Below are 286,111 nucleotides of genomic sequence, written 5' to 3'. Positions count from 1 at the left end.
TTAAGATAAGGAGGATAATAGGTGCTGTTAAAGCAGAACAGATACTTCTGGTTTACACCCATTTCACAGTGGTGTGACAGCCTAGCTTGCTGGATAAAGGTGCCTGTGTGCCTTATACCAAAGCATTCTTGAGTTCTGCTCCCCACTGTTTTAAATTCTTGAGTGTAGACTCCTTTGTCACTGCAATGTGATAGAAACTTCATTAGCTTAACTAAAAGATGTTTAATAATGATGGGGGGGGGGGGGGGTGTAACATGGGAGTGTTTATGGAGTCTTGGACTGGTCATGTTATTACTGATCATCAATTTTTTTTTTAATTTGCACTTGAAAAAAATATGCGTATGTAGAGCTTGCACTCCTAACTCATTTACTTGAAAGGTGCATCCAGCCGGTGTGTGTACTTGGATTTAAAAAAAAAAAAAAAGTCCTCTAAGCAGTTTGAGAAAAAGATTCTATTACTGGCTTGCTGAGAGAGGATTAATTAGGAAATGTCTTCCCTTATCTGGATTTCTAGAAGTTACAGTGGTTTACTTCCTTTTAGCAGACAATTATTATATAGAATAATAGTAGGTACTGCATTAAATCGTTATCTTATTATCTGTTTATTCTCTGGGGTTTGATATTTTGGTTAAATTTGAAGCTATTTGCTAGACAGATGTTCACTTACCACATGAAGGGATTAGCTTGAAATACCTTGTAACAGAGGGCAGTATGTTTGAATAACTAAAAGTCAGGGAGAATTTTGGATTCGGGGAGATCACCAGGAGGATCTTTTTACATAAATACTAGCCTTACTCTGCATACCTTTTGTTCCCCCCCCCCCCCTCTTCTCCAGTACTGATACTCGAAAAGGTGGAAAACGGAGATCTGAGCAACAAGATACTGAAGATCACGGATTTCGGCTTGGCCAGGGAATGGCATAAAACTACCAAAATGAGCGCAGCTGGGACGTATGCCTGGATGGCTCCTGAAGTCATTCGCTCCTCCATGTTCTCCAAAGGCAGCGACGTGTGGAGGTATTGATTTGGTGTTAAGTGACTGGATACTGAACAGTAACTAGATCTGCCATGGAACCTATTTTATGTTTAAGAATGAGTAACAGTGAACCATATATTAAAATCATGGGTTTAAGAAAACTTTATCCACTGGCTTTCCATCCACCTAACTCTGAGACTACTTTGGTATTAATTGTAAACACTTTTTCTGTAGGAAGTGGTAGACCAGCTCCTGCATGCCTATAAATTTTTGTTCTTCCTTACATTTGCATTCAGATTATTTTAGGATTCAGAGCCTCCCTTCAGCTATTGGCTGACATAACCAAAGGCCATAAAACGAAGCTATGAAATCCTTGAAGTTGCTACTTATTTAATGTTTTACCAAGAGTAAGATCATTTTGTTTTGATAGTAATCTGTCACTGATGCTTATGTACACGAGCACACTGTACCTCATGAAATTCTCTCTGCAGTTTCAGCCTGAATGCAATGTTTTCCACATTGATAAGAAGTTTGAATTAATTCTACCCTCCCAGACTTTTGCATAAAGTGATACATCTCTTCTGTAGGTCAGTCTGAGTATGTAGTTCATAAGTAGTAATTTGAATGCGTGTGTTGTCTTCTCCATTCAGGCAATGAGATTTTGAGAATAAGAGCTATTTTGGTAGGGAAGAGCATAAGGATTGCCCCTGTAGACTTGCAAAAATAGAGTTCGAATGTAGCTCTAAGTGAATTGGTAAATCCAGAATTCTGTAAATAACTCATTATTGTTGTCCTAGGATACTGACTTTTCTGGATGCTGTGAAATACAGAATTAGTACTGAACATTGGAAACAAAGTAGTTGAATATTTTTTCCTGTGAGGGGAGAGGTATAGAAATGTCAAGCTGACTGGGTCTTTAGGGTAATAAGAATTTGTCATTGGCCAGCAGTGCTCACACGCAGTGTGTGCATGATGTGAAATCTGTCAGGCTAAAGAAATATCCCAGCTGGAAGAATTGTCTGGCTGTTATGGAAGAGATTTGTGGTGATTTTCATTCTCCTTACCAAGTTGTGCAGAATAGATAACATATTGCCTTGTGGATGAATGTGTGAACTTAATTTGCATGCTAATCGTATGGATTAAATTCTGACTATCATTAAATGTGGTAGCCCATGTAGTTAATTTGAGAAGAATTGTGCAAGAACCAGGCTTTTACTCTGAGTGAAGACTGGCAGAAATGAAAACCTGACAATACTGATTTGTATTTAGCTTTCCAAACTCAAACCTCAGTTTGCACCTCTGAAAAACAGTGCTAGGAATGGCATTTAAGGGAGGAGGGAAGAAGGGAGAAGGAAGGGGAAGGAAGTTACAATCACAACTCCTCTGTGATTGTAACTTTACTAATCCAGGCATGCTGAACAGGTCAGTAGATATTCTGTACCAACATGACCTAATTTTTAAAAAGATAAGTAATATTAGGGTCTATTGATGACTTCTGTCATGATAGTTTAAGAGCCTCTATACCCATGCAAATATTAGTTTGGTCATTGACTTAGGTCGTAAATCACTTAAATATTTTTTAGCTTTTCAGAAGAATATTTTCAAGATTCATTCATTGCTTTATTTATGTATAGTTACCAGTCTTTCCCTCAAAATAGGGAAAGTGTTCTTTAAACTTCTCAGTGTTCTTCCTTAAACAGAGGGTCATCACCATTAAGAGAGCTATAATATATTGTCTCTGAAAAAGAGATCTCTCTCCAAGGTGGCCAAAACCTTGAATCATGGTTAAATTTGCTGGAAAGAACGTGGCATTTGAGGCATGTATGCAGAGGACAGATTCTTGCCAGTGCAGTCACTACTAGCTCGTCAATGACTATGAGTATTGGATTTTATAAAGGCAGCAATGGACATGTATAACAAATCCTGCCCCCCCCCCCCCCCCCCCCCCCCCCCACCCCCAGGATGCAACTTGAAATTCTTAACAGGATGAACTTTTATATCCTATTAGGCTTGCCCTTCCTCTTGTCTCCTTCAACCTCTTGGTTAATTACTGGCGTCGAGAGAGCTTTTTGCCTGATAACCAACCTTCTAAGTTAGCGTGTATACCATCAACAGAAATGGATATTTCTGCCTCTAACATTGACAGACCATTTTATTTCAACACCTTTTCTGAAAAGCTCATTAGAATAATACAGCTGGCTGAACTGTTGCCTAGCCTTTCAACAAGAATCTTGTTCTGCCTGTGTTCTTGCTGCACAAATGCAAATAGCTGCTGGTGAAGATGCTTGCCAGGACTGAAATTTCCTGAGTCAGTCTTTTATTCCATCATAAATAACTGCTTCATGCAATTCCTTTCAATACTGTATCAAGCTCTGTTTTAAAAAAAAGATCAGGTTTTTGTCCCAGTCTACAGGAGGGTTGGCAAAAATCTTAACAAAGAAGAGGAATACTCTGTGCTGGTGTTTATCACCACGGTTTTGGCCACTGTAAAGCTTGTTGGTAATAGCACTTTGTATATCTTGCTAGTGAAAATCTATATTGCTATGAATTTTTTTTTTGTGCTGCATTCACAAATTTTAGGTGTATAGCAGAACCCTTGTGCTTATATTGCACAGAGAACAAAGAAACTACCTTTTTATTTATATGCAATTTCACATACAATTTCTGTGAGTCTAGTGATGTGTTTGAGAGGAGAGTTAGGAATTTTTGAATTTATAGGGGTTAAACTGAAGGACAGATATCGCAGCTTATTCAGTGTTGCACCGCAAACTAATGTTAGTAGGCATATGATTTGAATTTCCATGTCATTTTAAATGCTTAAATACATTTCTTGTTTACAGCCCACTTCATTTTTGACTTATGCAGCTTAAAAAAAAAAACCAAACACAAAACATATCAATATGATTGGTATGAAGAAGGTAAGGCCACCATACAACCTTCATCTGCGTTCCCTGTGTTCTTCAGTTCAGACGCTTACAAGATGAGCCTGCTCTGAGACCAATGAAAAAACTAAGAATTAAATTTTCATTTAGGAATTGAATACTAGAACTACTTCAAAAAGACCTGATTAGCAGATGATGATGTTTCAAGCATTCAGTGGTGTAGAAATTTTGGTCATTAGAATATTTCGTAAGTATAGAAGCATACACAGCAGACTGCTGTGATGTAAGTAATGTCATCTCTGGAACTACCAGTTGAATAACATACAAAAATACTAACTGTTAATTGCTGTTAAAAATATAACAAAGTTAATTTTTTTTCATAACAAAAGTAATATTCTGGTTGCTGTTATTGCTGGGATCTCCTTGTTGTGCTGATAGTCTCTTTCTTATGGAAAGTGCTGGACCTGGGACACTGCAGAAGAGGAACCTATGGTACAAATACCATTGAATAATAACGTTGTGAGGAAATTAGTAGTTTTTCTAAGTTCACACATTTGCAAGAGAGGTGGGAAAATCACATGTGAAATCCTGCCGACCTCCAGCCTCCTTCTCCCTGAAAATCCAGTGTATAGGATTGAACCCAGTGTTAAATGGCTTAAGGGATTACTGGATCGCTGGTAGATGGTTAATTATTCATACAAGTGTCAGTTGACTTGAACACGTGGTTTGTATCATATGGTTCTTTTTGTAATCGAAGTCCAAAAATTACTAGAGAGTGCCAGAAGAATAAATTAGCTTGATCAGTTTTTTCTTCCCGGCTGAGAATGAGTAGAGCTCCTTGATTCTTTCTTCCCAGACCTCTTTTTTTTGTATAAATCTCCTCTGTCTCTGTTCTTTTACTTTATTATTCCCAATCCCTTACTTGAGAATTAATGGAAAGCCCTCTTTTCAGCAGCTGCTCTCTCACTGCTTAATCAGTTGGGGTGTTTTTTGTTAAAATGCCACTAATTTTGTGGAAGTGGCATTCTCAACCTTGAACTGCACATGTGGAAGAGATGGCATTAAGTTCTGCTAGAAATGAAGTAAGCTTTCCTGCCATACGTATGTCTAGTGTCATATTAGAAGAATCCGGATGTTTCTGTATCTTTTAAAAATTACCCTGCAGAAGAAATGTTTTGAACACATCAACAGCACTTTCCTAAATATTCCATTAACAAAAGTAGCTAATATGTACTTATTACTTTACCACCAGTTCTGGATAAACACAACTCTTTGGTGGTTTGGCCTATCTTATGATGCTTTAGTTATACTAAATGATAGAAACAGCACTTTGAGGGCAGGGAACTGGTGGACATACGAGTACATTTGGGAGCATTCAGCTTTTGTAGAGGAAATCATGTCTTGTGAATCTGTGAAATTTCTTGAATGAATTGCCGAGTATGTGGGCAAGTGATAAGATTGCTTATATTGTGTTTGGATTTCTAAAAACTTTCTAAAACCTTTTATCAAAAGCTTTTAAAGAAAGTAAATGTGTTCAATGTAATCAAAAGTGATTTTAAAAAGTGATAAATGGTTAGGTAAAAACATACACTAATACCAAGTTATTCGGGATAAAAAAAATAATGTACTGCAGATAGCTGAGGAAAAATTTTACTATACTGAATGATAAAACAGATGAAAGTAATAAATGCAGAATAGTACGTGTGGGAGAATTTCACGTGTACAACAATGGGCTCTAAATTATTCTATTAAGATTCAATAAAAAGATGTTGGAGTTGTTGTGGATAACCTAGCTCATCTTGTAAGAACTCGGAAAGGTAAGGGGCAAGTTAAAATTTAATAGGGAAGAATGAGAGAACTAAACAGGAAATACTATGCCTCTCCCCAAATCAGTCAAACTGTGGTTTTGTCATTCCTACAAAAAGGTTAACATGGAATTAATATACAAAAGACATCAATGTCAAAAAAAAGATGAAATGGCTTCTGTTTGAGAATAACTAGATTCGGATTTAGCTAGATCAGGATTTGAGGGGCTGGAAAGAAGATTTGGATGGAGTGGGAGCCTTTGAAATTGTGGCATGGAAGGAGCTAGTAGGGAACATACGCTCACTGTTTCTGGCATTGAGAGACCTACAGGGAAACATATGAAGTTATCAAATGGCAAGCTCAAAACAAATAAGCAACTATTTTTTAGCAATGCATCCTTAAATTGTGGAACTCGTTGCCACAGAAATTAGAGAAGAGTAAATGGGTTCAAAAGAGTAGGACAGGTCAATGGAAGAAACGCTTGTCAGTCCTCTGTGAAGGAGCTGTCTCTGGCTAGGGTTTCCTAGAAGCGGAGAGAATGTTGTGGGGTTGGGTTGTTTGAGGGAAGGAGCTTGAGCCACCTGTGACAGGATAGCCAGTCAGTCAATGTATTTACAGTTAACCTGAAGCATGTGCCATCCAGAAGCACAGCCAGATCTCAGCGGTATCTCTCTGCTAGCACACAAGGGAGAAGGCCATGCTTGTCTTGGTTTCTGCCAGGATTCACCAGGTTTTATGAAGCATATGCACACCTGCAACCTGGTACTTGAGATGCTCTCTGTCAGGCTGCCGCAGGGGTTATGCTATTACAGAGCCTTGAAGATTTGGTTCTGTGGTGCAGAAGGGATGGTAAGTTCCTCTTGCTTTACAAACAATAGCACAGCATGTTGCAGGGGTAGAATTAACTAAACAAACCCCTGAACAACAAGGGCTGTTTGGTATTTAAGGTCTCATGAAATAAATTGCTGAAGAAATTAACATTACACTCTAGGAATTTGTAGTGATCTGATGTTATCTTCAGCTCTTGAAAACTTTGCCTTAAGAGCAATCATTTTTAATACGTAATTGCTTTTTTGACTTTGGCAGCTTAATTTGTAATGATCTTTAAAAATTTATATTTCTGGAGAACATCCTTCTTTTAGGATCCAGATGACGTAAAAGTGTTGGAATTAATATATTAATGTTTGGCACAGAAATGCATGACTACTAACTGGAGAAAGAGGATAGAAAGTTTAAGATGTACAGGTCCATACAGATGATTTTCTTTTTCTTTTTTTTTTTTTGAAGAATTGTTTGAGAAGATAAAACCCTTGCAGTGATTTTTTATTAAAATATGTTAAGCAGATTTACTTTTTAAAATTAACGTATTACTGGCTGACTGGCAATGCCCATTTTCACTTAAGTGTTTTACAGTATCGTATCCTGAATTCAGGAGCATGAAATTACCCAATTTTATGGAGAAAAAAAATGTCCAGTTTTGCAAAGTTTCCTAAACATTGTGACTGCTATAGGAACAGTTTTGGATTGCTCAGAGAAACAGTTACAATGCATGTCTATGCATTAATTCATCTGAGGTTGTATACATATGAAGACATTCAGAGAATATATTTTTTTAAAGACAAGAAGTTTTTACGTAAGTCTCATTTGCTTTGTTTTTAAACCTAAGCAAAGTTAGAAACTGCAGAAGCATACTGTGCAACTCCTGGGTTTAAGAGTGACTGATTTTGAAGAGGGGAGATGCTAAGAATGAATTCTTCCTTCATGACCACAGGATTCCAGAGGAAGAATCTGCTATGTAATCTTACTATCAACCTCCGTTATAATTGTTATCATAATAAAATCAGCAAAAATCCTGCTTCTGTTGCTTGATATTCACCTCATAAATTCAGAATTAGGAATGTAGAGGTGGGGATTGTTGGATTACCGTCTGACAATTTCACAGGAGTTTTTTTGAAAATGTGCTAGCAATTACAAAAAGGAAAGCTAACACACAGCTTTTTACAAATACAAATAAATACACTTCAGGTGACCTTTTATTATTCGCCCCCGCTTCCAAATTTTTTTTCAACTAAACACTGAAGCTATCTTAAACTCTCTTATTATTAAAAGGAGGTAAAATAAGGCAATTTACCAGCTTGACAACCACCATGAGCTTATCCAGAAAACTGCAAATTCTTCAGCGTACCAGAATCACTCTGATAGGTTTGTGTGCTGTCTTGCTGCTTAACGAAGAATACCTTAAAGTCAAGCATTTACTCTCTTTTATCTTTTCTTGATAGCTACGGTGTGCTGCTTTGGGAGCTGCTAACAGGGGAAGTACCATTCCGAGGAATTGATGGACTTGCAGTAGCATACGGTGTTGCCATGAATAAACTTGCCCTTCCGATCCCTTCCACGTGTCCAGAGCCTTTTGCCAAACTCATGGAAGGTAAGCCAGCTCTAGTGTGAGTATGGTTAGTATGATTTGTGCTGTTGAGTATTGCCTCCTGGTTTTGGTTTGATACCTAAGAGCACAGATTTCTCACATGGCTTTATTCAATGCTTCAAGTTATTGTGGGACCCTGGCTTGGTTGTTAGCATGCTGTGATGGTGAATCTTTTACAACAGTAGTATGTGAAAGAAATTCCCTTGCCACTTTTTTTATCAGCAGGCTTAACTGTGAAAATGGGAGCTATTGTTATCATCATCTAGCTTGTTGTTTTCTAGTAGTGAAAATGCAATGACACCAAAGCTTCACATAGTTGGCACTAGTTTGAAACCTTCAACTTGTTTTGAAATTCATAGCTTGAACACTTTGCTAGGCATTGTCAGGTTGATTTGGAATGAAACCGTACCCTACTGACATTTCAGGGAGAGGTTTTAAATGTGGCTTTGACAACTGAAAATAACCCAGATTTTCAGTCAGAATGGTGTCTTTCTGCCATGCGTGTGGAGATGGTTCATGCCCAAAGAGGCCCATGTATGAATGAAAGAAATCAAATGTCAGCAGAGCTTCTGTAGTTCTTGAAAAGGATTCAGTGAGGTAGCTTTTGGGGTGCACCTTTGTGACCTGGTGTTCTGGAGATTGCAGCTGCTTGTGTATCTCCCAATCTATATGCTTCTGTCTGTCTTCCCTTCCTCATCCTCCCTCCCTCTCTCTCTCTCTGAGTAGAAAGAACCTTTAGTCTTTTGTTTTTTTCCATCCGTCTAGTCCCAAGGGTTTCAAATGGTTATATATAAGCATTTTTATCTTTAGTTCGCAGACAAAAAGCGGAGTTAGAGAAATCAAGCACGTTCTATAGCCTTAGTGAGCAAAGAGTGAGATCGAACGTAGAATTTGTATTCTGGGGCCTCTGGTGGTGTTTTAACCCCAAGAAAGGATTTTTTCATGTAAGAAAATGTTTCTGATGGATTTCTCTGCGTTGGGAATAGTTTTCCATTTCTCTGATCTTTTCTGTATCTGACAAGCTTCAGATAAATAAAGTAGAACATCACACTTACAGTTTTGCTGTAAAGGTATCCTTCCGGACAGTAGACAGCAGCAGAGCTGCAGGTGCAGTAGCTCAAAAGGAATGCAAAGCAAGAAATTGTATCTGAAACAACTGATGGAATCAACAACATAGTGTTTTGCCAGGGTAGTTTATTTTGGCATGGCTCCCTAAAACAAGGACCCTCAATTTCTTAAACATAAGTAAAGTATCTGCTGATGGGGTTAAAAATAATGCCCTCTATTGGGAAAGTCAGGTAGAGGCGTATGGCCCGTGCTTGAACCCAGCAGCGCAGGGGTAAGCGCACATTTGGCTCTGGAATGCTCAGCTTCTCCATGTGCAGGGAGAAAAGGAGAACAAGAAAACAATTACCTTCTGCCCCTTCACCAAAACTGTTTTTCAGACTGGCTGTTTCTCGTCTGGGTGAACTCTTGTTCCCCTAATGCTGCTTTTGCTTTTGAATTACTGCTCTGGTGGTCTTCACTGAGACAACAAAGCTGAACTTTCCCTCTTCACAGAAAAGATTTGTATGTTACAACTGTCCTCATTAGTGCAAATAATGGCAGATCCAGGCCTGGGAAAATAAAAGCCACGGGCCACCTGCATAGTTATCCTGTTCACTCATTCATGCATTTGGCTGGCTGCAGCATTTTGTTTTACTTTGGGTCATCTTTGCTTTGCCATGCTTAAAACCTGGGCTAAAGGGGCAGGGATTATGCCACTGACAGTCCAGCTGTATCACCCATTGCTGCTAATTGGTCAGCAGCAGGGGACCTTGGGAGCACTCTTAATGTCCTCAATTCTCTATTTTGATAAGAGAAGCAATTTGAAATCCATAAACACAAATGTGTTCCAGCTTGTGCCTCCTGGAACTTGACCAGATACTTAAATACCAGCATCTTGATACCAGCAGTTTCAAAAACAAAGCTCCCAAATGTCAGTAACACTAAAATCAAAGCAGAGAAGATCTGCAAAACCAGGCCTCAGCAGTTGCACAGATTTTGTGAAATGTTATTTTTTTTAATTACAGCCGCTCCTTGTTGTGTTTCAGTCCATAAAAATGATGAGTGCATGCTTTTTAGGACATCGCCAGAAATTAAGAATAATGCCACCTTTTTTCCAACAGTAAAGCCTAGGAAACCTTAGAACAACTTTATAATTCTTGCTTCCGAATGCAGCAATGTATGTCTCGAATCCAGTGACCATTTAGAGCACTGATAGTATAGTATGAGCATACTGAGAGAGATCCATGTACTAGTTACTTCAACTCATACAGCTGTTGTCCCTAGCTGTGCGAGAAGTGTTTGAATGTTAAGTTTTTCTGTTTACTTGTTGTCAAACTTTGGCATATAGGAATCTTGCAGTACTAAAGTGAATTAAGGATATATGTTGAACAAGAACCTGTGTTAAGTGTCAACATGGGACAATATAGAATGAGGGAGTGATATTTGCTACGGGAGTTGAAATAAGGCTGAAGTCAGAAGGAAGACTGAATGAATACACATCTCCTACTCAAAAGTGTTGCAAAGTCACACATTTTGACCTAGTAGCTTTTAAAAACATGATCTTAATGATTTCATAGATGGAGATGTTACTCCACACCATTTTCTATTTCCATATCTGTTTTCAGTGTTCAATTCAAATGGGTAACCAAAATTCTGTATTTCTAGAGGTCTGTAATTGAGTAAGTCATTGATTGCATTAGATTGTAAATAAAACAAGCTTTTTTTTTAATTTATGGTTTCTCTTAAAAGCAAAAGAAAAAATCCCAATCAAACAATTTCCTCTGAATAGTTAAAAGAATCATAAATGTACTATTTGGTGTCATTATTTACTTGAATCTCCTATTTTCACTCAATTTGCCCAGCATTTTCACTCAAGTATGCCCCGGATGCTTTGCAGGAGAGTTTTGCAGTTCTGTGGAAGATTCATAATGACTCAGCTTAGCATTAGAAAGAGCTCTGATAGATATCCTTTTACAATATGGCTGTTAACTTTGCAGTGGAAGGGTGCTAAAAGAACTGTGTACGAGAGTCTTGCATATCGTCTTTACTCAGCACATATAAATTAAAGCCAAATATTTAAGGAAATTATTTGTCAATTTTTATACAAAATTGAAAATGTAACTGTAGAATTGGTAAACCTCTATTTTAATTGAGGTTTTATTGCAATACAACCTAGTAACCAGGTAGTTCAAAATTTTAAGTGATGTTGGATATAGTATAAGCATGGAAGCATGAATTCCGTACTTGATTTATGATCAGTGAATAGTCAGTGAAAGTGAGAAATAGGAAAGACAGGGTAACACAGTGTGCATGCCATTGTCAGCCACTGGGGATCAGTAAAGTACTACTCATAGTCTCAAACCTTCTTACTAAGAGATGCTTAATAGTTGCTTGTCTTTGTCCTGTTCTAGATTGTTGGAACCCTGACCCACACTCACGACCTTCCTTTACCAGTATCCTAGGCCATCTCACTGCCATAGAAGAGTCTGGTTTCTTTGAAATGCCCAAAGATTCCTTCCACTCCCTGCAGGAAGACTGGAAACAAGAGATTCAAGAGATGTTTGATCAGCTCAGAGCCAAAGAAAAGGTAAGTGAGGAAAAAAAAAACGTCCTTGCTTATGTTCTCTGGATTATAGTTCTCCTATGTCATCATTCAAACAGGGATCACCATTTAGTGCATCTCAGCACTAGATTTGTCTGTGCTTTACTGCAACTTGTAATAAGTCCTTATGTCAATAGCAGGTTATGATGCACACTAGTGCAGAATCATAAGTCAAATACATGTCTGCATCTTTAAATACACGTCTGCATCCTTAGCTGCTGCTCAATACTGTGGTGAGTATTGTGTCCATTATACACTGTGCAAATTGCTGTGATGAGTTGTCTTCATTGTTTAATACATCTGATAACTATTTCACTACAGTATCTTAACGAAGAGCTCCAATAATAATTGTTAATAAAAATAGGAGGAATAATTCCAGATTACATACTCCAGCAAACATTGCAGCTTTGATTCTGTCAGGTTTGTGTTTTCTAGGTTGTGAGCACAGCCAAAGTGGATTAACTATAATAAACACGAGTGCTAACAGGGGAATGGTCCAACAACTGTTGTAACTGAAATCCATCTGGGTAAATAGCAGGGAATGAAGGTCCTAGCAGGAATAAAAGGAACTGTGATCATCAATCTCAAGGAGTGGAAGTTAAGCAAAAAGGATGAAGTTCTGTTCTTCAAACGCAGTCAGAAAGAAAGTGCAGCTTGCTGCATCAGTCTGTAAGGACCTTAACACAGTACAGTGTTGGAATGAAGTACTGCAGTGGAATTGTTACTGAAATAGTAGCATTTCACTGCCTCTCACCTGAAAACATTCATAATAAACACCCAACTTGATTTGGGCTCAGAAGTTGAGTTTAGGAGGTATGTGTGTGAGGAGGATGATCTTGAGTTTAGGGGAGAGAAGCCCCAAAACAGTTCTTAAAACATTTCTATGCACATACTGTAGTAGCTTTTGGAGGAAAAAGAAAAGCTGATAGGTATTTCCCTGCTGCACAATGTGGTTCCTTAGCATAAATGTGTTGGAACAGTTCTTGAAAACCAGAAACTTCAACAGAGAAACAGATGACAAAAACACATCTAGACTGCTCTCATATTTTGAGTACTGTGTTCCTCTACAGCAGTGGGGAAAGAGATTTAATATCCTATTCACCTCATGAGTAAAATGAACTAAACCTCTGTGATGATTGCACAGGTAACAATTACATTATTAAGAAAAAAAAAAGCATCTATCTGATGAAGAGTTCAAATTGAACTTCATCTTATTTTTTTACCTTCTGTGGTGGATGTAGCCAGCTGGAGATAATTATTCTGAGTGCTGAATTCTTTTGTGCTTGTGGTGAGAGGAGTGCAGTGAGAAGAGCAAAATATTTTGAGATCTCAAGGACCATTTCAGTTGATTCATTTCCTCAACAAAGGAGAGGTCAAAAACTTTGCAATATGATTCTTTATGCTTGAGAAGCAACCATGCTTAGTGGAAACTGATGGGAATGGCCTCTTCACGATGTTTTCTTTATTGATTTTTATGTTAGAGTTGGGCTTTGTGCTATTTTATGATGCATGACTTGGAAAGGTTATTTTTAAACAGTTTAAGTCAATACTGAAGCTAACATACGTACTTACTGAACACGAAAGTAAGGATTAGTTCTTTTCAAAACTAAAAATAAATATTGCAAAATGGGTTCCCATGTACATGGTACTCTCCAGTGGTGCTTGAAAACATGTGCATGTCAGGATATCCAGCATCTTTTCTCATGACCTTGAATTTAGGATTTAGTACCTTTTCACAAAGTCACAGAATGTTTGAGGTTGGGAGGGAGCTCTGGAGGTCATCTGGTCCAGCCCTGCTGCTAAGGCAGGGCCACCTACAGCAGGTTGCCCAGGACCATGTCCAGGCAGCTTCTGAATACTGTGTGTTTTTTGAATAACGTGTGCATGCCCATTGCTTCTTGTACTGTCACTGGGCGCCACTGAGCAGAGTCTGTCGTCTTTACACTCTCCCTTCAGGTAATTATACCCATTGGTGAGATCCCCCTGAGCCTTCTCTTCTCCAGGCTGAACAGTCCCAGCTCTCTCAACCTTTCCGCATAGGAGAGGTGCTCCAATCCCTTCAGCATCTTGGTGGCCCTTGGACTCTCTCAAGTATGTCCATGCCTCTCTTGTACTGAGGAGCCCAGAATAAGGGATGGTACTCCAGGTGTGGCCTCACCACAGAGTAGAGAATTTGGACATATATTTCTAAAGAAATTTTAATGCAAAATGTTAATACTGATCAGAAGGGCCTTGAATGGCAAGTGCTGAAGTTCTTTAGCATTATTTTTAGGTTTTTGGCTTTCAGCTGAGCCTTTAAACAGTGGTGCTAGCAGTGCAGTGAACATAAGTCACTGCTGCTGTACCTTCAGAGTGGGTAGTAGTAGCCTAAATGCCCAGATCATGAGGTAGCTTTTCTTTTCTCCTTTCTGATCGCCCTGCAGGAGCTTCGCACATGGGAAGAAGAGCTGACTCGTGCTGCTGTTGAACAGAAGAACCATGAGGAGTTGCTCCGAAGGCGGGAACAGGAGCTGGCAGAGCGTGAGATTGATATCCTGGAAAGGGAGCTCAACATCATCATCCACCAGCTGTGTCAGGAGAAGCCCCGGGTGAAGAAACGCATGGGGAAGTTCAAGAAGAATCGGCTCAAGTTAAAAGATGGCAATAATATCAGCCTGCCTTCAGGTTGGTGAGGCGGGCAGTGTCAGGCGAAATGGGAGGAACAGGTGAACCTGTAGCTTTGGTGCCTCCTTTGTGCTGACACTTATGCATTAGAAAGTATTGGATGTACTTTGGGAGAAAAAATAGCTCTGGCATCAAGAAACTAAGTTTGATGGTCTTATGGCTAGCATTCCCCACAGGCAACAGTTCAAAGTGTACAGGAAAAAAAGTGAGTTTGAGATGTTACACTGTTAGTTGAAAGACTGTATATGGCTCATAGCAAAAATTTTGGTGTTGCAGTTTAGCATGTTACTGCTCAAAATGATCAGTTTAATAAAGATTGTACCTTTTTAAAAAAAAAAATGTTGCTGCTCTGGGAATATTTTACAAAATGCAGCAGAAACCGTAAGCTACTGGATTTTTTGCTGCAGGAATCTGAAAAAAAAGTCAAAAGAACATGTTGATAGCTGTGAGACCACAGCACTACGCAGCTAGTTCATATGTGAACTCAAGTTAACACAAAAGTGATCTCTAATACAACCCTGAAAGAAGTGTTAACTACTGGTGAGGTGTCTGGGATATCAGAGTGTCTTCATGAATATGAGCATGTCTTTGTCCCGAAGGAATTGTGTAAAAAATGGGCAGCAATTAGCTGTAAAAGTTTAGTTTTACATGGGTCCTGTAAATTTCATGCTTTGAAGGTTATGATAAATGATTAATTCTTTTTTCTTATATTTAAAAAAATGTAACTGTCTTTCTGCTTATGTTTTGATTTTTTTTTTTCTTTTGATAAACAGATTTCCAGCATAAATTCACTGTGCAGGCTTCTCCAACGATGGATAAAAGGAAAAGCTTGATCAGTAGCTGCTCCAGCCCTCCTGCAAGTCCTACCATTATTCCCAGACTCAGGGCCATACAGTGTAAGGAGCTCAATGTAGTATTGAATTTTGGAAATGTGCAGTCTGTCAGCGTGGTAAGATGCCAAGATTCCATATCTAGGACAGGACTGTAAAAAATGTTCCTAAAATGTTGGCCTTGTGCCCTGCATGTATGAATTTAGAGAGAAAAATAGCGTGTGTTGGCAAGTGGGAGTGGGGAGTTGGGTTTTGTATTCTTTGGAGTCTAAGGCTCACCTATCTTCTTGAAAGATTGCTGCTGCGCTGTACAGAAAATACATTCCTTGGGTGTACAGGCTGATCTTTAAAAGACTAATTTGCAGAGTAGATCTGTGAAACATAAGTGAAGATGATTAAGTTAGTGATGGAAGGACAGAAAAACAAGGATGGTTGTCATGAAAGTGGTGTTCCCATAATAACAGAATTAGGGAGATAAGTGTGTACTAGAAGTATGAAAGGAATGTTAGCTAATGTGCAGTGTTTGTATCGGCTATCACGACACTTGTGTTTCTGGTATCAAACTGGTATTTCTAAAAAAGAAACCAGTGGAGAAATAAAGCCATAAAGCGTGTCTGCAGCTATTTGAACGGATCTGGTTGTTAGATTAGTGTTGATACATGCTGAGAATTATGTGAAAGAACCCCAAATGGACACTTCCGCTACTATTCTTCTGGCTTGTGTTCTTTGCGTTGTTTTGGGACCAACCTGTTTATCTGTTTTTTCCCATTTTCCCACCATTTTTCCAACTTGTTTAGTGACTCCTGCTGAAAGCAGTAAAACATGGGGACGAAACTCAGTCCTTCCAAAGGAGGAAGGAGAGGAAGAAGAGAAGAGAGGCCAGAAGAAAAAAGGGCGCACATGGGGACCAAGCTCACTTTGTCACAAGGAGCTAGGTGCAGGAGAAGATGGGTAAGAAGAGAGGGCCTGGAATCAGACTGGTGTCCAGGTTCTGAAACTGGTTATGAGCTGGCTCACAGGAGTTTTGCCTGTCTTCTTGCAAGCAGTTTTCTGCTTACAGATTTGCTGTACCTGAGGTATTAGAGATCCAAAACAGAGACCCATGTTGCATTCAGTCCCTTGCTAGAGGTCCAGTACAGACCTGATGCTTTTGCTGTCCGCTATTACCTTATGTCTATTTTTAAGCAGTAGAACTTCCTTTTACGCAGCTCCTTAGCTGTGTAAAACTATTTCTTTTCTGGTTTTTCTTTATTTTCAGGCTCAACTTACTGTAATTTCATATCATGTCTGCAAATATTTATTTTACAGTTCTCAACTATAATTTTTAAAAAGATTTTCCATGATGCTGTTTAAAAAGTATCTGTAGAGCCAGTCAAACATTGTCTTTTCCAGCTTTTTTAAAGGACACATGTACCTTGAGTGAATACATATCTGCAGAAAATCACTTTTAGGACATGAGTTGCACCTGGCCCTTTTCTGTAGATTCTTGTTCTGTGGCACCGTTTTTTTCTGTGAATTATTTCTACCCGTACTCAGATTATTGCTGAAATGCTGCTTAAAACAGAGGAATATTTTAATGATCTAAGACCCATGAGAGGTTTGAATGCCTCATGATTTTTAGCAGAACTTGAAGCTTTCTCCACTGCTAAATTGATAGTTTGACTTTTTCCATACTTTTAGCAGGGATAATAAGATAACTAAGAAGATATCTTTTCTTTAATATTGTGTGTTCAGGTGTGAAACTCCTAGCAAACAGATGTTTATATAATGTATCACCACTGCAGTATTCTTCAGGAGGGCCTAAATCTAAGCATTCAGTGCTCAAGAGACATTAGGATAATGCCCTCAATAATAGGCTTTAACTTTTGGTTAGCCCTGAAGTGGTCATGCAGTTGGACTAGAGGATCTTTGAAGGTCCCTTCTAACTGAACTGCTTTATTCTATTCCAGTGACATTAAACCACATTCTTCATTCTAAGCACTCTTGACAATATGTGTTAACAGGGCAATGTGGAGGAAGCTTCTTTGGCTGCTGCCTGTACTTTATCTGTACTGTAGACAGAGCATTGCATTCTTCAGAATTAAAACATGCCATATTTTACAGTCATTAATTATTCAAAAAAATATAAAAGGTCAGGAGACTACTGAAGCTGATAGAGAAACACTTCAGCCTTGAAGTGTTTTAGGAATTAGGGTAATAAATCTTTTATTCTGTTTTTCTGTTCCTTTCTGTGCAGTCTGAAGAACTGAATTGTTTTCGAGCACAGACAGCTGAAAAGGAGTTACATGCTAACTACGGCTGCTCTTAAAATTATCCTGTTCTCTTGAAAACTGTGGTGATCTGTACTATTCACCACCTTTTCCAGGAAGGCATTGTAAGACCATTGCATTTTGCAAAGTATCTGAAATATGATAGCGTTACTGAGAGGGCAGTGTGGTTAACATACAATGAACTACAACTTCTCACTGAGAACACGCCAGACTGCAGATTATTGAAAAGGAATAGGGTTGCAGTAAATATTAGTACCTTGGTTGATAGAGTGTTTGCTATTCTTATTTTTTTTTTTTAAGTCTGATTTGGGAGAACAGGGATTAAAAAAAAAAAGTTAATTGAAGAGCTAAACTTAGCATAGAAAAGTCCAGTGTAAGCTTTCCCCATGACACTGCTGGTAACAGCAGTGCTGCTGTTCCATCTGCTTATGCAACTCTGATGAAGCCAACGTGAATCTTCATCTTTAGCATCCCTTTCAATGTATTTTCCATAGGATGTAATCAAAAGTTTAGGCAGGAATTACACTATAGCAATTGCTGTGAAATTCTCTAGCATGAGTTAATTTACCTATAATTAAGCAAAGCTAGTCACGAATTGATTACAGTCATTATTCACCCTTCTGCGTTTATCTTTGAGCATAAGAAATATATACAGCAGCAGAAAGTTGTAGCATATTCTCAAGGATATCCTCTGCACAGGTCTTCAGGGTCTCCTGGTAGTGTTTTATCACATAGCTGAGTGTAGTGTGGAGGGAATAAATTGCAAAATTGTAAAATCATGTGGCTTGTCTTTCTCAACAAGTAGGATTCTGTGTACTGTGCTGCCTGGGTTCAAGTTCATAGCAGGGTACTACATACGCCAGAATGATTAATGTTGGGAAAATGATGAACTTTTGAGACAGGTGAGAACTGTATGGGCTGCTTTTTGTGTAATCTAAAACTATTCCGGAATATTGGAAACAGCGAGAACCTTTGAAAAGTAATGTCTATAGAACGGTGATCAACCAGCTGAACATGTGCTGAATCAAGCTTGAACCTTGTGACCTTGCTATAGTAATATGGTTTGTCTGATGACAAGCATGGCTTCCCAGTTAGGTAGAGAATAGAGGAAAAAATACATACCGAGTATGTATAACCTTGAAATCCTGGCACAGAAGTCGTCTTAGACATGCAGAATGATTCGTGTGAAAAATGAGAATCATGAGAGAGTTCATTACAGTCCTTCCCTTACAGAAAAAGGAGGATATGAGCATATACAAGCTGTCTCTTTTCAAAGAACAACACAAGTTAGTCATGCGGCTAGAAGAGGTCTCTCCTACTAATTTTTCAGTTCTTTCAGTAACAAAGAGATGCTATGGTATGTCCAGTTGGGATCATTCAGACTATCCATAGATATTTTTGTCTCCTTTCACTTCAAGTTCTGACTGCCCAAAGTGCTTTTTAGGCTTTTTGCCAACACTGACGTGTTTCACGTTGGAGTTTGTAGAAAGGCACCATAGATATCCCAGTTCAGAGAACATTAATAACCAAAGAATAAAATGTTGTTGACTTGTTGATGTGTCAAAAAATTGTGCAATTTACTGTGTTTTTTTCTGATGTCATGAAGGTATTGCAGGGAACGAATAGGATGGTGATAATGAAGATCTATGAATAGGGACTACTAATAAGCTCAGGTGCAAAGTAAAATTCCTCTAAACTCGGATGACTTGAAAGCAGGGATTTATTTTGTGTTTTTTTTTTGTTTTGGTTTGATTTTTTGGTCTATAACTAAAAAGCAATGGCATGATATATGGTGTTTATTTACCTATTTTTCCATAATCTGCAGCTTATGCTTTTAACTGCCTGTACTTCAATGCAGTGTTTCCTTTAAAGGAAAAGTGTTGAGTCTTATAATATAGAGGCATCTAACTCTTCTGTTTTACTGACTTCAGTGTATTGCATTCCCATTAAGTTATCTTTGATTTTCGTTGTTTATTTGTGTTTCACATGGGAAAGTTTTTGTAGATATTTTTTCCCTCCTCCTGCTGAGCACTTTTTGTACCTGCCATGGTAGGTTTGCCTTGATTTAAAATGAAAATATCTAATTTCTGTAGTGGTGGTTTTTATTATTCTTAATTCGTAGCCGTTGTTTAGCATAGCAACCAAAAGATCTCTGCTGATATTACAAATGAGGGAGGTGTTGTAAAATGTCTTGCTATGGGAGGACCTTAAATCTATGTAATTAAGGTAGATACATGCATGACCGAAGTAGAGCAGTAGAGAATATGGAAGGAAGGAATGAAAGGTTATTGTCAGCATTATACATTTTATCCTGTCTTTCTGTTATTTCAGTCTAAAAGCTCTGGTAGAAGGATACAAACAGTGGTCATCCAGTGCACCAAACCTAGGGAAAATCCAGAGAACTGCACCTGCTTTTCCAGGATTCACCAGCTTAGCGGAGATGGGTAAAGGATTTCCCTGGACTTGTCATTCTCATCTCCACTTCCGTTCACATTTGAATGAACTTTCCATTTCCTGACCTTTACCTGATATCTTACAGCAGTATTTTCATTTTGGTGGCATCTAGCTTTTCTTTATTCTGTGTGAAATAACTTTCTCCTTCTGGATTTTCTGTTTGTTCATCTCTGTTCTTGCATTTCTTATCTGTCAAGCTAACAAGCTTCTCTTAATTCCCTCTTAACTCCATGTTACCTTTCAACTCCTTTCCTGTTAATATTTAGGTGAGCAGTATGGTTACACCTTTACTTGCTGGGAGAGATCCTTATCATTTTCCTACCTGTTCACTCCTGACTCCCAAACATATAAACTTTAGAAATAACTGAAATGTAGATTTCTTCTCGTATGCTGTTCCATAATTGATCCTGAACAGATCAGCATGCCAGTAACTTCCACTATGATAGCGTTTTCCAGCTACTTGTCTCTGCTTACCTGTTTGGAGAGAGTAGTTTGTGTTTGGCAGTTGGTGAATGATGCTTGTGATGAGAAGGATAGTTGCATCTTCTGGAAAGAAGTTTCTCATATGTATTTGTAAGACGGGGAATTTTGCCTGTGAATCTTATATCAATGCGAAGTATTTCTTGTGTTTGCTTTTCAGATGATGAAGACAGCGAATGTCTTAATGGGGAGGGCAAAGTGCACCCTTCACCTGGGCACAACCAGTCATACCTCTGCATCCCATTTCAGAAGAATGAAGACTGGGATGGGCCTTCTAGTGATGCCAATGATGAGTCCACCCCTGTGAACTCTGCTACTAGCACCCCACAGCTGACACCCACCAACAGCCTCAAACGTAGTGGCTCCCACCACAAACGGTGCGAGATTGCCTTGCTTGGCTGTGGAGCGGTGCTGGCTGCTGCAGGCCTGGGGTTTGATCTGCTAGAAGCAGGGAAGTGTCAGCTGCTGATTGAAGAGGAGCCAGAGCCACCCAAGGAGGAGAAGAAAAAGCGTGATAGCATTTTCCAGCGAGCTGGACGCCCGCGCAGGAGCACTAGCCCACCTTCCCGAAAAATCTTCAAAAAAGATGAGCCCATGTTGTTGCTAGGCGAGCCATCCACATCCCTCACCCTTCTTTCCCTGTCTTCCATTTCCGAATGTAATTCCACCCGGTCCCTGCTGCGCTCAGACAGTGATGAGATTGTGGTGTATGAAATGCCTGTCAGCCCTGTGACGGTCAAGGCTCCCTTGCCAGCCATTAACAACCCATTAGTCAATGTCCAGATTGAGAGGTTCAAACAAGACCCCAACCAGTCCCTGACTCCCACGCATGTGACGGTCTCTTCCCACACCCAGCAAGGCGGGCACAGGCGCACACCTTCTGATGGGGCCATCAAAGGGACTGGACTAGTTGTCAATGGGTGCCCAACCAGTGGATGCCCTTCCAGTAGCTGTTTAACTGGAGCACTGGGAGCAGGTAGGTTTTCAGCCATCTTCCTTTTCCTCTTCAGAAGAAGGGCCCAAACAGTATAATTACAAGTTAGGAAGTAAACGTGTTGCTTATACAGCATCTGTGGTGATGGCCAGTCCACAAGAAGGGCTTGTGGATGCTGTCTTTACACAAATAATGAATGGAGTAATGCAGTAACAATCTGTTCCATTATCTCTACACCAAGGAACTCTGCTTCACAATGCTGTGAGGTAGAGTATGTTGTTTCTTAGACAAAGATGATATCAAGGTACAACTGCTGTTCATTTTCAGAAGTTCCTCAGAATTCCATCTGTTGCCTTTATACACTTGTTTGTATTGGTGTTACTATTTCAAAGCAAATTCTAATCCTTACGGCAGTGAAGACTGAGTCTCTTAAAGTAGTGTGGGGCTGAGCCACTGTTGCTCTTACTGCTTTGCAAGCAAGAGGGATTTTCCTAGGTAGGTAGTGTTCTGCTTGTTGCAGTCTTTAGGAGTGGCTGTGACTTGATAAGTTAATAAATGCTTTCCTGTTTTTCTGCCCTAGTAATTTAGGGAAAAGGAGGACTAGAATATGAAATTAAAGCCTGATTTAATTAGACTTTTCCCAATGGTAGAACAAAATATGAGGTTGTCTGTTGAAAGGCAGTCTGCAGTAAAATGTGGGTTAATGCAGCTGAGAACACTTACTAAAATACTAATGAAAGTATATCTTGTGTTTTAAAAACAACCAAACAAAACCAGGAAGTGTCCACAGTAGATTTTGTTAAATGACTCTTCCAGGGAATTTGTCCAGCTCACTGCAAACAGGTGTCACACATCCTGCTGTGCAAGTGTCTCCCTGATCCATTCAAGCCATTAATGGTAATGTACCCTCCAAAGGATTTGGAGAGTCCTCACCTCTGATAGGAGGCCAAATCCATGCTCTCCAGTCTGAGGATGAAGAAAACAAATCAGGAACGAACAAAATACTTTGCCTATGCTAGGCAAATGAAACGGGTGTTCCACAATGTGTTGAGAATGATGTAGGAATAAAGAAACCAGTTATTCGCTTCAATCTTGAAGATGTGGAGGTTGTAGATTCTGAATGGAGGCTTTCTGCTTTCAGAATATTTTCACAGTGTACATACAATAAGATCTGTTGGAACCTTTTAGCAGTGACATCTAACATGTTTCCCTCTTCTTTCACCTTCTCCGTTTTGGATAGGTGTATTAAAAACACCTAGTCCAAGTAGAGATCCAAATGAGGTCCCTCGCCTGCCAGACCCCAACCTTGTTTTTCCTCCAACCCCGAGACGATGGAATGCACAGCAGGACCCCACACTGGAAAGACCCAAGACGTTGGAGTTCCTGCCTCGGCCTCGTCCCGCAGCCAGCCGACAGCGGCTTGATCCCTGGTGGTTTGTGTCACCCAGCAATGCCAAGGGTGAATCTTCTGCCAACAGTTCAAGTACTGACACTCCGAGCAATCTGGACTCTTGTTTTGCGAGTAGCAGCAGCACTGTGGAAGAGAGACCCGGACTTCCTGCACTGCTTCCTTTCCAGGTGGGTCTTCCTGTAGAGGAGCGGACACTGTTGGACATAGATGCTGAGGGGCAGAGCCAGGACAGCACCATTCCGCTATGCAGAAGTGAACTTAACACACACAAAGCTGCAGCATATGAACTCAAGCAAGAATTCTGGTCTTAGTATGAAATCCACTGGGGACAGTAAGCCTCTCTAAATTCACTCCTACTTTTTGCACTGAGAATGCACTTTGAAGACAGATGAGATGGAGGGATGCTACAGAGATCATATGGTGCTGCCTCTGCTGAAGATGTTGTTCGACTGCCTGATTGTTGTCTGCAGTTGGATGTAACTTAGCAACTCGAAGCTGCTGACCTTTGCTGTGGGGTTTTTCTGTAGTCTTCCCTGTCCTCTTACTGCAGTTTGTATCTGCAGTAAGCTAAAATTATCATATCAAAGTCTTTGTTACTGACCTTATAGGATTTGGCACTTGCAGTAAGTATACTGGTATCTATCCTGGTATTAATCAGTATTTTCAAAACTCAAGTACTATACTACAGCAGACACCAGTGTTTATTTTCCCAAAGATTCCAGGACAGAAACAAGTTGTTATCTGGAGACTACCTTCTCTAAAATGTATCATTAGAAAGGCCTGGAAATCGTGGTGTCCCCACTGAAGGAGCAGAAATAACTATCTTACACTTGCTTGCCCCGTTTTGCTCATGTGCTAGTGCAAGGTGGAACAGATTGCTGAGGAAGGGCATGGCATCTCCATTGATGGAGGTCTTTGAGAACAGTCTAGGCTGTTGGGAATGAGTAGATAAGTTGATCCTGGCTTCAAGGTGGGGTGGGTGGACTTTGATCTCTTGAGGTCCCTCTCAGCCCTATTTTTCCATGACCCTTTGCTGTCAAAATGATGAAGGGGAATAGTATGACCACTCACTCTAGCTTGCTTTTTTGTTTTGAGCTTTAGTTCCATCAGCCTCCTTTTTTTTCCCCCCTATATTGCAGGCTCATAGTCAAGCTGCCTCAGCTTTGGGAAGGGAATTGGCAGGAACTCTTTCTTTAAAGCTGTGTTGGCTTGCAGAAGTAAATTATGTCCCCTTGTTCTTTTTTTCTTCCTCTTCTTCTTTCTTACTCTTTTTAAGGAGTGGCCCTTGAAACCCAAGACTGCTCTTGTGCACACTGATATTTGTTGAAGGCTCTTTTGAAATTGAGACTTGTGTTGTTAGTAGTTGGATTGTGCAAATAGGAATCAGAACATCTGGATTCTGTCTTATTTAGTCGCTGACTCACTGTGTGACCTTGGGCAAATAATGTAACCTCTCCGTGCCTGAATTTCCCCATCTGTAAATAATAGGGTTAATACCTACCTCACGGGGGGGGATGGGACCTATGTAATTTGTATAAAGTCCTTTGACATCTTTGCGTGGAAGGCATTATAGACATGTAAAACATTTTTGTTTAAATCTGTAAAAACTCCTAACTCTGGACAAGGAACAGACCCCTCTCTTGCAGGAGGAAGTCACACAACTAAGGTGTGCCTATGATCACAGTTTTCTTTAGAGACTGCAAGTGTGTCTGTGCCCAACAAGTCTATCTTACAGCTTTAATGAGAGCTTCACTCTTGCCCAGTTTCAGCATTATACATTAGGGATGTGGCCTTTACGTGAGATTATTAGGGTAGTCTGCTTTATTGCAGGGTACAGCATATCTGTTTAGTTTTTTGTACAGATCTCTGCTCATTCTGCTAATCTGCTAACCATTTGGGTGCAAATGACTGACTTCATGGTGCTGCCAGTGCTGCACTCACCCAGTTAGGGAAGTCTAGCCCTGTAGCGCAGGCAGTGTAGCTGAAGGCTTTCTTGCAGCAGCACAGACAACATGATTGTTCAGATGTTTGCAACCTTATGTTAAAAACCAGCATGTGTGGGGAAATACTGTCTTTAGTTGTTTTTTTAATTCTGAGGGCTAAACCCAGCATGTTGCCATTGGTCAAGTGCACCCTTTTATCAAGCAAATACAGTATCTTACCACAGAGAAAAGTCACATTTCTTTGCTCATCTCATTCCATGAAACTTATTTAATGGCAGAATTACTCTTTGCCTATTCGATTGAATGATCCAGAGTTAGCCTAGATAATGTTACAATGGCAGCTGAAGCTGGATGGACTGCTGACTGTGTAGGCAAGGTACTCTGGTGTGGGGCTAAGAAACTTTAAAAAGAAAACTTACGTTTCTGGCACTTGTGTTAAACGTTGGCCTTTAGCATTTTGGGTTTCTTAAAACATGAGGGCGGGGAACCCCATAAACAGATGATTAATTTCCATTGTGCTATAGAAACAAACTCAAGGAAAGAAGCCTGGTCAGAAGTTGGGTCAGAGGGACTTAAAGCAAGAGATTAAAACTACTGAGTTCTCATGGTCTCCCTTATCCTTCTAGAAAGTCTGAAACAAAACTGGATCAGCTGTTCTGAAGAGTTATGCTTTCTGTGCAAAAAGTGTCACTACAAAAGTCATAGGAAGCAGCATCTGCTCTCCAAAGACATCATCCGGAATAGCTCTTTTGTGTAGGAAAGTTAAAGAAGAAACAAAATCCTTTCCTTCTCTCTCACTTCTAGATAATCACTTGGTGAAGGTGGTGTGTAGCTAACCTGTTAGAAGTATTTTGTTCCAAAGAGCATCTTCCCTAACACCAAACGGACAGCAAAGGAACTGAGTGGACAAGGTGACATAGAATTTAAGGATCCAGATTAGGGTTTCCAGTTTAGATATTCCATATTACAGAGCTGCCAGAAAGATTGGGTAGGACCATAATGCTTTCCAAATGTTCCTTGGATGCAATTATCTTAATTGAATCTAGCATGTGAAATAAAACAAGGTAGTCTCTTCGAGCATCGACCCATAAATGAGTCTTCCACCTGTGATCGGTCCCTGGACTAGCCTGAGGTATCAGGCACGAGGTGTCTGTTGTAAAACAAAGCTGTAGTCTTTAGCAAGTGGTGGGATATTCTCTGACAGGCAGAGGGCTCTCAAGGCAAAGAGTTGTCAGGTATTTACTGTATGCATCCTGAAAGCTGAGGCCGTGTGCATGTTAAAGCCAGGCAGAACCTTTCCCTATATCCATCTTGGCATGACATCCTGGCTTGATTTCTCTCCTGCCTTAATCTGTTTATTTTTCCATCCCAGCTGTGGGTGCCGAGGTTCCCCAAATCCCCAAAAGAGTGCTTCACTATAGTCCACTAGGTACTGAGAAGAAACGAGCCAGTCAGGAAGCTCAGATCTCTTTTTTACTGGTTATTAGTATTCCCGTTTCTCAGTGAGACAAAAGTTTCATTATTGACATACCTTTCTAGCAGTGTTCTTGAGAAAGATGGTGAAAATCTTGCTATAAAAATAAATGTATTTTTTCCTTAAATACCTGAATAAGTTGCACTTTTTGGCTAAGAACCAGAAAAAGAGAACGCAAGATCATGAAACCACTGAGCAGTTTAAAACAATGAGAAAAGAATGGAATAAAATATGTTAAAGTAATTACAGGGCTCACAAAGAGGAAATGACATTTTGTAACTGATGCTAAGAGTAGTAAGATTGTTGCTGTGAAAAAAATTAAGTTTGGAAATACATATGTATTTTCTTTAAAATAGTTGGCTGGCAATATATGTCACTAATTTATGTAACTGATTTAGGAATTTAGAATATTTTTGCCAACCCTTCAAAATACGCTATCCCTGTGTTCTGTTTTTCTTGTAAAATTGAGGGGAAAGCACAGATGTAGCGACAATGCAAAAAAATACAGTTTTTTACTAAATTTCTACTGGTTTCACAGAAATTGAATGTGGGACATGTAGAGAGAAGAAAGCTTTTGTGTCAAAACTAAGGCGGTAATAGTTATGGATTTTTTGTAATATTGTTGCTTCCTATGGACTGCACAATGCTCTGTTTTGCCATCAAGGAGGTCTCATCTCCTTTGATCCTTTTCAGAGGTGCAAATGTAACTTTTTATAGGTATCTTTTTTCCTTCAGATTATTATTGCAGTGGGTTGATATTCAGTATGGGGCAGGGAACCTCAATGAAAATATTCTTTTTGTAATGGTTTTCTAACAAAATGAGTATTTTCAAAGTGAATTTTTCATTATTGATGTGGAAAGACCTGTTCTGGTTTGGTATGCTTTTATGATGAAGTATTTTTCTGTACCTCTAGGAACGGGAGTAGTTGCCTTCCTCTTCATAGCATGCTGTTATCTTAAGACTTTATGGACAATACTGCGTAGAGATGTTACTTCGATTGTCATGAAACTGGATACCTCTCATTCTGTTGAAGGTGAGGCAGTAATGATTGAGTAGAGAAAGGTCTTTACCATCTGGAGTGTTTTATTAAGGAGAAAATGACAGGAAACCTCCTAACATGAGCCACCTTTCTATCTTTTACCTAACTTTTATTTGAAACTTAATTCATCTCTGTGGGATGAATATGGGAACTGGAGACCCATTAGCTGTATAGAACCAAACTTAATACAATATCCCCAAATTCAGTGTTAGCTTGTTACTTTTGTAAGTAATTTTAAGCTAGTATCAATGTTGGGTTTTTTTCTTTGGGTTTTTTTGAAACCTTTCCTCTTGGAAAATGATGCTTATTGCTTTCTAAGCTTTTCCATTCATTTTGGAACTACTCTTAAGAACTCTTCAACTCCTTGGCAAATAGGAAGTTATATCTTGCAGTGATATAGGTCCTCCTTTCAGCTTCAGTTTTTTCAGCATGAAATAAGGAAACCTGTATTTGGAAATGAAGATATCTGATCCTTGTTGCTACAGGATAGTTGCTTTGCTTCAGTATTTATAACTCGCTTAAGGCTATAATTTGGGTAAAACGGGATACTAACTGTGAAGGGAGAGGCATGTGTTAAAATACAGTTGCAAACCAGCAATAAGTACAGCGTGTATGTTCAAACAGAACCAAAACACACTCATGCTGTCATAGAGGATAACGTTAAGGTTTCCTAAACCTTTGGTTCATTATATAATTAAGATATCTTTAAGAAATAATGTCTTCCTGTGTTTTTCTGTTATGTTTACTATGGTAAGATTAGAATAAGGTGGTTGGCACAGCCAGTGGTCTTGTATCTAGCTGGAGAGAAGGTATTTTTAATCAGATGTTTATCATTTTTCTATTTTTGTATCCAGTATTGTGGTTTAGATTTTCCTTTTTTATTGTGGTTAGCAAACAAAAGAGTCTTAAGAAGAACTTGTGTTTGTTTCCTTAGCTCTGCTTTCACAGTTTCACAAAACAATACTGAAATGCATTTATAGCTTATTTTGCTGCTCCCTCTTATGAACACACTAGTAGAATGTCACATGCTGCAGTGTTAATGTGCATTTGCTTTTGTTTTTTCTCTTGCTCAGCTTTTTTAAGCAGCTTTGCCATTGGTCATAGATGAATACAGCTTCTGAAATCGCCTACATCAGCTTTATTTTTGTATTTTAAAAACATTCATTCCCAAGCTAAGAAGCATGTGCTTGATTATAAGGTAATTTCCCACTGGTGACTGGGTGGTGGATCTCATGTAGCTACCAGACGACTTCTTGTTCCTTCCTAACAAGTATCTTTTTTTTTTCACTAGAAAATCTTCAGCACTTCATCAGTGTTGTATACAAGAAACATGTTTCATCTCTTTCTGCACATGAATTAAAAAAAACAACAAAACTTTTTCTGTTGGTTCCAAATGACCAGGAACATCATTTTCCTACTGAGTGTGGCTTTTTGGGCTGGTCTTTTTTAAGCCTGCGAATCACCTATGTGTATTTTAGGTGCATCTGCATTCCTAGGTGCCTTCTGTTTCACATGCATCCTTGCTAGGGCCTTAGGTTGTTTTTTTGGAGGGAACTCTTGGAATGATGTAGCTTTCAGTACTGTAGTGTTATCATACGTCAGGCCAAACACCAGCACTGCAAACATTTTGTGTCCTCCCATTTGCTGACTTGTGTATACCCCTGTGGAAACAAGTGCGCTATAATTAGCTCTCCTTATCTCTTGGTTAGAATTCTAAATACATTATTTCAGTGGCTGTCCCTATCCCGTCTTAATCAGTTATTAATTCTTGATACTGTAATATTATGGGGCCCAAGACAGAAAGCAACACTTGTTTTAGGTGTTCTTTGACCTGAAACATTTTCAAGGTAGAAGCATAAAACTCAGCTGGGGGAAGTGAAGGTGGAAGTTGACAGAAAATAGCCAATATATGGGTAAAATTATTATTCTTTTGTAGTAAAACAGTCAGGATAGAGGATACTAGGTGCTTGGTAATCTCTGGGCATCATAGGTAAGTTGGGTCCTAAAGAAGAATTTGAGGATTGTGTAGTGACTTTGTTTCTGGTTGGCTTTATTTTACCCTGAGCTACCTCATTTGTAGAGATGGAGTGTGAAGAAAGGATAAGGGTGTTGGTTTTTTTTGGTTTTTTTTTTGGCAGGAATTGTTCTAGGTAGGCAGTTGAGGCTGGAATGATGAGAGGACAGAGGAAAACATTTGTATTTGGCTCTCTGACGCTCAGATTCCTGATGGAAAAATAAAACCAGCAGTTCAGTTTGATAAGTTAAGGTTATGCTTGCTTTTACTATGTAGGTCTCCAAAATAAACAGTAAATGACAAGGCAGAGGGCATGTTTCCTGGTGGTTTTCAACCCATGGAAGAGCTGAACGTCTGCAGTGCGGAAAGGTGGTAGTTTCATATTGGTCACTGCTGCTGTTAAAGGTGAAAGTATGTTTTTTGAAACAGATCTTTTTATACTCTCGTATTCTTTAAGTGAACCTGTATGCAGTCTTGTTTCCCTGTATTCGCTGTTGTTTTCCTAATATATTTGATTTTAATACAGTTCTCATGTCTGAATGCTAATAATGTGCAGACAGTCCAATATAGCTAATACTAAGAAACCATGACACATTTTTAGTGTGTAATATAGTGGATTTATAAGCTTGAAGTGGGCACCTGTTGGGTCTGTAGCTTATGGGTCAGTCAGATGCTAGCCCAGCTAGCAAATGGAGGCTTAGACCAACCAGATCTGCAGGAGGAATGCCAAAGTTGTATTTGCTTAGAATAAGTTACTTGAAAAATAATAATGCTGGGGAAAAATGTTCCTTCATTACTCAGAAGTACTTTTCTAGGATCTTGTCCATGCTTGGAGTTTAGCTTCCAGCTAGTGAGAGCCCACATTGTTTTTAAAAGTAGTTAGCTGAAGCCCCAGCATAAGACCAGGATAAAGTATTTATTTATGCTATTTAGGAGTGATTAGCACTGTCTCTTTGTCCTACCTTGATTGTTCCGATGTAGCATTTTCTTGAGAACAGATGCTGAGGTTGGGTAAAACTAACCTTCTTGCCTTGAAGCAGGAGAGGGGAGAGACACGGGTCGGAGAAAGAAGAAACATTGCTCTAGCCATGTCCTAATGCTTTTCCCTCTCTTAGTAGCAGAGGTTATAATGGAGCAGAAAGACATACCAGTGCTTTTTCAGGCTTCATTGATAAGAATGCTGCTAACATGAGATTTCAGTATATAAACAAGTTCTTTGGGAACCCTTGTAATTGGTTTCTTGTCATTGAGTTTCAAAACAAATGGGGTCCCTGATTACTGTTTGGCTTAGCTCAGTTGCACACTGATCTTCTTGAGTTTAACTGCAGTTGGAGGAGAACTGAGCTTTTTCCTTGGGTTCTTCTGGAATTTCATAGATGTGGCCGCTTCTCAACTTGGGGGTAAGGTATTGGGATGTTTCTTCCCAGGCACAGTTTGTGTCACAAAATGAGTTCTCTTGACTGATTGCCCAGATGTTCATAGTAGGCTTGTATTTCTGTCTTGCATGCTTTAGTGAGCAGCTCTTAAAATGTCAACATGGTTAGTACTCGTATCTGAATAGGGCAGCTAATACCTCTGAGCTGATTTTTCACTCTGCATCTAAAGCAGATGTTACTGCATCAGTTCTGCCATTGCTCTGTTTTCAAGGTTATCTTGGCAACCGTAACATCCAGAAATCCTAGGCTGTAAAGAACAACTCAGCAGCAAAAAAATAAAAAAATAGAAAGCATACCAGTGTTTGCCGGTTGAGCAGTTGAGTTTGGCGAGTGCTCTTTACAGGGAGTAAAAGCCATTTTTGTGCAGCATAAGTCTGTCTGAGAGACAGCTGAATTCCAAGTGGAGAGTATACCTAGGTCTGCTTAAAATCAGTGCCCCTCATAGTTGTCAGCTTTAATAAGAAACCATGTAAAGCTAAGAACATCTAGTAGTAAAAATTTGTATTTGGGGCACTGTCTTTTAACTAGAAGGGCAAGAGGCTTCAGTTCAAGGAAGCTATTCATCTCATAATTAACCATCACTGGAATCAATGGAATGTATCTGGGTCCAAATACACAAGACCCCAAGTCAGCAAAGCTATTCTAATCTGAACCGGGGTGTCTGTAGAGATTAATGGTGAAGGACCAGCCTCTATACTTAGTCAGAGGAAGTTCCTTCACAACTTTCTGGGTTTGATTGCTCTGACTTGTGTGGCCTTTCTACGCCTGCATTTGCCATGCCTGTTTGACTGCTAATTCTTACCATAAACAAGGGAAGCTTTGAGAGAATGTTCTGACACAGGAGGGAAAGAGCAATGACTTTTGCACTAGCAGATTGCTAGCTGCAAAGGGGCAATAAGTGGTGTGTGGAGGTTGTATGTACAAATGCTGGTGTTAAACCTGAGGCCTCTTCTCAGTTTTGTTTTTCCATTTCAAAAACGCATCCTTCCAAGCTGGTGGACAGACCTGACAAGTTCGATAGTGATCAACATCCACCACCATTGTTAGGTTCTTGGGTTCTTGTTTGTCAGCTGTTGGCCCAGCATTTTGTGCTGGTGTGTATGATTTCTTTGCTATAAATGCAGAACAAGCTGGGGATTTCAGAGATAATTTGCGTGACTTAAGTTGAGAGGCTTATATGGAGTGGGGAGGGCAACAGTGGTAGAAAAATCAGGGAAACTACCTGTGCTTTTAACAATGTCTCTTCTGTGGCTTTGAAAGTCCAAGAATTTCTAAGCCAGAGAATGTATTTCCTCCCTCTTTTTATAAGCTATGTCTTTCTTTTGCCTTATTAATTATGGATCTGCTCCTGCTTCTGTTTAAATCCAGCTGCAAAAATCAGTGACCTGACTTCCTAGGTACAATGTTGTAAATCTGAAGAACCAGGTGAGTAGATTACTCCCAGTGTAAGATCATGCCCACATGTCCATTCATTTGAGGTATGGGATAGTTCCTGCTTGTGTTGAAATTCCTTTGTGGAGCGTGTTAGGTACTTCGTAAGAAACTCCAAACTCTGCAGGACTGGGATTCATCTTACGACACTAAGTATTTCAGTCCATTTGTGGAGACCTCCTGTATGTCTTCTCTTCTGTTCATGGTGTTCAAAAGTCTGTTGCTATGGAAGTAGCACCTGAGGGTGTGTTTTGCCTGAAGAACCTGCAATGAAGCAGTTGCGTTAGCAAGTGGTAACGTACCCCAGAGTTGAGTAAACTAATGGAAGCCACCGAGTTTTTCTTGTTTGTGTGATGAAATATTGTCAAATGAAGTGATTTGTTGGAGCCTTCCTTTAACCTCTGTACAGCAGTAAGCTTAGGGGAAAATAAGATTGCATTATTTTTTAAAAAGCTTTATTTGTGACCCGGCCTTGTTGCCTCTGACCCTCTTGGGCTTAAATAGTTAAATTATATTAATGTCCAGTTTGTTTCACTGTAGGTAACACATCAACTGAATACTCTTGTGCATAATCTACTGTATCTTTCCTCTGTTCTGTGTCAATGTATTATGTGTATTTGGATTACAGTTCTTTTTTTGTATTAAATTATTTTATGTTATAGAACAATATTTAAGCAAAGCAAAGAGCTAATGAAAGTTGTTGGCGTTCTGAGATTTTTTTTCTCTTAGCTTTTTTTTGGATGTACTGTAAATTGTAAACCAAGGATGCCAAGCAGGCTTGGTTCAATGGCTAAAATTATTGTATTACAGTGTAATGCTGATCTAGGCCTTGTCTCAACACTAGAGCACACAGACTTGAATAAAACTGTTATAAAAGTGATCATCTTTAGGTCTGGAGTTCTTGTCTTTGTACTTCAGATAATTTTGAACGGGTATTTAGAAAAATGGTGTCATGACCTTGCTATGAGGAACTCGTATTCTTGTCCCAGTGCCAGCACAGGCTTATTTTTTTGCTAGTCATCTTGGTTCTGATCGGCTGTTCCAGCCCTGTTTGTGCTAAACCCCACACAGTCTAATATCAGACTTGGCACACAGTGCCTGTCTGCTAACACACTTCTAGCTCTGAACAGGGTAATTAATTGCATACCATTTTAATTAAGGTTAATATTTCTGTTCTGTTAGCTTAAGATTTTTGTACTCTGTATTTAGCATCACAGCCAGAAGATGTATCTGAATGCCTGGATCTGGGGCGAATGCAGTAACACATTTTTTGCATGATGACATTTAACAGATGGTTTAGATTCACTTCTGATGCAATGCCTTTGTCGCTGCCACCTTACTGAATAAGGGTCTGTTGCTGGAACCAGCATCCCTTCAAGATCTTTCATTTACTGCCAGTGTGAAAGACTACATGGTTTTGATTCCTAGGTTGTGTGTTTGAGTCGTGGACTATGTGCTGTTGTCTGATATAAAACCGTCATTTAACTTTCTCTTTTTTAAGGAATGCACCGATGAAGGGCTATGCACTACAAGAGCCTGTGTTCCATAATTTCCTTTGAGAAAAGATTTTTCTCTAATGTGATTATGTGCAAGAAATCCGACAACCTTCCAGCAGGTATGGAGACTGGAACAATGCATAGATAGTATCACTGACTATATTCTATTCAAACTGCTATAGTGGTGTTTTTTGTGATAGGCTGAGAAGAGAGTGGACAGGCTGTCAATTAAGTTTAGTTGAAAATAATGACACGCACAATTAGTTGCCTTTTCACTCATTTTAACAAGGGTGTCTTGCAATGGATTGTTTCAAGCATCCCCTCCTTCCCTCCAATTCCTGGATGCCTCAGTCTAAGACAGGTTTTTCTACTTTACTTCTGTAATGTTTTGCACAATACATTTCTGTTGTAAAAGAATCAGATTTTCTAGCTGGATTTGCTTGCCTGTCACAACCATGAGGTTACTGTAATGTTCAGGCTGACCTCATCAAGAACAAAAATCTAGATGCATCATGGCAGATAAATTTCTGCTAGTGAATGCAGCTTTTGTAGAAAATGGCAGGAACACAAAGCAGTGCAGCAGAACATAAAAATAAAGTTTTCTCAGTAGAGGAATCTAAACACTTCTTGCAGAAAGTGAGGATCCTAAATGAAAGCTGCCAGGGTCAGCACAGATGCAAAATAAACATGCCAACAGATGTTTTAGGCTGAGTAACTTAGTTTTTCTTTTGATGATATGTAGGCAAGGGTTGGGTATACAGATTCTATGGCACAGATTTTAGTTGGCCTTTAGCTGTGTATGTATATATATATATATATATATACACACCCAAGTGAGCAAATCATCACGTTGTGTTACAATATTCCTTGATGACGTGCTGGGAGTAGCACATGTAAGTGGTGCTTTGGAAGCCCACCACATACCTTGATGATACTTCCAGCAGCCTTCCGAGACCATGCGCTTTAATAGGTGTGGAGGCTCTGCAGCTGGGGCTGCTGGAGCAGTGCTCACAGCCCCTGCTCCCCCTGCCTGCCACAACCAGGTGCCTGCTCCCTCTGGGTGTCTGGACTGCCCAGCCTGGGCCTGAGTTCTCAGCAGGACAGTGACATGACTCTGGGAAACGACTCTGAGGCTGGTGGCTAGGTCCATGCAGGTGTGCAGGGGGATGGCTGCCTAGCCACAGGTGAATCAAATGTGCAAATTCCCCTTGGTGGCCTTCCTGGGTCTCACACCTAGCTCATATCCCTCAAAGATCCCCTCCATCTGCAATTACAGGTGTGTCCCTGCCTTTGATTTTTAATACAGATCAGTGACACTGCTACTTATTTGCCCTGTGCAAGGAGTGAACAAGGGTTTAATCTGCATCCTGACATCAGGCTAGAGTTGTAGGTATGTGCATTAAGCGTTTTATAGCTAGAGGGACAGACAAAATACATTGTTTTGAACATGCAAGGTGTACAGGATTCATCATCTGTGATAAAATCCGGATTAATTTCATGCCCATGACGCGCTAGGAAAGAGTCAGCACTAGATCTCCCTGAAATTCATCATCCTGCCTCCATAGTTTTCTTCCTTTGTAGTAAGAAGGTGAACATAATGTTGCTGCAGCTAGGAACAGGGCTTAAAATAACACTGAGGCTCTGGCTTGGATTGGTAGCCTCTGGCAGCTGTAGATTGCCAGGAAGAAATTGTTTGCATCCTCAAACTGTAGGGTTCAAACTTTAGGGAACTGATGTTCCTACTGGTGCAGAAATATTATTAATTGCTTTGTGCTGTGGCAGGCTTGTAAGGAGGTGGATTTTCTGTGGAAAAAGACAACCCAGGGGACAGGCAGCAGGTGTGTGCTGCTGTGAGGCTGGATGACTCAGGCTGTGATGGTCTGTGTCCTGACTAAGAACTTGAAGGACAAAATTTGCTGCAATGACTCTTTTCATTTTGTCACTTTAATGCTGGAGAAAATTTACCACATCAACGTTTCAGCACTATGCTCTGTCAGTGACAGGCCAAAAATAAACCAGTTTATTTTATTGCATGGGCATTAGACAATGTGAACAGAAGCCTCACTCAGACAGGTCATTGGTTTTAATTTGCTTAAGGGCATCTGGTAACCAGCCATCCTTCTTAGGCACCGAGCACTGGGGGGCTGTGTGCTGCGCTCATTTGGTTTCGACACACAGAATCACAGTGGTTTGGGTTGGAAGCAACCCTAGAGACCATCTAGTTCCAAGTCCCTGCCATGGGCAGGGACACCTCCCACCAGACCAGGTTGCTCCTAGCCCCATCCAGCCTGGCCTTGAACACCTCCAGGGATGGGGCATCCACAGCTTCTCTGGGCAACCTGTGCCAGGGCCTCATCACCCTCTAAGAATTTCTTCCAAATATCTAACTTAAATCTACCCTTTTTTAAAGCCATTATCCCTTGTCCTGTTGCTACATTTCCTGACAAAGAGTCACTCCCCAGCTCTCCTACAGGCCCCCTTCATGTACTGGAAGGCCACAATAAGGTCTCGCCGGAGCCTTCTCTTCTCCAGGCTGCACAACCCCAACTCTCTTAGCCTCTCTGCATTGGAGAGGTGCTCCAGCCCTCTGAGCATCAGTCACAACACAGAAGCAACTACCTGTTTCAGGTGTAATTGATAGACCAGTCTATCAATTTTTCTCCCTGGAAAAAAAAAAAGAGGGGGGGATGGGAGGAGGAGTCCTGCTCCCTCCCAGGAGATGCATGAGGATGAAGAGCTCTCTGTGGAAGCAAGGCATATCTTGTCTCTCAATCCTTTCCCCTTGCTGGTAGGTGTGATGGTGGGTTGTAACTACAGCAGGTTGCATGCTCTTTTTACTGCAAATTGCCTTGCTCCTGGGCAGTGCTGAAGCAGGCTGCCTGGACAGGGCTGAAGACGTCTGTCCCAGGGCTGAAAACTCTAGGACTGTGCACCACCTCTGAACACCAGGAGAATGGATGTGAACACTCCATCTTGTGCAACCTCTGTGGGGCTTGTCTTGGAAGACCCTGGGAAAGCGTGTGTGTGTTGTCTCGCAGCAGATCTGGGCAGTTCCCTGACTCTCACCCCGGACATGGCACGTGGAGGGGGTGTTCCTCAGTGAGGGGACGACTCAGGCTCTTCAAAGGGTCACCCAGCTGCATGCGGGCAGATAAGGGCTGGAAACAGGAGTGAGGCTCACACATGCCTGTGTCCCTGATGTCTGTGGCTGATAAAGAGACTTGCTGATTGTCTTCCTGTCAGCATCCCTGTGCATCTTTGGCAGCTGAAAGATGAAAGGGCTTCTGTGTGTAGGAAGGGAAATATCCAGAGCTCCCATCTGGGTTCTGCAGCCTGAATCATGCTGGAGCTGGTCTCTACAGAGAAAGCTGATGTTATAAAGGATCCTAGGGAGAAATCAGCTCTGGTCCAACCTGTGTCACCCTAGCAAGGTGGTCAGAAAAGGAGTGTGCACTCCGTCTCTGCAGTGGGATTCAGCACTTGCAGCCTTCTCACCACTGGGCGTACAACTTGTGTGGAAATTGCATTTCACAGAAGGCTTCAATTTTTACAGCAGGCATTCGGCAGCTTGCCAGCACACAGCTACTGCCTTCAAAGAGCTGCCAAGTGCCAGCTTTCTTGGGTTCCACTGAGCTTTAGGTGCTTCTTGTTCTTGCATCCAAAGCAGCCTTACACGTAGGTCAGGAGTGAATGGTCCCATCGCAGTCTGGTGCCTGGACATCACACAGCCCTATGTCCCATCACCAACATCAGCAGCTATAAGCTCCCCACGTGTTCCTTGTACGCCCTTCCTTTCCTCCTCTTGCTTCCATGAGAGCGTACTCATTTTCCTGATTCCCACCTGACCTTGTGTATACCTTCTCAAGTGCATTTCCAGGGCATCATCTGCTGTCATTCAGTTTTGCAGCTTGTGTAGCTGTACTTTTTCCTTTATTTTCTAGTGGATGAGATACTAATTGCTATAGACCACATCTATTTCCAGCTGAGCTTACTCCTTGTACTTATAGGAGCCAATCACAGGCTGGTAACTAGGTACCAAATGATAATCCAGGTGAGCATATGACCACCGCAGAACCGTGCTTTCCTCTGGCACCTGCTTAAATTTTGATTCTGTAATGGCTTTTCCTCTCTGATTTTCTAAATTACCTTGATGAGCTATTAATTGTATTTAGGCTACCATTGCACATCTTTGAGATGGTAAAGCCATAACACATCTCCAAACCAAGAACTTCTGTTTTCTCTAGATTCAAGGAGAGAGGCAGCTAAGTGCAGATCATCGAAACAAGTTGCCTTCCTTCAAGAAAGGGGGCTGTGCTCATGCCTTTAAAGAAAGACAGCACCCTGACTCAGCAAGGCCTTGAAGCACATCCTTGTTTCTGGCCTCGGAAATAGGAGCTGGTGGAGGCAAAGCAAAGCTGTGTGCAAGAAGGGCAAGAGGTATCTGGCACGCTGCAGATGTGATGATGGAGAGACACCAGCAAAGCATTGCTACCAGTATTCCACTACATGGAAACATGGGAGTGCGCTGCCCTCGGCTCCTTCCCAGCCGTGGGGCTAGGTGATCAGAAGTACCTGGCAACTACACAGAGTAAGTGCATGGCAGGCATTTCTAGGTGCTAATTTCCTTTCCTTTAAATATGTGTTGGGGAAAACAATCATCACCTCACTGTCTTCACAGCTGGAATAGTTTTCTTGAGCATCCGTCACAGATGTCTTTGGCTACCTCTTAAATAAGTGCAAGTAATGACCAAAAAAGGAGGAAAAGCTCATGAGAATTAAAATTGGGGGAAGGAAGATAAGTGAAGGAAATGGTTAAAATGGCCATTTTGGAATAAAAGTATTGTGATTAAGGGGCGTAAGAAGTGCAGGCCTACTCTACTGGGTGTGCATGCACTTAGCACCTTAAATCCAGGATCTTTGCAAACACGGTTTATTATTCTGAATAAGCCTCTTAAGTGGGTCATTCTACAATTCAGAAACTGAGGCAAAAGGAAGGTAAAAACCTTTCCAAAGGTGCAAGTGCTAAGCAGAACTGAAGGTAGTGCTTTGGAGTATTGCCTCTTAATTCTCTTCTCTGACCGCAGCCCTCTTCTTAGATCTTCTGCAAGTGTTTTTTTGGTTGAGGTATACGTTAGGCTTAGACAATTATATTCAGTTGTTAGCAAGGATAATTATATTAAAACAAAGCAGCTGGGTATCTCTAGAGGTCTACAAGGAAGCATGTGATGCTCCAGTAAAACCAGCACTACCAGGAAAGTGATGAATGCCATGGCTAGGTATGCAGTAATAGAGCACAAGAACCAGCCTCTTAATGGCCCATTAAGGAGAAAAATTAAGTACAGAAGTTGACGCTGTTTTTGATAATAGTTTCCTAAGAAAATGTTGCATTCTACCCATGGGATCAGTTGAGCAGTTTGTTTTGACTTTCGTGGTCTCTAGCTAATAAAACAGAGCTTACTGACAGGTGTGTGAGTACAGGATGATAGAACATTTCCCTTGGTCAAAGCTTAAAAATCTCCAGCCAGTGCCAGCATCCCTCAGAGGTCCTGTATGTTTCAAGTAGCATCTCTGATCCAGAGGCTGCCTGTTTGCTTTTCATCCTCTTCCAGCTCTGGTTTGGCCGTCTGCCTGATGTTACTGGCATGGGAGGGCTACCTTCTGGGGGCAGGTACTGGTCCTTCAGTGGATGATACCCACGCTGCTTATAGTAGCACATCACACACTTTAGTACCGATATCCAAGGGTCAGTGCTCAAGAACCCCTTATGATTGAAAAATACTTCAGATAAATTAGGTGGAACTAATAAGTTTGGATATACTGGGAAGCAAAGAGCTACCTAGCTGGGCATCTCAAAGGCCTGTTGCAAGCAGAGGCTGGCCACGTATTTTGATTAAGTGCATCTTCCTTTCTCAGCATTTCATGTGAGTGTAATCAGACCTGCTAAGGGTCAAAGCTGGTAACGCCACTGTTCAAGGGGAGAGAAGAAGTATGCAGATATAAAATCTATGAGCTGCAGAAAAGATATGGAATCAATAACATGAGGTTTGGTGAAACAAATATTGAGGTGGTCAAATGTATTCCCTCTGTACTATATTTACCTCTTGCAGCAGTTTGTCCTAGATACAGGCCATGGTCTGGAGTTATTTGCAGGCGTTTGAGGATGCAGTTTCTATGAAAGATGCCATCCTAAATAAAACTGTATTGATTCAAAGGGAAGGAGTAAGCTTTACAGACATTAGAGGGCAGGGAAATGCTGGTTGAGAAGCAGAACCTCTGAAAGGGATCTGAGGCTGGAAATAGAGTTGCCCATGGATTAGCAAATAATACTAACACAAAAGTGGAAATGGCAAAATACCATTTGGTGGAGAAAGGAGCGTAACCTGAGGAAGAAAATTCCATTCTGTTCTACAGCTCAACACTCAGCTGCTAAAGGAGGTGAGTGATCCAGGAGAGGGGGACTGAAGTTGCAAGCTGCAGTTGAACATTGCCTGCCACCGACAGGGAAATGGGTGAGGGGACAGGAGTCCAGGGAATGAAAGTGGCTTTTGCCTTTGCACATGGTGTACCCTGGAAGTGCCCATATCCCAGGAGCTGGTCCTTGATGCTCTTCTGCACGTTGGGAGATGGGCTTTACTTTGTGAAGAACCAAATGTTCCTAAAAGCTACCCTTAGCTGAGGGTATTATTTGAGGAAAATAATTTCTCACCTTCCCTAGCAGGTAGGTGGTGGTTGTGCTAGGTAGCATCCTCTTTTCCCACTGCAGCTGTAGATAGGTAAGGGGGAAGCAAGTCAAGACCCTGGCACAACTTTAAAGGAGAGAAAAGAAACATCTCGTTTTGAATGGTAAGGGGAAGAAGAGATTCCGTCTTCCTGAGCATGCTCTCTTCTGCCTATGCCCTCGCCTTCTCTTCCCCATGTACCTAAAATAAAGACTTCTCTGCTGAGACAGATGATATTCTGAGCCTCGCTCCAATACGTCAGGCTCATACCAAAGAACAGCAAAATGCAGGTTTGGCACTCCAGTAACATTGCCTGGGGTATGAGTGAGGGCAGAGTGGAAATAACTGAACTGGTGAAAAATTGGCCAAGGAGATACCTGCTGCTTCGGGACGTACAGGAAAACAGGGACCTATTGGTGTTGCTGTGACATCCAAGTCAACATGAAAATTGATGCACTTGATCTGCATTTGACTTTCCCTCATGTAGAATTAAGATCAGCTTAAGTGAGGGAGCAAACGTCTAAGGAAAGTCTGGGATAGCTGCACACTGAGCTGCAGAGGCAGGATTCAACACTTTCCTTTTGCAGACAGAATAGGGTTGAGGGATATATAAAATACCATGGAAGTGTGCACGTGCTTGTGCATTCATGTCCTTTCCTACATATGCACACCAGTGTGTGTGTGTTGGGGAGGCATCTGCACCTAGCTCAGAGCATAAATTCTGTGTGGCTTCCAAGAGAGTGTTGTAGCCGGTGTCACAGCAGCTGCTAGAAAACAGCCCACAACCACTGCGCTATGCTTTTCAAAAGATCACACATCAAAAAATCATGAATTAAAACAAAATTCCTCATTCCTAATAATGTTAGCACTCTTAGTAACTCCTGTTATAGAATATAATTCTAAAAAGGCAGCTTACTTTTGCTGATTTTTCTACATTTCTAGGGAATGTCTGTTTTCAGGCTGTAAGACTTCATTTACATTAAATGTGATGACAAAAAGAAAAAAAAAAAACAAACAAGGATGTAGCAGCTTTCTGGATCGTGCTTCAGGAGTTTGCTTCCATAAAATGGTGGGTCTTCCTACAGCTAGAAAGGGGCAGTGCAGAGACTGGGCCAATGGAGATGAATTCACCGTGTATCCCCCACTCCTGCAAAGTCAGTAGGGCTCAGACCGAACTCTGGAAGCCAAAAATATCATCTATTTTTGCTAGTGACTGTCTGGGAGGAGCTCACAAACCTGATAGAAAGCCCAAGGCACCCCTTTAAGAAGTGCTCTGGCGGTGGAAGGAGAGCTTGAAAACCTTTGCCTTAGGACAGAAAGGACTCTGGCACTGCAGGCAAAACATGCAAGAGGATCAGAAGGGTTCTGTGTGAGCGAGGGTGCTCTGGGAAGGAAGTTGTCAGCCTTTCAGCGGGCTGCAGCATTTCAGGAAGCACAACCACATTGTGATCAAACATTCTTTTCATTGCAACAGATGACAAGACAGTTTTTCAGCAGACATTCAATTATTGTTCAAAATAGATGGTTGAGTATAAGGGGAAAGTTCTCTTTTTAGATGAAGCTGCTTTTCCCTTGGGACTTCTGCAATCAGAAAATACATTTGTAGCAGCTGGATCCTCCTGCCTCTGAGCTTTCTGGATCTACATCCGAATTTCAAAAGTACAGGCTGCTTAAAATATCTGAGATGCTGGACTGTAATGTCAGCCTGAAGTATGTAACATACTGCAGCGTAGGTAAATAATAAATAACATCTTTCCAATGCTGTCACCTTCTTAATAGGAACAGTAGAAAAAAAAATAGTGCTCCTTTTCTGCTAAATTTATCACCCTTCACTGACGCCTGGATGAAATCCACCGGTTATACAAGGAGCAAGAATTTACACTCCTCCTGCCTGCTCCGGGGCTCACACGGCAGGCTGGGCCGAGCAGGCTGCAGGCTTGCTGGTCGCTTTCAGGCTGCTTGGAAAGTTTCACAGGGGCTCTTCTTGCCGTGCTGAGGTTGCCTCTGATTCACAGAGCAGAGTGCCCATAAGCCTGCCCTTGGAAGACCATGTTTGGATGTCCTGTATGAGCTATTCCAAGCAGATACCCTGCTTCACCTTTGGGAAGGAGGGTCTCAACTGCCACAAAATGAAGGGATTAACCCCTTCTTGGTCACTTGGGTTTGTCCAGCTTCCTTTTCTCATGTCCATGTTTGTGAGATATGGGATATCCCAATCCTCCAGGCCATCGTCATCTCCAACATGCCATCGTCATCTCTGCAAATCTGCCAGGGCAATGGCAAACCCACGGCAACGTGCAAGCATGGGTTGGGGTGAGCAAGCACAGCAGCAGAGCTGGTCAAGGTAGGTCACAATCCAAGGTAGTAAAGCTACCTGCAAGCTTCCTATATTACATGGTGAGAGGCTTTAAGTAAAAAGTCTCCCAAAAGAAGTACATGAAAGAAAAATGATGACAAACCTTTCCAGTGATGGTAAATGCAGAGGTTCCTGGATTCCTTCAGTTGTTTGTGGGATTCAGCAATAGAAACTGGTGCAGAGGTTTGGAGTTCAATATTTGCCTGGAAGTGGATTAGCTGTTTAAGGTATCTCCTGCCAGCCAAATCAAAACAGATTATTCATCAAGCATATGCGTGCCTATTCCATAATACACTCAATTTCTGAGATTTTAACAGAAAAATGCTCACTGAAAAGTCACTGTTTGTGTTCAGCCTGAAATATTTTTCTATCTTCTGGCGAGGCCAGCCTCTGTGCTGTAGCAGCACGACCTGAGGAGTGCCACAGCACAGGTAAAAGCCAGCCACGTCCTCCGTACCACCCTGAAAGACGGATCAGGGAGTTACGGCTTCGGGAGACAAGGAGATGAAACCATCTCCCTCCGTGTTTCTTGAACAGGCATTACAGGCAACAGGGTGATGAGCTCATTTTCTGTTGTCTCGAATGTAGCTGTAAAAATGCCATCCAAGGGTTTCTTGTTTATTCTTTCTCAGCGCCGTTTCCCCATCAAATGTGTTCAGCTTGCAAGTAAACATTGCCTTGGATCTGAGCAGAAAGGCAACTCAGAAAGTGAAAACCTGTTCAGTCTGCCTCTGACTGTTACCTGCAATAAGATTTCTAATGTTCAGGCTTAGGTGACCAGATTACAGAGCTAAATCAGGATGTTGAAAAGCTAAGAGCAGTTTTGCTGCATTGCTGAGGCTACCTCTGTTTATTGCTGCTGTATTAGCTCCTGCAGGCAGAATCTCGCGGGGAGTTGTTTGGATTCCTTCCCGTTTAAATGCGTGTACGGGTGAGAGTAAATGGATGGATTTTCATCCTGCAGAGCAAACCCATGCTTGCTGAAGGGCCTTTTCTTTCTCTGATATCTAATCCTTTCCTTTGGCAATGTAAATAATGAGACACTTCTGCAGATCTGATTAAGCTCCCGGTCCCTTTCTAAATGACAGAAGATCAATACTATTACTAAATCCATTAAACAGTTCTTCACACTTCAGTTGTGCTCTCTCTATGATATATGAGAAAGAACAGAGGGATATTTTGGCTATTATACGGAAAATGCATGCTAGAGCCTCTTCTCGTGTTCCACTTTCTCTCCCTGGCTCAAAGCCACTCGCATCCTGCAGGCTGCCCAGCCCTCGTGCTCAGCCTCGCCGGCCAGAAGTCACCAGGGAACTGGGATGTGGGAGGGACTTCTGCCTTTCCATCTCCTAAGGCAGGCTGGGATCCATCGGTGGTATCTGGAAGCTCTGTCTTCCAGTTACTTTGTGATGACAAGTGAGCTGAAGTAGGTCTCCATTTAGGTTTTTGTTTTAATGCCTGTTTTCTGCTGCTACACTGATAACTTCCATGGTCCTCACATGAGAATTGGGGCATCACAGCTCTGTGCCCGTAAATGACACGGTGTCTGCAGTGGTGTCCCCAATGTGGTGTGTTTGTTGGGAATGATGTGCTCTCCCCATTTCTCCCATCGAGAAAGCCAATATTGATGGGACAGGACAGTACCTCCCCGGCAGTACCAGTCTTCTACAGTCTTACAACAGAGATCAGGTACCAAAAATGCTGGGGATACTGAATCCCCTTTCTCCACCTGGGATGGTCTCTCCAAGCCAGGCAGTGCTTGAGAGAAGAATGTGACTTTCTGTTGCCAATGGATGTGCCACTGTTACCTTAACTGTTCTGAGATCAAATGTATTAACTTTGCAACAATATAAAGATATAACTGCAATGTGACAGGTCTACTTTAAGAACGTGAACAGAGGTAGATAGAGATAGAGACTGAGGCAGCCAGGAAAAGCAGTTTGGGGATGACTGTAATTGGCCTGTGTGTTGTAAGGCGTGGAGAAGGAAAGCAAAGCAGCTCAGTGCTTAACAATGCCCTGAAATCCTAAAATGTACCGTAAGGAGGGACAGTGAGTAGGAACAGGCTCAGGTTCTTAGGGCAGGAGCCAGAGAGCCAGGGCTTGATATTTCTTTTCTGCGCTGTAACTCTCTCTACCACCACATGCATTGGGTTTTTGGACCTTGGCTTTGCTCGTTTGTGAAGCAGAACTGAAAACCTGCAGGGGTGCTGTGAGGATGTAATCGGTCTGTTACACGCGTTGAGATCTCCGAGGTTAACGGCGAAGTGTTACAATAAATCTGAGAATGAGGTAGGCAACCCGACATGCATTCATTCCTGGCTGTGGCGTGACAGCACCGCCAGCCAACCTGAGAGCTCCATCTGCATCCCGCTCCCCGGAACCGCGTTGTAATTATGCCTCATTGTGCTGCTTTTTTGTTCAACAACTTGCTGGCTGTTTCTCACGTCAAATGAATTATTCAGCAGCAGACTGTGTTCTTGTTTTTAACAACAGCAGCAACAATACTTCATGCTCATGGAGTCCCTTCAAAAGTGTGCTGGAAACATTAATTCCATAACCAGCGATGTGAGATGGGGTTAGCTCAGTGCACTGAGAAATGAGACTCAGCTCTGTGACATGGGCCAAGTAACACTGGGAGCTGCAGATCTAGGAGAAAAGTCCAGCTTCTACTGCTCTGCACAATTTTTCTTCCCCTCTGAGCTACTTTTCAGCAATGTTGTCACAAGCCGGATCCTCAGCTGCTACAATCAGCATTATTGCCTTCAACGCCACAGGGAAATGGCAGCTTTTGTCTGGATCCATCCAGCCCACATTTTCAGGCTGAAGTCCCATGGACTTCCCATGGATAACCTGACATTTTTTAGATGTCATTAGCTCACTGCTGCCATCAAGAGTGGTGAGTGTTTGGATTAGTTCCTCTCTGGGCAGAAGCTGAACCCCAACAAGCTGGCATATGAGGACAGGCTGAGTTTGCACGTGCAGCAGGTTGTTCAGTGAAGATGAATGATGCATGCTTGTGCCTGGCCACTTTACCTGCACTTCAGAGGTACTCTTAGGTCTCATGCTTGCCTGAAGATCTGACATAGTGGGCTTTATAGCATCACCGATAGTCTTGGAAAGTCAGGGACTTAACTACCCTACAAACAGTGATCTGGACTCAGCAATTAACGCCTTTAAGCATGAACCCAGGCACAGAGCCTGCAGTAGGTAGGGAGTTCTGGCTACATCCTACGGCACAGTTCAATGTAGCCAAGCAGCTACAGGTTTGAGTCTGTTCTTGCCATGGGTCTCCTATAGAGTATCAGATCCAATTCAAAGCTGGCTTTTCCCTGGGCTTAAGATACTCAATGATATTAGATCACTAAGATCACATCAGAGTCCTCAGAAACCTCACATTGCTTATGACTTGTGCATGGCACGTTTCTTTGGTGTTTTTAAAGAAGGAAACACTGGAATGTGTGTATTCACATCCTACAGAGTACCAAGCCCAGTCTTCAGCTGCACACACTTGATGTTGTTGAGAAAGAGCAAACGGCAAGCAAATGTCTGTGGTACCTACTACCTGTGAGTGTGGAATAAAAATCTGTGAAGAAAAAAAAAGAGGATGCAGAGCATAATCTTCACTGGAATCTGCACAAATGTTGATTAATGTTTTCCCATTTTTCCACTTTTTACCCTTAATCATCACTTTTATCAAGCACCTTCTGGTTTTCTGTTGGTGGTCAGGAGCACGAGCTGCTGACAAAACAAGACACCCAAAAGAGCTGGGGGTTCAAACCTGTGGGTCTCACTGCCTGTGCCTTCAACTGAGAAGTTTTTTGAACAAAATATCTATCTTTTGTCTGACTGGGAGATGCTGGGGAAAGAACTTGCAGAACACCACACTACCTCTGGATTTTGTACTGTTCTTAAATGCTCACATTTTGCTCGGACTTTATTAATCCTGCTTGTTCTGGATGATCTGAATGCGACTGGCTCTGTAGGTGATCTAAAAGAGCAGTAGGAGTTGCTTTGCCTGGTGTAAGACAACTGCAAATGATGTTCCCAACAGACTGTGACTCTCAGCCATCAAACAGTGTTTTTCTTAAATGCTGAAGGACTGCAGAGACCTTTTAAGTGCAGATCTTGTTAGCAACACTGCAAAAGTGGAACAGATATATTGATTCTCCCCACCCTGCCCAAAAGCTGGTACTTTATGACAGAATCTCACTTTTGCTTTGTCTTAAACTTTAACTATGTGTATCCTTTAAAAACAGAGAGATACAGATCTGTTCATTGTGTAGAAAAAGAATTGTGATTTCTCATTTCCTGGAATGTAATTGTTTCTCAGTCAAATAGGATGCAACTCAGTAAGGAGTATTAAAGACAGAATTAAACCTGGATAAGAAAAGCAGTTTGGGGTGAGACTTGAATGTGAGCCAAAGTTGTCTTGCTACTGCAAGGAATGCAAAACTTCTTACTGGAATGTATAAGGAGGCCAATCGTATACAGGACATCTGAAATAATGTTTCTGCTCTGTCTTGTGCTGGAAGACCCCACCTGGAGGACTGTCCTGTTCTCAGCACCGCACTCCAGTAAAGATGGAAACCACCTGGAAGAAATCCAGAGGTGAGCCAGGAGAACAACCAGAGAGCCAGAAAACTTGCTCAGTTGAAGAAATGTTGAGAAAAACTGCAAGATCAGAGTTCTAGAGAAGAGTCTTTCACAAATATCAGAGATTTCTGCAAAGAGAAAATATACATTTGTTGTATTTGCTGTAGCTAAAACAGGAATTAATTGGGTTAAGTCACTGCAAAGGAGACTTATTTTAAGCTTTAGTAAAAAGTCTCTTAACTTTCCATCTCTGAAGGCTGTGGTATTCTGTCACGGGAGGCTTGTAAGAACAGGTTAGACAAACATCTCTCAGGAGCAGATTAACTTAATCTGACCTAATTGCCTTAAGGCAATGGGGTGATGTAGATGCTCTCTTGAGGATCTTTTCCAGTCCTATTTTCGGAGTTAGTATTGCCTCAGCTTTATGGTGTGAGATGACATGGCTTGGCTGGCACATCATCAACAGAGCTGTGGTATTCCTGCAGGGAATCTGTATTACACTGCTGATGAGTGAAAGGAGAGATTCCATCTTTTATTAGAGAGACCTCCTTTATTAACTAAGTCCATCTGACATTGGATCACAGAGATGTAAAAATTTGGGATCCCTAGAGCTCCAAGTCAGTCTCTAGACAAATAACAGTTGGAATAGGAAATGGTGCCCCAGATCACTGAAAATAAGAGAGAGCCCTTACTACTCAAATTTAAGGAGCTTCTCTAAACAGGGACCTACCCCTACCCCAGGATGGCTGTGTAGTCCCAATGACTGTGAGAGTCACAAACTGGGAGTCAGCAATGGGGATATGGCAGTCAGAGGTCACCCCGACTTTCTCAGCCACCCCTCCAGCTTGTGGGGCTGGTGTCAGACACCGGCTTCTGGATCCGTTTTGTAAGCATCCTGATCTCACCGGAGATCTAAAGAACCCTGTGAAAGGGCTTGCAGCTTGGTTTGCTACGGTTATTTCAGGGAGCAGGCTTATGAGTTCTCCCTGAGTCAATGCTCAGAACTTGCCAACAGGCAGCCAAGCCTCAGAGATAACCTACTGAAGTCGGCAAGCTGTTGGTTGGATCTAATTCAGCCCCAGCAAGATGCAGGAGACCAGCTCTGAGTGAGGGAATATGCCATTTACATGTGGCCATTTTTCTAAGCAGGAGTTTGTAGGAGGCAGTATGAGACAGCTGGGTTTTATCTGATGCCAAAAGATTTGCTGTAGCACAGTACTGCTACTGTGTGAGGAGAAGGGAAGATGCAGTCTGCAGCTCTGTCAGCCCTTTTCGGAGAGATTGTGCCACAGTCCCTTCAGCCTGTGACTATCCCCTGAGCCCACTCCAGGCTATGCTAAGCTGCCTTCTCTGGGTTGCCATCAATGAATGAGAATAACTCTGGCAGCAAGGCTGGCTACAAACCACCCATTGTTGCTTAAAGGAAGTGAAAATCCTCATGTTCCCAGCTGTAAATCCCCCATCTGTCTTTGATAAGCACAATCAAAGGAACGCTTAGTCCATATGTGTCATTCTGGGTAATCTGAACGTGTACTTTTCCTAGCAACCACTAAAATACATTTTAATTGAGTATGATAAGCACAGCAACAGCTTCTGTCTAGTTCAAGAGTTGAAGACACTGCTGCAGAAGAGGAATGAGGTGGGACTGAATCTGAGTTTGAATCACTGCTGAAACGAATGACAGCAAAATTTTCTCCCCAATGAATTGGAACAGCAGCCAGCTTTATGGACAACTTTGGCAAAAGGGCTGCAATCTGAAGTGATCAAGGGAATCACACTCCTTGTCAGCCTTGAAAAACAAAGCTCTCATTTGGTTTGTTTCAGGTCCCCAAATGGTTCTGCCCTCAAAGCAGATAGCAAAGGTGGGTTACCACTTCCAGACGATACAGGTTTTAAAATAACAGCCTTTTGCGTATCTCCTCACCCCAGTGCTGCTGCAATGTGTTTAAAAATATAATAAGACAAGGCAAGTTGGTCTGTCTCTTGGTTCACCATGTGAAAAGCAATACAAAGGCAAATGAAAGGGTTCAGCATGTAAAGATCCGGCAGACAGCTGCTGCCTGAGGTCTCCTACTCACGTCCTCAGGAAGATGTCAGTCTGCCTCACTCCAGGGTCTCAGCTATGGTAGGGTCTGGTCACCCAGATGACCAAGTCCTACTTGGTGGGTAAGTTTGTCACAGATGGGAAGACTTGCTGCCAGCTCCATCTTTGCATTTTTTCTACCATGTTTTGCTTCCCTATTTCCTCTCTCTCTTGTGTTTTACTCCCTGTTGTCTTCCGTTCCAAAATTCCCCTTGTCTGGGAGAGAGGATGAGGCTAAGGCTATTCACATTGAATTGTCCGGTTTAGAACTCAATAGGCCTTTGGGACATGAAAAAGCAGTTACTGTGGGGAAACGTCAGTGACTGGATATTAACGTCTAACAATGACCCCCCATGGGAAAGGCTTTCAAAAAACAAAGCAACAATAAAACTTCCTGCACTTCAAGACTTTGCAAGGATGGCATTTCAGCTCGAGATTTTTGTTGCTTCTCCGTTTGCCTGAAAAATACTCCTCTTATTTTACAACGTGACCTTATCTGCTTGCAGTGACTGCTGGGCTCAGCCCTCCCTACAGAGCGGAGGGTCTGTGATGCTGCCACCCCTCAGCAAGAGATGTCTCCTGCTGCCTGGTGTCCGCTCAGTGCTTGTGAGACAAAAAGTTGTAGGAGACACAGAAGAGTCAAGGCCACATTTCTGGCTGTCAAGCTGGTTCAGCTTGCTTAGGAAATGCCGTGTGGTGGGATGGGCCGGGCAGCCTCGCAAGGCCTGGTCCCGCTCTGTTGTGTGCAGCTCTTCCCTCAGGGCTGAGCCCACAGCCACCTTGTGCCCCCACACACATAGGCTGGGGAATGCCTCCATAAATGATGGAAACAACGTAGTTGGGCGAGATGTGTTCATATTAAACCTAGTTTCAGTTACACGCAACCAGGTCTTTTTCCTTTCCCTCATAAGGCTTTTTGTTTTGTTTTGTTTTTTCTTGGCAGAGTTTATGTAAAGCTTTTCTCCCATCTTCAGTGCCCATAGTTTGCATTATGGATGTCAGCATTTCACAGCAGTCAACAACAAGCCTTTGACAGCACTGAGGTAAGCTGGGGCCTGGTACAGAAAATGTACAGTTTCATATGAATCACAGTTTTGATTTGTAGACCTGACAATAGACAAGAGAACATATGCTCAGATGCTTCTGTTAGCCCAGCTCTGAGGAGAAAACAGCGTAATGAGGAGAGCACAGTGGTGATTCACCCTTCCTTCAGCTCATCTTCCCTCACTGCTGCAGGCTGTGGTGGGCACCAGGGAGCTCTTGTCAGGGCGTGTGACACCCTCGAGTCCCAGCCAAGTGTGGGACAAAGGCCTGTGTGTGACAGGACTCTGAGCACGGGCAATCACGGAAAATCTGGTGGCATGAATCATATGAGGATTCACGTGGGCTCCACAGTCCCAGCCAAGTTCACCTTCTTCTCCCCGAATCCCCTCGCCAGCTCCAGCTGGCTGCGCTCCGGGTTGTTTCCTCACCAGCGACGGACCGCTACCAGCTGGCAGGGGTTCACAGGCCCCGGCAGGCAGAGGGAGCGAAGGGGAGCCCTCTGGAAGGAAGCAGAAGTTGTGGAAGTTAGTTACGGCAGGACTGCAGCTATTTATAAAACTTGGCTGGCGATGAAGGAAGGAGAAAGGCTGTGGGTAGGGCCTGTGAAGCCAGCTTCTCTGGCAGCACGTCTTCCTTCTCCCCTGCCATGGCTGGATAGCATAGCACGTGGGGCTCACAGCTACAGCCACGGCATTTTTCCCCACCTAATACCACTAGTAATTTTTCTACCTAAGCCTGGCAGAGTCAGCCCCGGCATGTGCTGCTCATTGCACAGTAGAGGGGGAAGTTCGGAAGGGCTTTCTTCTGCTCCCCATTTCTGGTGGCAGGGACAATTTGTTAAACCAGTCCCTGTATTAGCAGGTGAGAAAGATTTGGGAATTCATTCAGTGAGTTTGCTGCTATACAGTTGTCCTAAGAATAAGGAGAAAAAGGCGTATTGTGTTTCTTTCCAGCCTGCCTCATTTCCTCTCCTCCCCCTTGCTCTCTTATCTGTCCATGTAACGCAACAGATGTTTTCCATAGGATAATGAGTGGACATGAAGCGAGGGTAGCAAGGCAATTTCCTGGGCACCACGCAATCTATTTGTTTCCTGATTCCCCACCATAACCACTGCTGGAAACAGTTGCTGCAGGCACAGCTTTCCGAGCTGAATGAGTTTGAGCTGGTCCCTCGCTGTGACAAAGGGAGATCGGTCTCTGAGATACAAAAAAAAGAGTCTTATCCCCTCCCTACACCTGTGGGACCACTTACATCCCCTTCCGCCTCACAGGCTGCTAACTGCCTCAAAGTCGTGTGTTGACACAGGTTTCCTCTCATGTTCTTATCTGCTACCCATGAATTTACCTTCCCTAAACTGTAGCTGGGAGAGGACTCGTGCAGCCAGGAGGGTGGCTTGCCTTTTCGTCACCTTCACTGAGGCAGCAGGGAGGCTGCTGGTGTGGCAGCACGGCCTGCAGCATTTAGCAGCTGAGGAGCTCATCAAAGATCCGCTTAGAACAACCTCTGGAAACCTTCTCATACCAGTTGCAGTGATACAAAGTCCTAGTAATTGGTTATGCAAATCCATGAATAGTATTAAGGAACCTTATAATTAACTGCACCCTCCCAAGCATCCCATCTGGGTGGCGTACTGGCCTACCATTGTGCCTCTTTATTTAAATAACTCCTGCCCAAGCATCTCAACCACTGCATGGAGCTTCACAGAAGCAGCTCGGGAGGAACATCAGTGTGCTTCAGGATGCAGAAGCAAAGCTGAGTAAACAGGCAGAGAAGCAGGGTAGTCAGCAGGTCCTGTGTGGATTTGGTGTGAATTCCCATTGCCCACACATACCCATCCCCTTCCCTTCTCCTGCTCTCAGAAATAGAAAAGAGAGGGTACAATCAAGGGATTAAGCATAAAGAAAACAAAGCAGACAAAGCCTCTGGAGATCTCACATAAACTGCCACAAGAACACAACTGCTTTGTAGTCAGCTGGGCTGAATTTTGGGGACATCATTCACACAGATGAAACTTGCAGAGAAATTCTAGTAAAGTGAAATGGAGATATGCTGCTCAAGATCTTCATTTTCATTTTACAGGTACCTGGGTTCTCCAGCAAGCCAGAACAGCCAGACCTTTGCCTTCCCATCAATCCTGAAAACCAGTCATATCCTCTTAATTTAAACAAAGGTTTCTGCCCTGTCCAGGCCACTTTTTCCAACTGCAGTGGTTAACACATATTTGGAAAAATTCTGCAGCCAGCATGTTTGTCTTCTCACAGTTTCAAAAATGATTTTTGCTGGAGGAAGGAAGCCTCCCCCTTCATTGCCCCCTCCAGCTGGAAAATCACCTCTAATCTTACTGTCCTTTTTCCTGCTATGTATCCTGCCAATTAAATCTGGGTCTTGTTATTAACTGCAAATAATGTGGCTAAGCCTTTGGTAGGTTTTTTTTTTCTTTTTTTTTTTTTTTTCATAGTTTAATTCTCATTCTGCCCATGAACCTGGGTTTGGCTTGTAGTTTGCATCTCATGATCAGCTCAGCCTTCTCTCATTTCAGCCTCAGCTCTTGCTTGGTCTCAGCTTTCGTCCTGCTCAGCCAGGCATCTGCCATGTCGTTTTGTTCCTGCTGTTTTCACATGTGATGGGTGTATGGACTCATTTCCCATCGCACCGGACACATTTTAATCCTGCTGGGTACTTGGAGGGGCCTGTGTTCATTCCCCCATGTACTGCATGTTGAGGACATATGCATATGCCACCTGGCTGAGCTGGAGCATTGTTTGCTTGTTTTGGCTTTTGGGATTTTTATTCCTACGTTGCCATTTGACTGTTCAACATAAAAATACCATTGACTTGTAGTAGACATTGCCACCTTCAACAGAGGTTGTCTGTTCATGGTGTCACCAACTCCCTACAGCTGTGGGTGGGAAACTTGGGTGGGGTTGGGTGGCCCCTGCCCATACATCAACAGCTGGCTGGTAAGGACTGCTCACTGGAAAAAACTCTACAAGGCAGAGCCGGCTGCTGCGGGGAGAGTGCAGTCCACAGAAGCTCTGTGCCCTTGGTGGCATTGCTGCTCTCTCCCTCCTGGACATGCACAGGGCCACCACATGGAGTGTTGTGCACGTTTCTCTCAAGCTCTGTGTTACTGTGGAAGCACACAGATGCTACGTAGCTGGCAAAACAGTCCCTGACTCTGTTTTCTTTCTGTTGACTTCCTTCTTTTAGCTTCTGGTGTGAGTGTGCACTGGTTGGAGGTACCAAGTGTCAAGGTACATAGGGACAACCATTTCCTGAAGAAAGTAGCTTCTTGTGTAGCACCTGGAGACTTGTGGAGATCTTTTTCATATGCACGTCCACAAATTTCCTACTTTCTCACATACTTTGTGATAGTCCTGGAGAAAAAGTGGCTGAGAACTGAGGAGTCTGTACTTTGGTGTGCTGTGCCCCCTTTATACTACCATAAGCTTGGGACTGATGTGGTGACAGTATGCCATTGAAGCTAATGCAAGGGCTAAAACTGTTTCCAGACAATGTGACAGGGCCATGGACCTCCATCTCCAGTGACTGGAAAATGCCTTTCCTCTTGTATTACGGCCATGAGTGATAAGCCTGCCTCTGCTCGCCTGCATTTTCCTGGGGCAGAGACTGTGTAGGTGGTGTCCTCTCCCCTTACATGGCCTGCAGGATGAATCCTCAGGTCAATCCTAGTGGAGAGAGACCTGCAGCTGTGGGATGATCTGTTGTGAGCAATGTGACGTAACGGGGAGCCACCTCTGTTTGAATTCGCTGCATGCCATGGTGTCTGTAGGATATGGAGAACTTCATGCACCTGAGAATCAGAATCTTTTTATCTCTGTGTTTTACACAGTACTATATACGCCTTGCAGGCACCCAAACACACCACTGCCTAAACTTTTTTTTCTAGTTAACAATCATTTACAGAATTTCCCTCATTGTCCTTTGTCTTTAAACTAACTGTTGTCCCAGCAGCAGCTGCAGGCTCATTTATAGCTTAGACATGGGTAGCGGTGGGCAGAGGCACTTGTTCCTGGCAGAAGTGTTATGAACCATGGGCTATCTAAAGAGGGTGCTGGTGCTGCCCCCAGTACACAGTCCTGTCCTTCACAGTAGCTGCACACAGCACTCCCAGTTTTGGGAAGCAGCTGCTTTCCACCACCCACCTGAGAAACGTGAACTTCTGGTGCCATCCTAGGTAGTACATTGCACACAACTGAGGTAGGTCCACCTTACCTCAGAGACTTAGATATCACTCGATGGTCCCTTCCCCACCTCTGGTGTGGACTGGATGTGTCCCTGAGCTAAATAATACAAATTCACTTTTTTTTTTTCAGAGACAAGGGTAAAGATTTGCCTTTTCCCTTGATGTTTCTCGATCAACTCTTTCAAATTTTGGCTGGAAAAAATTGTGGCAAGGTACCACAGCAGGAATGTGGATGCCATAGCTGCTGGGACCAGAGCACGCAGCACTCAGCTGAACTTTGCATGTTCAGCTTTCTGTGTTTCAGTCTGCACGTCTCATCCAAAAGGGCTGATTGAACTATGGGTACAATGAACTTCACATTGACCACTGATGAGAGCACGCATGTTCACCCTGCAGCTGGGAGCAGTTCCCTGTGGGCCACTCACGGGGCAGTCACACTGGAGATGTGTTCGTGGCACTTACTGATCCCATTACTGACAGTTCCAGAAAAGGATCCTTGAGCCAAGGAGCCTGAGCTCTCAGAATTGATTAGACTGCTGCAGTAGATCTAAAAGGCCGTATGGGCTGCTGAAATAGCCTCCAAAGCTGTTGGTCCTGCCCTGTTTGTCAGCACCATGGTCTGTTAAAAAAGAGAAGAAAACAGGACACAGGAAGCACCAACACGAGGTGGGAGAATCGAGACCTCAATCCAATGTACTAATACTTTGCACTGTACATCACTGTACTGTTACTTACAGACATTAACTGGTAAATCCTCACAACACCCCTGCGAGGTAGGGAAGTATTATTATCCCCAGTGTACAGATGGGGAAACCGAGGCACAGAGAGGCTAAGTGACTTGCCCAAGAGCACACAGCAAGGCATGGCAGAGCCGATACACGAATGGAGACGTCTCTGTTCCCCACCCTATGCTGCCCCCGCTAGACAATGTTGCCTGTCTGGATACGGGGAACCCACAGGTCCCTTCTAAAAGCAATGGCTGGACTTGTTGCCTATTAATAATTTTTATTTGCCTTTAATGAATTATTTCACAGTTTTTCCCTCATACTGTACACCACGCTTTCACAGTCTGTTCAGCCTTCTGTGGTACCCCACAGCCTTCTCCTCCGGTACTGGGACAGCTTCGGGGGTACTGTAGGGTGCTCTGTGCTTTCGTTAAGAGGATGTTTAGAAACAGTTTCACTGGCATTGGATTGGGAGCATGTGAGCTCTCACTGGAGACTGGTAGCACACACTGGAGAAGCAGGCAGGGGGAGCTGATGTTGAAAAGGCATTTGCTATCCCCTGTGAAATGACCAGTGGCTCTCTTGGTTTCTTGGCTCTTCTAAGCTCCAGTGATCACCCGGAGTAGAAACTGCTTGTCTCCAGCTTGCCTGGCCAGGAAGTAGTTGCCTGGGGGTTGCTTCCCTACGGGTAGTAAGCAGGCAGCTCAGGACCAGAGAGGTCCCCCAGCGTTGCCTGCTCCGGGTGTGTGACGCTGCCTTGGAACAAGGCTGGCTGTAGCCATTGTGCTCTCCTGCCATGGGGAAGGGGGATTACCATGGTTGGCAATGGTAATTGCCGCAGCCATATCCAGTGTCTGAGTCTTTTTTTTTCAAAACCAGGATTCGATGAAGAACAAGGGAGAGTGGATGGATGAGGAGATGGGGATGAGGCAGAGCAAACAGGAAAATCCACCAAATGGGCTTCTAGGAAGGAAATGTTCCCCTTTGGGCACTTCAGCTGAAGCAGCTTCATTTTCACAAGGCTTCCTTCTCTCTCTGGGAACATCTGCTGAGCTTCATCTCTGTCAGCTGGATATATCGTATGACATTGGTATCTGCAGGGAAAGAGCACACACATGCACAGTGGTTACAACTCCCTGTGAAAGATGGACACACCGCACCTTTCATCCGTGGTGCACCTCCGGTTCCTGCCTGCAGGAACAGCTCCAGTGGGAGGCGGCTCTGAACCAAACCCTGCTGCTTTGGTTTTGGTGAACCTGCTCTGATTTGGGCTCACCGTCCCTGTTGCTCATGATCCTGCCTCAGCCAGTTTTTACCTTCTCTTTGGCTACTCTTGGTTGCCACAATTGAATTCACACAGGTGAAGCCATCCCGGTCATCCCTGCCTGTTCCTGTGGAACAGCATCTCCACTGGCTTCCCTGCCCTCCGTGCTTGGACACAAGACTCCAAAGGCACCTTGTTTACAGTTATGTCCTGCTTCTTCACCCTCCTATTCATTTTACAGCCTATTTCACTCTTCTCACAATTTTCCATGATGAGCTGATGTGGGAAGAGCACTGTTCTTTTAGTAACCTTGCTCTCCTTAAATTTCATGTTTGGGAGTCTTTCCACCATGACGCTGTATCTGCATTTTTGTCATACACTGTATGCTGCACACTGCCTTATCCATCCTAGCGAAGTTCCTGGGGGCAGAGAACCACGTTTCATCTCTGTACAGAGCTGTGAGACCCCAATACTGTGCAGGCTGTAAGCTCAGCCCTCTTTTTCCTTCCAGTATTCCAGTGCACTAGCACAGTGCACACACAACACGTGAATTTTGCTTTACCTCTGGGCCCTTGCAGGGAGGGAGCCCGTTCACCCTGCGGCACAGGCTGATGTGCAGGATGAGCGTGTGTCTCCAGACAGACCCCATGCTTCCGCAGCCATGGCCACCCCTTTCTCGATCGTGTTGATTTACTTTCACAAGGGCAACTTCCCACCAGCACGGCATCCACATGGTGGAAAACGCCATGTGGTATCAGAAGCAAGCAAGCATAAAAAATAACTGCTTTCACTTTTGTATTAATTTTAAAATGGTTCTTTGCTCACAGCCTTACTCAGAAGGCCAACCAGGGCCAGCTTTGTCCATTATAAGTTATTAGAGCTTCAAAAATCAATCTGATGCACACAGCAATCCGTTCTGCCCACAGTCAGGGAGCAATTTCACCTCCTCCTCATCCAAATTTCCCCACACCAGCTATTAAGTAAGTGCTTGAGCTTCCAAAAAGATGAGTGCGTTACTGGTCACATGCCCACTGCTAGCAAGCACAGCTATTGCCCCCACCAGAGGAGTTGTGGGTGCAGAGTTTCCTGTAAAAATGAGAAGGGGATGCCTCTGTTGTGCCATCAGCTGGAGCGGAGGCAATGGAAGATGGTTCAGCTTCCCTTCACACAGAGCTCTGCACAAACATGTTGTAGCAATGTTGCTGTCACTTCCCAAACTGTCCCTGGTGAGGTAGGTCTCCCTGCTAAGTCTTCTGCAGGTTCAGTGGCATCCTCCTACTCCCTTCAGAGGGTGGCAGTCAGTGATTAAGATACTTGCCCCATTTGGGGGATTTTCAGTGAATCGAGGAGTTCTGCTCTCACTTGTGTTAGACAAGGAGCACCAGCATCCTGAGCTGGTGAGGCACTAGCACTTCACACCAGCTTAATGAATTTTGAAGGAGCCTTTCTTAACAGAAATGGTTTCACCTGTGCAGCCTCCAGGAGTGGAGCAACTCAGCTGAGGGGTTGGCCCTGAATTTTTGACCTCCCTGCTCCGTACCCTCCAAGCACCTGATGGGCTGCAGCACAGGTGAATGTCCTTGCAGCCGTGTTTCGCATGTCGGAGGCCTGCCCCGTGCAGGTGACAAGCAGTAACTGAGGAGGCATGGTAGGAAATTGCACCTGCCCAGGCCTGCAGGGACTCTGTGCACAGGGACAGAGAAGGAGGAGGTGGGTCTTGGTGTGGAGTGGGGCAGCAAGCAGGAGGCTGCCAGCTGCCTTTGGCCTGAGGGTGAGGCAGCTCGCTGCTGATGGCACGGCTTCACTCACCTCGGAGATTGCCACATGCACGGGCAGCCAGGGGCAAAACAAGGTGCAGCTGACAGGGGGCGGGAGAAACTCTGATTGCAAGTTAGCAAAAAATCTCCCGGCAGGTTTGGGCATGTGTTATTTCCTCTTTGAGGGCTGCTGCTTTACCAGAGAGGAGTGGTGAGCAGCACTTCGCTTGTGGAAGGAGCCCTATTTTTTCCAAGTCTTTTCCATAAAATGACGCTGTGCCACCACAGCTCTGTCTGCAGAAGTATTTCAAAGCTAAATGTTAATGAGCAGAAGGCTCTGGTCTCTCAGTGAGGAAGTGCTGATGTGGGAATGGCAGGTAAGGACAGCTCAGTAAGTGATGCTGGCAGTGCTGCAAAGGGAATGTGTCTCCTAGCTCTTTTGAGTGTTCCTGTGCCCTCCTGCTGTATTGAAGGCTGTTCCTGCTTCTCCCAGTGGCTTCAGAGCCTGGTTGTTTATCTGCTGGGCAGGCACCATGGTCTGGGTCTTATTCCTGGGGACTAGGAGTCTGGGAGGCCAGCTCCTTCCATGCAGCATGGGAAGCTTAACAGTGACTTTTCTCTCCCTGTCCAAGATGCTGCTCAGTAAGGAGTGCTATACAGTTACCTTGTATTCTTTCCACCTGCTTTTGTGATTTTCTGTTGTTTTTGTTTGGAGGTAGCATAAGAAATGGGGCCAGACCCTGCCCTTGCTGCTGACAGTCAGTAAATAGCCATAAGGAATTTCCTGTGATGACAGAGCTGTAAGCCCCTTTGCTAACTAATTCCTCTTTACCACTTAAAATTCCCCCCAGCAAAGAGACTGCCAGTGATTTGAGCCAAAAACATTCCTTATTAGAGGAGGGGAAAGAAAGGCAGAACATGACTGTGATAGTAACCTACTGCTTTACCAGTGAGCCTAGCAAAACCTCAGATAACAGAAAACAATTGCATTTTGCAGATGGAGACACTGACTTATTCCTGGTCACATAGTAATTCTTGCTAGTGTCACCTGATTCCTACTGCTGCGTTTTAACAGCCGCATCCTTTCTTGCTGTATGCATTCAATTCTTTCCCTAAGTTCTCAATAATCATAAATAAAACAGTGCAACAATGGCCTTGGATGGTCTAACAATAACAGAGAGGAGTCTCTGATGCAGAGCTGAAGGCCAGAATTGTTTTTTGTATACGTTAAGGGCCTTTGGGGACAGTTTCTGGTATGTCTTTGCAGTAAGCAGCAGTATTTGAAGCTTTTGCTGTTGAATACATTAGTATTTATTTCAGGAAGGAATGAGAGATACCAAATAAATAGTATCACTGAGGGAGAGGGGGGGAAAAAGCATAAAAATACATTTTAAAAATAGAAGCAAAGTGGTTCAGCTAAAAGGACTTTTTAGCATCTGAGCCTCATCAGAACCCCAAGGTTAAGATAGCTTCTCATTTTCCTCCGACTATTTTTCTCTGCATAGGTCTCCCCATTCCCTGGTTCTGGCGTAGGCTGAAAGCAGAAGGGCGCGCTGTAAACTAAACAGGCTAAACTGAGCTTTTAAGCACATTTGCTCAGCGAGTGCGGGGTGTGCAGCTGTGCTGTCAGACTGCCCGGAGCCTGGGGCCGAGCACAGCAGATGGGACCGGGTGCCTGTACGGGAGGTGGGAGCGGAGTGCGATCCCGGTGCTCCTCCAGGACGCCATCACCGCAGGAGCCCAGTGCCTACAGGACGCCACGAACTCTGGCCACCTCCCTCACCTCCTCTAGCTTGAGGCATGCCAACCCCACTGTGTTTGCTCCTGTTTCGTGCCCAGCTTTCTCTCTCCCTGCACACACAGATGCAGGTGGAAGAGCTGCTCTGTGGGGTTCCCCCTGCGTGTGACTTCTGTTTGGCTTTCTCATGGTCCTTTAATTTTTCTGCATGTATTGCAAAGTTCCTTTAACAGAAATTGGTTGAACAATTGTGTGGTTTTATCTCATCAGGCAGTTTTCTACAAAAAATCAAAGCACTGTCTCTGCTTTGTGGCCTTCTACCTGCCCTCTGAGTTTGGGTGGGTTAGCATAAAGGTGGTTGCTCTGACCAGGCTAAGTTGTTTGCAAACAGGATTTCTTTGCTGCCTGAAATGAATTATTTTTGTTTTGGACATATGGATGGCAAGTACTTGAACAAGGCATGTGACTGCCTTCGTGGCACAAGTTGAAGCATCCTGTTGAGAGCTTTGTGAGTACATGTCTGTCTCCTTTTATCGGAGAAATATACTATTCCTTTACTGAGGTGGTGGAAAGCATGGCTGTTGGGGACTACAAACAGTCTACTCGTTTTGTTAAGCGGAAAAAGTATCTCAGATTCAGAAAATATAATGGTTGGGATGCGCTCTTCCTCATCCTGCTTCCTTCTTGAAAAATAAGACGGGAAGGGAAAGAGGTAGGATCCCTTCCCCACAGACAGGATTCCAGCAGTACTGGTACCACCCAGCTCGTGCTGCAGCCTCTGCAATACTTAGTTAACAGATAATGTCTTAAGGCAACGTCACTGCGAGCTTGCTGCCCTAGGGGTGAGTCCTTGACAGGGAGCAGGGCTAAGGGTGCAGTCATACTCATCCCTGTGGAAACCCATGAAAACAAATCAGGGACAAAGTCTTGTGTAAAGAAATGCCCAAGCACTCAACGCCAAGTCAGGTTCCTGCTCCCCATACCTGTTGGCTGGCGGGATCTTGCCTCTTTCAAGTAGTAGAGTGCCTTGTTGTAGTCACCCAGGTGGTAAAACGCGACGCCCGACCGGTAGAGTGCCTTGAAGTTCTCTCCTTCTTTCTGAAGCACCTTGAGGCAGTACTCCTTGACGCGCTCGTAGTTCACCAGCTCGGCCTGGAGCAGGCAGGCTGCAGGGGAGAGAGACAGAGCAGGGAACGTTACTGCTGCCTTTCTGCTCCGGCATCTGCGCGGGTGAGGAGAGCAGCCTAGGTGAGGGAAGTGACTCAGACTCATGATTCAGAAAGGGTGCAGTCCTATAGATTGTTTGCCAAATCTGATTGTTCACAATTTAAATACCCATGCTTCTATTTCTGGCATTTAAGCTGATGGGATTGTGTTTGTTCTGGGGGGCTGGGGGGAGAGAGCAAGAACACAAACATCCCTCTGGAGCTGGAGCTCCACGTGATCCTGTGGTAGTGACTGTCGTAAAATCACCTCTCAGCTGAGGACTAGAGCTCAGAAAAGTACAAAAAGGTGGTCACAGAATAGTTATCAGGGGGAATTAAATTAGCCCAAATTTTGTATTGGGGTTAATGATCCAAAGGTGCTGGATTTACAAACATAATGTATTGCCGTTTATGCAGGAGCTCCTATGTGGTGTTTTGCTGTAGGAAGCACCAAGGGTCTCTGCTCTGTTGGAATGCACTGTTAGTAAACCAGAGGCACCTGGAGCTAAAACACGGGGTAAAAAAATGTGCTAGGCTGCAGGCTTTTTGCAAAGTATTGCAGCAAAAGTTCAGCACCAGGTCAGTTCTGCTGACTTCCCAAAGGAAAAGGTAAACAGCAGTGAAGAAACAGCCTGCTGAGGGCTCTGTGCCCAAGGACGATTGCTGCATAAATGTCAAGGAGCTGACAAAAATCCCCAAAGTCAGTTTCCCACAGATAGGTGTGGAGTAAGGGGGAGATCCCTGAGACATGCTTTACAGCCACACTTGCCTTCACTAGGAACCAGAAACACCCTTGCTGGCAGTGAGCTTGAATGGGAGGCAGGAATCCCTGGGCTAGGGAGGACTGCATGCTGGACATGCCTCTGGGGCTCACTGTAGTGTGCACTCTGGGCTAATTTTTTTTATGCTTACTGGCTGTTAAGAAAGATTTTGGGGAACACTGATGAGAAAAGGACACACTGCAGCCAGTCTTAAGGGAAATGAAGAAAGCTGTTCTATTCACAAGCTCTTCTGGTGCTACAATCCAAGGCAACTTTGGGAATGACATGATTTGGGGCGGAGGGAAGGGGAAGGAAGGCAGGATGCTATGCAAGGATCTGTTCAGGGGCTGGCAGTGTCAAGTGCCAGGGCATGGAGAGAAATTTCCCATGGCAGGTGGTGTTACTCAGTGTGTCTCTGGCAAGGAGGAGACTTGCTGCTCCTGGAAACCCAAGCCGTCACAGTTCAGATGTCACCAATGAACAGCCAGACTTCATTTTTTGCATGGTAACTGTTGCTGGGAGGATATGATGCTGGGTCAGGAATATGATAGTTCTCAGTCCCCTTCCCCTGCACCCCTAAAGGGAGCTCTGCACCCTCTCTGTAGCTCGCTTTACATTTCATGGGCAGGAGGGCAGCTTAGATGACCTCCAGAGATTCCTTCCAACCTAAATTAGTCCGAGCCTTTGATCAGTTAACATGGACAGAATGCATCCCTAACCCAGGCATGCATTCACAGCTTAAATAGCTAACTGGAACCAACCGCAAACAGCCTTCTGCCAGTAAAGAATGCACGGTACAGATGTGTTGGGCGAGGACTGCAGAACTAGCCCCGCTGCTGCCGAGTTCGGTTAAGTGACACAGCACTTACAAATCAGATCTTTGTCCCATTTACTTTAATGAGGGACTTCCTAAGTATTTTAACAGATTCTGACACTGAAGTGCATAGGTATTACAAAGGCATCTGGCTGCTCACTGTTTGATTGCCAGTTAAAAAACGTGTTTCTAAAAGCTTCGTAGCCTTTCCTCATCCAGAATTTGTCCCCTCCTATTTGTCAAACATTGATTTTTCTCGCTCTATTTCTAATGGAGCTTGAAATGACTGTGCTTTTGTTTTCCTTTATTTTTCAAAGCTATTAAAAAGATGGCTGTGTAAATTTACTGCTGGCTTCACAGCCCTGGAAACTGGATTGCTTTGTTTGTCTGCTGACCAGCAGCAGGTACAGCCGTGGCAGTAGCTTTCTGCACGCTGCCAATCTGCTCCGGCCTTTCACGTTCTGGGGAACTGCCTTGCAGAGCAACTAGATGGGGGATTTTGGTCTCTGTTTGTTTACTACTTGGTATTTCCAGCTATAGTCACAGAAATTACCCTGAAAATGACAGGCCGTCAGACCGTGCATATTAACTCAATAATTCCATATTGGACTTGCTTCATGGATTGGTTATAAAATATCCCAAATCCTGCTAATTCATAAGCCCAAATGGGCTTCCAGATATCCAGCTGGGTTCTTTCTGTGACTCATTTTCACAGTAAAGGCTCTGCAAGGCACTGCTGTAACTCTGCACGTGGCAGAGAGAAGTCAGTACCACACAGCTAGCAGGAGAGATGCGTTTATCTGAACAAAACGAGCAAATGGATGTGCAGGAAACAGTTACGCTGGAAGAGCTGGCCATTTGGAGAGCCAGTGTTGGAAGTGGCTGCTGCAAATGAACCTGGAGGGAGAACCTCACCTATAAATATTTAGAGGTGTGTGCTTTCAGTTCTTCGTGCACTGAAATGACCTTAATGGACTGTGATTCACTGTGAATGTAGAGGCAGTTAGTAATTCAGCTCTCAAAAATGGAAGATACATGGCACCCTTGTACTTCCTAGCCAGTTCAGTCAGAAGAATTGTTTTGAAAATGTGTCACTTTCCTAAACAGACACGTATCTCTGGCTGGTAGTGTTTGTTTAGCACATCAAACACTTCATCACCCTCCTTATCAGTTCATAATAGGCCCCCAGTGAATCCTTCTGAGGAGCAGAGCTAACTCAAAGACCAAACCAAGAGAGGCTAATCCAGCTTCTGCTTTCTTCAAAGAGAATGGCCTTGATCCCACACAGCACCATCTCTAATGGCTCTTTGGCAATTAGGAGGGTGAGGAGGGTGCCCTTCACAAGCAGATGCAGACCTCCAGTCACCCAGTCCCTGCAGGTTTTATCCTTGTAACGCAGCATCCATCCAGCAGCTACATCTCTCCAGCTCAGAACTCAGGGTGTCCTGTTGCCTCTCAGCATGTGGTTAGTCCATCGTACTTGGTTATTGTTCTCAGTTTGGTGAATGATTTACTGTGTCAGCTTGAGCAATAATTAATTCCTAATTTTTAAAACTATGTTGCATAGTGATGAGGAGCCCCCATTTGCTGTAAAAACAAGCAGTTTTGAAACTGCGTGAAATGTGCTATGGGGAGAAGAAAAGGCTATTCCTTTTAGCTCCAGTGGAGGATCCCTGTCCATCTCACTTCCCAGCTGACTGCTGATGTTTAAGCAAGGAAATAGGTAGTCTGGCTGCTTTTCTTCTTCCTCAGAGTACTAAATCCAGGTTTCTAAATTTTAATTCCTGGACTGAATCTATGCCAGCCAGCTCTGAGTTGCAACTATTTGAGAGATGCAGCACAGATCTGTTATCAGCAGAAAATGGTACCATAAGAGCTAACTTGCGTGACCCTGTTTAGCACCAGGTTAGACAAAACAAAGATTAAAACATCTGTAGAGCCAAAATACATCTATTCCTTTAACCCTTAGCTGTGGATAGCAGTGGTGGGAAGTTTTTAATGGAATTCTTGACAGTTCAGAGGTTTGGATACTAGTTTGTTTTACCCTGAATTAATTCTGAATTCCAGTATATCTTTTAGGGAGGTAACTCTTAAATAGCCTGCATGAAGAAGTGCCTGGAGCTGCTAACTAAAAACCTCACGTTTCTCAGCTTTCATCACTTGTATAGCTGTTGTGTGAACCTTCAAAATGAAATTCAACTGAAAATGCTGTTGGTTAGCATCTTGCCAGGGAAACCTCTCCTGTGTGCGAACCTCTCCAGGTTATGAAAATAGCTCAGTTTGGCCCAAACTTTTGGCTTCTAATTTTGGCTGGACCAAGATCTAAGTCTGGAAGTAGGGTGTACAGATTTTAATGTGGAATTTCAAACAATATGAGAAGCCTTGCCTACCTGGAAACTTTTGCCAAAAGGTAAATCTGCATGCCGGAACATTCCTCCAGGCACGGTTTTATACCAGTGGCCAAAGTCCTACTGTAGGCAAGGCTCAAGACCTATCCATGCTACAGAAAGCCAAGCCAAATTACCATGCAGGCAGTGTTAGCGCGTTCCTTCCCAGCGGCACGTTGGTCTGGTTCAGCACATGGTGTTAGTTGTAACAGGAATTCCATTCACAGCTTTTCTGGGGGATGAGCATGCCCTGGCCCTTCAGGAATGTCTTGGGTTGCAAGTTTGTATTTCACAAAGTCCAGTCTCGTTTGCAGTTAGTTGTCCCCCAGGTAAGCTGGTAGCACTGCCTGTTCTTATGATTGCCTTGTCCCTTCTGTTTTAGGGGAGAATCAACTGCTTATAACTTCAGTCTTCTAAGTTTTTGGACTAAAATATTCCATATGCGACGTCTGCTTTTGATGTCTGCTTTTAGAAAATGTCAGCCAAAACTGTTCAGGTATTTTTGAAAAGCAGGCTAGGGAAATGTATCTTATTTTTCCCTTGTTAAAGATCTCTGGTGACTGTCTCTTTGGATTTGTCTCATGTCCTCTCAACGTTTGGCTTTGCAAACTGAAATCTGGCAGATATCATTTGTGTCAAGCAGGTGCCTTCTGTTATCCCTGGGCTAATCGAGAGCTGGCCAACTGATAACTTTCTGGAATTAAAACCAATATAGTGCTGCGTATAGTACTCAGAAGAGGTGCCTTAGAATTTGCTACCCAAATCCACTGAATATTCTGTCTACCTTGGGCACAACCCACTCTAGGAAAAGTGGGAATTTGAGCCAACAGGAGAAATTTCCTGCTCTTTCCTCTCAAGAAAGAGGAGCGGGAAAGTGGAAATCAATGTGAGAGGAGCTGTTTTACCTATGACAGAAAGACAAGGAGACTGATGCTGGCAAGGCGAGGAGATTGGGGCTGAGAGCTGTGTGGGGATGAAGACGCAGAACGGCTGCGGTGGTGAGAGGGGTGTATGAGTAGGGGGCTGAGGTCTATCAGGAGGCAAAGTCTGAGGGCAGGAGTGGAGTTAAGAATTTCGGACAAGGTGCTGAGGATACAGAGGTTCAGGGTAGCTAGCCTGAGGACCAGCAACAGCATCTTTAATGGTGAAATTCAAGCACAGGAGACTAGTCTCGCTAGGCGTGTGTGACAGCAGCTCCTCTAGCAGATGACTTACCCACCCTTGCACTCCTGTTCAGAATTCTTTCTCTGTTGATTACACAAAACTGAGGGATACTTATCTGCAATGCCTAAAGCTGGCCTTTGCCAATATCCCCTGGAGACTGGAGCAGGTGTCCTGTGCAAGAGCTAATAGTAAGTCTTGCGGTTGAACCACTCATATACCCACGCAAGAGCCTGAATCCAAATGATCTTCGTTTTCCACTCCTTAATATGAAAATTTAGGGAATACTAGATTTGTCTTTCAAAAAAATGTGTGAGTGCATTTGACCTACTTTGAGGAGTTTACCATTAAGTGAGCAGGGCAAATGATTCTTCTACAACAATCACTGATTCAAAAAAAACCAAAACAAACAAAAAAAAAAACAACTTGTATTGATTTGTTTGGTTTCAAAGCAGGGAGAAGGAGCTAAACCCATTGGTGCTCAAACCTGATGTATTTATTCCTTCTTTGTTGTATTTATTTTTGATTCTAACATTGGTGTTTAACAGCTTATGTGTGGATTATTACTCCTTAACAAGTGCTAGGTACTCCAACCACTATAAACTCAACGTGTATTTCACAAACTGACAGTGTCATTCCCAGAAATAGCCATGATTAAACTCTGCAAAATACTTTGCTTTCCGATATGATCTCACCCTAAGTATAGCAGCCAACAGCTCACTTAAAATCTGTTTAAATCACAGGAAGATGGAACATATTCTTGTTCTAGTTCTATTTTGGAAAACACATGATTGATGCTTTGATATAACTACTTCAGGGTTTTATTCAGACATATGATTAAGACCTTGATGTATCATTGAGCAGGCTTCGTCCTCTTACTTCTTTAGGACTCAAAATAATAGGGCAGACTACAAGAGTTTCACAATACTTCTTTTATTTCAGAAGGCTTGGCATCCTTCATAGTGATGCTCTTTCTCAGAAGAAAAAACATGATAGTGATAAATCTTGGTTTAAGTGTTTCGGAAGAAAAATTGTTGAGACATAACTAAAAAATCAGGGATTTTTTTTTTAAAAAAAAAGGCTTGCTTTGGAATAGACAGCAGTCTTCTAATCATGCCCCTGACGGATGTACCATTAATCTGCGTGCTGGAGTCTCTGTAACCAGTGTTTATAAAAGCATGTGGAGTATATGGTGTCCACTGGAGGAATTAAAGGGGATACCATTACTAAATGACATTGAAAATTTCAGCCATGTGTTAGTAATTTAAATTATAATTAACTTCTAATATCAGGTAACATGTCCATCATAAGATGATGCTGAAGATGTAAAGGTTTACCTGAGATTAAAAGTCACCTTGGAATTAAGCTACTTTAATTTTAATGTACAGCATAAAAAGATGTAGTCTATTGGAATACTTCAATCCAAATTTCTCTGATGTTGAAGTTACTGATCTAGAGGGTGCAGACTGCACAGGTAAGGTGGATGGCACAGCAGTTTTTAGCCTGTGTTAAATTTCCCTAATTGGCACTGAAAGGAGCTGTATAATGTGAGGGAATGCAGGAAGCCTAAACCAAGGAACAGAACAGGTTGTAAACCATCCATATCTGCACCGAGCCCCCTGTGGGCTGTGCCTTTCAAGAATGCAACCCAGTGTTCCTCCAAAGGGGATGTTTGGAAGCATCTTTTTTTCAGAGAAATGCCGCGTACAGTTTCACTACAGGGCTGAGACACTAATTAGGATCTGCAGTTTCCAAACAATCTCTTCCATGAAATATTTCTTTTTTCTCTATGGTCCAAGCTTGCAAACAAAGAGGATTTTCTGGCTTCTCACCAATAAGAAGCTAATTATAGACAGCTTGATAATGTCTGGCAATAATCTGATCAGCTGACTCCCAGTTCCTGGACAACCTTAATGGGATGAAAAGGGAATATCAGAATGACAGCACAACTTTACAGTCAGTGGCCCTCATTTATTCCTCTCCAGGTACGAAAAAGACCTAAATATGCCTGTATGTTTCTGCTTGCAGGGAAATATGTGGAAAATTAAAAGCTAAACTGTATGACAGGCTGCCTCTCTCTGTAGGGAGGGATTAATGCTAAATGAGGTGTGGATCCACAAATGTTTGGAGAGCCCAAAGCATCACCTCTTCCAAGCAGCCTTCCCCTTCTTCTCAGCCTGACTCCCAATCCGTAGACAGGTGCCAACCTTTCCTCCCCTTTCTGCCGCCTTGGCCATGCTTTCCTTTCAATACACAGCATGGTCTCCTTCAGTTCTCTGCTGCCCCTGTCCTTCACACCTTTTCCAGGAGAAGGACCCCGACTTCACAGCACAAATTCTGTCTTCTAGGACAGAGACACTGGTAGTGACTATGCTGATGCTTCCACTACCATGCGCGTTAAGAGGCATCTAGCAGCTTTTAGGGGAGCTGCTAAGCCTCTGTGAGGCCTCTTGTGGCTGACAGCCCACCCTGGGACCCTTCCTGTTGCCACCCCTTTAGAGGCTTGGAGAGCACAGGGCTGACAACAAGGAGATACCTAACAGATAATGTGAGCTGTCAGAACAAATCAGTTTAATTTCAGACTGATGGGGCAATCAATCTTGAAGATAAAGGTGAAACAGTAGACGTTACATATCTTGGCTTTTACACTAGTCAAATGACAAATTCTAGTGACATTTTCTTAAGCAAATTGAGGGAGAACAGTCTAAATGAATAGACTTAACTCTGTTATCAAAGCAGAAGGCAATACTAAGTAGGGTTCTGCACTGATCTGTCCTAGGTCCCATGGTATTTGGTGTCCTCAATAAAGACCTCAATGACTGTGACTGCAGGCTGCCTGTCAATTGGCAGATAACACCAAGATGCGAGGAGTGGCTGGGATATGCTGGAAGGCAGGGCTGGAATTCCAAGGGGTCCTCACGGACTGGAGCAGTGTCCTGACAAAAACAGGATGTAATCTGGCAGGGGCAAGTGAAAGGTACTAAAATTAGGCAGGAAACAAACAAAGGAACAAATACCACTGATAGACAGCAGGAATGTTTGGCTGAAATAATTCTGCAGAAGATGATCTGTGTTACAACGTAGATCACCAGATAAAGTTAGCAAGGCTATATTGTTAATGAAGAAAAATGCAAACTAGCACGTATGATGAGAAATTTGCAGGAAGTGTGAGTACTATGTCTGATTTTTGGATACCAGTCTTGAAAGAAAATGTGGATGGATGCCAGGAGGACCCTGACAATAACGAGCAGAATGGAGAACACAGACTGTAAGCCCTAAAGAAGACGGTGATGGAAGGCAGGCTTACAATGTTCACATGTAAAAAAGAAAAAAACTGTCATGCAAAGTAGGGCATAACCAGAATGCAATCTGTTCTTGTACTCAGGAAACCAGAAGAGGGCTTAAATTTCATCAGGGAAGAATCTTACTGGGAAGAACTTTCTAATAGTGACAAGGCAGAAGCATTGATGTAGACTCTTTGGGGAAGCTGTGGAGGATCCTAGCTTTGGAAGTGTGTAAGAACAGCCTGAATAAATGTTAGCTGGGATATACATTATCTATACCCTTGTACCATGCAGTGGTATGGATAGAAGACTCCTGAATTCCTGTCCAGCTCTGCAGTCCCGTTACTGATTGTGCTGTAACACCCGGGGCATGAACGGTCCTTGGTTCTCCCTGACAGCCACCATTTACTGCAAATTCCCGTCAGAAGGTCCTGTTGAAGGATGTTGCTGTGACATCCCCCAGGCTAGGCATTTGAATACATAAGCACTTAAGTAACAGCAGGCATGAATGATTTCTGCCTTTGCTGTGTTTATGTTCTCATATCTCACTCTTTTCTAATTTTCTAGAGTGCAGTTCTTTAGAAGTGTTCATTATTTCTAAATGATTCTTAAGCTACTTTAAGGCAAATTAGCGGTGATTTATGCTTTTTTTGGTCACAAATCCAGTGATATAATACTGAAGTTTCCCTTCAAAGGGACAAACCTTTGGGAAGCAAAGAACTGCAGACAATTTTTCATCTGATCATCATAGCTTCTGTTTTGAAAGAGTATTTTGACCTACTAGTTCCTGTAGTTCTTCAAATTAATACCAGAGTCTTGCTGAAAATTCTTAGCAATGGTAAAATTAAAGTAGTTAAAGCCTAGATGTCAAGCAAACAAGAAGTGTTTTCTGAAGCTAGAATCCATCCTCAGCTGTGGATCAGCAAATCTTTACTCAACTGAAATACAGAGATCTCCATATCTCACCTTCTGATCTCCATGCCTTTGATTTTCCCAGCCAGAAGACGTAAGAGCAAAGTCCTAGCAAACCATTGGTGGAACAAGAGCTTCAGTCAGCTTTTAATGCCTAGATCGTTTTGATTCTGCAATCTCCATAAATGCTTGCTCCTGCTGCAGCCGCATTAGGAGAGCTGGGAATCTGTTCCATTTGTTTTTGCCAAGGCTGTTATTGTTGATCTGCCAGGTTAAATCCCCTGGAGGTTTCCTCTGCTCTGACTTTGTATTTATCTAGTGGTCTTTGACCTGCCTTTATCTCTTAGAATCAGTACTCAACTGGCCCAGTCTGGTCCAGTCAATGTGCCTTTAGATGTCTGACCTTCAGATCTGCTGTTCCAGTTGCTATTTATTCCACCGCCCCTTCCTTGCTGTTTGCTTTTGTCGTGCCTTTCACCTTGCATTGCTTTACCCTCACGCTGCCGTGCCCTCTCCACGTCGGATCTTTCCTCCTCTGGCCTTCTGTTGCTATCAACACCCACCAGAGGAGGAATCTGGTCTCTTGGGTCGTTTGCATGGGGGAAAAGTACACGCAAGTGTCTCAGAGATCAGCAATATGGGATGCTACGCAGTGAAATTCAGGTCTTAGTGGAAAGGTGTCTTCTGTAACCCTGGCCGTGACCAGGAAGGTATTTCTGTGAGTAGGGAGAAGCTTTGAAGGAAGTGCTGGATCTCAAGCTGCTTCTCTGCTGAGGGGTGAAGCCTCTGCTCGGGGAGGCTCACCGAATAAACAACTGACAGCGGGAGCATGAAATGCAGCTGGAGCAGCTTGGAGGCTCTCAGACGAAGTCACTGACAGTCGTGCATGCCACGATTGCCTCCAGCCTGGCTTACTGCAGTGTGCTCAGTTCGGGATGAAAGCTAGTGCTTCATCCTGTGCCACGGCAGGGCCAGCTGACGTGGCTGCCTAACATCTGTGTGCTGTGCCCTGCGGTGCTGAGCCACAGCTCGCCTCCCGGGACACGTGGAAGAGCTGACAGCTGCGGAGTCCGCTATGGGGCGGGGAGCCGGCTGAGGCCACCACCTCGCATCCTCACACCATGTATAATTGATAGGGACTGAAATGGTTTTTGTATTTTTCTTTTCCTGAGCTCTCCCTAGCTGAAGACTCTTACTGGCAAGAAGGAGAGGTTGAACAGGGAGGAACATTTCCTTCATTACTATAATAACCCCATCAGGTGTTTTATCCAGGTCCCGCGTAGCCCAAAGCCCTTCCATTTTAATGATGTTTTGAAACAGAAAGCAGCCTTTATGGCCTCTGAGGGAGGGATGGAGAGAACGAGAACGGGCAGAGGCAGAGGATGCCAAAGTCACTGTTTTCTAACTAACTGAGGAGTGAGAGGTATTAATCAAAGCTCTCAAAACTTTAGTGCATTTTTAAGGAAAATAAGGAAGAGTGATTTGTCAGCTACAGAGCCGAATGATCCTGGCTATGTCAGGCTTTGTCACCTGGCTGAGCTCTGATTGCCAATGCAAGCTGGGCTTAAGCTTTGCCCTTTTGTGTGGTTGGGCTTCTGGTGTCCTTGCCTCTTCCCTGCCCTCTGGTTACACTGTGTGAACTTGGTACCTTTGAGACATCTGCCTCTCCATCAAATCCAGCTAGTCAACAGGTTTGAAAGTTACCGAGAGTGGACTGACAGTCTGACTACAGGAAAACATACTTGCTTATGACTCATTTCCTTTGGAAATCAGGCTGAAAACGAATAAACTGAAGACCTGAGTAATGATTCAGTGTATTATTTGCTTGAGAAGGCCAGGGTTTGAAATGTGCAGGAGCATAAGCTGGTCCTCTAATAAGATGCCTGCTCTTTAATACAAGTTGTGGCAAAGTGCTTCAGGTAAAGTTCTCAGATCGTTCCCAACCCTTCCATAAACCAGGTCAGTGCAATGCACTGCTGGGTGGAAGAATGAGGTAGGACTTTGTGTCTGATTTTAAGTATACGGAGGGGAACCTCTACCCCAGGTAACGAGCTTGTTTTCAGACACCAGGAGCATGAGAATCATTGTAATGGATCAGGCTAATGATACAGTTCCTTGTCTCGACTGTGCCTTTTCAATTAAGCTAGAGGATATGAAGATATACTAAGAATTATGTGATGGCTAAAGAATTTGTAGTGGGTTCTGCTGACATGCATATCAGTTAGAGACCACTAGAAGAATACTGCAAGAATTAATTTCAGAATTGAACTTGTCTAATGCTTCTATTAATTGCCCTGATGTAAAAGAAAGAGCGCCTACTTGCACTGTGAAGTTGGAAGGCATCCTCAAAAAGGATAAGGATGGCAATGTCGTATAAAAAGAGCTACATCACCTGGTGGACAGCGTTAAATTTATTTGGGATGGAAGTCAGTAACGCAAAACTTACAATCACGCTCTTTGGGATTTAAAGCAAGAATTTCTGCTAGAATTTATGAGCTCATGAGCTGGAAATAGCCAAAGAGGAAAAGAATCTGAATATGCTAGTTGGTCACAGGATGACTGAGTCATTTATGTGACATGGCCGTGGACAGGGAAATTAAAATCTCTGAGAAGTTTATTCATAAATCCAAACCAGTTAGCAGTGGTTCTCAAGCATGAAAATGTAATATTTGCTTTACAGTTTTTATCCTATCTAATATAGCAGTGAATGTGCTGATTAGTTATGTGTCTAAGCCTTCTTTTCTAACCTTATTAGGGTCTTTAACTCCATGATACCTTCTGGCACTGTGCTCCAAGTTAATCAGCCCTGGGTTTTAAAAATTATTTTGTATTCATCTACTAATTTAATTTACCCTCCATCCCATGAGCAAAGCTCCTGAGCTGCCTCAGTTTGAGCTCCATCACGGTTGTTAGAGAACATACAAAGGAAAGTGAGCATATTTACTTTGTACTTGCAGAATAGGTGAGGATCTTGTGCTGCTCTGGTTTCTTTGCAACATGAAAGCACTACTGCGTCTTGAGCAATTAATCACTGCAAATCATTTAAGAGGCTAGTAATCTAGGATTTGAATTATGCTAGTATTAAAACATATGGTGACTGAAGAAAGCGCTGAGGCTTTATTTTGCACTGTGCTGTCTGATGAGAGAATCATTGCTAGTGGCACAGGGCAGAAGCTCTGATTTTTATTTTTTTTAGAAATATAAGTGGGGAAAAAAAAAATAGGTGCTATTGCAGAGCAATAGCTAGTCCAGACTTACAACGATCATCCAGGAATAACAGACTCCTTCCCTCGTGCTTCTGCTTTTGCAAGGTTAACTGGTGGCCTCCACAGGTAGCTCCTGTTTGGGAGAGGCTATGGCTGTTGCATGGAGCCCACCTGTTCTCTCAAAGAGTGGAAGAAATGTAGGTCTTTGACCCTCCCCCTCTCTGGGAGCAGGAGCAGGGCAAAAGAATATGAATTCTCACAGCTTCTTCCCTGCAGTTGATTGAAAGATTGTTCTTTATATCATAAAGATGCTGTTCACACGGGGTTAGATGGTGACTGTAGGGATGGCACTGCACGCTGGAGGTAGAAGTTGGTTAGTCACACCAGCCCAGGAATAGCCAAAGGAAGTGCTAAGGGTCTAACATAAATTTTCAAGTCCCAGACACCTCCTCTGCTTTTAATTTGCTTTCGGGAGTAAGTTTGTTCTCCCACACACCATACTGGGGAGTGTGCAGGACAAAGATACACTAATGCATGTCTTCTATTCTCCCCTCCATCTGCTTCAGGTAGCAGTAAACAATTCTGCTGCCTGGAGTCGAGACTGAAGCCTTTCGAGTTGGAAAAGACCTAGGGCTGGGCCGACCTGAGATCAGTCTGTGCATGTTAGGCTGAGCCTCACAGACAGGTCAGATGGGTAGCGAATCTCCACCGCTGCATGATGAGGCTCTACCACGAGGGCCCTCAACGCTCCTACTTTACAGGGCAAGGAGACTTGCAGCAAGGTAGATACCTCACTTGAGTTTCCTCAAGTATGAAATGAGCCATTTAGTCCCTGATGTCCCCAGGCCAGACTAACACCAGAAACATGAAGACTGACAGCTGTAATCAGGGCATCAGAGGAGATTTGGAATCAAAATTTGAGGAAAACAAGTTTGGTGGCTGCTTGCTGGCTGACCCAGCTGCTCCTTTCCAGCAGCTCCTAGGAAACCAGATCGACGGCTAGATTAGCGGAGTTTTGCTGCCTGCCACTCCGATATGAAAGGAGGTGCTGCTGCCGTTGATGCAGAACGATCTACATGACAGTCCCCTAAACTGGCAGCAAGGAGATGCAACAGACAGTGCTCCCACTAAAGCAGGAACGGGAATGCTGAGCAGTGGCTAGGAAAGTATTTGCTGTAGTAAGGCAGAGGTTTTTACCTGTCAAAAATGGATGTACTGGAGAAGGTGTCACAGCAGAGATGGGTCTTAAGGAGAGCCAGGGAGGAGAAAAGGTCCAGCCTAAACAACTGATATACAATAGGTAATAAAATCAGCTCCAATGAATCAGGTGCACTGCGATGCTGTGGGGCAGAGCCTGAGAACACGGGGGATGAGAGGGCAATGCTGGCAGAAGAGACGCGGCGTGGAAAGGGCCATGACTTTGCCTGGGAGGTCAAAAAGTCTGCCACAGCTGCAGCGCAACTGGGGGAGCGAGCAGAGGAACTCGAGCAGAAAAGGCACTGAGTGCGTAAGCAGCCCCGGCTCCTGAGCTGAGAAACACGATGGGGGAACTGGGTACATAGGACAAAGCCAAGGAGAAGCAGATGGTGCTGTGCAGCCCTATGAGCCTCAGGGTGATGGTGTGTCAAGAATTTTGGAGAGTGGGGAGAACAGAGTGGATTTTGAAGTAAAGATCATGACATTAGCTATTGCCTATGGACAGTAACAGATGAGCTCTGGCGCGTCAAACTATGACGGATAAAATCATCGCTCCCAGCTGTCCCTCCTGCCATGGGTTACTGCAGAGAGTAAACGTGACTGTGCCGAATTCGCTCCATGAGTTGTCCTAGTATGGTTTCCAGCATGGTCCTAGGCTCAGAATGGCTGTAGCGAGATGTGACCCCAGCTTCCACGGCTGCCAAGTGGCCACTGAGGCAAGTGTACAAGAACAGGACCAGCCACAGTGCCTTCCTGCTACCTCCCAGCCTCACACGACTCGAGCGTGCCCCAACTGAAGGTACCACCAGCAATTCCAGCCAGGCTTCCAGAAACCACACCAACCCTACAGTCTTGGTTAAAGAAAGAGGAACACTAACACTCTGAGCCACCACAAGATTTACCTGTATCCATCTATCAATGTCTTATGTTTACTGTTTCCCATCCAAGATGCAGTGCAGAAATGAACAAAAGGAGACAGATTCCTGAGCAGCCGCGAGTAACAGCTTCCTGGTTAATGATGGTTCACAGTGACTCTTTTTCAAAACATTTTTAACCCTCAGGATTAGTCACTGGCATGGTTACCTGAGTAAGCTGAAATCAAGACTAATAAACAGTTGTCTTCCTTCTACATCAGTTTCTTACCCATGAAGTAAGAGAAGACAAAAAAAAAAAAAGCCAATAAATTTCCTCAAAACCTCATTATGTAGTTCCTCCCTATCTTAATTGTTTCCTCAGTTTCATACTCTGTCATACGCTATTTTCTGTAAGATGGCACAATGTCAAGAAGAAACTAGGATCTGGCAACATTTAGACCTCCCCTTTTATTTATACCCCTTTGTTTTGCTGTTTCTTTCCTTACAGCAATCTCCTTTAGTGGGTGTGCAAAAGATCTCCTCCTAAAATCCTAATGTGAAATCTTCTGATGGCCTTCCATACTTGCAGCATCAATCCCACTGCCCACAGGACACTGAGGGGGAAACTAGGGATGCGCTGCTGAATTGATAGGCAGCTCTAGGAGAAGGGCTGGAGAAGCAGGTCTGGAGTCAGGTTAGTAATTTCTGGGTCTGAACCCAAGTGAACGGGAGGAAGAGAAGGATGCTCCACCTGCTGAACCATGGAAAGGTGGCAGAGCTCACAGGAAAAAAAAAAAAGGTAACCACGGAGCTCATGGGTGTATTTAGCAATAGATCGGGAACCAGCTGTGATTGTCACACAAGGCATTATGGAAGCACCTGAACCATCTCCAGCACAGCACTGATGGGAACCTGGGGAGGTGTAAGAGGCTGTGTTTCTCTGTGGGACTCTTCCTGGAGGGAACTCCAGGACAGCAGATCAGAAGGGGATGGAGTAAAGCTAGCAGGAGGTGCTACTACAGACCTCTCAGAAAGCGTATCAGTGCAAATCTCAAGGTGGAGAACAATCAGTACTCTTTAGGTAAACAAATTAACCACTACTCTGTGTTCTTGAAAAAGCTTTCTGATTTTTCATACCTCCTGCTTCACCTCCAGCGACGCACCTTCTTCTCCAAATGATGAACTTTGTTCCCCAAAATAAAAGGGAACAGGCAAATACAGAGTATTTCACAGACTAATTCATTGCAATGGCAATGCGAGTGAGGGTTGGGCCTATTGCTAAAATGCTTCGGTCACCTGCATTCACTCTCTGCACCTACGTGGAGCATCAGGCCTGTAAAGCATATTCCCATGCACTGTGGCTGGGCAGATGCATCTAAAACAAGAGTGTCAGGAAGCTCCCACCCCAGCTAGTAAAAACGAAGGCCACATCCTGCCGTCATCTGCTGCTGTCTCTCTTTCCCATTGCATGGCATCCTTACAGAGCGTGTTTTTTGTTGATGCAGCACATAAAAAAAACCAACAACTTCACATCAAGCAACAATCCAAGCCTGCTTTAACACCCACAGCACCATGTGCCCTGGTAGAGTGTGTACTTGTTAACTGCTATATGCTGGGATGGGATTTTAGAAACTCCTTTTGAGGAGTCCTAGTGGGTGGTCAGCGGAGACGAGTTTTAGCAGCTTTTCTGCTATTTAGTCATATTTTCACTTGGATTAAGGCTCCTTGCCTCAGTGGGACTACTCACCGAAGTCTGTACAACTGGTGACTGTTGGGAGCAGTACCGACAACCCCGTCCAGAGCCCGAGGGTGCTAGCAAGCTCGAGTGCTGCGTTTGGTGGGGCTGTGGCTGTGACCTTTGCATAGTTTTGAACGGCCACCTTCTGCCAGGGCAGGCGGCCAACCTGTGCTGCCCAGGCTGAGACCTACCTCGGACAGCTACGTTTTGTAAGGCTCTGCAGGTACGTGTGCCCTCCTGCCGAGGCTCCTGTACAAAACCATGCGCGTTTGAATGGGGGTATAAACATGTTGCGTTTAATTGACGTTCGTGTAATTAACAAAGCCTTCCAGCACTCCCAAGAGGTCAGAAACACAGATGGATAAACTGAGGTTCAAAGGATGAAAGATTTGGTGAAGACAATACAGTTGGTCAGCACAGAGAGGCAGGATGAAAAATCTCAATCTCCCAGCATCGCTCCTCATCCCCGGTTCTGTCTCCGGCTCTGTTTTTCCTGCCAGGATTAGCTCTACTATTTCTGCGTGCTTAGGAAAACTGACAAAGGTTTGCTTATCGCACTGCAACATTCCCTCATAAAAAATAAAAAAAACCTTGAAACTCTGCTTACCCTTGGCATTTTGCTGCTTTGGAAGGACCAGGACTTGTTTCTCTGCAGAGCAGACACAGTCCTTTGATCCTGTAAACTTTTAGGCAGTAATGCTGGAATAAAATGATGATTGCATTTAATGAGGGTAGTGGTTGCGTTAGTAGCAGGTGGATGATCCCTACCTGCTTGCAGTTCATAAGGCATTTAAGTTTCATCTAGATACAAGATGTTACATGAGTGGAAAGGAGACGTAGACATGAGTGGTATTTGGTCAGCTTGTTTTTCTGCAGGCATTGTTCCTATGTTCATCTTTATTTTCTAAGAATACAAACCACCGACTTGGGAAAACTCGGTTGAATGCACCATCGGGATCAGATCGTGGTTCCTGTTCTTTATTTTTCAATTGGGCTGAGAGAGGCAAAAAGAGGTCAAGTGACTTCCTCAAGGTCAGAGCCCGTCAGTGAGTCATAAAGAAATGACTGTTTGCCTCACAGCCCTGCATTCATTCTGCGAGGCTCTGTGCTGCTGGTAGGATTTTTCTCTGCCCACCCCAGCGATTTCTGGGGGCCCAGACCACGCTGCTGCCCTTGTATCTGGTGACATTTATCAAAAGGACTTATGGCAAAACGAAGGGCTATCGGCGCGCCCGTGCAAGAACACAGCAGCGATGGATTTTGCAGATGTGAGGGTGAGTGCCTTTAAGGCAAAACTCGTGGAGCTTACACAGCAGCCCAGCTAGTGGCTTAGCGAAAAAAAATGTGAACAACACTGCCAATGGCAAGCGGAGAAAATCCTACGCCAATTTAAAATATATAAAAAAAAATCACAAGAATTTTAAAACCAGCACGTTTTGGAATCCTTTGCAATGGGCTAAGGATAGTTTAGGTCATGGGGGTGCCACACGGTTCACTTCAGAAAATACACCGAACATTGCGGGGCTCTGAGTAAATACAAGCGTTAGCCACCCTGCTTCGTGGTATGAGAATTGCCTGTTGAAGGTGCTCCACAGAAGAAGCAGAACTAAAAAACAATCTGTGTTGTAATTTACGTTCTGCAAGGCAGTAAATGTACTGACAACAGATTTGTGTTTGTCCACATGTTCTTACTCATGTAATCAGTCAGGTTAAAACAAAAACCAACCCCGGTTGTACTCCGCGTGTGCACAGCCTTCACCCGTAAGACTGCCCCAAATTCCCTTTGGGTGTGTATTTCTTACCTGCTTATTTGGCTAAGTGCATAGCTAACTAGAGTTGATGCGCTCCTCTGACTGGATCTAAATAAGTAACTGTGTGTGTGCTTCTGTCTTTGCCATGCGAAACACCTCTGACAGGTGAGTGTGTGGTGGCCACGTGAGAACGACAGCGCAAAACCAAGGTGGGCTTCCGAAATGCTAAGCTTAGGCAGTACGCGGAGGTGCTAAAAGAACTCGGTAATAAGGACACTCAGATGACAGCTGCTAATGCTATCGGGTATAAATCAGAGCTCAGTGAAAAACTGCCTTCTCTAGAATTAACATGCATGGCTGTTATGCTCTCTGCACTAGGCAATGCAGATTTATTTATTTTAAAGACAGCTCTAGGCATCCAGTCAGTGCTCGGAAGCGAAACGCCCTGCATCTCCTCTCTTCCCCAGTCAAATACCGCTGACTTCTGCTCCCACAACAGGCACTGGTGCCTGCGCTAGAGCCCACCACGTAGAGAAGCTGGTGGCTTCTGCTGCACCATGCTGTTACGAAATAGTCTCACTGCTGCACCCCTTGAAGTTCCTATTAGAAAGGCGTACTAATTATTGTGACAGTTGTGGAGAAGCTCCCTCCCATCTCTTTCCTCTCCTTCAGATGCTAATTCACAGATCCTCCCGCTAGAATGGGAGCTCTGGAGCTGGGCTAGGAGGAGCAACGCTGCGGTTTGTTTAACTGCACGCTCCCCTCTTCAACAAGCAGGGCATTGCTTTAAAATTGCTCGCAGACAGAGCAGCAGACACACACAAAGCTCAGCGTTTCCAAGACCAATCCTGTTCTCCGCTCTGTGCCTGCCCATCTACTGAAAACACACAACAACTGAGTGCAGAATGACACCTTGACCTGCCTTGAGGTTATCTCAGGAGAAGCACTGCTCGCATCTCCAGGGTTAATTACACTCATCTCCTCTTGTGTTCACACCAGTTAAATTTAGGTGAAATCTGCTCGCATCTAGGTTGAAGATGGAGCAGGTTTCTCACGCTGTCTGACTGCTACTGCTGGCAAGATCAAATACAATCAACAGTGAAAAAAGCTCCCTGCTCAAAGCAGCAGCAGTAAATAAACACGGTGGACAACGGCCATTATGCAGGACAGCTCTGTCCGCACGGGTGTAAACATTTCCAGCGAGTGGAACTTGTGTACGCAGCAGGAAGAGCCACAGAAGCAGAGCCCATCCCTCCCTCCCACCTCATTTACCTTCTACCACGTCCCATTTGTACCTCAGCACCGGGGGCTGGCAGAGACATTTCCTGCGAGTGCTTGTGCAAACCCAGAACCACTCTACGCTGTATTGTTCATAGTATTGCGGGCTCTTTGTATAACCCTGCCAATCTAAATGAGCCTTGCCAGATACAATGGATTTTAATAAACCTGCGAACAGAAATTTTGAGAGAGACAAAATTACAGCTGTGCAATTATGCTATCACTCTGGGATCTCACCTGCCTCTCCCTCCACAGGATTTCGACAGGCTTCTGAAGGAAGAATAGTTGAAAACGTGATAAAATCGTGCTCTCCATTACATCCCAAAAGCCACATTGAGGTTGGCATGGATTAAGCCAAGGGAAGATCCTGGCTTGGCGTTTCAAACCCCATTTGCTTTATTCTGCATCCCTTTTTAGCCCCAGACAGCAGGAAGCAAAGCTAGCCAAGTGTCTCGAAAGCCAAAAGCCAAGCGATGGTGACAGCTGACACACCAGCGTCCTGATTTTTGCCATTTTCCCCCCTCAAGGATATAAAGGGTAGCGAGTGACCCTTCATCCTTGTGGAAAGCAGCGGAGCTGTATTAACGTGTCATTTTGTGCACCTTCTCCAGGTTATGAACCCTCGCTACCCCCTGCAAACCCTCCCTACCCTCTACGTACGTAGGCACAAGTTTTTGTTTCGGAGCTGTGTTCGGGCTCGGAAAGAAAAAAAAAAAAAAAAAACAACGCTTGGGACCCAAAATAACCCCCGGTCCCGCAGTTCTCGCCTGGGCAGCGCTCCTCCGAGTCAGCAGCAGTCCTGCCTCGGCACCGGGGCGCCTCAGCCCTACCCCTCCATCTTCCCCAACGGATGGGAACAGGGAGGGATGCCCAAACGCCCACCGGCGCCTAGCCCAGAGCCAGCGCTCCGTCCGCTGGCAACTTTCGCAGCCAGGAGGCCGAGAACACCTTTTAATGCCGGGTACCAGCCGGGGCCGTCGCCCAGCCCCTTCCTTCCCTCGGGCGGCGGCACACGGAGCCCGCGCCCGTGCCCACGGCGAGGGGACCGGGGGCTGAGGGGGAAGCACCCGGGCCTCCCGGGAAGGGCAGGGCAGGGATGGGAAGGGAAGGACCGGGGGGCGCCGCCGGGCCCTGCCGCCGGGCTCCAGCCGCGCTCGGGTGCCGGAGCCGGCGGCGAGAAGATGGAAGGCGCTGCGGGAGGGGAAGGGAGGCGCGCGGCCGGGGGTCCCCGCTGACCTGCCAGGCTGTTGTAGCAGTCGACCTCGATGGCCTCCACCGCCTGCCGCTGCTCCTCGCTCAGCCCGGCGCTGGCAGGGCGCTGCCCGCCCGGCTCCTGGCTCAGCAGCAGCAGCAGCGCCTTGAGCTCCAGCAGGGCGCGGTGGTACTTGCCGATGGCCTCGCGGAATTTCTTGTCCTTGTAGCACTGCGCCCCTTCGCTCTTGAAATCCAGCGCCCGCCCGATCAGCTCGCCCGGCTCCGCGCCTCCCGCCGCCGCCGCCGCCGCCGCCGCCCGGGGCTGGCTGCCCCCCGCGGGGCCGTGCCCATCGCCCGCCCCGCGGCCGCCGGCGTTCAGCTTCCCCGCCGCCGGGCTCGCCCTCTCCATGGCCGCGGCGCCGCCCGCCTCCCGCGCCGCCCTACGCGGGCGCTGCCGCCGCGCCGCCGCCCGTGCCCCCGCGCCGCGCCCCGGCTCCGCCGCCCGCTCCCATCCTCCGCCGCCCCGCCGCCCTCCGCCGCCCGCCGCCGCCGCCGCTCCTCCTCCTCCTCCCCCGCGGCCGCGGGGCGACCGCCCCCGCCCGCCCCCGCCGCCCGCAGCGGGCGTCGCCGCCCCCCGGCAGCCTCACACGAGGGGCGCAGCCCCGCGAGGCCTGGGGGCCGCGTCCTCCCTCACGGTGCCTGGCGCTCGGGGCCTCGGGGTGCCTGCCTGGTCCCCTGTGCCCCTACCAGGCCCCCTGTGCCCCTACCGGGCCTCCTGTGCCCCCCAGGCCCCCTCAGCCCCTGGGACCCCGTCCTGCTACACCCCTCAACCCCACTGCCGCCTCAGCCTTGCTGCCCCCTCAGCCTCACTGCCAACCTCCCTCCCCTCACCCAGGTCCCAGCGGGGTGTTTTGGGGTACATACCCTGCGTCGTTGTGTCATGAGGGTGGTGAGAGCCTGGGCCCAGCAACTCGGCAGCCCCCTGGCACCTGCTGCTCAGGGACTTCGCTTTTCCCCGAATCCGTTTTTCCCATGTGCTTCAGAAAAATGGGTTGGTGCTTACTGGTGCCTGGGACATTTCTAGGTTTTGGGGAGGCAGTGGGGAGCGGCCCTCCTCTGGCAGAATAACAGAGGGAACGCTGCTTTGGCAGGCTGAACACTGCTTGCAGCACATATAAGAGAGGTTCGATGGAGGTTGGTGCGCCAAGATGCTTTGTAGGTCACACCTCACGCCTAAAAGTCAATGGACAGATGAAAATACAGTGAGATTTTGTTCCCTAATAATGTATTGGGAGGCGTCTTTTCATTAGCCATGTAACTTTCACGTGTTAAAGCTGCAGATGAGGTACAGTGTGCTTGTTCAAGTTGCCCTTCACAGCCTTGAGGACATTTTAAAATGGAGACCTGAGCTTCTCTTTGACATATGCCCAGCCAGGTGTGGTGGCTGGTGGTGCAGTTCTGGCTAAACAGCTCCGTGTAGAGGCACTCCGTGCCCTGGAACTGGTGTCTGGATAATTCCTCGTTAGCAGGGCTAATAAGTCACGCTTTATGCCTCGGTGTTGTGAGTCTGCTGCTGCTAGGCTTCTGGGCCTCACCAAAGCTGTGGATGCTGTGGGGTACAGACATCTACTTGAATCCAAGAGCTAGAGCCTCAAGGAGAAGCAAACAGCGCCATACTTGTGGTAAAAGCATAATCTTGAAAATACTTGCATGAGAGAAATAAGATATTCAGACATGATTAAATGATTTCAAGTGTTTTGATTTTCAGGTGCCCTACTAGACACATCTTCGTGAAGCCTCCCTTTCGGAAAATGGATGCTCAGCATTTTCAGGTACCTCAAGGCAAGAATAAGATAAGTCATTTACAAATCTTGCTCGAAGTACGTGTGGTCTAGAAATCAGGAAATCCTGGGAGGCAGGGAGGAGGGATGTTAAGTCACGGAAGCTAGAGTGGAATTTATGTGTGGAACCCAAAAATGCAGGAAGGAAAATTCCTGCTGGGTAATTTTTGTGTGTGTCTGCTAGACATATTGCACAATGTGAGTTTGAGTAACTGCAGAGGTTTCATCTTACCGATATTGATTCCTGTTCAGGAGGATTCACAAGGACAATGTGTGTCTTGTGCTGGAACTCTGACTTTGCCAGAGGAAAGGGGAATGGTACAGACATTTGGTTCCTCAGATCTGAGAAGCTGTAGAAGCAGAGAAGGGACTTGTCTCTCGGTGGGTGTGTGGCAAAGAGGGGTTGGGAGTTGATGTTGGTGCCTTCTTTCAGAGTTGGCCTGAACTCATGGACATATGCAGTCTAGGGGCACTGAGACATGGGTGACTGTTCCTTCTCTTCCTCCCTACGCATTAGTCTTTAAGGAAATCTTTGTGATTTCTTCCATTGCTAATCAGCAGATGACTGAAGCAAGCTATACAAAGCTGAATCGTTTCTTACATAAAAGTCTGGTGGCGGTCACTGCCACTATGGGTGCGGGTGTGATTGGCAAAGCTCACAAAATGTCGATGAAATGGGGTGCCCCTCTCATTATGATCTGTACTGGGTATCCTGAGCTGTGGCTTAGTCCCGAATGTTGCCTAAGCACCCAAACGAGTTTTCCATCTTGTAGTTCTTCCAGAAATGTCCAAGCTCTCTTCCTGACAGATTGCTGGTGAATATGAAGAGGAATGTCATAACTGTGTAAATCCCAAAATAGACAGTGACAGAAGTGTCTGAATGATTGCTATTTGTTGTCCAACTTAGACTCTGTGTTGATACCAAACAGTATCCCTCAGCTGAGAGCTGGATCTCTCAGCCAGATAATTTAAAGCTGCCGTAAGATTTGTGTAGGATGACTGGCAAAGGTCATTGTAGCCCATCAGCTCTTTCCGCCCAGAGAGGAACTAAGTAATGCACTGGCTGCACTAAAATATCTGAGAAACACCGTGGTGTCAGTCAGAGGGTCACCACACAGACCGTTCTTGTGAGGGACTGTTTTTGTGTGTTTCTATTTCAAGGGCAATGTGGTCCTCAAGGGAAAACACAAGAAGTTATCACCTTCCCAAATCAGGCATGATTTGTGCATGAGAGATGCCTCACATTTCATTTAATATAGGCTGTGATGTCCAGATCCCGATTTCAGCTGCCTGGATCCCATTAGACTCCTCGTACAGCCTCGGGGATGGTCAACACCTCTACTGATAATCAGCTTGCAAGTCTGACAGGGGCCTGAGAGTGCCAGGAAGAGTGGCTTTACGTGTCACCTAGATGCACTGCACTGTGAAATGAGGCATACTTTCAGATAAAATGGAGCCGGTTCGTAGTCATTAGCGGTGTGCCATGAGACGAGGTCATGGCACTGGTCAGCATCCGCTCCTGTGCCTGTCTTTTGTCCGTCGGTGGGGTTTTTGGTAGGAGCAGAACGTGCTTATCTGTCTCGTGCTGTGAGCTGGGGCGTGCCTGTCTGCCTGGATGCCCCTAGGTGCCGCGAGTGTCTGCGACTGCCTGGGTGTGCCTGTCTCTCCTCCTCCACACCGTGGAGGATTTCCTTAGCACATTCCAAAAGCGTACACTCGCATTGCTCTATTATTATTATTATTATGCAGCAGTCACATGCTTCATAGTGATATTTTAGGATCTCTGACTCACTAAACCGTAATTTCCTGCTCACAGCTCACCTGAAGAAAATTGTCTTCGTGGGGTCCCGTTCGCAGCGGGGAGATGTGTTCTTGGGTGAAACTGTAAATACCGAGAAAGGAACTGGACACATAGCCACGAGATCTTCAGACCTTCCTCTAGCTGTGATAGTTTGTCTCTGGCCAATTGGATGGTTAATTTACAGGCAGATGTAGGACAGATCCCTCACATTTCAGGACAGAGCTATAAAGAACCAGGAGGGCTTCTGAGGAGAGCTATGCAGGCAGAGCACCTGGGCTTTGTGGAGGCGTTATTCTAGCTGGATGTGAATTTGCCATATCGTTTCTGGTGTTGGGTTAGATTTTTACCGATTACAACTTTTAAGGGCCGCTACGAGGGCTCAAGTCTATATACGTTTGAAAACAGATATCAATTTGGAGAGTAGTACAGGCTGTACGGCCTCAGTCCAGCTCTCCTTGTGCATTCACTGACTTTGATGGGACTGTTGGCTGTGCAAGGATTGTTTCATCAAGTCCTTTATGAATAGTTACAGAGGCAAACCAGAAGCTTCGCCCCTTTCCAAATGGGCCAAAACCAGATTGCGCTGAAAATGGTGTCAAGCCCTTGTGCAAGGGAGAAGAGATTCCTGACTGCCTCCATTCAGCTGGAAAGAGAATTCCCAAGCTGCAGCTAGCTTCCAGCACACACAGCTGCTGCTGCTGCAGTCTGTCACCAGCTTAGTCAATCATCCATTATTTATTTCCAAATCGTATGTAAAGCTCTACACCATAGCCTTCAGTCCATCTATGGGGAAAAGAAGAGACAGAGCTTTTGAAAGAACTGGGAAAACAAAAGCAGAGAAGCCTCTGAAATCGCTTGCTTGGGAGATTGTCACATGTAGTTACATCTAAGGAAGAGAGGAAAGGGAAATAAAATCATATGCAAGAAAAGGTTGCCACCTTCGTACGTATTCCTTTGATCTCTCCAAGTCATTTGTGGTAGTCAATTTCTTTTAGCACAAGAGATCCTTTGTTTACAAGTGCTCATCAGATGCAAGGCACTTCACTCAGAGTCTATTTATTGTGCATGTGTTTTCTTCCACAGCCTGGGCTGTGTGGTTGGTCAGTTGATCCTGCCGGGCTGTTTGATGCCTGCTGATTGCCTGCTCGAGAACAGTTCATCAGGACGACAGCAAATTTCCCAGCAATAGCATACAATCAGGGAAGAATAGTGAACAGCAATGTTTGCAGGCAAACAGGAGCATCTCTGTGACAAGCCATTCCTTAGGCGTGTGTATGAGCAGCATCTTTGTCACAGAAATGTTTGCTGATAAAAAATATTAAGAGGTAGATGGTTAAACCGAACAGCTGTTCAGAGTGAAGATGAGCGTTCCAAATTCTGCTTTAACATACTGGATTCTTTCTTTCTTTTTCATAAAGGCGATGGCAAAGTGCTAACTAAGAGCCTTAGCTATGGAGGCTAACGGGCCAAATCAAACTCTGTATCATCATTCCAAGTGTTTTATTTTGCACTTTAATTATAAATGAGTACTCTGATTTGTAGAACTGTTCAGTTGCACGGGAAGAGAGGGGAATGTTGCTGACAAAGTTTGAGGAAGGCTTTTAATCTCTTAAAAACTGTTGTTGACAGCCCATCTGCAGGCTGCAGTTATAACCTGCCAAGCTGGCCCCCGTGTTCTGGGAAAGCTCTTGCACTGTACTCAGACTGGACTGAAGAGTGGCGGGGTTGATTCCTCTGTTGTGTGTAAAAAGTGTAGATTTGGGGGAAAAAAAACACACACACATCTGTCTTACCAGGCAGATATTGAGAATTACAGAGTAGGCACTCCTATCTCTTTCAGCCCTCATTTTTCCTTCACCTTATCTAGCAGCATCCAAGACTGTCCTAATTCTGAATGTATATCCACGCCAGACAAAAGAGCACGGTGTGAGGTTTTTGAACTGGCAGTGACCTAGATCTGAGTTAAGAACAAAGGTTTACTGAGACCCTAAGGAAGCAGACCCTCTCTCTGACAGCTATTACCGCCCCAGGAAGACCTGCAGAACTGCTGGATGTTATGCCACGGAGTATGGATGCACGTCACCATGCATCAGCTTCTCCGCCACAACTGGTGGGGTGCCTGCTTGGCCCTTCACAAAGACGAAGTTGCTCACCCCTTGTTCCTGCAATGTTGAAAGACTGCGTATTGTGCAGCATTAATGGGGAATAAGAGGCTGCACAGAAGCCATTCCTGCAGGGCTGCTCTTGCCAGGCATCCTCTGACTGCCCAGGTAGATAAATGGTGGTTCAATGCTGGTAAAGATCACGTCACTGTAAGAGGTGGACCAGGTGACACTTGGCATTCAAATCTGTACAGGAGTGAGGAGTAAGGTACTTGAGTGCATCCCACTCGGACAGTATGTGAGTATAACTGGCGTTTGAATACTGAACAACACAAAACGCATTTTAAAATTTACTCACACCCCATAAATCTTGACCTGCTGGCACTCAGAAGAGAGATGCCATCCCGTGGCCACCAGCAGTAAAGCTGACTCAGTTTACACATCTGTGTTGGGACTGTCTCCTGGTCTTCACATTGTGCTCACACCTTCAGGATGAAACAGTGATTGCAACTGCACTCTAGGATATGCGCGTATTTTTCATTACTTGCCTGTTACTAACATAACTAACACCAGAACCACTGGGCTTAATGCGTAAGTCTGGCTGTAACTCTCATTCAGCTGAATTCTTCCACAGTTAACATACAGGCAGGAATCAAGTGTACATCAAACTACCCCTAAGCTTGAAGAAGGTCCCTCTCACTTTTGTGGCTCAATCCTATCTCTGTTTATGAGGTTGAAAATGAAGCGTGGGAGCAAATGGGGACGTTTGTGCTTCTAATTGCTTGCTTTGTGCGGCAGCCAGATAGTGCGAGGCACAGCTATTCAGAGCTGATCTTACAGCTGAACTGCAAGGGGAAAACTGTGAGTGCTAATTTTATGGAGCAAGCAGACCTGCTAGGGAAGCGACTGCCTTTTTAATATCAGTCCCAGCAACATGCGAAGGAGTTAAGATCTCACAACAAGCAGAGTTGTCTGGAAAGTTCCTAGTTTGGCTAAGTCTTTAAAAAAATGGGGTTTACGTGAATTGTCTCACACATGGCCTCTGTTTTTATTGTTTTATGCCGTGGGGTGATCCTTGCTAAGGTGAAGCTGCAGTAGCTAGCCACTTCGTCGTGCCCGACTGCAAGCAAAGCAGTGGCCTCCGGGAAGGCTGTTACTGTGCTAACCGTAGCTGGCTGGACTGATGGCACCAGGAGGGACTCCACTGCTTCCCTGTCTGTTCTCAGAAGTCCCTGCAGGTCGGAGATGGTGATCAAACGAGCAGCCTCCAAGGAAACACAGGCTATTTCAGGAAGTGTGGCTGACGATGCAGTAAATGGTACTCTCCCGTAAGTGAGTGCTTAGCCAGTCTATCAGCAGATCAGGAGGCCCTGCAGTTCAGTTAGCTATGCTATCTTTGGGAGAGAGGTGAGATTAAGGTGTTTTATGCTCCCTACCTTTAATGCACTTGTGCTGTTATTGAGTTTGAAGTGTAGGCTGCAGGGCCTGGGTCAAATTTCCGTGTAAATGCATTCCCATTTGCTTTTCCAGTTGGATACAGTTAGCCTGCTTGCTTTCCTCTCTATCCTAACATGCTGCGGGTGCTGCAGTGCACAGCTAAGCAGATGGCTCACTTCAGCCTAGAGACAGATCCATTTCTGAGCATGGAGATTCTTGTATCTAAAGAAGTGCTTGAGTGAAACCACTTGAGTGTAAGCTGCAGTGTAAACTGGAGATCTTTAAGGTCATTTTCCACATCACATGTATGGGTGATCTGTTCACAGGAAAGCAGCAGAGATAGGGAGATAGGTTCCAAAAAAAATCATTCATCATCCTGCATCAGCATCTGGGGTCTTCCTGAGGACATACAGATTTGCTAGTAACAAATTTGTGAGGTCTGGGGAGCACAAAGCCCCAGACAGCATGGTGACAAGCTTACCATCTCTGCAGTTCACAGGTGAGGTTCTCAGCTTTGTTCTTCTGTTGCAAAAACGGTTCTGTTCCCCACCCAGGCAGCTTTCCAGGCCAGACCCCATCTCCCAGGACACTGCAGTGATGGAAGGTGGCCAGTACAGTGTGGTATCAGTTTAATTCTACGCACAGCAGGAGCTTAAGTGAACATTAAGTGAGGTAAGATCATTGCTTCATCTTGCAAAGAGGATAGAAGTTTTAATGGGCCTTGGTCTATGAAAGGCTTTCAAACTCATTTAGAGGGGCCACGTGATACTGCAGATGTAAGGTCCCAGTTGTGGGCATGTAGAGATTAGCACTCTCACTACCTAAGCAAAGCTCACCGAGGATTTCACTGCAGAAAATTAGTGTTTATTTCGTGATTCCTGCAACATGCTGTTGTTGCATTGTTATACTGATGTTAAAGGTATTTCTCCTCCCATTAGCTACTGGGCACAGTTTATATACGCAGGAACGCCCTGAGGAGAGTCAGAAGAGCAGCCTTTATGGCCCTACTTGATTGAGCCTTGCTGTCACAAGAACTTCTTAGCCCTGAGCAGGAATGTCCTGGCAGCTCAGAAAAGGAAGGCTTCCTGTTGTTGAGAAGATTTTGGCTGCTGTCTTGGCTTTTGCACTTTCACTAGTGTTTTGAGATTTTTCCTTGTTGCTGCCTGCCTTGGGACTATCATCTATGATTTCCTCAGCTATTCCGTGTTTCCCAGACTTCCTGATTTTCCTCTGCCTTGCCTCACAATTCCCCAGTCCCATCCATTTCTGAATTGCTTGTTAGCTAAATTCCTGATGACAGACACTAGTCCTCCTCTTCTCAGTCCTTTCAGTGGTCCATGGATCCTCACATCTGCATTTTCTAGGACACTGAAATGATCCTTGGCCTGATGGTTTGGCTCCCAGATGTCACTCACAGGCAACATGCAAAGACTTTGGTGGTATGTCTTTGGTGAATGTAGAAAAACAAGTCTGCATACATACAAGTGTATGTGTGCATACACACACAGGAATTAAGAGTCCTTAGCTAAACTGCTCGCAATAGGATTACAGTCCAAAAACTTTGGTTCCTAATATAAATGGTTGCCATTATAAAGTGTCATTTTTCAGCGTTACTCTCATGCAGCTCTATCCGGGCTGTTTCTGAAGTATGGAGCATAGAAAAGTCATGTAAAATGTGGGCAAACTGTAGCAAGAGTCAGTTTTGCTCTAGAGAAACTATTTTGTACTTACTTTAAGAAAGTATCTTAATATCTCAGATATTAAAAGGTTAAATGGCACAAGCTTTGGAATACTGTATGATTGCTAGGGCAGTATAAAAATATTTGATTGGAATATGCCAGGTAGAACAAGGTAATTTCAATTCAGTGTTTCCAAATTTCTCAAAAAAAAAAATGACCATTGTGAGCTATATTCACGATCCTCTTTCCCTACCCTGCACTTGCCTTGGAGTATGAAAATCCTTAAAAATGTAGCACATGCTGTCAGAGGACTCTGGGAAGTTGTTGCTATGAGCATCTCAAGCTGGAAATTCCTTTGTCTTGGACTGCAGCTATAAGCTTCCTGTCTCAAAACATCAATAACATGTTTCCTCCTTCATAATGTCACATTTTAAAACTTTAATATATACAACTTCTACTAGAAACAGAGATACAGTTCTGATATATGTTGGATGTAGAGGATGGAAGTAATTTTTTATTCCAAGCTTCCAATGTTTGTTTAAAATACTGCATGGTATCAAGGCAGATAGCCTTCCCTAGCTAGGGAAAGGAGCAAATATATTTCCAGCAGGGATTTTAAAAACAGGAAATCAATGGTCTTGAGAGCATCAGATGTGCCAGTGAAGGAGCTGAACAGGTGCTCTGAAATCAGAGGCAGTGAGAATAGGGAAGAACAAAGATAGAGTGGAAAAAGGAAAAGAAGAAGCAAAAGGATGTCCTGGATGAGGAAATGAAAGGAAAATTCTACAATAAAAACAGTACCTGTTCACTTCAGGGAGGAAGCAATGGATGTTTGAAGATGGAGATGGTGCAACTTCTTGAAAGACAAGCTGGTGACTGGATCCCTTGTGCAAACTTTGGTATCTAGAGCAGGGCCACAGCAGCACAGGTGCAAGGAAGCAAAGCTGAGCATCAGTGGCAGTGAAAAATCCACGTTGAGCCATAAATGGGCAAAATGTGCAAAACTCTTTTATCTGTCATTATTCTACAGGTAGCATTTGGTATCTAGACAACTGTTATCTGGAGAAGCCAATTTAATCCTAAATTAATTTAAAAAAAAAGGCCAGCCTTTTTTAGTAATCCTTGTGATAGGAATAGCGAGCAGAATTTCTGAGCCCTGACTCACTGTTTTCTTCAGACAAATCTGTGAAATTGCGTTCAGTGATTGTTTTCCAGATTGTACCAGAAGTGAATTGTAGTCAAGACTCCAAAGGCATGGATAACTGAAAAAAAAAAAAAAAAGTAGATACTATTCCCAAATAAGTAGCCAAATTTACCAAGATGGGTACAGTGCAGAGAGGTGGTTAAGGAGAAAACCCATTTTCCAAATGGGGACAAAGAGCTTCAGGGACCGAAAGGATCTTTGATTGCCTTTTTGGAAAACCACGAATACATGTAAGCAGAAGTACAGAATACCTATTTTTCTTCTACTGCATATGTTCTGAAGTAGCAGAATAACAAAAGCACAGTAATAGCAGTCCTCTAGTTCCACCACATCTGGTCCTGACCACATGTAGAGCATGGAGTAGCATGCAGCCTGATTGTTCATTACTGTGGCTTCATCTGCTCCAGCTAAAGTCAGTAAGACACTACTTCTGCAAAAAATGGACCTGCAAAATCCTTCCTGCATACATTCAGAGGTCTGTACGTATGACAGTGAAGTATGTGGGCATATGGGACAGACTTTCTGGGAGCCTGTCTGCAAACCTGCCAAATCTACAGCAGATAACAGACTTTGCAGCTTTCTAGGATTTTCTCATGCCGAGGTCAGGCGCAGCTTATGAGGAATTCATCTAAAATCAGACTGTAAGCCAAGAACAGGCCTGACATTAAAACGTGACCTTTTCTTGTTCTCATTATTCCCCAAACTTATATTAACCAAATAGACATTGACTGAAGAGAGAAAAAATGGACACTTATCTGCTAAAATTAATATATATATGTTAATGTAGATTATAAAATTGCGTGTATGACCTCCTCAAAATTTGTAATGCAGAGTCTTTGGGTTGATTTGGCACTTGTCAAATCTTGGAGATCAAAAGGAAATGATGTCACTAAATCACCCCAGACAATAAGCAATGGGTAAAGGGTAAACAATGGGTAAATAAGCAATGTATTCCCCATTTTTCAGCACACAACTGAAACTTTGTTTGCAAGTGGTAATATTACTCAATGTACTGCATTTCATATTCACAGTTATATAAGAGAGAATACACTATTGTGGTCATCTGCTCTGATTTCCTTTGTAACACAGGTAATATAATCTTAACTGGTGATCTGTGATTACAGTTTCTTACTTTCATTTGAGCTCTGACATATATTTATGAAGACATTGGGTCCTGACAAAATCTTCAAGGAATGGAAAGTCTTCAGGGGTTCTTGATGGCTTATTCTAGTTGCTGATTACCATCATTTTATTTTACCTAGTTTGTCTCCTTTGAGCTTCTAATCATCAGATCTTGATGTATTTTTTTCTGCTAGATTGCACAGTCAACTACTGTAACAAAAAATCTTTTGTCTTAACAGCTATTTGTTGATTTATTGTGGTATACTTGTGGCTTCTTTTGGTTAAACTGAATAGACCAAGTTACTCTTGCTGAATCCCTTGCTGAAAATGGAGGTTTTCTAAATTACTGATCAGTTCTGTAGCTCTTTTCTGAACTCCTTTCTCAAACACCCTTTAAGTGCAAACACTCCAACTAAGCTCAGTTTTCACCTATGATCTCATTATTCCCCAATTCTTCCCAACAATCCTTGCTTCAAAATCAGGTATTACACTCACATTTTTTTCTTTTAATGATCCTGGACAGAACTGCTTTTTGCATAGTGTTTTGTTTGTTTGTTTGTTTATTGTTGTTGTTATTTTTATTACAATTTCATAAAGGACAAACATAAATGCCGCACCAGAATATACAGGTGGTAAATAACACTGATCTCATTTCTCAGCCAATTTTGCAGCTTCTTTAAGAATCATACCAAGTTTGTCTGGAGAGATTTCTTTTGCAACAAACCAAGTTGACTGGTATTGACCATGCCTCTGTTTGTTTCTCTGATTTTGTCTCCTGTCAGCTAGCCGCTGATTCCACTGGGACCAGGGTCAATCTAACTAGTCTAGAGTCACTCTGATACTTATGTCTGTCCTTTTTAAGAACAGACAAAACAGGACTATTCTTCAATATCTAAACACTGTGGAAATTCAAAAAGATCTCAAAAGGAAAAAAAAGGAAAAAAAAAAGAAAAAAGGAAAAAATCAATAGTAGTAGCGCTACTAGCTCTTAAGTCAACTCATATAATAATCACTTTTGATACCTTGGAGAGTAACGAAATCAGACAGAAAGCAATACAAGCTTATGCCATAAAATACCTTGTTAGGACTCACCACTGTGACAATGAGTCGAGTTGCTATAATCAAAGGTGTGACTTGGAAACACATCCGTTTTCATTTTTGATTCTTAGACTGGTGGCATCCACTGAAATCTCAAGGATTTCCACAATTCCAGTCATTTGTGTGTGTTTCAGCTATGTGGTACCAAAGCTTGAAAATGAAAAGAAAGGTCATTTCAGTGACTTCAGAGAGTTTCTGCAATATGTGGAAGTATATATTAATTTAGGAGCATAGGACAGGGAGGATCAGTATGAGAAATGGCTTCGGTGTCCAGATTTCATTTAATTCTTAATCCATTGGTTTTCAATTAAGGACTGTTTGCACATGAAGACCAGCCTAGGAAAATCTCTCACTGGGCTGTTGCCTTTCTTTACGAAATTGTATAATTATTTAAGAGCGTTGTCATCACAATGCTAAGCTGAGAAACACCAGTACTGAAAAATGTAGAGCCATTAGAAAAATAAGCTATGCTTAACCTTATTAGCAATATCACTCATTCTGTAGTGCAGGGCTTTGGGGATGGTGGGAATTGGGCCAGTCTGCCGGGAGTCACGGGATGTGCTGCAACTGTCTTCTGGTTGTTTACTTGCTATGCCACTTAATACTTAGTACTTAGTTTATTGATTATTCTTTTTTTCTTTCTGTTTAAGTGTTCTTCCTACAGTAACTCATCTACTTATCTATCTAAATATATATATATATATATATATTTGGGAATGTGATCTAGGTCAGGTGACAGAGGCACAAGATTAAAGTCCAACCTCTTAGCAACACCCCTGTGTTTTGCAACCAAATTATCTTCTCCACTTCTCTCCCCTGACTCCCACTTTTCCCAGCAGACCCAACCCCTCTTGCATATCCCGTAGCACCACCTACTGGGATGAGGATTCCCAGATGAATCTGGTTCAGGAGGCTGGGGATAAGGTCCACTATCAGCGGACATACGAAGCTACCTTATAAATGTATAATGTGTTTTTAGCATTTTACTAGTGAGCGATGGAATGAAGAGATGACAGGCACAGACAAAGTACTTAGAAACTTGCCTCTAACTATTTACCGTATGCATTAAGAGTGCTTTATAGTTATGATGGATGCTGAAATGAGATATTTGAGCTGCATTAAGGGTATAGGAATTGATACAATCACTCAGTGTCATGCTCACATTACAAATCAGATCATTGTGAAGCACAGTCTTCTACAGATAGAAAGCGAGCAGGCCACTTTTATATCGCAGCAAATATTTTATGAAATAGTTGATTTGTGTAGACTGGATAAGCAGCAATGACTGTGTAGCTTTGTAGATGATTTTTTTTTTCTTTTATTTGATGGGTGATATTATGACATGCCCTTGTACTAACAAATACGGTGCTTATCTTCCCACCTGACTGAGTTCTCAGGGTTATAGAAAAGAGAAACACAGCTCCCAGAAAGGACTAGATTCTGGTTGTCACCGAGACAAAAGACAAACATCGAAAATTGTTATGGGAGATGATACAGTTATTGTCTGGAAAACAAGTGCCCTATGTAGTCACTTCCACTGAAGGTAGTCAGGCTTCAGAAAAGTAGTACTCACAAATGCGAAAGTCAACATTTCCTAGCTTGAAAAATCTGATATCTTTGGGGTGAAAAACAAGAATTTACATAATTTAACATATTCTCTATTTTTCCTGTAGACAAACTGAAAGAGATTTTAAAATATGTTGATAAATCTGACAAACAATGACCATGAAAGATAGATAGACATGACTTTTAACAAGTAAGACTCACAGAGAGAGAGAAATGTGTGATGAAGACAGCTTTCCATGTCTACTTTTGTAAATGTTCAAAGACAGAGGAGACATTTGATCTGCCATAAAAGCCACTGTGGATGAGAAAGTAAAAAAACCATGAGCAATACAAAAATTCAGTCTACAGCTTCTGTATCCTTGATTCTCGCCTGAGATACAGTTTGAAAATATTGGTTAGTCTACCGAGAACAGAGTCCAAAGTTTCATCTCAGAGGCTAGTAAGTCTTAAGCCACAAAATGTTTCTCTCTTCCCACAAAATGTTTCGCCCTTCCCTTTTAGGAAAGAACAACCATATTGAGTTGCATAGGTGGATAATGCACATAGAAAAGATACTCCAGTCAACCTGGAGCTTAAGTCCAATATTGCTTTCACCACAGCTCTGATATGGATTTAAAAAGGGAAAGAAACTCATTTAGCTCAACCTTAAATCCAAATCCTGTTATAACATAGAATCAAAAAAGCCATATAACACAATTGAGAGATATGATAAAGAGGTGGAGAGCGGACAAGGATTAATTATATATTTTGGGAATGGGTGGAGAAGACAGTATGGCTTGGTAAGGTTCATAGTGCCATTTTTCAGAGCCCAGGTTGATTATGCTCAATATGTGAATGAAACACTTTGCTGCAGATTTATCCTATAATGGGGAAAGCTGTCCTGGAGAAACAGCCGTATTGATGGAGGGTGCTCATTGCCCTGCTCTACCTTCTGTTCCCTCAGACAACAGTCTGCACTTCATGGCACTGAATCAAGCTATGAAGGTCAGTCATGTGCTGTATTTCTGATGGTAAATGTTAATTTTGGACAGATTTGTAGGATGTATAACATGTCTGCATTCGTCTCCTGATGTTCCTATTATTATTTATCACTGGATCATGATAGCTTTAGAGTCCCAGTGGAGCCCCACTGTGCTAAGTACTATAGAAACACATGCCCAGCTTTCTCGTTTTGGCTTCACTCCAGTAGATCAGCTCTATTTGTGTATCTCCTGCCTTGCTATCTTGTTTTTTTTTTTTCTTCTTCAACAAAGAGGATATTTAAAACACTGGGGAGAGGGGAGCATGGGGAAACGATCACTTAAGATCTTTTTCTTGTTAATCTGTAAGCGCCCTAGCTCTATTCTCCATTGCACTGACAGAAAAATGGGACTAGTTCTTTGCTAGATGTGCAAGTCTCACAGCATATTCTGTAAGTTGCCACATACCTACTGACGCTAATACGATGTGCAAGGCAGGGAGGTGCTGTGGTGCTTTCAATTATACAGGTGAAGCTCTGATATAAAACAGGTTTGTCATTTGCTTGGAGCACATGGTGAATCTCTACAATGTGAGCTTAATTAATTTAACCCACTCTTTCCTATCAAAGTCTTATACAAAATACTCACAACTGGACCACTCTTGGCTGACCTGGTCAAGAAAATATCCCCAGATGGAGGTTTCTCTTATGTGCAGAATGTACTGGAAAGTGTCCTCTTGGCAAGCTAGATGGTTTCCATAACTGAATATTGTGGGGGTAGGGTCACACCTACAGCCTCCTAAGGTGCTGTGACGTGGCAGAGCAAGGCTAATATCTCGTTCTCTGGTGATGGGGAGTGCAGCACCAGTATTTGATATTTTTCTGATTTTGAGGTTTGATATTTTTCTGATACCCAAGGGACCAACCTTGCTTCTGTGGGAACATACTGAAGCCAAGATGAAATTATCTGTATTTGAGAAGGAAAACCCATCATTTTTTAAACACAGCTGATGATAGGAAGTATGTTACTCGTGCAGGAGAAGGGATGGATGCTCCTGAGAATGCAATTCCTCTGCAAATTGCAGTGCAGAACATTTGAACTGACTTCTTGAGCATCTGTAATAGTTCCAAGAGCCCACGCTGAGCACTGATTCATCAGTAGTTCCCCACCACATCGAGGACTTCTAACTTAGAGCTCAGAGGGCAATAAGGCGAGTCTGACAGCGATGCTCTCTGCAGCACCTTCTGAATGGAAAGGACGAGGAATCCGCACTTTCTCAGACACACCTGTAGCAACCAGGTGAATCCCCTCTCTGAAACCACCTTGTACAAACTAAGCAGCCAAAGGTCCTGTTTTGCTGTCAAGCTGAAAGGCTCCCATAAACTCGTGCCCTGTTGTGCCACCTGTATACTGACCTGGAACTTTCCTCTGTGCAGAGCAGTATCCAGTTAGCTGACAAACAAATCTTTGATGATCCAGTATTACCTGACTGAGGGGAACACTTTGCTGTAGTGCCCTCGTGCAGAGACCTGCGGCCCGGGAGTTGGAGCTGACTGGGCGGTAGTGACCAGGTCAAGTCATCTGCTCAACCTGCTGTGCCAACCTTTGTTCATCCTCACAGAAAAGATTGTGGGCAAGGATCCTAATCCAACTCGGGCACTACAAAATTAGCCTGGGACCAACGTCTGGGCGACTTGTCCGTCTTCGGTATTGTGTGGTGTGAAAGCACTGATGAAGGAGCAACATACCGGTCAGGACAGAAATAATGTTTTTTATCGCTACCTGCAGGGGGAAATGTGTAAAAATACTGGGAAGGAAGCACAGGTGTTAGGGTTTCCAGGCAACCAACACCAGTAAAAAATAACGTGAAAGGAGAGCGGGGAAGAAGCGATCCAATCAAAGACCTGCCCGGCCAATTAGGTGCCCGAGACAGTGATGAAGTGAGCACATTAAGATTTCATAGCAGGTGAAGAAATCTGCTCTAGGTGGACAGAAGGTGCAGAAAAAATTGTATGTGACTAAACAGACACAGCGGAGATGAAAACCATATCGCTGGAATAAAATCCTTTATTTTAATTATTATAAAACCTGGAGTTGTTCAAGCAGAGAGATTATTAGCGGTTTCATTTATATTCTGCCCCCGATGTTGCTTGTTTGCTTTTGCAGATCTTTTGGAACAATGAAATTAAGCTTTTCTTTTTCGCTTCCTGATCTGGTCAGCCCCTCCGTGTTTTGCTTCCTCCCACCGGGCTGCAATAAGCGTTGCCACTGTGCAACCCAGGGCTCACTGCCAAACCAGAGCCCTGTTTTTAGCAGAAAATACAGTTAACCAGGAAAGCAAATCCTGATTTTGTTCATCAGACGAGAGAGACTCTATTTTTCTAAAAACCTTCTTTCAGATCAGCCAAATGCCTAAGGGCATAAAAATCGAGGACTTCACAATTTGGCCATATTATGTTTATAAACCACTGCAAAACATTGGTATTCAAGCCTCCTGAATGATATTCCGTGTCTGTGTCTGTCTCCAAACCTGTGCGTTTCTCAGGACGTGGGGCAACTTCTGTTTTGTACACCTGTCCCGTCTGCCCCGCGAGGTGACCCCACACCTGCAGATCGTGTCTGTTGCTTTCTTCTCTGTCATAGGCTCCCGTGCAGACAATCTCAGTGCAGCAGCAGAGACATACTGACATTCTAGATGTCTGCAGAAACAAGAGGGCCAGCATCCTGAGATTCAGTGATGCTTTAATAGGAGATCATGAGCTAGAGGACATTGCTGGTGCTTCTTTGCTTAGGATCTCATTTCCTCTCCTGCCTGCAGTTGTCGGCAGCCATGTGACATCCTGACATTTCTTCTTTATTAACTTCTTGACAGATAGCCTTCTGGGGTTTATTATGAGACTAATTGTTTTCAAGAAGCCTTTAGGATGTTAGCAAGGTTTTATCTTTATTTTTTTTCCTGTGCCTTTGAACACGTGACTCTATAAAGCACTATGAGATGTGTTAAAATGCTCTGAGGATGCCAGCAGTAGTACTCGCACCATCCCTCCGCTTCCATGCTGTTTGCAGCAAAGAGCTGATAGCGATGAGGGGGACCCAGTTTTGAAGAGGGCACCAGCTGCACCCATCATTGCAGACACTTCAATTAGATCTTCCCTGTGGCATTTTTCCAGTAGAAAAAAAAAAAAAAAGAGCACACAAGCCTGGCTATTTTTTTCTACAGTCAATGCATGTGATTAGCAGTATTTATAAAAACTGTGCATAAAACAGTAGCTCAGGAAAAGGAAATGTACAGGCAGATGTGCTGAACAAAAGGAGAAATTAACAGACTTTGAAGTCAGCAGAAGTGCCTGATTAAGGATGTAAAGAACAGATTCTGCAGTTTGCCCATGTTATGTGTTTCTAAAGCATCATTCCACAATGCATTTTGAGGCCTGTGGGAAGCTATGCCATAAAGGACTACATGAGTAGTATCATCTAAAGATACTGTGGACATTGTCACTGTTTTCAGGGCGGAAGCAAGGAAGTCTCACCAGCAAAAATGTTAAAGCAAAATAAAGGGAACAAATTCAGTCACTTAAACCTTCCCCTTCTCCCTTTAAAATTCTGTGTTTTCAGCATTTTCTTTGCATTACCCATAATTTTCTAGTACAGTTTTTTTTTTCCCAAAACAAAGATAAAAGCATTTAAAATAATGTTTTCCTATTCCTATTTACTGTAAAATCGGTAGCAACTCACTCATTTCATATGTAATTCAAGCCCTGCAATTTTGCATTAGCATAGGAATTTAAATTTCCCTTGCAATTCACATGAGAGCTAGGTTTGCACAGAACAGTTAATGGGACTTGGAGCTTGTTACTATCAAACTGTGAATTCAAACATAGGCTGGCAGAATCCAAAATGCTGTGATGATCTCGCTGTTCAGCAGCCTCTAATATGTTTTGGAAACTACCCAGAGTATAATGACAAGGATACAGAGACAGTGCTTTTTACCTGATGGCATATAGCTAGTTTGTTTTTTCTGCCACTGCGGTCTGCTAGAGATGTGCAGAGAGACAGCTTTCCTTCCATTTGTAGATGCAGTTCTCTCAATTTAGCTGCGTTTATTTGTGACAATAAAGGGAGTCCTTGCTAGTGTCCCTGCTGTACCCATAATGTGATCGGAGCGTTCAGCACTACCAATCCTGCATCCACTGGAGATACAGCAAATTGTAAATTAGGAGCAGTCTCTTTTGTTGTATGTATTCTATGTATAGATATGCCTAGCAGAGAGGGTCACATTAGGACATGATTCCTCATTAGCTCTGATGGGAGAAGTACATAGAAATAATTCTGCTGGGGGGAGGATGATATTAAATGACATCCAAACAGTGGGGCATGAAAGGATGCCAATTTTTATCCAAGTATTTTATGCATTTTTAAAACACACAGATAAATCCCTTGTGATTACGTCTAGATATCCATTCCTTAAGGTGCCTTTCTTTGACATTAAAAGCAGCGTGCATAAATTCCTCATTTTACCCACAGCATTCATCAGATCTCCATCCGTAATCCACACCTCCTGCTAACAAAGACAGAACAGAAATACTCATTAGGAGTCCCGCTTCAAAGAAAGCTGAGAGAAAAAAAAATCCTAGACTTTTATCCTGCGGTAGAAGGTGAAAATGTTACCAGATGAACAATTCTTTCCAGCAGCGCTTCAGCTAGTCTCACCATGTAATGGAAGATTTATTGTAAGCCATCAAACACCATTATTTCCAATACAGGAGTCTTTGCTTTTCAGCCCCTCATGCATCCGAAGACATACTTGCTCAGGAGAGGTGCAGAGTCAGCAGGAAAGATGGACAACGTGAATAATTTAAGTGGAAGTCAAGTTCCCATTTTCTACTTCAGAGAAATGGTTTGCACAAAAATGTAACGAGTCAGGGCGCCACACACACTCCAGAAAGTTGGCTATTATTTGGCATTTATACTCTCAAGGAGGATTGGTCACAACAGGGATATTTAAGTATGCGGTTTAGAATGGCAACCTATCATAATATTGTTTGGAAACACTCTGCTGTGGATAACTTTGGAGGGAAGTGTTTGACCAAGACAAGAAACTGCTAACAATTAGCAGCTGACTGAGGAATGGGGGTCTGCAGTGCATGTGCACATGTGAATTACATGGTGGGAAAATATGTCTACAAAATATTATCTCAGTAACAAGGACTCAGAAATGACAAAGCTGAAAAGATTAGCTTTGATTTTTAATGCAATTAAAGACTATCATGTGCCATTAAAGACTGTATCATGTGCCAGGTTTTCATGGTTTCCTTCTGCATTCAGAGTTCAGGATAGATGGTGCTTTTCTGTTCAATACTTTGTTTTCTGCCACTGTTTAATCATGTTTATTTATGCACATTATTTTTTGCACATTAAGCAAATCCTGCTTTGAAGAGGGAATTATTAATTTCCTCGTGACGCTCGCCACCCCAGCATCATTATGGTTTTTTGAGACGTTAATACATTTATTTTCACAAACCACTCCGAGTTAAGGGACCTGATATCACCCCCCCCATTTCAGACATGCAGCCTCGAGGCACAGAGATTATAAATATCTCATTTGGGGATTTAAAATGAGATGGATTTCAGAGAACTCAACTTCTGAGTACAGAGAATTATAAAACATGCAAAGTATGACAACTATAACTTTATTTGCAGTGGGTGCTCAGCACATCTATAAGTCAGTTCCCTGGTGTGTGTCTCCAACAGATGATGAATGCGATTACTGGACAACTGTAAAAGTTAGAGCTTTGTTAATAGAAGGTAAGACTATATCACTGGTAAGAATAGAGTCTAGCTCTCTAAGGCAGCATTATTTTGCCTTACCTATTTATCTTGTCACTTTCTGTAATGTTCACTTAGTACTTTGACATCTTGCAACTTTGGAAATTGGTAAAACAAATGATCTGCAGGCAGCTCTCCTTCACAGAAAACAATTTCAGTATATTTGCAAGTCATACATCAACTCCAACATATTGAACAAGACAGAAATCTTGAGGGGGGGAGGAATGTTTGTGTGATTCAGTCCATCTCATAATGCATCTGTACAAGAGGATCAGATAAAGAGCAAATAGGCAGCCTCAGTTCTGGTTTGTCCTAACTGTGTTCAGTTTTGGGCCCCTCAGTACAAAAAGGACATCGAGGCCCTGGAGCGTGGGCTACAAAGGGCTACAAAGCTGGTGAAGGGCCTGAAACACAAGTCCTGTGAGGAATGGCTGAGGGAACTGGCGGTGTTTAGTCTGGAGAAAAGAAGGCTCAGGGGAGACCTCATTGCTCTCTACAGCTACCTGAAAGGAAGCTGTGGGGAGCTGGGGGTCGGCCTCTTCTCGCAGATAACCAGTGATAGGACTAGAGGGAATGGCCTCAAGCTGTGCCAGGGGAGGTTCAGGTTGGAAATGAGGAGACATTTCTTCTCAGAAAGAGCAGTCAGGCATTGGGATGGGTTGCCCAGGGAGGCGGTGGAGTCACCGTCCCTGGGGGTGTTCAAGGAAAGGTTGAACGTGGTGCTTAGGGACATGGTTTAGTGGGTGACATTGGTAGTAGGGGATGGTTGATGACCAGAGGATCTTGAAGGTCTTTTCCAACCTTTTCTATGATTCTATGATATTCTTCCACCCGCTGAATTTCGCTCTTCGCCCTGTAACCCCTCAGTAACAGCCCTTAGGGTGGAAATGCCAGGCACCAGAACGCAAGGCAGGAGCTATTCCAGTGCGGTCACCTCCAGACAACACCACCCTGACACCCTCAGCAGCGAACCCCGCCGGCAGTGCCGCGACACCCCTTGGGCAGCCGCGGGCCGCGTCCCCTCCCCGTGGCGGCCTCCAGCCCCACCCGGGGCCACGGCCGGGCCGCCCGCCGCCACCACCGCCATCACCGCCCGGCCTGGCGGGGCGCTCGTCCCGCGGCCGCTGCCCGGCGCCGCTCTGCGCCGCTTCCGGGCCTCGCTGGGGGGCGGCGCCATGGCGGCCGTGGATGTGCGAGGTGCGGAGGGGACGGGGGGATCGGGGGGAGGCCGGGGGGATCGGGGGGGAAAGCCGCGGAACCCTTGCGGAACGGGAAGGGTGTGGGTGTGGGTTCCGGCATGGGGACACAAAGAGAGCGCTCTGGAGAAGGGGAGGTTGAAATGTAAAAGAAGGGTTTCGTCCTAGGCAAAGCGCGGGTAAATTGCTGAGGAGTTGGGAATGCGGGGGGGGAAAAGGGGTGCGAGGGCATCGGAAAGGTGAAACGGGCTTCTCCGTAAGACCGTCACGTTCACCGCCACCATCTCCGTGAGACCATTTTGGGGTCACTCCAAAAGCCTGCGCGTGGTGAAGTTTGGAGAAGGACCAGGAGCAGACATCTAGGGAAAGCTTGTGAGAGGTTAAATTTGATAATGCTGCGGAGGTTTCCTGCTTTTTTTTTTTTTTTCCTTCAAATTCCTACTTAATAACTTGTGCGGACCTGTTTGCTGCTCTGACTGCCGCGTGTGGGAGCTGCTGGCAGCCGTGTAGGCAGTCAGCGGCTGGAGCTCTGCAGTGAGCCCCTGGCTGGTTTGAGGACCTGCTCTTACAGTTCCTGTGTTTTAAGGTCCCCCAAAGTCGTTTATTTTATATAAGTCTGTACATTTAGTAGAGCCTGCAGCATACTTTTTCAAACTAGCAAGCTATTTTACCGTTCCTGTCAATTTGTCAAAGCCAATTGGTGGGCAGCCCAACCAAGACCGGTCTTGCTGGGTCTGAGAGCGGTTATGAGTTTTGGCATCGAGCAGGTGTGGTGTTGGAGCCTTAGAGCCCACCTGTATATTCAGTTTTACAACACGTTGATTGGTCTGTATCTGTCATTGTGAGCTCAACTGAGATCCCCTTTGAGAGCAATCCACACAAGCAAGAAAAGTATTTGAAATGTAGTATGAGAATTTATCATGGCAGGAATGTAAGTGCTTAAGGTTTTGATTTTGTTCGGAAGGAGAGTTTGCCGTCTCGTTTTAAATTGTATTTAGGATAATCAGCACTACTGTGACTTAAGTGCTTAATAAAGGGCCTTAATGCTATGTACTGAGATTCCTTTTTTTTTTTTTTAAATAGCGAGGAGAGGTAATGGTGTATGTGAAAAAAAAACATAAATGCCCCCTGTTCAATGAAGTAGTTAGACTGGCAGTTCAGAGATTGGCAAGGCAAAATGATGTATTAGTGATTATTTATATTGCGTTTTTTCCTGGTTCGCGGGGCAGGTAATGTTACTTTAATAGCTGCTCCTCAGAGGAGCTGCCAGTAGTATATGAGCTGACATTTTGGAACTGATCTGGCCGTCCTTGAATGTGCAGAGTTCTTGCAGAAGTAAAATATTCACAGTGGAGGGTTGAGTAGGGTGTTAGGATTGGCAGATAATGCATGAAAGTGAAGGAGTGGTTCCTGTGAGAAGGGGGTTTCCATTCGTTATTCAGTCTGTGGTGGCCTCTAATCGCCTCTCATCACTTGTTTGGTTGTTTTTTAATTCTAAGCAATGCATGCCTTTGTTGCCTGCTTTCTCATGTCTTGTGAATTGCTTGCTGTTACCAGAATTTAAATAGCTGAATTTCAGGGTGTCTCTCAGGGTGCCTTTCAGGGTGCCTCGTGGATCTTCAGTGTTAGCAAATTTGTTGACTATAGAACCAGTTGTTGACTCTGGTTTCTTTGGTCTGTCTTTAACTTTGCCAATTCAAGTGCTGAGGAACATAACTCTGCTGCAGTGTGATCGTAAAATTCAAGGACTTAAATTCAGGTGTCCCCGCATGTGTAGAAACTTACCTGGCATGTAACGATTTCCATGTTACAGAGTATATTTCATTTATAAAGCTTGCTTTTTCTAAATGATTGTGAATACCTGCGTAGTTAGATTTCTGTAAACCCCACTGAGATATGGAGTAAGTAATTTGACACGGCGTATTTGGCAAATTACTGTAGAATCTGTTGTTTGTGAATGCTGGGAAACATGGGACCAAAGTTAGCATCTTTTTTTCTGTTGCGTTGTTTCTTTGGTTTATTATAGATTCCACCAGCATCAAATATAATCATTCTTGAAACATAATGGTATCAGATGCTGTGATATCGCAGAGATTTATTTTAATAGCATAACATTGTAGAAATGTTAACAACACCACTATTTTGTTTCATTATATAGATCTCTGTAATGTTTTACTTTTCAGTACCATGGTTTAGGGCTTGGAAACTATTTTTTCTCAGAAATAAACTGTTTTAAATGTTACCAGGCTCAGATTTAGTGTAATGTTTCTCACTTTTTTCCCACAGTAACAGATTCTAGCTGAGTTCAGTAAATTCAGCTTACCAAAGATTTAGGTTTCATCACTGCCTTTATTATTCTCTTTACTCAGCAAATGCTGTGGTTCCTAAAATAAACTTATGTGACACTACTAAGTAGGTTTAGTGTGATATTATATGCAATATATGTTAACCAACTCCTACCAACATATGCATGCACGTGTTCACATGGATGTGTGCACACACCTTGCTCCCATTTTTGAGACATCAAAGGCATACCAGCAGCTAGTAGTGAAGGAAAGCAAAATGCAATAATTAAACGACTATATTTCTGTTGTATACGTAGAGCAGAACTGCAGAAGGCATAAAGGATACCAGTTGTGATTTGAACTCTGAAATGTATTTTTAATTAGAAGTGGCTTGTGTGGGGCTGTGTTCCATCTGCTGTAATCATCAGCTGGTGGCAATTTACTCTTGGAGATGTTTGCTGTGTTCCTGGCTGCTTTGGTACTCATTGTAGGTTTCTCTTTCCAGATAACCTCTTGGGAATTTCCTGGGTGGACAGTTCCTGGATTCCAATCCTAAACAATGGGAGCGTGTTGGACTACTTCTCGGAGCGAAGTAACCCATTCTACGACCGAACGTGTAATAATGAAGTTGTCAAAATGCAGCGAATGACCTTGGACCATCTGAAGTAAGTTGCAGTTTGGAACTGCTTCCCACTAGTGTCCTTTGTCCCTCCATCCAGAGGCTTTGATAGTTGAATGGAAGCATGCTGGAAACCTCCTGTTCTGTGCTTTGTAGTCCCACTGCTTGCCAGGGAGCCCAGCTTCTTTTTTAATTAGAGTACTTAGATGCCTTCTACTTCCTCTCATGCCATCATGCCATTTCAAGGAGTATTGGGTGTGAAGGATTCTAGCTATATCCTGAGATTCTAGTAAATCACCTTTTAGAAATTTCTAATTAGGAAAGCTGTCTTCTTTCATTGTCCCAGCTCAACAGAAACTGGGCAATGGTAATGTCTTTAAGCGTTTTTTCTACGGTCAATAGGGTTTATGTTAGGGGATACTTTGCATTCATAAGTAGTTTGTGATTCCATGTCCCACTGGCTCCGTGCCATACTTAGTACAGAATTCCTCCAAGGAGCTGGCTTTTTAGTACGGATAATAAAAGTATTGAGCGTTGTAAATAAACTGATCACAGATGGTTGTGTAATGGGATTGCAGCATGTGCAAGTTAACTTTCTTTGCAGTTTCCCATCTGCTACGCTGAGCACAAGTGAGATATTTGCGAACTATTTAAAGACTACAATGTGATAAGGAGTGTGCAAGCTGAGCTAAAAGTTCATTGGTAAAGCCACTTGTGTTTGGATGTGCTTGCAGAGAGGCTTTCAAGTGAGAGACACAGATGGTCACATCAAACACTGGTCCTTCGTTTCTGTGTTTTAAATGACATCTTTGTGTTAATAGATTGTGTCATCTTTCTTGCTCTTTATTTGTCTGCTAATGTGTTCAGCTCGGATGTGTCAGGTGTTGCAATTCCCTTTTTATATGCAGGTAGGTTTTAATAGCTAGCTCAGGAAATCCTGTGCCTTTATTTACCGAGCATTATCAATAAGCTTCCAAAGCATGACAGCTTTATCCCTGTACTGCCAGGCCCTTGATAGCTCTTCACATCCCACAGATTTTGCTTTGAGAAAGATTTTTATTCTGGTTGTTTCTATTTCAGCCAGATGGTTGGAGTGGAGTATATTCTTCTTCATGCTCAAGAGCCTATTCTCTTCATTATCCGAAAGCAGCAAAGGCAATCTCCAACGCAAGGTAAGGTCACTCGCTTCTTGCCACCCTTGAGAAGGCCAGTCAGTTAATCCCTTTTATCTGTTTCTAATTTGTTTGAGCACTTCTGGCTCCTCTTTTCTGTCGTTATCTTAAATCTAAGTAGAAGGTTAGGAAGCTTTGTATCGGAGGTGGGGTAGAGGTATTATGTCTGGCAGGGTGACCTCTGGTGTGTTCAGAGCAGGGATTGCCATCTTGTGGTGAAATCTGAAGAGTGCACTGAGAAGGGCTGCCCTGCGGTGTATGTGTTCATACCATGTCTTATTTACATATTTGGCTAGCCAGGATTTTTTTGTTTTATTTAAATATAAGGCTAATTATATTATTAGTTTAATTAGAGCTAATCATCTGAAGTGGCTAGTATGTGGTTTTTTAATTTATTTTTTATTTTTGCGGGGGAAGAGCTGTGATTTCCATTGGTTAGGAAGAGGGATCATTAATGCTTCTGTTTGTGTCATTTTTTCATTCTGCACTATTTCCGCCTTCAGCTGTAGTTTGGGTAGGCTGCTGAGTAGGATCTTGTCAGTGGAAGATGACCTTTCTGAAAAATGACCATGAGATGCTCCAGATACTTGTTGTTGTGATTGTGCTTCTGAGGCCTGAGTATTTTTGAAATCATTAGACCTTCCCAAGTTCTGAATGAAATACCTTTGGTTTTTCTCCCCTTTGCAGGCAGCTGGATTCAGTATTTCTTTTTAACCTTAAATTTGTTAGTTGTGCATGTGCAATTAATTAAAGAAGCAAACACATTTCAATGGTTTTTGAAATGTCTTCTCTGTTTACTCCATATACATGTAAAATACTTCAGGTTATTTCAGAGTAAACCTTACAGAAAAGAAGAGCAGGGTTAATGCTAGTTATTTTCTAACTTTCTTTTTAGTGACTTAGACTCTAAACTTGCATTTTGTTCTTGTATAGGACTTTGAGTTATCTAGCAATGCTTCTTATTTGCGTGTATCAGATAACGACTTCTTAACATTGTAATTCTGTACTGAAAAAAAACATACGTGTCCTCCTGCAGTGGATTTTCCCGTTGTTTCTTTAATAAAGGTTTTGAATCTAGCTTTCAAAAGGTGCATATGGAAATGTCACGCACCGCTTAATTTCCTGTTTAGACACTTCTTAAATCGAGAGTAGATTTGTGGCTTCCACAACAGGGGTGTTCAGACTTCTGCTGTAGTACTAATGTGCATATGGTGGAACTTAACTGGGACTTCAGTAATGTTTTTCCCATTGTGATTGTACAGTTTGTGCTAGACACCTTGTTTGAATCGCATAGTTCCCTGGCTCAAATGTTACCCATATGTTTTATCGTGGTAGAAATAGTAGTGGATTTGAGACATGGGAAACTAAATTGTAATGAGTTCACAGCTAGTGTTGAGTAATCAGGGAGGACTAGTGCAGGTCTGTCTTAGGATTTCTCCGTGTTTAAATAAAATACTTTTTTCAAATTCTTTGAGCCAAGACTTTGCCCATTTGAAGTGGTTAAAGTTTTTTGGAAAAAAAATTTTAGACCCAGTGATTAGGGAGAGTTGTCTGTCCAGGAAAGTAGGCTGTTTGGGTACAGAGCTGTGAGATGGAAAAGCTGCTGTTGTGTGTCTTTCACCACTTCTAAGGAAACGCTGAGAAGGAACTCCTCTTTCTTTTTAGAAGTGGGTACTGGCTGAAATATGCACCCAGTTGTCTCGGTCTGTTAATTAGGGCAGGTGTCCAAGTTTCGTAAAATGCAAGTACTGGAGGAATTGGGTCCTGTCAGTAAAAAGGTTGCAACAGAATGAGTTAAAGCAGATGGAGGGACCAGAACAGACATGTGCACAGGCAAGAGTCTTGGGAATGGGAAGCGGGCAGCATCATGATAGCTTCTCAACTAAAGAATGCTTGGCAGAACGTTATGGAGACAATTGAGATGTTTCTCTGCACTGCAGCTGTAATGAACAAGAGTTTTTGGTCCGTTAATAGAGGTTGTCCCAAGCCTGATTTAGCAAATGTCTGCTTTGGAAGGTTGTGGGTTTCTTTTTTTTTTTTTTTTTTTTGGCAGAATGCTACTAACTTAGAAAGGCGTACTGTGTACATGCTTAGCTGCCACTGGGCTTGGGAAATTTAGCTAACAAGATTGCATAGGTTGTAGAAAGCTGACCCCAGAAGAATGAGATTTTTCGTTGTTGTGGGTTTCTGCCAGTAGCAGAGACTGATGGAACTACTTCCAGTGCAATTCCAGTGCATTAGCTCTGAAAATCCCAATTCTTGCAAGATTAATTATTTGCTTGCAATAGGAGAGGACTTAAATCTGATGCTTTTCTCTCTGTAAAGCAGACTTTGGGTTTTTCCCCTTAGCCCCTTTGGGAAGGGTTCAAATAAAGCACCTTTGAGGAAAGACTTAGAAGACGAAACTTGTTGGTGAAATGGATATTGCAATTTCAACTGTTACTACTGAAATCCAACAAATACACGGTCTTCAGCCAGAGCTTTAAACTGATCCTGCGTATCTTTTTTTTTTCTCCCCACAGTTATTCCATTGGCTGACTACTACATTATTGCTGGAGTGATTTATCAGGCACCTGATCTAGGGTCTGTCATTAATTCCAGAGTTGTAAGTGTTCTGTACATTTGATATATCAGTTTTTATCTGCTTTTATTTTTGATCATTCCTTAGGCTTTTTCAATCCTTCCTTCACTGTACTACAGTATTCTCTCCCCCCTCTCCTCCCCCCTAAATAGTATGCAATAAGTTAAAGCAAATGCCACTGGGTAATATAGTGTGTATTCTGCGCGGAAATGTAAGATCTTGGAATAGTGCAGTGTGGTCCAGAAGGCAGGATACATCCCTTAAGGACTAAGGGATTAGAATAACTGAAGGTAGACAATTGGCAGAACATGAGGTTCAAACAATCAGAAGAAAAATTAAGTGACAAATAAATTTGAAACAGTAATTAAACATGTTGAACTTCAGATATTCATGTTAAAGTAATGTGAAATTTCTCTTTAAATTTCACTCAAGTTTGTTTTAATTTCTTCTTTTGTCCTGGTAAACTGCTGGTTTTGCCAGTTTTTATCTGTAAGTTAAGAAAAAAAGACACCAACCTCAGTCGTACAAGATCCTGTTACAAGGATTACATTCTTGGTCCGAAACTAGCTGTCCCAAGTTTCTTTCTCAGAACAGAAATGAATATAGAATACTGATTTTAAAATCTATACATAAAAAAATCATGCTGTATTTTCTTCCTAAATTTTGAAGACTGCCTTATATTGTCTTGTTCTGAAAGCTCACTGCAGTGCATGGAATTCAGTCTGCTTTTGAAGAAGCAATGTCCTACTGTCGCTATCACCCATCAAAAGGCTATTGGTGGCACTTCAAAGATCAAGAGGAACGAGGTATGATTCCTGGTTGCTCCTGTGTGCCTTGGGAGAGAGGGAGGATAATACAGGGAAGGTGAGAAGGAAGAGTTTGAGGCAATGCATGGTGGTGGCGTAGGGACGAGGTTAAGTGCGTGTTCTGTATGAAGGGTAAGTTGGTGCTCCCTGCCAGGTGGAAGGAATCTTGCTATTCTGTGCTGGTGTGGATAGACATTGAGGCATGGGTGGGAGGTGACAATGGTGAGCTATCTGTCAAGAAAATGGACCTGACTTCAACCCACTGGGAGCCATAATATGCTTTCAGAAGCCAAACCATTTTGTTTTGAGGTAAAAAATCATTCTTAACCCGTCTTCCACAAAAAAAAAAAAAGGCAGCATATGTCAAAGAGAAAAATGGAGATGAAGTTCAGAGGAGAGACACATACCGACTTGTCGTACAACAGAGAGTTGCTCGGAGAAGAGAACTTCTAATGTAGCTTCCTCTTATATCTTTATACTTGCAGAGAAAGCTAAACCAAAAGCCAAGAAGAAAGAAGAACCAAGTTCTATTTTCCAAAGGCAACGGGTAGATGCTTTGCTTGTAGACCTAAGACAAAAGTTTCCACCCAGATTTGTTCAGGTATGACACTTAAAAGCCGCGGTATTACTGTAACTTACTCTGAACTTAATGTAGTCATAAGTACTTGAACAGCTGAAAGTGACAGCGGGAATCTTCTTGGCTTTCTGTGACGGTAACGCAAGCTAGGTAATAAATTTGACAAGAAAGCCTTTGATTTGTGTGTGGGATTCCCCTCTGTAATTACAGGAGTTACCAAGACCTTGGCAAAACTGCGAGGGCAAATTTTATTGTACACATTCCTTATCTATTTATAGAAGGTCTGTTTTTGTCAGCTATCAGATTTCGCTGCTGCTTCCAGTTTCCTGCTTTGTGAGCTGAATCAATCCACCACAGCTATTGTGTTTTAGTTACTCCATTGTTCTGGATGCCCATTAATCAGCATGGAAATTCTCAGCATTCTGTAAGGCTGTTGTGATTACCTCTGGTAATCTCTAATAGCCCTTTGTTCTATCAAGTCTTCTGGTTGGGAGCAATGAAAATGATTATTACAACAACTTGGAAAACTGTTTGCTCTTCAGATATCGGGAAGGACGGGCTAACTGAGCATATTTTGATTTAGTTCTTTTCAGCTGTCGGGAAAAACAATGTTAAAAAAATGAATATTGATGTTAAAAATAATTTTGTTTAAAGTGTATTTAGTGATGTGTTCAACAGCCCTCCCTTCTACCCTCAACTCGTGTAACAGGACATTGCTTGGTGTGTATTCTTAAACGAATACTAGGAAGGGTCAAGAACTATGACTTTGATTCCACTGATCTGTTGTTTTTTTCTTCCTCCACAGCAAAAGCCTGGAGAAAAACCTATCCCAGGTAAACTTCTAATATTACCACAAGATTATTTAAAAAAAAAAAAAAAAAGGCTATATGTAGCAGTGTCTTTCAGTTGCTCAATGAGCTCCTCACGATTTCTACTGAGGTGCTTAGGAATTCTGGCATTGCCCCGCTGTGCAAAGTACTAGGTAAGAGCAGAGCTCTCTGCGGCAGCCGGAGTGAAATTGAAGAAATGAGTATTCTGCTCCCTGTCTTGAAAATGTCTTGCCCTTTTCATCTGTACAAACTATTGCCTACCAGTCCAAACACAGGAAATGGTCTTTGAAAGCAGCAGGTAGGGTAAGGGTAAAAAGGGTAGAAAGGGTAAAAGAGGGAAGGAATAGTTTGGTCAATCTGGCATCCTAGTGATTTTAGCAAAGTGCTACAAGCTTAGGAAAGCATGTGAAGGCTTTTAGGTGATCTTAAGCAACCTCAAAACAGGAAAAGCATGAGCTAGATCTCTTCAATACATTCCACTTTTAAAAATCTTTATAGGTATGAGTTTAGTCCATGGTTGTTCTTAAGCCTTTGTAATTAATTTTGTCCCTTTGAAATCAACAATATTTTCTAAGTACTCTGAAGAATATTTTAGGAATGGAAATTGGAGGTTTAACACTTTTGCTGTTACTTCTTAAGTGGATCAAATCAAGAAGGAACCAGAACCAGCCCCTGAAGCTGTCAAGCAAGAGGAAAAAGAGACTGTAAAGAATGCTCAGCAGAGTGCTAGCGCTAAAGGACCACCTGAAAAACGGATGAGACTCCAGTGAAGGGAGAAGTTGTTACACGTCTGGATTAGTAGCTGGAAAACAGCAGATTCCTGCTCCCCTTTCTTCATATTTAAGCTCTTCAACTAAGACTGACAATTCAGGGATTGAAGTCCCTGTAACAGCTTTTTCTGTAGAAGCCTGTCACAAAAATGTTAATGGCAGGATGAGAGTTGCCTCAAAGAAGGTGTTTTCAGTTTTTGTCTTATTTTGAATGTTGACTCCTGGGAATGGGTCTTACAGGGATGTATTTTGCGGTCTCCTGAAAGCTACAAACCCCTTCATCCCTTGTGTCTTGGTTTCCTATGTAAAAAGAAAAACTTTTATTAAAAAAATCTGAATTCTCAGCAAATAAAATCTTGGCTGCTACAATGCCTTTCTTAAATACTTTGTTAGTAGCAAATATGCCATATGTGCTGGCATTATTTTTTTTTTCGTGGATATCAGAATATATCATTCTATTTTGAGGAAGGCAAGTTCAACTAAAAGATTTAGGCTGTCTGCTATAAATTGCTGTGCCTTTAGTGTGCTTGGGATAAAGATTAGAAATTTGATAGCTGGAGACTCAAGTCCATGTTATTAGATACCAAACTGCTCTAAGCCTCTGATACATTCTTGGGCGCTTATTTTACTTGAAGGCTTAGCTACTGTTTTATAATAAAACCTAGACTTCTGAGGGAGACTTATGACGGCATAAAACAGGGTAAATTGTCCTGCAGTTGCAAGCTCAGAGTGAGGCTGTTTACATTTCTCCTTTTTACCACACTGTCACTCAAATATCAATTACATACCTCTTCATCTGTGCTTCTAGCACCTTCTTGCTGCATCTTACCACCTTGATTAGTCATCTGCCTTTTAGACCTGAGGAGTTAGGGCAGTGGAGGAGAAGGATTGCTAACAGTAACGCACTTTGCTACTTAGGTATGCTGCTTACAGAAATCATTTTTTTGGCTTGCAGAAGAAAAAAAAATAAAGCAATTCATTGCAAAGAAATGACTGTTGGTTTGTTTTTGTTTTTTGTCAAAGTAGTGGAGCAATCCTTGTTTTCTTTTCCCAAATCTGCTTTCTTGCAGTAAACGACAAAAAGGGCTGTACATAGCATATAGAATGTACATAGGAAGGGAGACTAAGATATGCTTAGATTGTTGCCTCAGATTTATTTTGAGGTTATGAGAGAGACTTTATTTCTGTTTCAATAACTAACGAAGAGTTCTGACTGGATAGCTATTGAATGATGGAAAGACCCATGTAATTTTGGTCCTGTAATCCACAGCTGTAACAGCAATTACAAGTAAGCTGATAGGTGTTCACTGTTGGTGCAGATATTAGACGTAGAATTGATACATCAGCATACTTAAGAGTGTACTGGTTAATTATGTATCACGTCGGTGAAGTTTGAACAGCTATTTCTCGAAACATTGATGGAAGTAGATAATAAGGTAGTGTGAACTATTAAATCAATATAGATACAGAGAGAGCAGTTATTCTGGAATGCTCAAAACAAGATGGAACTAATTATTTAGGCTTGAATAATTACCAGACAGCATGAATACGCTAAGAAAAGGGTGTTGCTTCTTTCTTGTATTAATTACCTGAAAGGAAGGAGCTCAAGAAGTGCCAAAACCAATACCTTGTCTACCCACATGGTGGAAAAGGGGACATCTCCAGAAGTGAGGCATGAGTGGTGAGGAAATTCAAGAGTCCCTACTGATTTTTTGATATTCAGGTAAAATTCTTGGAAAGGGCTGTTAAGGTAGTTGAAGTTCTACATGGTTATTCATGTAAGTAAGAACCTGTAAGCTATTTGGAAAAACCTTAAGTTGAGAAGATGACTAGATTGCACTGTAATGAAGATCTAGCTTGCTTTTTTTTTTTTTAAAGGAGAAAAGTTAACTACTTGCACATCAAAGAAAGATTTGAAATTACCAGCAGAGGAAAGATATCTTGCCTATTGCTAAAGGCATGCCAAAATGGTCAAAAATAGATGCTGGAACACATGGTACAAGTAAAGAATTCTATTAGTAACTGGGCTTCCCTGAAATGAAGTGTATTGTTGTACAGCTCAAATTCCAGAAAAGGAATTCTGCCAAAGTATGGGGTTTTGAAGAAGGGCAATAATATGAGTAGGAGAAAAAATTCTTCTATGAAATCACTGGTAGGACCAAGACTTTAGTTTCTTAGGAAAGAAAAGACAAATAATGAGTCTGTAAAATTAAATGAGTGCTGCGAAGCAAGTAGGAAAGTAGAGAGACCTTGTTCTGTCTTGCATTACAAGTATAAAGGGACAAGCTAATGAAGCTGAAGGGAATTACATTTGAAATAAATCATTATACTTCATGCTCAGAGTTTATGATTATTTAGAGATGAGGGTGAAACTTGAGGGGGCAGTCTGTCCTCATGTTTGCCTCCTGTAACAGTGTTTTTGCTTTCTGCAGGTGGCCAGGTATTGGCCAGTGTCAGACAGAAGGCATTAAAAAGGATGGACTTCTGGTCGATCAAGTCTGAGTTAGTGCCAACATCTAAGCTATCGAGAGGGTAGAAAACGGCTTCCATACATGAAAAAGTGAATTAGAATGTGATAAGCCTCTTTGAGGGGAATGATCTCTTCCTGAGAAACAAACAAAATTCAAGAGCTGTAAAAAACACAAATTATATTATAAAGCAATGGGGAGTAGTATCAATGAATGTGTCGATTTCTTAGCTGTCTTTCAGTGCTGGAGGCTTACTGTACTTGGGAGTGAGGAGTTGAAATCTTTTCTGATCCTGTTATTTGCTGACAAGATATTCTCAATTTTATCAGTTATATGAGCTTTGATATTAACTTGCTCAAGTGACATATCAATTATTACTGCTAAACTCCAAGTAATTTACTGCCAAAAAGCTGTTAAACTGTTATCATCTAGTCAATTACATTTCTTAGTGTATGAGAATCTAAGTCTCTTCTTCTCTCTGGTGTTTTTACAATGTCTCTCGGTTGGAACCTGAGCACTGAAGTCCAAAGTCCTTCAGAGGACATTCAGTATTTGTAAAGCTTATGGATAAAAGGGAAATAAGGAAGCAGTTCCAAAATTTGTACTGTGTGTCACTTTCTTTTGCATAATTATCTTTTTTTATCTTTTTTTAAAATCTTTTTTTATCTTTTAGGTAGTGTCTGTTGAAACTTTAAAGGGTCTTTTCTTGGTTTCAATCAGGTGGTTGCAGGAACTAAAAATGACCTAAAAGTATAATATGAACGTTCTCCTGAGAGCCTGAAGGTACATATAAATGTCTGCATACATATCCATATAAACAGATAGGCATACAAATGAGTGTATACATATACATACACATTTGCAAAAATCTGGCCACATTATAGGAAGAGAGGGAGTCTTGCTATCTCAGTTCATTAAGTAAAGCTAATGGTATCTGAAATGTGACATAAATACTGTCCTTTCTGCTCTTCACCAAGTAAAGTGTGACCAGGTGATACATTTTGCTCATTCATTCCTCTTTGCCACCCTGCCTCCATACTTCATATTTTGGTAACCTTTTGACAGTCAAAAAAGTTACATGACATTTGGACAGTATGTACATGTTGTTTGCCAAAGACAACTGTAGTTGGAGCAAGGTTAGAAGGAGATAGGCAATAGGAAGGACAAGACAAAGGGTAGATAAAGATACTAGCTTTATTTTGAGATGGGGCATTCCCTGTGAAGAAAATGAAGATATGTTATGCAAATAGGTTGTGGCTTCACTGAGCAGACAGATGGCTTCTGAACAAAGCTGATGTGACACATTTCTTATTTTTTTTCCCCAATATTTTTAATGGTTGATAATCAGGCATTCAAGACAGTTTTTCTTGGAGAAAGTGGTGAATTTTTGATCAAGTGTTGTTTTGGTCCTGTATTCATGCTTGCTTGATGCGTGTTCTTCTGCAGCCTAATGTGGATCATGAATGGGTGAGTGGTGGGGACAGGTTTTGATGTGGTACTATTGACCTCAACAATCAGGAGGTTTCATTTCTTACTGCCAGGACAGTGGATTTCAATGTGTGGTCTGCAAGACTACTGGATGTCTGTACCCTGTTCCTAAAGACCCAACAGCAGGTAAGTGAGAAAAGTAAACCTCTTGCTAAGATTGTTTCATAGTAGCTTGCACCTTCACTGAAACTTTTAGGGGACTACAAGATGGAAAAAAAAAGAAAACTGCAGAATACTAAGAAAGCCAGTTACACCTTCTCAGCAAAAAACATTTGCTCTTGAAGAAGCTATGGACTGATGCAATCTTTCTTCCATTCTCTCTACTATAAGGTCAGTCACTTTTTTTTTTCTTCCAACCTGTTCATTATCATATAATGGGAATCTTTCTCTCTCTCCCATTTACTGTTCACTTAATAAGAGTACAGAAGTGCAAGGTTCTGCTAATCTGAATGCAAATGTCATCGCTTTTTATGTGCTCTTGATGCCAAAGGGTTTGCTTTAGATGCTCAACACAGTGTCAAATTGTTGACTTGTTCCTGCCCCCAAAATAACTTGCTTATGAGTTCAACAGTTGAACCCAGATACTTTCAAGTCCTAACTGTGTAGTTATACGTACATTAAAAGAGGAAAAAATGTAGTAAGTACCTTCTGGGGGTAGGAAGTACATCTAGCAAGTTGGGAGACTGATTTAATAGGGGCTGTCCTATAATTTAAGGAATGGTCACACAGCAGAAGTATGAATTTAAAAATAGCACTGCACACAGATTATGTAATAGGATTTTCCGTTACAGCTACTGTGATCTGAATTACGTTTATTTCAAGAGGCATAAGGTGACATAGTTCACAGCCCTGGAATGCAAACCCAGTGTGAAAAGTAGTGGGCAATTATTCAACAGCTAACTGCACATGAAAGACTTCACAGAAAATAATTTCTATAGTTTTAGATGTAACTAATAAGAAAATTAATCTAAGGTTAATTTAGGCCATGAGTTTGTTTGCTTTTAGGTAAAGCAGTAATAAACAATTTCAAACAATGTACAATAATGGTTATCTATGGGTATCTAGAAAGATTCTGATAGAAGCAGACATCCTCCTGTTTTCATTCCTTTAATCCAGTGTTTTACTACTGGGTGTGCACTACCAATGCTGGCCACACTCAAAATGAATGCCTGGAAATGTGTCTGGTGCTGAAAAGAAAGTTGTGAAGAGTTCCTAAAAGATAACAGGTGTTGGTACGTTGAATCCCAGCACCACATGCCAAAGAGCATGCATAGCTGTGCTGTACTTAACCTGCCTTACCACAGTCCAGGTCGCTGTCTTAGAGCTGTATCGTGATGGAGCGGTTCCCTAACACTGGGATGGCAGCCAGGTGGTAGACGTACATGCAAGCAGCCTCTTCCCTGTGCTCAACAAGCAAAAACACCTGAAAAGGTCGTGATGTAAGAAAACCACAGTTGCACTGGTGGCATTTGTAATTGAGGCACGTTGCTGTTATGTACATAGCAACTGGGAGGCTTTATGGGTTTATACCTGGAGCTATGAGTTTGCTTCTCTGCTATCAAACCTAGTGGAATCAGGTTCATCCCTTGTTCTGTTTTTCATGTGTGTGTGGGTAGGTGTGTCACTAGCTATAGTAAGACAGGCTATGAAAAGGCACCAAGGAGTGTTATGTCCTGCTACCCAGCATTTCTTTATTTTTCCATTTGAGGCCCTAAGCTCTTTTCACACTCTGTTGAGTCGCAATTGACTGTTCCTGATCTTCACTCACAAACGATCTTTTAATAAAAAAGCGAACAAAGCCAAAGCCAACCTTTGAGCTATTTCAACAGATTTTTTCCCCTTATGGTCTAACCAAATGATTTATTTGCTCTCTGCAGACATAAATGACTAGGAGTGTGAAACTCAGCTGGGTCTCCTCCTTATGCAGAGCTCTTACACTTGCACAGGAGAAATACCCATCCATTTGAAAATGAGGATTATAAAAAGCTGGAAGCGTGCCTGCATTGGACTAATTCTATTTATTCCTCCACAAAAGCCTCCATACGTGCTGGCAGAGCAGCAGCCGGCTGTCTCGAGGCACACTCACAGCCCTCTGAGATGTACCCCGAGTGGTGGGGCGCCATTTCCCGATGTGGGAGGCGAAGGAGGCCGCCATGCTGCTGCTCTGCCTCAGTTCTTCACAGGGGGAGGGCAGGCGCTGAGGGGCAGTTGGGGACTTGGGGGTGGCATTCCAGGCTTGGGCCCCTCACAAAGTGGGGCGTGGGACAGTGCCAGGCGGTGGCCATGGGGACACTGCAGGTGCTGGTGCTGCTGCTGGGCCTGGTGGGGTGCCCCACTGCCCAGGGGGGCGAGCCCGGGACGCTGCACATCACCGGCATGTGGGTGACGGTGCCGCGGCAGTTGAGCCCCCGCGCCGACACCAACCCCCTGACCGTCTCCTACTGGCTGGAGGTGGACGGGCGGCCGCGGATCCTGTGCCTGCGGCCCAGGAGGGGCCTGGTCTCCCGGCCCTTCACCTTGGTCACCTATGGCGAGGATGGGGCACGCCGGGAGGAGCACCCCTTCGTGCAGGACGACTGCTTCTACCAGGGAGAGGTGCAGGGAAGCCCCGGCTCCCTGGTGGCCCTCGGCACCTGTGGCAGGGGCCTCCGTGGGGTGCTGTGGGTGGAAGGTGGCACCTACGAGATCGAGCCCATCCCCGACGATCCGTCTTTTCGGCACGTCCTCTACCGCATGGAGGCAGCTGACAACCCCATGGGCCCCACGTGTGGGCTGACCCCGGAGGAACTGCAGCACCAAAAGGCTTTGCTGCCATGGCTCCAGGCCCCCTTGGTGGAAGAGGAGTACATGCTGAAGGAATGGTGGACGCACATCAGGTATGCGAAGATAGTAGTGGTCGTGGACAACGTGCGGTTTGTGAGGTCGGGCAGGAATGAATCCGAAGTCTTGAGGCAAGTCATAGAAGTCATCAATATCGGGGACTCCCTGTATGAACAGCTTTCCGTTCAACTGTTCCTCGTGGGACTGGAGATCTGGACCAAAAGTAATTTTATAAACATTACTAACTCTGTAAACAAGGCACTTGGAGACTTTAACAAATGGCGAAAATCAGACCTGTATCCACGGTTGCGCCACGATACCGCTCACTTATTTGCATACCAGAGCTTTGGAAAAAGCCTGGGGTTGGCATTTCTGGCGTCCATGTGTGATAGCCAGTGGTCAGCAGCAGTTGATTCCTTCACCAACAGGAAGTTGTCCTCGTTTATTATCACGTTTGTCCATGAGCTGGGCCATAATCTTGGGATGCGCCATGACGAACCGTTCTGCAAATGCAGGCGGAAGAAATGCATTATGTATGAAAGCGAAGTTGACACCGATGCGTTCAGTGACTGCAGTTACAAAAACTACTTTGACTTTCTTGGGAGTGGTGCTGGCTGCCTGCGTCAACCACCGGCACCTGGCAGCTACTACACCTTGAAGCGTGAATACTGTGGGAATAAGATAGTAGAAAGCGGAGAGCAGTGTGACTGTGGTTCACGGTCAAACTGCAGAAAGGATCCTTGCTGTCACCCTAACTGTACATTTACTGCAGGTTCAGTTTGTGCTTCTGGAAAATGTTGCAAGGGCTGTCAGGTCCGTCCAGCAGGAACACTGTGCAGAGCAAGTACTGGCGTCTGCGACCTGCCAGAGTACTGCAACGGGACTTCCCCGTGGTGCCAGCCAGACTTATACGTACAAGATGGAACCCCTTGCAAAGATGGTTCCTATTGCTATCGAGGAAAATGTTCTTCCCACGGTGAACAATGCAAGCATCTCTTTGGCAAACAAGCCAGGGTTGCTCCTTTAGATTGTTTCAAAGTGAATACTCTAGGTGACCGGTTTGGAAATTGTGGTATTCGTAACAATATTCATTTTATAAAATGCAGTGTTGAGAATATGTTATGTGGTAGGATACAGTGTGAAAACATACACAGGTTGCCTTTTTTGCAAAACCACATAACAGTAGTCCAAACCCCTGCTGAAGGTAAAAAGTGTTGGGGTCTTGACTACCACATAGGGATGGCTACAGCTGACCTAGGGGCTGTGGAAGATGGCACGCCATGTGGTAGTGACATGCTTTGTATCAAAAGGACATGTACCAATATGTCCGTGCTGAACTATGACTGTAACACAACAAAGTGCCATAACAGAGGAGTGTGTAACAATCGTAAGAACTGTCACTGCAGGTATGGATGGGCTCCTCCAGATTGCGAGTGGGAAGGATTTGGAGGCAGCATTGACAGTGGACCTGCTCCATCCGAGGAGATTTTTCAGAGAGCAAAAATAGGAGTAACAGTATTTAGCTTTCTTTTTCTCTTTGTCCTTGGAGTTGCCCTTACCATATATTATAAACAGGAAATAGGGGAATGGCTTAGGAGCGAAAAAGTCTGATTCTATGGAAGAAGATAGCAGTTCTTCCAAAGCTGTAGCTGTGGATGCTCCTGGGAAAATCTCCAATTGCCCTTGAGCAGAGCCAGCTGATAACTCATCAAAGTAATTCAACACATTCTGAATAGTTATAATCTAATATAATTTTATTAAATACAGAGTAAATGTTATCTTTGTTTATTTTAAGTTAATAAATACTGGCATTAATGTGTGCTAGTTTTTTGATTTGCACCTTGAGCTCTCAAAGTAGTTAGGCAAACAGTAGGTATAGATATTATGCTCCATATCAGCTGTTTACGAATGTAAACTTTTTAAAACAGGTGTAAATAAATGGTTTGTTCTACTTTACTCCTTCATCTAATGCTTTCTTCAATTCAGGGAGAGGTGTTTGTGAACACCTTGCTTCTGTCAGTCAGTAATAGCCAAAGCGAAAAAAAAATGCTCTTGCCGTTTCTTCATTGAAGATGCACCTGAAATGCGCAGGCAGGCTAGAAACGGATATTCTGGTGAGATGCAGGTATATACCTGGCATAAAACCTTCCAGCTGTTTCCAGGGAGGAACCTTTCAGGAGGAAGGTAGACTGTAGGGAGTGGGTTCTTCGTTTTGTGAGACGGTAGAGAAGTATTATCCAGATCACGCCAGTAAATGTTACACTTCTGAACCATCAGATATATGTCAAAAATACAGTGACACCAGACCTGACATTTCACAAGGACAAGTCTGTTTTTTCTGGACACTTCATAATACCTTGACTGTAGGTTCTTCTAATAAGTGCTATGTATTTTATAGTTGCAAAAAAAAGAAAAAAAAAGCTGTCTGTGAGACTGTGCAAATTAACTGAATTTCTAAAATACTTGAAACTATTCTGCAAGCCCCCCACACCCAGAATTCCCGCAATATTTGATAGGTATTTTATCTAACTAGCTCAGGAGCTTTCTCTTGCTTTACTATGTGATTGCTTTGTAAGCAGTTACTGAATGTCATAGCTCTACAGCATGCTACACAGAAGCATATTTTCCATTTTTTAACAAGATATAAAAATTGTCAAATTTATGAAAAAGCATGGAAAAAGGATCTGAAAATACCAATCGATGATTTTATTATTGTTATTATTGTGTATATTATAGCAATGTCTAGATTTTTCCACCAGATCAGCATAAAGAGGAATCTGTAGTCCAGATTTACAGTGAGAATTTTATTCTAAAGGACTGGCATTTTTGGATTAAGGGCTATAATGCACTTGTCTGCTACCAGAATGATTATATGTATTTGGAAAGCAAAACCCATATTGTTAGCAAATGTTCTGTAAAGGCAGGATAAGTAACACAATACTCGCAACGTTTGGGAAGAAAGATGTGGTTACTCTACAAATAACAATGGAGAACTCTTGCAGGCTCCCAGGTGCGACACACGCTTTTCGAATATGCTTTTCCCTACACATTTTTAAACAATTGTGCTTCTCATCCAAAAAGGCCTGGTTACATTATGGTTAGGTGTGAAATACAAAGATGTGATTCAGAGCTTGTTGTGGCTCTTTGTCTAAAGCAAAGGGGTCCCTAAATTGTTATCGATATTTGTCTGGTGACCTGAGGTGATGCATTGTTTGTCCAGCGTGCTACATCTTATCTTGGTACAACATGGATGGTTTGGGGTAGATGAAGAAAACTTAGTCCCTGCATTTATGCCAAGAGGTGAGATAACTCCACTTTGACTAACCCACTGTTTTATTCCTTACAATCAGACCCCTTTCTTTTTTTATTATTATTATTATTTTTGTTTTGTTTTGTTTTCCCAGAGAACTAACAAGCACAATTCAGGTGCAAGAAGCAAGGTGGATGTGACAAACGAGGGGCTGGGGATCGGGTGAGAGAAGTAACGCAAGCGCTGAGGGCTGGCTGTGCGCTACTCGGAGCCCCGGCTGGCTCTCTTAATTTCACTTTTTGAACCCGAAAGCATCGGTGGCAGAGGTCTGGGGGCTGCAGCCCGACGCCGTGCCGCTGCTGCCCTCCAGCACAGCACCGAGGGCGCGCTCCAGCGCCTTTCCCCGGCGGAAAAACTACAACTCCCAGCGCTCCGCCGCGCGGCCCCGCGGCGGCCGAGGAAACGAAAGCGGCCGCCCCGGGAGCCGACTTCACCTTGGGGCTGCAGCATGAACGGCAGCGTGGCGGGCGGCGGCGGCCTTACCGAGGAGGTGATCAGGCTCACCCGGAGACCCTCGGGTACGGCCGGGGCGGCGGCCGCCCCTCGCCGGGCCCCGGCTCCTCCCGGGCCGGGGCAGCCGCGCCGAGGCCTGCGCTGCCCGGCGGGGAGCGGGGAGCGGGCGGGCGGGGGGGGGGGCAGCGGCGAGGTGGGGACCCGGCCCCGGGTTTTGATCTTGTCGTCGGGAGGTGGCGAGGAAGCCCCGGGGTGCCCGGAGGGAGCAGCCCCGCAGCCGGGACCCGTCTGCCGAGTGCCGCCGGCGGGCGGGTGGGCGATGCTCCGGCTGCTGGCGCTGCCGTGGCGAGTGCTCTGCTCCGGGAAGAGGCTGCGGGCTGTGTAAGCGAGAGGTAACTCCGCCAGACTTTGTCTTCTGCCATAACAGCGCTCTGAGGTGCCGGCTGCTGGCGGTCTCCCTCCGGGAAACGGCTCAAAGCGGGTTTTTGGGAAGCCCGGAGCTCCTGCTGCCGTCTCCTGCCTGGCTCCTGTCGCTTTGGAGTGAAGCGGCAGGTGTGCGGCGCTCCGGTGTTGTTGGACGCCCAAAACTGGGGGCATTTCTGAAAGTTTTAGTCGAAGTGACAGTACCCATCCGGCCAGCTTTGCACTAGATACTCAGCGAGGCGTCAGAGGGGGCTTCTGGGTGTCAAGGGGAAGCGGTGCTGACTGAAGGGAAGGGGAGCAGGGGCGTCTGCGGGGCAATTTTTTTGGCTTTTGTTTCTTCCATCACAGCAGTGTCCACTCTGATGGCAGCGACCAGGCCTTCAGACCCACGTTGGCTGAGGTACTTCTGTAGGATTTATGCTGTGATTACAAAACACTGTCAGAGTTGCAGCAGGTTAGCAACACACACACAGATCTGAAGGAGAATCCTGGATCTGAAGAGCTGCAAGGTCAGGGGAAGTTTTGAAGCCAGAGCTGCGCTTTGATGTGTGAGGCCTTTTCTTTAATTAAAACAGAGGCGAATGAGACCAGCCCTCCCCTCTGCACAGCTGCTGCGTGTGGCCGCGGGCTGGCTTCGCCTCCCCGCGCCTTGCTGTGAGCTCCGTGGCGGTGAGCACTGCTGGGCCGACAGCCGTGGCAGCACGCGTCCCCTGGCTGTTCCCGGGGAGGCCGTGCAGATGACACGGTTTTGGCAGGTTCCCCCGTCCTCATCCTCCTTTTCTGCCTCCATGAGCGCATGGTTGAGCAGCCTAGGCAGTGGTTTTGTATGTGCAGGTGGCTAGGCTAGCATCGCGGGCCTTCAGCAAGCAGTCTGGCCGCCTGCTTTGGGCAAGGTGCGATGCTGCGTTTCTCTGCTGCTTCTGATCTCTGGGCAGTGATTTGCAGGGTCAGTCCTGGCCCCGACGCCAGGTGAGCCTGCAGACCATCGCAAGCAGGCACCTCTCTGCCTCGCGGCCGCAGGAAGCCTGCACGGCCGTGTTTTGAGCCTCAGCTGATGGAACCGTGCTTGTCGGCAGAAGTTATTTGTAAAATGAAGCCCGTTTTGGCTCCAAGCTCTTTCCGTATGTTTGGGAACACCTCGACCTGAAATCTTGAGGGGGAGGAAGGAGGCGTTGAAGGGCAGAGTTGGGAGGTCTTCACCATGGCTACTGGAATTTAAAGGTGATTCCTGAGAGTGGCGTCTGTCCGGCCATTAAGATGGGCTGGCTGTTTTCTGCTGTTAGGCTTCCAGCTACAGCAGTTGATTTGAAGGGCCTACAGCCCTTATGATCTCTAATGACTTATTGCTATATTATTATTCATTTCAGTTGAAGGAACAAACTGCTGTTCCCTGTGAATCTGAGTGCAGTCCCAACTCTAATGTGAGTTGTGGCTGCACAACTTTCTAAAATAGGATTGATGCCAAACATCTCCGGCAGAAGTTTGCTGAGGGTGTGATTGTATTTAAGTAGCAGAACTGTTTGTGTAAGTCTCTTGTCTTTTTCAAATTCCCTTCTGATTTATTAGGCTGAAATTAGGCAGAAAAATGTGGTTGTATGAAAAACTAAATAACCTTGTAGATTCAACTTGGGGTTTGTATTATTCAGTATCTCTTTTGCTAATTCTGTTAATCCTGTTTTTTTTTTGAATGTTCTTAGAGGGACTTTTTACGTTTCAGGTGGGTAAAGGAGGCGAGGCACGGGAGGGCCAGAAGCTAGGCCTGGGCATGCTTTTACAGCTCTCTCCTTGCACTTCTGTCCCCTGTGGACAAGGGACTTAATGCCCTGTGCTCTCTCCTTCCCCTTCATCTCTGTCTCCTGGTTATGCTCTGTCCCTTACTGCGGCTCTATGAGTTGGAGGGAGGAGAATAGCAGAAGAGTTGAAGGAATGATGGGGAAGATATTTTTAGCCAGACTGGAAGCTTAAGTGCTGGAAAGGAAAGACAGGGTGAAAAAGCCCAGCGGCAAGTCCTGCAGGTACTTAACTCGGTCTAGCGTGAGCTCCTGTCTCGCAAAGATCTGTTCCTGCTTCACAGGGCTTCTGCTGATGATAACTTTAGGTTATTTTTCTAATCATAGGTGAAAACTTGCAAAATGTATACTTGTTCATCTTATATTGTGTTTATATATATAAGTATATACACACACAAAAACAGATAGACAGTCAATGTACCCTGAAACTTGGATTCCTTCTTTCTGGCTTTGTAATAAATATTGATTAAAACTAATTTTCTGTAGTATTGCTTCCCCCGAAGGTTTATGGCAAATCATTTTTAGGTTTGTGGATGTTTTGAATTTTTTTTAATTCCTATCAAAGGTGGGTTATTGTGCACAAGCGTTCCTTGGAATAGGTATTAGTCCAGCTGAAAAGCCAGCGTTTCTTCAGTCTGCTGCTCCTCCCATCGTCTTCCTCATTAATCTGAAGCTGCCAGGAAGGGGAGGGAAGAGAAGAGGAGAGGAGAGGAAAAAAAAAAAATAAGTCAGGTGTGGCAAGAATGCTGTTAATATTTCTCCACTTCCCAACTGTAGATGCACACTCAAAATACCATGACTCATCTCCTATATCCTTTGGTCCCCAGTAATAATTAAAAATGCTGCTTCCCAGCAGGCACAAGGTGTTTATACTCTTTCCTTTGTAGCTCTGCTTCCCAGAGTTTCTAGTCCCAACTTTGTGAGAGTGAGGGGGAGAGAGAGGAAAAATAAATCAGCCTGGCTGACAATAGGTTTTGTGTGACTGGTATATGTCAATTATTTTCTCTCTGTCGATTTACTTTATTTATATACCTGATTTTTTTTTCTTGACTTTTCTTTTTTTTTTTTTCACTGCCAGCCTCTTCTTGGGGAATCCTTCCCATCGCATATTACTGACAGAGAAGCTTAGCGGCATGTGCAGTGCGCAACGTACTCTTGTAACCTGTGGTTTTCCAGGGTTTGCATTCAGATTGTTCTTCTGGATTTTGATGGAACCACAAGTATTAATCCTTAACTGTGCTTTAATCCAGCTGCTGGTTCCAGCTAGAGGTCTGTAATCAAGGGTTACTTTAAAGAACAATACAAAACATAACAAAAATGTGGACATCAGTTCTATTTAATGCATATGTATTTCTTTTTGTTTTGTATGAAATCCAGGAACTTTGTCTTCATTTTCTGTCGTGTTTTGAATTCCTGAAAGAGAACAAAGTGCATAAAATTTGAACTAGCTGTGTCTGACTGATCTTACTTTACTCTTGGAGGCAAAGGTTGCCAGTTCCAGCTCCTCACGGGTAGACACGGAGCCTCCGGAGCACTAGGTGGCCCTGAGCTCCTCTTGCCTGTTTCCTCACCTCTAGACAGGGCCTAATGCTCCTTGCCTTTCCTAGCTGTGATTCTCAGCTCGTGAAACTCGTGAGGCACGATTCCTTTTTTTCTCAAAGGTAATGGTTTACCGTAGCCTCCTGTGAAATGCAGAGTGCTTTCGTTTACTTTCATCCTGTGCTGAAGAGGCGTATTCCTGCTGTGGGTTGTGTTGGCATCTTGGAAATGATGGCATGCTTCTCAGTACTTCCGAACACTCACCTAAAAACAGCTCCCAGAAGCTTTATGGAGTGAAGCATCTGCCCCCTCAGGCACTCAGGATCTCTCCTCTGCTTTAAAGACTAGTTCCCTGAGAAATCTTATTTTTTAGGCAGTGATGGTTGGGAAGGGTGATGCAGATTTGTGTGCTGTGAGCTTCAGCATGGTGGAGCAAGCAGGAGAGCATGGGAGGGTGCAGTCCCCAACAGCAGCACGAATGTTTGAAGCTCTGAGCATTTTCTCATCAGCTTTCTCTTTGGCTTACCCTAGGGCTTGGCTTCAACATTGTTGGTGGGACAGATCAGCAGTACGTTTCCAATGACAGCAGCATCTATGTCAGCCGGATCAAAAAGGATGGGGCAGCTTACCTTGATGGCCGATTACAAGAAGGAGATAAAATTTTAGCGGTAAGCCCTTTCTTCTGTCACCCCGTGCGATCTTGAAGTGCTGTGTTCAGTGATGCGATATGAGATGCAGGTTTGCCATCAGAGTGCACAGAGAAGGATGTGGTGAATGCAATTACTTGATGCTGAGCTATGGAGGAGCTCTCTTGGGAATTTGGGGAGAGCTTTGAGCACCAGGGAGATGAGTGCCTCTACTCATGGGCCCATCTCTTCTGCCTTCTCGAGGTGTTCTCAGAAGTGCTTCTTGGTGCAGCACTTGCATTTCCTCCGTGACTTGCCTCCCTGAGTTTTTCGAATTCATCAGGCCTTCTCTTGCTCACAGTGGATCATCATTTACCCACATGTAAATACAGGAATTGATCTTCCACCTCCAAGCTTCCCTTTTTTGACTGGTAGTCAGTGATTACTGATCCTTTTGCTCAGGAGGATTTTTAGGCCGTAACACTTCAGGTCCATAAAACTCTTCATTGCAACTCATCAGGAATAATGCAGACTGCTTCTCCTTTTAGAAAAAATGTTTTAAAGTGACTGAGATTCAGTTCCCCTGGTTCTTCAGACTTTTGACAATCATACAAGACAAGATGCTTTAACAAGTGATGAGTGAAGAAGTAGCCTCTCCTAGTGTGATACATGCTACTTTAATATTCTTTAATTTTATACTTGCTTATTACATTCCACATGTAATCTTTTTAACCTTTATAAATAAATCGACTGCCTTATGCTATCAAAGCCTATTACTGGGTAAAATTATATTAAATTCAACTGCCGAATATTATACTATCTTTTCTTGACAGTTTAATAGTTACATACATGTGTTCAGGAAGTCTGAGTGTCACAAGACAGGAGGAACTGGATATGATCTCAGGGGATACAATTAGGGGTAATGGTGATGAAACAGTAAGAAAAATTAGGTTGAGTATCATTAGTTAGTGAATGAAATCAAGGAGGCCATAAAACCTTCTGCCATGAGAAATTATTATTTGAAATGAAGAAAAATTCTAACACTTCAAAGTGGATGCAAATATGCATGTAAGTCTTTTTTATTTTTTTAACATCAATATGCTTTTAAATTTATGTTTACAACGCTCTTTCAAAGAGAAGGAAGATTTCAAAGGTACGCCAATAGAGGATACAGTGTGGGAAATATACTCATTTAACTGTAATAATAATTTTGCCGTAGCTGCTCCTTTATTTTCATTACCTGTCACAGTTACACCTTTGATTTGTTTCCAGTAAGGCATCAACATAAAAAGCTGCTGTTGACACAACTGTCTTCTTACAGTCTGTTTTTGCTCCTAGGTAGTGTTTTTTTTTTCAATACCTCTGTTTTTTGATTTGAAGTTTCTCCTGTTACCTCTCAACATAAAAACTCATCTATAATATGAATGGATGGATATGGATGTTGCTAACCGTGGTGTCATGCCCCAAGGCAGAATTTTGTTAAAGAGATTTTTATCTCCTATCCTTCCTATATTAGCCTGCATCGCTGAAAATTTGCTTTTGCCCTTCAGCAACTGGTTCTCCTTTTCCTTTTTTTTTTTTTTTTTTTTTGCTAGATCAATGGCAGAGACTTGAAGGATTTGCGGCACATGGATGCTGTGGAACTGTTCAGAAATGCAGGCTATGATGTGTCTCTGAAAATTCAGCGCAGGGTACGTTTAACCTGTTTCTTAGGGTTATTCCTGGCTCAGTTTAGACTGGTTTCCATGATTGATAGCTCTCTATTTTATGAGGCGGAAGAAATACAATGTCCAGGTGCTCAGTGTAAATTATGTATGTAAAGGATTTGAACAATGGCCTCTTCTAGTTGATGACGGCTGTGTTCGTGCCTTGCATTACTTGGTTATAAGAGTACCAGTGAGTTGGTGAGGTTGGAGGAGTCCCTGGGTCTTTGTTTGCTGGAGTGTAGCGTGTTTTCTCATGGATCTCCTCTCTCAGAGGCAGAGGTTTGTCTGCAAAGACAAAATCTCAAGTTCTCCAGTTTTCTTTCAGATGCCAAAATCTTCCTAGAGTCAAAACTCCCCTGTTGTGTCAGAGGTCATCGCTCCCGTTAGTGCTGAGATGTGTATGTAGCCCAGCAAAAAGGAACGTTTGCTGCTGCAGTTTAAATATCTTGGCACTGTTTTGTATACAGAAAGAGAGGAATCCTTAATCCCCTGTTGTAAGTTCAACATCCCTGGCTAGCACTGAAGTTGACAAAGGAAATGCTGATCAGCCTGGAGCCTGCTGGTCGAGAGAGGTGGGCTGAGGCCCCTTTTCTACTCTGTTAATAAAGGAGTAATTAATAAAATTAATAAATTAATAAAATTCTGGACCCTTGTACAGGGCAGGTGAGAAAAACAGGGAATTACTGACATCCCTGTAGTGAAGCTCAGTCTACCCAAAGCTGTTCTGCCCCTCCTGTGGGTGAGCGCTCAGGGAGCTGGGGGAACCATCTTGCATGTCCTTACAGAACCCCCTGGTCCTGACACACAGCCGGGGCTGCAGTGGGCTCTCTGACACAAATACTTTTTTCTTCCTTGTAGTTGCAGCCACAGAATGGCCCCGTGGGTCATCGAGGTGATGGAGACTCAGGTGGGCTTCCTCTAGCAGCCGTTCTGGTGCCAGGCCTGGCGCTCGCTGCGGCAGCAGTCTGGATCTTGCTGAGGTATCGACAGCGGATGTGAAGAGTTCACGCTTTGGATATCACTGCGTATTTTACACAGCTATGATGTAATTTAAAGATAGAGAATTAACGATCTTATCACAGACTGATGCCAAAAAGGATCATTGTCTATCATAAAGCTGCTGCTGGTGTTCTTTATATACTGATTTTGTTGCAGGGTGGATGGAAGCAGAGATGAACAGGGAAAGGGAGATGGCTGTGTTCACGTATAGAGTGGGATGGCTGGTGTTTTGTTTCTTTTTAAACTAGTATGAGAAGTTTTTAGCCATCCCACTCTTTTTTGCACCATGAACTTTCAAACATGCTCATCTATTCCATGTTTTAAGATGTGACTCTTTATAAAGAGGTTAGGGGGGTGGGTTGGGTGGTTTTAAATCACAAACTTTTACTAAAGGCTTTGCCTTGTTCCCACTGAATTTTTCTTGAAAGTAATGATCCCTACCTAAACCACGAATAAAGAGAAGCAATGAAGAGGGTATATTATTTTTCTTTGTTGATTTTTTTTGGTTGTACTAAATAAATGCCTTAAGAACAATGTATAAAATCTAATCTGTGGTTTCACAGGTAAAATCATCACTGTAGCTGCTGATTTAACACTACTATGCAGTATTGGTGAGGTATCCTACCAGTTCTAGAAAGGTAGAAGATAGCCCACTGCTAGAAAAAGACTCTGATTGTCAGAATGGCTGCTCATTCTTGAGTAAGAGTTATAAGAGGATGATTTCCACGAAATGCCAGCATAGCAGAGAGAAATGGGCAGACAACTGCATCACAGGGATAAGTAATGGCAAGAGATTTGGTCACGCTGAAGCTGCAGAAGAGTCTTTAAAGTAGTAATGAAGCACTAGCCCTTCCATCCATCAAGCTGGGTGAAGTCTGCATCTTTCAGGTGAAAGGTCTCTGTTACGGGTTGTTTTTTGTGGGGGAAATGTTTTAGAAAGTCTTCTGTAGCTAACTTGCTTTCTGCAGTCAGAAAATCTTATGAAGATTAAAAGAGGGAGAGCTGAGAGCAGTCTGGGATTGTCCTGGCTATTGCTTGTTTGTGAAGACTGATGCGATGTTCAGGAGATAGGCTGGCAGGCGTTAAGGCAGGGTAGGACTTAGAGAATGCATGGTCTGAAGGGGCAGATCCTTACTCTGGAAAGCGTGTTGCTGGATTTATGTGCAGGGCCTCATCTCCTCACTGTGATTCGAATGGCTTCAAATACCCCAGCTGACCCGAACTCTGTGGGGTAAGACCTGTTTCTCTTGTCTCCAAGAAAGAATGTATTTTTTGTTGTTTTTGTAAAAGAAAAGCACATTGCATGGTCTGGTCTGTAAGATGCCAAAAAAAAAAATCACATATGCAATATATGTATTCAAACAAAGAAAATCTGGTGTCTCAGTGCTTTACTTTTCTCTGTTCTTTGTTATTTTAGCAGGACATTGTTGATGCATTTGAAGTTGTGTGTTTGCTCAGGGCTGTATTCCTGCCATCCGCAGGAGATAGAAGTGTTAGGCTGTTACACGTGGTGTTCGTAAATCACAGAGTTTCAGAGCACTCAGGCCACCCGAAATCTTGCTTTGGCTTATCAGCTGCTCTGGTGTAAAGAGAGGAGAAAACAGGAGGAACTTCAGGGACAGACTTGAGGTTTGGTGATCATATTTTGGCATTGGATGGCCTGTGCCGATGCGTGCAGTGACTTGCTTTGGCCTGCAAACCAGCTACGTCTGATCGCATAAGGGCGGCTGTTCAGGCTGAATTTTGCAGGTGCAACATGAAGCAGCTCGCTTGTCTGTGGCCTGCTCTGAACCTTTGGCTGGGGTGTCCATGTAGAGCACGCACCTGTAGTAAGGTGGATGACTACACCTTGATGCTGCTGTGTTGCAGCCATCAGAATAAAGATACAGCAAGAAAAGGTCTGTCTGGGACAAATCTTCTCTCGTTAGCCCTTGACTGAGTCTAGGTTCTCTGCAAGAGTGGAGTGTGTGGAACAGGCTAGGGAGGATGAGGAATTATAGAAAGGGGTAGTTATTTTTACTCTTTTCCCATTGAAGTAAGCAGAGAAAACATTTTTTTTTCAGCTTTGGGATTTTGATGCTGTTCAGGCATGATTGCCATCTGTTTTGCAGGCAGTTTATTAAATGATGGGGGGAGGATTATATCCAATGCCCAGACACTTCGTTTGGCTTACTGAGCAGGAAAAGGCCTTTGTGGTGCATGCTATTCCTTTGGATTTCTTTTTCACAGTTATTTGAATAACTTTAATACCGTGGCATTAACTTGGTGACTTTTCAGGAAATCAGCATAGTTGTTCTTATGCAGAATTTAAACCAACCAGTGTAACCCTCAGGAGGTTACAACCCCCGCACTCCTGTGAGCTGAGGGTTGCATTTCTTTCTCTTAGCAGCTGGGCTGAGTCACCTAAACTTTCTCTGTTTTCCAAAGTCATCTCCTCCACTCAGTTTCTGTAGCATTGAGTTGTATCTTTAGCCTGAACACTGTATATGAATCTTCTGTCATTATCAAAAAAGTGAATTAAAAAAAAAAAGGTAATGAGGATAGTGTGTACGTGTAAATATTTAGAGAGAATTTTAGCTTTTGTTACAAGATAATCCTGTGGGTTTGGGGAAAAAAAAAAGTTGAAATCTTGAAGCCAAACATAAAAGCATCCTAACTGTATAATTTGTAAGGTTTCTTTTAAGAACTCATTTGCCATTAGTGCTTACGACAGCTGAAACTCCTAAATCCCCGTGTTTCCCTCTCATTCTCATCCATTCCCACAACTTATTGTGAACTTATTGACCTGCTGAGGCCTGCATTTTCATATCCACGGTTTAAAGACAAATCCATCTAACTTGACTTCCTGTATGTTCCAGGCATTTCTGTCTCAGCAAGTTTCCTGAACTGTACGTGCTAGGAACGTGTGTTTGATTTAGGCGTAACAGTGAGAAAGAGCAGCCAGACGTGATTTGAAGATAGGGAGATGCACAACTTCTGGCGCTTTTTAATTAAAATAAACTAAAAGGAAGTGTGTGGGAGGGAAAGGTGCCTTAGTTTCAGTTTGCCTTTAGGTTCCAGCAACTGGTTTGTTAGGTTGGTCTGTGCTAGATTAAAGAGGCCTCTGACAAGTGATGGGTTCTCCCTGTGAGGGGATCTGTGTGTTGTAATTGCCTTACCTCTCACATACGATTTTTAAGAAGTGAAGCCAAGTGAGCTCTTTAAGATTCTCACTATATTTTCTCTCTTGGACTGCTTGCTGAGGCTTTCTGCACCCTTTCTGGAGCAAGTAACTTAGTAGTGGAACTGTGTCCCACAGGCTGTGGTCTCAAGGGAACATTTACATGGAGAGGCCTGAAGGAGGACCTGAACTGTGCCCTTGTCCCTGGGATTTTCCCCAGGACTAGCTTTAGGCAGAAGGATGCTGCACCCATGCTGCCTTCTCAGTATGCTTCCCCTTAGGAGCTCTGTTCTGCCACCCCGCATGCAGCTGAGGGAGCCTCCCTGCCTTTCAAAGCCTCCTCGAAGACGGACCCATGAGAGTGTGCACTGGTTTAAATGAAGAGCAGTGCTATGTGGACTTGAAACTTGGCTTTCCTTCTCAAATTCAAGAGCTTTTGTTCTTGCTGCTGCAGTTGTAACTGATTGTAGTGAACTTCACTGCAGAGAGAGCTGTGTCTATCTGCTGGCTGCTAAAACCAACTTTCCTAGGCCAGTGCTTTTACTAAAGGAGACTAAATTTCCTAAGTAAGCAGGATAATTATTCAAGTTGCCACGTGGTGATTGGCACCAAGCTTTTGTGCTCTTGTTTGTGTGCAAAGTAAAACCTCTGTCGATGGGTGTTGTTTCTGCTTTCTCACTCAATGCGCAGGTCTTCCAGCCACGCTTCCCTTTGGTAAAGTTCTCTTCCCTCTCGTCCCTCTCCATCACCTCTCAGCAGCCTAACATTTGTGCCTGTCTTGCATCTTTTGCCATGACACAAAAGCAATTGTCTTAGAAAAATTGCTGCTTTTGCTTTGTGTCAGCAAATACTGGTACTTGTTAATTCAGCGATGTCCCTTTAGGTGGGTAGAAGCTCTGTCAGATGCACTAGCAGATTTTGACTTGTGCTCTGAACTAACTGTCAGACTTGCTGTTACTCACTCCTTTCCTTTTCTCTCCCTTTTGGAAATGGCTGGTGGCACTTAGAACGAGGGCTGTCACACAGCTGACTGGTGTGTCAGGTGTTGGAGGACAGATCCCCAGAACGCCGGGCATGAGCAGGCTCTCGTCTGATGTAGCTGAGGCTGAGAGCAGTGACAGCCTCTGAGCACCTCGGGACTGAGCCCTGGGCTTCTGTGGATGCTACAAGTTCTTGCAGAGTATCAGTATTTTAAGCAGGGTACTCCACTCTCTGCAGCAATAATGGCTGGATTCCAGTTTTGGGAATGTCACTGAGGACCTGTGGTGATGCCACGACAACACCATCTCTTGGAAGAGTGTTTGGGAGAGGCTTTGAGCAGACTGAGAAAAGAAGGGCCGAAGAAAACCTGTTTGTTCTTATTCATAGTGGTGTGGGAGGGAAGCGTTCTCTTAAAGAAAAGGAAATGGGATTTAAAAGAAGTGACGGCTGAACCTGGCTCAAGAGGACTCCTTGGGGTGGGGGAAGTTGGGGACCAGTCAGAGCTGTTTAATTTAAACAGTGTTTTCTGGGAATGGAGAAGTGGCAGTGTAAGCTATAAGCCATGCAGCTTTTTCATCTTTGACACAGCTGCTTGCTTCACCTACTTTAATTCTAACTAGTAACAAGCACTTGATGAACCACTAGAAGTACTCTGGATGTTAATAACACCAATGCAAATAGACTGGACGCTCTGTCTCTTTGAAACACTTAAAATTTATGGTTGATAGATGGTTTCCAAGGTATATTGCTGACATTAATTGAAGGACATTGAACTGTTAAATTGGAAATAATCTAAATTAGGTGATTCTGTGGTTATTACACATTATTAGTGTAGGAGTAAACTTCTTACTTTGTATTTTTAATCTGTTTTTTAATTTAGAATGATTGAGATACTGGCAGTCTGATGTTAAATGTTGTTAGCATGAGGATTCCCAGGTGGAACTGAAGACTGTATGAAAGAAATCACTCAGTTAACAGGTAAAATATTTGCTAAGTGTCTCACTTAAATACTTAGACTGTATAGAAGTCTAAATGCAACACCATGAAATAGTGGGTTCACAGTTACCCAGATTGGTCTTTTGCATCTATTGCTTCTCAGCATGCTTTAATAAAGGTCAAAATCACTGAAATGATGAAACATGGAAGGAAAGGGGATAAGAGTTGTAGCTTTTAGGGCTTCTTTCACTTCTCCCTTTTTTCTAAATACAGCAAGTGTGATACAGAGTTTGGGAATATTGTTCAAAGATTTAATTGCAAAAGGTGAGTAGTAATCCATGATTACATGGATATTTTTCTCCTCCTACCGTGTAAATAATAGACTTTGGAAAGGTTTCTGCTTCATGCAGCTCTGCTTGTGCTCTGCCCCAGACTCCTGTGCACTGATACACAAAAGGCGTGCTGGTCACACACTAATGGCAAAGATAATCCTGTGGGCTGCAAAGTGCTCTTATGCAAGGGAAGTATTCACCTGATCCTGGCTCTGTCGGGGCAGTACGGGCAGGGAGCAGAAATCAGTAGAAATAAGGCCAGAAAGGGCGCAGAGGTCTCGCAGAAAGAAGCAGGGAGGGCATCGGCATGACACGGGGCTTCTGAGGCCCAGCCGAGCTGTCCCCTGCCACGTGGCTGAACGGCAGCAGAAGTGCCACAAAAAGCCCGTTTGTCTGCCAGCCTGGCGCTTGCAGAGCACAGCTCTGCAAACAAACTTCAGTCTTGAGCCCTTGTTTTTCTTGTTTGATGTTGTCTTTTTTCCTAGCAGTGATACCAGCTTTGCCAGTTAGTTGTAAAATGCCGAGGAAGTGTTGCGCAGACAGTTTCAAGGAATCTGATCAATCTGTTAACTTTCTTCTAGTTGTAATTAAAAGGGAGTGTTTGAATCTCTACTGAAATTATACAGTGTGGTGGATTATGGGCTCCGCTGCATTTCACTCAGAGGTTGCCACAGGTCTTGAGACATTCTTGCGTGAACGTTTAGATGTGCTGGGATGAGGAAGAAAAAAACCTTCCCATTCCATATTCAAGTTCTGCCTGCTCGGCAAGCCTTAATTAATCTCTCCTTGAAGTGCTAGTCTGTCCTATTTTGGCTACTGAATTTGTTTGTGGTGTATAAATACTTCTAAAAATCCCAAACAGAGGATGTAAAAGTACTGATCAGCTGAATGAGAGCACACGGTTCTGAAGTTGTTGTATGAAGCTGAAAATAAAAACAAACACAACCAGCACAGGGACTTCTGTGGCTGTGGTAAAAAAGAAAAAAAAAAAGTCAAAATGCTCCCTTCGGGGACACCACTTTTCTTTGATACTTCTCTCTCTCTAATTGCTATTTTAAATGCAGGCATCAGAATAGGTATTCACGTTGCCCAAGGTGAACGCTGCAGTACGGAGATGTGGCCTAGATGTGAAAGGCACCAATGACAAATGATCGGCTGGAGAGGGAGAGAGGCATCCAACCCTGAGGACTCAACCGCTACTGCTAAGGGGCCAGGTTTGGGCCACCTTGTTGCACTGTTCACCTGTGGCTGGGTCAGTGCCTTGTAACTAGCTGTGCTGCTTCTTTGAGAAGCAGGTCCTGCTTTCCCAACGTGCGGGTTTAGTTTTGCATAAAGTCAATGTGCCCTTGATTTTGAAGTGGTTAAAGTTAAAGGGATTTGCTCTCAGCTGCTTGAACTGACTGAAATTGGTTCTGACGTTAGTGATATTTAGCATTTTAGAGGTGAGATTGTACGCTGCCCTTTAGTAGGGGCAACCATTTCTGATGCAGAGCTTAACAACAGGGGATGCTTCGTCAAAAGAAAAGCGTCATTAAGTCTCTGTTCCTGCCACACTTCTGCTGGGAGTGGGGGGAGCTGGAAGGAGGAAGGTGGCAGAGAGTTGTATCTCGTGCTTGTCAAACGCAGATCTATTTTAGGGCACCAAAGTGGAAACTGTTCTCTAAAACTTTTCTTTGCTATGGCCTTCTAGCGTGTTTTCAGTGCCTAAAATACTTTGCTTTTTTGCTGGGCCTTCAGCAAAACAGATGCCACATTTCTTTGGCTAATTCTGAAAGTTTTCTGCCTGTCATCAGCTCCTCCATACGCTGGGGAGACACAAGAACTTTTTCAAGCATGAATTGGAAACTGGAGGCTAAATACAGGCTGATGCATCTTCTCTGAGTTTAGCTTTATTGTGTTAACCAGTTAGACAACTTGAGAGAGAAAAGTGGTTTTCCCCTGTGGAGAAGAGATCTCTATTTGCCCTTGCTGCAAGGCAGAGAGGTAATTATCACCTATGGGACAGGGATGGGTTAGCAGGGGGAAAGTCCTATCGTGTCCCAAAGCTGTCTCCTTGAGAGTCTGATTCAGAGAGGGATTTGAATTGCTTGAATCGCCATTTAAAGTTATTCTGTACTTCTCCCTTATGGATTAAAACTCAGGTGTTTGAAACAGGAAGCTTGTTTTGCGAAACCACCAGTAATGGCATATTTCTGTCATTTAACAATTGCCCTGATGAACTATTTCAAATGTAAAGTATTTGTTTGGTTTAGCCCACAGAGTTTTCACGATGGCACTGGATACACCTTCATCTGAATCTACTTAGAAGCATGTAGTAGAGTAGGGCTGAAAAACTGATGCAATACTGTGTACCTGCAGCAGTTTCCCATCCATACAATCACTGCCTGCCTGTTAAGATATCTAATTACTGAGTGTTAGCGATTCATTAGCCATTCCCATTTCCTTGCTTCCCAAGATGGCAGTGTCAAATCAGTGCAGTGTTCCTGGTTACGACCAGTGGCTAATCTAAATACATTTGATAGGTTGTGGTTTTTGTTTGTTTGTTTGTGATGTGAAATGGAGAAGAGTTAGAAAAATGTTCCTCCAAGTTAGGAAGCATGAATGCTAAGACCGTGGAGCAAGGAAGAATGAGGGATTAATGCAAATGAGATGTTGTCGCAGATGGTGAAAGAGATGAGTCAGACTCAGATGTGCTAATAGCTGTTATTGATGAAGGAACTCCTCAAGCAGTTGTTAGTATGGTTTAGGCTTATCATTTAGGGGCCTGTGTGTTTATCCCCAGACTTTAACAACACAGACTGTTCAAGAGCTCAGGGCTCATAGCTACTTGTTCACAGCTGCTTGTACACAGGACTATGGAGAGGGTGTCCAGCAAGATGTTCTCTGCCAGAATTAGTGACTGGCTGCATTGTTTTCCCCTGGCTAAGAGGGTACATGTTGATTGTTGAAATAGCCTAAAAGAGCAGGAAGAGAAGGATGGAGAGCTTTAATATGTTACCAGCATATCTTCAGCTTTGCAAACTGGCATAAAGGGCTGGTTATACATTCATAGCAGGAGGAAACTCCACCTGGCAGTGAAGTAATCTGTATTGAAGAGAGAGGATGTTCTTCCTGCCTTTCACTTCTTTCGTTGTCTAAGCTGCAGTTCACCTCTGTTTAGAAGAGGCTGCATTGATTGTGCTTCTTTCAGGACGATAATGAACTTTGTCATTGGAGGGACAAGCTCAGACTAGGGAACTAGGTCCAAATGTCATACAAATTCAAATAAACATGGCCAGACCAAGTGTTTGTTCAGAGTGGAGACTTTGAAAAGCTTATCTAAGTGGACAATGCCACAGCTGTCTAAGCAATAATTCATAGACACCAGCTATATTCTATGGCTCTGGTCTTTATTCGACTCCTTGCTCTTTTTTGACTTCCAGAGCTTCTGTTGAAGCCCTGCCCCAATACTGAATGGAAGGGATCTGCACAGAGATAACTTTGCCCTGGTCAGCTGTTGCAAAAGGTACATCAGATGCTTATGGGAGCTCAGGGGAAGGCACAACTGTCACACAGAAGTCCACACAAATCCGGCTACAATAGCACCCCTTAAATACTGAATCCTCAGAAGAGTCATCAATGTCAAGTATATTTAGGTGCTCTTTTGCCCATTGGTAGCACAGGCTATAAAAACCTACCTTGAAGATCTAGAGCTTTTGATGTCTTCTGAAGCGAAATTCCTACTCTGAAGACAAGACAAACAACCTTAATTGCCCCTTTCATGAAACTCTGCTTTTATGACCTTAGAGGAGTAAATTTTTGTCTGGAATGGAAAAAAAAACTTAGCTAGTAGAAAAGCTGCAGAAGGAATATACCCAGCTTTGCAAATGGCTCTCGATTATAACCCTTGCTATTATCAACACAAAGCTTTTTTGTGCATTCTGAAAGTTAATGGGGAAGTTTATTCAAACCTCTTGGATATTTGAACAACAATTTCCCGACAGGGAGACCTAGCGGTTGAACTAGCTAAGTGATACTTTCTGCTAGACTAGAGGCTTAACAGAAGGGAAAATTAAGCCATTAACTAGAAAACCTGCTAAGTGATTTTTGTATTTTGAGCTTGCATGCAGTAACAGCTGAGTGTATTTTTAAGTCCCAATTATCACTTCTTGCTGTGCTTTTCTTTACTGAATTGCAACTTGACTGGTTGCTTAATAAAGAAATGAACTGAATTACTGAGCTGCGGGAATTCATCTCGCAGTGAGGTACATCAGCGGAGAATTTGTTTTTCTGCTAAGGGGTGAATTCCTGTTTTGAACCCTGAATATTTCTTCTATTACTGCCAAAACAAATGTGGTAGTTGAGGCACTTCTTGGGTAAAATCTTCTTGTTATAAAGTGCTATTAAAAAGCCTATGTGAGAAGAGTCAGCAATCATCCAGGTAGAGTGCATATCATGCAAGTAACGAGGGGTAGAGTTGCTGCTGCTCTGGGTTGCTTTAGAGATCTTTCCAGTCCCAAGTTCCAGTTCCAGACAGACTGGAACCAGTATTGGCTATTTCAGATGGACTCCACAGGAGGTGTTGAGGAGATGGTCTTCTTTGTAAAAGTCTATAGTAGAGCTTAGTGATATGGTTTAGTGGAGGACTTACTAGTGCTAGGTCAGAGGTTGGACTAGATGATCTTGGAGGTCTCTTCCAACCTAGATGATTCTGTGATTACCTTGTGTTCTGAAACATCAACATGCTTCTGGAAATCCTTCTCCTAAATACTGATGTTGTTAGTACTGTCATAACCATGTTTATATACAAATACAAGTACGGCAAGTTTTGTAGGGAAATGTTAGTATCCTTTTATTTGGTTGGCTAATGGAATTAAGAACAGACAGGTGGGTCTGAGGATAGTTAGCATGCCGAGCTGCTGACTGTTTTCTACCATCTGTATCTGTTAGTCAAATAAAAGATATCACCTTTCTGTATAAAATCTGCTTTTCTATGTAGTGGTATCACTTGAAATACCGATATCGTATCACTTTGTCTTCTCTACCAGTTCACTAGCATGTATTTTAAACAAAATACATCCAAGTACTGGAATTTGATGTATCCTGCTGTTGACCTTTCCTTACTGAGAGGAATTATTTTTTAATTGCTATTTTCCTGCTCTTAATCATAGGTCAGAATGGTCAAGTTTTAATTCTTAAAGCTTAAACAATAATTATTACTTAACCATGAGGAGCCTTCCAAAAATAGAAGCTGGTCACTAGTTCTCTACTGTTTACTGTTTTGTTTGATACAATCAAGGAATTTTAATAGAGGTTGTTTTTAGTTTGCACTGTAATCCTGCAGGGGTGTCTTTGGAGCTCTGCTTTCCAGTAGCTATTCAGCTGATTTATGAAGAAGGTGAGCAAGGTCTAACTTGCTCAGATTACTATCTGAGCCTTTTAAAATTAGGTAAAACAAACTTGTTTTCTAATTCCTGAAAGAGAAGCTGGTCTTAATAAGGCTGCATGTTTCTCCTGTGTATTTCATCACCTGGAAGTTCAACATCCAGGCTTCATCCTCTGATGCTTGCAGTCCAACCCCCTTTGGGTAGTTTATAGTAATGAACTTTGTGGAAAAAATAGGAATCTTTGATGTTACCTTCCAATTCGCAAAAATACTCAGTTCTTTTCTGCTACAGCAAGCAGTGTCTGTGTTGTCTCTTTCAAAGAGATGCCCCGATCTCACCCCTAGAGGTCCCTTGGCAAATTGTTCCCTGAGCCATGTCTCTGCTTGTTCTGTGAGGTTTTCTTCTACTCTGTGCTGGTTTCCATGTTGTTTTTCCTGACTCGTCTCTCGCTCTCCTGCAACTGTGTACATACAGCCCTCTAACAAAAGCAATGTACACCTTACTCCCTTTTTTTAAAGTCCCTGAGCAGCCCCAGAAATGCATTTTTTTTGGAGGGGCAATAATGTATGCTCAAGAAAGGAGTGGAGGCTGCTGAATTTTTTGAGATAGCTGCCTTAAATAGTAAGTCCTAGATTTTCTACTAGTTTCGGTATGTGTTATGTTGATTGGGATAGGCTCTTACCTTTGCTATCAAGCTTCATGTCAGCTAAACTTCTGATGAGCTTCGATGCATGGAGCTATCTTCAGGTGCTGATGTGCCTGGAAATGTGCTACTGAATGTAAAAGTTGTTCTAAAGTGAGACTTCTGGCCTGCCTTATGTAGGTGAGCTCTGCTAGAGAATCTTTGTTGTTCCACTCCACCATGGACTTCACTTGTAACTGGGTTTATGTGAATCTAACAAACTCTGAAGTTGTATAGCAGTCAAAGCCAACTCTTCAGAGATAGCCACAGTCAAAAGGATTCAGGAATTAGTGGTCTAATAACGTTTTAGTGAAAAAAGGGGAAGAGCTCCCAAAATTACAGGTAGTGCTTTGCCCTTGTGGACAATGTAATAAAGCAATAGCAACCCTGTAATGTTGGGGAAAATAATACGTGCATCCTTCAGAGGTAGTTATTTCTTTACAGAGCCAAGTAATTAGGGTTGTTCTAACAGTACCTTTCAATTTCCAGGTTGTTCCACTCATATGTCTTGTTCAGAGTTGGAGATCACTTAAGAAAATTGGCAGATAAAAGTTTTTATTGACAAAATGCCCTCTCCTTTCCTTGTCGTTTTCTTCTCCTCATTCAAAATCAACAGTTATGGCAACAGGGAGGTTGGAGGCAAATAAGCAGCAGGCAGTCTTCCTAACGGGCAGAAACACAGGCTGGAGTCTCTCCTGAATTGCGTGGCGCAGTGGTAGAATCACAGTAGAATTGCTGTCAGTGGCACAGAGTGCATGTGGGCTCTCAGGGTAGCTGGATTTAATGAGGTGAGATATTGCTCATGCTAAACCTTCTACTAGCGCTGAACAATGTGATGCATACAAATGCAGAAAACATTGTCTACGGTTTAAAAATGGCTTTCCTTTTTATTTATTAATTTTATTTCCAGAACACAATGAAGTTTTGTTGGACCGTCAGTCTGCAAACTCTGTATGTGATGTACCCATATTATGCTTCAGTGCATTCTTTCTTTGTCTACTTAGAGTTTCCTTAGCCCAGACTGTTCCCAGTTACAGGACAAAAAAGTATTTTACAATCAATATGCCAATAAGGTGAGAATATTTGGTAACTGTTATCTTTATGCAGACCCAGATTTAGATTATACAGAAAGGTTTTACCAGGTCTAATGGGACAAATTCATTTTTCGTGTGATTGAAAGGCAGTGAAAGGCTGAATATGTCCTTAGAATCTTTGAATGAAGGTGAAAACTCCTGATCTCAGATCTCAGTCCTGCTCTTTCTCCTGAACTTTAAAGATGTTTTGATTGGAATTTCAGTCCAAACTCCGTTGCTTGGCTTCAACCACCTACTGGTTTGAAATTAACACCAAGTTGAAACACCCTCCACGCTTCAGGGAAGTTCAAATTTGAATTTCAAGGATGGGGAGGATCAGGAAGAACGGAGAAGGGGAACCAGCGGGGTTCCCTAATTACCAGCAATGTTTTAATTAAGTGGAACAGAACTGCATTAATTTGATAATCTGAGTTCCTCTTTAGAATATTTCTGTCTACAAGGAGATACCTGTACTGGAAGAGGATCCTTCTCAGAGCATCACAGTTGTATGAGAGCCATTTTATCCTGTCACTTTTAATGAAAGTTAAAACAGGAGTGATAGTATTTGAAGTCTGTCACTTCTGGCTGACAACTACTACATCTCCATTTTCATGCATACAGCTCTATATGTAGAAGTTTACCCTGCAAGGGTACAGCTTAAGTATAAGGGCTTCTGCATGCCTGTACTGTGTATGGACAACTTGCAAAACCCATTTGTCTGAGAACTATTCAAAAGTCAATGTTTAGGTATGCAAGATACAATAGTGTGTGTCTGTGTCTATGTTTGGTGACAGACTTTGGATTTAATGCAAGAATACCTTCTGGGCCAAAGCTATAAACACGATTACTGTAAGCAGTCGTGGGTAAGGCCAGCTCAGCATGTGTCAAATTATGTGGTGGTATGTGTCAACAAAACAGCTCTTCTACGGTCACAACCTGTAGCACTGTTCTTGGCACTGAGGCATCCCTGAATACTGCAGCTGCTGCTGTCTGCACTATGTTCAGGGCTTCACTTTGGCCCCTGCTAGATTCTGCTCCTGGCATCTCTTATCTCTAAAGCCTGTTCTGCTCCATGTGTCTTTTGCATCTGCTCTTGCTTCCTGAAGTCAGCAGGGCTTCTGTCTGTAGTTTCAATGTATTAGGAGAATGACGTTGCCCTTAAAAAGCTAAGCAAAGAGTGAGAATTCTGAGCAGGAAAACACTTCTAAGGTGTGATTTGTTTTATGGCAAGGTGCTTTAGAGCTGAATGTAAAGTTTAAAAAAAAAAATCCTAAAAGAAACTTTTCAACTATGAAAGGCAAAACAAACTTGGCACATTAAATAACGTGTTAATAAGCATCTATAAAATGGATGGTGGTTTCAATCTGATATGACATTTATTTTTCAGTCCTGTGGAGACAGCTGATGAATCATACATGGTTATGGCACTTGTGAATCGTAAGTCTCCTCACGACTGAAGGTAAATGTCAAAGATACCATGTGTTAGAACAGGATATTTTGCTTGGCAGGTATGGCTTATTCAGGAAATAGGCTTCTGTGTTATACGTATACACTGTATGTTGCTCAATTGAGTGTATCAGTTCCTTGAGCACCATCCTGCAGCTGTCTCGTGTGGTTGAATACCTCCCCCTCATTTAGGTAAACAGCATTTTCTTTGGTACTGGGGAATTGAGAGGGTATGATCAGTAAATCCGTTCTCTTTGGCTCTCTTGTAGTAAGCAATAAGCAGAACACATCTGTCACCTATGCAGATCGGAGGCACAGCGTGAGCTGGGTTAGAACTGAGTTGCCAGAAGGCAAAACCTTTGTGGCTGTGTCCTCTGTTCTTGCTGACTGCGACTTCCTACCTGAGTGGGAGTGGGTTTGTCCTGTCAGGGCTCAGAGCTCCAGCCTGGCCTTTTTCCAGCAAACAGAAGAGGTTTCAGCATTCAGGCTGAGCAAAGCTTTTATCCCCTGACCTTCCAGGGCTTTTCTGAGAGAGGTGAAAGCTTTCCTAGAGGACCTGGCTCTGATATGGTTTCCTGGAGAGTTTTCACATCTCTTGGTCTCTTTTAGCCTCTCACTGCTACCAACACAGAGCTTATTCCTGGGATAAATCCAGCAGCCATGACACTGATATTTGAGAGAGGAGCAGAGATGAACGGTGTCCCATCTTACCTGGGGCAGGGACAGTTGCAGCCTGCAAGCTCGAAAGTGAATGCTGTTCATGCCAGGTAGTGTCCATGTGAATGTTGGCCAGTCAAAGGGAAAATGGGAAGATGATGGAAAATAGCATCACCTCTATCAAGCTTCCAGCATTTCTAGATGAACACTCTCCAGATAATACACTGTATGCACCAGAAACAGGGCACAGAATTGTTCCTGGTGAGCCTCTGCTTCTTGTCCCTTCACGTGAGCATCTAGCGTAACTCAATAAGAGTGTGGACTCAAGGTGCGTATCAAATGGACTGCTATAACGCTAAGACCTGTGTAACTCTGGTGTCTGAGTCTGTATGAAGGAAAAAGTATGCTTTGGGCCAGGCACGGTGGAAGGATGGGATTGATGTGAATGAGCGTGAATGTACTGGTTTCATTGTAGCTTGGCCTTAGCAAGTCAGGCACTGGGTAGGGTGTGACCCTTGTTGAGTACGTCTAAAGGTTAGATTATCAAAGTATTTTGTCTGTTCCAGTAAAACACATATCAAGGAAAAGTGGAGCTTCAAGATGTGGCAGGTGTCTGCAGAAAGATGTCCCTAGTAGTCCTTAGTGAATGGAGGTAGATCTGCTGTGGATTCATTAGTTCCCCTGGGAATCACTGATCCCCTCATCCATTGTAGTCCCAGGGGAAGCGATCTGTTCTTTGGCCAGTGGTGAGTCATGCAGCAAGTATAAGGGGAGATGGGGATGCAGCCCAAATGAAAACTTAGTTGGAATGGAAGGTGGGGTTATTCCTGTGCTGGAGCACAGTGCACCCTGTGCATATCTAAAAGGCCTCATATGTGGCAGTCTCCTTATTGCCAGCAAGAAGTTTCATAGATTCAAAATTCAGGTGTTCTGATTGTTCTGAGTTGTTATAGGTGTATGTGGGCAGATACAGCTGAACTGATGCGAAGGATATTGTTGGCTGTCTCTCGGCTGCTGGGATCAGGATGTATTTCAGGGCTGAATGAGTTTGATTGAGTGGCAGAGGCAGGAGATACCACTAAGCAGATTTTAAGAAATTTCCTTTAAACCAACATTTTTTCAGAATCTGGCATCTGAATCTCTCTTGTCATATCATGTACAAGAGATATGATTAGCACAGAGATTTCGAAAGCAATGTAGTTCAAGATAATGGAAAACACCTGACCTGTATCTGATTCCATTTGGGATCTCAGTAACAGCTGCAAACAAGGCCAAGCTGAATTCCATCAGCATAGCAAGATCTCAAGAGCCCCTTTGCAGTATGCCTGGAATACAAAATGCAGCTAACCCCCTTGTATTTATTAGCATGTCAGCTCTCTGAGTGAGAGAGATAGGGTGTGTATGTGTGGACTTGGCAGAGAAAGGTGGAGTTATGCTGCTTAAATTTGTAAGGATAGATTTGTTGAGGCCTCGCTGCTTGATGAGGCTGGGATGCTTTTAAGCTGGGAAAGGGGAAAGGTTGAGTGCCTGCTGGGATTCCATTTTGCAAGCAGTTCCTTCCTTTATAATGACAGGACTTGTTCTGCTGCAACGTGTTTTTAGTAAAAGCTATTTTTTTCATTCAAAAGGCTGTTTTCTTTCTTAAGGAAACATTGATTTCTCTCTCTGTCTCAGTGTCTTCTCAAAAAAGCAAATTCCCTTCTTCTCCATTCTCCCTGGGGAGACTTCTGGGGTATAGAGTAAGGGGATTGTAGCACAGTGAGAAGAAAAATAATGCACTGAACTCCTGTCTAGAGTTGATTTTTTTTTTTTTTAATATGTATGTGAATCTGTATGTACATATGATTATATGCACCCCTTTATACTTAATATTATATATATATATATATAAATATAATGAAACTTCTTTAAGGAAAAATTGCGGAAAAATTTCAATTTCATCAGAATTCCCTTTTCAGGATGAACTCTAGTGATCCTGGTTCCTTTAGGGATGGTCAAAATCTGTACCTGTGACTTCACTCTTCATTTGGCTTCAGGCTTTATGTTGGAACCAACGCATCATGTAGCCCTCCTCTCCCTAATTTTTGAAGTGTTGGGCCTATAACCTTTGGATCCTAGTGTGCTAAAATTGGTGGTCTCGTGCATCTCAGAGGAACCTCCAAGCATTACAAATTCCAGGGTAGACTGGGAAGGCCTGAAGAATTCAAGCCATGTGCTTCTGCTTCATTACTCTCCACCCACCTAGTTCAGCCCAGCACACCTTCCCACTGTATCTTTTTTTCTTCTGCCTGCCTATTTAGGCTGTACCCTTGGCTTAGTCGCTCTGTAGGCTTTCATTGTCAGGAGTGCGCCTTTGTGTCACAGCAGAGCCTTGCATGGATGAGCTCAGCTGGTTTGGCGCCGGGAAGAAGTGTCTCTGCTTTCTCATCCAGCTAGCAACATTTCTCCTTGGTGTAAATGCATTAATTGCAAGTTCCATTGTTTCCCACTTACAGAGGTGTGTCCCAGGCACTAGCTGGCTGGTGCGTCTGCGAGCCAAGGCTTTTTGCTAGTAGTGCTAAGGTGGCATAGCTATCATCTGTCACTTTGGCACATTTCAGCCAACAAAAGGTTTGCGCTGGTCTGTTACTGCCTGCCAGCCTATTTCATCTGTCTTATTTAATGGTGAGCCGTAAATGATATAGGACTTACCATTTAGGTCTTGGTATCCCATAAGGTTTTATTTTCATGAAGAATACAGGTGGTGTTGCTGCAGTGCTATAACTACACTTTTATCTGTTGCAGAGGAAAGCTAGAAGCAGAAGATTTCCACTGATTCTTTGACATGTTTTAGTTTCTAGATCAGTAAGGACTACCCATTCAACTCGGTTGCTTTACAACCCAATTGATTTATCTTCCAGTCATTTGTTTTATCACATCTAAAAATAAAAAGAAATTTTGCCAGCAACCAGATCATTTCCCTGCCCGTCATCAAATAATAGGTGTGACATGCTGCAAGAATCACAGGTTTATCCTACTGGAGCAGATGAAAGAGCAGATGATTGCATGATTTTAGTACCCAGCTTCTTTAGACAAGATCTACTGCAGACTGAAGGGTAGTACCCTCATACCATTGTAAAGCATGTCATAGTCTTGGATTCAACACATGACAACCAAAATGTAAATCATAAAGCATGGAAGAAAAATTACACTATACAAGTAGCCATGTCAGATTTGAGAAGCTGGAGGATTTAGTTAGCTCAGTCTATTGTTGTCTTTCCAAATGCTCTCTTGTACTTACCCTGCCTCGGTCAGAATAAGGATGTATATTGCTTTTCAATATGGAGTCATTTTCTAAGTAATGATTGTGTGGTAGCTTTAATTCTAGAAAGTCCTGTCCTTCAAAGTCACACCTTCGCCCTAACTCAGAGCTGGGGATCCTTCCTTGCAGTTATTCTATACATGAGAGTTATTGTCTTAGAAGGTGACCGTGATTACTGCCGTGCAAAGATACAAGTAAGGGCAAAGCAGACACCATGTATTCTTCTTCTGAGACACGTAGAAAGATAAATGAAACCTCTTTGAGAGATACAATAACTGGAGACAGTAGGGGTGAGCACCAGGCAGTATACAAGACCTCATGTATGTTTCTGTGGGCCGGCAGGACTGTGCCTGTAGAACTCTTTTACTGATACCATCATTTTTTCCTAATAGAAACAGAGCTTGCTAGTATCGGAGTCCTATCTGCTCACGCAGAGTGAGCAACGGGAAGAAGAAAGATGCTATTTTGTATATTTATCTATTTATTTTATTTTGTTTCAGGGCTTTTACCAGAGACAAGTTGATATCGCTGTCTTGGTTAGGTTATGGCTGTAGGTGTGGATGTGTGTGCAGCAGTGTTCACGGCTCCTACAGTAAGGAACAGGCAGAACAGGCAAACTGTGATAAATGTGCAAAGCAGCACTGCCATTTTTATGTACTTATTCCATTACTTCAAGCAAAGGTATGAGGTTGATCAGTAATTCAAAAAAGTGGGCTCCTATTGACTATTAATTCCAGGCCTGACCTTGCAAAATTATATGCTTAGGCCTGTTGCCTGGAGTTTTTCAGTGACTGAGGGCTGGAGAAATCTATGCTAGCCATGGATCCAGGTGCTAAGAACACCAAATTCACTTCATTAGTTCCTATAATAACGAGCTAGTCCATTAGCCTGCACTGCCACCTAGCCTCCTCATCCTTTGGAGAGCAGAAAGTATAGTGTGACTATTTAGAGCAAGATAAGTAGGAAAATGTTCCTGTAATGATCCCTTTTCTCCTTTGTTTAAAGATATAATTTCATCTAATCAGAAGATTTTCATCAGCATTCTGAAAACTGTTGCCCCAGTATTAGCCAGTGGGGGGAAGGAGCAGGGAGAAATGGAGATGGTTTTCTTCAAAATGTTAGTTCCTTGCTCAGTGCAAGTATTACTCATAATTTGGTAAGGTCTGAGCTTGGTGAGGAAGCAGCCAAGCTGGTGCATGACTATTAAATATTTTAACAGTCTGATTCATCTCAAAGTGATTCAGAGACTATTGATAGTCGTCCTGTCAGGAGCTGCCATCTCTGTGGGGAGGTTGGAGCGGTTACTGACACACCAGTAGTGCTTTGCGGTGTTTCACAGCGTTCCTGAGCTAAGGATATGGGGGAAAATGAAGGTGGCAAATGCAGCTCTGCTGGGACACTGATATTAGTGTTTCTGTTACCAGAAGAAGTCATGTAACTTCCGACTCCCGCTGAGGGGAAAAATGACCCTAGGAAAGGGGAACCAAGGCTCTGCTGCTGAACCAGGGCTGCTGCTGTCCCTTTCCTTCTTCTTCTCCAATTCTTCACTGGGTGGGAGGAAGTCAGGGTACTTGTGTGTGGAGAGTAGCTACCACAAGATAACCATTTGGCTGTGTTTAGTGGGGAGCTGTGCCCCTGGAACTGGAGAAGACTGAGCCATTAGCAAGGATGCAGGATGGGAACAGCAACTCAAAATCAGGTTGGATGCAGGAGGTTAGTGAAAGGTAAGAAACATGTCCTTACAGCGGTGAATTCCATCAACTTCAGAAGAGGCCTCTGTGCCCCTCCCAGCCTCTCTCTCCTACCTGTCAGCTGAACCTCTTTCATCCCTGTTGCTAGACAGAATTGTTTTTTCCCCACCATTTGGGTGGCTGGGTTCGCATATTTTTACTTGCTATTCAGATGTTGATCTGATTTCCATCTTACAGGACTGTTAGTAGGTAATGGGAAAAATACATTCAAATAATCAATTTCTGACCAATACAATTCCAGGACATCTGTGGTAGCTTCAGCCTTCCTAATAACAAATGTATTTAATCTGAAGCTTTGGTTATCTGCAGCACTGTGGAAACAAACACAGCTTTTTGCTTTGGCACTGTTAACCTGTATTTAGAGTTGAAGGAGATTAGCACATCCGTCCTTTGTGAAAGACTGAAAATGGTGACTGGAGCTGGGGCTGCACTCATGATGCAAACAGAAATAGGCAGAAAGTGGAAATTGTGCACTGGCACAGTGTGCCTGTGTGCCGTGGACTCTTTCCATTACTTTGTTATTGCCAAGTAAGGCCTCAAACTGAGCTCAATGAATATGGGTGGAATGGGACACTACTACTGATTTTCTTTGATACAGATTTCAGCATACGTTATAGCAGTATTCAAAAACATTGGTAGCCAGATAATGTCAGGTGTGCCACATCAGGCTTCTTCAAATTTGTGTGTGTGAGGAGCGAGCAACAAATTTACTTAGTTCCATCTCCAAATCCTGCTAGATTTTCCTCTAACAGCAAATCTTCCTTCAGTGTTTGATGCTCTTATTAAATGTGAACAGTTTTGTCTGAGAAGGTACTGCAGTGGTTTTTGGCTTGACTAAATAAAGGATCAGCTGAGTAGGGCACCCATGCCTAATGGTTAGCCATGGGACAAATCTGTATGTTTGTTCATACAGATAATGTGCAACAGCTTGTTAGAATGCCCAGGATATGTCTTACAGAGTATATTGGATTAAACAAAACCCATCGCTAAGCCTCGTAGATCAGTAAAATGCCATACATGTTAAGAAACCCTATGAATGAACTTAAGGATCTAGCAATGAGGCCATAGTCTTCTTTTGCTCTGAGGGAATGAGCTGCCCACTCTCTGTATTTAACTGAACAAGGGATGAGGTACTCCTGGGGTGATGGAGACCTAGCATCTCTGCTTAGGCTTACATCTATATCTCATTCTTTAAAATTAGCAGAGGATTTCGAGTGGTAGGGGTTAAAACTAGGAAAGAAATGAGGCGATTAAAGTTGGCATGGAGGTACCTATAGGTGGTGCTGGTCAGTAGAGCTTAGCAGTCAAACGGATCAGAAGGCACTTCTAGATGCACTCACCATTCATTAGATGTGGGTTTTGGTGTATAATTCTGAAAGCTAGAAGGTTGCTGGTGTTGTTTGGATGCTATGATAGCTCCAGAGAATTCCAGCATGCTATTTTATCAGCTGGCTAATCATCCAACATGAGGCTATGGAAAGTAAAATAAGAAAAGGGAATTAAGTATTAATATTCTGAATAATAACCCACAAAACAACAACAAAACAAACACAACCCAAGCAATAACAACAACAAAACCCACAGCAACCGACAATAATTTGTAAAGAAATTAATGCAATCCCAATAAAGGCACTGGAGCAGTTATAGTTACTAACCACTGTTACCAAGCTGTAAGATTAGCTTACAAGTTGCATTTTATCCTACTTTGCACATAAAATAATAAAACAAAAATCATTGGAAAAGTTGCAAATTAGGACTAGTTTTGATACACCTTTCAGTTTTGTTGTGATTTTTTTTTCACTTTCTTTATGTTCAGGTTCTGAAAGGACTGCAGAAAGAGGCTTAGATATAGAAAAAGGAATACCTAAATTCTATGAATAAGTTGTGATGCTTATATGCATCTTTTTAATCAATATCCTGTACCTCTACCTTTGGTAGCTTTACTAGGATGACCAACTGCAGCTATGATGCAGTTGCAGAATATGATACTCAGTCAGACAGAAAAAGAGACCTAATACCTGTGTATCTAATGCCTGGACACTAATCAATAGGCAGTCTGAAGGTGCTGTAACAACTTTGCTTAATGGCTGGTGAAAAGTCTAAGAGCAGGTGCCCAAGCATCCCCAGAGGGTGCAAGGTGCCTACCCCAGCTCCGTAATCTGAAGTTTTGGGTGCTCTCCTCGTTGGAGTGAGCTTTAAATCTGCAGGAGCAAGAGCACCCCTATTTCCTGCTCTCTGTAATCTGACTGGTGATATATGAAAAGTAGTCAGCGTCCCCAGCAGTGTGTTTTTTGAAGGAGCTTGTCCTTTTCTTCTGAATTCTGTGTTCAGCTGACAACATGTGGTAGATCAGAGCACGTCAGGCAGACCTGAGCTCAGTTCTCTTTGGTCCTGACTGTATGTACTGCAGATTTTCTGTCTGACTGAATTCTGGTCACTTTGATTCCCTATACCTCTGTGATGTGGGGTTGATGGTGTATCTTTTCTCTTGCCATTTACCTGTGCCATCTCTTTAAACTGCCACCTTTCCTTGGGTAGGTGCAGTGTCTTCTTGTCTGTTCACATAGTTTTCAATAATCTGGGACCCTTCTCCCCCCCTGCAGCTTCTAAACATTATGCAGATAAATGATCTGAAGATGTGGTTGGTGAAAAACTCTGAAACTAAACCTGTTTAGCTCCCTAGGTATATTACACAGGTTACTGTTACTAATATTCCTCTTCACTGCATGCATTGGCTGCTCTTGAACTATTACTCAGTGCCATGAACTTGTATTAATAATATTCATAACTACTTGCCTAATCTTTAATATCAGAATGAACATGGATGTTCAGCATTTCCATCCTGGTTTCCGGGTTGAGTCTCTGTGTATATTGATTTGTCTATCAGCTGACAGCGGTGCTTTATGTAAACAGAAGTGATAGAGTCCAAACTGCCAGGGACCAGAGGCAGGAATATGCCTTAAAGACTCTGCCTCTCCTCCCCTGGGGCCTCCCCCAACCATGTCTGTGGCCCAGAAGCCCCATTTCAGCCCAGCCCAGAGTCATCAGCCTCTGCCCCAGCAATGCCTGCCCCTGTAGCTCAGGGGGAGGCTGTAACTCAGCTCCCTGTCCCTTCAGCAGAAGCCAGACTTCAGCCCTGACAAACAACCTAATATTCAGAAGTTGAGAAGTGTAGCTGCAATGAGATAGGAGACAAAATACAAAATCAAGAGTGGCTCAATGAGGAAATGAATGAAAATATTAACTTTGCTTCCTCCAGCTACTAACACACACCTAGCTTTCAGCTATGGATCCCCACAGGCTTGGATAATTCCTTTAAATCCTTGACTTGACAGCTTATCCTGCCCTTTGTGGTGTAATATGAAGTTAGTTATTTCACATATTGCTTTACAGAGGGCAAAGCACGGGCCCTTTGCCATTGCTGGAATCCTGTGCTGATTTCCTCTCTCTATTTTTTCCTCATATCCCATATTCAACAGCCAGACCAAAATCAGTCAGCTCTGTCCTACATGCAAGTGTTTTGGGTGGAAGAGAGATAAAACATTTTCAATCAAAATGCCTCCTGTGGCACTCCTGGAACAAGGCTACCCACCCAGGAGGTGATTTATTGTAGACGGAGGAAGGGCAATGCAACTCTCTTTACATTCTAGAATATCCTCCACCATCCTTAGGGACTTGATAAAAACTATCTCCAGTTTGTAAAAAGGCCTTTTTATACTTCCTTTAAAAAGGATGGTCTTGGCTAATGTACTCAAAATGGGATAATAATGACAACTTGACGTGGGCAAAAGCACTATATACAATCCAAAATGACAAGTTGTCGAAAAGGATGATGGACAGCCAGGGGTGGCGTACCTGATGTGCAGATAAGACCATTATGTGTCTTGAAGTTTAAACTTGGCAGCCCAGCTGTGAAATGTGCCTGAAAGCCCCATTGTCTACTGGGTTGCTAAGGAGCCTTTGAAATTAAGGAAAAGTGTTAATTTGAACAAGAAATTCTGATTAGCAGTGCAAGTAGACAGGTACGACCATCATCTCTAATATATCCATGAGTGCTCTCGTGCACTGCTGTTCTTTCTGTTCTTGTCCCCAGTGGAGTGTCATAGCGCTATTTTCAGAGCCCAGCAGTGCCACTTCTGTCACTGGGAACCTGGAGGAGGTGGCTGAGGTGCTCCCAGCTACAGCCTTGGTCGTTGTGCCAGGTAGTTACTGAAGGCTGTACCTGATTCTTGGTTTTCTATTTCATGTTTTTTGGTGGCGTTATTGTCTACTTTTAACCCTTTCGCCACACTCTTTATTAATCTTAGAACACATGAAAGACCGCATTGATTTACAGACAGTGATCCTTGAAGGTGTGTGCCCTTCTATGTCATGAATAGTAAGTATGGAAGGCCAAGGTTCAACACAAATGAATCCTTTCTAAGGGGGTCTAGGGATGTGGAGAACCTCAGAAAATCAGACCTTGCAGCAGGCTGTTTAAATATGAATGAAGGTATTGTCTAGCCTTAGGCATATGTATGGGAAAATGCTTGGTTCTGCTGTTTCCTAAAATTAGCGTAAAAGGTTAAAAGAATTCAAAACAGATCCCAAAGCTAGTTCCAGCTGCTGTAATCAGTAGTAAGAATTTCCCTTTTCCTCTGTATTTACAAGTCATTTAAATGTTAATGCTTTTAATGCTTTGATTATGGTGCCTATTAGCAGTGGGGCTATCTGCAGAATTGTACTCATGCACCTGAGATAGAACAGTTCTGCTTCTTGAGTGGAATCAGCCCCAGCTGTTGGTGAAACACTTTAACATAGCCCAAAGCAAGGCTTGTAAAGAGTCTATATGGCTGCTAAACAGCTTATATGAATGTTGGGACATTTGTATTCAGACTGATCCCTTCTATCAGGAGTTACAATAAGTCTCCTAGAATAGAATGGGGTGAAAAAAGGAATTTTCAAAGGATCACCTAAAAGGTGAGGCTGTGTCACTGTGTGGAACAGCTTCTTTCCATAAGCATATGAGGGAGCCTAGAGCAACTACATTCATAATGTAGCTCTCGCAGTTACATTTCAAGTTAGGTGGAGTGAATCCGGGTCTTCCTGCGCAAGTGACATTTACTGTATTTCCTACAGCAAAAGTCCTTTAAATTACAAATGCACATTTAGACTGGCTTTGATCTCCTAAAGCAAGGTGAATTTAAAGACAAGCTTTTAGCTTTAATTTTGTTTCTTTTTATATTTCTAAGTTTAAAGTAGGATTTTGGTCTTACTCTTTCCTTGGGTGATTATTTTTGAAATGTTTTTAGGACAAAACATCTAAGCTTGTGACTGTCACTTTTCTGAACTACTAAATATTTATAGATGTCTGTTGCTGGAGTGTGGGCCTGGTTTAAGTCTCTTCATTTATTTTAGAGAACTTTGGGCACAGCAGACATGGGAATTAATTCAGCAAGTAAGCATGTGGACAAGTGTGGGAAGAGCTTTTGTGCTGCTCTTCTCTTCCAATTACATCAGTTGGTCTAATATAAGCTATTCCCTCTCCTTTCCCTTTCTTGTGTTCTTAAAACATCACCACCACCAGAGCAGCAGAGATACCCCAAAGTAACAATCTCGGGATATCTCTGGCAGTTAGCAAGAGCCCTGTGAGATTCAGTAGGAGGTTTGTTTTGCAAGTTTGGGCACAAATGATGGCGCTTAGCTCCTTGTGGAGGGAGCCTTTCGTTGCTTAGCAGTCTTTGAATGTTGCTGGGGGATTAACCTGTCCTCTGGGCAGCGTCTGGACCTGCGGTGGCAGGGAGGAGGAGGCACCCTTTCCCACCGGTACCGACTGTTCCTGCAGGCCTCAGACTGCTGCAGCCAGCTGGTTAAAGGCACCCAGCAGGGTAGCTGGGGTTGCTGGCTTGGAGGGCTGGGGGTGCCTGGAGTTGCCTAACCCACCCACGGGATAGCTACCCCAAATGAAATCCCAGTGCTGGAGTCCCTGCCATGCTGCACGCCCGAGACGTGGCTTTCCCCTTTGAAAATGGAAGCGTGTACAGTTAGGGCAAAGCCAGGTCTCCTTCGGCACCGGCTGGGGGAAAAGTTTCCTGGCAGGCAGCTAGCAAGGCGGGACGTGGACGCGCTCCCCTTCCGTGCCGCCTGCCTCCGCCACACGTCCCCCCGCACGCGGTGTAACAAGTCGCTGGCCGGGCTGCGGCTCTGTCCTCCTGTCCAGGTCTGTCCTCCTGGCCCTGCCGAAGGGAGGCGAGCGTTTCTCCCCGCCGGGATGGGTGCCCTGCGGCCGGGGACAGCGCCGGGAAGGGCTGGGGCATGCTGGGCTTTGCTGATGTAACGGGCTCCCTGCGATTTTCATTCAGAGCTGGTTGGCTGAGAGCTGGCGGAGAGCCTCAGATACGCCTCCAGCTCAGATGAGGTCATCCCTGCTATTTATTTATTTATTTATATAGATTTTTTTTGGGCTGCTCCACAAAGTCTGCGGTGTCTGAACGTCTAAGGTCACCGTGGTCATTTGCACGGCACCTCCCGTCCCTGCGTGCAGGAGCCCCCCCTCTCCCCACGACTGCGCCCCTTCCCGGCTCCATCGCAGACCCTGCCCTCCCTTTAAAGAGAGAGGAGGAGCGAAGGGAAGATGAAATTACCGCAGTGGATTTTATAATTGACTCTCGCATCCAGGTCAGAGGGGAGCTTTTGCTGGCAAGCCACTGCAGAGCCGCCCGGCCGCGAGACGAGCGTAAAGTAGCTCCAGGACAGAAGAAACTCCGGCCCCCGCCGCTGACAGAAGTGCAACTCCGCGCCCTGCCCAGCGGCTTCGGCCCTTCCCCGCCCTCCCCCGTGCCGAGATGCAGCCAGCCACCACCAGAGGACGGGGTAGGACCCCCCGCCCGTCAGCCAGCAGGAGCTGCCCGGCCCGGGACGAGCCGGTCCCGAAATAAGAGCGGAGAGCCTACGGCTGGGGGGGCCCCGGCCCACCCGCAGCCCTCCTCCCGCCGGCCCCGCCGAGAGCCTCCCGCCGCCTCGGGCGCAGCCGCCAGGTCAACCCGCCGGGCCGGGGGCGCGATGGCCCTCAGAGCACCCCGGCTCTGCCCCGCGGGCGGCCAGCCCCTTCCTCTTCTCCTTCCCACCGCCGAGCCCCGCGCCGGAGCCCCCCTGGCACAGCCTCTTCGCCGCGTCCTGCCGGGGGCCGAGAGCCCCCCTCCCCGGAGCGCCTGAGCCCCGGCCCCCGGATCAGGGATCCCGGCCCCCCGACCAGGGATCCCAGCGGATCGGGGATCCCGGCCCTGCTCCGTGCCCGGCGTTCCTGCAGCCCTCAGCACGCCGATCTGCCCAGAAGGACGCCGAGAGCTGCTCATCACCCCCCCCCCCCCCCCCCCGCTGCTACCCCCGGAGCCGGAGGAGGGCTCGTCCCTGGGGCCGGAGGCTGTTCTCTGTGCTTTGGGATTAACAGAGCCGGACGGTGCCTGGCCACGGCCGTGCGTGAGCCTACAGACCCCCGGGCGGCGAGCTACAGAGTTAGAAGGAAACCCGGCATCTGTCACGCTGTGGAGGGGTGAAATAAACCCTGTACAACCAGCAACACCAGCCCGAGCCTTCCTGCCTTCTTGCAACCAACTTTACCCCACACCCCCCAGCCGTGAGATTTCCCTCCTTTCCTCCTCCCTCCGCTCTCCTTCCCTCGGAGGCTGCAGGATGAGGCTCTTCCTTCTGTCTGCCTCAGGGTAAAAGCGTACCCTGGGGGCAGCACCACACATCTGGCAGGGACTTGAAAGGTTTTAATCCAGCCTCCAGCTGCAATCAACAATGGCCAATGAACCGGTGATCCTGAACGTCTATGATATGGTGAGTACGAAACAGTTTGGGTTATGGGGAGCAGAGGGATTGGGAGGGAGCTTGTGCTTGGAGACAGGCATTGCACGAAGAGGAGCCAAGCACGGATCCCCAGAGAGGGTGATGTCCACCCTCCTCCAGCAGTCTCCTCATCTAAATATGTCATGTTCTGGCTGTCAGAGATGACGCTGACCACTGTTTTTTTTTTTTTTTTTTTTTTTTTTCCTTTGGAATGTTTAGCACGTTGTGGCAGATTACAGGTAAAACCGTGCTGGATTCTCTGCAGGATTTTTCAGGAGCAGCAGTGGGTGAGGGGAGGACTTTTTAATTTCCAGTGTCCCAGTTAAGAAAGAAGATGTGATCACCTCTCTCTAGGAGCCAGTCGTCATTTAATTTTGAGTGATCAAGGACTGCCAGGCTGTGAGGAAGGGGTCAGGATATCATCCAGGGATGAGAAACATCTGTAGAATTGTATTAAGGATGTGGTTTCTAGGCTAATAATTTGGATCAGTCCCTCATATACATGAGATAGTAGTTAATCATTGTCTCTGAAGGTTAATTGGAACAGCAGGAGTAAAAAGCAGTCTGAACTGATGAAGTTTCAGCACAGGGAGGAGCATAGGGACATGCTGCTTGGAAATGTTTCCTGGAAGTTCATAGTGAAGCAAGTTGCTTCCCCTGCCCTCCTTCTGCAAGGGGCAATGTCAGTGGAAACTCCCTGGGCTAACAAATCAGATGATCTCTGAATCCCATCCTTGGCACAAGACCCCAGAAAGAAGAAGGCTTGGCACAACCTGTTTGCTCTCTGGCCCGGCACAAGTTTAGGATAGATGTGTTAAGGTAAGGAACATTTTGATGGCAATGTATGAGCTAGTGATTTAAAAAAAAAAAAAAAGTTTTCAAATATTCCAAAGAATTGAGTGAACTTTATTGGGGAAAATATAACTTTATGTGGCCCATGTTGTGACTGGCTCTATACATCCAGCTCCGTACTTTTAAGATTATGGCATACATTTGCTTTTTGTCATCAAAGGGTGACAACTTTCAATAGGAAGCCCACAGAGTAATGTGGGTTTCCCTGTTGGGAAAATCCAGAGAATAGCCACCAAAGAGTGGGCTCTAGTAAATGCCAGACCTCTTCTTGTCACAAAGATTAAGTGATCTTTTGTTGGCTGAAAAAGCTGGCTTATTTCCTGAGGGAAGAGGGAGTGGTAAGGACTCTTCAGGTAGGACTGTGTCTGTATTGAAGGACATTCTGGAAAGCACAACAAGAATAGCTTAACACTGCCTCTTCCAGAGCTAGTATTGGCAAAATTGACCAAGCTGGTGTAAACTCCTTCCCTAGACTTTGGTCTTGAGTGTTTAACGGTCAGTTGCTTGGCAGCCTGAACTGTGAACTTCCCCAAGCTGTTCTTCAAACATTAGGTCTGGAAACCCAAGCAGCTGATGGCTAGTTCTTGGTATCAAAAGGCTGACGTTGAACTCTTGAGTGTGCGTGTGCCTAGCTAATAATTTGAAGGTAAAGGAGTTGCGTTGCCCTTTTGTTGTATGCACTGTCTTCCTTGCATTTTTTCACTTTGTTTTGCTGCAGGCTGTGGTCTGAGCTTTCCTCTTGGTTACTGTTGAGCTGTCTCAAATCAGTACTGAGCTGAAGGGATCTGGACAGATTTGGTCTTTGCCTTCTCTTTAATGACATTGACACCAAAGATGATGCCCAAAGGAAGCTGTGGAGAAGGGACTTGCTGTTCATGGTCACTGTGTGCTGAGATGGACACCCAGGCACAGTGAACTGAATCAAGGTCATCAGTTTAATTCAGACTGAGTAATTTTTGCATCCCAGCAAGCCACGCAAACCTTCCTGTGTCAGTACTAACTCCATGGTTAACGTTAACCACAAGTTAATGCTCTGTACATAGAAACCATTCTATTTTCATATAGCATCTGTTTGACTACCACTGAGTCACCTCTAGTTCAAATCCTACATTATGATTATTGAGGCTACATGCTTTTCCATTGCTGCTATGATTTTAACACCACGGAGTTTGGAATGCAGCCATGCAAAATCTGCACTTTGTTACACTGTGGTGGGGAATTGCGGGGGAACTGGGAAATGAGCACATTTGCTTGAATGACTGTTGGAAAACTAGTCTCAAAGGAAAAAAAAAAAAGACAGCTGGGGATAACAATTAACTGGATGTAAAGCTCTGCTTTCCTGACAAGGAACGTGACCCCTGTATGGCATCTGGAAGCACTTACACTGCAGGAAAGCTTACCCTTAGGGCACAAGTTCAATTATGGGCTTTGTGCAGCTATGAAATACCCATTCTGTGTAGTCTTGTGTATTCAAAGATTATAGCCATTTATCCTTTTACCCATTGGATATGTACCATGCTTCTTTTAGGGGGAAAAAAAAAAAAAGCTTATGCTTAATGAGGTGTTTAGCACAAATAGCTAAAGCAGGTAGATCTATTTATTAGACTTATTTTCTTCAGCGTTAAAGAATTGAGCAAAAATCACTTGTATTCCAAGTGTTCAGAATATCTTCATCAAAAGCAATTTCCCTAACCCCCAGCACGCAGAGTGATTATATCCTATTTTATCTGTTGCTAAAGAGCTTCTACACACCAGTACACACTTGCAAAAAAAGGCAGAGAGGGAGAACTTTGCTGCTCAACAAGGATATTTTAAAGAGTATGCAGGATGCTGAAGTCTGATGTAAGCTGTGAATGTGAATACAGAATAACAACACAGATCAGGGGCTTGATTGTGGATGAATCTCTCCGAATCTGAATCCATCTCTTGCGTGGACTTAACCTAAGCCAACAGCTGTTTGGAGACCTGCAGGAAATAATTCTCTCTGTAAAATCTATGGTAGAGTTTGCTCCGATTAGTCAGTTATCACTTTACCTTTGGAAAGATAAATCAATTTCCCCTTCATAACTTGCTGATCCCTTCCCTCCAAATCTCCTTAATAAGCTATTCATCGTGGATGAGATCTTACTTAGATCACAACGTTGATTTTCTTCAGCCTGGATCACATTCTGTTTCCTTATTGCTTTAATTCTTTCTGTCTTACCTTAGAATAGGTAACTACATCATTGTAACGTTAATAAATGTCACTTCCTGAAATCTGACATAAGAGCGACTGCAAATATTGCCTAGGTTTAAATCTTTAACAAGCTAGCTAAACGCATTCATCTAAAAATAGTCAGTTTGGCAGAGATTCAAGCTGGGGGCTCCCATCATGTTTCAGCTTATTGCAAAGCACATTCGTGCTATTAAATTAAAAGAAAATATATTTACATCATTGCTGTCCCTTCTTATTGTATGTATAGTTGTCCTGAATTTCCACCGTCTTTGCAGCTGATAACATACAAAGCTGTCATCTCGATCTGCTGGTATTTTTGCTTGTACTTTATGCTGGTGAAAACGAGCCCCTGAGATGATCCTTCTCCCACCTTTATCCCATGGATTCCACTGACATTGCTTATCATCCTCTCTGGAGCGATGAGAGGTAAATAACATTCAGGTCACTGTAGGCACGCTAGCTCTGAGATTTCTCCCAATGATATCTACCTTTAGAGAGGTAGCCAAAAATGTAATTCTTTATAATTCCCAAACTCTTTTAGTTCTTTGTATCCTTTATGTCGTTTGCCCTCTATAGGGCTGATGGGCAATTGCTGATAGCAAAGGGTGGCCCTGAAGATGACAGGTTGGGGTCTCGCTTCACTGATTAGTGGGTGACGGTGTTGTTTTGATTTCCCCATCACACCACCGAGTGGATCAGCCAAGTAGCCCTGACAAAAAAATAAACACTGTACAGTTCCTGTCGCCACGGAAGTGGTAAAGGCCTCTGTTTTGTGCTTGTGGTATTACTGCTCGCAGCCTGTGTTGAAGTAGCGGTGGCATTTTGGCCAGAGGATGTAAAAGCGTGGTCATGTGTGTTGTTTCCAGGAGTTCCAGGAAACCTGAATCTCATTCCTGATTTTTATCAGCGTGGTGGAACTGAGCATCCTGGGAGGCTCCATCTGCACAGAAGGAGGCATTTCTGGGGGGGGAGGGAGGGAGGTGGTAGTACAAAACTCACTGGGAGGGAAACCTCTACCTTTCACGGAAGTGGTGGACAGAAGGAAGTGCAGTGCAGCCAGCAGTGAAATTGCTCTAGCTCCTCTCTCTCTCTTTTTAAATGCTTGTGTGTTCATATTTGAGGGCCCAAACTTTCAATAATCAGCCTCAGAGATCACAAGTGTCTGTCTTTACTACTAAGGTAAGCTCCAACGCTCCTTGCATTTTGCAAGTTGTCACTTAGTTCATTAGGAGCTGATGAACCCAGAGGGGAAAATTACATTGAGCCCACAGGGTGGGCTCCTGGCACCAGCCAGAGGGGCTGAGGAAACCCTGTGGGGTGGCAAAGCAGCTCCCCCATTCTCTGTGAGTGTCTCTGGCAAATGAGCTGTGGCTCTGGACAGTGACAGCGCAGCTGACCTCCACTGTCCTTTCTCTGGTGGTGATACCACAATGTCTCAGCAAGGCTGAGTATGCTGCAACGAGTCCGTCCTTCTCCCTGGGAGAGGAGAAGTAGTTTCAGCTGGGCCACCAGGAAACACGGCCTGTGTTCCTCGTAGCCAGGCAGCTTGTGGTCTCACAGCAGAAGCTGATCACAGCCTGCGAGTGGCTCAGGTGGGCAGAAAAGCTTTGAAGAGGTTGTTTCTTTCTAACTTTATAAATGCCTTCTGTGTAGAGCTGGCCTTAGGGAATAAGGCCTAGCAGTAGGATGTTGCCTCAAGGATGGGGAGTTGCATGGAGCTGTCTGGCTTTCTTCACAGTCCCAGAAGAGAGGTAGGATTCTCAGATGAACACGTTGTGGTGGGGAAACCTGCCTATGGTATTCTGCAGGAGGCCCTGGGATAGGGTGAGAGTTGGGTGTTTATTTTATGTGCTCTGAGTAGAGGCTTGTGAGAGAGTCTCTTAGTAAAGAGGACAGGCCGGTGGTCTGTGAGGAAAGATGTAAAGCTAGAGGGTCTGTATGGCCACAGTATAAACACCCAATGCTTTAGTGCTTTAAGCTAATTTTTCTGTCACAGAATAGTATTATGGAGATGGGAGCTCATTTTCTTCCTGCTATTTTCAGCCTTATACTTGAACATGCATTGCTTGCATCTGATTTGGAGATGGTGACATGTATACAGGATTGAAAACCAGTGCAACCTTACCATTCTAGCATCCCTTTTTAGGCTTCCTATGCAGGTGGAACAGGCAGAGTGAGTCTCCTGACCACTATAATTATGTGCTTTGAGGCTGAAGGAATTAGAGGTTCTTTGTTCCTCTAGCTTCAGTACATAAGGAGTCTTTGAATCTGCCTTAGAAGCAGCAGCAGGATTGCAAGCAGAACACTTCATTCTCTGGAGCAAATGTTTTAAGCACTGACTAGATCATGGAACATTTTATTATCTCTCTGTTTGGAGGGAAGAGTGAGTCTAGTTACTCAGAAAAATGTCAACATGTTTGTGATTACTGCAAGTAGAGGTCTCGGATGCTCTCAGCTCACTTAGTCAGAAGGGAGAGGCGAGAAATCCTATTGCAGGTGGTGGTCCCCCTTCTGCACTACTCAGGAGTTGTTTGTGAGCTGCTATGTATAGAGAAATACTGCATCACCTGACCGCCTTTGGTATTCCAGGAAGCCAAATGGAAAGCAAAAGGACTCTTTCATCAACTAGCTTGATACCTGCGGAGTTTCCTGCTGTGATGAGCTGAAGTGATGCTTTATGTCGATACTGCAACTTGTGGTCTTGAAAGCTGAAGTGATAGAGAGTCACTGGGATCTCTTCTTTTTCTTTTCTCTTTCATACGTTGGCAAAACAATATATTTAACAAATGGAGAACAAAATGCAAAATATTGCTTTTGGGAGATTTTAATTAAATTCTGGCATCTCCTAATATATTTAAAATAATAGTTGTTCTGAAACAAAATCGCCACTTCTTAGAACACATTAAATGAAATGTTTTGACTCTTCCTAAAAATGTTTGCCAATCATCTCTGTCCAAAACTATTTGCCAAATCTGAATCACTTCATTTCTCAAAAACACACTGTTCACTGAAGTTTGCCATATTCTTGGAAAAGCTTGGTAGGTGTATGATATCCTTATTTGTTCTGTGACTACTCTCAAAGCTTGTAAGAATTTCATGAATAAGCCCTGGCTGACGAAGATCTCTGGTGTCTTATCTTCTTCACAGGCTTCTTATGGGATGAGATTAAAGGTAGATCCTTAAGTTGCTGAGTGACAAGGGGAAGATTATGGTCTCAGGATTTTACTTTGTCACTGACTCTTCATTTGCACAGAACCTTACTCTGCTGCCTTCAGACCATATCCCGTACAGCATGCTGTGTAACAAAACAGACTGGTGAGATAGCAGTTGCCTGGTGTCTCGTAGTGGGTTTCCCCACAGTGCTGTAACATGTCCTACATAAGTGCTGAACTGCTTCTCTTTCTCTGAGCAACTGAACTTGCTGCTAGTCACAGGCGGTAGTGGGAAGGGAGGACTGGTAGATATCAAATGCTTGTTTTCTTTGTCTTCCTGGAACGTTTAATTGGCCGCCTGTTGGCTTCTTGGTGAGATTGTTAAACTACGCTCACGCTGCATAGGTCTTGGAGTCACAGTAAGTCAAGTGAAAAAAAGATCCCACTGCAAAATCTGTGATGGTAATATAATATTGTTATATGTTATGTATTATTACATGTTGTTATGGATCCAGAGAAATCTGTGAGGAAAACTCTTCGTTAGAAGCCAGAGAGACTGGGTAGACAACTACTGCAAATGGGGGGAAGTAGGACAGTAGAGAAAGTTGCTCTACCGGGATGTCAGCAGAATCCTTAGCCCAAGGTATGAGAGGGCTATCCATGGCTTCACTTCTCTTGGATGCAACATCTCCCAGTGCAAGCATTCATGGCTTTAAAAATAAATAAATAGGGTGTTCTGGCAAATCTGCAAGCGGTACATCCAAATTTTCAAATAAATCAAAGCTAGGGTTTGTTTCTGCTTCTCTTCTCCGAGTCTGCATCAATTCAATTGTAGTGACATCAGGCTGACCGCAGGCAGACCAGTCAGAGCGGGGTTGCTGCCTTGCTCTGCCTGAACGCAGGAGTGAAGAGGAAAGCAGGTCAGTGATGCAGAGCGCTGTGGTGTAGTCAGTGCCTGAGTCAAGCCTGTGGGAAAATGATGAAATGAAACTAGACATCCCTTCTTTCTTGCATCTTTGGAGAGAGGAAATCAATTGGAGGAAGAAGAGATAAAGCAGCTAATACACTGAGCTGCAGCTGAGTCCATTAGTTCAAGAAGCAGCAATCGGGATATGGCATCTGATCTAACCCAATTAAGAAGCTACAGAGTAAGTGGCATGGCCTGGGTTAATAAGCCCAGCGATGAAATGTGCCCATTTATGCATAATAAATGTTTTTTTTGTTGTCTTAGCAACAGCCTGGAGATGCATTTATCCGTCAGGAACAGTCTGGTTTGATGTTGTCAGGGTGACAAGCCGGCTACCTGTCCGCATTGCTGCTCATCTTCTCCAGCACTGCAGTTCTCTAGCTGACTCCTCTAAGCTTCAGCATGAGATGTTTTATGATCTCCATCTCCTGACTGTGCCTCTTGACTGTACACAGAGCGCTGCTCTCTCCAGCTACAGCGTTCACCCCATCAGCAGCTTGTTGAACCGGCGCTCTGCTGCCCCATGGGATGACTTGAACTGGCTCAACCGGAGCACCGCAGGAATTCACACTTCTGCGAGTGCCACGTGTGCTAGGAAGGCTGCTCCCCAACGCCCTCTCCTTCACATCAGCATCAGCAAATACATGAAACCTTGATGAATGAGGAGAACTAGGGAAAAGCTAACACAGTGCAATAAATGCATGAGCTCTGCTTCTGGAGCAAAGCCTCACAGGTCCCTTGTTAGCCCAGCTCCCACAGCAGTGCTCTTGAGTCGGCTCCTGCAGTTGCTAATCTCTTAGTGCCTCTAAAGGGCTTAGTGCAAGGCAGCCTGAATTCGTGGAGAGGCAGGAGTTGACTTGTTTGTGGGCAGGATTGCAGATATACATCCAGGTTCTCAAGGCAAGGTCAGTTCTAACTATACAGAAAACTTCTGTTGCTCCTGGGACTTGTCCTTTAGCCTCATCTACAGGCAAAGTTACAACCCGCTGACCTGTCTCTGAGCACCTCTGAGAGAAATGGCGGTTTACTCTTGAAGCCGTGTGGAAGCTGACTTCCAGTGAATTTTTTCCAGTGCTTTTTGGGGCTTCCCCCAACACCAAGGCAGACTCCTTGTAGAATGTGACACTTCTGGCAGCAAGGTTTAGCCTATGGCTCAGTAGGTTGTCAAGGTTCCTAACGTCACTCAGATTATTATTTTTTTTTTTTTCAAATCAGTCTTAGTACTGATAGAAGTTGATGGGTTGGCAGTATTGAAGACTGTCACTTTCTTAACCAAAAAGATCCACGCTGGCTGTAGCAAAGCAGATCCTTCTGCATTTTGTACTTCGTCCCAGGTTTATGGGTTTGAGGCACTCTGGTGCCATGGCTCAGCTGGTCATCAAGCCTCCCAGCGAGGCAGCCCACAGGGACCACTTATACATGCAGGGGACTTCTGCTGCGGAGAGCTGAGCACCAGTGATAGAAACAAAGCCACTAAGCTGGAACAGCTGTTGGATCTATTTCTGAGCGTGGTGGTAGGCAGGTATACGCTTGTGCATTGGTGAGATGGACTGAATTTAAATGGGCGTCCTAGGACTGCAGGCTGCTTTAGTGACCTGGGTTGCCCTGATTTTGTGTTTCAGTCTCTGTTGTTCCCGTCATTGTGCCAAGATGACGTAGCTGAAGCTGGGGAGGGAGGCAGAGATCAATCAATATGCTAAATCTATATTTCTGCTGGGGAAGAAGAGAAACAAAATTCACAAGTCTGGTGAATCTTTCTCTTGCAAACTGACTCAAATTCCTTTGGGGTAAAAAAAAAAAAAAAAATTGATGCTGTTCTGGGTAAACACTGAAATGTTCTTGTGTGAGAGGTCTAGAGGAGTGAAAACATATTCCATTACTTCAGAGCTTTATCTAATAAGCACATGAATCAGTGAGATTTCTCATCTCAGAGCAAAATATGAGGCCATGTCCTAAGAGTGGAAAATTGTCTTAATTGGTAACTTAGTTCTTCAGCTTTGAATATTAAGGTGTCTGGAAAAGCAATGATAAGGGTAAGAGAAATGCTGTGGTTTACAATTGATCTTTGATAGACAGGGATGCTTATCTACATAAACATGTGCCAGGTGCTAGAGATGCTGAAAGCGTTTCAGCCTGTTTAGTAAGTGCCTTCATCATGTGGGTCAACACACAGGTCAGTATCTGTGTGGCTGCTGATAGATGCCCATCTCTGGGAGATGGAGGACCTGGCACAGTGAAAGCTCTGTTCATAACATGGTTTGCTGAACCTTCAGCCCTGGATCTGTTACTCTGCTTTACCTATAGTCTTACTTAAATCAACAAGGAACTGCAGCCCTTTGGTGTTCTCTTCAATACCTTCTACTAGTGATTTATACTGGACATTGATGTAAGGAAAAAAGCTTTCCTAGTTGATGATTAGGCTCCTTGCATGCCCTGGGGCAGCAGTGTTGCCTTCTAGAGTGAGCTATAGGCCTTGCCATCGGTTAGCTTTCCCTAGGTGCGTGATGAGAGAAATCAGCTTGAGTTCTTCTAGACATCTCTTCTTGACTTGCCTGTGTGTCTTGCTCCATTTCGGGCAGGTGACTTTATAACTGCCCTATGTTTGCCATCTCCCTCCAACTCTGGATTAGCCTGCTGAATGTGAGACGTGGCAGAAAGAGAGGATCAAGAGGTTAAGCATGGAACTAGTCCGAGAGGTTGTTCCTGCTTATTAACCTGCACTCTTGGGTGGTATGTAGGGCAGGAGCCTCAGCACACTCCTGAGAAGAGGTTGCTGGTGTTTTCAGGCAGGGCTGAGGTGTTTTCTTAGCAAAGCCCTTAGCTGGAAAATGAAGGGTCGCATTTAGCTCCCTAAGCACAGACATCGGGGGCCATTTTAGGGTATCCATCTGATGTCTGGCTTCCTCTCAGTAAAGGTCCAGGTCTCCTTCCTTGTAGATCCTGTTTCATAGCTATCAACCTTGTAGAGATGTCTGGAGTATCCTGTGGTTTTGCAGTTGGCATGACATGCCCAGAGGTTCTGACATGAGCACTGTTTATGTGCGGGGGAAGGAGCAGTGGTATTTCTGCATTTGACTTCTACCACCTAGAGTGCTGATTCATCGAGAGTGACAGAGACCTGGTTAAAATCCCCGAGGGACTCAAACAAATGCCCCTTCATGCAAGTCTGCCATAGAGGCAGACAGCAGGATGCTCTGGATCTGGTTGTTCTGGGCCTTTTATGTCAAAACGTTTAATTTTTGTTTGGAAACATCCACTTGTCCACTATGAGAATATTTCAGTGGGTCCTGGCTGTTCCAGGAGGGTGTCTAGGCTGGAACCAGGCTATAGTGTTGTTCAAACTTGTTCTCTGGCCCACTGAAAGTGCGTTTTTTTTTTTTTTATAAGGAGGAGTCTTTCCTTCACTTTATATAGAAGGAAACTGCTTTACCGTGAAGTGCTGAGAAGGCCTGACTCCATATAAGCTATGAGAGCGTGGCCAGGCTGCCTCCCTCTGAAGCAGATGGAGAACCAAATCCCCTCTCGCAGACTGAGGAGGTTAGAAAGTTGGTCTGTCCAGACACTTGTCCAGGAGAGGACTCCTCATTGTCAGGTACAAGCAGAAAGCACTTACTCTTCCTGGTATATAGAAGTCTACCTTGCTCTTCTCTCCTCCTAGTGCTTTGTTTCCATTCAGGGCATTTTTAGACAGATGTCAGGCTTTGTTTGCCCTGAGAAGGATCTCTTCTGCCCTTTTCTCATTAGTTGGCTACAAAACCTGAAAAGTCAATTACTTGTGCAGCCTTTCTTCTGAGTCTGTCTCAGCACTAAGAGTGCACAGGCTAGTGCATCGTATGAAAGTACCCCTGTGACGAAGGCCCTGTGGGAAGGCAATGCTGGATGTTTCCAAATCTGCAGAGGCCAGAGCTGGAAGTACGTATCCCAAGCCGAAATCCACCCACTGGCTTTGGCTGATCTGTCTCCAGTTCTAACATCATTGTTCTTGATTGCAGTGTCATTTGCTATGCCCTTGTTCACTCTAATTTTTATGGCTGCTCATTATCCAAGGCAGCTGGCTATCTTCTCTTTGGCAGATCTCTGGAACGTGGAGCCGACCTATTCTGCTGCTGGAGCACTGTGCCTTTTTGTGCTTGCTGCTGTGAGGATATTGGGGACAAATGCTTTGACGAATGGGTTTTACTGAACTAAACCAGAACAGAGTAATTCCAGTGTAAGCCAAGCAGAAACAGAACGGAGAGAGGCAAAATGAATGGATCCACTTCAAGCTCAGGTCTTCACGGGGCCAGAAGAAGGGAAGCACTATGAAACTTACCATTTTTGTATAGGTCTCATAAGCGTAAAAGCTGTGGCTTGTCAAGAGCAAAAGGCTCTGTGAAGATAAACGAATGCAAACCATGTGGATCCATGCAAGTTTTGCTTGTTTTTACTGTCTGGGCCAAATTCTGGCTCTTCCCTTGGGCAGAGTGCTGCTGGCAGGAGACGCCGCATCATGGTAGCCAGAGGCATGGAAAAGCCTAGCCAAGCAGGCAGGATGCTCCATGGGGGGGAAGGGAGGACAGAAGGGCATCTGTCCCAGCACCTCGTTAATTGGACTGGGGACATGTCCTTCTGGCCTTGCAGCACTGCTGGGTGTCCTCTTTTGTCCCTTGTATTCAGACAGAGCTCACGGGAGGGAACATTTCTTCTGGGAATTGAATCAGGAGGCAAGAGAAAAGGGGGCTGCAGAGGAAGATGCTCCTTATGCTTCTTTCCCTCACAGTATTTCTTCTTCAACGCCACGTATCCAACCAGAACTCAAACTTTTTCAGTGTCCTTTACAACACCCCCTATTTTCGAGTGGAAGGCAAGGAGGCAGGAAGCAGGCTGGAGTAAAACTGACCTCTTCCAAATCCTTCCCTGCAATGAAGTTATGCTAGGAGGCTAGCATGTCTGTGTTTTTAAGTGCTGTTTTTTATATGGCATGTTATTGAAATGCTCCAAGGATTCCCTTTGTAATGTGTAATTACCTTGAGATATGCAGCTCAGTTCCTGTTGCAGCTGTTGTTTTGGATAATCTCAATACAGTTAAAGCTGTTGCTGGATCAAACACGTTTATGCAGATAGAAATTTTTAAAGTTGTTGTAAAGAACAATTTAATAGTCTCTAACACATCAGGTGCTTAAAAATCCTGTACTTGGTGCATCTGAACTGAACTTGAATTCTGCTTCTCACACCCACAGGACTTTGAAGCACATTTCCAGCTGTCTGTTACCTCTCCTGAGGTCTCAGAGGTGTCTCATTAAAGCTGATGTTAAAGCCTATTAAATACACGAATGCAGCTTCTAAGGATGCATCTCATTTAGGTGAGTTCTCACCAGGAATTGGCAGAGATCGTTGCTGCTCTGATCCCCCAGTGACTAGGGTAGTGAAAGCTACCTCGAGAAGCACAGGATAATACCTTCTGATGTGTTGGGAGGCAAAAGGAAAAGCGTCTGGATAAGGCTGCTAGCGTCCTAGGGGCACACCAACCTTGTCACCTTCTCGCCTTGCTGGCTCCCCTCCCTCCTCCTGCAAAGTGCAGCCTCAGCTCACGGAGCCTGCAGATGGGAGGCATCTGTCCTTGAGCTCTGTGTCTCCAGCCAGTTAATTATTAATCATCACAATATCCCTTATGTCAAGCTTCTGAACTGCCCGTGAAGCATGGAGAACCGTTTTATCAGTCGAGTCAGAAAAGTGCCCTGCCACTCATTATTTGTGAAGTTGTTGTTTTCTTAAGGACCGTAAGCACTCAGGAATGGACAAAGCTACCCAGAAGTGATGGTCATCTCAGCTGAGCCCCACACCAGATGCCCTGGTGCTACCAGAAATGTGCCAGCAGGGGCAATGCATGAAGGAACAGGGAAACCAGAAGAGAAAGTTAGGCTTGTGTCCTGGATCCTGCAGCAGTCCTGGTGCTGTACCACTGGGTATGTTTGGAAGCGTAATGCTCCTGCAGTATAGCTGTTTTGTCCTTCATGGGCACGTACTGGGACAAGCACTTCAATGTTTATCTCCCTTGAAAGGCACCTGAATGTCTCTTAAATCCCTGGGGGGCACAACTAATCGCCTGTCTCTGAGATATGCTGCTGCTTACCATTGCTCTAGAAACAGCAGGGCATGTGAGCACACATGGGGCTCTAGGATGTGCCTGCTGTCTGTGTGCAGGTAGTTGGCTAGCCCGAAAGAGAGGGGCTGAACAGAGACAGACCTGAGCACACGTGAGAGGAGGAGGATTATCACTCGGCTTGCATCAAGATGTAAGGCATTTCTCAGTGTTGGGAGTATTCAGATGTGAAAACCTGACCCCCCAGCTCCTCTAGCTGGAAATATTGGAAAGGGAATGACACCGGTATTTTCTTTCTGTTTTAGTTTTGATGGCATACATTGAAGCAGATCTGAAAACAAGCCCACATCCTGACTTCTTTCCATTCATTCATAGGGCAGTTTTTGCAAACTTGTTTCTTTCTGTCTGCCTGCAGAAGAAGCATTTTAAATAATGTCGTAGGTCCAGGGTCACCCAAATAAAACAAAGGTCCTGCTGTCTGGTCCTGAGCAGTGTGGCACAAGGTACCTTTCCTGAACTCTCCTGAAGCCTTCAGCTGGTGCTAGTCTCAGTGGTAGCTCTACCTAAACACTGCCAGCATCTGAACTCTTTACAAAAGTGTTTTGGAGCACTCTGAGATTTCCCTTTGGTAAGAGCATGTTTCTAATAAGTTCCTTAAGCTGACAAGTGAAGGCAATGTTATACTTTCCTGCCAGCGTTTAAAATCCTACTGTGTGAGTTCTTGGGTGATGCAACTGAATGGACCTACCAAAACAGACCTAACCTGTGCTCTTTACTGCCCCTGGGATATGACCGGGGCTCAGGTTCTCTGGGTCCTCCAGGTTCTCCCATCCTTCCTTCTAGCCCAGGATGCCTTCAAGCAGAATGAAAGAAATGATGGTGGGCCTTGCAGGAAGCATTTTTTCTCTCAGTAAATTGGTGATGGATTGTCACTAATCAGCACAGATAGGGCTGAGTTCACTCATCTTTCATTCTCTCCTAAGATAGTGTGATAGCAGGAGACCAACTCGTATTTGTGTGTCAGAATAGATGGGGAGAGATGTTTTTTCCTCCTTTCAGTTCAAACATAACATCATGTTCAATGACACCACAATGTTTTTGTGAAAAGTACAAGTGCTTTGAACATGTGGGAATCAAAAGCTCTAAATAGATTGTGTAATGCTGCCAACGAAGCATGTCCTTGGACCCTCGCCGAGAACAACCAAACCTTCATTTTGAGTAAAGCACTGGATTTTGAGAAAGAGAAACACCGAAACCGTAGTCCTAGTTCCCCCCTCAGTCATACTTCTAGCAAGGCACTTAAATATTTTTATCTTCTGTTGTCTCACCTGTACGAAGTGCTCTCGTTGGGGTGGGTGGAGAGGCTTGTGGGATGCTGGAGGGGTTACAGCCCTAAGCACTGCTTGGTGTCTGAGGTGTAACTGCTTGGGGTGGGCTGGAGGAAGGGCAGAGAGCAGCAGGGTGCCTGGGGGCAGCAGCCCTGTATCCTGCAGGTGGTACCAGCCTTGCCGTGCCCAGGTGGGTGCGCTCCCTGTCGTAGCCCTGCTGCTGCTGCCTTGGTGGCTGTCCTTGGCCTTTGTGTGGATGGGGAGGTCTCCTCGCTTCCTTCCCCCTGCCCGGGAAGGTTCTTTAAGCAATCAGCCTGTGCACCTGCTCCTGGCCTTTGCTTTTACTGGCCTTTGACCGCATGTGGCAGATGAACTATTTAGAGGCAGCTGCTATTTCTGTCATTAGCACCCAGACTTCCTAGGAGAAAACTGCTGGCTTTGTGACAGCTGAAATCTGATTCAGAGGGAGCATTTCACTTTAGCATGCACAAAAGCAATGGGAGAGTGAGGTAAGGGGGAGGGAAAGGCAGCGCAGAGTTTGCTATTTGTTTAATCCCGACAGGAAAGCCCCAGCAACCCAAGATGACGGTGTGCAAATCACAGACGTGCATGCTGCAGCACAGTGGATGTTGTTCGAGGGATTGAGGGCGCAGAAGCGGTGGGTAAGAAAATAATGCAGTGCGAGGGGGCCGTGTGCCATGCATCTTGCCAAGATACATTAGCTCCCAGTGAGCAGCGCTCTGCTCTGGGGGCTGCTGCAGATACTTGCCAGCTTAAAGCGAATTTGAATATCTCTGTGTTGTGCTGCCGTGGCAGGCACGGTAACAGAAGGGTACTCAAGAGATCTGCTTAGCCTTTTCAACCCCAGCACGTGATCCTTGCTCAGTCTTCTCTCATGTACTTCCCAGCACTTCCCCGGAGATGGAAAAAGCTGTTATTCTCATCCTCTAGCTGAGGAGCTGGCATGCGGAGAGACTGACTCGTCTCGTTCTTAGGTGTCTTGTCGCTGTGCCGTCTCTTGGGTTTTCATTCGGAGTTATGTTTGTGAGACTGTTCTTCCTCTTGCCCAGCTGTGGCTGCTGAAAGTGCTCCAATTTTTTTATTTTTTTAAGGACTGTGACGGATGTCTCTAAGCAAAGCGTTTTATTGAGGCTTTCCAGTTTACCTGTGCTCTCCTTTGATGGAGTTCAAATAATTTCCAGCAGTGGAGGGGACTGTGGGTCAGAAGCACTCTTCCCATGTTCATTCTTCTTGAAATGAAAGCTCTCTGTTGCTATTATGATTTCCAGTTTGAAAGAGAGCTCCTAGGATTTCATGTCGTACCGTGACACCAACAGGATCAGAGATGGCTCTTCCCAAACCAATTATCTTCCAGAACAGCTCTGGTAATATAATTCAAGAGGCTTTCTGAAAAAGATGTTACTTAATAAGCAGGGGTAGATGAGACGGAGCTGGAAGAACTAATGCCCCTCTTGTTTCCTGTGCCTCTGTACAAGCCTTGGGCTGCAGAGATGGGGAGAAACAGTCCGTCCTGGTTTTGGCCCAAGGCTAGGCAACAGGATTTGCTTGTATGTCCATCTACCCAAATTCATCCTCTGCTTTAGAAGTGCTAAAAAATAAATTGGGCCAGCCTGAAGGCATGGTGCTGGCCAGTTTATACAGATCACTGCTTAGCTTGATGGCTACTAGATTTGAAAGTTGTCTTATGTTTTCTCTGAGACTTGTCAAAACAGAATGCTGCCTAGGACTCGACGGGGCTGGAAGAGTTACACTACACACTGGGGTTACTGGAGGGGACGTGGGTAGACACTGCGCGCACGTACGTGCTCTGGGGATAGCTTGACAGGCTGCAGGCTTTTGGAGAGAACTTGTTCAGCAAAGGAGGGGAGAAAGCGTCTGTCAGTAAATAGATGGATAAAGATGCTCTGTGCTGCTCTTAAGAAGCACCAATCATCTTTATAGCTTTGACAGGTGGCAATGGGGCAGGGAGGGGAGGAAGAGACTGAGAGAACTGTGTGGGTGGTGGAGAAATTAATCCTAATGAATTGGAAGAGCAAATCCACAGTGGGCAGAAAGCTTTGGATTTCTGCCCTGCTGGATATGGATAAACACAAGAGAATCCCTTTTGCACGCAAGAGCTAATTGGGCAATTACCGTGTAATCTCAAAACCTTTGTTTAAACTGTATCCTGACTATCAAAGAGGGAGACAGATTCTCTTCTAGTGGCTCATAAGGCTTGCCCAGAGTCTTTCAGATAGAAGTTTGAAATAGGTCTCCTCTTTATCTTTCTTTTTGGGAAATAAAACTCTGCTCCTTTTTAAAATCAGTGTTATGATGGGAGAACAGGTTTCAGGGAGGCTTGCATCCTTTTAATGTTTTCTCTGCTCTTCACACAGAAGAGAGCACATGAACGTAAGAATGGCCAAACTGGCTCAGGCCAAGGGTCTCTCTAGTCCAATATTATTGTTCTTCCCCCAGTGTCTGCCTGTGGTGGCCACTGCTGGAGATGGAGCAGGACAAGCCTATGACGTTTTTGTCTAACACTTTCCCTGCTTCCAGTTCAGGGGCCTCTTAGAGTTTGTAATCCCCAATGGCTCGTCTTCCTTCCAGTTCTCTGTAGCAGATGCATCGACGTCCTTTGCTAGGAGCTTGGTGGGTCTGCTACCTATTTGTGAAAAGCCTTCACTCTCCCCTGCCCTGAAATGACTTCTGCTGGCTTCCTTTGATGGGTCTTGTATCTGACAGTGATTAATTAATTCCTATCTACATTTTTTGTGCCACATATTATAGGACCTACGTTTACAGAAGTCATGTTGACCCTTATCCAAAAGATCCTGAACTATCAATTAATGTTGTCCTTTATTATAGCTTCTGTTGGTTAATTCAGTCCAAATATCCAGTTTGCAGACTCGTAATTCCCTCTTTCATGTGGATCTTCTTGTTAAAGATTGGCAGTACAGTTGCTACCTTCAGGTGTTTGGGTCCAGAAGATGTTTTACATGAGAGGTTGCCCAAAATAATTACACAGCTATTCTGTTCTTGTGGTTCCTCTGAAACTGTTGTGTGTATATTGTTCTGGCCCTGGGATTCTTCACAGCTGATTCTGTCCATTCTGTCATAAACTCATCCACGTCAACTTTAAACAGAGCCTCTTATGATTTCCTCGCTCTTCCTACTTCTTCTACAAAAATAAAAGTGGGAGGTTCAGGCATGGGACACTCAACAGTTTTCCTTTGGTGGAAACAAGAAGGCTCTGCTGCAAAGATTTTATTTAGTTTCTCTGCAAAAACATGTCAGGTCTGAGTTCTCCTTTTACAGCTTTGCTATCACTTGGCCCTACAGACTTTCCTTTTCTGACGTGTTGAAGGAAGGATTGATGGAATAGCTAGATGTTACTGGAGAGGCTATTCTTACCTCTTTCAGGTCTGTCTAGAAGTCTTAAGTGACAATGTCATTATCTGCTGTTGAAAGCCCACGCTCAGAGACAGTTTGGATGAGGAGTGATCCTTAAGAGAGCTCTGTCGGATATTTTGATGTTTTCTCACCCGTTTTGTGGATTTGTGCTGTCTAAATCTTCTATGTGATTGCACTTGATCTAAAACCTGAGTGCTAAAATGGCAAATGATTCCACGTTCCACAGAATGCATTCGGGTGCTCCCAAAAGCTTGGGTGGTATTGGGACTTGAAAGCTCCCTACTGACCCCTGTTTGCTTCAGCCATCTTCCAAAGGCTCACTTATGGCGCGAAGCGTGGTGTTCTCCATCCGATCTCTCTGAGTGTAGTTGGTATTCTTTCTCTTGGAGAGTGTTTTTCTTTAAAGCTGGCACCAGTGCAGTGATTCAGCCCTGGGCTGGTCTCGCGCGCATCCTTTGTCTATTGCTGTCTGATCAGACATGAAGAAGAACCCGTGCCTAGCTGGAAATGAGATGGAAGGGAAAGCAAAGAAGATGCCTGCAAACACAACTGCCCAAACCCCACTGGTGTTGGAGTGAGGTACCAACCATGGCTATAAGGCTGCCCAAAATAGAAATGCAGCTGATGTCACTTTTTTTTTTCCCAAAGAGGGGAAGATGATGCATTGATGGCTGGTATATATATATCCAGCAGTGTTTTCATGCTTGGTTACCCAGAGGCTGCTGCTGCTGGAGGGAAGAAAACCAAGCTGTGTACTTGTTCTCATGGCTCACAATGTACAAACACAGCAAGGCATCTTTGGGGATGAAGTAAGCTGGGAGAGAGTTAAGAAAACTGCTGCTTTTGTGTTTCCTTGCTGATGGAGGCTGACCTTTTTGCAGGCTAAGTATTGACACAGCACAAGCATTTCCAGGGATTCACAGCACTCCTGTGCAAGTGATCATGTTGTGGAGAAGGTATAGTTAGGAGAAAATTGTTCCCATAAGGAGGCTTGCCAAGGACAAATATATAGTGCTGCTCCTTTGGTGCAATATTGGGCCTGATTCTGGGCTTTATTACTAAAATGTATGTGAAAAGAGGTTGATTGTGAGTCTAGCCGTGGTTGGCTTCGAACACACTCTTAGGCATGTTTTCTTACCACCAGCAGAGCCCCTCATAAAAGCCAGAGTTAAAATGTTGCTGTTCTCTAATTCTTTGCTGTATAGGTGCAGGCTGTATGTATGCTTGCACGTGTGATGCATGAGCAAGTATGTACTGTTTCTTGTGCAAGTTTTATCTATATTCTCATGTGGAATCAGTTAATGCTCTCCTGCTTACAGCATGCTGGTATCTGCCTTCTCCTGCTGTTAAGGAACTATTTGTGATAGTGACTGAGACCCAGCCATGAACTGGAATTCCGGTGTATTTCATGAAGACCCTGTAGAAAGAGAGAGTTCTGGCTCCCGAGAGATTGCAAGCTACTTGTCAACTAGATCTGGCTGCATGCATGCAAACAAGGACTGGTTTATAACCCCATCTGGCTACCCTAATCACTTGCAAGAAGAAAACTCTCAGATGCAAACATTCCTGTGGTCATAGTGTCCAGTCGGATAAAAATGTATTCCCACTGTGACGTTCTATACTGATTTTTTTTTTGGTCTCCTTCACTGGAAGAGAGGCTGAGCAATATTTTGAGGTGTTAAAGGGAAGCACAGTAGAAGGAATTGTATAAATGATACCAAACTTACGCTTCTTAGAGCAAATGAAAGTTTACCATAAGATGAAATACAGCAGCTGGGCTGCTGATCTTATTTGTTTGATGAATCTGTTTACCTCTTGCATGCATCCATCTAACTCAGGAGAAGGCAGATATATGGAGTGGGAACTGAATGGTCTCAGATCTATCCATTCATCACTTTCATGACTCTCATTCCTGGAGTGTCCAGATACTTCCCTGCAATGTAGAATAAATATCTTTCTTTTCTCTTGGTCTGCGGGATAATTAGCTTAACTTATAGATTTATGTCCACTTGCAGTCCCCAGCTTGCATGAGTGAACTTAAAGAAAAGCAAAGTGGAAGAAATGAGACCCACGTCTGTCATACAAACCCCTTCATCTCTTGTGGGAGCCATGTCTGCACCTAGGTGAGGTCCAGTTGTATGGAGTTCTGCTCTTGTTCTCCTGCCTTACTGTCTGAACGTTGCATAGAGCCAGTGGACCACTTTAGTAAGAGTGCAGTATTTTTTCAGGTCTCTGTCTCTCTGGGCAGCATTTTGGGTGAGCATGGAACTTGACTTATGGGTTTAGTGTCCTATTATTAAGAGCATGGGCTCTTATTTTTGGCAGTAATCAAATGGGAGTGTGCTTGGAGTGTTCTTCCTCACTCCTAGTAATGAGTTAGCTTGCTTTTGAGAAAAGTGGTGGCCCATTGTCAGCTAGGACTGAGTAAGTGGTTTTTTTTTCTTTTTTCTACAACACTTCTCTGGGCATCTAGAAGGTTCTTGAAAGTACTAAACCATAGGGATAATTTAATCTGAGAGCAGATGTCTTTGCTAGAGGATGTTGTGCGCTAGATGAAGCATTTATGGTGTTTACCCCTTTCTCCTATGTTAGCCTGGCCACAGTTCAGACTAGCTGTCTACCCTGCATGCAGGAGAATTTTTTGGCAGGCCTCTCAGAGATCTGGCAGATGGTACCCTTTGCATGCTGTGGTACAGATACACAACCATTTTCCTTTTAACTAAAATAAATAGGAGCCAAGATGCAGTTGCAGTATCTAATGGACTTTTATAGAGACAAAAAAAAAGTTCGGGGTAGGGGATATTCTTGGTGAAACTTATTATATATGGCAAATTCTTTTCCTTGATCTTTCTGAAGTATTTCCTTATTGCACCCTTCCCCTTCAGTCCCTGATCTCCTGGGTATGTGGCAGACATGGAGATTCAATAAGGTGCACGTCCATGAAGAAACCAGCTTGCTGAATCCCTGAGGTCGTTTCAGGTCTGGTTTAGACACAGGGGACTAGCACAGAAATTGTGTTTTGGCACAAGTCTAAAATGATTACTGTGCCTAGCAGATGGGAATTACTTAGGGCAGCCTGAACGATATCCCAACGCTGGTCTCATGCATGCTGTGCTGTTTTTGGGGTGGTGGGTAGGGTAGGTTTAATGTTTTCCTAATGGAGCTGCACATGTGGCATGGTTGTGCCTGTCCCTGTGCATGGGGGTGCGTGACTCCCATGAGAAGCAAGCACAGAGGTTGTCCCATTCAAGGGCTACGCAAATACCCACCCTGTAATCTGAAATTATTTTCACCCAAAACAGTGTCTCCATATTACTAAATGCGGATGACTTGCTGCCAGGCTCTGCTGCTAGCCATAATCTCGGTCTTTCAGTAATGGATGGCCATTAAATGACACCAGGTCTGCATGTCCAGTCCTTCTTGTTAAATAAAGACAGTGGGAATCCTTGAAAGAAAAATAAATCCCTCGTAGCACCCAAACAAACAGGAGTACAGCGTGTTGCACTGGAGTCATTAAGGTACTCCCACAGCTTTCCAAATCTTTCCCAGCCATCATAGCACGTTGCACATGTTAATCATTCTGTTGCATCCTCATATGGGATATAAAGTATCCTCAGAGCTGTTTGTCACCATCCAATAGCTAAATGTTACTAACTAAAATGATCACTCAGACTTCCAGCACTATTTGTGGTTATTACTGTTTTCAGCCATTTTATACAGTATGGAAAATCAGACAGTGTGGAAGCCCTTTGATCATGGGTTATAAAGGACTTTATCTGAACTTTCCCGATCGGTTTTTCTATCAGTTCTGTGCTTAGAAGATAATTCTTCCAAAAACCAGTTTGGCATTGGGCTAGGTTCCAGGGCAACCCACTTTTTTTAGACAGTTTGATTCTCAACGAACTGTTCCTTGCTCTACTCCTTTATTGCCTTCAGACCAGCAAAAACTGGCCTCTTGAGGGAAGGTGTATTTGAATCCCCGTGGCACAGCAGCATTTCATCATTGCTATAGTTAAGTTCCTTGGCTTCTGCTTTATCCCTTAAATTGTAATATGGAAACATCCCTGCAATGATGTAGTATCAGTAATTGTGCTGGAACAGCAGAGAGTGTGTATGACTCTGGCAAAAATGCACCAATATCCCTTTTTCTTGTAGGAAAACGTAATGCAGAGAGATGAGGCGCAGTGTGAAACTGGCACTGTTTTTGAAGAGTTATCCAGGACAGGACAAAGCGCTGTGGGGAAAAAAGGACAAGGCACAAACTGAGGGAATCTGTGTTTCCCAGCATTTTCCTAAGCTAAGCTGGTTAGAAACACTGCCAGCTAGGCATGGCCCCTGGAATCTCTCCAGGAAAAATCTCAGCTCACGTTGTGAAAGGGTTTCCCCCGTCCATGTTGGAGAACAGATTCCCTTCTCAGAAGCTCCGAGATAAATATTGATTTTTGCAATAGCAAACTAATGTCAATGGCACCCAGCCAATTTCTATCGCAGGCACAGCAAGGTATTTTGAGCACGTGCCACTAAAGCCAGCATGAATACAGATTCCTTAGGTGCAAACAGCCCCCACCCCACTCTTTTTTTCCTGACACTGCTGCTGTTGGCTCCCAGGACAGGTGCAGATGTTCTTGGCAAGTGAGTGAGGAGACAGGGAGTGAGGATTTATAGGTCTATATGAGGTGTAAGCACTGGACTTGATTTTTGGCCTTACGTGGAACTTGCCCAGAGAGGAGATCTGGAGAGTGTTTTCCTTTTTCTTTTTTTTTTTTTTTATATGATTACGATATTGCCTGTAGAAGTCCAGATTTGCTGGTGGGTAGGCTTAACTCCTGGTTGTGAGGTGCTACCCCTGCCGTTGTGAACTCCAGGGTGAGGTCTGCATCCATGGACTTCCAGCAGCAAACAATCAGTGCTGGAAGGGAGAGGAGATCCTCATCTCTGTTGGAACTGGCTGAGTGTGGAGCCCATCTGTTTCAGCTGCAGTGGAGCAGGAGAGTCCGTTCGGGTTGCTGATGCTGTTGGAGTTAGCCACTTCAGGGTAAACAGGAATTTGAAGAATTTGAAGGGTCAGTTTTGAGTTTGAACATGGTACCGTCCTGATGAAATCTTAGTTTTGACCTGGTCCAAAGTAAGTCTGTTGTATGCCCATAGCAAAGCAGGGAAAGTGAACCTCATGTGTCCTTGTTTCCTATCTACCTCTGGGACTGTCCATACAGTCCATCTCTGGTTAGTCTATAGATCTTTGAATGCACTTCCCTCTCTGATTTGAAGCCAAAATATTTTTCCTATTTTCTTTTGAGCAATAATTTTATTTCTGTTCAAGTTGTTGTGCCTCTTTTTTTTTTCTTTTTCTGCTGAAGACATCACTATTTGTTTAATGAATTTGTCTGCTAAGCCTGCAGATTCATTTGAAGTTGTCTTCTGTCTCCCTTGGGTCTCTCTGTGCACAACGGGTTGAAAACAGTATGTTGTCGTGGTCTGTATTAATGGAATGGTACAAAAGGGCTTCTTACTCCACTGCCTGTGATGTTCTTAGTCCTTTGGTGACATCAAAAGAGACTTCTTGTCCCTTTGTGATGGCTTTAACTACGAGGACTTTGTCACCTCAGCCTTCTCCAAGTAGTTATCCATGCAGGAACTTGGCAGAATCAAAGTTGTTTTAATTAGTTTCTTACTCTTTGTTGGTGTGACGAGAGATGTCCCTGCCTTGTATATCTAGAAGGCTGTTGTCCTGGGTGAAAATATTAATAAATTGAGTTGTAAGGCAGAAATGAGTGAAGTGTTGTCAGTAAGAGATTTGACTGCTAAGGCTAGAATTCCTTCGGAGACAGTTAAAGATGAAAAAAACAATACAGCTGAAACTTTTAAAAAGCCTCTTCCATGTTCTTTCATTCAGTTTGTCAGATAAAGTGCAAGCTCTTCAATAGGCTATAGTGCCTTTGGCAAACAAAGCCACTGCGACATCTCTTTTCAGAAGAGGAGATGCTATGGATCAGCCTCACTCCTTTCAACTTTAACAAACCTTGTAATAACCATGTAGCCCACTTTTTTTTTTTTGGTGGACAGTATAGAAGCGTTGTTGGATTGTTTGAGCTGTTATCTGGAAGTCATCTCTGCTCCTGATTCACTGCATAGTCAAAGCACAAGCTGTATTCTGGTATTTTTTCCCCTACCTCTGAAATGAAGAATGCTTTCCTGTTCCTCATAAATGCTGTGAGGCTTAACAATTCAATGCTTGTAAAGTGTTTTGAAATCCTAGGAAGAACTGCAAAATAGAGATGTAAAGTGTTGTTGAATCACCTCTCCTAAGAGTGAGCATAAGAACAACAAAGAAGCTCACCTTTGAGTAAATCTTTAAATTTATAGAAAGTGTATAACTCAATAGTTGCTTTCTCCACCATGCCTGTGAACAATCTTTGGCTTTTGGTTTCCAGAGCAGCAATTCCTGAGTGTTCTTCCCCTCCAGTGTTATGTCAGGGAGGCTCTTTTCTCTGAGGGGATAGGTGAACATCCAGATGATGATAAACCTGCACATTGCTTCTTTGGTTCCTGGGCTGCTTCTTCTTTCTCTCTTTCTCTTTTGCTCCACACATCCATATTCCTGTTTCCCCCACCTCCCTTCTTTTTTAATCCTTTCATGTTTCTAAATATTTCTAAATCTGAGTCAAGCTTACGACCTAATTCCTTCCACTAGGTAGTTTTTCCCCTCACCACAGTTATAACTCAGTGTAGTGTGCCTTCAGAGGGCAGTACTTAAGGGAATGTTCCTGCCAAAATAAAGTTGAAAGCGACCTGTGTGCAGCTGATCTAAATTGTCAAGGGCATATCTCTGACAACAGGGGCTTTACTATTAGTCTGTTGCATCCCATCTCTACCGAATGGTTGCAGCTTGGCATTTTGGTGATGATTCTCCATTCTCTACGACATCTGACTAACGAGATATGGTCTGGAGAAAAGGCAGACCGATCTTGGCAGGTGAGCAAGGCTGATGTGAAATGAGGATGAGTATGTTGGTCTGGATCAGCTGGGAAGTCTAAGTAACTTGGCAGAGGATAACTGAAAGAAACACCGTTCAGGAAGAAGGCCAGACTCTTCAGTCCCCCCGCAATGGATCCCTGCCCCATGTTAACAAGATGAGCAGACTTTTTGTCTTCATAGGTATTAACTTTCTCTCTTGGAGCCTCTGGCTAAATTGGATGCTGCTGAAATTTATTCCTGAACTCATTATGAATGGAGAGAGTGTAGTGGAGGATCAGCAGTACTTCGTAGTTTGAAAGACATTAGTGTTTTTGATGTTCTCATTAGAAACTTGAGATCCCTAAAAATCTGCCTTACTTGATCAGACGTGGGCTGTTTGTGTGCCTGAGCTAGCAAAAAAGTAAGTATTTGTGTTTCTGCCAGGCAGGTGCATCCTGACAGAGCAAGCCAGAGCAGAAGAATCAGTGTTGTATTAGGGCTTTGGTACTGTCAGGGAGAGATTCAGGTACCTGAGCAGGGCAGGAGCCTCTGGTCAGAGAGTCTTAACTGCCTGTTTATGTGGTGGCATGGATCTCCCTCAATCTCTCCTGCTGGAGCTGTTTACTTGCACATGCATCACTTTGATGGAGAAGCTATAGTTAGTGATTAGGGTGTTCATCTTGGATGTGACAGGCTGAAGTTTAAATTCCTGCTACAAATCTGCCAGAGCAGAGAGATGAACTGTGCTTTTCAGCACTTTGGGGCCAAGCTACAGCTGTCAGGCAATTAGCTATTCTGTGGAGGGCTTGGGGTACGTGTCTCCTACAGCCCAATTCTCTGAACAAAGGCAGGTATTTTGGTCTAGGCAAGCTTAGTATGTAGACTGGAGTGCACACTTTGAAAGGATGCACAAAATGTCACTTTCCTCTTTGTACTGCTGGCTGTTGGCACAGGGCTAGTCTCTTCTTTGGAGAGAGAACCACAGAACTGGGCGATCTTGAGGATGTATCTGGTCTTGAGGAAAGCTGTTGCATGGCAAGGTGAAGCTCAGAGCCCTGAGTCCATATTGCTTGGCTCTAGCTTGGCCCTCACTTGCCTGGTAGTTCCAGAGTCAAAGTGTCTACACTGTGCTTCAGATGTCTCCTTGTAAACCGGACCGTAGGGTGTTTATGTCCCAGTGGTGCACAGGTCACCCAAATGTCCTTTGGTAGGAAACCTGCTTCCTGACATGCTCCAACAACTGAGCTGAGGGCTTACAATGCACATAGGTGTGCGGGGTCAAAATGTGTTCAACTGAGACTGTTAACAGCCTCCTAGACGTTAGCAGTGGAAAACACATCAGACCGTTCAATACTCTGTCATGCACAGGCACACTAAAGCTTTCCTGATGTAGCTTTCAGTCATATAAATGTTTCCTTGTGCTTTCTCACTGCCAAAGTACTTCTAAATGCTTAGCCTAAGTCTCTCTTCTTTTCAAACTGTTACTCCTACTTGAATCCTTTTGTACCATTCTTCAGAAGTCTTCTCCCATAATTCATCAGCCCTTCAAATGTTTGCAAATTTGTCATCTGTAGTCATTGCTTTGCTAAGCTCTTTTGAATTAATTCTCTTGTAATTCAGTCTCACCATTTCCGTGATCATTTTGCTGCCGTTCTTTTTGAATACCTCTCAATTTGTCATTGTGAATGCATCTAAGGCAAAGGTATTGGCACTTCCCTAAGTTCCTAACACACCTAAGTTTCCCAGCTGCATTTCCTACCTTTCTGCTCCTTGTAACCTCACTTTCCTTTGTCCAAGTGGAAAATAATGACTAATTATCTGTGTGAATCATGCAGTAACTAATTCAGTCCTGCAACACAAGGATAATTCTACTGAACAAGTCCTGTGTACAGCTTGTATACAGCGTGTCTGGTATTTTACAGCTCCCAGGCTAACCTGGGAGCTAAAACACTTCAGTGTAATCCTGCAAATGGATGCTTTTTTTTTTTTCTGGCTCCATATACTTGAGATTATGACTGTACACAGAAATTGTCAAAACTAAGGAGATGCAGCATGTGAAATGGTGTGCAATAGCACCGCTTGTCCTTCTGCAAGGTTTTTTATGAGACCACTGTCTGGGTCAGGCTCTTAGCACTGGCACATGCTGTTCCCATCTCTAGCAACGTCCCCCTTTAGTGGCTTCATTGGATGCCCCCAGTCCCACCCCTGCCTCTCCTTCAGGCACAGTCGGAGCTGAGGTTAAGGGAAGCAGGTGGAGGTTAGGAAAATGGCATATTGCTTCTCATATGGCACAAACGATCTACTACAAATACCACGTTGTGTACACAGACGCCTGAGCTGGGCCATTAGTGTCACAACTGGCATGACAGACCCTTGGGCTGGTGGATTAACTTCTGCCAGCTTCTTTGTGAACCTGCAAATGGAAGATATAGGGACGTTCATTCCGCAGGAACAGAAAATAGTTGCTTAATCCAGCCAGCTAGTTGCCCTCTCTCTCCACTGATAAAGCAGGTCCTCACTCAAGCTCTGAAACACCGGTTGGGTGAACGTTTGCTCTCCTCAGCAGGAGCAGACTATATTTAGTGCAGAATATGCTACCTTCTAATAACAGGTTACAGATGTGTATGGTTGCAGGCAAAAGATACGCAGGGGTCAGCTTCCTTCCCGGCGTGGCTGCAGGATAATGCCTGCCATCAGTGCAGTAGGGTAGAAAGCGGAACGGTGGCGGAGAAAGTAGATGGTTGTGAGAGACTTCAAGTGGTGTCATATTGAGCCAGGACTATGCCTGCCCTTTTGTAGGAGGAGGTGGTAAATTGCAACACTGAAGGTATCCCATTCTCACAGCTAAATCTTTTTTCATAATTTAAAATGTAAAATAGTCAGAGCCTAGCCCAAAGTTAACTGCTGGAATGCATACTGTTTCCTTTCTGCAGCATGATTAATGTTGTTCTTCTGTCCTGCTGTTCTTCCAGTAAAATTACATTACATCACAACACTGAAGCATAAGTAGATTTCCAACTCTCCCTCAGCAGCAGCAGTAGTTTTTAATCCACATGTGGTGTTTAGAAGCCACAGAAATAAGCTCTTTGTTTCATGATTGCTAAGATTTTAGCATTGGCTCGTGCGTCAGGCAATTCAGAAGTATATAATAACGTCTGAAAAAACACTGCAACTTGCAAAGAAATTCCTCCTGAGGAGATAGCTAAGGAGTGTATTTAACTAACTGGAGAGGAAAAGATCCTTTGCAGAGCAGAGCCTGGCTAAAAAGCAGAAGAGCTGCCGAGACAGGTGGCTCTCGAGGCCTGTGGAGGCCTGGCCTGGCCTTCCTCTCAAGTTGGGTGCAGTTGGATGTGACACAGGCCTCTCTGATGTGTTGGGTTGCTTTGTCTCTGAGCTTAGTGTTTGTGGGGTTGTGTGAAGGATTACACTTAGCAGCATGAGCTGTAACGCTTAGCAGAATAAGCTGTAAATTCAGGCTGTCATTGCCCAGGAAATTCCTGGTTTGAGGTGTATTGATGTGAATGATGGGGAACTGTCCTAAACAGCAGCTGAGAAGGGCTGGTCTGGGAGGTTAAAGCTCCTTCCATCCAAAATGCAGTGGAGCAGAGTCAGCTGCACGCACAGATGCTTTGTCTTTTTCTTCTTTCTGTAATGTGACTACTCCTTGGATGTCTCTTTTCCAGACAGTTCTTCTAAAATGTCCCAGTCCAAGTCTGAAGTGAGGTCCCCAAGTCCTACCTTGTATGACCGCTCATCTCAGTGCTCCATGGAGCTCTCTGGCTTTATTGAAGCTGCAGGCATCTCAGCACTTGGTTGCTCTCCTGTAGGAAACCCTGTGGTTCCTTCTGATCACTTCTGATCGGATCACTTCTGCCAGTAGGGTTGTTCATGAAGATGCCAGTGACCACTCTGGGAACTTTTCCTTGAGACTTGCCAGCTATTACCTTTCGCAACTGGAGACTGATCCTGTGGATTTGGTTTGTAAACAGAGAACTGCTTACTGCAGTATTGAGTTTCACTTAAATGCCAGGTAATGCTAAAGAAAGTTAGCACAGGTGAGTAAAACGGGCATTTTTGGCTAATTGGATTTGGAGTGGCCTGATGGGCTGCCAGACCCTGGCCCGTGAAGCAGAGGTCTTGCAGACTGATGCCTTTTGCCAGCAGCAAAAGAGCCTGGCATAGAAAGTGATCCTCCAGCTGGGAAGAGTCATGTTCTGCGTGTGCTGTAGGGTGAACACCTATCCAGACAGCTTTTCCCAGGTATGAAGTACCAAAGACAGGTCTTTGTCATCACTCCTCCTCTCAATATCCTGTTAGGCTTCTTGTTTTTTTTTATTAGTTGCTGTTCTGCCTGAATGCATTTAAATCCTTTCATGCTTAATCTGTATTCACAGTACATTAGGAAAATAGCATTTTAAACTTGGTTAATTTACAGACCTTGGAACTACAGAGAACTGAGTGTAAAAGAGACGCAGGTCACACTGAAATGAGCTTGGGTCTCATCCAGTTCTAAAGAAAACTTACTAACAGCAGCCGTGCTGTATAATTTGATGTCACTCCACGTGATAGTGAGTTTTTATTACTAGAGCTCTAGGCCAGGAGTGAACAGCAGAAGGATCAAGACACGTTGGCAGAACACACGCTTAGGGCTGTGGGACACGAGTGAATACTGCTGCAATATGACTGAAGCCCCTTGGCAAAGATCTATCGGAAGCCTCCTGTCCTGCATGTCTATAGTGAGATAATGCTTCCTTCACCACTACAAGCATTACTCAGGGAATAGTCTGAGAGCTGTTTCGGGCTCTTTCCTTCCACCTATGTGGGCCCAAGATCCTGGTTCAGAAAAATGTATTGGAGAAAGTGAAACTCTTCTGAAGTTGCTGAACATTTTCTACCTGACTGTATAGGGCTGAGATTTCACTGATGGATTTCCTGTAGTGATTTCTAGCTTCACCTCTGTTTTTTTTCTACTCTCATATTTCACATCTGGATCAACAAATCTCAGAAATCAATGCTAGATACTACTTTGATGCTTCCTGACTTGGTCTCTTGCATCAATCTGGTGTTGCATTTAATACTGACTTTTGGTTTGAGCTTTAACGTTGCAGAGGATTTTTCTGGTGTTTGAGATGTGACCGATCAGTGCATTTATGACTACTCACACTCCTCTGCAAGTTTCCATGAAGTTGCCTAGGTAAGTTAACAGCGGAGGCCAAGCACTGCAAAGGCCAAGACAAAGCCTCAAGGAAAAAAACATTTTGTGTTAAGTTTGCATAGTGTATCAAAGGCAGAGGAGCGAAGGAAGGCTCCTTGTCAGTCTAACTCCTTCAGGGAGCCCACTAGTAGCAGCTGGAACCCTGAGTGTCCGCCCCTGGGATCTGTCAAGCCAAGGGTCTCTTCTGCAGTGAGCCAGCTCCCCCATCCTGTGGACAGGAGATGTCACCTCTGCAAGGGAGGGCTTGGTGTGATGGCATGTGACTTGGCTCTCAAAAAGGAGAGGATTAAACTCAAGCCCAGGAGTAGGGCAGCTAGTCTGTGATGGGACTCGTGTTGTCAGGAGTGCTTCATGCTTTGAAGACTAGCAGAGTGTGAGGGAATCTGAGCATTTCCTTCAGTCCCTTAACACTATACACATCAGTAGTGTCAGAATATTATCTGTAGCTCTGGTCCCCCATTACTGTTCTCTTGCTCCTAGAAGCAAAGTTTTGCCAGTTGATTCACGGGGAAAAGGAAGCAATCCTATTGAATTATATGCATATGGAGGAGGAGATTTGGTTATTTACTGGTTCATAATCTACAAGTATCACACTGTCTGCTCCTCTATCCCAGATCTTCCAGCAGCATATCAATATAATGAAGCTTCTTAGTTTCTTTTCTTCAAATTTGGGATATGGTTCGCTGTCCCGGTAAGATTTTCACTTCTGTCTCTGAGTATGAAAGATGAATAAATAAATAAAGTGAATAACACAATAGCTGACTCAGAGTATCCCCTAGCATCTAAACTCTCACTGGACACTTTGATCTCTGAACCAAACCAACTGTGAAATCGGAGATGGCTTCAATAAAAAACAGAAAACTTCAAATTCTACATCATCAGGGACTTGCGTGAAAAGCTCTTAACTGATATACTGTAAAATGAGAATAGCTTCCTCTCTGGGCTTGAATTTTGAGTCCTGGGCCATCTCCGGCTTTTGTGAAGTCTGTCTAGCCTTCCTCTTTGCCTCTCTTCACTTCTGAGCTGTTCTCTGTCTTGGCTGAAGGTGGAAATAAGACAGATTGCTCCAAGTCCTTTCTGCAGGGTTTATGACACAATTTTGCAGGCAGCATGCAATGCAGCTATGAATCACGAGTCCCTTTAAGATACTGCTGAATTCAATTCCATAGCTCTTTCAGCTGGCTCAGAACAGGCTGTAGGTTGTGTGGTGTGTTTTTTTTTTTTTTTTTTAAATCTAAGATACAGCCAATTTACTCAAGAGATGAGTATTTGCTGATTGTTGCTGCTATTCTTATGCTCAGAACTGCAAAGCCCTTGGAAAACGAGGCCAGCTCATGCATGTGTGTACAAACCTGGCTTCAAATCTGGCTTGGATTCTCTCTTCCAGCTCAGCAAGTGACTGACATGTTCGCTTCAGCACAGCTTCCTCCTGAGACAACCCGTGGGCTGTGCCAAAGTGCCGTGAAGCGTTTGTTGCGTGCTCGGTCACACACCAGCGGCAGATTCTGCAGCACCCTGGAGATGGGGGTGAGATGAGGACAGCAGCAGCCGTGATTCAGAGCTGCTTTGCATTTTGGTTTTGCTAACAGTTCACTGCAAACAAAAATCCTCAGTATTACCTAAGATGCAAATCAGATCCCACTTCACTAACACCCCCGTGTTGTCAAGGTTATTTGAAAGGAAGCGCTAAACCCGTACAGCTTCTGTTCAGGTGAAATTCAGGTGTGGCTGAGGTTGTTACGGTTAGGTCCATAACAGTTTGTTAAAGGGATTCATACTGAAGAATGCAGCGTATAAATATGGAGGAGTCCATGTGATGCTTGTAGTCCTGCAGTACCTGGTGCCAGCCAGAGAAATGCTGCTGTCCCTCTCTGGGGGGCAGAGGGTGGTTCTGGGGCTGTGGCTCTGCTGGGAACAGGAGCGGTGCCCGCAGGTGAGGGACAGAGGGCTTTGTGATCTGACAGCACGAGGCGGTCATGTTTGGTGTGTTATTTGTCCTGTTTTTCTACTTATTTGTTGTTTGGATGCCACAGAAGAAGGAAGAACTATAGCTGAAAGTGGCTTTCAGTTCAAGTTTCACGTTTGAAGTACGAAGCCTGATGCTGATCAGCCCCAGCAGGTAGCCCTGACTTTGATAACTGGCAAGAATGATTCCAACTTAAAATAAATCTTGCTGTTAGTTACTCCTCTGAGCAAAGCAGCTGGTGTGACCTGGGCACGTTGTGGTTGGAATTTTCCTGTGAGACAGCAGCTCGGCCTGAGGGACGAAGGCAACCTCCTTACCTTGCCCGCTGGGAGCAGTTACAGGAGGGCTCTCTGGAAACCAGCGCTTCTCTGAAGCTTACTGAGGCCATCTGAGAGTCTGAGGAGCTAACCCGTGAGACCTGAGGAGAACTGAAGAGAGAAAAGGAAGAACTGATCTGAGGGCTCTGTGCCCACGCGAGATGGGCTTTGGTCTTCTCAGGAGATGTGGCTGGTGGCGTGTGGGCTCCTCCATGCGGTCTCCGCCTCTGTGTTGTCTTCCCCAGTCAGAGCAGGGATGTCCGTGCTGCAGAGGACAGGCCAACAGAGGTCTGTGGGGAAGGGCAGCAAAAGGCAAGGGGACGTTTATTCCTAAATACCAGCTGTGGCCCTCAAAAAGAGGGTTCACCGCTAGTGCAGGTGCTCCATCTCAGCTGGCAGAGGTTGAGAGCTACTTGATCTAGCTCCAGTCCAGTGCTCTGATGTATCCAAAAACCCAAGAGTTTGTATAATTCAATGAAGAGAGAGGTGGAGGTGATATGAGGGTTGAAAAGAGCAGTGGGCAGGGGTCCAGCCTGGGTCAGGAGGTTTGCTGGTGTCCTGCAGTAATGCATTTTTTATGATACCAAAACTCAAAGAACAAGGAGCATTACAGAATATCCTGAAGGGAAAGGAAACTGCTGTACTGCCAGAAGCGGGCATTTTGGGGGACACAGCTCAAGGTATCAGTACCGACCAACCACATGTCAAGTCAGGCTTGGGCCTTTGCTTTTCATGCCAAAACTACTGTGTTTTTTCCTGAGTCGCAGTGGTCATGCAGAAACCATTTCCTGGTGATTTACAGAACTACTGCATTCAATGCAGTCATCAAAAATGCATAAGCAAGCAGAGTGAGGAGAGTAGATGGAGTATGCCAGACCTCTGCTTGCCTAGAGCAGAGGGGTCTGTGCTCATACCGTGGCAGCTCAGTGTCGCCAGGCACCAGGGATGCTGCAGCCTATTCTGGCTCCACCAGAAGCTGTTGCCAGAGCCGTAAGGGAATTTTAGCTTAATGAGCCCGTCGTGTTGTTGTACAGGGATAAGTGAACAACATTCACTTCCTTGCAGTGCTTGATTACAACAGGAATTGTGCTGCTCAGAGTTACTAGAGATGCATTTCCACTGCCATAAGCGAACTGTAAATATACCAGGCGCTGGCAGTTTCCACTCATTGCCTGAAAACATCGTTTCTGTGGCAGCGCAGCTCTGCAGCTAACCTAATAAATGCTTGTGCAGAGCAGGGCTCATGATCTCTAGTGCAGCACTGCCCTGGCATGGCTGTATGGCTTCCCACTCCAGAATTAGCTTAGCTGGGGTTTGCTTGGATGTCTGCACTGTCCTTCACGGTATGGTGGAAACAGGCCCTGAGCAGTGCTGGTGGAGGAGCGGTGCATGCGTGCTGTAGTATTCCTCTGCTCTATGTTCAGTGAGGAGGAGATGGACTCCAGAACAACAAAGTCATTTAACAGCTCCTCTCGAAAATTTGTCTCACACTTTGGGTGAAGTTGTGGTCATCTCAGATATAATTTTGGAGCAGCGGACCTTTGTCTCTTCTGAAAACAGTGCTTGATACTGTAAGGTGCCTCTGAGCAAAATGTTGGCTAGTATGCTCAGAGCTTCTTTGTTTCTTTTCTCGGAGATCCCTTTTTTTTTTTTTTAGATGTCATATAGATAACTACTAAATGGTGCTTCTCTGACTAACACGAGGAATAGATTTGTCTCCGAGATCTCATTTCCTGAGCAAACATGCCTAAAACTAACCGATTAAAAAGTAGATGTTGGGAGGTGTTGTAAAACTGTGTACAGAAAATATTTGGGAATGCTTTAACTCAAGATCTTCACTATCTTGAAAATAAGACAAGTAAATTGGAATGGAGGGGAAATGGTTAGCTAGTTAAGGGAAACAAGAGATGAATAATCACATATCCTATGGAAGCTGGGTTTATGCAGGTTCAGGTCTAGTTGTATCTTAATATAGGAAAATGCCTTACATGGAAAGGATTAGATGAGTATTTTTTTTGGAGATGTAATCCCAGCCAGCTGTATAAACACAGTGCCCACTTCTGTTTCTCTATAAGGAGCCTCGATTTGTCTCAGGGAAATTTCAGAATTATCATTGTCCTTAAGAGAAGCTGCCTTGAGGAAGGGAGATAGGGGTATATGCCCCAGGGCAAGATCTTTTTTTTTTTTTTTTTCTGCTAATGCTCCCAAATGCGCTTTTTTTTTCTTACTGTAGTACTGGATAAACGAATACACCTCCACCTTGGGGATTGGTGTCTTCCACTCTGGCATCGAGATCTACGGCAGAGGTATGAAGTATTTCCTTTTCATTACCTGTAGAACAGAGAGAAAATTGCATGGCTAGTCTGATACAGAAAATAATCCCAAACGTATAGCTTTTGGCAAGGAGTGAGAAACTCAGCCAGCTTTGTTTTAGAGTCCATTGTGGAGTCCAGCTGGAACTTGTGCAGTTCTGCCACGAATAAAGTAGTTCTTTGTATCTTCAGCATGTAATTGCAGCCTCTATAGCTTGTGCAGGTGTGTAGCAGGCTGGCAGATAGGGAGGGAGGACCAAACAACATTGGAAAGACCTGCAACAAAGGAGGAGAGACTGGGGAGGGGGAAGAGAGATGCGGATCAGTGGCTGTCTTAAAACCTGCATAAGAATGTTTGTACTAATTCCATGCCAGAATAAACCAGCTTTGCAGTAATTCTTTATGAATGTCTGTGCTTTAGAAGTCTTAAAATTTGCATCTCCAGATCTTGGAAGCTTTTATTTTAAAACAGCAGAATTGAAAAAAAAAAAAAATGTCTTGCAAGGCTTTTTGAAATGGTCTGGATAGGGTTGAAGTTGATTACAGCACCCAAGGGATGCAGTCAAGTTATCCAGAAAAACAGCTGTAGCACAGCAAAGCCAAAGGACAGATCATCATCACAGACTTTTTGTCTCCTTCTTCAGCCAATGTTAAATGGGAATGACTGGGGTTACCTCACTCGTGATATTTTTAGCTAGTGCCATGCAGCAGATAAAAATCCCTGGGGTGCTGTGTTCTGTCTTGAACACAGCAGCTTTCACAGACCATGCAAGGTGGCCTGTATAACATGGAGGGGCCTCCAGGCTCAGCCCACATGCTAAGGCAGCAGAGTGTAATCTTTTTTTTTTCTTTTCCTACAAAGAATTCCCTGTAGTTGCCTGCCGGGCTGCCCTCTGGAAGAAGAGGACTGATTTCTCCCTACTTGAGAGAAGATTTTTTTTCTAGCTCGGTGCCACCGCTGACAGCCTCTCACAGTGTTTCCAGGTGCCTCCACCACAGAACTTTCCACTGGCCTGTATAGGCACAGAGACAGACCTGGAGAGCTTTCCTGGTGCTGAGTAGTAGATTAGCAGCACTAACTGCTAATTAGCTGTGCAACCACTAGTATTAGCACTGATGGAGCCTGCTCTGGAGCCGAGGCTGTGAGAGTATCCTCGGGCTGATAGGTGCCTGGACAGAGAAACTGGCTTTTGGAGTCTGGCTGGGGTTGACTTTAGCAGTAGCCCAGCCCCTGGTGCTGATGCTGAGCCACGCAGACAGCTGCCATAGACTTTTTCCTGACACAGCGTTCATTCGATTACTCACAGTCTGTTTCTTTCCTTGTCAGAGTTTGCCTATGGAGGGCATCCCTACCCTTTCAGTGGGATTTTCGAGATCACACCTGGCAGTGCGGTAGAGCTTGGCGAGACCTTTAAATTCAAGTAAGGGCCCTTTTATACATCTTCCCTGCTCCCCCCTACAATGACAGCTACTAGAGGGAGAGGGGAAGTCCTCTCCTCTGGGTCCCCCTCTCCCTCTCATTAGCACCCTCACTGCCTCCTTTACATGATCCTGGTTCAAAGGCAGCCCTGCAGGGGTTCTGAAGGCAGATTAAAGGGTGTACAGCAGACAAGGAGCAGTGCTGAACTGTGTTTGGCAGAGTTTAAATGTATACAAATGCCTTACAAATGAATGTAGTTCTCTCTTCCCATTTTCTTTGCTTTCTGTGCTCCTGGTTTCATCTGTCAGCAAGAATGGGAGTAACTGTGTGTTATGCAGAGCCAGTGCAGAGGGGAACAGCAAGCTTGTCTTTTCACGAGCATCGCCTATTTATGGGTATTGCACGGAGTATGACAAGTCGTCTCCTGGGTTTATTGCTACACTATCACAAAGGACAGGCCAACTGCTAGAGGAAACTGAGAGGATACTTCATTAAGGTGCTATTCAAGGTGTCCAGGCTTTGGGGCTGTGGTTCAAGGAACTGCCCGTGGCAGATGGGACTTGCCCTTCGCAGACTGCCAGTTTACATTGAGGGATGATGGGGACTTCTAGAAGAATGAACACTATTGACTGAGTACTGGGAGAAACAATATGTTTATGCATAAAACTATGTCTGCTTCTTCCTGGCCCGCACTGTGGAAACCCTCTCCACCAAGGGAAACGCATCTCCTCTGTCCTACTGAAAGCTTCTGCAGAGGGGCTGCGGGCAGAGTGGGAAGCAAGCAGACCGGTAGAGCTGAGACTTCGCTGGTGTGAGCAGGAGGCTCTCAGGACTGGTCCTGTGCTGTAACCAGCTATGTAGATCACAGTATCACAGATTTCTAGGTTGGAAGAGACCTCAAGATCATCGAGTCCAACCTCCAACCTAACACTAAGTACTCCACTAAACCATATCGCTAAGCTCTACATCTAAACGTCTTTTAAAGACCTCCAGGGATGGTGACTCCACCACCTCCCTGGGCAGCCCGTTCCAATGCTTAATAACCCTTTCGGTAAAGAAGTACTTCCTAACATCCAACCTAAAACTCCCCTGTCGCAACTTTCGCCCATTCCCCCTCGTCCTGTCACCAGGCACGTAGGAGAACAGACCAACCTCCACCTCTTTACAGCCTCCTTTAAGGTAACTGTAGAGAGCGATAAGGTCGCCCCTGAGCCTCCTCTTCTCCAGGCTGAACAAGCCCAGCTCCCTCAGCCGCTCCTCGTAAGACTTGTTCTCCAGACCCCTCACCAGCTTGGTCGCCCTTCTCTGGACTCGCTCGATAAACCTGAGGATATTAGTACACCATTTTGTTAGTAAGGGTCTCTCTGATAGCCCCAGATATTCATGCCCCTGTCTTATACCTGGCCTTCTTGCCATTGCTTTTTCTTTTCTTTTCCCTGGGTACGTATCACTCTCTACACTGTAGCTTTCCATGTTTTGTGTTGTATTTTGTTCTTAACTAGAGAATCCATTGCCTTGGGCACCACAGACTTCACAGAAGAAGATGTGGATAAGATTATGGAAGAACTGGGCAAGGAGTACAAAGGCAACGCGTACCATCTGATGCACAAGAACTGTAATCACTTCTCTGCGGCTTTGGCTGAGGTGGGCACAACTATCTCCTATTTTTTTTTGCTGCTTCAGATTTGTAGTAGTGCTTACAGAAGGGGAGCTAGGATCAGCACAGCCTGCCACTTCAGAGTCAGTAGTCAGCTCTCCTGTCTCTGCCCTTAATATTTTTGAAAACCAGTTGCTGTTCCTAACGGTGGGGTTAGGAGATGGAGATGCGTCAGGTTTGTCACAGGTTTGGTCTAAACTGAGGGTAAAATTTGGACTGCCTGCATTGTGGCTCACTGAACAGGCTGCTGAGCAGGAATTGGAAAGGCAAACCTGGCTTGTATGCAGATGTGCATTGTTTTAATAGCAAGAACATAAAGAACCTTATATGATGTGAAAAGGAATAAAAGAGGCTTCTCGGTGTTCTGCTAATAAAATGTTGCAGTGTTCAGGAAGTGAGTGTTCCTTTTCCTTATTTAATGTGCACCATCTAAAACTCATTTTACAAAAAAGTATTGATTTTTCTCATAGCTCTCTTTGGTGCTTACATATTTCCATGTTCCCAAAAACGCTGTGAATTTTAACAGAGCTGTTATTTCTCTTCAGAGATAATTGAAGCACAGAGAAATGCAAATTTACCCTCTTTCCTAATTTGAGATATTGATTATTTAATTTTTGAATTGACAAATATATTATTTTGGGAGAAAGCTGCCTTCCATCCTATCCCTAGCTGAGATGTTTAAAGCACGTTTCCATTAAGGTATGTGTATTTCAGCACTTATGTAAATCTGTATTTGGGATCTTGACCCAGTGCCAGAAAAGAAATGAAAAGAAGGAAATGCAAGTGACCTTCCATTTAACAAAACAAAATCAATCAAACAAAACCACCACCAACAAAAAAACAATGCCACTGTTCCTGTGTCTTCCGTAGGCATTTTACAGCAAATGCAAGGATAGAATCTCCTCCATGTGGAGAAAGACCATTTGAAATCTGTTAAGACAAAACCTGTTTGAGCTGAATGCAATGGAAGTTTCTATTCTCCTTTCCCAACATCTGAATGCTTGCTTAACTTTACAGCCTTGGTACTTTCTTTTGTTCTTGTAGTTCCCATTAAAAACAAACAAAACCCAAGCACTGTCCCCGTCCTTCCTCCCTAGATTAGACTGCTCATATCCCTGCCATGTAGAGCTGTAAGGTACAGCCTTTGGCTGTTAAAAGCGAGCCGAATGCATTGACTACACAATGTGTGGCACTCAAGGTATGTGTCACCATAGAGGGTAGAAAAAAGAACTGAGATTTGTGCTCTGAGACCAATTCTGAGACTAATCTGCTTAGTGTTTGTATTGTCCTTTCCTTCAGACTCTTCATCTGTGAACCAGCAATAATAATAATTAGTATCTATTTATGCACAGCCATGTTATGTGGTACCTAAAAGCAGAAAACGGGGAAAAAGTATTCAAAGACTTAAAAGAAAGGCTGTTAGAAGCTTTGTTTTGCAGAATAAATCTGCCCCGGAGCACAAGCAGTGTGGTGACTTCAGGTTGTTCTGAGCCTCCTGACTACTGCCAGGCAAGTCTCATCCCTGCTTTGTGCCTGACTGTCCCCTCTTGTATGCTGGATGATCTCCTTCCTTTGAAAAGTGCTTTGAAATTTCTTCCTAAAAGCTCTCATCTGCGAAGGTTAATTAGCTGGCTTGCAGCTTGTGTTGCTCTATATCAGCAAGCCCTATCAGAGCTGGAACTTGAGAGCTGTGTGGTGATGTGTGGGTTCAGGTGTTCTCACAAATGCGTCTGGCAAGCCTCGAGACGTGGCTGTATGGCCATGTGCTCGAGGGCTGTGCCTGACCTTCCTAACTTCCTTGCTGGGCTGCGGGCTTGCTAATTCATATCCATACAGGACACCTGTAGGCCAGGCTCCTCATCCTCACACGGACTGCTTAAAGTCACAGGAGTAGGACTTTGAAAGCAAAGTTTCTGTTTTCTTGTCCTTTTTAATAGTATTTTCTCAGCAAATAGAACATATATCTAAAATCTTTCATCTACTTCTGCCTACGAACAGTTATTCCGTTAAATTCATGTTTAATATAACGATGCTTCAGGTCTCACCATGGTAACTGGCAGTTGTTGTCTTTAACAGTTATAAAACTTGGTGTCTAAGCAGGCAAAGCAGACTGACTATGTTAATGGTTAGGGGATGTCCAGACCTATGTCATGAACATTTGGCCATGCATCTTGAAAAATCCCTGGACGGCAGCAGGTCCAGCACAGGCAAATAAGCTCTACTCAACCATTGGGCTTGCCTTTTTCTTGATACTTACCTCTGGAAAAAACTCATTTAGCTGTGCTGTTATATGCCACTGTGGTGCTTAAGCCTCTCCCTACAATTCCACACATCCTTTCTGGGCCTTCTGATTTTCCTGCCCACGCTCACTTGTGAGTTACAAGGGGCTTTGTTACTCCCTTGCTGGTACTTAGCTCTGAATTTTCCTTTCTCGCTGCTGCAGACTGCAAAGCGTGTTTGGACTCGCTCAAGACTTAGATCTCTTCCCCACTTTGCCAGTTCCCCATGGCCTTCTAACGTGCAGTGACTGGATCAAAGCTGGATGGATCTATTAACAAAGCAACTCCTGTGGAAAGAAAACTGCGAGTGCCGTGGTTTCAGCAGCAGAAGTTCAGACTTGAATTTCTCCGATGCTGTTTCATGGAGAAAGCTTTCTCAGAGTGAGATTCAGTGAACATGCTGTGTGTGATCAGGAATCTTTTCCTGTGGATTTTCTGAGAAGTATTTCCTCATCAGGGAACTTCAGAATGTTTAAGAAGTGAAGAACTACCCCAGATTGTAAATCTCTGCCCAGTAAGTGCTGCATACCATCTTCGCTACAGTTTTGAAGGAAGTTCTGCTGTAACACAATGCAGAATTTCCTGGTGGTTAGTCATCAGAGAGAAATTAGATGCACTCCCTGTGTATGTACCTGGCTTCAATTTAAGGTAGTTGATACACACACCACTTAATACCCCTTGGCGGTCTCCCTTTACCCCCACAATCTGTCAGTGTGGGAAGGTGAGGGAGCTTGATCTAATTAGTGAAAATCTAGTTAGTGTTGTTTCAGCCACTCTGACTGCTGCTACATGGTCCCGTGGTACCCATTTTTATAAAACCACTTAAGCAAATTGCTTGTGGGTTAAAATGAAGAGGTTCATCAAGCTGGAATTAGCAACTTGCCTACAAGGAGCTTGTTCATTTCATGTTGCTTATGTTGACAGTCACCAAAATCAAGCAGTATCAGTACCATGCTCTTTGAAGAAACTGTCCAGGAGGATGGGCATTCCTTTTAGGGGACTTATGCCTATGATTTCTGCAAGGAAAAATCAGTCAGGCCACCAGCAGCCAAGCCCAAGCTTTCCATGCTGTTCTGAGCTTTGTTCTGAGCTTCTGTGCCTTGCTGCGTGTCAGTACTCCAGGCACTTCAGGGAGGTGATGCAGCAGGCACACAGCAGGGATTTTAGCATTCTGATAATATTATGTGTGTGGGGAGAACACAGTTAGGACCACATCAATACTGGGTGAAGTCCTTCTGTTTGATCATCTGTTGTTAAGTCACTGTGTTCCTAACAATTCCAGCAATACATACAAATGGCCTTCACGGAACAGCAAAATATTTATGTTCTTTATGAGTTGCCCTGGCTGATGAAAGGGGCTATTTAAACTCTCCCAGATGGAAAAATATTGGCTATTAAACATTAGGAAAAAAATAAAGCCTTTAAAAATAAAAAGAGAGGCGAAAATAATTAGTCCTTTCCATAATGTGATTTGTTGAGTTTCCTGGTTTTCAGAACAAGGACAGAAGTTACAAATTTCTGTAAAGCAGATGTAAAGGGAAAGGAATATAGCTGTGCTTTCAGAAGAAAGACAAAGTAATGCCTGGTCTGGAAGGAAGGACCTGCAGGCTTGAGGTCACAACCATGCCATTGCTTTTCAAGAGCACTTGTTACTGCAGCAGCAGGAAGCAAGGAAGTTTGCTGTGAATAGTGTGTTTGGGGTGCTGAGAAAGAGATGCAATTATACTATCACCAAGCCTGTTCTTTGGGCATAGATAAAGGCAGATGCACACAGATATTGGGAACTGTGAAATTGCTGCCAGAGAGCTCTATTTCAGTGCAGAGCATGGCTCTTGATTACTCTGTAACTCTTAAATACAATTTGGACTTGTGTAAGGCAGATACTAGGTAAGGCAAAAGCATATGGCACAAGTTGTACCCCCAAACACATGTAGAGGTGAAAGGTTGACTGTCAGGGGGTTCAAATGGGGGCAAATAATAATGAGCCCTGTTCATGTGTAGGCATATGGAGAGTGTATGGTGCCCAAGGACATCGTTAGAGAAAACAGCCATAACTGCAGGATCGGAAGCAGGATGAACGTTTTCTCCTTCCAGGTTCTTCTCCAGTCCGGTGATATTCCTCAGTACTGAGTGTAAGGTCACTGTCACTGCGACTTAAAGTCTCAGAGAAAGGTTCTGCTGCTTAGCCCATTCACAAACAGAAGATGACTCATTTGACTTCCCACCAGCAATTTTCCATGCTTCTGAAGTTTCCCATCTTAGATAAGCTATGGAGCCCTGTTCCTACCAGAGTGACGACAGTTGCTACAGCATGTCTCAGAAAAGGGCAAACCACCATGGGAAGGGAGAAAAACACCTTTGAATCAGTACCAGAACTGGAGGATAAGTGGAATGACTCAAGGAAACCACTCCTTCTCCCTTCACCAATGTGATTACTGCCAAGCAACTGTAATGCTTGCTATTTAAATAAATTGTTTAGCACCTTGCAATAGGACACACGGCACGCAATTATCAAAGAAGCGAGGCTTCTGTGAGCACCAGGGAAGATAACCTCTCTTATTCCAATTGCCAGCTGTAGAACAGCAATAAAGTCAGTAGGTCGTATGGGCCCTTTTGGCAAGATAAGAAGTTGATGCTCATCATAATTAGGAAATGAATTGAGAGGTACAGATTTGATTCACCTTAAAGATTGTTGATGTTGGAACTTTACCTGAGGACAGCAGAGACAGAAGATTTTATTATTTTATCGTTTCTTCTCTTCCCGTTCTTGAAAGGGGAATGATTTCTTTCTGACCTGTGTATGTCAGAGAATCATAAACTGGGATAGATCACTTGGATTTGAGGGATTACAAACTCTCAAGGAAAACAGGTATCTCCTCCAGCTTTCTTTTGTACTCATGGATCCTTTTCACCCCTTTACTCCTTTAAATATCAAAGGATCTGTTTCCTTATTGATCAGCATTTCTTCATCCAAAGGATTGGATCCAGAGGACTGTGCTCAGAGATGCTATCTGGGAAAATATTTTTCCCAGAAGACATCCTCACAGAGCTAATTGTTAGAGCTGCACTAGGATAAAGACTTAACCACAAGCTTCCTGGATAAAGAGAAAGCTTGCTGGGGTATGGGAGAGCAAGTTAGACCAAAGATTTATTTACCTTCTCTTCTGCATTCCAGCAAAAAACTCTCCAGAATATCAGCTGCAAGATGTTCTGGAGAAGGGTTACCCTCAGCCTCTCCTGTGGGAACTGTCCTACTCTAATTATTTACATGAACAAGGAAATAACACATTCCAGGAGGAAAAGAGAGCGGCCTAAATCAAAATTAAGGTGCTTGTGGTTTTAGAAGCTCATTTTGAAGTGGTAGAATTTGTAGAAGTTCCCAGAGAGAAAGATGTTCGGGGGAACTGGAGGTGGTGTTCTTTAGCTGAAGTGGCCTTGGGAAGTAGTCCTGGGGACTAATGAAGTGAGCTTGGCCTATTTGTCTTCAACACAGGAGGGCAAGAGAATCTCCTAAGCATCTCAGGTTGCTTAGGTCAGCCTTGAAGAATTCTTTAGCGTCCTAGGTGAGCCTGGCCCCTATTGGATGGGGATTATGGACATAGTCAAATGCTTTGTATCCAGACTCAACAACTGTGGTTGGAGCCTTGGTAGAAGGGAGTCATCTTTCTTTACTTCCCCACTTGCCGTGGGGCTGTGCTTGAGGTGACATGAGATGGTAGCCGACACATCTTCTTTTCTCCATGGCTGGTTACTTGTCCTTTTTCAGCCAAGGCAAAACTGGCAGCATATAACAGACTTGCACCAGAATCTTGCTTTCCTTAAAGTAGTTTGACTTTCAGCAAATTTGCTGAGAAAGGCAGGTTTGCTGAGTCAAGGACCAAACGAGGGCAGCTTTTTAATCGCAATAAATAATTCAGCCCTAAAGCTTTCCAGGTCCATCCCCAGACACACGTGAGCTCTTGTAATGTTATTAAAAACTAGGAAGCTTTCCTTAGCCTGAAAGCTCAGAGAGAAGGCATTAAACATCACAGAAGGGAACTTCAGGAGGCATTTGTGTCACAGTTGAAAGCAACAGAAGCTTTTATAAACCAGTTTTCAGCAGATCCTAAGGAGCGAAGTGATGCTCATGTTTTCCTTAGTCAACAGTTGCTTTTCAGTTGCCTCTGTTATGAGGAGGAGATGGGTGTTTTGTTGCACAAAAGTGTATGTGCTAGTCTGTTATTGGCAGGGGACAGAGCACTCCAAACAGACAGGAAAGAGGGACAGAAATGAACAAACCAACCAACTGAAAAGCAACCATGGGCTATGAAAGAACATTAGGAAACCTTTGTTTCCTGGCACCTGAGCCAGTCTTCAGGAAAGCTGATGGAAAGACGTGCTTCATTCAAGTAGCCTTTGAATGTCGCTAGCTCTTTGGGGAACAGGCTGTCTTGCTTTTCTGTTTCTTAAATACCATTTACATCCAGAAGCAGCTTATTAATAAAGACATCCTGCACCCATAAATTATCTTCATGGTTTCAGATGGATGTCATTTTTCTCTCAATTCTGCCTGTAAATATGCACAACTGTATACTGTTAGTAATCTGCTAAATGGTATTACAGATAGAGCTTCTCTGTAGTGGCAAAATGAGATTTCTAAGTGTGGTTTGTGTATTAGTTGAAATTTGTGAAGTATTTGGGGAGTCCTTGGAATGAAGGCTAGTATAAAAGTATACATTTCTTCTTCCATCATTACCCTTTCTAGCCTTGCTACCCTGAAAGGGTATTCCAGCCCAACAAAAAGGGTTAATGGAATAAATCCTACATGCATCTTCCAGGTCTCTCAGTCCATCCTCTTTCCTCTGTCTACCTGCTTGTGCAGGGGAATAGCATGAGGTGGCAAATAATTGGAAAAAGAAATCAACCCCCCAAAATAGCAAGTTCTTAGCACATCATTCCGATTTTTTGAAAATGGTCTGGTTTTGCCACATGTGCCTCTGCAGTTATTTCAGGTTTTCCCTTTTTTTCAGGTAGATCGATCACTTTAGATTAAATGTGAAGATATTTTAAGAGTGGAGGGAAAAAAAACAACAACAAAACAGAAAACCAAAACAACCAACATTTTAAGCTTCCTGGGACTGTTGTAAATGTGGGGGATTTGCACCATCTATTTTGCTTTATTTGCTTTATTTTTGCAGTTGTCTTTCCAAACCAAATGCCCTGTGGCCTACCCTGTTATAAATAAGCATAATAGCTTGGAGCCAAGTTAGTTCATAGTCTCTAGGGAGTTCTCTAGACACACCATTGTGAACCCTTTGAGTCTGTGTGTGTGCACAAATGCTGAGGACATGCCTCCTTTACACAAATAAAGCTGGCAAGGAAAAACCTTGTCCTTTTCACCAATGCCTGTTGATAAATGAAAAGTGTCAGAGGTGTAAATGAACTAAGAGCGTTGATAGGCTTTTGAGACTGGAAGCTTTTGCTTAGCAGTCCTGCCAGACAAAGTCTTTCCCTGTTCCTATGGGTTCCTGTATTCTCTCTTCTCACTGTCTCTCCATCCTCAGTAACCGGCTGCTTACTGAGGTAAGGAAACAAGGCTTCAGACTGAGACTGAAACACAGGATTTTCTTGATTAGCTATTCAGGAAAAAAGGATGCTGCTCATGTCCATCACTCTGTGGACGTGGGTTGGCCTGGTCGTGTTCAGGACAGCCATAACACGTGTGTGTTTATACATATATATATATATATCTGTGTTATACCATAACATATGGATGATCATACTGGGTAACAGCTGTTCTCAGCCACTGGCCTTGAAGCAGCACCTGCTAGGAAAAGAGAGTTCCTTTCCATGCCATCATGATAATAGAAATGAATCACAGTTGTTTGCAGTATTTTAAATATCAGTTACAAGCCCAACTTAATTACACTCGGCGCTGCTGAAATGGTCATCTGTTAGGAGGCTGCTTGCTGCCTACCTTGTCATCCTGCTGGCTGCACTTAGAAGTGCTGGTTACAAGCACTTTCATGCCCAGAGGCATTTGGCTATGCTGCAGTGTTGGTACACGGCAAATCAGTGATGCCTCTTGTAATTCTGCCCTAAATGTGGTCCATTAGATGTTGTGTAGTCACATTTGCAGGGCAGAGCTAGAGGTATGTTCCCTGCTGAGACACGCAGATTTCCTCAGCTCTGTGAGCATTGGGCAAAGGTGTCCTCCTGCACTGGGTTAATGGTTTATTCCATGTGTCTCCGAGTACTAATTTGATTGCATTGCCATGTTTCTCTTTTTACACATGCGTCTGGCTGCCATAGTGCAGCCTGCGAGCTTTGCCTGGGCAGGTGTGCTGGTTTGTGTCTAATGGCCTTATTCTGAAATTCAGATAAGTGCTGTCTATGCTGTGTTGTCTAGGCCTTAGAGGAGCAAACACAGGAAAGATTCCCCTTGGACCCTGAAGACTTTGCTCCTGAAGTGCTGTGGGCTGTGTGTTGGACTCCCTCAGGCAGCAGTAAGCCCCTTTGCGTTCTCTGAGATGTGCCAAGGGAACACTGTACAGCAGCTCCATGGATACGTGCCCTGCGTGGCCGCCACCTCATTCTAAGCAGGGCTGCTGAGGGGAAGTAGCCGTGGGTGGCTGAGCAGATGTTCAGTGCTGAACTCTCAAGAGCCTCAGCACCATGACAAGGACTGAAGTAATTAGCACGCATTGCTTGAGGAATGTAACGTTGCCTCCGCACAGCTTGATTTTCATGGATCAGAGTATTGCATGGTGCCTCTGGAAGGGCTCACTTAAAAAAACATATACCTAAGTGTGTTGACCTAGACTTCTATGCATGGCCTGAATTGCCCCAATTTGCACAATCCAGCACAGCACTGAACTTATTGTATTTGTGCGTTTTCTTTTAGGATCCACAACTAATCAGCCCTTCACCCTCTTTTGGAAGGGGCTCAGTCCATTAAACTACCTCAGATTATGTCTAGTATATTTTAACAGTGTTCACAGAATGCGGCACATACCTTCTCCCTGCCTCAAAAAAGAAGAAAGAGGAGGATAACAGCAGGCTGATTGCATTGTTCTCTGTAAGGCAGAAGACTCAGCTTCTTCTGTAGCTGGATGGCATACAAACCCATGTTTCCCAGCTGCTAAATGCTCTCCTGCTCAAGGTAAAGCTTTACACGGAGCTGTAAGGTCTTGCTGAGAAATAAATCCTAGCTCTTAGGGCACTTAAGGGAGGGAAGAGTCATGAGCTACAGTCCTTACACCCAGGGCTGTTTGTATGTTTTAACTAGGGTCTGTTTCCTGCCAAATGGCACGGCTAAAGATGCTCAGAGGTTCTTTTTACACCCTAAATGAGCTGCTTCTTGATGAGTTGAAATCCCGGTGTGGATTTGACAGCCGTGCAGAAATAGCACCCGAACTGCCGGGTCCCGTTTCTCCCTCACATTCGGCTTCAGCCACGGATGCCTGAACTGCTGCTTCCGTTTGACCCAGCTGCATCTGCAGAGTCCCCTGCAGCTCCTGTGCAGCCCCAAGGAGCAGCTGCAGCTGTGGGAGCCCTGGCTGGCAGTCACAAGGTGCCGCTCAGTGGAAGCTGTGAGTACACGCAGCCTGCGCAGGGGCTTCTGCCTGAAGTGGGGACTGGTCTCGGCCAGCAAGCAGAAGCTGCACCCGCTGTCCCAGGGGCTGGATTTCAGTCTGTGGCAGTGGCTGGCTGTCTCTGCGGGGTGGGTGGAATAACTCACGCCTTCAGGCACCTCACAGAGCGGGAAGATGAGGAAGAGCTATGCTCAGCAATGATAGCCGGACAATATTCACAGGAGGTCTGCAGAGCTTAGGGAAACCCTGAATGGCCTGAGGTTTGCTGCTCATAGTCCAGCCCCTCCTGTACTACTCAGGGTTGCCCAACCCAAGCGCTTACATGCCTCAGGTAAGCTACAACCCCTGAGCTACATTTCAGGCTTGCATCTCACATAGGCTTAGCCCTTCTGTGGCTCTGGTTGTTTCTTTAAAGTTCCTTCCCCAGTCAGCTGCCATACCAAGAGGCTCAGCTGTGCTTTATTCAGGTGTCAAGCTCAGGCTCTGCTGTAGCTGTGGTAGGTTTTCTGGAGTGGCCACTGGGTATTTCTGAAAGGGATGATAGCAGGACAATTTGATAGGATGGCCAGGACAAGTGATTTCTGACCCATAGCAGCTTATCTGCTGAGTTTGACAGGACAGCTACATGACCCATCACAGGGAAGTTTACCCCTCTCAAAAGAGAAAAAACAACTTGGTTGTCAGGCAAGAAAAAACTCTAAAATGCCAAATTTCTAAGAACCTTAAAAAAATATATATATATTCTTGTGGAAACAGTGGATGGTAAAAGGGTTCTGTAAGTTTATCATCGTTACAGTGCGTGGTTTTCAGTTGAGAATTGCCTTAAAGAGCTGCAGTAATTTTTCTTTGGATTCATACGCAGTTGGAAAACACCCACTTCATCTTACTTGTGTTGTTTTATTTAAGTTCGGTTGGCTCAATCCCATCACAGTCAGGCTTCTCCATGAGCCAAGTACGGCTGGATGATCTAGCATGACACAATCTATGGCAAGGAGCTGAAAACAGAGGAGAAGGTTATAGTGTTAGTGGAGTTCCCTGCAGTTGCCCTTATGCTCCTGTTGAGCATTGTGTTTTGCTGTGGAATAGTAACGAGGCTTTGCTGACAAGAGACAAGGGCAAACACGACTGAGGAAAGGGAAACCACTTTGACTTTATCATTATCCTTAAGCTTCACAAACAGCCCTTTGCTGATTGATGTCATGGTGCCCACACATCTCTCAGTTCTTTTTATGGCTCCTCCTGGCCTCACTGATTCATTCTGGGTGAAGAAGCTCCCATAAACAAACAGCAAATGTTTCAGCACCACTTCCACATTTGGAAGTGCTATTTCATTTGCTAGGGAATCTGCTTAGGAAAGAAAGACAGATTTTAAAGCTGTATTTCCCTTTCAAGCAGTCTTACCTTGTTCCGTTCTATCGTTTCTGCTAATTTTCTGAAGAATCATACCCTGTTTTTGTTTTTCTATTAATATCTGAGGGGGAGAAATCTTTAGTAAGACCTATGGTTGCTTGAGAACTAAATTCACATGTATGCATGCATCACAAGGAGCCTGAACTGAGTCACTTTCTACACTGGCAATATGTTGCCTGAGTTCCTGGACAGGAAGAAAGAGAAATGCTACAAAATCTAGAGGCAATTCTGCTGCATTTGTTGGTTTTGGCTCAAGTTCAATGTTCGAGTAGAAGATATTGAATACAGTTTTAAAAATTCAGCAGTATTCTCATGAAAATGATCAGAGGTGTCTGATGAGAAAATCAAATAGATCAGCAAATTTTCTATGAATGAGTCTTAAATGCAGGTAGAGAGTGCTTGTGCTTATTGATTCAGGCAGTAGTTCTAGCAATGGAAACCAGGAATCCGGATGGGGATAAAGAATTGCTACTGAAGGAACTGTCCACAGATCAAAAATATCAAAAATACAGATTCATATGGCTGTGTCTGAGGTTAAGTAAAATGCAACACCATTAAGAACTGAATTAGAAGTCCTTGATTACCCTTGTAATTTACAGGGCATTGAGTAAAGAACAGGAGTCTGTACCTGAAAATAATTTAAGAAGCTAAATGGTTCTGCTCGTTCTTTGATGCCTAATGACAATGTCTTCATTTTCACACATTGATTTTTTAAACAATGCATGTCAAAATAAAGTTAGTTCCACAGTCAAATTAGCATGATCACAGGTTTGCTGCCTTCTCTACGCCTTACTGGGAATTCCACGCTGTCGGAGTAAGCTAATTTCCTTATACTCAGGTGACTGCCGGACTGGAGCTTAGATTGTTCTGGCCAGACCGAAGTACTCTTGAAGGACCAGCTGGCCATCAGTCCTAAGACCTGTCCAGCAGTATGGCCTGTCCTATTTGCAACTGCTCCAGTGCTGCTCCCTGAAAAATCCCTTGAAACCTCTAAGCAGGGTTCCTGCATTTCCACTGTCAATAACAGACATCTCGCCAAATAAGCTCTTTAGTGGATTAGAGACAAACAACCTCTTAGTTTTTGCAGTAATTGGTATTAAATTAAGTGTAGTTTTAGACGGGAAGAAGGTGGGAGAGAAATGAAAGGAGCTTAGTATTCGCAGAAGGTGCAGCGTGGACAGCCCTGGAAGCACTAATCCACGTAAAGTACAGATCGAGGTCTGTGGGGTGGCATTTCCTCAAAATCTGTCTTGGAGACAGTGCTGGGTGGGAAGGAGAATTCAGGTGTTATGACCTGCCACAGACCTCAGGCTCTAGCATGCTGGTGTAGAGGTGCACAGGCAGTGTATTTACCAAGGACAGATCCTTGAGGCTGGTAAGTTCCAGGTGTCTCTTCTGTGTCTGCTAGGGGAAATGGTGAAATGCAAAGGGAAATTTTTCTTATGTGGCCTAAGCCAGATACTGCTACTAAAATCTGGCACCTGTATGTATGTGTGGGCAAATGCAGCAGAAGGAAGGGTCTGCGGTATGCAGCAAGGTGTTTCATTGTACTGAATATGATACGACTTAGAAAAAGTATCTGTGCTAGCAGAGTGTAACCCAAGTTGGGGCCAGCAGCATGTACAATGAAACGCAGACCTAGTGAGAAGCTAGTATTTTTACATTTGTAGATCTCTTCCCCGCATTTAGGAAATGCTATGCAAGGAGAAATTAAAGGGTAACATGACAATAGGAAAAGGACCCTTAGGTATTGTAACCTGACTGACCCAGTATGTCGGCAAAAGGAAGAAAAGTGAGCAGGAAGAGCAGCTTCTCAGGCATCTCCGGAGATCCGCCTAGTCAGGCTCAGCTTCTCGATTCCTGGAGTCTGCCCAGCAACAGCTTAAATCTTTTTCCAAAATTTCTGAACAATTTTAAAAATGAGTGTCATTGTCTTGATTGAGGGGCAGTAGCAGGCCTGTCCTTTAACCCACGGACTGCCTGGAGAACAGGCTGGCCGAAGATGTTGAGGGCCATGAGCTGTTTTCCCCAGTCACTGCTCAGATGCTGATGCGGGCTATGGCTGGCAGGGCTGTGTGTGTGTTGAGAAGTCGCTGCGTGCAGTCGTTTGCGATTAGAGCTGGTTTTGGCTGTAGAGGGTGGTGGTTTTGGCTGTAGAGGATGCTCCCTGCATTCAAACACGTCTCTTCAGAGCAATGGGGAGCACACCAGCTGAGGTGATGGTGCAGATGGAGGTGACGCTACCACCACAGACGTGTTTGGGTACTATTAACCACGCTCTTGTTTGGTTTGCTCCTCAGATCCTGTGCGGGAAGGAGATCCCCCGCTGGGTGAACCGCCTGGCCTACTTCAGCTCCTGCATCCCCTTCCTCCAGAGCTGCCTCCCCAAGGAGTGGCTGACCCCGGCAGCCCTGCAGAGCCACATCAGCCTCGGGCTCCACAAGGAGGAGCAGGGGGACACAACGGATGAGGAGTCCCCCTCCACCTCCGCCACCCCCTCAGCCTCAGGCACCTCGCGAACCTGTAGGCATACCCGGGTCTAAGCTGTGCCCAGTATGCTCTCTAATAACATTCTCCTCTCTCGTGTACTATTTCTTCCTCGCTCACCCTTTCACATACCTTGGTTTCTCTATTTTCCCCTGACAAGGCAGGGGAAGGAAGACCCCTGCTACTGAGGAGGAGAAGCTTCAGACCCTTTTCGAAGGGCTGCCATGACAGTTGCTTGCCAAAACAATTGTGAACTCCAACACCGAGCTAAGGAGTGTGGCAACTAAGCTGGATTTTCCTCCCGGGATCCTCATGCTCCTCGATCCATGGAGAACTGCTGGCTCTCAGGCATGAGAGCACATGTAGGAGCAAGGGGCACCATACTGTGACGTTCCTCCTCTGGAGCAGTTTTATCTTTTTATCTCTTCCCCCACCCACTTGAGCCCAGCAGCCTCCACTCTATTTTGGCTGGGGTTGCCATTCCCAGATGGCAAATTTCCTGCTCACACCCAGTGAAGGAGGCAGAGCCAGAACTCAACCTCATCTCTTAGACCAGCAACAAGCTCCACTCAGCCCCATCCCTTTTGTAATTATCAGGTTTCTAACTCACGTGAAGGACAAATGAAAGGTGCTGCTGTTCTACAAACACCAGTTTTCAGTACTCAAGTTTAAGAGCTCGAATGACAGTCCTGCTCTTGAAAATAATAACAAAGAGAACCTAGAAAATGAATGTGTTACTGTGGCTTTTCTTTGGGGTCAAAAAAAGGATGGGGCTAGTGCTTAAAGGCAGCTGCTAAGTAGGTGCAGAGATGACTGTTGACTATATTGGTGCTTTTTGGCACAGACCCCTCTCAGTTCCCCTATTTCTAGGCAGTGTTCCTGGTTTCCTCTTTTTCTTTTTCCCCAGGCTGGCAAATCTGTCTCCTAGCTGATGGTTGCTGGCTGTCTTTGTGGGATATGGCCTTCTGGAGCAGTAAGGTGAGGAGAAGGAATCTGCTGGGAAGATCAGTACTTCCTTCAGCTTGTTCTGCACTCATGAGACCTAAAAGGTGTCTCCCAAGCCACCCTTTCCCAGCCTATTTTAGAGCCAACCAAGAAGGTAACAAATAAGTGGCAAACCCAAAGAATGTCAACGTGTTTCCTTCTCCTCCCTTTCTGGAGGTGGAGGGGGAAACCTAGGGCCACATCAGGAAAGCATGGATGACCCTTCCCATGCATGGGCCACCATGGTGCCTTCTGTTGTGTGCACTATTTCAAATGGCATGAAAAATGGGCAGAGCTGGCTCACTAGTCTCTCCAGGCCGGCTGTTGGCAAAAATCTGGTCTTTGGATGTTTTTCTGCTCATTCTGATGGCTGACAAGGAAGCTGAGGAGGGAGAAAAGGACACATACGCCAACTCTTGCACTCAGTTACCTCACTAGGAGTTCTATTCAGATGATGTGGGAGAGCATCAAAGGGGAAATCCAGACCCCACTTTCTCCCTTTTAGCTCCTCTTGGCCACACGAAGGAGGATGAAAAAGGAACAGGCCCATTGTTGACAGAAGGTTTCCGTTTTAGAAATGCTGTTCTCAACAGCTGCTACCAAGTCAGGACTTCCTCCCTCCACCCAAAAAAACCTACAAGCGCTTAAGATGGGTTGTCTCCTTTCATTGGTTGCTGCAAGACCAAGAGTGTGCTAAGTCCAACTATCTGTTTCTTTAGCTCAGGTATACAGAAGTGTGTGCTTTCATGGCTGGCTATGCTGTACAACGTGTCTGTACGGGCAGTGCTTAATGGTTTGTTACATGTGCGCACACTTCGTGAAGAAAGAGGCTTTGGCTTTGGTGAGATGTATCGTATGGAAATACAACGCACAGGATGGTCTCACTCCACTGCTTCCTGGAGTGATGCGTGTGTGTTTGGGCAACAAACCTTTTACAACACACCTCTCATTTTTATCATCTGAACAAATTGCTGCAAGTTCTGTACTGAACTAAAGTCATGTTCCTTACTAACCTTGGCTACTCACAGCCAACACTGCATTGTGACCAATTCTGCAGCTCCTGGTATCCAATCCAGCACCAATCTTGATTACCCTGGCTCGTCCAGGGATGTTTAATAAGTTTTCTATCCTATTCTCCATCCTGCTGCCCAGAAACGTTACACAATGTACTGTTGTGTACTCTCTTCCCCTGCAGTCATGGTCACTGTAGCCTAAACCAGCAGCGCAAGCTCCATTTGTCTGAAGTTCCCAGGGTGCCTGCCAATAGCCAGCAGCACAGTACGTGCAGTGAATTTTCAAATCTCTTTTTAAAGTCCTTCTCTGGAGTAAAGTGTGAAAAGGCTTTCCCAGAGCTTCCGTGCAGGCCAGGGAAACTGCAGTCAGAAATGCCTCGTTCCTGACGTGGCGAAAGCCAGCCAGCCAGCCCTTGGGTTTCCATTCAGCACCTGAGCTCCATGTAAAACTTCACGCACACACCTAGGAGAGAACTACGGCTCCAGCGGCACGTTTCATGAGGAAAACCCTCTCACAGTATTTCACAAAGTAAAATGTTTAACTGGCTGTACTGTAACACAGACAAGAAAGCTGCACTCAACCTTCCTGGGGACATGACTATGTGCTTGAAATATTGGGAGTAACACTTGGGAAGAGCTGTCAGTGTCATAAAAAACAGATGTTTGTTTATCTACTTTTATGTTTGTCAGTCTGTTTATGGCAGTTGGGGTCATAACAAGGAGGCATGAAACCTCTGTCATAATTCAAAACCAGAATATATTCCAGTCTTCAAAAAGGTTCCTCCCCACCCCTCTCTGTTCAAGGTGATTGACCAACAATGTCAAGAACAAAGGCACACTGTGGAAATAAAATATATATTGGTGATAGCTTTATCTCTGTAATTTAACAGCATTTTAGATTATTAAAAATGAAAACATTTTTAAGTCTAATTTACTGCTCATCTCTAGCACAGCATGTTTGGTTTAAGCACTTGTCTTATCCTTCTTAACACAGAATTATTGCTATTATTATGTAATTATATAACATTTGCATTTAGTTTCATATTTACTTTCTCTGACTGTTTTAGATTATAACACCATGGAAAAATTTTAGATATCACCAATTATCAGTGAAAACAAAGAGCAGCTTATGAGTCTTGACAAGAGTACCCAATGGCACCAGCACAGACTCTTAACCCTTCTACTTACTGCCAGGAATTTTTGTGCCCTTTTTGAAGCTGGAATGGGAGGGCACCAACGCTGCATGTGGGCATCAGCAGCTGAGGGTTACTTCTCTAGCAGAGAACTAATAGTCCTCAGGTGAGACAGCAATAATGAAGGTAAGGTTAGCGTAATGCTGTAGTATTAGAGTTACAAGACAAACTGTTTTTATGGAAAGTTACAGTAAGAGAAATGAGGTAAGTAATAACCGCTCTTCTCAGCACTTCTGTATCTACAATAGCAATTCTCTTAATTTCAGATCATTCCCAGTGCTGATAGGAGTGCTCTGTGATGACTTCATCCCAGTCTGAACGCAGCCTAGAGATGAACACAGGCCTGTTCTTTTGCTCTCTTCACTCCCAGACAAAAGTCAGCATTTCTGGAGTTCAGGTGTTTGAGGGGATGGTGGAACACACTAAATTGCTACCAGGAATGAATGACTGCTGGTTCTAAACCTCAGTAGATGATCCATTAATGCTGCTGTATCCAGCTTTGTTTTGATCGGATTTAAAAGTTTCTGGGAGTGTAACATGATTGGGATAAGGGATAACAGTGGAGTAAAATTGGCAGTGTGATCATGGCAGTTTTATCTCCTTGGGAAACAAAATGAAAGACACAGCTGACAGCCAGATCCTGAGGACTGCCTAATCAATGAGATTTGATGGAAAGTCCAAAATCACAGAAGAAAGCCCGCAGGAAAGAAGATGTGTATTCACCTACAGACCCTATTGGGGTTTGCACATTTTCCTTAACAGTGTTGAGATGACTTGTCTTTTGTTGTAAGATTCAGCTGGCTATGTACTGGTCATCCACTGAGTGAATATTAATATGTCTCACTGGGGAGGGTAGAAGCTGTATAAGTTTAAATTCAGCGGTGCCCTCAGTGCTTACCAATCTGAATGGCAATGTTTCCTGCTGTCCTGCTTTCCCTGGTACCCCACTTGTAAACTATGGAAGCTCTTTGTCTCTCCATGCCACCTGCTTTCCTGAAACGCCCCTGATCTCAGCTCCGCAGGCTGGCTTTTGAGATGGCAGTAAAATCCCCACATTTGCTGATATTCAGTGAACTAGTCATTCCTTTGCACTAGTCAGCATTTAATCATCATTCTTCAAAGTGGCACGTTTTGTTTTTGCGGTCCACTTAGCCCAGGCCAAGCCCTTTTCCAAATATCCCGCAGAAGCCCAAAAGTGCAGAACACAGAAAAACGCCGAGAATTTGAATCAAATCCACTTGCTGAAGGGCTTTTTCACACGTTCAACACCACACAGACAGGTGTGCTCAGAGGGGACTGTGACCCTTACAAATCTGTATTGGTGGAAGTCCTTAAAAGTGTGTACATATGCAGTGCTAAATCTTCCACAGTGCAGTACTACAGCTCTGCAGGCGAGAAAAGGCACTCCTCGCCTTGCTGGCAGGGGGACTGCTGCTCTCTTCCCTGCTGGGAACGCTGGAGCAGCTATCGATTTTCACATGGATTTTTCTTCGTTACACAGAAACACGAGCCTTTGTTCCTTCCCAAACTATTCGCTGCAGGCTTTTCCTCTGCCTACTGGGGCAGATTTGTCTGCAGAAACACGTTGCTGCGTTCACCTCTGGGAGTCGAGAAGGGAACTTCTCCCGAGGGACATCCTGCCACAAACCACCTGGCCGCACGGCAGCTGCTCAGCAGCCTCGGGGTCGTGTGGAGAGTTTTCCTCTCTAGTTTTGTGTTGTTTACTCATTTTTGCAACTTTAGCGAGGGCAAGCTCCTCTGCCGTACACACCCAAAGAGAATTGTATTTCAGCAGGGTAATTCAGGGCCAAGCTCGGGTTTGCTGCAGTTTTGGGGACAGTGCTTTCACCTCCCCCTAAGGGCTATGCTGCAGCGAGTAACTTTGAACGTCCAGAGTCCTGGAAGAGAGACCCAACTGCCCCTCACGCACGCGGTTTCCCTCAGACAACGACGCGGTGCATTCACACAGCGCGGCAGCGGCACGGCTCCGCCATTTTAAGCCTCCCCGCGGAACCCCGCCGCCGCGGCCGCGTTGCGCCGCCGGAGGGAGCGGCTGTGGCGGCCCGGAACCGCCGGGCACGGAGGGGAGGAGGGAGGGCGGCGCTGCCGGGGCCCATGGAGCGGCTCCGGCGGCTGTGGCGGGGCCGCACCATGACCTACGGCGTCCCCCTGTTGGTGAGCGGGGCGGGGGGCGGCGGGCTGCTGCCGGGCCGGGGGGCTGGGGGCGGCCCGAGGGGCGAGGGAGGCAGGCACTGGGTGCCCTGGGTGCAGCCCCCCGCTCCGTTTCCGCATATGCAGGTCTTAAAGGGTAAGCGGCTTTCAAGGCGGATGAAGAGTACGGCAAAGGATAATTCTAATATTTTTTTATAGTGGTTTTGGGTAAATGAACGAGATCTCCTTAAATCTCCCGCAGCGCACCTCTGAGAAGTGGGGAGGTCCGGAGAAAGGCGGTGGCGCTTTTTAGAGTTAAAAGGATTGAAAGGTTTGAGGCTGTTTATTTCAGTGATGCAAGTAAGTGCCATTCCAGAGGTGTCCAGGGTAGGAGCTTTAAGTGGAAATGCTCGTGCAATTGGACGCGCTCAAGTAACGTTTCTCAAAATAACGATAAAGACACTTGTGAGAAATGAAAACAGGTCAAAAAATCCCAACAAGGTAAGGTGATAATGACACAACTGTATGAATCGTTTGCATCAGCCAGTCCAATCCCTGATACTGCAAACAACTTGGTGGCACACCTCTCGCGAAGCGATCGAACGTGACTAAAGCTGGCCAGCCACCCTGCTACATGCACATGTACCTGGAGGGCTGTCCAGAGCTGCGCTTCTTTGGCGCTTAGACTGAAATTCCCTCATTTTTAAATGTTCTGATATCATTCTTGAGTTTAACAACACCTTTCTGAGATGTTTCAGGTTGGATGTATTTTTTGGTCACAGCGCTATTGTTTACCTGATTATTATTATTTTTTTTTAAGGTTTGCTACTTACCTTTCAAAATGAGGAGAACTCAGTCTGCTTAATATTCTGCAGCTCAATTTTAACTCCATAAAAGGTTTAGGAAAAATACTAAATTATTAAATTACAGATACTTAGAAGTGGTACACTGGTGGAGAAAAATGTCGCCGTAACTTTTCAATAACAATACATCTGGTTTGGTAGGTTAACTGGCACAGTGAGTGAGGTGATGCAACTGATGTGCAAGATCTTGACTTTGATAAAACTTTCAGCATTACTTTCCCTGTGAGAAGAAGGAGAAAGTACGGCAAAGATACGCTTGTTATCGTTTGTGTTCTCAAAGGATTGAAAAAAAATATTATAAAATGTAGTTATCAGTTCTCTTCCAAAGTGGGAGGGTATCCTGGGTGGGGTGGGTCCTGCAGAACAAATACTGGTTGTGGAAAAAACAGAAATCTTATTAGAAGACACAGAAACAAGAGTAAAGTAAAACGCTTGTTTAAAGGAAAAAAAAAAACAAAACTTAGAAGAGCTTCAACAGCCACCTGTCAGCAACATCATATTTTCAGTTCTGCTCCAGTGCTGGAGCTAGGGCTTCAGCTTTCTGGGCCACGGCAGACCTCTGGTTGCCCTTCTGGGCCCTCTGCTGTTCTTGCGTGGTTTGCCATCAGTCATAGCAGACATTTTAGAGACTTTTTTTTTTTTTGTCTTTGTACTGTTCAATTTCATTCCACTTTCCTTACCACAGCGATCTTTCCTCCAGCAACAATATAATATTGAGCAATATACTGTCATATCTCTTTCCAGGGTTTCATGTCTCCATGACTTAAAATTAGTCTTCCCTGTGAATATTTCAGAATGTTTCTGTGTTGCTTCCCAAGGAGTAAGAAAAAGGAAAATTCTGTGCAGTTCTTTTCAGTTTCTCAGCTATCTATTGAACTCTGAAAGCATCTCTGAAGCTGAGTAGAACATTCCTAAAAGATCAATTACAGCAGAAAAGGTGCTGAATCTGTGCACAGTCAGAGAAGGAGCATGCCTTGGTAACCCTTTAAATTCTGCTGAATTTGTTGATAGTACTGAAATGAAAGTTCTCTGTTAGATTCTTGCATCCTGTACATAATTTTTCACTATACAATGCTGAGACTTTATTCTTCACTACTGCTGGAGGACACGAGCCCACTGCTGGACTTTTCATCAATACTATGTTGCCCTTTTAAAAATTCAAATCGATTTCATATCTTCCTTTCTTATACAGCATATTTGAATGAGAAGTCCCTGCACTACTCTTTAAAAAGGATCCAAGGTTGAAGAGATCATAATTTAAAAACAGATGAGGGTCTTGCTATATAGATGCATGATTTAATAAATATTAAAAATATTTCTTCCTTTTTAGTGTAAGTTATCTTGACCCTTTTTTTGTGTGTGTGTGTTCATTTGGGCTTGGGGCTGTTAGAATATTTCTATGCAGAAGGAATTTTCTTGGTTCATCTTTAAAACATCAAAATGACAACAGCTTTCAGAGTAAGATGCGTAAATCACAGTTTTCAGTCATGCTTTTTCAGAAGATAAGACTGTTTCTTTGTGAGCACCAGGGAGACTGTAGGGGGCAGGAATTAATCTGCAGGAAACTTTGATTTGTCAGCGTTTTCTTTAACTCTTTTTTTTTCTGTAAACTCCTCAGGTTCTGCGTGTTGTAAAACTGTATACATGCAGGAGAGAGCAAAGTAACCTGGCATGGAATATCTTAACAGCTTGAGCGCTGCAGGGTGCGTAGTCGTAAAGCACTGGTGAAGACGGCAATATCTGTGTAGATGTTGGGATGAGCTCAGTGACCTTACAGTTGTAGCTCTCAAATTTGCTGTTATGACAGGAGGGCCTTAGTGTGGTAATTTAAACATCTTTGTCAGCTGTATTGATGTCTCTTTCCTATCATGGTAAGTCAGGCTTGACATTAAAAGGAAGGAGTCTACAAGTCTTTGGGATGCTTGGCTCTGTTCCACAATCAACTCTGCCAGCCCCAAAGGGATGTGTCCGTCAGCGTACTGCAGCTGCTGGGATGATTCTGTAAGACGTTGAGAGAGTGAGGCTCATTGGTACGACATCAGGTGGATCCATTGTCACACCTTTCTTACAAGACATGGATCATGTTAGGGTACCTCTGGTGCAGTTTGAACATTTGAAGGTTGCTGGAAGTAATTTTTTTCAGACAAGTGTAGGTGGTGATTCCAAGTCATTGAGGTAGTGTTTGGACTTCAAAACAGCAAAGCAGTTACAGGTTTTAAACACATGTTAAAAAATGTTATTTTGTGTGCTCACAACACTTGCCAGAACTTGTATTTCTGTTTCTGTCTTTGGCTGATTCTAGACAAGGATCTTTTGTACTCTCTAAGCTGCAATAGGAATGTACAGATCCAGTTCCAGTTCTGCTGTCAACATGTTACAAGGGAAAAATTAAATGCTCAGGATCTAAAGCAGCATCTTGGCAGACAGGAAATATGGTCTGTGCCTCACTTGGTGATTTTCATTGCACACCTAAAATAAGTGTAATGCTCTATATATGCAGTATCACAGGTTTCAAACATTTAGCATGTAGTGACATTCTTCGTATCTATAGCTGTGGATTTTGACATCTTTTCATTCTGTTTTTTTTTTTTTTTTTTCCTTCTCTCTCTCTCTTTAATCTCCTCATCCTGTAATGACCATGTTTTTACAAGTACTTTCCTTGTGTATCTCCTCTTTCCAGATCTTGTCTTTGGTGTGCGTAGTGTTGCCAGAAGAGATGAAGGTAGCTGGGAACAGTGAAAGTTTTTCTCTGTGAATAAACATGTTCCTAAAATATATCTCCGTCAGTGTTTATGCACACAGACTGTACTACATTGCCATCTACATTGCTGCCTTGAACAGTGCAAGTTTACTTTGATAAGCACTTTGTTAAGAGACAGTGAGAGTGCCTGTCACGTACAGGAGAAGAAAGGTCAGATTAGAGAGAGCTGCTACCAGAGCTGCAGCGGTGCGGTCAGCGCTCCCAGGCACCATTAGAGAATGTCAGGGGTGTCTCAGGCCTTGTTAATGAACCCATTTTCTCTCAACTTTATTGACCTCCTCTGGCAAAGAAAAGAAAAAAAAGGAGAGGATATCAGGATATGAATTCACATGTATGCGGATTAGTTTTGTTTGCTGGTGAAGTCAGGGTCATCTAGAAGCCAAGACTGATGCTCAGAAATATTTTGTAAATTCTGGGAAGTGCTATCTTGTGCTGTGACTCACCAATATTGGAAGTTGTACTGGGCTAATGGGTAGGGAAAGTACATTTTTATCATTTAAATGTATTTAAATAACCAAGCATCCAAAGATTCCTTTAAATACAACATTCCTAATGCATTGCATAAAAAGCTGCTAAATTCTGAATCCTGGCATAAACTCTACACTAGGCATGCTTTTTTTTCCCTGCTGATTTTGGAGGATCTAGCCATAAAAGATAATATGAACACTTAGAAAAGTGAAAAATTCTTCTTGGGAGTAATCATGTTTTTGAGATCTATTGTTGCCATCAGTGTCTCTGTGTAAAAACTGTTATTAAATTATCTTTTGGTATTGTGTGAAAAAGAATGACTACAATTAGCATTTTTTACTTCCAGATATGTCAGTGTTATTGTTAACATCATTTACATTATCACCTTGAACAATTCATAATATTGAATTGCAGGATTTTTATTGGTATATATTACTTCATGCAACTTTACATTAACATTTGACATATACAGAACAGTTCATTTAAATGTTAATATGCTTTTGAGAGATGAATAGGAGTTTACATTTATACATGATAAAAGAGTTCTGACTTCTAATATTTGTAGATAAATTGTGATTGCCTGTAAAAGCCCACAAGTATTAAATCTGTAGCCTGGAAAAGCAATAAATACAAAACAGTTTTTAGAGTTTTAAATTGGTAGCTCCAAATCATTGAGTTGGATAGTGTCATTTTTATGCTTTAATCACTTGTATTATAAATATTGTGTCTCTAAGATTATGATGGGATACGTCCATGACTTGTGCTGCACTTCTTTGCATCTCCTGTTCATCCATCTGAGTGTGTGTGTTTGAATCATGGAGCTGTTCCAGATAAAACCACCCCCAGAACCGTTTGTGCCGGAGTGGAAGCCAGCATGTTCAAGCTGAATGGGCTTTTGTGGACTCCAATTTGCGCAGTCTGAAAAAGCTGACATCCATCTTTCACTTGACTGGCAGGTCTTAGAGTTTCTGAGCTCATCTTCTCAATCAATGCCTTAAACTTTTATTTTTGGTTCTAAATTTGAGTAGTATTTTCCAGATAAATGTTAGGTACTCTCTTGTACTCCAGGCTTGGCCTCTGTTTCATTTTAAAAGAGAGGAAGTGTGCTTACATTGTTCAATGCTGTTAGGATGGACTAATCTGGCACTCAGGGATCTTCAGATCCGTGCTGAGCCTAGGAAGAGCAGCACAAGTAGAGATTTGCCTGTTCTCACACTGTGTGCGTAGTCCTGCTTTAAGATCCACCTTCTTCAAGGGGTGGTGAATGTAAGCGGGTAAAATTAACTCTACTCCATTGAATTTTCAGTCCCTGTCCAGCATTGTCAACCAGGGAAGTGTTTCCTTACTAGTAGTGGTTTGTTTTTATCTTCTTTAATGTAGATTTCAGTTTATTTTTCATAGAGTGAACAGGTGACAAGAACCCCAGGTTGCCGTAAGGTATAAACAGTTTCTCATTATACTGTGCCTCGGCTAGATTTGAACATCTGAGTAATGGGAATACTAATTTTAATAATGAATCCAAATTTTGGCTTTTAGAAGCTTTGGAAGAAGGAGATGGTATTCAGCAACTGCAGCTTGGCCACCATGGCAGGCCCGGTTTTCAAACAGCTGCAACTGCTGAATGAAATTCCTGTGTCATCTGCCCAGTCCAAACAGTGGGTGTAATGCAAAGTGACAAAGCTGGGGCTGAAAATGCCTTTTTTTTGCTAATGCTCACACTGAGGAACCTCTGGGTTGCTGTCCGCCCTGCATTGTTTGAAGGTTGGTTTCTACTAAATACATTTCCTATGCTTTCCAACCTGCCATGAAATGGGCATTTTAATGAACCAAGTTGTTTTTTTTTTTTCCTTCCTAAGGCAGAATAGTAGCGCTGAAAGTTTGCAGACCATTTTTGTTGTGCCCTGCCTGTAGCCATTCATATTTACAGTCTTTAAAATCATTGCTTTGAACATACCCTATACTGAGCCAGTTCTTCTGATGCAGTGGGTCAAGTTTAATGCTCTGCACAAAGTTCCACGTTCTGTGAAAGCTACACCTTGCTGCTTTATCAGTCAGTTATGGCTGGCCCCAGCTGATACCAGCTGCTGTCCAGGTTGCCAGCACGGTACTGATGCGGTCGGCTATCGGCATGTTTCATCCGTTTCTGGTTGTAATGCAGTTCAGACTGTCTGCAGTTTGTGAATTCTAGTATACGCATAGAATTGGTGCATGCTCTTACTTTGTCAGGCTTCTGAATGAAATTAAGGAATTTTATAGTTTTGTTTTCCCCCCAGAGGATGCCTCTGATCTGAACTGAAAATGGTTTCCATTTGTTGCAGATGAGAAGAAAAGGCAGACCCTATTCTGCTCCCATTGTGAGTGAGGAGAGGTTTTGGTTTCTGAGAAGATTCTGCCCTGTTTTTTTCTCTTCTCAACAATTTCTGCGTTAGAGCGAAGTGCTGGAGTTGCTCTGGAAAATAAAATACTCTCGAGAGCTGGCAGAGGGGGGCGCTTCAGGTTAAGATGATCTGCCTGGCTCTGCTGTGGGACTGGCAGCTTGAGCACTACTTTATTTAGGAACAAATAAGAGACTTCAGTCTTCTGTGCTGCCAAGTTGCTGTCTTTCACCAGCTCTGCACCGCATATATGACAGTTCTTTAAAAAGGAAACCCCCAAAACCTTTTGACTGTGATCACTGCAAACTAAAATAAAAAACTAAAAATTCACGACTGTTCTAGTTTTGAAGCTCATGATGAATAGCTGGAGGGTTTTGCTGCAGTGTTCTTAAAGAAGAGGCTAGAAAATCAGCACGTTCCTTCTTCAGTGATATTTATGATAACATTTTCCTGCTTTCTTTACACTAGTGTGTAATATGTGTTGCCAGCACTAAATATAGTGGTCTGATTAATGTAGGGATCTACAACAACTGTGAAGTAATTTAGTCATCTGGCTTTCACAATTGGTGCTATAGCAGGAATGAGGTTCTCTAGCAACAGGGATGCTTAGGATACTGCACATTGCTGGTGCTGCCAGAGAAATTGTTTCCTGTTAGTTTGCTATACTCAAGGGACCGAAGGTTAATGGTGGGATCTGCTCTTAAGGCCTAACTTCTTGTGCTGTTACGAGTCCTCAGTGAACATCTCGCTGGTGGTGGTGACAAACACGAGTATTACCCATCCTAAGATGCAGTTAAGTGATCAGGCTGATGCCATCCATAACTAATTGTGTAACACACTTCCCAATGGAGAAGTGGGCAAATAGAATTTTTAAAAGAATGAAAGAGAATTTTATGTCATTTTTTTACATAAGACATGTATTGAGGTTGCTGAGTATATGTGACAGATGGTGCTCTTATGTCACATCCTATCTTTCATTTTGTTTTGCAACATGCAAGTCTTCCATGCATGCATAATTGCATTACAACATCATAGGGGTTTTTGTGTACTCACTGAAACATAAAGGAATAATCCAGTGCGAAATCTTTAATGGGGGTATCGTGCTAGCTGTGCTGCTAAGCTGATTGCACCAACGTGCCTTAAGTGCTGGCTCACTGGGATGTCTCCCAATTTTGCCTTCTTAAGAGTAAACTTCAGGTGTAAGTAAAGGAAAAAGTGAAATCGTAGCATCGTTTCATTGATCTGCTGAAGGCATTCAAGTGACTAGACAGACAGTGTTTACTGTGTAGTAAAGTTTTTGCTCCCCGTTCTGACACATTTAAATCTAATAGTTCCTCGCAGTGAAAGAATGCAGGACTGCAGGTGGAACGCATGGGACTTTGCTTCTGGCCTTGGCTTGCACTGAGCATGTTCATCTGTTGCACTGCTTTTTTAACATGCAAGGAATGTGGAGATTATCTGCATCACAAATTTCAAAGCTAGAAACATATGTGAGACATACAGAATATGGAAGGCCAGTAAGCTAATGACATTGATGGAATTTTTAACATCAGTCTTGTCCCAGTTCTGATTATTTTGATTGCTGAATCTTGATGTTTCATCGTTGTTTGTATGTCTGTATTTTTCTCTTTAAATAGAATTAACTTAAATGAAGATGGTGAGGGCACCTTCCCTCATAATGAAAAAAAAGAGAAAAGAGAAACTTAAACCAAGCTAATATTTCCATTCAACACAATGTCAGTCACTGAGTCCTTTATTACCTCTACTGCTGTTATAGTTGTGTAAACTCATTGATACTTTCTCTATCATGGCTTTTATTGGCTTTTGAACATGGTTTAAAAAATATAATTGACTGAAAAGCTGCCCATTGCTGCTGTGGCATGTGTAGATAAAGGGAACTCATGCTCAGTGCTGTTGGCTAACTGTATTCACATGCTGTTGGCTGATTAAATAAGTGCTGAATGTGGCTGATTAAGGTCTGTTTTTGCAATGAAGACATCATGCTTGGTTCTTTAAAACACCGATCAAATATAATTGTAAATATCTTCTTCATATTTTATATATATTCAGTGCTTTTATATAATCTGAATCCTAACCTTCCAGCCTTACGCTGTGTAATATTTCAGTGTCAGTTATTGTTCCTTACAGTATCGATGGGCTTTGACTCTGACACAGCTGAGCTGATGTTTCATTGAAAGACCAATTCACCATTGCAGTATTGGAAATGTAAAGGCAACTGTGTTGGTAAGGTCTGGCAAGCAAAATGTCCAACTGGCCAGGCTGGCTATACTGCTTATGCTGTATGAAGGGCAAAAGTAGATCAGAATCCAAGTGTTTTCTTTCTCTTCTTTTCCTTCCCTTTAGCAGCGTAAAGGAGTTCTGAGTAAAATTACAGTTTCAGGCCAAAACTTGTCTTAAGGAGGAGAGGTGTGTGTGAGTATCAAATTTTTTAACGTGTATAGCTGCAAACATAAAATGCAGTGTATAATGGATGTTTGCTGTCAAACAAGTGATAGAATGTGATGAGACAAAATGCAAAATGAGTAGCATGACTTATTTCATGCAACAGCTATCTACCTGATTTCCCCTAGCTATGAAGTACATTACATAGTTTTAAATTATCAAAGCTAAAGAAAAATATTTATTTATTTTAGTTGGAGCATGGTTTTGTTCATGTTGCGTCTCATAACAACATACTTTATGCAAGCCTGTTGTTGGATAAATTAATTTTGAAGTGATATCATAATTTCTACTTTCCACCTACTTGAACAACTGTGCACTGAACCAGTTCTAGTGCAGCTGTTTTTGCTCTACCACAGCCCCTCACTGACAAGACAAACATAAGCTGTAGTTTGTAACAGCCGTAATCTTGTCTATACTACTACAGATTTGTTTGTTAGGACACGAGGTTTAAATTAACTCGTAGGCTGTTAATTAACAGAATACTCACTAGGACTTAAAGAATCGGCATAGATTTTCATTAGCTGATAGGTGTCAGCCATAGTAACGTTCAATTATTGTCTGATCCTCGAGACTTCCAGCATATGGTATGAAGATACCATACCTTCAGCTGACAAACCTGCTTTGACGGAATAAATCTTAATATTCACATTCTTTTTAACCATTTTGAATACTTTTTTTTCTTGTTATTCTTTCTTACCAAAGTAGTTATACGTGAGGAAGACATTCTTTTCCCTTTAACACTTTCTTCTCTATTATGTATATTGATGATTCAGTATCTGCAAGAGCAACATTAATTCCTCAAACAGCGGAGGTTTGAGGTCCCTCAAAGTTGCTTGCTACTGCGTGATGATTTTCTTATCAGCTTTCTGAAATTGCAGCTTTGTGGCCTAGCAGCTGGATACTCATATCACAAAACTTTGGTCTGTTTGTTTCTACTCATCAGCTGCATTTGTAAGGTTGTCAAAAGGGCCAGGCCAGGAGACTGGAGCCTTTACCTCCTGGCTGTTGGCGCAGCGTTCCCTGCACTGCACAGAGCACCTCTGTTCCCAGGAGCCCAGTCTGTAACCCGCCTCTGCTCTGGGGGCGTGGGGAGTACGTTCACGTGCTTGTTTCTGAGTAGCTTTATCTGCTTGATGGAAAATCACATAGTCCTGCACCTTCTAGAAAGAGTAAATGGAAGGAATAAATGTAGAAGGCTTGTTTGTTTTAATTGAATGCGTATGGCTTTGTGGCTTCAATGGCCTGAACTTGGGATAGCATACTGTCTGGAAAGCACATACATTTTTAACTACCTGTGCAGCATAATTATAACAATTACTGGACACAAGCCATTGGAGCAAACCTAATGTGTATCAAGAAATCAACCATCATTGCACAGAGAATGGCTACCAGCAGCAGCCTCTAATGAAGGACTGTAACAGTTAAAGGAGTTAAAATAGGTTGGTCCTCTCCTCTTCCTTTTGCTTCTGCAGCCTTCCTTAAGATGCTCATCTGTAGATGTGAAGCCTTTCAGCCTGATTAGAGAACAGCAGAAAAAGTCTGTCAGGTCAGAGCAGCAGTGGAAAAACCTGATTTTTCCACAAAGTAGAGAGATTTCTAAGCTACTTTTTAAGTCCTTCATGGTGTTTGTTAACAATATTTGATCTTTTGGTTGATCTGTCCATTTTCAACGATAAAAATACATAGGCAATTTTATAATATCCCTCTGCCATAAGAAAGAACAATAATTTTCTTAATGCTGCTATGAAGCACTCCCCCCCCTTAATCCCTGTATTGCTCTCTTTCATAAGCTTTGCAGGTGTGGAGGGAATTGCAAGACAACTAAGGAGGCAATAATAATGGTGCAGGTGTGCTGGATATGATTTCTTAGCTTAGTTGATAATGTATCACTGAACCGCAGTTCCAGTGAGCCGGCCTGTTCAGAAGCGTAATTAGATCTGGAACACACAGACATCAGAGCCAGTCAACGCCGTATTGTTACTTCCCCACAGAGTTTGAAAATGATGGGAATAAATGCTGTGGCAGTAACAAAAGGTTCCATTGTTGCAATTATGTCAGGAAGCCATATGGGGAGGTAAAAAAGCGGTAAGAGGAGACGAAATTCCTAGAGAATGGCAGTCGTGATGCACCTGTTTGTATATGAAGGAAGAAATTTGTGAAATCCTGGCCCAAAGAGTGGAAGAAAAATCTCTGACGTTCCACATACTCCTGCTCCTAGATGTATGTTCCAGTTGTTTGTTTTCTTCAGTTCCTGGTGTTTCTGCTGGAAGAATAGCAGAGCACCTCGGAAAATGAAGGGGGTCAGTATGTGGATGTGCTTTTTTGCATTAGTCCTAACTCGTATTTTCATTTTGTTGTTTTTCAGCTGTATCTTGTTGGGGGATCTTTTGGACTCCGTGAATTTGCTCAGATAAGATACGATGTCCACAAACTACATGGCACGGTACTTGAAATGTTTTTTTTCTTTACTCTTCATTTCATTTTGCGTATGTGCTGACTTATAAAGGATAGTTTGCTAGGACAAGCAAACTGTTAGTATTGGGACACGTTAATGCCTTTCACCACTGAACCCTGGGCTACACTTGGGGCTCTTAGGCAGTGAGCAGTGTAGATAACAAAAGAGGCTGAAATAATGACAAATCTTTTTGCTGTCTCTGGAAACTGATGAAAATAAATAATTTGCTTCCTTATATTGATTATAAATGGCAATTCTGAGTCTGGAGAAAGGAAGTATAGCACATCTTCCTATTTCTCCTCTCCTGGGGCTGTTCAGCCTGAAGAGAAGGCTCAGGGGTGACCTTATTGCAACTTTTCAGTATTTAAAGGGGGCTTATGAAAAAGATGGAGAGCAACTTTTTGCTCGGGCAGATTATTTTAGGACAAGGGGGAATGGTTTTAAACTAAGAGGGGAGATTTAGATTAGAGGTTAGGAGAGGTTAGGTTAGGAAGTTTTTATATGTAATCTAGACTAAGAAAACTTGATATTTTAGAAGGTGTGCAATAATCTTTTGGTTCTGTTTTCAAACTGTTTGGTGTTGAGTAAATAGTGTTAAATTTTTGGGGAATGATTGGCTTCAAGTCGACTGAGATAAGCAGATACCTTTAACATTGTGCTACATCCTATTCTTTAAGCTCTGTGACAGAAACAGGAGCTAATCTTTACTCCCCATGGCAAAATGTACTACGTGGAAGAAGCCTTTCTTTAAATGTGCTGGAAACCTTCTGAATGAGAGAAGTGGCTTGTTTACCAGTGCTACTTATGTCTCCAAGTGTACCATTAGTTCCAAATTATGTGTGAAATGATCTGAAAGGAGCATGCTAGTTAAGTAGGAAGTAATACTGATTTGCTGTATCTAACTTTGTAGCATACAAACCTGCTGTTGCAATGCAGAGAGGCTTTGTGGTCTCAGTGCTGCTGACTTGCAGGTGACATAAAGCTTTTTTAAAGACTGTGTAGCACTTTGTGTAAGAAGTGCTTGTGTAAGACTCCAGACACTCTGCCTAAGAGGTCCATGACAGAGTTTGTAACCTAGGAAAGAATGGGCTTACAGCGGCTTTCTACTGTGACCAAATCTTTCAGAACTTCATCTGTTCAGGGTTTGGAGACTCCCTTGTTTTGTCTTAGACCTTGTTGTGGGCCATCTAAATTACGTCAATTGCTCTCTGTTGTTCCTTGTGTTGCATACCTGATTATGGCCTTTGAAGCACCACGCGGCCCACTTCTGCTCAGTCCCATATTTGAGGTAGCCCTTAAAACAGGGGAGGGTGATCTTACAACTCTTTTCTACAGAGCTGTGTGCTGGGTAGTTATTTTCTCTCAGGCCTGGGCTTTCAGGACCAGCTGTAGCGAAGTTGTCCTCTATCCAGATGGGGATCACAGCAGAGGCAAGAATTTGCCTGTTGTTTCTGTCAGTTTCTTGGTCAGATTCATACTCGGTGATTACATTTGGCCTCCATGATCTGGACAGTGACCACAGCCCAGAGAAAAAACACGGTAATAGATGTGTTTGTTCGCATCTATGGGGCTCTGTGTCCCAGCATGTATAATCAAGGGAAGCGTCACTGAATTAGGCAGTACATGAAAGCTCTGAGGGGAAGCTACTGCACCCTGGAGTTCTCTGAAAAGTTAAAAGAGGCCATCTGGATTCTGCTCCAGCCTGTACTAGTTAAGGCTGCAGCATCTCTTTTGCATTTTCTTCTTCCTTTCATTATGATTTTATTTAGGAATACGTGCAATTTAGGTAAAGAACGATGCAGTATTGGCTGAGAACTACCAACACCAACTTTGGGCTAGTTGTAGACAGACAGATTAAAGCAATGTGTTTCATTAGTTTTTGTTTCTATGCCCATAAAGAGTTAAGAACCATTCTAATTCACTAAGACAGCATAAGAGATTAGAATGTAGGCTTGTTTTTCATTTTTAGTTAAAATACTTTAAAATCTACATGAAACTCAGGAAAAGAGCCTTCATCTGAGTAATTTAAAAATGCTATTAAAAATTCTGACAATCGTAATATGTTTGTCACTGGTCAAAACCATGGTTTTTATGGTAGAGTAGAATATATTTTCTTAGGTAATACACTTTTAACTAGCATAAGCCCTTATCAGAAAGGGGACAAGTGCTCCTTTTGGGGGGTTGGGCAGTTGTATGAAAATTGCAATAGACAATAACAGAAATAGGATTTTATTTTTGTTACAGTTGCTCCTTTTGAATAATAATGGTGCTTAATTAAATAATGCTTTTCCTATAAGGAGCTAATAACACTTTCACAGAATTTGAATGAGTTAAGCTTCACAGCCTTAGTGTCAGAAAATTATTTTATTATTTTATTTATTTATTATAATTATTATTTCCATTTTACTGCTGAAAAAAATTGAGGTTGCAAAAAGTTAAGCAAGCCATCCAGATGTAGGCTAGGATTTGTAATACCTGAGTGCCTATCTTTTTTGATTGTATATTAAGGATGTTGAAAGTACAGTACACCCCCTTCTGTGAGCATGACTCCTAGATAGACAGGACTTAGTTTAGCATTTTAAATGTACTAGATATACCACAAAAGGAGCATCTATTATCCCTTCCCTTTAAAACTATTTGTCCTTTTCCTTTTTCAGCAAATTAGTTCCTATGTTTTAGTGGCTGCCACTTTCTCTTTGTATACTTGTAATTCAATGAGCAAAAGCTGCATTAGTGATATCACCTATGTTATTAATGTCAAACTGGTTTACCATGTAAAACAATGTTTTGAAGAGCATTCTTTGATAAAGAAACAAAAACTCAAGAGTGGTTTGGATTTAGAGGAGAATATGGTTTGGCGATGATGCCGTGGGTTGGGAGTAGGATTAGGGTTGAGAAAGAAACAGAGTTTAGAGCTGTAGCAGGAATGGAGCTGGGAAGGGGCTACCAAAGGGTGCATTGCAAAAGGAGCTCTGTCCTCTAGGTCATCAGGGCCATGCCTTGGTATCTGGGGCTGAGGCTCGACTGATGACTGGGGTGAGGGTTGGTACAGGGACAGAGCTGCAGTTGGAGAGGGGCTGGTAGCAAGAAGAGATGTTTTATCCAGTTAGATATCAGGGCATTGTTTGAGTGCATCTCTTTCAAAAGCCAAAAAAAAACAAAAAAACAACCAGACAAACAAACAAAAAAAAAACCAGCGTTTTGGGTATACCTTAATTTACTTGGGATACCTAGATCAGCTGTATTCCCTCAGGACGCCGGGTGTCCTGCATTTAAATCAAACTTGTGCTGAGGCACTTATTGATATAAATGCCTGTTTATGCCAGTCAGAATTCTCCTGAAGCTAATCAAGGATTTCTACATTATCTATTGTTGCCAAAATGTCCATTAATGGAGAAATCATTAGGTTAGGTAATTGTTTCTTTTCTGGGAAGAATTTATGCAAATTGAAATTGGGTATAGCAAACCAGGTATGCTTACGGGAAAATCACATTGGATTAATGGAGGAGAAATGAGTAGTTTTGTATAGGCATCTTTCCAAACACCTTTATTCTCAAACAGAAAATCAGGCCCTTTCTTTGGCTTACTTTAATGTCGTGTATGTAATTGACTAGTGATACTTTTTTAAGAAGTGTTTTAAAACAGAAAATGACACTTCTATTTAATAAACTGAAAATGTTTCAAGTATGTAATAATTTTTGTTTGCTTGTTTGTTTACTGTTGTCATTCAAGGCATGGTAGAGACTTGCTGTTTCAGATCTAATTCTGGATATAAGAATCTTGGACAAGAGTAATGACTTCATGGTTTGTATCACTAGCTGATTGTTACTGTGAAGGGCTGAAGAGAAGCAACGTTTTAACTACCTCGGGAAATTTAGGCTTTCTTCAGTCCCTCAGCAAACCCTTTCGACTAATAAAACGGAATTTTTATTTTTAAGTTGGTATGGCTTTGTTGAAGTGGAGTTATTGTGAGTCAGGTTCTCAGAGTACAGGGAGGAGGTAGGACCAAGCAAGTTCCTTCAGGGCACATTCAGCAGGAGCACTTCTAGGAAACCTAGAGTCTCTAGATCATTTTGTCAGGAAGCAAAACATCAATGGGCCTTTGAAGTCTGCAAATAGTTCCTATTGCGGAATATATAAGAGCATTACAGTACTGACTGACCTCTTCATGATTATAAGCTATGTAGATTCTGATTCACTTTTCCTTCTATTTTGTCCTAAACAAAGTGAGTGCACCTCTAAAGTAGAATGCTAAGAAATTCTGATAATGTTTTCTGTCTTATTGAGGTATTAAATGACTGTAGAAAGCAGTCACTGAATTTTAGTGGGTCTCACTTTCTCTGTAAAAGGAAGATAATTAATGCTGATCTAATTTACATAGAGAATAGGGTACTTAATTCAAATAGAATTATTTAAATTCAAATGAGTATTTTTTTTTTTAAAGTACTTAGGTGAGATCCGGTAGTTCAAGTGTTTTGGGTCAGGGTGAAATATTTCAGGTGGAAATGGGAGCAGAGAAATGACCTGTTTCCATGAGACCTTTGTATCAGGTGAGATCATAACTGGCATTTGCCTCAGGAATGTCCAGGAAATCAGTCCAGCATTTTCTTCTTATTGTAAGTGAATATTCAAGAAGGGGGATCTGCCAATTTGAATGCATTTGTGTGTGTGTTTTTGTTTTTGTTTTTTTTTCCTTTTAAATAATGTGTTTAACGCTAGGTGAAGATTTAAAAATAAAATTGATGAAGACCCTGAATGGGTCTGTAGCATTTAAAATTCCAGAAGGAATGCAATTTTTTTCAAACTTACAATTGTAGACTGTCAACAGAATGTCCCCATCATTGAATGTATTGTTATATCTACCTGAGCTAGATAGAGCTGCTTTACTGTAGCTGTTTTGTTCATCTTATTTGAGGACCTGCAGCTGTGTTAGAAAATACTATTTGCAAAGCTATCAAATATAGTAAGGATTTACTGGGATAGCAAACAGTATTGTAGTAGGATGTAAAGGTGTGATTTTCACATTTTTTTCCCAAATTAGCCAATTGACTGAAGATTGCAAGGTGTTTTTATTGCAGTTCTTAATGGATAAATATCTGTGCTTGAAATCGTATTATACCTTGGTGTTCCCAAAGATCATAAACTCTTGCCAAAACTTGAGTGACTTCACGATTTCAAGGAATAATCTGGATAGGTGAAGTCCTTGTAATTGGCTGGACTGGAGAAATACGTGGTGTTGTAGTTCTTATGGTAACTATGGGCGTGACTATTGCTGCCTGCTCAGGTCATACCATTTGCTCAGTTGTCTTTTATTTTCTGCAGATTTTCTGCTTGATTTTATTCCAAAATCATCCTCTAGACTGCCAGGTGTGTCAACACCCCCTTCCAGTGTTAAGGTCACGATAAGTGCTAACAGCGTTAATTTAAAATAGTCTAAATTGGAGTATTTGTATTATTAGAGTTATGTAAGTGAAATTAAAACATTCAGTATCTGCTCAGCTAACTCTAAATGTATGTTTGTGATGCCGTGCACTGTCTAGGATTCATCTTGCTTGTGTTTCCGTTGTCTCGAATGAAATGCCTAGTTTGAAATAGCTATCCAGACAGCTATTTCAGATAGCTAGGTGGTTTGAGACAGAAATGCCTCCGCAATAAGCTTAATTCCATTTTCAGGTAGATGCTTGAGGAAGATGTTCTGTTTTGACTGCAGGAAAAGTAGAGGGATTGAGCTCAACGCTTTATTGTTACCACATTTCAGTGAGGTGAGTTGCCATCCTTTGCATGCGAATATATTTAATTTGACCAGTGAACGGTAGGTGATGTAAACATTTGCATGACTTCAGATGCAGAAGAGTTAGTTCAGTTTTGGATGCATATCTTAAAAGTAGTGTTTCTTGCCTCAAGAAATACCTATCTATCTCTGTTCAGTGAACTCTAGGAGGAGTTTAAACAGAATCTTCATGCTTCAGAGCAAAAGTTTAGATAGTTACAACTAGGTAAGATGAGGCTTGCCATAAATGTTCTTTCCCTGGAGCTTCATTGGCAGACCAGTAGAAATGGGCTGGAGGTGAAGGAACTCTTTTCATCTGCTGAACCTCTTTGGGGTATAATGTGATTCTAGAGAGTTTCCTTCTGCCTCTCCCATAATGCCGTAGGAGGTAGCGTTAAAAAGATCCTGTTTGATTCGAGTGTAAAAAAAAAAAAACAACATAAAAATCTCTTTAATTGATGCTTGATGGATTTTTTTTGGATGGGGAAGGTATCTTTTCTAAACGTGTCAGCAAGGAAATACGGAATAATTTTAGTGTCCATGTCTGTCACTGAACTTGGAGGAATAATTGTCTTCTCAACTAGCATTTATCTAGCATTTATTTATTTATAATGCACTTTCATGCATTTAATTGGTTTCAGTAAGCTAATTACACGAGCACAGGGATTGATTTTTTTTTTTTTTTTTATACTTAAGCAGGTCAGGGTGGCCTGAGTCACAAGTTTAATGAAGACAAACTAATTTGGCTAATTTCCTTGTGTAAGTTGATTTAGGTGATTTTCAGAGACTAAATTAATTAAAGAGCTTGGCCCTAGGTCCTCTAAAAATTAAGAAAATAAAACACTGAAGTGTTGCTTGGTTCTTTAGAGAATGCAAAGAGGCATACATTTATGATTGCTTATAGCAGAAAAAAATCTTTGCCCGTCATTTGTCTTTATGTAATGAAGAACATTTTGCTAAATTAAAGCAGACGTTGCTTTTAAGCATGGCCTGCTTAGTGGAGGGTTTTAGAATTGGATGTTAAGTGAAGCAGCCTGGATCCTGTTGGCAAGGGGGAATTTGGAAATTGCTACATCTTTTGACCGTGGTTCAGAATTATCCAAGGTAGTAATTTCAGTCCTACAATATGGCACAGAAATGAAGGGGTAGCAGAGCTTTTCGTACTCTGTACTGTGGTGTTACCAGATGTTCAGACATCAGTTTTCTGCTGTTTCGGTTCAGTCCAGAGGGACTGTATGGAAATAAGCTCTCTATCCATGCTGTTCTTGAAGATTTTGAGGTCCAGCTGCTAATGTTGGGCTTCATGTATTTTTCATTGATTTCAGGAAAAACTAATCCATTTTGCTTGAGCTCAGATTACTTTCCCACTTCATCTATAAACAGCTGTTTGCTGAATTTGCTGTACCAGACAGGCACGTATATTTTCATTTTTCAGACATCCTTTTGGTTTAGCGTATTAACAATCCACAAGCCAAATATGTAGTCAGCCTGATGCTCAATAACAGTTTTGTTGCTCCATTCTGAGGCTGATATTGTGTACATGCTTTAGAACGGCTTCCAGTGATTGGATCCACCTAGTCCCACTGGTGGTGATAATTGTCACCACAAACAGCTTAAAGCACTGTAGGACAGCCTGGAGATAATGTAGTGCCTGCACCTGCCCTTTTCACATCATCAGGTTTCAAGTTGAAGAAAAATGAGACCCAGTCCATCTAGCCTGTTCTGATGAAACCAGGAGACCTGTCAATACCAGAAGACTTCTACTAATAACCAGAAACAGCTATGGGTGCTCAGAACCTCACTACAGTTGTTAAAAGTTGGGGAAATCTCATTAAATCAGGATGTGATGATGATAATAATACAGTATTATTTGGTAATATGCGTTCACTGAGGAAGAATTAAAGTGGTACTAATTTTTAACTTTGAAATAACTTTTTTATTTTAATGAATATTTTGTTTCAGTCTGGTAATATTGTGCCAGCATATTTTTTGGCAATGAATGTGAAAATGTATTGTTAATGATACTGAGTTTGGCCACAGACCTTAAATAATAATCTTCAGAGTTTCCATGATAAATTATTTCACTGAACCCTTGTCAAGCTTTTTTCATGGGTTTCTTTTGTGAAGGAAAGCCATTACCTATTAGTGTCTGTGTATGCAATGACTACTACTAGTGTAGAAATCACTTTTTTTTTTTTTCTACCTAGGATGCTAGGATGTCATGCTGTGTCTCATTTGTAAGGGTGCATTAACAGACATTATTTGAATGATATTAAAATGTCTTTGAGAGGTGGAGAGGTGTTGTGTCTTTAACTCAATTTTCCCACTCTGTGTAAAAGATTCAAGGGCTTAGTATCTGTCTAGATCTAAAGGTTTTTTCCCTAAAACTTCCATTCCATAGCTGCCTGTGTATCACCGTTGGACTGAAAATCTGTTATATCCCTAATACTCTGCTTTTGGCCAAGCTCTCTATTACCAGAGCTTTTATGGTGCTGCATAGCTTGGCATCTATTAAATCTTTTAGGTTTCATTAAATAGATATTCCTCAATCTGCATTAGTGAGATGTGATCTCTGCAAAGTGAGCTGATGATTACAAGCTATGAGGCTTCATGCAAAATGCCTGTAGAAGCATGGATGCTTTCTGGTACCTTCTTGTTCAGTCAGAAGGCCCTTGACCAAGATGTGGACGAGAGTTTAAAGGCAGATTTAATTTTCCTGGGAAGCTCTTCAGCCTTTCCTGTTATTTGTCTGTAGTTACTGCTGCTCCAGTTGCTGCCTAGCGTGTATCCCCCTTCTAGGCATCTCAATCTCGCTGCCTTTTTTTTTTTTTTTTTTAAATTTCCAAGTTTAATTCATGCTGCGGATTTTGCTGTGCAACCGGGTGCTAGATCCCTGTAAGTCTAGTTCTGAATCTTGAGATGTGTGCAGCAGCAATGTGACCATTGCTATGTTACTTGTCCTGAACTAGTAAATATCCTGGTGGCCCCACGTGCTGTTCCAGATTTCTTGTGTATGTATGCATGTGGGTGCACTCAGAAGATTGCTGTAGAGTGAATGCTTCATGTAAGGGCTTGCTCAGTTTTCTGTCCAGGAAACTGGGGACGCATTTTGGATCCTATCTGGCATATCTTACTCAGGAGTTCTCAGTAAATGCAGCATGCTGGGTGTGTTCTGCACGGCTGCACGCAAGGTAACTGTTTATTTGGAAGTGTGACAGTCCCAGCACACGCACACACATTCTGCAGGATTTCCAAGCATCTAGCTACCGCGTCAGAGCTACTGCATGACTATGCTGCCCAGCATCTGGAAATTCCAGGCAAATGGCCAAATTTCTCTTTTTTTTCTGTCTGGACAGAATTTCTGGGTGGAAAAAAAGGGCTGCGTCTGGAGAAAGCTGGACATCTGGCAGCTTTACCTCAGATTACTGAGCTTCTCTGTGACAAAATTTGAAATAGAGTGCAAGTATTCTGAGTTCCTCATTTTTAAACAGAAGCCATTTTTCCATTTCATAATTCTTTATGGTGTTTCTTTTCTGTTGTCAAGATTAGATTCAGATGAAGAGAAGGCTATTAACTGGAGAAACTCATTCTGCTGCCATTGTAAGTGGAACTAATTTCAGTTTATAAAATGTTGATAGATTTCAGATTTTTACATTTTATCCAGTACCAAGAATTCTGTTTGGTTGTTTTAAATCCTGTCACATTGACACAATTAATTACTAGTATTTCTGCCTTGCAATTGAAGTGATTACAAGTGTGTAATTTAGCTTCAGGCAGCTTTTAGCCAAAACATATTTAATATCCAGCTGTTTTTCCCCCTCACCTCCCTCAAGCACCAGAAGACAACTAGCTTTCCAGACTCCTGTTGTGAAGCTGATGGCACTGGTCTCAGCAGATTGGAGCTCAAGCTCAAGTACCGAGGTCCCAGTCCCTAGACCAGGATTTTCTGCTGCTTTTGACTTGAAGGTCTCTATGTTTTTTACCAAGGAAGTGTTGAAAACACTTTGCCTGGGAATGAATGTTTCCATTTTAAGCGTGATCTCTGTCTAAGTGCACCTTTCCTTTCTTCTCCTTTGTGTTTTGAGGCTGGAAAGTCTCAAGTCAACTGGTTCTGTTCCAAGCTACGGTTACGTGGCAGTCTGAAACAGCAGAACCCAAACTCTTGTCTGGAGTGCAATTGCTAATGAGAAGGGAAAACACATAATCTGTCTCTCTTCAAGTATCTGCCACTGCACAAGGCATTTATAGTTGTGCTTGTGATTCAATAGGCGATATATTTTCCCTGGAGTCAGCACTGAGCCTCCTGTAAGTTGTGTCAGGCAGTGCTTAACTGCCTTCTTTTGATGGGGCATAAAAATGAGACTTTGCTTTTGGAACCTTAATGAGTACTGAAATTAATGTTGTAGCTGGTCTAAGAGTGTCTTGTCCCTACCTGGAGGGCAGCTTCAGGAGGGTAGAAGGCTTTTGAGTTTGTTGTCCCTGTGCGGGTAGACTGGCAGCTCTGGGGCCAAGAAACTCATGAGCTCTCTTTAACAGTCTGTCCACTTTTAAATCCTCAAAGAATATGTATGCTTTTCATACAGCCTTCCATCCTCTGTGATGATTCAGAGCAGGAGGCTAATTTAGGTATTCCCAAAGGACTCTTTCTTTCTTCACTGATTATGGAGAGAATGTAGGAATGAATACAAGCTTTGCAGATACTGCATAGAGAAGAGAGAGAACTTGTCTTATTAATATCTTAAGTGTATGAATTAAAATGTTTTTTCATTCATAATTCACACTGAACTTAGTAAAGTTGTGGGTGGTTTTTGTTTTTTTTGGTGTTGGATGTTTAGCCCTTAAAGTACAATAATAGCCAGAGGGCTTAGGGATCTGCTTTCTGATAGCTGTTGTTGAGTCTTACAGTATTTTTTTTTTTTTTAATACTGGGAGTATGACATATTTCTTTTATGGTGTTTTTGTTTGTTTTCTACAAATAGATATGTTACATTTGAAACAATACCTTAAGCAACAAGATCCAACTGATCAGAATGCCTACTGGGAAATGGGAACTGCAGATTTTCACTTAGCATAATGGAAAAACAGTAACTTTGTTAGACATGTTTTAAGTTTAATTATCCCAGATCTATCCCAGATCTTATCTTTATAACTTCCTTTAATATACCCCAGGTCTTATAATGATAACCTCCTCTAATATACTCATCAGAATTTCTGGGACTCTGGCAGGTAAATGTGTTATTTAAAAATAGTGGCAAAATATCTTTTAAAATAAAAGAGTGCATAATGTACAAATGTGCTACAAATTCTAGTGATTTTATACATAAGTTAGTGATTGAAATATGGCTAATGTGGAAGATGAAAACCTGTGGGTGCAAAATAGAAGAACAGAATTTTTCTTTTTACTGTAAAACTTCACTAGATGTCAGTGTGGAAAGTATTTTTACTTAAGTGCTATGTAAGCTGTAGAGTGAGAAGCTTTCTTAAAGGCAATAATTCCTTTAGAACATGGAGATTTAGGATGGCAGTTATAAAAACTTGGTAGGTTTTTTTTTTTTTTTTCAAAACATAATTTATTTGCAGAGATGCAGTTTCAGGACAACCAAAGCAAATTTGCTAAGTTCACAATGAATTCCCAAAACTGTTTCTGTTAAAAGCGCCTTAAAAAAAAAAAAAAGTCAACATTGTTTCAGTACTTAGAGAGAGTTTTGAGACTTGTATTGTCTGTGAAAGTGGCCTCCTAAAACATAACAAAAAACAATTTTATAGGGTTAAAACCCTACACATATATATTAATATTGCTGAATGTATTGAGTCAGCAAAAGACAATGTATATTTTCTTGCAATTGTTTTGTGAAAGTTGGAGTTGTTTATATGAGGGTCGCTAGTATATTTTCTCTTATATATAAGTTTGATTAAGGAAAGCATTCCTAATCTCTAAGTGTGCTTGTGCATGTGTTTAACTGTAGTATGTGTTTGTATGACATTTGAAAGTCAGCCCGCCTATGTTCCTACAAGGGAAAGTTTATTTATTTGATTGCTTTTCTGTTTTTATTGAAACTTTGGTGCCTTTAAAGTTTCTCCTATGAAACGGTTACAATTTTTTTCTTTAAATGAGCTTCTTTGTGTTTCTGAATTGATACACAGTGCAAAAGAGGGCAGTTTGAGTATTGTGCAGTGCCTTTGGTTTGGCTATATTATTGGTGAGACTGCTACCAGAACTGGGTTACCAGGACGCATATACTTGAGCAGTAAGTGAAAGAAATGTACATGGGTACGGGTATTTCTCCTAAAGTACAGAACTGAGGAGGACACCCTCTTCCATCCAGATCTGACTGCAAGTACATTGATGGAAAGGTTGAGACCAGAGGAACATAGACTGCTTGCATGCTGCCTTCAACTACCAATTCACAAATTTTCTCTTGAAGTTGCTTGCTTTTAACAGAAACTTAAGGGATCTTCCTGGTTTTTAGAGTTACCACAAAGAGGCTGATTCTGTCCAAGGCTAGCATATGACTAAGGGAGTGGGAAGGAAGATCTTAAACTGCATGTGTGTTATTTTCGCGGTTTTAACTTGCAGTGTAGGCACATAGCTGTCAAAAAAGCAATCTTTTCAAAATAAGGTCAAGCATGGTGACTGCAGGAGTTGCATCCAGAAGTTGTATTTTGTTGGTTTTAGGTCCAACCATTAAGTATCCTTCCCTTCACCAGCATCACAAACTCACTCTGTATGAGTTCTTACATATACACTAGGTGCACCTTCAGCAGGATGTCTGTTGTGCTCAGAAACCTGGTGCAGATGGAACCAATTAACCCTATAATTAGCATATGGGAAATCAATTTTTAGTAAATATGCAAGAAGTCTTATTAAAGTTCTTTTCATATTTGTGCATTTTTTTATTCAGTGTAAAGCTTTTGCTTTTGTCAGTAAAGATATGACTCTCAATGCAAGAGATCAATGTTTTCAGGTTAGAATGGGACGTGCCTTTTGCATATGCTAGTTAATTCTGTATTGATAATAACTAACACGGTGTTGGGCTAACCAAAATAGGCAGAAAACACACTCAAAAATGTAAATGTCAAATTATGTATTAACAGCAGAAGCATTGTAAAGAATTTTGACAGGTTTGTTAGGACGTTGCAAAGTGCTCACAGGTAAGTTAAGGTATGATGAAACCCATATTTAATGAGTTGAAATTTTTTAGTAGATTTTATGAATTTTTCATAAATTATACCCACTTTGAGGAAAATTGTTAAGTACTGCTTTTGTAGCATTTCCTTTTTCTGGACTGATACCTTAAGGGCATTTAGTTTGTGTCTTGTATTTCACAGTGTTTAAGTGGCTGTAACAGGGCAGGTATAGCATACTAAAGAGGCTTCACAAAGGCACCTTGAGAAATTATTTTAATATTTTTGAAATAGATGCCTTACTCCTCTTGCTGTTTTCCCTGGCAATGCCTTGTAATAGCCAATTCAACAAATCCTGCAATTCCATTCTTCCAGGTTAAGAATCTCCTGTTAGTGACCACTGGTCTGCATTTTGGCCCAGAGGCGAGGCAATGCCATTGCCTTGCTTTTCACCTCTTTCTTTGCTAATAGATTAAAGCATTAAATCCTTGGACAGTAAAAGCAGGCTGAGCCATTTTTGTCTTTCTTGCATAGTATAGTTTACGTTGGGGTCTTAAACATGGTTTTCCAATCCACCGGAAGATCTTACACTTTTGTTTCTTCTTCTGAAGGAGCTAAAAAGGAGATTTGGGAAAAACTGCACACAATACTTGGCAAGTTCCTCCCCCTGTACCCTGGCTACAGGGGAACCAAGGCATAGCAAAGCTCAGGAGTGCCAGCCTTGAGATCCTGTACCAGAGGGATCCGTCATTCTGACCTCAAGGTGATAGCAGAGGTGGTTGGGTCTATGCCTAGGACTGATTCATCTTCACACACACAGCAAGATGCCTGTTCTCTTGCAGGAACCTTTCACAAAAAAAAAAAAAGGGGGGGGGGGGGTCTTGCTGTTACTTCTAGAGTTGTGGCCTTGTTTGTTTGTTTGTTTGTTTGTTGAATTTCCTGTGTTGGAATACTCTGTTTTGTACCAGAAAGAACATTTTTTGCACTGAATTTCAGTGTGAAATGAAATTTATGGTAGCATATGCAGAGCCAGGGTTTAAGGCACTAATTTACGTTTTATAAATCAAATAAATAAATGTGCACCTGCAAAATCAAGCAGGATGTGAAAGCATACAAATCATTGATTAAGTGCTTCAGTACTTTTTTCTCGGAAATGAGAGCTAGAGAACCCTTGTTAGTTTTGATGATCTTATATGAAGAAATCTAGATATACTTAAGTGCTTGCTGATGAAGGGGAAGGTTTCATCTTTGTATTAGCCTTTAACATAATAGCTTGCATTTCCCTTGGCATTATTATGTGAAAATGTGTGGTCTGGAGTTTGGGATTGTAGGTTTTATGTTTTTTTTTTTTTTTTAAATCCATCTGGAAGCAAGTAGAATATTTGGATTTTGAGAGATCACTGGCACATCATGTACCATAACTGTGGGAACTGCTGCTGTAATAAGATTTTATATTGCTCCTTTGGAAATGTCTGCATTGATTCCTGTCAGAGGCTGGATGAAATATTTTTTTGTTTAACTGTCTGTGTTCTATGCAGATCTTAGGGAAGAGTCAAAGGACACAAACCCGAGTTGTAGATTTGGTCTCAGATGTCTCCCCAGTATTCAGAAGTATTCCTGTCCAAGCTTATGCAGTAGCCTTACATAAGTGTTTTCCATGTATTAAATATTAGGAATAATGTAGTTAAAGAATGCTGGGCATGAAGTTGCATGTAACAACATGTTTTCTCTTGCACTTTCCTCTTACTTACGCTTTGACCTTTATTTTCTTAATTCATTCAGCAGAATGACACTTAGTTTAGCTTTTACGTGGCACTGCCCGAGTCCTGGGATTTATGCCTTGTTGTCTACAACTTCTCAGTCTGCTCATAAACCACAAGTTGCAATATTTATGACATAGACTTCTGTAACATCTTATGGGACTCTCTTCTCAAAAAGAAGATTTAAGTTGATCCACGCAAGATTGCTGATTTTCCATTTAGAGGAGCAGGCGTGTGATAAGCGTATTCAAAGAAGATGTTTTATTGGGACGGCCCAAAGTGGTGGTGCTGGTTCATGCTCAATTTAAAAAAAGGGTGGGGAGGACAAAATGCAGAATTTCACGTAAACGGTCATTCTGTGGACTGTCTGTGTTGTGGATACTGCAGAAGCATTGTGTCCCATCTGTTTGTGCTGGTGTGAGCAGATGGGGGGGGAGGAAGGAGGCTTAATTCACATTCATTAAAGCCAATCCATCGTCCTTCCTCATTTCCCAAGTAAAAGCTGAAATCTTTTAGTGGGATATTATTTTGTGGGGGTTAGGGTGTAAGAGAGGATACTCGCGTGTTTGTAAAAATAACTTATTTGTTTTAGGGTAGAAACATCTACTGTCTTCTGGAAATGTTTGTTAGAGGGAAGGTTTTGTAAGACTTTGGTATACAAATATTTGGTCAGGACATGCCAGTCTCTGGACACGAGTATACAGTGTACTGCACTGACTGATGCGAGAGGAGACTGCTAAAAGCACTCCTCTCCTCATGGCACGGTTGTCTCCTGGCAGTTTCGTTGTGTAGCATGAGGGAGCCCATAATTTTAGAGCATGTAATATACTCAAGGCTTGGTTTGTACTAAAGCCCATGGCTACAAATAGTAAGTACATACAGACAAGTAAAGCGTTATGGTTGTAACTGAAAGAGTGGCTGCCTGTGAAGGTGGGCTACTGAAGTTGCACACCCAGGCGTGATAGGGATGCTACCCTGAAAATCAGAACATGAGTCAGCCTGTTCCTCCTTTCTGAAGGCTGAATGGGGGCGATGCGGCTGATCTGCTTCATATTCCTGTGCTTAACATTGAAAGGGGACAGTGGTGTTACTCTCCGGGCCTCTTTGTGAAAGAGCTATCCTTTACATATCCTTGAGGTAAAATTGGTGACATTCACAGATCTCACAGTCACTCTCTGTCTACATTATTTACTTCTAAACCAAAATGAACTGTGGTCACTGAAGACCAGCGCAAAATTGTTAGGCAGAGAATTTTTAGTAGCAGCACATTCAGGTCTATAAATATGCCAGAAATATTTGTGTCACAAATAAAAATTTCTCTTTACCCAAGAGAGTGAAGGGAGGCTAACAGTTCTTCGCAGCACGCTGCAGGAGTCCCTGGTCTGGTGGGGGCTTCAAGCCCAAGGTATTCCTGCTTCGTTCTGCAGTGATGCTCCTCGTCTGCACCCGGAGGTCTGCCTTGGAGGGAAATACGTCAGCTGGTTCTAAGGGAAAAACCAAAATGTCAGCCTTAAAATGAGAAGTGATGGCCACGTTTTAACAGGATTTAAGGTGCTTACAGCTTCAAATAGCTGCCTACTAAGATTTCTGAGAATATTTTTGGGCTTAACCCATATTACCTTTAGCCACCTAAGAATATTTTTAAAGTCATTCTCTCTGAGAATTTTGAGAACCTTTTGAAGTTTAGTAGGGGTAGGTCTGAAAGAACAGGAGACAAAAATGGGACAAAATTCTGATTTGATACCTTTTAAACTTTTTTTGAGGTTTGTCTGTGTACTTGTCCTTGCACTTCCAATTGACGTAATGTGAAGTAAGCCTGTATAGAGCAAAATACTCTGAGAATGTTTCACTCACTTTTTTTACAAGTGCTACACAATTGAAGTAGGGAGGGGAAAGCCTGCCTTGGAAAATGGTATTTTCAGTATTGGTGTCCAGGCCTTGCTGATGGCTTCTCATGAAAGCTGTCCAAATACTTGCATCAAGTATTCCAATACGTTTTCAGTAAGAATTTAATTTAAACTTATTCTCTAACTGAAAGAACAACATGGGTCTTTGAATTCCATATTTAGTGACAGAGCTTGAATTTAAATGGATCTTAAAGGATCTGAGATTTTTCCCGACAAGCAGTAGTCCCCTAGTGTAAAGGGATGTTGCCTTCTGCTCCTTCCTGCCTCCGAAATAATGGTGCAGAGGACAATGCTAGGCTGTGAGGGCATTTGGGCTTTGTGTGCTTCCCCCATCAGCTCTCATAATGGGGATTTGTATTCATAACGTAGCTGATGATTCGTTTGCCAGCACACAGCTGAATACTTTTAGCTCATTCAGCAGTCTGCGTGTTGGCGCAGCAGTCCTAGTGGAAGCAATCTGTATGTGCTTGGGTCCGGATCTTGTGGCAGGTGTGCAATATATAGACGCTACTCCTTTGGGACAGGCACTTCCCTGGCTCAACCCACACCGTGTTCCCTGGTTATGGTCCGGGATCATGGCTCTTACTGATGCTCATCTGCCGTGTCAGAAAGAAAATAGGACCATTTTGCTTTCCTGTTTTTGTTGTAATGTCGCAAGGATAGTGCAGCATGGTACAAACACCGTGAGATCAGAGCTCTATAACATACTTTTCATCAACTGCCATGTTAGTTCCAAAAATGATTTGTAACCTAGATTTGTCTAGATTTGGCAACTGAAAAGCGGGGGTTTGCAACCAAGGCTTTGGAACATGCACATGACTCAGTTTCTGTGCAGAGTCAAGTGTGTTCAAATTATTTTTTGTGGGTTAAGAATGTACAGAACAAAAAAGGTAAAGACAAGAGGAAATACATATTTGTTCTCTGATATTTTTGTGCAACTTGAAACAAAATAACATGTTCTGCAGATTGGACTTAAGTCTTTTGTGTGCTTGCATAGTAAATATTAAGAGCTTACCAACATGTGTGCATAGTTTCCCCTCAAGATAGGGTTTAACTGCTATTTTTTTAGTAAGTTAATTTGCTAGATAAAGTTTGTGCTTCTAAGGAAGTACTTTCTCTTCATTTCTCATTTATGAGATAACTTTTTTTTTTGAGAAATTTAAACTAACCTCCTTCATTTCTGCATTTTTGCCAATATTACAGCTACAGCATGAAACAGCTATGAGTCCCAGGGTGCTGGGTCTCAGTTTTACCTAGTCTTCTCCCTGTATGCAGGCAGGGGAGAATAAATACGCAAGGAAGTATGAGGACAGAAGGACTTGGAGGAGAAGTGGCAATAACTTCACTGCTTGTTTCCCTTTACCTTATACAAATGTGGCCATGCAAACGCCACACACTAAAAATTGCTAAAGTAAACCTTGATAATGGGAATATTGAGGTGCCTTTGTAAGCTAAATTATAGCCTTGGTTAATTAAGTAAAAATGGTGCTCCAACCGTGTTATCTTGGGCACCATCTTAAATGGAGAACGTAGGAGGAAATAAAACTCCCTCTCTCTTGCTTCTTTACTTGCTGGAGCATTTATTTCCCCTTCCCCATATGTGTGCTGTGAGAACACTAAGCATAACAAATAGTGTTTGCATTTAGTTCTGAATACACTGAGGTCCATGATCACTCTTATCTTTGTGAAAGCAAGCTCCAAAGCATGTCTGGCTGCCCGAAGAGGTCTCGTTTCTGCACGTGTGATGGATGGGTTCATTGATCTAATGAGGCATGGCTGTTGTTGGAGGTCGTGGTCACAGAAAGAGGGAGGCAATCTGTCTTTAATGAAGGGCACTTCTATGGAGCCCTTGAATACCAAGGCAGAGATGTGGCATCTAATTTTTTATTTGATGTAGGGGGCCAATATCCTGTTTTACAAAAGTTGTTATTACAGAGGATGTGAGAGCTGCATCCTGTACAAACTTTAAATGTTTTAGATGTTTTGGCTTAGTTCCCGACTATAATGGGTTTGTAGGTTGCAAATGCATGCGTTGCTGAGGCCAGATCTCTGGTTGGATAGGGAAATGCACGGATGGTGCAAGGCTGGGCTGTCTGAGCAGGCTTGGGAACAGAGGTCTCACAAGCTGCGTGCTGCCTAGCTGGCAGTGCACATCATCAAGGGGTGCATTATGGCTCAGGGAAATTTCTCAGAGCAATACCGCTCATTGTTAGATGGTATGTATGTATTTTAAGTACCAAATAAGGGTCACGAGCTAAGTGACTTTTACATGCTTTTTTTGTTGGGCCAGGATCTGAAGGTGGATTCTTTCATAGCCCAGGCGAGTTCAATAACTTGTGTTGCCTCCTTTTTTCTTTTCTAGACTGCTTATAGACATTCGAAGTTGACAGTGGCGAGGACAACTGAGCACTTTTCACTCAGATCAAGAAGCAGCAAATTAAGAATAACAACTTTTGTTCATTGAGCTGGTCATAGTTGGACTAGTGAACCATAGATGTAGAACTAAATACATTACCAATCCCCTTACACATCTGATTCATTTAGCACTGCTTGCATTTAAGGTCTAAAAATGAGAATGGTTTGTCATGGTAGATTTATTTGATATTTTAATTGATTAGCTTAAAGACTGTGTCTGAATATTGCATATTTGGCTGATTTCTCTTTGAAGAGAAGGTGAAACACTTTCTCTGAGGATGAAGAATGCTAGTTTTTTCTCCTTGCTTCTGCTCTAAGGCCTGCGTGAGACAGAATTAGCAAGGGGAGGGATGACTACAGCTTCCTCTGGGCTCAATTATGTAAGATTCATCCACTGTGGTTCATTCAAATTTCCGTTCTTAGGTTTGTTCTTTGACCACCTGAAAGGTGGCAGAAATCACCAGTGTTGTTGGTACAGAATCAAAACTAGGAAAGAGCAGTGTGTTCACCTGAAATTTGGAAGTGTGACTCATGTATAGACTTTGTAAAGCAGAGTGTATTGTGTGCCTACTCACTGAGCATACCATTCAGCAGTAAAATATGTAATGTGATGGCAATTTTCTCTTTACTGGTCCTCTTTTGTTTGTTAAGGCTTTGATTAGTTTGAAATCACCAAACCAAACGCAGGTTTAAATATTAGGTGTAATGCAAGTACAGGGCTAATTATAAATGTTTCCTTTTTGATTTGTTGACATGTCTCTTTTGAGCCCAATTCTTACACTGTGTTCATCATACTGGTATCTGAACAGACAGCACGTATACTCTTTTAGAGTAGAGGAGGATTTACATATACCAATACTTTGTTTATCCGAGGTTAAGGTTTCTTTTAGAAGTTCATAAAAGCAAATGTTTTTTGCTATATTTTTGTTTGTTTTACAGGTTGATCCTGCTTTGAAAGAAAAATTAAAACAGAACAATGTGACGCTGGAATCTGAATATAAGGTAAAATAAATCTATTGCTTGGGGCTCATAACCTTGGCTACCCTTGATTACTCTGGCCGCTGGTGGGGTGGATCTGTCCCTATCTAAAATTAGATCAGCCATCTGCCTTTGACTCACTGATGTCCAATAAAAACAAGGTTTTATGTAAAGAAAGGTTTTTGAACATGCAGTGCTTCTTTCTGAACACAGTTTTGCTTTGATGTTCAGGTGTCAAGTACAGTGGTACAAATAAATTCCACTATGTGGTTTACCTAGTCTATAAAAGTAGAGCTGATGTTGGACTTGGATGGACTATGTATATGTATGTATCAACACTTCTACCACATAGATTATGATGATCTGTAGCTTGAAGTACAGAACAACGTACTGGACGTGCTGCCTGCTACTATTTCTCGTTTCTTAAAACTTCTGTGTAGCTTTGAAACAATTGCCATTACTTTTTCGTAATTTCAGAAAATTTTATAGAGAAATATTTCCTTCTTTTTTCAACAACTTTCTTCAAAGATTACCAAGCTCCAAAACAGCTGTTTCGGCCAGTTTCATATCCAGGGTTTCATAAAACTTCAGGCCTACAAAAAGCCTTGTTAGGAAAACTGAACACCCTACCCCCCCCCCCCCCCCCCCCCCCCGTATCCAGAAAAAAAAGATTAGAGATAGTTCTGATAATTTTTAATGTTTTTAAATTACATGGATCAAATATCCAGGTAACACATTATCTATCCCCATGGTCTTTATGTTGATCACAGATTTTTCTTTGTCTTCCCATACACCATTCCCGTCACAGGCCTTTCAAGATCTTGGTTGTGATTGCATCCATAGCTCTCATACTTAAGTGTCTAAACAGTAGTACATGGTCTTGCTAATAAAACTTTTCTTTTACGTTCCTCTTTTGTGATTCGTCTGTGAAATAAAAATAAATTTTATCTCTTGCACTTTTATGTATGTAATTTTGCAGAACATCTACCTACCTACCAGGTTTATGATAATGTTCTACCATTATTGCAAATAATTTTGGACCATCCTCGCTCTACAAAGAACTGTGTTGTATGGTGTTGGAAATCAAATATTTGATCTATGAGTACATGTGGGAAGCTCAACTGGAAACACAAAACATACACATCCATTAAATTCTGATCACCTCTGCAGTTACTCTGTATCTCACTTTCCCTATAATGTACTATAAGGCTATTCTGATTCATTTATATGGAAGGACCACAAGCTGTAAAAAAACCCACAACCCTCTGTTTAACTCACTACCTAACCACAAAATCAACTGATCTGTATTCAGATATGGTTAGCTTTCTTTCCAGCAAGATAAGTAAATAGTTGAAGGATAATATTTAATGACCATAATTGGATCCGCTTTATGGAGAAATCAATGGTAATAAAATACAAGTAGCATAACAACATATTACAACCCTACTTGGGTAATGAGGCTCCTTCCTGATGGACAGAAGTGACAGAAGCAATCTTACTTTTTCTTAATCTAAATCACAGAGAGTTGCCACGCTGCAACTCTTCTAAAGTAGTGCTTGGGTGTTATAGAGGGCAGACCAGTTCAACGAAACAAACGGATTTAAATTTCCACGCAACGAGAAGAGATTCACATAATTGTTTTGACTCTAATCTCAATGTGTACTTTACTATGGGCACCAACTTGCAAGCACTAGGCATACTCATTTCTTGCTTTAGTGAAACTGGTGGAATCAGGAGCAATTCAGCTGTCAGCCAGGTACTCCACAGGCCCTGTGTGAGTCTTTGACAGATTTAATCAATATTACCTCTCTATTCTGGTAGACAAAATCTAACCAGTCACGGAGTTACTGCTGACATTAGGAGAGCAGTTTTCTGTGGACCTCATGTGTACCAGTATAGGGATTTATTTCCTCCCCCTCATCTTTATTCCTTTACTTGTCAAAAATGCAGCTCTTAAGAACATCTTATAATTCTATATTTAGGTCACAGTGGAGGATAACACTAGTGGCTGTTACTAAACGTAGCATAGTAAGAGATCAAGGGCAGTTAAAAAAAAAAGTTGCTGTTTTGATATATGAAGCATTATTTTACAATATTATTAGCATTATATCTGCAGCTGTTACTGAGGATACCACGCCAGCTGTTTGGAAGCATGATTGCATGATGCATGCAGATGTCCATTGCCTGTGCCCCCCGCAACTCAAGACTTTAAAAATTATCTTATTGTGCTTACAGAAATGTTTATGTTGAATAAATACTGGATTCTTTTGGAATGTCATAATTTCTGCTAAAGCATACATCTTTATGGCTTATTACAAAAACCGAAAACATTTCTCATATTTCAAGCTTTGAAGTCTGCACTTGGTCTTCAGCATGAGGGTGATGAACAAAGATCTAATCACAGGTATCATCCATTTACTGAGAGGAAATTAACATTAAGACATTTTTACCTTCTGGTTTACTAAATACTGTTCTCTCAGATTATACAAAATTTACCTTTTTCATAGAGGACTGTTTCTGGAAAGTATACTGTTTTGAGCAAGAGTGAATTTGCATGTATAATACATACTGCTTTTCTTATATCTCAGATCTGTTAATAATGCTATTTATCTTGTGTCTTAGGATGTGCCAAAGGAGCAAGCTACCTTTGCATGTGTTCTCTGTTGTTTATGTATTCCTCTCACACGCTTATGTGTCCTCATACGGCCAATTAGTCCTTGCTGCTCCCCTTTGCCTAATAAATCTTGGCTCTGTCCACTAGTGACACGGGTACTAATGGGAATGTAGTTCTGCTGCTGAGCTGTGCCTTGTAGAACACATGGTAAAAAATGTCAGGTGCTTGACCTGTGACAAAAGCCTAGAGTATTTCATTTGAAAGCACAAAAATATTGTTTGAAAGAGGGAGATAAAGGACTGATTCTTGTGGTGAGTAACAGACTTTCTCGTGGATGTCTAAGAATCACAATATATTTGTTGGTTTAAATGTGTTGTCAAATGAACATTCCTTATTCTAGCACTTCGTTTCTGTACTTTTGTGAAAATAATGGTCTAGTACACTAAAAAAATGTGGCCTCAATCAGTTACAGCAGACCCAAAGACAAAAAATTGTTTATGGTTTTTCAAGCAAATAAGAACAATTTCAAAAAGAATGTATTAGTAATCTACAGAATTAACATTTTACAATGGAAAAATCAGTTAGGTTTGAATCAGATATGTTTTTAACCAATGGGAATTGAAGGCAGAGGGGTAAAAAATGTAAATTATAAATGTAAAATGATTTCTATGGAAATTGCAAATGAGAAGTTATAAAGTAGAGAAGATTGATAAAAGGACCTCAGAGAGTTTTCTTTTAAGTAAGCTGACAAGTTGACATATCTAGGCAATATTGAGTACTTTTTTCAGTGATCCCGAAGAAACTGTGAAATCATTACTAATGTACAAGTGACACAAAAGTATTGAAGTAGTTAAAAGTACAGCCAGACAGATGCAGAGACCAGTTTGTATTACTTGTTAAGCAGGGCGCATTAGGTGAGCAAAGTACCTGTTAAAATAGCCAGTTATTTGTTAAAAAAATGGGAAATGTTAAAAAAATAAAAAATGGAAAGATACCAGAATGTTAAGAAAAAAAATAAAATGTATCTTTCCATTTTTTTTCCAGAAAGAATGTTGATTATATTGTGTATATGTATATACCTTCATAAGAAAAAAGTACTAGCTATTGACAAGTTTTCTAATGCAGGAAAAATATTAAAATTAGAAGTAAAGTCCATTATTAACAGAGAGGAACATCATTTGAACACAGCAGCAAGAAAAAATGAGTTTTCTGTCTTACAGAATATCAAATCTACAAAACTTTAAAAAGTTTTTTTCAGGTGGTTGTGCGCTGTTGATCTTGGCGTTGGAGGAGTGAATGAACCTACTGCTCTGTGCATAGCCAGGCTAGAGAACCCTTTTCTTGACTTAAAGTATATGAATATGTGGCAGGCTTTTTTCTTCATAATTTGATAGATCACAGAAGGTCAACATTAGCTCTGGACAAACATGTAAATGTTTGTCCTGAGAATTACAGCAGAAGTGTTGTAATTTCAGTGTTAAAATGTTTATCTGGGACAGTTCAAAAAGTAAAAGCAGTGTATGGAGAGGTGGTTTGGGAACATAACCTGTGTATTTGCTCTCTTAAGAGTGAAAGAAAATAGCATTTGAATAAGCTCTTGTAAAAATGATTCAAAATGCTTAATGCTTGTTTGACTTGACTTGGGGGATTGTAGTCACAGAAGAATGGGTGAAACATTTTTTTTCACAAAGTGACACTGTAGTGACATAGTAATTTATAGTAATCAACAGATATAGTAGAGTACATGGACACGAGGATGGTTCTGGTAGGTATTTCCTGAATACCAGTGGCTGAAATCTGCAAGCACCTTGTTGCTGCCGTTACCAGTACCAGAGGATTACTGATTTTGTTGTCTTGGAATTAACAGATCGGCCTGTTGGACTGATTAACTTCAGTGTCTGAGCTAGATACTGGTGGCTAACTGCCTTGAGCTGTTTGAGAGGGGTCAGAGACGGGCAGAAAAAAATCTGCCCAAAGTTGTGACACTGAATGAGGATGAGATACTGTTCTTTCTTCCTTTAATCACTCTGACCCTCCCCACGCTCTTTTTTGTCAGCATGTTGTTAAGAAAAGCTGCTTCCAGTCAGCCATGGGTTCTGTCTGTCCTCTGGGTTGTGCCTGGGACAAGCCCAGGGTGAAGTTGCTTGCACTTCATTTTACTCACATGTAAAATGGTCTTGAGAATTTTTATTTCACCATAAGTCTTCATCACTTCTGTTTTTGTAGAGATGAACAAAATGGTGTTAGTTTGTCATCAGTGGGGACTGCCATGGGCAAGAGAGGGAGAGGATTTTAGTTAAAATAGTTTGTGCTACTTGTTTTATTCTGAGTGGGTATGGCATAGGATCTTGGGAAGAGTTGTGGAAGTTTCCAGGAAGCAAGACACATAGCCTCCTGAGGGAAATGCACGGGACATCACTTTTTACCAGTCTTATTTCTGGAATTCATCTCTATTAAACAGACCCGTAAATTCTTTTCTAGTCATGTTTCTAGCATATCTCTTTGCACAGGATTTTCTGTAGCCGTGAGCTGTTTCTTTCATGTGTGTTGCATCTGCACTTCCCTTATCCCCATAAGAAGACACTGATTTCTCACAGTTGTAAAAAGCAAAGTGAGGCAGCTAGGAGTGCAAGCAGGCAGCAAACCTGATCGAGACATGTAAATGCCTGTAACAAATAATCTCTGCTCCTCGCCCTCTCTCCAAAATAGACATCTTTGCAGCTGTTGCACTCCTTGGATGGTTTTTTAATCCCAGAGGAACTGAGCAGCTCTTAGCATGTTAGAGCCAACCCTGTGTGTTGTCTGTCTCTCTCTCACACACACACACAAAGGGTTTGACTATGGAAAGTGTCATCGACACAGCATGACTGAATTCTTTCAGTTATTGTCCTAGGGGATGCTGCTAGCTCCTTCCAGGCAGTATTGGGAACGTTTCCCTGTGCAGCTGACTACGTAGATGTAGATGTTAAGCACATCTCTCATGTTAATGGGCCCCTAGTGGTGAGTTGTTAGATCCTTGGTATAAAATATCCGAAATAACTTTCGATGTATTGTATGGGAATTTAGCTGCACAGTTAGGGCTGTGTACATTCCTCGCACTGCCTGCCTCTAAAGAGGATGCAGCAAAGCAAATAGTTTCTAAGGAAGCTCTTGTCTTAGCGATGAGGCAAAGCAGCTTTTTATAAGCCACTTCACATTTGTTTTGCTTAGCCCTTTTTTTTGTCCATTCTGTAAACACTATGTGAAATATTCTGTGACTGCAAGTGTACTTTCTGCGATGCTCACGTAGGGACACAAGCTATATTTTGAAATACTTCAGAAGATTGTTATACAATTCTCACACGTTCTTTACTTGCTCTCAAGTTATTGTTATCTATATTTAATGCTCAAACTGTACTGTACAAATGTACTCTGCAGTAGCAAGTTACTGTCAGAGAGTGGGATGCTGTCTTAAGAAGTGACAGGTCTTCTCCAACCAAAGAAAGACCCCAGACTTTACCTTCTAAAATCTCCTCTTTGTTCTTGTAAAAATTTAGTTAGGTGCCTCGATCCTTCTCAGTACAGCAGTCTTGGTGATTTAATTTTGAGGACCTGTTGGTTCAGACAGAATGAAGGTGGATTTGTAGAATGAAGGTAGATTTATTTGCAAGTTACTTGTTTGCTGTGCACTCAGCAGTATTGCTGAGAAACAGCTTTACTGTCCTTGGCAATACAGTGGGGGACTAACACCTATATTACTGTCCTCATCAAACGGACAGGGGATCTTAGTCACAGAGAAAAAGGGAAGTTTTTTTTTCCAAAATGAATTTGCCCAATAACAAAAATCAAAAAGTCACCATTGATGTCACTGAAAAAACTATTAATGGCGGAAAGTATTGAAGTTGCTCTGATAACAGCTAGCCAAAACCACAGTTTCTGCAAAGAGAAAAGCATTCTGCTTCAGCATATAAATTGACAAGCAAGTTCTGGAAGACAGACGAGTTGAAAATCAGCAGGAAAGTGTAGATGAGAAACAAAGTTCTAACCTACAATACCTCTGTATGTTACCTGAGCTAACGGAGACCAGGACAGAGGCGGCGGCGTGTGAGAGGCAGAATATTTAACTCAGCTTCTCAGAAAGATAGACTAGTTAATACGGTTTGCTGCTGATTTGAAGGAGTATGGTTACTTTGAAGTAGTCCTTGAGTGGCCTGGATTTAAGTTTAATTTGACATTATTATTGTAAACCTGCTGTAGTTGTTTCTTTTCTTGTGCCCACACACTTCTGTTAGGCGTTTCACAGTGGCAACTGATCATTTCTTGTTGTGGTAGTCTCTTAGCCTTTCCTCTGATATTCGTCACAGTTTTTTTTTTCTCTCACATAAGAAACCTGTAAAAACTTATTTTTCAGATCTTTTCAGAGGGAAAAAACCATGTGTGACTCACAAGTCTGATATGTTTTGATCCTTGTAAACCTCTTTTTTGATTACTTGTTTGAGAGTATATTTTTTAAATTATTAGAAGGATGTATTGTGCCAAACTTTATACACACAGTGAAAACAATTGTCCTTGCTTAAAAACATTCAAGCAAGATGTTTGAAATAAACCTTCTCTGTGTTGTCAGCCTAAAAAATTCAGCAGGCTTTTGTGGGCTCCAGCCAGGGAGCCGTAGACATCATTTCAACAAATGGGCTGTAGAAATCCGTATGCTCTTCCTCCTGGCCACAGAACTGCAGGTTTCAGGTGGTGTTTGTTGCTTCTTCCGTGCTCCTGCACTGCAAAAGGTCTCACATCCCTTTCAACCAAGCTCAGCTTTATATTGCTGAAGAGGAACCTGCACACATCCCAGATGTCCATCCCTGGCTGCTCCTCTAGTAGGTGGATCTGCTGCAGAAATGAGGACAGACCTCTTCAGATAATGCTCTTCTCTTCCTGAGGGGTGTTAACCATAGATCAGTAAAACTTCCAGGTACAGGGGAAATGGAAGCTATGCTACATGTATTTCATTGCTTAAAATTAAAAGTGGAATTTGCTGAATTTTGGATGTTTGATCTTGAAGGTGTAATATTGCACTCACGCTATTCTTTATAGGTTGAATGTTTCAGAATTTACGTTTTTGCTCAAGAAAAGAAGATAAGCTAAAAGTAACTGACCAGTGCGATTTGAGTTTTCTTGACTTTACCCATAGAGCTTGTGAATCCTTTGAATCCAGAAGTTCATCTTGGATGGTATGCAGGTGTAATGCATAAATGGTATTGGGTCATCCGTTGAGATTTAGTGCAGTTTTTAAGACTTTCTCCATTTTAAGAAGGGTGGAGATCATGGAAAACCCTAATTCTTTGATAAAAATCTGTCTAGTGCTATTTTCTCTTACTTTAAAAATTCAAGACTGTGTAACCATACGGGTCTAACAAAGTACCTTAATTGTTTGGTTTATTAAGTAATTTGTATCACTGTAGCACCTTCACACAAGGCTATGAGGGCACTCTACAAACATTAATTAAACTCTATGACACCTCTGAGGTGGAGGCAAGTACTGTTTTCATTCTTCAAATTGGGAAAATGATGCACAGAGAAATTGGTGGTGCAGTTCTGTGATACAAAGCTTTGCAACATAGCCAGCAAAAGATGTTTGTTTGCTGTCTGTCTAGTGATTCCTTCAGCTGTGCCAGTTCAAGTGTTTGCAGTCTTATGCTTAAATAGAGTTAATTCATAAACAGTATGTATTTGTCTTCCTAATCTAGTTCACTTTCTCTGATTTGGAGCACAGCCCCTCACAGTGCAGAATTGGTCTAAGGGGAAAGTAATCTAAGGAAAAAGAGTCTCTTAACTGAGTTTACCATAAATTAATTAGTTGTGCCATAGGTGAGTGGCATTGGGTCCCACTGAAGGCAGCAACAAGAACTCCGTTGGTTTCATTGAGTTTCTTTGCCAGTCTGTAGCAAAGCCGAAAAGAGAATCAAACCTGTGGATGCTTACACGCAAAAAAAACCACCCTACATTTCTTCCCTTACCGAACAAAACTAATTAATTCTGGCCACAGCATTCTATTTCGTAACTTGCTTATGTATTAATAACATAAAAGCTAAGCATTCTCTAGTTGGAAAAAAATATGTATTTTTAATCTGAGGAGCACTAATCACAGATAATTAAATATACAATTATGTCACATCCTGTGGAAAGTGAGTGACATTAAGTTTTTATTAAGAAAATGATATGTCAGAGACATGGCTCTGGGAAAGAGCTGTAAGAAGAGAATAGTAACAAGGCCAGGTCATAAATGATGATAAAGTTGTGATTTGCAGTCCCTCACAAGATAGCAAATACATTGTTAGCCTTCATTCTGCACCTCTACATCTGTCTGTCAGAACAATTTCTCAATCTATCTTTTATGGTCTTCAGGCTGTTTTGACACTCCAGCAAGAACAGCCAGGTTTAATGCACTTCTTTCATTGTCTCTCTCAGCCATGAGGATGTTCCTCCCTGGCTCAGCTTTTATCTGCAAATGGGGTTACTTACTACAATAATGGGAAATAATTGTCTCTTTGAATTGGAGTCATTTCTGTCTGCGGTGCTCATTGCACAATTTATTGCATCAAGCCAGGCAGTAAACAGGATTTTCTTATTCCCCCTTTCCTATGCAGGAAACAGATGAAAGCCAAACAGTTCTTGCAGGTGGCAACCTTGAATTAACTCCACCTAAGCACCAATAGCTCAAAGTGAATTTCTGCAGATTTCAGTTTGTTTCTTGTGGCACGATGACTATCCTGCAAAAGTGGAAGTCAAACTCTTTTAAAAAAAAAAAAAAAAGTATTTTATTGTAAGGCTTACAGGGGATTATGGCTTTTACTTACTAACCAGCAAGGCATTTGAACCTGCAGTTCCACAGTGATCTTTCTCTTTCTCTCTTTGCTGGTGCATTTGTGCCATGCAAACTTTAACAAAAGTCTTTAAAAGTCAAGAGTGTGGCAAACAGTTGAATGTTCTTTTTTGTTCACTCTGCCTGCCTGCATAGCTGCATTTTTTCTTGGATTTACAGCTTCTGTCAGTCCTGTACTTTTAAGAGGCAGTTTAGCTGATTTAGGAAGTGAATCAGTAGATTTAATGGACTACACTGATCTTACTTTAAACAGCTAATTTTCAATATCCCTTGGGCTATTTGAGACAAGTAGGGAAAATTGTGCTGGTCTGATCTGATTACATTTCATTGTAGTCTCCAATGATTGACTATTTAGTACATTTGAACTGGGAGGAAAAGGTTTTCACTTTTAAGATTGCCAGTTCATATGGATTTCAATTTAGTAGAAGCTGAAGTAGTTTTACCATATTTAAGTGATGTCTCTGTGAAACTAGGTGGGCAGAGTCCAGATGGTTAAAATAAAATAATTAAAAAAAAAATTAAAAACGACCAGTCAGGTTGACTTCATTTGGAAAAAAACACTAATTTCTTGCCTGAATTCTCACTATACAGCATAGTTCAGTCAATCTAAAGGAGCTTTGTAACTTTGCAGCATGTGCTGCACCTAACTGGTAGAGAGAAAGAAGATACCTTCATTATATAAATATGAGAATAAAAAGGAAAAAATAGTTTCTCTCTGTATTCTTTAGACTCTTCAATTCTTTATATTTTAATTGACAAAAATTAGCTCTGTAAATAGATTCATCTGTTCATAGTTTGAGGCAATTCCGTTTACTGTGCATAACCATGGCTGTTTTATTCTGTCATTATATCACAGTGTGTTTTCCAAGTACCTTTATTCTTTCAGTTGGAAGCTGCGAAAATGCTTTCTTGTCTTTGTTTAGATTGTGCAGTTTTGATTTTGCACTTTCTGTTTTGAACAAACCTCCTCTCTGCCTCCTCTGTGCCTTTGTGAAGTTTCAGGGGCAGATTAATACAAACTTTTGATAAAGACCTCCAGTATACATATCTGTTCTGATAGACTTCTTTATGTAGTCTATCTTTGGGTACTACAAGTTTTGTTGTATATATTTTAAATGTTGTTTCTTGTTCAGACTCTGTGAGCTGAACACCTTTGGGAATAGTTTAGATCTTCACAGCTGCGTGGTACCTTTGTGTTTAATAAAACCAGCATGCCTTCCTTCTGTTCAAGCACAAGGTTATTTTCAGTGTGGTTTCTTTGAAGCTTCCATTTGAATCAGGTGTTAAATTCTGAATTTGCACAGTGGATATTTGCTGATGCAGGGGATGATGTGTACCTTCCCTAAACACCCTCCTTCTCCCTCCTCCTATAGCAGCTCAGATCCTTTCTAGTTGAAATCAAATACCGGCTAATCATAAAATGTATAAAATAATGAAGGCAATTCTTCAGAAAGATCCGTGCCAACTCCATTGTATGAAAAATTCAGTTGTTCCTACCTTGTGAAGGTCTCCTGTGTTTGTGCATGTGTTCTCATATATCTTCTGCTGAACGTTGCCTAATTTCTTTTGATATCTGACTAACCTTGTTGCAATTTCCACAAGTTGTAGAAGTGACAGAAAACTTTTACATAACATGAACTAATAGTAGCAGGTCTGTTATAGCTGTTGAATTATTCTGTGACTATTATTCAAGTCCCTCAGTATTTGCTATTTGTTTGGATGACTGATAGTAGGCAAATTAGATCACAAGTTCAGGCTAGGGTTAAGTATTTTCTGGTGTGTTTTTACAGCACTTGTTGAGATGAAACCCTAGTGACAAATCAGAGGTTTAAAGCCCACTGCAGTACGTCTCATTACTGGTATGCAATATTGCCCTATTCACTAGCACGCAGAATAGCCCTGGTTCCAGCAGAGGTGTGCAACCCCTCCTCGGTCTCCTGTCTGATGCAGCATCCCATGCTGCAGGCTGGTATGCAAGACTTGAGGTCTGTGCCTGCTGGGAAGAGGTTTCTGCACCTCTGCTAGTAGGATTGTGGAGGTGAAGCATAAATTTGTCTTCCTCAACAGCAGCACTTGGTGGGTAAAATCAGGAGGACTCCTGTTCCTCCTTTTTGTGTACCTCTAAGGCTAGATAAAGACTCCAGTCACTGCCCCTTCTGACTGGGGATGATAGGAATAGGCAAGGATTTAATTTAAAATCTAGCTAGTTTTTAAGTATCTGACAGCTTGGCCAGTTAGCATATCCCATGTATGACCTATCTCTGACAGTTAGTTGCCTTATTAAACTAAATAGTAGAAAGCATCACATAGCTCTCTCAATGTAAAACCAGATGGGTTGGAGGGAATTGCACTGTTACTGGCTCTTAGTGCTAGATGATTCCTCTTTTCCAGTATGCTTTGTATCTGTGCTGACAGAAACTTCAGGTCACTTATAATGATCTTCTGTTTGAGCTATACCAACGCTTTTCACTCCTACCTCAATAGTAGGCAGACTTGCGGATGAAGAACTGATCTGGAAAACAAGGTGAGAGTCAAAAGAAAGAATGAATACAAAATACCTCCTTCAGTCATGTTCGGATGTCGGTATTCCTGTTCTACATGTTTCTTATCTGTTGATAAGCAGTAATGCCTACCTTAATCATCGATGTAGCTGTGTGGATAATTCCCGATTTTTTTCCTTGTTGAATAACTTTTGGAGGGTGGATGAAAGTTCATCAGCCCAGTGGTGATGCTGTTTCTTGTGCAAAAAGAACACAATTTATAATAATACATATTTTAAATCATGGAGCCGTCAAAGTGACACAGTTGTTATTTATGTTTATCTGCAGAAACTGGAAAAATTTGACTTGGATAACTGGGAGAACATCAGAGGACCCCAGCTGTGGGAAGATTCCAGAGCTGTTCAGAAGCAGCGTCGGGAGGCTGCCCGTCTCAAGACAGAGTGATCGAGCAAGCCTACTTTGCTGCCCACAGAAAAAAGTCTCAGGCTGGACTATCTTTTTTTTAATTCCACTGTCAGGAACAAACATGGGAGGACAGTATTGCTCTGAGCAATTCATGGCAGTGTGTATAACTCTGAGAGCAACCCGAAAGGCACCATGTTGTATGAAGCTCTTTGTTTGCATCCATTTGCACAGTTCCACAGGCTGTATGTGAGAGTTCTCAATAAAAAAAAAAAAAACACAAACAGAAAACAACAGCTGATTATTTTACTGAGTATATCAGATTTTTTCTTTTCCATTTCAACAATTATTGTTTAAAACTGAGGTGCTTCAGCAAGAGATATAATTTCAAGAGTCACTTCTCAGTACCACGATGAGAACAGCAGTGCTGTCATCTAGATGTGTGTGATCAGACAAATGTCGCTTCAGAGAGCCCCTGCATGACTTCAAGCTCTTAAGCTTGGAAGGGACTCCACAGGCATATCAACTGTTCAGGAACAGTGAGCCCATTTGTGGCTAAATAATATTCTTGTGTTTCATTTCCAGGAGCTTGTCTGTGCAGAGGCATGTGCAGAGTGTCAGCTGGAAATTGGTCAAATAATATTTTTTTAGCTATGGGCAGATATTTGTGATTGGTTTATTGATGCTTTTGTGCAGGCAGGACGTTTGCATTGGAGCTTCTCAGCCTAACTTGTAAAACTCCTTTTCAGGGGAATGGAGCAGTAGAGCACAGATGAACAGATTCTAGTTTCAGAGCGTTCAGTGACACCTATGTGTAAATCCCTTGGGAACTCACAGAGGTATGGTCTTATTTGTCTCTGCACGATATATGTCACATGCAATCTAAATGCTATAAGGAAAGGATTAAAAAGTTAGAATATAGGGGCATTAAGCTCTGCTAGAACTGGAAAAGAAGGAAATTAATTTCATTGTTTTGTTATTCTTTTTTTTACCTAAAAGGTAAAATAACATTCTTGGGCAAATAAGATATAAAATAGGACAGGTAAGGAGCAGCTGAAACTACCTACCTTGTTAGGCAACTTTTCAACTCTTAAATTCAAATTCTGGTGCAGTTCTACCGGCAGCAGCAAGATTGAGTGCTCAAAGGACGTGAGTGCATTAAGTACAGTGACAGAGTCTTTTCTGAGCTAGGGCTCCTGCTGATGCTGGCATCACGGCTGCTGTTCATGTACTAGCTGGACCACTGGAAATGCTTCTTTATGTTCCTGGGCATAGACCCATCTTATGATGATTCTGCAAATTCGTTATCTGTTTCCCAGAGGATACACATCTTCCTTTTCCCAGCCTTGACTGAAGTTGCCATTACTTTGCATATGGAGAGGCAGGATTAGCTCCTAGTCTTGCAATACTGGCTCGCAGGGTGGACCTATACTTCCCCTGAAACAGGCATGTGGCTTTCTAGGAACAATGTGTAGGAAAAGTTACCCCTTCCCCAGGGGAAGAAGAAAAGATATTTCTCTCTCATTAAGCCCTTACGCATAGCACTTTTCTTGATGGACAAAACGCTGCCTATATACAGATCCTGTGTATTTTTACGAATTTGATATTCTACAAAAAGTATTTGGTGCACAGCAATCTTATTTCAACAGTTTTGGAATGTGGTTGTAAGTAATTACTTCCTTGTAGAACACTTTTGATGTTGTAATTTAAGACTCAGTTTTGACTTTTGATATTTCTTAGATGGTCGCTTGCTGATAGGAGGGCCCCCAACCTCTCTTTTTCACAGGCACTACATTTCCTGTAGTTTCCATGAGCATATTTGTAACTACCTTTGAAATGGCATCTCTGGAAAGTGATGGAATTATTTCAGCATCTCTGAGCAAAAGTGACATGCATTTGGAAAACTTTTTAACTTGTCTCTTTTCTTCAAGTCATATATGAAGACATAGTCCCAATTAGAATATTTACTGATAGTCCACTAAAAAAAAAAATCCAGTGTTGTTGAATCATTTATGAATTTCAAACAAAAACAAAAACAAAAAAACTTTTGACAGGTACAGGAGCCGTACTGCTGTACTCTTCATTAAATGGGGAGCGCTGCCTCAGGAATTTCTCTTTATTGTCATGCATTTGGACAACAGCTTCATGTTTTATATTGTGCTTTTCTCAGCCACAGAATTGGAAGTAATGCATATGAAGGGGCCATGTTGAGAGAGTCATTTAAAGTCTCTTAAGTTATCACGCATCCCAAAGTAGAAGGCACTCCAGAAATGTAGAGATTTATAGTTCATAACAAGAAAGAGAGAGGCAAACTTCAATTGGTTCAGGATTCATGCTTAGTTTGGCTGCTTATTTTCGAATTACCCTTTGGAAAGCCATGTTACGGCATTTCTGATGATCTTCAAGGCACCTGGGGACAACCCTGTTAAGTTCCTGAATCATTATTCTCAGCCTCCAGAGCATGTGGCCGAGGGGCCAGAGGTAATGAAACACAACTGTCTGTCTGAGACACTGATTGACGGTTTTGAATTCTCTTTGGTAACTGGAATGTAGTGGTCTTAGGAGAATGAAAACAAGACTTCAGTAGGAGGTGTGAAGTGTTAAAGGGGTAAAAGAGAGCGCTGAAGAAACCAGGTCTTCTCGTCAGTTTTGCAGCTGAAATGGAAAATAAAAGCCAAAGAAGTCAGGCTGAGTGTCCATGTATATATATACTACAAACAAACAAACAAACACAAACCACCTGGAGGAAGCATTTACTTCTCAGAGAAATTGTGAAGGTTGGTCTTTGGGGTCTTCCATAACAAGAACACGAGTGGGGCATAGAAATGGAGCTGTGTATGTGGGAATCTGTGGGTCTCCAGGTATGGGGAGAGCTCAGTGTGGGTATCCAGCTGGATGCTTCCCAGCTGCAGCCCAAAGTGCTAACCAAACCTTGCATGAGATCAGCCCTGTGAATTCTACTGAGTTTGTTTCTCCCATGGCACTTTGTATGTGCAGACTCATGGATGACCCCAAAGATAAAATGTAAAGTACCTTAATTCAGCTGTAACACAGATGTAGAAGCTTAGCGAATGCTGTAGCTACTGTGATCTAAAAAGATTTCAAAACCTGCTCAATAGCATAGCAGTTCAAATTTCAAAGCTTCTGAAATATATTTGGATAACATCTTGGTGTTAAAAACTTTTAGAATCATGCAGAAGACAGTCTTGCCAGTACTGATCCTCCAAGATCCTGAAAATGGCTCCAGCTACCCTAAAAAAGATTGTGCCATAATGAGAGAGGAGTGATGGGACTTTCAGACCAGAGTATAGAATGCAGAAACTTCTGAAAAACTTCTTATACATATCCCATCAGCAGCTGGGGAGCAATCCCAAAAAGCAGAGGGTTGCTAACTGATGGGTGTGTGAGGATATGTGTCCACACTGCTGAGCGCTCAGATCAGGAGAAACCCATTTCTTCACAGAGAAGCAGCTCCTTGGAGTGATTTGAAGGTTATTCTGTTCATTGGATGTTTTACATCAACAGTTTTTGCTTAACTGTATGTACATGTCTGTAGGTGAAAATTAAAGCAGTAGGTTTCACCTTCAGAAATACCTGTGTAGATCCTTGTACTTCGTGATGATCTTGCATTTGGTCTAAGTTGCTGTGTTTGAATTTCCATCAAAAGCCTGGGACAAGTTTCATTTTGATTTCGTGTGTTTTCCAGAGGCTTTTCTTTCTGTAAGAAATGGGAAAGCCTAAACATTATCCTTTGCTACTATGTTTGTTATATCCAGTGGAAAAAAAGTAAGAGTAAAGAAATGAGAGAGAAGAAGGGGCTGATCTAAAGCCTTAGAGAAAGCAGAATAACCATTTTGACATGAAGGTGGTCACAGAATTTTTCCATAAACTTACTTTTAGAAAGACTGCTTTTTCCTCAGTGTTTTCAGTGGAAAGCTTCTTTTCATCCTTCAGTGGAGAAAGGGTCACAAAAAATTCCGCTGTGTTTTAGACGAGCTAACTACAAGTCTGTAATCAAAGGAAGGTAATTGCACACTGTTAGACCTTCTTTTCCTACGAGGACTTGCAGCCAGACTCATCCAATGCACAAATAGTCTCTAGATTTAGAAACAAAAACTCCATACAGATGTTTTCCTTAAACTCTTCCTTACCCCAGGAGACTGAAGCAGTCTTTCCTACCACTGGCATCAGACTGGCCATATTTTCTTGCTGAACATGAGCAGTTAAAGTCTTACTTAGCGCAGACAGGTAATTAAAGTTTCATCCTCACCATCTCTATCCTGCTTGGGAGGTGTGTTAAAATTAAATTCAACCAAAGCAGCAGCTGTTAGTGCCGCAGAAAGGACGTGTAAAATACGGTTATGCATTGCAAATGTGAAGAGTTGAATGTGTCACAGTCACAGTCATTTGAGGGGAAAAAAAACAAACCAGAAACAAGGGAGCACTGTGTGTGTATTACTGTGCCTCCACAGAAGAAATCTATCTGCTTTCACCCAGTGTACTTGGGGTCTGGCTTGGTGTGCTTCAGCTGATGGAAAAATGGCCATACTTAATCTGACATACCTCTTTCAAGGTAGCTGATGAGATCCTTGGTGTTCAATACCAACCCCACTGTGCGTGTTCAGTAACAAATCCATGATGGTGTCGGCCTAAGGAGGCCCAGTGGCTCCCAGGAGTTGTGCTTAATCCCAGGAAGAATCAGGCAGAACCCCATCTGGCTGCCCTATAAATCCATTTCCCTCCTGTCTCCCAGTGTTCTCCCTAAAAAGTAACAGCTTAGTCTCTGAGCTGCTTATTTCTAATGGAGCTGACTGCAAAATGTCCCCCGCTTTTTTTTTTTCCTTTTTGTTTTTTTAGTGTTCCTTCTCTACTGAGAATTGAAGAATAGTGGTTTCTAAATTAATTTGAAGATGTTCTGTAAAATGTAAGCTCTGAAACACAGACCCAGTATTATATCCCCTTAAGTATGGCACCCTGCGTACACTGGGTCTCTTTTTATCTTTAGATACACAATGCTGTGCTCTCTATTTTATGTACAAAGGAAATTAAATGTACTTTTTTCTTTAAAAGATGAGATCTTCATCCATCACCAGCTGTCAGTTCCTAATAATGTTGCCCAGAGAAGTGTTATCTGTGATTTAGTGGCTTTAGTGGACTATCTTTTGTTGAACAGAGGACAGCAGAATAAAATTTCAGCTTAATATAGCTCTTTTCATACTCCTTCTGAATAACAGAGGAGTAGAGGAGAGCAAGTGCAAAGAATCTTGGCTTCCAGGCTCAAGTTCCTTCCCTGTTTTGTAGTGCATAGGGCATTTTAAGAAAGAAAAGGAAAGAAAATGAAAGTGGAAAAAAAAGGAAGTAAGAGAAAATAATAAAAAAAAAGTGGAAAGAAAAAAAGCTTAAGGCCAAGAATAGTAATACAAAACAGAGTGTTCTTTCTGACTGGTCCCTCTGGATGGAGTAGGAAGGAAAATTGTTTCTGTCTCAGGAAAAACTGGGCTTAAAAATGCTCTTGTCTCAAGTCGGAACAAAAAGTCAAGTAGAATATTTTGCAAGGTAATAGTTTTAGAAATGTTTTTGTTTGGGTGAACTGCGATGTTTTAATTTGCCTTTCATGTTTTTCTCTTCTTGATTCTTTTTTCTGAGGCAGCTTAACTTTGGAAATGAAAAGCCACAACTGATCTTTAAAGAGCGTTTTTCACTCAAAAGACTGTCAACACAGAATGTTTCAGCAGTTTCCAAAACTTTTCACAAACAATATTCTCAGTAATTTGCCAAAATAAATCCCTCTCAGTGAACAGGTTGCAAAATGTCAATCAACCAGATAGAAAATGCTTTACAATAGGTTTTTTTAACCAGCTATCCCAGCTATCCCAGTTGATTCTTTAATCAACTGGTGAACCTGCATCCTACATTCTGGCTGAGTGTGTCACTGCACACCTCTGTGGCTGTGTACACAAGCATTACGCCCAGCAGACAAGCACACCTGCATTAGTTAAGTTGTATGCTTGCAGTTTACAGCAGCTTTCATGACCTGTTTGGCTACTCATAAAAAAAAAGAAGAGCTGCCCCTTACTGCCTCCAGCATGCTGCTACCCTGGCCGATGACATTGTCACTTTCACGTTAACTGATGAAGTTGCCTCTGGAAACAAGTCCTCCTTTCTCCCTGCTTTCACTAATAATACAATCTGAATTTATTTCTGTTTATTTCATCTTAAATTATGTCATTTTGTATTAAGTATTCAAAGAGAATTCTCATGTACCATAATACAATAAGAAGAAAACCAACATTTTTCCCAGTCTACAAAGGGCACTGCCCCTGTTTAAATGATAGTCGTAGGCTTTCCATCATTTTAAGTTGCCTGTCTAGCAACAAATTGGCAATCAAAGATGGAAAGACTCCAGTCCTACTCAAATTCATATATATTTGAAGTGACCGTAGTCCATCCAATTCTGGGGTCATGTCTTACTGTCATTTGGCTCTCCACCCCGCTGGTGATGCTTTTTACTATGCAAACGTGTTTTCAGTACAAAATTCTGAGATTGCACATTTCTCATAACAGGCCTTTTGGTCTGTGAGCTCCCTGTGAAGTGCAAGCATCCTTATCGGTCATGCTAGAAAAATAAACAGCAAAATCATTTTTATTTTTTATCAACCTTTAAGAGCAGATGAACTTGAATGTAATTTGATCAAGTCTGTAAAACTTCACCTTTTACAAATGACAGGAGGGGTTGGAAGGTTTAAAAGTGAATTACAACACTGTTTTTTAACTTGACTTAGGGTAGTAATTGTAATGGAACAGCTGGGAGTGTTCACAGTATGTTTCAGCTTAGCTGAAAAGACCAATATTTGCAAATATCCAGAAATTTAAATTTGTCTTAAGTACTTATGTGAACACTGTTCCTCGAGAGCCAACACAGATCATGCACTTTTTTGTTACCTGGAGTGAAGTTTCTGACTAATCCAGGTTATTCAGACTTTGCAAGAAAAAGCTGGATTTGGGAACCTGTACTTTCTGTGGACAAACTTGGTTGCCTGGTCAGTGATTTGGAGCACATACAGGAGGAGGAGACCTTATCTTTCATGTATTCAAGATTTCATAGCCACATAATGAATTCACAACAGAAGGTAAAATTTGAGCTGTCTTTGTCCCTTGAAGCTACATTGGGATGTGCAGTGTTATCTGACAGGTGTGTTCTTCTAACCCATCCTGCACATGATCTTAATAATGCAGATATGATAATTTCCAGGTGAAGCCAGATATGTACATTACTACCTTTGACTAACCTCAAGGACTCAGGTAATTTGATAGTATCTTCTACATATATCATGTGGTATGTGGGGTTCTCAGTTATTAATCCCTGAGGTGTCCGTTTTTCCCCTCCTCGCCCCCCTTTGCTAGCAGCAGAAGGATGCACAGGGTTTTCTGCAGTTCCCAAGGGTTAAAACGTCAAAAGTTCTTCTCCCCAAAAGGATATTTCCTTTTATATATACTATATATATATATATATTCATTATGTTGCTGGCACTGTCCGCTTTAACTGCCACATATTCTATACAGTTTTTGCATCTCCTTTCCGTGTGTTTAGCTAATGCCAAGAACCTACTGAGAGAAGAGGTGTTAGTTGTCTTTTACACTCCCAGGCCAGAGAGAGCGTGATCCAGGAGCTCCTGAAGTACTGGACCAAGATGTTTCTGTGCGTTGTCCTTTTCTCCTTGGAAAAGTTTCTTTTGCCTTCGGAGGATTCACCACTCTCTGTTTTACCTTGTGCAAAGAGGTATAGCTGGAAATCTGAAATTTAAAAAACGTAGGATACCTTAATGAAATTTTAATGAAATATAAAAAAATGTAGAATACCTTAATGTCCCTAGTGTGTTGTTATATGACTTTATCAAATAGCTAGATATAGATATGCATACATATATAGACAGTCCCAAAGACTACATTTGCCAGTCCAAGAAGTCTCCTCATTTAGTAGGCAGTCTGGCGAGCTCCACTTTTGGCTTTAATGGAAAGTTAAGACAAAACCTTCCCATGGGTGCTTGGAAAAATACAGAGGGCTTGTGCTCCACTGCTGGTGCCCTTGGGCTTCTCTCCCCAAGCCCTCTGGGACAGGGTCATAGACTCTGAGTGAAGTTTGAAAATCAGATCATCTCTGATATTGACATCCTTTTAAAAGTTACTATTTCTTCTTTCTTTTGAAAAGCTTCTGAGTTTCTTGGCAACGTAATGATTATCTCAGTAAATTATTTACTTCAAAGATCAGCAGAAATTTTACACTGTAACACCGGTCTTTAGATATAATTGCAATCCCAGCATTGCCTACTGCAGAGGCAGCTTATCTAAGCTATCTTTCTGAGGAGGGGAGTCATGTCACAGAGGAGGGGAAATCATAAACTTGTTTGAGCAGGACTGAGCACAGTCCTGTCTGCTGGATGAAACAGGCTAAGGCATCTTTCCTAATTTGAAAGCAAGTTTTGCTTGGACCGTCCTTCAGCCAGAGCACAAGTTGCATGGGCAATAAGGTCAGAGGATCTATAGTCTCCTCCAAGTCAGCAGGGAGTAATAAAAAGATATTTTCTGCCATTAAAGATAACCTTGTGTACAGCAAAGGCATGAACAGTGTGTCAGCAAACCAGCCCTTTGAGACCACTTTATTGATTCAGGTTTCTTGTAACATGCAAAACAGCATTATTATTACAGCAGAAAACTGGGCATAGACCTTTCAGGATTATGTATTAAGAAGAGCAGATCAAATACCATCCGCCCAACTTGATAAATTCTGAGTATTATTCCAAAGAGGTTTGCTCTGGATCTCCTTGGCAGAGTGCATGGGGGCAGCCACCAGTCACTTTTATCCTCAGTCCCCTTCCTATTATCACTTCTTGGCCTTTTGGCTAAGATCAAGTGTAGTATCAGCATAAGGCTCGACGTGTCCTTAGCGTGTCTCTTTGGAGACTCCATCCTGCCCTTGCAGCAGGCTGGATTCAGTGACCTACTGGCTCTTTTGCATCTGTAACTACTGTCATTCCTGCTCTTTAAGAGACCTGACAGCTTTTAGAAGTCAAGTCACCTTTAGCGTGCCTTGCAAGTACAGCTGATCTGCATTGGCCTGAATTACTGCTGTTCCAGAAGGCAGGTGTGCCTCTGCTTGCTATAGTGGGAGAAATTATAAAGCAGCTGGAGGTCTCAATTCCTTTTTTGTAAAGGCCAGCAAAAAGACTGTTTGTAATAACAGACTCTTTTCTTTTTTAGTTACTTTAACTCTTAGAGGAAATATGCAAACCTTTTTTGGGAAGAAGACAACGCAGGTAAGTCCTCTGAGAGTTTTGCACCCCTCCATTTGTAAGGTTCTGGGACCAGGCAAAAGCCTGGAAGCCCTTAAAATATTGTGATGATAATATATTGATAATACTTCCATATTTTTTCTGGTTTTGGTAGTTCCTGAACTTCCTAAATCCAAACATAAGTATCCACAGGGGGCGCTGTAATTGCCAGCCAGACTTAGTGCCTGAAAGCTTTTTCCAGCCCAGGCTTTTGTACCCAGATCTGTTAACTTGAAATGAAAAAGAGGCAGCCAGAACAGAGGGAAGGTTCTGACATCCCATATAAAGAGCGCTGAATGCTATTTTGTCGGGACACTGGGTTTTCCTGTGTCTTTCTCTCCTGAGCTGTGACCCATTCTAGGTACTGTGACTGGAGATGGGTGCATCTGTTGCAGCCTGTGGTATCATGCCGGGGGCATGTCCTTTCCTTCCCAGTTTGTTTTTCATCCTGATGCAGCTGCAGCAGTCTGATCTCCCGAGGAGGTCTCCACCAGCAAATTTCAGCCAGAGATCTGTGCACCCTCTTCCTAGTGAATTTGCTCAGAGTGGTCCTTGGTTTGCTTTCTGTAGGGGGCCCACCTTACGGTTTTATGTAATTACACAATGCAGGGTGTTTAGTTTTGCCTAAGTAATCCCTCAGTCATTCATGGAACAGGAAATCATATGTATTATCTCTGGAAGAGACCATAAAATGATATAGTAGGGCCTTTTGTATAACTCAAAGGAATTTCACTCCAGCATTCCTATGGTAACTGCAGGGTATCTTGCAGTCTGTGTGTTGGGGGAGACTATCTGAAAACTCCACCCTTGACTCTGCAGCTACCCTTTGCAGAGAAGGTACATGGAGGATGCTGTGAATTTGCCTTCCACCAAGGGAGGGCTGGCCAAAACCCTCCAAAAAGAGTCAAGGGGCAGCGCCAGCCAGCTCTGCATCTTGGGGTGTAGGGAGGGATGTAGGAGGCTTCTGCTGCAGGAACCCCCTCGTTGGATTTTGTGGGAAGGCAGCAATGTCTTTCATAGCCTTAGTCTCCCAGCTGATTTAATCTCAAAGATCTGTCTGGTCTAATGACACAACTTGTGGGAGGCCAGGTTTTGTTAACTGTCTCTTGCTGCTATTTTCAGGATGCGATTTTTCTATTTCGGTTGGCTGGGGGTGGAGGGAGTGTTGCTACACTTTAGGGAACGCTGCAATTAGATTAAATCAAAACAATCATGATTAATAATCATGACCATTCTGTTACTAAAAAAAAAAGGAAGAGTAGAGATAAATAATAAACCGTGGTTACTTTGAAGGCGATCTCTGCCTTTCTTTTTGAAGAGGTTTGAGCAGAGCTGGGAGGATTGGGCTATCCTCAGGGGCAGACAAAGCCCCCTCTCTGCACGTGGCAGTGAGCCCTGCTGCAGTGTAAGCAAGCCGGTGAGTTCACCGTCAGAAGCACGGTGTTCACCAGTCAGTGAATTGTGGTTGGTAAATCACGGATAACTGCAGCAGCTGGGCAATTCTCAATTGTGTGCCAAATAATTAGCAGAAGTATTTAAATCAATAATGGCAAGGGAAGCCGCTGAAACAGCTTTGCTGAATCAAATCAGCAGAAAAGGACAGAAAATTTTCAGTCCAAGTGAAATCTGTTTACCAAAGATAGCTTCTCTCTCCCTGCGAGTGCACGGCCTCGGGGCTGTGATGCTCAGCAGAAGCTGTTACTACCTGGAGCTGCACTTCATTATCCCATTAGTACGCCTAGGAAATTTCTTGCTAGCTGCTGGCCCTGTTTGCCTGCTCCTCCCTGTGTCGCGGTCTGGGGATGCCTTCGTGTCAGGAAGCAGTGCCAAACTGGAAAGCCACCACGTTGCACTGCCTGCTGCAGGCCTGGGCTGAGGAGCGGCTGGCTGGAGAGCCTCCTGCATGGAGCTGCGAGCCTGGGCACTCGGAGGGCAGGGCACTGCTGGTTGCTCAGAGGAATAAAAACATTTTTCTTTTTTTTTTCCCACTAATTTCTGTAAAAATGGACTATAGGGTGCAGTGAGGGCCTGGCTGGCTTCACCTGGTAGTGTCGCTGCCAGCGTTTCATGAGTGGGTGCCACAGCTTGGTGGCTTGGGCCTAGCGGGCCTCCATGCCCACACCGTGAGACGTGGAGGGGGCAGGCTGCCCCGGTGGCTGTGGCTCCTCACAGCGCCTCTGGAGCTTCTCGAACCTCGCAGTGTTTTTACATAGATATTCAGTTCACTCTTGTCTGTGTTTCAAAGGAGCTGGAAGACTGCTTCAGCTAGTCCAAGCACATATGAAAGTGTCTAGTTAATCTTTTAAAATTAATGAATTCTTAGCTTCTGTAATTGAACCAGTCATTCAGAAGGCCATCTTCCCCTTTCTTAATTTTTCTGGAGAGGTAGCTCATGTTTCTGGGTTTACAGAGGAACTCGCTTCCGTGTTCCCAAAGGATTAATTCATTATCCCTTAATACAAATTTTATACTCAAATGATCTCTGATCAGTAACTAGAACATAAAGTGCACATGCTATTTTTGTACAGAAAGATGTCCCCTTTGTCTAACTTCATTATCAAGTTGTTATGTGAGGCTTGTGTGCTGCTACAAAACATCCACCTCAAAAGGGTTTTCTGAGGTATAAAAATAAACATATGATTTTAAGCAAGTAAAAAACTTGGGGACAGCAAAAGATGTTTTTAAAAATGCTTTCAACCATTATTTTTTTCTATGTAATATTGAAAGGGAAATTTTGGAGTGCTCATTAAAAGAAGTATCTTTCAATAGTCTAGCACTTGTGCATAAAAATCAGAGGCATAAGGGGTATTTTCTTCTGAAAGAATGATGAAAAGCCAATGTCAGTACCTGAGTTTTGTGACACTGACAATGATCCTAAAGAGAAGTGTTTGTATTTTCTTAATTTTCCTAAGACATAACTGTTTTGCATAGTTTGTTGCTTGAGGTAAAATTCTCCAAACAACTGAGGTCTAGTACCAGACTAATGTGCCCTGTTTTTTAGATTAAAAACAACCATGTTGCTGGTTTTCATTCCCTTTTGATCCTCTGTTGTTGAGATTTATTGCCTGCCATTTATAGCATTTCCAACTTGTAATTAAGGTTTCTATTTTGAATACCTAACACACAAGCAGGAATTACTGTAACTTAGTATTAGGATATGTCTTTCAAACCACAGCAGAAAATGTTTCATATGTGAGGCAAAAGCATTTAAAGCTAAAGAAAGCTTATAGCAACCTGAAGTTATATGAAAAAAAATGTAATTAACTAATTTCCCATAATTTTGAACAGCTCACCTGCATCTGCACCATCCATAGGCTGAATCCATAGCAGTATTGCAAGTACATTGAGCACTTTGTGCAAGAAAAACTGAAGATTTTTGTAATTAACTTTGTTATCTAAAATCTCCTGCATTTAAATGCCAGCATGTCATTGGTTCCTGGTAGGCTCTTTCCTCAGGCAGCTGGCAGGGCCTTTGTGGTGTGTATGCACTGGAGGCTTGAATTTGGGGGGAGCATCAGGCTGCTGCGTGTGATGAGTCCCACCTCTGTGTGTCTGCTATAAACTCAGCCCTTTCCTTGCCACAAGACTATGGTGTCCTCAAAGAGTAGCTAAGATGGCCAATGGCATCGGAAATCTGAGTGCTACCAGCCTAGATCTGTAACCATGCAGAAGGGCATGGTTAAGATTGAAGGATGGGTGAAAGAATGGCACCCCTTCCCATTGGCGGGGCTGGGGGGGGCTCACTGACAGCCATCCAAACAACCAGACTGGGCTCTAAGTTTGAGCCTTGGTTGTTAGTGTCCTGTAAAGGAAGAAGATAATGGAAAAAAGGGAATGCTCTTGGCCCCCAGAACGCCTTTCAGATTAAATCACTGTTTGATGGCTAACACAAAAGCTGGAAATTTTGTTCCACCAGAGATGGGGGAGTGAAATGAAAGCCCATGTATATTTTTAGCATCGCTTGTAATCATGTCACCTTTTGAAATGAAAGCATCAGTGCATTAGAGCGGAGGAGCTGGGGAGAGGACATGTTCTACCAAGAGAAATGTCATGCCCAGAGTGGATTGACTGAGTCACACGCAAGCTGGGCGCAGTGATATTAGCGCTGGCCAGGGCAGATATGTCTCCTCCCTGCTGCATGCTTCCTCCCCCTCGCAGCTCCTCAGCTTCATTTGTTTTCCTCCCTTGTGCATCTCTGCTGGTAGTTTCCTCATGTCTCTTCCCAGGTGGTTGTACACTCCAAATGATAGCCGACCAGAAAAAAAATCTGCCATGTGCAAGATGCTTTAGGCTGTTCACCCAGAGTAAGTCCCTGTCCTGCCCAGAGAGTAGGCAGCACTGGCAAAGTTACATAGCATACCTTAATGGAAGCTACTTAGCAATATCTGTTTCTTTTACGTATATTTTTTCCCTAAGAAGAAAGCAGATCTAGCACAAGGAAGAGAGGAGGGTATCTGTTCAACAACAAATGCTTATTTGCTGTTCACCTCTAAAATGCCAATGAGCATTTGTGCTGTCTAGTTTGAACTGACTGTTGACCTTGGAGAAATTACTGACTGCTGCTCTTGAAAGAAATCGTGCCCTACTTTCTAAGGAGGTAGGAAAGAGGCAGAGGTGGTTTGTCACAGTCTCCCTTTGTAATTGTGGATAAATAGCATCATTTCTCTGCTGTATCTATGAAAAGGGGATAATTCCACTTTATTCCCACCCTTGACCAGCCTTCACAGTCTGGTAAGAGGGTAAAAACTAGTTTCTGTGCAGTTACACAATGCCCAGAGCCTTGATCCTCTGCACTGGATAAATCCCTTGGTGTTGTTATCATGCAGCTCAAACCATTAGTGGTCCTTTGTAGCTGATAATAAAGCAGGGGTCACCACAATCACTGACAACACTGTGGTCTTCCTTGGGTGCAGAGGGTACGCTCATGCACTGGACCATTCACTGCAGATCTCTGTGCCTTGATAAAGCTGCCATCTGTGGCCTTCGCCTTGGCTCAGGTGACCTTCCTTACCAAGCAAGGTAGATGTGAAATTAGTGCTGTAATTTTATAAACAATTCCTGTTGTTCAGGAGCCTCCTTTGTGTCCGAGAGCGGCAGACAACTCTCACCTCTCTTTCTCCCTCTGCTTCCTCCCCTGAGCGTTGTATTAAATCCATTCTCCATTGTATTGGCACCAGCTGAAGTGTGATGTTTCTTCAGTGTGCCAAGTCTTCAGTTGCATGTTTACACTACCTCCTGCTGCATGGCAGCCACCAGCAAGATTAATTAAGCCACAATGATTTTTCTCTTTTTTTTTTTTGGTGGAAGAGCTAATGATCCAAGGTACTTTTCACAAGCTGCTGAGACTCCAAGGTTTGAGGTATACATGATGAAAAGTGAAATAAGTGGTGCTTTTTTTTTTGTTGTTGTTGTTATCTAAGCAGTGAAATGTAGCTTTAATAAATCTTTATTTTTTCACTCAACAAACCCATCAAAAGGCTCAGCACAGGTCTTTCCCCCACTTCTTTTTTCATCTTACCTGGCTGTTAATGACGACAACTTCTGTTTGCACAGCACCCATCAAAGGATCTCCAGATATTTTCTAAAGGTGGATGTCTATTTTTAGCCTCATTTTATAGACAGTGAAACTAAGAAGTAGGCAGGTTTGCGCTAGGAACTCCTTCCAGCACAGCTGTGCACCGGGGTGAGCAGAGGTGAGCTGGCTGCCTGCTGGAGCCGTGCTGGCAGATGGAGAGGTGCAGGGCTCCCGGGCAGGCTCGGGGCCTGCCTGGTGCAGTGCATAGCCAGATCGGGCTGCATCTGCCCCCCATCCACGCTTCTTAGAGCAGAAGAGGGTTTTTTATCACCCAGACTCACTCTCTCGGTGGCCGGGGGTTGTCATACAAGTCTGGGGCATGGCTTTGTAGCCCACTTGCCTGCACACTGATGCGGTGCCTTGCTGAAGCACCCCCAGTGCAGCCAGAGCGAGACCTCTCAGATCCCCAGGGGGCCCTGCAGGAGTCAGGGAGTAGCCCTGTGTACACATAAGCACTTGCTCTAGGGACTTACCCATCAGTTAAAATGGAATTACATGCTTAGCTTACTAAATTACTCTAGGCTTCACTTAAGTATGTAATTAAGAATTATGTACTCAAAGATAACCATTTGTAGGGCTGGGGTTTGCTGTCCCGCTTCCACTTCCCTAACAATGCAGGCAAATTGCTTGTGCTCTCCTATTGTTCTGCCTGGGTAATATCTGGGGCTCTGGGACCAGTGGGTAACAGACAGGAGGGGAGTCCCCAGAGAGTACAGAGCAGTGCAAACACCTGACCGCTCGGGGAAGCCATCTCAAAACCTGGGAGCATTTCAGAGGTCCAAGCAGAGCTGGAGAGGCATGTTGAAATATCACATGGATACAACTCCTGGATCTCCTCCAAACCCAAGCCTTTCTTCAAGGCATCTTTCCCCTCTGGGCTGGTTGGGAAGAAGCTGGCCACAGCTGTCCTCAGCCCAGCTTTTGGTGGGGCTGTTTCAGTGTCACCACCCCACCAAGGACAGTTTGATGTTCAGCAAGCTCAGCTTTGCAGAGTGAAGCTCTTGCATGCCTCCCCTGCTAGTGGTTTCTCCAAATTGTTATCAGTGTCCCAGAAGGACAGCACTGGAGGAATGCAAGCTGCCACTCCCTTATGGTAAACCAGTACTGAAGGCTACAAATAGAGGGCTGACTGGCTGCTGTAACCACAGCCCTTGCGCTGGAGACACCCATCAGAGAACTGAGGCCAGGAGGATCATTGTGGCCAAATATGCAGACTGCTGGACCAGCCACGTCAGCCTGCAGTGCCCCTGTCCACCCGTCAGGTCCTGGCTGTTGGTGCCTCCCAAATAGCACTTTCCAGAGGGAGAGGTCCCCTGGTCCCCATGGGGCCATGGCAATTTTTGGCTGAGGCACGACAGCAGGCCAGATGAAAGACGTATTGCCTCGTAAAGGAGGGAGTGCTAAGACATGGGGGTTGCCCGCCACGGTCTCTTCTTGTCAACCTGTTGCCTGTGTTGTTGTGTCCCCGTGACCCATGTTTGTGAAGATGGGGAATGCAGGTCGAGAAGCTAAAAGCCTGTCAGCATTAGTGCAATTTTAAATAAACGAGACAGGTTTAGGGGCACTTTATCCTTTACTTCTCATGACTCACGTTTCCTTTTCAGTGCCAATTTGCCAAAGCTCAGACAAGGCAATTTCACGTTTTCATGTGCCCATTCTCTTTTATAGGTCTGTTTGTTCTGTGCTTCTTTCTCCCTGCCTCTGACTGGTGCCTTTGGTGCCCCACCTGCCCTCTGGGCTCAGCAAGGTCTCACTGCAGGTGGGCTGTGTTGGTAGACCAAAACCCACCTGTGGACCTGCTCCCTTGGGCAGATCTTTCTCTACATGCTTTGCAGGGAAAGAAGGATGTTGAGCAGTGTGTTTCGGGGCTCAGTGCCTTACCTGCTTCACTGAAACTGAACATCTGGGGCCTAACTTAACCCAGCTGTTGGCTTCTGCCAGACTTCACTGGTCAGTGCAGGTCCTTCCAGGCCTAACATCCCATGCAGCCTCAGGAGCCCTCTGAAGCCAAATGCAATCACCAAGATGGTGATTTCCCTTTGTCTGTAGAAACATACTCCCAGTGCTATTTGGCTATTGCCTTCTTCAGCTCTGGTCCTACAGTGGCATTGTTATGGCTAATTAAATCTTTGCTGTGCTCCTCCAGACTGCTTCATTTCAGTGGTGGGTTGAGGGACCTGGGGTGGCTGGTGTAGTTTTGGCAAGATTTCTTCGATCCTTGGTGACAGATGAACTGCATCGTGGCTGGCATGTACTCTCACTTTCTGGGGCTTTGCTCTCCCAACTTGCTTTCTATCTGGTGAAGTTTGAACCACTTTGGGCAGTAATTTAGTGGGATCACCTCTAGTATGTCTAGTATTCAGGTAGAGCCACTTGCCTCAAAAGATGCCTTTGGAGCAGGCACTTGTGCTAGGCTGCACTGAGATGGAAGATTTCCAGCCTGCCAAATGAGTGCTACGTTCAGTGCTCTTGGACTAATCAGGCTTTCACAGTAAGCTGCTCTAAAAATGCAGTTTCCACTATTCAAACAGAGGATTGCTTGCCACGCCGAGTAATTTCCACTTCTTTTTTCACTCCCGACATGCCAGTGACAAACTTTGTGTCAATTCAGCGTTATTGTTCAATTCATCCTGTGCATTCAATTCAGTTTTCCACAGCTTTTAGCAGCTCTGTCTCTGAAGTATGAGCACAGTTTCATCCCCCGTCTCCTTCCTGTATAACAACTCTCCGTAATAAACCATGGAAGGGCAGGGCAGTGTGCATGCATGCCTCTTTGAGGGAGCAGCAGCTCTTTCCGAATTCATGCCCATCACAGGGCTGTTCGGCAGCTGAACCCTCCACTGTAGCCATTCTTTTTTTTTACTGTGGCGCCTCCTTGTCTCTGATCTTCTGATAGCAAATGTCTCCTTTCATGTCCTACATCAAGGCTGCCGTGCTGGCCTCCTGTCCCATTTGCTCCCCTTTTTAATGCTGTGCCAAGCATATTAATGACAGGCAGTGCTGCCCTGGACCCCTTGGTGCAACCCTGGGCTTTGCTGGCTCACTCCTTCCCATCCCTGTGTGAGTAGCTATTTATTAGTCTGGGGGACCTGGAGGGCTGGGCTGACATCTGGCACAGCTGGCTCTGCTGTGTGCATCTCTAAACGCATCCTGCTGCCCTCTAGTGAGAAATGTCAGAGTTCAGGCCTGTCATTGGGATCAGAAGGGGAAGGAAGGGGGCCCATGGTATAAGACATTTGGTGTGTGCAGATGTGGCTGTGCTTTCAGAGCCCAGCGAGGAAGGACTGAAGGATGTGCTGCTGGCCGCAGTGCCAGCTCCTTTGGGAGCACATGCCTCCTCCTCCAGGCTTTGCTGGGTACTGCTCCGCTGCCCCTAATTCACCTGCTCACGTGTAAGCTTCATCCTCAGTCTAAACATGCTGCAGAAACATGAAAATCATGAGCAGGCTGACAGTGAGACTGACAGGCTATAAGGAAAAGGGAGGAGAGTGGGGGGAAAGCGCCAGTTACTTGACAAGTGATTATAATTAGGGTTTTTCTTCCTATTTATCATGATGTAGCTCCATGCAAGCTAGTTGGGCTGCTCTGTACATATATATCTGAATTTTGCTGCAGCATTAGTGTGACTCTTCCCCCAGTTCAACACGCAGGGAGTGGCTCCTCCTCATCCCCATCTCTATTACACAGGAGGGGTCCATCCAACCTGGCTGATGCCCTGCAATACGCTGCTGCTGCCCCAGTTAATAAGGCAAGGGAGGACCCGGTCACTCTGTGTTACTGACAGCCCCCCTGGGCAGCCAGAGCACTGCGCAGCGTGACAGCTCTTGCTTGCTCTGGCTTAGCTGGGGATGAGTCACCTTGAGTGCCTGAGTTTTTGATAAATCCTGGAAAAAGCAGGGCAGTTAAATGTCAGCCAATGGGGAAGATGCTCAGCTGGGGTAAGTTACTGTAGCTCCACAGCTGTCAGGGACACTTGGCCACCAAACAACCACCACAAAGCCTGGCTGGTTCTGCTGGCAAGTTTTGTCTTGTGTGCTGCTGTCAGAGCAATAGCACTCACCTGCAGTGAATTTGCTGGGGTGATGCTGGTGAGATGCTCCACAGCTCCTAAGGAAACCTGAAGTGCTGCTGGTGTTTGCTCTCCCTCCTGAGACATCAGGGTTCGCCTTATTACTGAGGCCAAGCAGACAAAGAAAGGCTCCGTCTTCCCTTTGCTCTCAGGAATTTTGTACAGAAGCAGCTAAGAAAATGCCTCAATTTCTGCCTAATCTACAGCTCTTTCCAGCTCCTGCGCTGTCTCTTTAGTCACTTTAGAAGCTGATAGGAATTATTGATCTCATTTACCCTCTGTATATCTTGACTGATTCTTTATTTGGAAACCAAAGTCTTGAGATGTGGAGGAAAAGCAAAGCTTGTCTCATGGGCTGGAACAAAAATATGCTTCTGCATACCTGAAATCTATAAGAAAGCTTTGTGTTTCCACAGGTCATGCTGAAACACTGAGACCCTGGCAGGGAGGGGGCTGCGACCTGCTTCTGTGCTGTGGAGACTACTCTGGCCTCCTGGTCCTCCCGCAAGAACCTCTTTTGCGGCCACACTTGTGTGCATTTCTCCAGCTTACCTGAACTGCCATCTCTGGGGACCGGCAGCTCCTGCTCAGGAGGAACGCTGCAGTCAGCATCCCTGCCTCTGCCAGGCAGCTTCATCACTTTAGGGCGGCTCCTGATGGTCCTAACTGAGGCGTAAGAGACAGATCTGACTCTTCGTTTCCAGTTAGTGTTGCACAAGCTTCCCCCAGAGCTGCAGCTCTCGTTTTAGGTCTTGTAAGCATGCTTGATGCTCAGTCCTAAGAGCACTGAGTTCCACGGAGAATATGGTTGACTCTTTAACCCCAGGAGCAGTGAGAGCTGCCTTTTCTGGGAGCTGTGCTCATCAGTGAGGTGAGTTTCAGATAATCTGCCTGCAAGGAAGACAAAGAAAAAAATCATTCTTAATCCTGGACATTTCTTGACCTACTTCCCAGATGTTTCCTTCCCTACTGCCATCTGCGTTCTGTAAGAACACAAGTTTTGCAGGGAAAATTCCTGTGTGACTGTTAGTAGGTAAATGCAATTTTGTTTATTGGATGCTTTAGAAAACATAAAGAACAGCTAAGTGCACAGACTGTTGCATCCAAATGATTTACTGCTTTGCCTTTTATAGCTCTTGATTACATCAGGTTGCTGCATCAATATCTTGTCTATTACATTTCAGCCTGATGGGCCAGTGAGGCGAGGGATATTATTGCTGGGTGGATTTTTCTGCTAGGGTGGCAACTCAAATAGCTTTTCAATGGGATGTGGTGCAGATCCCCCAAATTTGGGAAAGCAATTTAAACTCATGCACGTTCGGATGCTTGTCCAACCCATAGAACTAAAATTAAAATACATTGTTTTCATGAAACATGCAGGGTATTTTATTTAGGACTGGCTGGCTGTGCTTGGGAAAACCCTTGAGGACCCTGCAAAGCCCACAACAGGAATGGATTCCTGGTGCCCTGACAGCTCCTGCAGGGCTACATCCTTTATCCGAACCCAAAGGAGACTTCATTCTGTCTTAACAAAGGTTCCCCTGTCCTGCTATGGTCCCCCTTGCTTCTCCATCCCCTTCAGCTGGCAGACCAGCTCTTCCTGCAGGATGCAGAAGGTGTCAGAGTGAAGGTAACCAAGGTTTTGTGCTCAGTATATTGCCTCCACTGTGGCAGCAGAGGATGGGAGAGAGGAAAGGTCTCAGTGCACTTTGAGAGATCTTTCCTCACAGCAGAGAGAAGTTGGGCTAGAAAAGCCAATATTAAAACAATTCACTGAGGTCTTGGTGAAAGTGGCAATAGTTGTGACCATAAGCCCTGGAAAACAGGTTGGAGTGGGCAGGGAGGAGACAAGGAAGCTCCCCGTTGAAAACCATTTTCATCAACACTTCAATTTCCTACTGTAGCCAGAGCTTGTGCCTCACTCATGCACATCTCTAAATCAGATATACTTCATACTCCTGTTCTTTGGCTGCACGATAGACACAACGAGTGATGGCAGGAAATTGAACACACGACTGCATGTCTGTGGCTGTGGGGAATGTGATGGCATTAGCAGTCTGACCAAGCGTCCCTTTCTGGTGGCTCCAGAACTCACTGAAATACAGTACAGAGCCTCAGATCCAATTTCCTGTTCTCTTTTATCCGGGATGTACATGTCAATCACAGTGGCTGCCTGTCATTATCAGGTGATCCATCATATTAAAGCAAGGGGGAAGGAAAAACCACAGCAAAAAGGAAAATTAATGCTTTTCAGTCTTTGAAGTACTTCCCCTTTCATCCTAGCCCATAAAACCCTGCTTTAGTTTTGTGTCCTGGCCAAGGGGTTTGTGTCTGTCCCAGTGCTCTGGTCTGCCCAGTCCAGTTTGGACACTGGAGGAAGCCACGCAGCGTGTGCATGTGTGTGCTGCCCGTGCTGGCCTCCCTTACTGTACAGGCTCAGGGCAGGAGCCTTGTGGGCTTGTCACTTCGTGCATGATGGCTAACACAAGCCCAAAACAGAGAGGCAGGAGAATTGTTGCTGCTTTCCCACCTGCTTCACTAACTAGTAAACAGGCAGAGTGCGATGCCAGGGTGGCATGTGAAGGAGGAAGTAGGTCCCCAGGGAGGATGCAGGCTGTGTGAGGAGGTCTCCGCACACGCTGCTCTCTTCTCTTTGAGGCACTGAGCCAGTTCTGTGGGACAGCAATCACCTCCACTCCAGTTTGAGGTCAGGGCCAAACCAATGCCCTGTTTGTCTGTGAGCTTGGTTTTTAGCAGAAGACATGAACTCAGCAGTTGTCAGTAAAGGCCTGTCGATATACCCCACGAGGGGGTTTGTAGCTGTGCTGCTCTGGACAGAGTCCACGTCTCATTCTGCTTCTGAGAGTTCCTCTCAGAAGGTGTTGGATGCAGGATGCTTCGCTTCCTGCCCACCACTGCGCTGGTTCTCTAGGCTCAAGCAGTGTAGCATGGACTACAGTGCTGACTATGACAAAATTCCAGCTAATTTCCACAGGATCAGGATTGGATGTTATCTCATCATCATCTGCACTTTGCTAAAAATGACTGGAAGCTCTGTCTTTCCCCCTATGCTCTGTGGTAATGTTGGGCTGGTCAGCAGCTCATGCACGTGTCTCTAAGCACCTCTAGCAAGGGAGGGCTCCTAAACTGGTGGGCATGGGTGGGTGCAAGGAGGGATTGCCCTCAGCTTCTGCAGGCCAGAGAGGGGTCTCCATAGCTCAGGAGTGTGCGCTGTCTGAATTAGGCCTACAAGAGGTGGAGGCCCTTGGCGTGGCTGAGGACAGCGCAGTGCTCAGAGAGCTGTGAGTGCTGAGCACAGGCACCTGGGTGTGAGTTGGGGCACTTGGTGCTTCACAGCCAGGGGGTCCCGGCCCAGAGCCCTGCCTCTCTGCTGCTGGCAGGCGCGAGAGAGCCTCGCCCGGCAGCGGAGCCCTGGGGGAAGCGCACGTTTAATTTATTTACTGAGCACTGTTGACAAGTCTGTGAAGGAAACTTCCTCTGCTCCATGTCCCAGCACCCTGGGGGGTTCTGTAGCGAGGACTGGAGCTTGTCTGCGTGTTTCCGTCAAAGAGGAAGGGTGACCTGGTTTGCAGCGTTTTGTCTCACTGGTTTCCCCAGCGGTACCTGGGGTAAGGGAGGAGGCTTGGGAGCTGAGAATGAACCTGCAGCTGCACTGACGAGAGAAAGGTTTTACGTCCCCACCTTCTGTGATGAAAATCACAGTCATAAAATTAATCGGTGATTTCACACTTCCTGATACACTATGAAAATGATTATACACAGCAGCAGCTGGGGGAAGTGATGGGACTCATTGAGGCTTTGGTCCTTCTAATAATATTTCTTTTTCCTTTTTTGAACCTATATTCCTTGTTCATGAAAGCAGGCAATGGACTTACAATCTCAACACGTCCACCAAAGAAGTCCAGCTTGTGTCCTGTGGGGTATGGAGCTACCCTCCACTCTCCTTCTCAGTAATGAGAAGGATGTAAGTGAAACACCACAGGAATATAAGCGTGCTGAGGAGCAAGTGAGGGCTTGCTCCATCTCCAGATACCACTGAAACCAGTGAGAGGGTGGTGGTAGGGACAGCAGCTGGTGGAGGAGTGCAGGGTTCATGGCAGGACTAGCTGAAGGGGGATCTGAGCGCAGCAGGTCCTGCTGCTCTGGTGGTGTGAGTAGAAGTGTGTAACGCTAAGGAGGCTTCTTCATGCTGTTGCCGCTCCAGGGATGCTCTTTCTCTTGTCTAGTAAATACCAAGGCCTGTAATGAGCCACATAATGGGTGTACTGAACCACACCTTGATCCTCTGGAGGGCATTGCAGGCAAGTGTCAAGTAATTAGCCCTTGCAGCAGCCTTGGGAGGTGAGAAATGCCTCACTGCAGGTCTCTTTCTGCACACCATGGGGTGCAGATCCACTGCTGAGGAAAGACAGACAGAGCTCCTCCAGGTTCACTGCATAACTAGGTTCACTGCATAAGTATTGTGCTGATGAAGAGCAAGGGCTGAACCCACCGTGCCAGTGCACAGGGGCTGGTGGGGAGAGGCTAGGGTGAGCAAGAGGCGGCATGTGGACAGGGCAGAGCCTGAACATAGACAAAATATGTGTTGTGTATTAAGGGAAATTTTAGGAGCACCTGAATAAACCAACACTTGAAGGGATAACCGATGTTTTATACAGGACCACCTGCTTTATCCAGAACCACAACACGTGTCAGAAGGACAGCTGTAATGAGAGACTAACGTCCTCAATGCTGAGGGTGGAGGCAGACCCGGCCTCTTCCTGGGGAGGCTGTCCCTGCCCCTGGGCATCACCAGAGTGGTCTGGGGCCTGGCTCCGTGCCCAGAGCACTTGTCCCCGTGTGCTACCTGGGGAAAGGCCATGGGTACCCTGGGATGATGCACCTCTCCAGTGCCTCCATGCACAAGCCTTTCGCTCCTTTAATTAAACTCTTAACGTTCATTAACAGCTGATGTTAATTTACTTTAAAGGTCTTTTTTCCCCCTGAGTTTTATAAACTGGGATCGGAGTCTCCTGGAGGGAAGCATGGCTTTCTTCGAAGTGCTGGAGGGGAAGAGACAATCTGGCGCTCTTCGCTTTGTCCCAGTTTTTTAAAGGAAGAGACACTATTGCATAGGAGACATTTTTAGTAGGTCTCAGCTGTTTTGCTAAGAAAATTATTACGTTCACCTTAAGGGAATAGTAAAATCTTATTCTATCTTTATCCAGCATTTATTGTTATCCCCCCTGGACTGTGTTATCAAGGTCTGTAGTGTGCTGTCTGGTAGCATCCCCTGAGGTCTGGGGCCTTCAGCTCCAGCATCCTGCACGCTCGAAGCAGCGGCAAACCATGGTGTGAAACCTCATGTGCAGCCTCCCAGCAGCTGCTCTGAGGTTACAGGGCAGGGGCACCCACAGGCCATGTGCCAGGTATTGATACCTGCTACCTGTGTGCTCTGTGTGTAACGTAACCCTGACCATTTTTCATTAACAATAGCAGTACAGTCAAATGGTAAGACTGCTCTCTAGGGAGAAGCTTACCCAAAATTTTGAAGGAATAGGAAAGGGGGAAGAGTCCGAGAGAAGCATGTGAAAGCTAGCCAGTGCACAGCAAATGGCGGAAGCACCAATTGCAGCTCTAGAGTAGCTGTGAATCCTCCTCTCCACAAAGGCCTGGCTTAGTTTTAGAAATGTGGATTTTTCTCATGTTATTAGCCAGCATGTAGTGCAGGAAGCAGAAAAAAATCTTGGTGCCAGTGTTTAAAAGGGAAACCAGAGTGGTAGAGGTACAATCAATTTTGTCTTCCTTGGGTTTTGAAATCAATGAAATAAGAGCTTTTCCCATTGACTTTTGGAATCTGAAATGATTTTGGGAAGCTATTAAACAAACTGACATGTCTGAGAACCAAATCCTCTTCTAGAGCCTTGTGAGACATGTATGGGAACCCATCAGAATGCACTGATATGCTTCCAGAATTCTTTCTGTGCTAATACCTGTTGCTGTCACATCTGTTATGCCAAACCTCAGCTGAGGCAAGGCTCCTTGCTCTTTAGTGAGAGTGGGGAGAGGAGCAGGTCCAATCCAGTTCCACAATCTGAGCCTCGTGTACTTGTTCACCAGCTGAGAAAATGGGTGCAGCTCCAGCATTGTGGGTGCTGATTGCTAATTATTAGTCACTGCAGCTGGAAGAGGCCTTCTGAATCTGCTTGAGCCCTCTAGCCAGGCACATACTCCAGTGCTGTAAGCAGCAGAGTCCTGTTGGTCCTTCCTGGAAAAATCACATGCTATAAAACCCATCCCAGATATATACTATAGTTTATAACAGAACTGGTATGGAACTATTGCTGTAAGTTGCCTAGAAAGAAGGAAAGTCTCAGAGCTTCTCAACATGAGAAGGTCCCCCCCGAATACCAGCCCCAGTTAGCAATTAAAATGCTGGAAAAATCCACTTTGAATTCCACCTCATAACCGAAATCTGGTTTTGAGGTCTGCCCTTACTCTCCTTCATTGTCAGGTGATTCTTTGGAAGATGTCACTTCTCATCAAAAGTTTTTAAGGATTTGAGTTGCTCTGGGCTCCCAGTGATTAACAACTATCTCCAGGTAGTTTTTTTATTATTTTATTCATTTATTTTTATTGTTGCACACAGTATCTGAAAGCTGCTTTAAGTTTTTCCTTTAGGTCTGTGTTCATGTACAAAGAATATCCTTGGCAAGCACAGAGCAGGACATGTTTGTGGTAACAGTAACCTACATTTGGGCTTGTCTCTACATTGCTCTGTGTTCAGTTCCTGTAGTGAGGTTGGTCACACACAGAACTGTCCATCCTCCTGAGAAAGACCTGAGGAACACAGACACTGACCCCAAACTAAACCTCACAGGAAGCTCTGTGCTGAGCTTTGACCAGAGGAGCTTATGTTAAAGCCGCATCTGTGGATCAGAGTGATCAAAAGCTTTCACTCCTTCCTGATCAGTGCACAAAGGCTAAATGAACAAGCAGTGTTTCATCCTTCCGTGTGTATCTGTGGCAGGAATCCATTTGCTAGGACCTTTGGAGGAATGGCCTGCTGGTAATGGTAAGCACCGTGAAGTCCTATGGACTGTCCCAGGTGTCCCATGGCTTGTCTGATGGGTTTGATGTCTCTTATGCACCAGTGAGAAAGTGTGAATAAAGCCCTGCTTGGCCCTCAAAGCTCCAGTCATGTTTACAAAGAAGGCTTTTATGGGAGGGGAAAAAAAAAAAAAAGAAAAGCAAAGATTTTATGTTTAATCTGGATTCATTTGCTCTGTAATCACAAATAGCCTTGAAGCTGTCTCCTACGTGGTGACTCCTTTCCTTATTTCCCCTAGAAAGTAATTTTTTCTCAGATCTGGAACTTCATTTCAAGGCTCTGCAGATGCATCGTACTAATAAATGTCACATTAACCCATCTCTTCTGATATTAACTTGAGCAGGCACCCGATGAAAGCTGATGAGGTAGGAAAAGCAAAGCTATGAAAAAATAACATGACACAAGCCAGGTGCACCAAGACCAAACCTCGAACGAGAGTAGGGAGCTGTGCCAGACCCTTGGATACAAACTTAGGTCAGAAGCAGTGGGGCTGCTTGTACTTGAGCGACAAGAGTAAATGTGGATCATGTTTGTGGCTGTCCTTTGGTAAGTAGACCAAGAGCTGAAAGGTCAGAGAAGGACAGCAAGTTGGTGGGGGTAAGTTCTCTGGACTTGCTCAGCTAGGAATTTTCCAAGGAAGAGCCAAGCCTGCAGCTTGGCCATATTGGTCTAAATTTTGGATGGGAGCTGTGTGAAATTCTTACCTGTATGTGTTAAATGCATACTAGGTGGATGAAGAGTTAGGAATAGATCCTTTCTTACTCAGTTAAATGCTCCCAGAGTTTCTTCCAGAACTTGTACAACACCGGCAGTGTTTTGTTTTACTTTTTAATTGTATGTTGCAAGTCGATGCCTGTTACGCAGGTTGTCTTTATCGACAGCGCTGCTGTCAGGTACATTCTGCTGGCAGTATCTT

General features: G+C 43.3%; 6 protein-coding genes and 1 pseudogene across 22 annotated transcripts in view; 6 read left to right on the top strand and 1 right to left on the bottom strand.

Annotated features, from left to right (window-relative positions):
* MAP3K9 (mitogen-activated protein kinase kinase kinase 9) overlaps window positions 1–55,146 on the top strand; it is an 80,456-nt gene extending 25,310 nt beyond the window's left edge. The window contains exons 3-15 of one of the 12 annotated variants that reach the window (XM_066997768.1): window positions 836–1,016; window positions 7,943–8,091; window positions 11,547–11,722; window positions 14,161–14,401; window positions 15,175–15,297; window positions 16,029–16,182; window positions 19,833–19,945; window positions 20,596–21,411; window positions 22,610–22,947; window positions 33,620–33,733; window positions 37,859–38,202; window positions 50,311–50,410; window positions 52,492–55,146. In XM_066997768.1, the coding sequence (XP_066853869.1) occupies window positions 836–1,016; window positions 7,943–8,091; window positions 11,547–11,722; window positions 14,161–14,401; window positions 15,175–15,297; window positions 16,029–16,182; window positions 19,833–19,945; window positions 20,596–21,411; window positions 22,610–22,947; window positions 33,620–33,667 (2,339 nt within the window). In that variant the 3' untranslated portion in view covers window positions 33,668–33,733; window positions 37,859–38,202; window positions 50,311–50,410; window positions 52,492–55,146. Of the gene's footprint in view, window positions 1–835; window positions 1,017–7,942; window positions 8,092–11,546; window positions 11,723–14,160; window positions 14,402–15,174; window positions 15,298–16,028; window positions 16,183–19,832; window positions 19,946–20,595; window positions 21,412–22,609; window positions 32,999–33,619; window positions 33,734–37,858; window positions 38,203–50,310; window positions 50,411–52,491 lie in introns of those variants that run through there. The other 11 variants (XM_066997769.1, XM_066997772.1, XM_066997766.1 and 8 more) reach the window with 11 other exon arrangements.
* Window positions 55,147–55,286: 140 nt separating this feature from the next.
* Window positions 55,287–82,344, bottom strand: TTC9 (tetratricopeptide repeat domain 9). The gene is made up of 3 exons (XM_048065132.2): window positions 81,888–82,344; window positions 61,087–61,269; window positions 55,287–56,438 (listed from the first exon to the last, which is right to left on the bottom strand). The coding sequence occupies exons 1-3, from the start codon at window positions 82,252–82,254 to the stop codon at window positions 56,359–56,361; spliced, it is 630 nt and encodes a 209-aa protein (XP_047921089.2). The 5' UTR covers window positions 82,255–82,344; the 3' UTR covers window positions 55,287–56,358.
* A 21,178-nt stretch (window positions 82,345–103,522) lies between these two features.
* Window positions 103,523–114,306, top strand: MED6 (mediator complex subunit 6). Its single transcript, XM_066997755.1, has 8 exons — window positions 103,523–103,677; window positions 106,467–106,626; window positions 107,661–107,752; window positions 110,275–110,357; window positions 111,031–111,139; window positions 111,625–111,740; window positions 112,522–112,549; window positions 113,186–114,306. The coding sequence occupies exons 1-8, from the start codon at window positions 103,656–103,658 to the stop codon at window positions 113,314–113,316; spliced, it is 741 nt and encodes a 246-aa protein (XP_066853856.1). The 5' UTR covers window positions 103,523–103,655; the 3' UTR covers window positions 113,317–114,306.
* A 136-nt stretch (window positions 114,307–114,442) lies between these two features.
* LOC106042296 (disintegrin and metalloproteinase domain-containing protein 20-like) lies at window positions 114,443–122,315 on the top strand. Its single transcript, XM_013191124.3, has one exon. It carries the CDS (start codon window positions 119,370–119,372, stop codon window positions 121,701–121,703), a length of 2,334 nt encoding a protein of 777 aa, XP_013046578.3. The 5' UTR covers window positions 114,443–119,369; the 3' UTR covers window positions 121,704–122,315.
* Window positions 122,316–123,556: 1,241 nt separating this feature from the next.
* On the top strand, window positions 123,557–259,415 carry SYNJ2BP (synaptojanin 2 binding protein). Of its 6 annotated transcripts, XM_066997759.1 has the most exons (15): window positions 123,557–123,920; window positions 157,281–158,444; window positions 193,149–193,221; window positions 194,555–194,648; window positions 196,150–196,291; window positions 209,868–211,032; window positions 213,119–213,350; window positions 213,511–215,419; window positions 217,877–217,961; window positions 218,561–218,693; window positions 221,806–221,841; window positions 226,691–226,768; window positions 232,454–232,542; window positions 246,697–246,759; window positions 259,037–259,415. In XM_066997759.1, exons 2-6 carry the CDS (start codon window positions 158,406–158,408, stop codon window positions 210,108–210,110), a joined length of 591 nt encoding a protein of 196 aa, XP_066853860.1. In that variant the 5' UTR covers window positions 123,557–123,920; window positions 157,281–158,405; the 3' UTR covers window positions 210,111–211,032; window positions 213,119–213,350; window positions 213,511–215,419; window positions 217,877–217,961; window positions 218,561–218,693; window positions 221,806–221,841; window positions 226,691–226,768; window positions 232,454–232,542; window positions 246,697–246,759; window positions 259,037–259,415. The 6 variants fall into 6 exon arrangements, with proteins under 6 accessions (XP_066853860.1, XP_047920850.1, XP_066853858.1 ...); XM_066997756.1 differs by lacking the exons at window positions 123,557–123,920; window positions 157,281–158,444 and adding an exon at window positions 190,135–190,159; XM_066997757.1 differs by lacking the exons at window positions 123,557–123,920; window positions 157,281–158,444; window positions 213,119–213,350; ... (6 more) ...; window positions 246,697–246,759; window positions 259,037–259,415 and adding exons at window positions 183,885–190,159; window positions 198,748–199,097 and having other exon boundaries at window positions 209,868–210,007.
* COX16 (cytochrome c oxidase assembly factor COX16) lies at window positions 215,287–259,415 on the top strand. Its single transcript, XM_048064895.2, has 4 exons — window positions 215,287–215,419; window positions 226,691–226,768; window positions 246,697–246,759; window positions 259,037–259,415. The coding sequence occupies exons 1-4, from the start codon at window positions 215,360–215,362 to the stop codon at window positions 259,151–259,153; spliced, it is 318 nt and encodes a 105-aa protein (XP_047920852.2). The 5' UTR covers window positions 215,287–215,359; the 3' UTR covers window positions 259,154–259,415.
* Window positions 259,416–267,991: 8,576 nt separating this feature from the next.
* On the top strand, window positions 267,992–268,123 carry LOC125182933 (U2 spliceosomal RNA; annotated as a pseudogene).
* The last annotated feature ends 17,988 nt before the right edge of the window (window positions 268,124–286,111 follow it).

Source organism: Anser cygnoides, chromosome 5 (genome assembly GCF_040182565.1).
Source record: "Anser cygnoides isolate HZ-2024a breed goose chromosome 5, Taihu_goose_T2T_genome, whole genome shotgun sequence".
NCBI classification, from domain to species: domain Eukaryota; kingdom Metazoa; phylum Chordata; class Aves; order Anseriformes; family Anatidae; genus Anser; species Anser cygnoides.
This window is presented reverse-complemented; position numbering and strand designations above follow the sequence as displayed.

Coding starts and splice junctions, on each gene's coding strand:
- MED6 (XM_066997755.1), top strand. CDS start 103,656: ATGGCGGCCGTGGATGTGCGAG. Junction 103,678..106,466: donor GGCGGCCGTGGATGTGCGAG/GTGCGGAGGGGA, acceptor TTCTCTTTCCAG/ATAACCTCTTGGGAATTTCC. Junction 112,550..113,185: donor TGGAGAAAAACCTATCCCAG/GTAAACTTCTAA, acceptor TTACTTCTTAAG/TGGATCAAATCAAGAAGGAA.
- SYNJ2BP (XM_066997757.1), top strand. CDS start 189,926: ATGCTCAGAACTGCAAAGCCCTTGGAAAACGAGGCCAGCTCATGCATG. Junction 190,160..193,148: donor GCAGCACCCTGGAGATGGGG/GTGAGATGAGGA, acceptor TTCTTACTGTAG/TACTGGATAAACGAATACAC. Junction 194,649..196,149: donor GGCGAGACCTTTAAATTCAA/GTAAGGGCCCTT, acceptor GTTCTTAACTAG/AGAATCCATTGCCTTGGGCA.
- COX16 (XM_048064895.2), top strand. CDS start 215,360: ATGGAGCGGCTCCGGCGGCTGTGGCGGGGCCGCACCATGACCTACGGC. Junction 215,420..226,690: donor CCTACGGCGTCCCCCTGTTG/GTGAGCGGGGCG, acceptor GTTGTTTTTCAG/CTGTATCTTGTTGGGGGATC. Junction 246,760..259,036: donor CGCTGGAATCTGAATATAAG/GTAAAATAAATC, acceptor GTTTATCTGCAG/AAACTGGAAAAATTTGACTT.
- TTC9 (XM_048065132.2), bottom strand. CDS start 82,254: ATGGAGAGGGCGAGCCCGGCGGCGGGGAAGCTGAACGCCGGCGGCCGC. Junction 61,270..81,887: donor CTGCTACAACAGCCTGGCAG/GTCAGCGGGGAC, acceptor TCTCCCCTGCAG/CCTGCCTGCTCCAGGCCGAG. Junction 56,439..61,086: donor AAGATCCCGCCAGCCAACAG/GTATGGGGAGCA, acceptor CTTTCCCTGCAG/ATACCAATGTCATACGATAT.
- LOC106042296 (XM_013191124.3), top strand. CDS start 119,370: ATGTACCCCGAGTGGTGGGGCGCCATTTCCCGATGTGGGAGGCGAAGG.